Source organism: Pristiophorus japonicus, chromosome 2 (assembly GCF_044704955.1).
Source record: "Pristiophorus japonicus isolate sPriJap1 chromosome 2, sPriJap1.hap1, whole genome shotgun sequence".
Taxonomy (NCBI): domain Eukaryota; kingdom Metazoa; phylum Chordata; class Chondrichthyes; family Pristiophoridae; genus Pristiophorus; species Pristiophorus japonicus.
In genome coordinates this window covers 120,039,523-120,327,880 of record NC_091978.1, presented here as the reverse complement: position 1 = coordinate 120,327,880, position 288,358 = coordinate 120,039,523, and the positions used below count along the sequence as shown (strand labels likewise).

Sequence of the window (288,358 nt, the reverse complement as noted above, 5' to 3'; positions counted from 1 at the left end):
CATTCCCACTGCCACCACTAATCCCATGAGAATGACAAGGAGGCCGGCGGGAGGGAGTGTGATTTCAGACTGCAGGAGGCCGCTGCCAGAGACATGTGGGAGTGGTCTCCGGCACTAAGGTAAGTGTTATGGGGAGGTGTTGGGAGGCGGGGGTGGAAGCCTGGGACAGGGGAGGCCCAAGATTTCCTGTGGGACCTGGAGGAGCACTTCTGCTCTTCATGGACCACAATGAAAACATTGGCCCGGAATTTGGGGTTGGGATAACGGTTGCGGCAGCATTTGCATTATCCCACCATTGAAATTGACTGCAATTTTGGGATTTGGCGCATGCAGAAATCCCAAAATTGTGGTCAGTCATTGACATCAGAACATAAAAAATAGGAGCAGGAGTAGGCCATACAGCCCTTTGAGCCTGCTCCGCCATTTGATGTGATCATGGCTGATCCAATCATGGACTCAAGTCCACTTCTGGGCCCGCTCCGTATGACCCCTTATTGGTTAAAAAAACTGTCTCTCTCAAATTTATTTAATGACCCAGCTTCCACAGTTCACGGAGGCAGTGAATTCGGCTCTTTAACGGGCTGCGCTGTGTCTACACCACCCCCCCCCCCCCCCCCAGCCCCCCAAACCTACAGAGCCATCAATTTTATAATGTACTAAATTGTTGAAACTGATAACTTAGGCACTTCTGCAGTAAGTATGCTGCTAAATTTCCCACTAAAAGTTAGATCCAAGCGGTTTAGGTGTAACTGGGGTTTTGACAGTGTTGCTACTGCTAAACAACTGTTAAAGGCCTGGAAAACAAAATTTAATTTTGTGCATTGTGAAACTGATCCATTTTAATAAAAAATTAAAATTAAGAAACTTTAAAAAAAAATGTCATTTATGTATGCCTGGATTTACTAGCCACCAGGTGGCGCCACGATCAGAAATCATTGGGCTGTGCGCACGTGTGTGTGGCCCAGGTATAAAAGGCCAGCCATCTTGTAATGTACTCACTTTGGGCCCTAATAAAGTAGAGCCTGGTTTGTACCTGTTTGGAGTTTACAGTATTCAGTCTATTGAGTTATTGCATACACAACATTTGGCAACGAGGTAACAAAAGAACCTTCACATGCAAAAATGAGCACAATTCGAATTCTGGAGCGATTTGTGGAGGGAGAAGATTAGGTAGACTTTGTAACCCGCTTGAACCAGTACTTCGTGGCCAACAAAATGGAGAAAGAGGCAGACGCAGTTCAGCACTGGGCGGTCCTCCTCACGGTTTGTGGTCCGAAAATCTATGGACTCATAAAGAATCTCCTCTCGCCCTTAAGTCCAATGGACAAGGACTATGAAACATTGTGTGCTCTGGTACATGACCATCTCAAACCAGATGAAGGCATCATCATCTCAAGATATCGATTCTATACGCACGTACGTTCTGAAGGCCAGGATGTATCGGAATTCATTGCCGATCTAAGACGTCTAGCTGGACCGTGTAAGTTCGAAACTGCGTTGGCAGTCATGCTGCGGGACTTCTTTGTAATCGGCATCAACCACGCGGTGATCCTGCATAAGCTGCTGGTGGCGGAGATGCTGGATTTGAGTAAGGCCATCACAATTGCCCAGGCGTGCATGACGACGGACAAAAGCTTAAAGTACGTATCATTGAAAAATCGGAACTCAGCAAGTACTGTAAACAAGATAGTATTGTCGTTTGGCAGAACTGCATATGGCAGGGCCTACCCGACTGCGTACGTGAAACCTGTGGCTGTTCAAAGTCCACCAACGGGAATGAATCAGATATCACTGTGTTGGCGTTGTGGGGGAAATCATCAACGTCGGTTTAAATAGTATATTTGTAAAGGCTGTTCGAGAATGGGGCATGTGTCCGCAACTGAACAAGCGTGCTGCGATGCACCACGTGGAGGATGATGACCAGTATAGCGCGGATCCAGATATGCAATTCGAGATACCAGAGGAGGAAGTGTATGGACTGTATTCGTTCCTAATAAAGAGCCAACCGATAATGATTAATGTAAAACTTAATAGTGTGTCGGTATCGATGGAATTGGACACGGTGCAAGTCACTTAATAATGATGGATATTCGACAGGCTGTGGGATAGTAAGGCAATGAGGCCCAAGCTGAGTCCAGTCAATGCCAAGTTGCGTACGTGCACTCAAGAACTCATAACGATGATTGGCAGTGCAGTAATCAAGGTGTCATATGATGGTGCGGTTCACGATTTACCGTTATGGACTATTCCAGGCAATGGTCCAACGCTGTTCGGCAGGAACTGGTTAGAAAAAATCAAATGGAACTGGAACAACATCAAAACTTTGTCGTCGGAGGAGGAGGACAAGTGCTGAGCAAGTTCTCCTCGCTGATTGAACCAGGCATCGGCAATTTCACGGGAGCCAAGGTGCAGATCCACGTGGACTCGGATGCGAGACCCCTCCATCATAAAGCTCGGGCAGTTCCATACATGATGAGGGAGGTGGTCGACATCGAACTGGACAGACTCCAGCATGAAGGGATCATATCACCGGTCAAATTTAACGAATGGACCAGCCCCATTGTTCCCGTGTTGAAAAGTGATGGCACTGTCGGGATATGTGGAGACTACAAGGTTACTTAAAAAAGGAGGGAGAGAGAAAACGGAATTATAGACAGGTCAGCCTGACATCGGTAGTGGGTAAAATGATGGAATCAATTATTCAGGATGTCATAGTAGTGCATTTGGAAAGAGGTAATATGATAGGTCCAAGTCAGCATGGATTTGTGAAAGGGAAATCATGCTTGACAAATCTTCTGGAATTTTTTGAGGATGTTTCCAGTAGAGTGGACAAGGGAGAACCAGTTGATGTGGTATATTTGGACTTTCAGAAGGCTTTCGACAAGGTCCCACACAAGAGATTAATGTGCAAAGTTAAAGCACATGGGATTGGGGGTAGTGTGCTGACATGGATTGAGAACTGGTTGTCAGACAGGAAGCAAAGAGTATGAGTAAATGGGGACTTTTCAGAATGGCAGGCAGTGACTAGTGGGGTACCGCAAGGTTCTGTGCTGGGGTCCCAGCTGTTTACACTGCACATTAATGATTTAGACGAGGGGATTAAATGTAGTATCTCCAAATTTGCGGATGACACTAAGTTGGGTGGCAGTGTGAGCTGCGAGGAGGATGCTATGAGGCTGCAGAGCGACTTGGATAGGTTAGGTGAGTGGGCAAATGCATGGCAGATGAAGTATAATGTGGATAAATGTGAGGTTATCCACTTTGGTGGTAAAAACAGAGAGACAGACTATTATCTGAATGGTGACAGATTAGGAAAAGGGGAGGTGCAAAGAGACCTGGGTGTCATGGTACATCAGTCATTGAAGGTTGGCATGCAGGTACAGCAGGCGGTTAGGAAAGCAAATGGCATGTTGGCCTTCATAGCGAGGGGATTTGAGTACAGGGGCAGGGAGGTGTTGCTACAATTGTACAGGGCCTTGGTGAGGCCACACCTGGAGTATTGTGTACAGTTTTGGTCTCCTAACCTGAGGAAGGACATTCTTGCTATTGAGGGAGTGCAGCGAAGGTTCACCAGACTGATTCCCGGGATGGCAGGACTGACCTATCAAGAAAGACTGGATCAACTGGGCTTGTATTCACTGGAGTTCAGAAGAATAGAAACGTTTAAAATTCTGACGGGGTTAGACAGGTTAGATGCAGGAAAAATGTTCCCAATGTTGGGCAAGTCCAGAACCAGGGGACACAGTCTAAGGATAAGGGGGAAGCCATTTAGGACCGAGATGAGGAGGAATTTCTTCACCCAGAGAGTGGTGAACCTGTGGAATTCTCTACCACAGAAAGTTGTTGAGGCCAATTCACTAAATATATTCAAAAAGGAGTTAGATGAAGTCCTTATTACTAGAGGAATCAAGGGGTATGGTGAGAAAGCAGGAATGGGGTACTGAAGTTGCATGTTCAGCCATGAACTCATTGAATGGCGGTGCAGGCTAGAAGGGCCGAATGGCCTACTCCTGCACCTATTTTCTATGTTTCTATGTTATGATCAACCGAGTTTCGAAACAGGATCAATACCTGTTACCGAAGGCTGCTGACCTGTTTGCATATGCTTACCGGGGTCTCCCCTGCTGAACTATTGATGGAGAGGTCTCAAGACCAGGCTCTCTCTTGTCCACCATGACTTGAATAATCATGTCAAATACAGACATCAAAGTCAGCAAGAGTATCATGATCGTGCTACTGTGTCATGCGACATTTCTATCAATGATCCTGTATGTACTGAATTATGGTCACGGTCCCAAATAGATCACCGGTACTGTTATGGCCAAGTAGGGTAACACAGTGTTTATCGTTAAGCTCCAGAATGGGCAGACATGCAGGAAACCTGTCGATCAGATAAAATGTGGCATATGGATGAACCGGAACAGCCTGAGGAAGACACAATCAGTGACCTACCAACCTACCCTCAATCATTGGACTCTGCTGTCATCAATGAATCTGGACTTTCAATCCCTGACGTGGTCGTTGCCACTCCCATCAGATCGGCTACCCAGTCCCCAGTCATAACAGACTCAGAACGCTTGCCCAAGGCTGGAGTTGAACTGAGACGTTCAACTCTGGAGCGGAAAGCCCCGGACCGTCTCAATTTGCAAAAAGACTGTTACTAATATCTTAAAGGAGGATATTGTCATGTATGTATGCTTGGGTTTACTAGCCACCAGGTAGCACCACTATCTGAGGTCATTGGGCTGTGCGCGGCCGAGGTATAAAAGGCCAGCCATCTTGTAATGTAATCACTTTGGGCCCTAATAAAGTAGAGCCAGGTTTGTACCTGTTCGGAATTTACAGAAGTCTATTGAGTTATTGCATACACAACAAAATTAAAGACAGTTTGTCCATCTTTATTTCATATTTGCCTTTTCCTCATGTGCGAGCCCCAATCTTTCTTTTGCTCTCCCTAACTGTTTATAAAAAGTTAGAATATTAAGAGCTTACTCACTTCCTGGTTCACTGTCTGTGAGAATTCTGCCTTTTGATTGGCTGGCTGCTTATACAGCCTGTTGACATCACAGCAGTTCGAACAAGGGGATCCCCACTCTACTCCGTTGATTTGAATTGAATGGCGGGAAAACCCGAAGTTCTCGAAACAGGGATCGGGAGATCCTTGTGCGACGTGTACTTCGGGGCCAGCAGTGAACATCTTCACTTGACCGCTGACCGCAAATTCTGGGCCATTAAAAACTTACTACAAATGACCTTACTGGACCTCGGGAGCAGAAGCTTTAGAATTTAAAGTGTTTATCATTTTACAGCATCTACTCGTACATTTTTAGACAGTGGCTGGAATTTTCTGTACCTGAGTAGGTCGGGTGCGGGCGGTTAGTGTGGTAGGTCACGACCCCATTGTTGCTTCCATCCCGCTGCAGAAATCGACTTTGCACTAATTCGGCCTATTGAGCCCATCCTGCATGTTACCTGATCCTATAAAATGGTGTTGATCTGATGACATCATCGATGACATGTTTTCAACTGGGATATTAAAAGGAGCCATCGCCACATTGCATTTGAAGGTTCATCTAGAAGTGTGTAGTCACTGCACTAGAGGCTTTGATTATTCCAAACACTTGGAAACATGACTGCACAGAGGCAGAGGGCTGCATCCAGGTTCTCCGATGATTTCCTCCATATGGTTGTGGAGGGAGTCAGAGCATGTAACGTGGTCCTCTTCCCTTCGAATGGGTGGAAGAGACCTCCCAGGAGACAAAAAGAGCCTGGCTCCAAATTGCAGAGGAGGTGAACAGCAGGGAATGTAGTCAGGAGGGCCTGGGTGCAGTGTGGGAAATCTTTCAATTATTTCATTAGATCAGGAAAAGTGAGTAAAAGCCACACTCAACTTCATCCTGCTGTGCCTCTCATCACATCGCCATCGTTCTGCCTTCCCAACCCTACTCCTGCACATCCTTACTCACACCAACATAACTTGGATGTCTATCCATCCCTCTCTATCTACATTATCACATCCCCATCTTACAAGGCACCTCTCACACTCACCCTGATTCTTATGAAATCATACTAACACACAAGGAGGCCACTTGCCATTGCCACCCCAATCCATCATGGTTTCCCTCAAAAGATGTAACACATCCATTCCTTACACTCATTCCATCACACTCACTCAATCTTCTCTTCTTTCTCTCCTTGCAGGAAAAGAGCGCACAATAAGAGGGAGAGAATTGGAGGCGGTGCTCCATCACTTGTGTTGGAAGTATTGGGAGTCATTGAGCAGCTGGAGGTGGGAGACAGAGAGAGGGGGACATCTCAGCAACCTGGTGACAGAATTACATATACAGCCACAAGGTATACATTAGTCACTCAAATGGGGACTGATGTCATCAGTCATTGAATGGTCAGCGTGTGCATAATGGTATCTGTATCCAGTCTTCATTTGACATATCCAATGCATCTCTTTACTCTCCCATAGGTCCATCAAGAGCTCCCTTTCTGCCACCCTCCCACCCCCCCAAACTGTCCAGGAGAAAAAGGAAGACAGCTCCTCAGAGGAGCCTCCAGCCTCTGAGGGCACATCATCACCAGCCCCAGTACCAGCGCAGAGACGCACACCTCGGTGGGTCCCCTTGTGTTGTCACATGGTAAGTCACAAGTGAGCAAAAGCAGATGATGGAGAGAGGGACAGCAGTGGAGACTCCTTGTCGGAGGGCACAGGATGCTCCCAACTCTGCTCAGCTGCATGCAGACGCTGAGCCTCGTGGACCATCCAGAAAGAGTGGCTCCTTGCCAACAGCGAAGTGCAGGTGGCCCATGAGAGGGATGATGGTGGAAGGGGAGAGGGAAGTGTGGGCTCCTCCCAAAGAGCTTTTACTTCTCCCCCATTGCCACCCCCTCAGTCAGAGCCCCAGATGCCTCCTCTGACAGCGATGGCCAAGTCTGCCCCTGCAGTTGCAAGAGCAGACTTTGGCAGGGCCATCACAGGCTGCAAAATCCAGAGGATGCCCACCAAGAGTGTCTAAGCAGTCACAGCAGGGAAATGAGCAGGCTACCTCTACTTCTGCTGAATTCACAGGGGCAACACCTCCATAGAAGCACGGGTAAGAGAAAGATGACACACAAGTAGATTCACAAGGGTAGCCACTTGGGTGTTTTATTCAATGTTAATGTCAAGTTTCCATTGTCAACCATAAAAATCTTTATTTTCATCACTTTTCAATCTTGGACAAATTTGTGTGCACCTTTGGAAGTGGCTTAGTGAGTTAGAGTAAATGGTGAGATGCAATTGTACATCCAGCAATGATGGTCCCTGTGAAAGGAATGACCTGGTCATTGTGGGGATGCTTTATGGTGTTGCTGTGAGTGGTGCCAACCTGGTGCAGCAAGTGGCAGCCATATCGGTGTACTGCATAAAGTTAAGTAAATCTGGCCATGATGAGACCATCACTGGTCTCCTCGACAGCAATGTGCTCAGGTGCTGGTGGGATCTGAGCTGTAAGTTCTCCGACTCCTGCTCATCTTCCAGCTGATGCGCCTCCTCTTCCTCCTCTGAAGAGGCTGTGCGCTCAGTGCCTTGCTCCTCATGCAGCGCTAATCCTCACTGCTGCCAATAAGGGAATTAAGGGTTACGTTTTAACCAATAAGGGAATTAAGGGTTACGGGGAGAGGGCAGGTAAGTGGAGCTGAGTCCACGGCCAGATCAGCCATGATCTTATTGAATGGTGGAGCAGGCTAGATGGCCTACTCCTGTTCCTAATTCTTATGTTCTTATGCTGCGCTATGTTGTGCAGGGCGCAGCAGACTACAGTGATTCTGGAGACCCTGGCTGGTGTGCACTGAAGGGCTCCTCCAGATCTGTTAAGGCATCTGAAGTGCATTTTGAGCATACCTATTGTCAGCTGTATGACACATCTGGTGGAAATGTGGCTTTCATTATATCTCTCCTGGGCCTCGGAACGTGGCCTTCTCAAAGGAGCCAACAGCCATGTCTTCAAGCAGCCAGTCAGAAAGTCTGTTTGGAGGAACGAAGAGCTGAAGGAGGGCGGACTGGCAAAGGACGAGAGAGTCACTGCAACTGTCAGGGAAATTGGCGCACACATGCATGATGACCTTCCTATGGTTGCAGACCAGCTCCATGTTAAGGGAGTGGAAGCCCTTGCGGTTGACAGACTCCTGGGTTATGATGGGGTGCCCTGATGACCACATGTGTTCAGTTGATGACGCCCTGCACCCGTGGGAAGCCAGCCAGAGTGGCAAAATCGAGCACCCCTTCAGTAATTCTGGCTTCATCAGTGGCAAAGTTGAGATAATTAACTGACTTGTCAAACAGGGCTGCAGTGACTTGTGTGATGCACCTGTAGGTGGCTGACTGCGAGATGCCGCTGTAGGTGGCTGACTGCGAGATGCCGCAAATATCTGCTGCAGATCCCTGGAAGGAACCTGAGGCGAAGTTGTTGAGGGCGGTGGTGACTTTGACAGGCACTGGTAAAGTGTCCACCAGGTCCTCTAGGCTGCAGATCTTGCTCCAGCAATGTGCAAATGTCTGCGTTGCCCTCGTGCGTTCGTTAAATTTTTCTTCCCTCTTTCCAGTCTTTCTGCACTACATGGTCTGAAATTTGCCCTGAATTACTGCCAGCTTTCTGGTGCTTTTGAGGTGGTAAACAGAGTAAAATGGGGCAGTTACAGCTACTGCCTCAAAACTGCTGGTCAAAAACTGCATCTGCATTATCCTCTCTGCCATTTAAAGCCCACCCAACCACATTTAAATGGGGTCCAGTGAGCTAAGCCTTCCGCATTCAATTTCCCCAACATATGCTCCAAAGAAACCCCAAATTATTACTGGCACTATATAAGTGGCCATACAAGCATCACTAAGGTATCCCTGATGTGAATATTTTATGAAGGAGACTATTTGTTTTGTTGTAACTGAAGGGTGGTATTATTTAATGTGCGTATCAAACTCCATAAGCCAGAAGTGTATCTATGTCTAAAGATTAAGTAAGCACACACAGAAATTAACTCTGAACTCTCTGCGGTTAAACAGTGTTTACTTTGTACCAGAAGCATTCAAACAGTGCCAAGAAAAACATTCATTTGCTATATTTTTACCCCTTTGTGCTAGTTGTTTGCTCCAGCTCCTAATCTAATGAGGTGTTCCCTGAGTGTATGAGGTTGATCAGTGGATGGCGAGGATGGTTCACCTGGAGCCTCGGGCCTGAGGTGAAGCTGCTGTCCCAGAGGATCCAGTTACCAGCAGTCTTTCTCTTGCAGTGACGAGGGGAGCCAGGCCTAAGGCGGAAGATCCCTCATATGGGCTTTGCAGGGCCTTTAAGGAAGCAAGTCCCTTGCCATTCTCCAGACATGTGACAATGCCTTGCTCTGCATAGGAACTGTAATGCTGCTGGTTGATGTAATCACAGATGTAATAGTCCCAACTTGATCTTGGAAATCCTATGAAAGTGTACTGTTCAAAGCAATCTTTGCAGCACTGTAAGCCACCAATCTTCTTAGCTCTTCCTGGCATCTTGCTGCTGCAGGAATCTTCTGAAGTGTCACTCCCGCATGGGTGTTTTCCAGGTCATCAGAAACCTCCTGCAATGTGTTACTGATGTGGATAGTGAGCTCTTCCCACTTGTCCATCATCATAGCCATCGGCAGGGAAACCATCTCCACATGAGATTGATGTTCCTTAATCACAGCTCGTTTGAGGACTGGGCCCCTATGCTTCTCACCAGAGGGCAATCAATTCTGCACCCTCTTTGGAGGAATGACACCTTTACTCTTCCATTCCCAGGCCCTCATGTTGACTACTACTCAATGCTTCACCCAGTAACCCTCAAACTCTCTCAAATGACTTTCTCCTGAATAATGCCTCTGGCTGGTGCTGGAGTAGGTGAGCTGTGATAGCTGCATTGCTGAGGATGTGCCAACTGATTCAGATTTCAGAGAGCTGGGTGATGCTCTGAGTAGGCAGCTCTTTCTTGCAAAGTACCCCCCAGTGATGTCAAACATAGAGTTTGTTCAGTTGCACAATGACATGTTCCCTTGAAGACACTGTTGCCCCAATTACATAATTTCTAGCTCATTGCAATTCAATTTGTATGAAACACCTATTTTAGGTTCAATGTCTGGATTACTGCCCAACCCCAAATCAGAGTGCATATGAGGCACAAATAGAGTGGATACCAGTCAAAGGGGTGTATGCCATTTTATTTAGAAACAGCACTAATGAGGTGCAATGAAGATTAAAATCGGCCCTATAGTATCACAGCCAGTTCAAGTCACCTCACCTCACTCAGCTCTGATGTTTCAATGGATGTCCAGCAGAGGGCAAAAAAAGCAGAATCCTTCAATAACTTTCCTGCACCTCCTAACAATCAATTTAGAGTGCACAGGTGGTCATGTCTGTGAGCCAGCCAGCCTCCCAGCGCCAGTGCCACCCCACAACCCCCTCCCCTCCCCTCCCCCCACCACACCCCTTGTAGGCACAGCTTTGGGAACCAGGCAAAAAAAATAAAAAGGTTTATCAAAATAAAATGAATCAGCATCACTACTTTGATTTAGTTCAATTCAAATTGTACAAGCACTGTTCTTTACATGTTACACAAAGTAGTGGTTATTGTTCATTTCTTTATGCAAATGTTGTGTTTCAAAATGGCCTTATTTCTTCCAATCAAAGTGGACTGTAAACAGCTGTGCAACCCATCACTTGTTAAAAAGCTGTCTTGTCGAGGAATAATTTTTGAGAATTTGCCATCAACAGTTAAAATGTAAAACTCCACACTGCTTGGGATGAAGCTCCTGATATCACTTGTGTCCTGGTTTTTCAAAGTACTATAGTGTAGTAATTAGAGAATAGCTCTTCTCCCTTGTCTATGTCTCTAAGTGCCACAAGAACCACACATCGCAAGGGCCTGCAATATAAAACAAATGGAAATTTAAGGACCAGAAACAAAGTGTTCAATTATAAAATCTGTAAGCACCACAAACCATCATAGAAATGTAAGTACAGCAGGAAGAAGCTATTTCAATCCATTGTGCCTGTGCTAGCTCCAGAGCTATCTATTTTAATCCTGTGTTCCTGCTCTTTCACTCTTTCACCATACCCTTTAATACTTGTTTTCAAGTGTTCATCCACTTTCCCTTTAAACAATGATGGAATTGGCTTCAATAGTATTTTATCCCATACTATAACACATTGCAGAAAGAAAGCCTATTCTAACCTCTCTCTTTATGCTTCTAGCACTAATCCAAAGTTTATATGCATTTGTTACTGATTCACCAATCAATGGAAATAATCTTTTACCATTTACCCTCTGAAATCCTTCATAAGTCTGAACACTTCAATTAGATCTTACCGTAACATTTACTATTGCAGTGAATAAAGCCCTAGTTATTCAAGTCTTCCGTGATAATTATACTCTCACCCCTGGCATCGTCCTACTGAATCCAGCTTACTCCTTTTCCATGGCTCCATATTCTTTCTTTTATCGGGAACTCCAAAGAGTGTTCCAACAGAATCGTGTCAACTCCGTGCTTTTGTATTCATATAACAGTCAGAGTCCCATTAGCTTTTTTACGGTCTTTTCTTCCTACAACAGTGACTACACTCCAAAAAGTACTTCATTGGCTGTAAAGTGCTGAGACAGCCGGTGGTGGTGAAAGGTGCTATATAAATACAAGTCTTTATTTCTTTCTTTACATTCCAGCTTTTAAAGTTCTGCATTATCTCTACTTGTTATTCCATTCCATTGAGAATTACACCATTTAAGATATATTTCCATTCTGGGTTCTTTCCCCCCAAAATGTACGAGTTGACTTTTATCTTTGGTTGAATTGCATTTACCACATATTTGACCACTCTCCTAGTCTGTCTCGATCCTACTGTAGTCTTCCTCACAGTTTGCAAAGTCCCTAAATTTGGTATCATGAGCAAACGTTGATATTCTCTCCATACCCAGGTCCAAATCATTTACACGTATAGAGAACATGATAAGTCTCAACACAGGACCCTGAGTTATACAATTAGCTCCATCTTAACAATCTGAGTAACATTCAATTGCACCAACTCTTTGTTCTTTTATCCATGCTACCACTTTAGCTTTAACACCACGCCATTTATCTTTGAACAAATTTCTTTGTGCTAGTCAGAGTAGGAATCGCAGGATAGCCCAGATGAATACGTGGCTTGAGGAGTGGGGCAAAAGGAAGAGATTCAAATTCCTGGGACATTGGAACCGGTTCTGGGGGAGGTGGGACCAGTACAAACCGGACAGTCTGCATCTGGGCAGGACTGGAACCAATGTCCTAGGGGGAGTGTTTGCTAGTGCTGTTGGGGAGGAGTTAAACTAACATGGCAGGGGGACAGGAACCTATGCAGGGAGACAGAGGGAAATAAAATGGAGGCAGAAGCAAAAGATAGAAAGGAGAATAGTAAAAGTGGAGGGCAGAGAAACCCAAGGCAAAAAACAAAAGGGCCACATTACAGCAAAATTCTAGAGGGGCAAATGTGTTTAAAAAGACAAGCCTGAAGGCTCTGTGCCTCAATGCGAGGAGTATTCAGAATAAGGTGGACGAATTAACTGCGCAGACAGCAGTTAACGGATATGATGTAATTGGCATTACAGAGACATGGCTCCAGGGTGACCAAGGCTGGGAACTCAACATCCAGGGGTGATCAACATTTACGAAGGATAGGCAGAGAGGAAAAGGAGGCAGGGTGGCGTTGCTGGTTAAAGAGGAAATTAATGCAATAGTAAGGAGGGACATTAGCCTGGATGATGTGGAATTGGTATGGGTGGAGCTGCGGAATACCAAAGGGCAGAAAACGCTAGTGGGAGTTGTGTACAGACCACCAAACAGTAGTAGTGAGTTTGGGGACAGCATCAAGCAAGAAATAAGGGACGTGTGCAATAAAGGGAGCAGTTATCATGGGCGACTTTAATCTACATATTGATTGGGCGAACCAAACTGGTAGCAATGCGGTGGAGGAGGATTTCCTGGAGTGTATCAGGGATGGTGTTCTAGACCAATATGTCAAGGAACCAACTAGAGAACTGGCCATCCGAAACTGGGTGATGTGTAATAAGAAGGGACTAATTAGCAATCTTGTTGTGCGAGGCCCCTTGGGGAAGAGTGACCATAATATGGTAGAATTCTTTATTAAGATGGAGAGTGACACAGTTAATTCAGAGACTCGGGTCCTGAACTTAAGGAAAGATAACTTTGACGGTATGAGGCGTGAATTGGCTAGAATAGACTGGCAAATGATACTTAAAGGGTTGACGGTGGATAAGCAATGGCAAACAGTTAAAGATCACATGGATGAACTTCAACAACTGTACATCCCTGTCTGGAGTAAAAATAAAACAGGGAAGGTGGCTCAACCGTGGCTAACAAGGGAAATTAAGTATAGTGTTAAAACCAAGGAAGAGGCATATAAATTGGCTAGAAAAAACAACAAACCTGAGGACTGGGAGAAATTTAGAATTCAACAGAGGAGGACTAAGGGTTTAATTAGGAGGGGGAACATAGAGTACGAGAGGAAGCTTGAAGGGAACATAAAAACTGACTGCAAAAGCTTCTATAAATATGTGAAGAGAAAAAGATTAGTGAAGGCAAACGTAGGTCCCTTGCAGTCGGCTTCAGGTGAATTTATAATGGGGAACAAAGAAATGGCAGACCAATTGAACAAATACTTCGGTTCAGTCTTCATGAAGAAAGACACAAATAACTTTCCGAATGTACTGGGGACAGTGGGTCTAGTGAGAAGGTGGAACTGAAGGATATCCTTATTAGGTGGGAAATTGTGTTAGGGAAATTAATGGGATTGAAGGCCGATAAATCCCCGGGGCCTGATAGTCTGCATCCCAGAGTACTTAAGGAAGTGGCCCTAGAAATAGTGGATGCATTGGTAATCATTTTCCAACAGTCTATTGACTCTGGATCAGTTCCTATGGACTGGAGGATAGCTAATGTAACATCACTTTTTAAAAAAGGAGAGAGAAAACGGGTAATTATAGAACGATTAGCCTGACATCAGTAGTGGGGAAAATGTTGGAATCAATCATTAAGGCTGAAATAGCAGTGCATTTGGAAAGCAGTGATATGATCGGTCCAAGTCAGCATGGATTTATGAAAAGGAAGTCATGCTTGACGAATCTTCTGGAATTTTTTGAGGATGTAACTCGCAGAGTGGACAAGGGAGAACCAGTGGATGTGGTGTATTTGGACTTTCAAAAGGCTTTTGACAAGGTCCCGCACAAGAGATTGGTGTGCAAAATCAAAGATATTGGGGGTAATGTACTGACGTTGATAGAGAACTGGTTGGCAGACAGGAAACAGAGAGTCAGGATAAACGGATCCTTTTCAGAATGGCAGGCAGTGACTAGTGGAGTGCCGCAGGACTCTGTGCTGGGACCCCAGCTCTTTACAACATACATTAACGATTTGGATGAAGGAATGGAGTGTAATATCTCCAAGTTTGCAGCTGACACTAAACTGGGTAGCGGTGTGAGCTGTGAGGGGGATGCTTAGAGGCTGCAGGGTGTTTTGGACAGGTTAGGTGAGTGGGCAAATGCATGGCAGATGCAGTATAATGTGGATAAATGTGAGGTTATCCATTTTGGGGGCAAAAACACAAAGGCAGATTATTATCTGAATGGCGGCAGATTAGGAAAAGGGGAGGTGCAACGAGACCTGGGTGTCATGATTCATCAGTCATTGAAGGTTGGCATGCAGGTACAGCAGGCGGTGAAGGCGGCAAATGGTATGTTGGCCTTCATAGCAAGGGGATTTGAGTATAGGAGCAGGGAGGTCTTACTGCAGTTATATAGAGCCTTAGTGAGGCCTCACCTGGAATATTGTGTTCAGTTTTGGTCTCCTAATCTGAGGAAGGACATTCTTGCTATTGAGGGAGTGCAGCGAAGGTTCACTAGACTGATTCCCGGGATGGCTGGACTGTCATATGAGGAGAGACTGGATCAACTGGGCCTTTATTCACTGGAGTTTAGAAGGATGAGAGGGGATCTCATAGAAACGTATAAGATTCTGATGGGACTGGACAGGTTAGATGCGGGAAGAATGTTTCCGATGTTGGGGAAGTCCAGAACCAGGGGACATAGTCTTCGGATAAGGGGTAGGCCATTTAGGACTGAGATGAGGAGAAACTTCTTCACTCAGAGTTGTTAATATGTAGAATTCCCTGCTGCAGAGAGTTGTTGATGCCAGTTCATTGGATTTATTCAAGAGGGAGTTAGATATGGCCCTTACGCCTAAGGGGATAGAAACATAGAAAATAGGTGCAGGAGTAGGCCATTCCGCCCCTCTAGCCTGCACCGCCATTCAATGAGTTCATGGCTGAACATGCAACTTCAGTACCCCATTCCTGCTTTCTCCCCATACCCCTTGATTCCCCTAGTAGTAAGGACTTCATCTAACTCCTTTTTGAATATATTTAGTGAATTGGCCTCAACAACTTTCTGTGGTAGAGAATTCCACAGGTTCACCACTCTCTGGGTGAAGTAATTCCTCCTCATCTCGGTCCTAAATGGCTTCCCCCTTATCCTTAGACTGTGTCCCCTGGTTCTGGACTTCCCCAACATTGGGAACATTTTTCCTGCATCTAACCTGTCTAACCCCGTCAGAATTTTAAACGTTTCTATGAGGTCCCCTCTCATTCTTCTGAACTCCAGTGAATACAAGCCCAGTTGATCCAGTCTTTCTTGATAGGTCAGTCCCGCCATCCCGGGAATCAGTCTGGTGAACCTTCGCTGCACTCCCTCAATAGCAAGAATGTCCTTCCTCAGGTTAGGAGACCAAAACTGTACACAATACTCCAGGTGTGGCCTCACCAAGGCCCTGTACAATTGTAGCAACACCTCCCTGCCCCTGTACTCAAATCCCCTCGCTATGAAGGCCAACATGCCATTTGCTTTCCTAACCGCCTGCTGTACCTGCATGCCAACCTTCAATGACTGATGTACCATGACACCCAGGTCTCGTTGCACCTCCCCTTTTCCTAATCTGTCACCATTCAGATAATAGTCTGTCTCTCTGTTTTTACCACCAAAGTGGATAACCTCACATTTATCCACATTATACTTCATCTGCCATGCATTTGCCCACTCACCTAACCTATCCAAGTCGCTCTGCAGCCTCATAGCATCCTCCTCGCAGCTCACACTGCCACCCAACTTAGTGTCATCCGCAAATTTGGAGATACATTTAATCCCCTCGTCTAAATCATTAATGTGCAGTGTAAACAGCTGGGGCCCCAGCACAGAACCTTGCGGTGCCCCACTAGTCATTGCCTGCCATTCTGAAAAGTCCCCATTTACTCCTACTCTTTGCTTCCTGTCTGACAACCAGTTCTCAATCCATGTCAGCACACTACCCCCAATCCCATGTGCTTTAACTTTGCACATTAATCTCTTGTGTGGGACCTTGTCGAAAGCCTTCTGAAAGTCCAAATATACCACATTAACTGGTTCTCCCTTGTCCACTCTACTGGAAACATCCTCAAAAAATTCCAGAAGATTTGTCAAGCATGATTTCCCTTTCACAAATCCATGCTGACTTGGACCTATCATATTACCTCTTTCCAAATGCACTGCTATGACATCCTTAATAATTGATTCCATCATTTTACCCACTACCGATGTCAGGCTGACCGGTCTATAATTCCTTTTCTCTCTCCCTCCTTTTTTTTTTAAAAAGTGGGGTTACATTGGCTACCCTCCACTCCATAGGAACTGATCCAGAGTCAATGGAATGTTGGAAAATGACTGTCAATGCATCCACTATTTCCAAGGCCACCTCCTTAAGTACTCTGGGATGCAGTCCATCAGGCCCTGGGGATTTATCGGCCTTCAATCCCATCAATTTCCCCAACACAATTTCCCGACTAATAAGGATTTCCCTCAGTTCCTCCTCCTTACTAGACCCTCCGACCCCTTTTATATCCGGAAGGTTGTTTGTGTCCTCCTCAGTGAATACCGAACCAAAGTACTTGTTCAATTGGTCCGCCATTTCTTTGTTCCAAGGGGTATGGAGAGAAAACAGGAAAAGGGTACTGAGGGAATGATCAGTCATGATCTTATTAAATGGCGGTGCAGGCGCGAAGGGCCGAATGATCTACTCCTGCACCTATTTTCTATGTTCAAAACCAATGTTCGAGCAGAGTGGGTTGGTGACACTTCCCACAGACCTATTTACCTATATGTCCCATCCATTTGTCCATCCAGTCAGTAATTTTCTCAAAGAATTTGATTAAGTTAGTCAAGTATGACCTGTCCTTTACAAATCAATGTTGTCTATTCCTAGTTAATCCATACATTTATTCGTGCTTACCAATAACATCTCCTATTATGGTTTCTAACGATTTTCCTTTTTTTTTTTTATTTGTTCATGAGATGTGGGTGTCACTGGCGAGGCCAGCATTTATTGCGCATCCCTAATTGGCCTTGAGAAGGTGATGGTGAGACTCTTTCTTGAACCAGTGCAGTCCATGTGGTGAAGGTACTCCCATTGTGCTATTAGGGAGGACGTTCCAGGATTTTGATCCAGTGACGATGAAGAAACGGCCATATATTTCCAAGTCAGGATGGTGTGTGACTTGAAGGGGAATTTGGAGGTGATTGTGTTCCTATGCACTGGCTGCCCTCATCCTTCTAGGTGGTAGAGATGCTGGGGAGGTGCTGTCGAAGAAGCCTTGACCAATTGTTGCAGTGGATCTTGTAGATGGTACACACTGCAGCCACAGAGCACCGGTGGTGGAGGGAGTGAATGTTTAAGGTGGTGGATGGGGTGCCAATCAAGCGGGCTGTTTTGTCCTGGATGGTGTCGAGCTTCTTCAGTATTGTTGGAGCTGCACTCATCCAGGCAATTGGAGAATATTCCAGCACACTCCTGACTTGTGCCTTGTAGATGGTGGAAAGGTTTTGGGGAATCAGGAGGGGAGACACTCACGGCAGAATACCCAGCCTCTGACCTGCTCTTGTAGCCACAGTATTTATGTGGCTGGTCCAGTGAAGTTTCTGGTAAATAGTGACCCTTTCTCTCTCCCTACCCCCCCAGGATGTTGATGGTGGGGGATTCAACGATGGAAATGCCTTGAATTTCATGGGCCGGTGGTTAGACTCTCTTTTTGGAGATGGTCGTTGCCTGGCACTTGTGTGGTGCGGATGTTACTGCTGCTACCTCCTTACAAATCTTGCTCAGTATGGTGACGTAGAAAGTTTCAGTCCCATTAACTCTTTTAATATTTATATCTATTGTTAGCCCATCCTCCACTAATACTTCTGCAGTCCTTCCTTAATTTGTGCATTCAGAGGCGAAACCCTTATTATGCATCTCAGTTTCAGGCCTGGGCCTGACACTGTGAGAGAAGGAAGCTGGACCCTCAGGAAGTTGAGACGACTAAGGATCAAATATGGTAATCTGATAGAAAATAAAAGAATGACAGAGGTGCCTAATTTCTTAGCCCTCCTAATCTTCCTTTGACCTCTCCTCCTTTTTCTGCTTTTGGTATTGTATATTACTCAGTTTAATTTTGTTCCATGCTTCCTCCTCAAGACTTCATATTTGTCTTATTCTTTTTATTCATTCATTCATGCAATTCAGGACTCGACCTATACAGCATATATATGAACAATGGACAGTTGAGGGTCCAATATTCATGTAGGTTTTACCCTTTTAGTCTTGAGGAAGGGACTGAATGATTATCTGACTGGTCACATGATAAATGTTTCATATGTGAAATCATGAATGATAATTCTCATCTGGAAAATATAATTTAATCATCAGCAGTGCTTTAGAATTCACTTGAATTTGTGTTTAAGGCTTTATAGAACAATTACATCCACAACAAAAAAAATCTTCCAAAAAACATGCATAATTAAATCCTGTCTATGGCACTTTTGTGCCTTTCCAACTTGTGATCGAATTGTATAAGCCTGTTATTGGCGAGATAACCTATATTTCAATAGTTTAAGAAATTTCCCTTAAAATATCCACTGCTTTGCTTAGTGACACATTTTATGAGCGTTTCCTCTCTTTAGGCAAAAATTCCATTTCTTTCCCACAATTTGACAGTCTGGAATACACCCGTACTAATGTAACAAGCCCTTTCTCTTTATCTTGGAGCTCCAAACATATTGATTGTGTCTGTACCCTTTTCTTGTATACATCAACCCTCTCTGCAGCAGAAGTATATTCCTTTACTCCATATACCTGTTGCTAAATTGTTTTCTGCATGAACATTATCCTCATCTATTTCTTCCTTCTCTATTAGCTGATCCTGGTTGATTTGACACCCCCCACCCCACCCCACCCTACCCCTCCTAATTAAAATACCTCATCACTTCCCTATTTAACTGTTTTGCCAGTATATCCCTGTACAGATGTAACCCATCTTTGCAGTATAGCTCCCAATTGTCCCAGAACTGACGCCAATGTTCAACAATGGGGTAATGTGCTGACATGGATTGAGAACTGGTTGTCAGACAGGAAGCAAAGAGTAGGAGTGACTAGTGGGGTACCGCAAGGTTCTGTGCTGGGGCCCCAGCTGTTTACATTGTACATTAATGATTTAGACGAGGGGATTAAATGTAGTATCTTCAAATTTGCGGATGACACTAAATTGGGTGGCAGTGAGAGCTGCGAGGCGGATGCTATGAGGCTGCAGAGTGACTTGGATAGGTTAGGTGAGTGGGCAAATGCATGGCAGATGAAGTATAATGTGGATAAATGTGAGGTTATCCACTTTGGTGGTAAAAACAGAGAGACAGACTATTATCTGAATGGTGACAGATTAGGAAAAGGGGAGGTGCAACGAGACCTGGGTGTCATGGTACATCAGTCATTGAAGGTTGGCATGCAGGTACAGCAGGCGGTTAAGAAAGCAAATGGCATGTTGGCCTTCATAGCGAGGGGATTTGAGTACAGGGGCAAGGAGGTGTTACTACAGTTGTACAGGGCCTCACCTGGAGTATTGTGTACAGTTTTGGTCTCCTAATTTGAGGAAGGACATTCTTGCTATTGAGGGAGTGCAGCGAAGATTCACCAGACTGATTCCCGGGATGGCGGGACTGACATATCAAGAAAGTCTGGATCAACTGGGCTTGTATTCACTGGAGTTCAGAAGAATGAGAGGGGATCTCATAGAAACGTTTAAAATTCTATGGGTTCAGACAGGTTAGATGCAGGAAGAATGTTCCCAATGTTGGGGAAGTCCAGAACCAGGGGTCACAGTCTAAGGATAAGGGGTAAGCCATTTAGGGCCGAGATGAGGAGAAACTTCTTCACCCAGAGAGTGGTGAACCTGTGGAATTCTCTACCACAGGAAGTTGTTGAGGCCAATTCACTAAATATATTCAAAAAGGAGTTAGATGTAGTCCTTATTACTAGGGGGATCAAGGGGTATGACGAGAAAGCAGGAATGGGGTACTGAAGTTCCATGTTCAGCCATGAACTCATTGAATGGTGGTGCAAGCTCAAAGGGCCAAATGACCTACTCCTGCACCTATTTTCTATGTTTCTATAACAAAGTAGAATCACTCTTCCAAACACCAGACCATTGGCTATGCATTGATTTTCTAATCTTCCGGTCCATTCTTATTCAAGAGCATGGCTGCAGAATTAATCCTGAGATTTCCACCCATGAAATCCTGCTCTTAAAATTGTTTCTTAATCTCCTAAATTTATTTTCCAGGATTTCAGGCCTCTCTGCTCCTACATCATCATCTCCCACATGGAACACAATGACTGGTTGCTTTCCCATCCTTTGCACAATCTTTTCCAATCTATGTGATGTATCCCTTACCTTAACATCTGGGAGGTAATAAAGCATCTGGGATTGTAAGTATTGACTGCAAAAGATCGTGTCAGCCCCTCTGACTATTGAATCCTCTAACACTACTGCGTTTCTAGCTGTGTTGCAAAGGTCCCCTCCTTGAACCATCTTTTGTTTGTTGATGCCATTGATTATTTCATGCCTTTGTCCCATGTCCCCACTTTCTCCACAAGATGCTAAAGCTTCAAATCAGTTTGACAGCACACGTTGCTCTGGGTGCTCCTGTTATAATCTTTCTTTCCTGTCTTTCCCTGCCCCTTGAATACTCACCCATCTTTCCTCCTCCACTGCCTGTTCTGTAACTCTTATCTGTGTGACTACCAATGTTCCCTCTAAACTGCACTGCCATGTAGCTCTCTGCTGGTCCCGCGCAGCCCAGGACTGGCTTTTTTCAATGATACACATGTGCGAAACTGTGACTGGCCCGCACAGCCCTTTAACGGGGCCATGCATCTCCCCCCATCTCCTCAAACTCTAGCTCCAGGAACTTCTCTCTCTCCCTGATGTATTAAACTGTCGCCATTTCCTTCTCACGTTGAGAGATTTTGAAGTCGATCAGTGCGAGTTGGTGACAGTTCCCACAGACCTATTTACCCAATTCAACATCTAGTCCTCGAAACTCCCACATTTTGCAGGATTGATATATCCCTGTCCTTTCCTGTGCTGAGATTTTCAGTTTTAATTAGTTTGTTTTACTTTAAAATTTATATTACTTAAGATATTAGTTTGTTTAAGTAGCTGCTACTAAATGTCAGCTATGGCTCAGTGAGTAGAAGGTTGAGAGTTCAAATCCCACTCCAGAAAAATGGTAGTATGTACCACCGACAGGGATCCAGATTTTGGATGTTGTTCCTGTATGTACCACTTGCCATCATTTACACTGCTATCAGCTGCAGCTCAGTTGGTAGTACCCTCGCCCGAGTCGGAAGGTTGTGGGTTCAAGTTCTACTCTGGAAACATGAGCACAAAAATCTAGGCTGACACTCTGTCGCAGGTGCCATCTTATGGATAAGACGTTAAACCGAGGCCCCATTTGCACTCCCAGTGGATGTAAAAGATCCCATAGCACTATTTCGAAGAGGTGGAGGGGAGTTTTCCCTCAATCAAAATAATAAAAATAATTGATTATCTGGTCATTATCACATTGCTGTTTGTGGGAGCTTGCTTGTGCGCAAATTGGCTGCCGCGTTTCCAACATTACAACAGTGACTACACTCCAAAGTACTCCATTGGCTGTAAAATGCTTTGAGATGTCCGGTGGTCATGAAAGGCGCTATATAAATTCAAGTCAGTCTTTTTTCCCCCCTCAAAACTGACTTTCTGCAAGCTCATAAAAGACCAAGAGAAATTTCCGAATTAAACAGGCAAGTGACAAATTCCCTTCCTTTCAGTTCCTTTACAGGTTTGTAAACTAATATTTTTGTGCAAATACTCTACAACTGATGAAATCGTTTTTCCTAATTGCCTGCAAGTAGTTTCATGTACTTTTCCCCCCCATTTTCCTTTCCTGAATTTACATGCTGCCCCTCAGAGGCATTATGTGCAGATCAATTTCCTTCTAACTGCTGACAAGACCTGGCTTTGACTTTGTAGCACCACCCTTGATTCTATGACCTGTCATTCTCTCAGACTGCCTATATAACATTATGTTCTGCATGAGCCAGAACTTTCCCCAAATAAGCAATGGGAGTGGTTCCCGCCAAAAACTACCATTGCCTCTAACTCTATCTCTACCTCCACCCATGGCTGTTTGCTCAGGCTAAATCAGAAGGCGTGTTTCCTAGGTATACTGAGCTACTAAATGCTTCAAACTCCATATTATATCCATCATCCAGACTACTTGCTTCCAACATTGCTGGGTTCTGCCAGCTTCTTATTCATACTCCAACACTGTCCTTTTGAGCTCCATTCAAAACATTCACAATTCTACCGTTCACATCCAGCACTTTTATCCTCACCGCCTCCACTGGTCCCCCATTCTCTAATATATTCAATTCAAAATCCTTGCCTTGTTTACAAATCCCTTCATTGTCTTGCCCCCACCCTACCGTTGCTACTGTCTACAGCATTGCATCCAAGCCTGCACTCACTGATCTCGGAGTCTGGCCTCCTGTATAACCCTGCACCCACTGCAGCTTCTTTGGTGGCACAGCTTTCAGCCACATTGGCTGTGCTCTGGAATTCCCTCCCTATACCTCTTTGCCTTGCTACTTCTTTCCCTGCTTTTAAAAGTTCTTCATTCGGTCCGGTCAACTACTTCTCAGTGTCTGGCCATCAGAGGAACTGGAGTTGAGCCTGTTCCGCCATTCAATTAAATCATGGCTGATCAATCAGGGATGCCTAAAAATGTATAAAACTGATGCGAGTGTATAAAACTGATACAAATGCTGTGTTTAAATCATTGTTTTGAATTGCAGACGGGATGTCTCTTTTTGGATCAGAGAAATGCTTAGAAATGGTAATGACTTGGCTTCCTATGGAGGGTATAGTCCTTTGTACAATCTCCCTGTTGCTGAGCTAAGTTAAGACTTGAACCTTGTTTATGTACTTTATGTATAATGCAAAGGGTAGGATTTGAAGTTAGCTTAACAAAACTGCTGACTAAGATAATGGGACGGAAGTTGAGTTAACGTAAACATGTTGCCACGTCGTAAAAGAGATAACAATTCTAAAGTGAGCACTTTTTTGATTTGGTTTCATGGGATCAAAGGAATGGATAGGGACGAGAGAGATAAAGGGATTTCCACAGGAAGAAACCCTGGGTTGGTGTCAGCAGAAAGTGACATTTAGTCAAAATTGTAAGACATCTTTAGGGCGGGCTTTGTTTTGAGAATCGAGACAAAGAACTAGAAGCCTTACTGGATATTAAGGACCCAAATTTGCCCAGGAGTTGCTCTGTTTTTTTTGGAGCAACTTGATTTTTCTGGAATATCTTAAAAATCCCCATTCTGCACATTTAATTTGCGCCAGTGTAAGTGAGTTAGTTAGGATTTTTTTTAGTTTCATTTTTTTTTCAAAAGGAGGCGTTAACAGCCACCTACGCCTATTTTGACCAGTTAAACCAGTTTGGACAGCTAATAGTTGCTCCAAACTAACTTAGGCCAGCATATGTGGCCCGCACAGAAAACCCTTGCGGAGAGTTAAGAAATCAGCGCAAGTAGCCAGAGATGGGGGAAGGGAAGTGAGAGGACTTTGCAAAGCACTAAACACCTTCACAATATTAAAGAAGCATAAAAACCATAAATAATAATTTTTAAAAAAATAAATAAAAAATAAAAAAGGTCCTACCTCGGCCCTGGAAAGTCAGCGGGAGAACGCACCGACTGCAGCACGCACCGGCAAGCCCTTCGGCCAGAGCTAGGGACGGTGGGTGGAATATCCGGGCGGGAGAGCAGTGGACTGGCCACACACCCAAGCAGCAGCAGGCTGGGCTCGCAAAAGGGGGCTGGCAGGAGGGAACTTAAAGGGGGTGCTGAGCTGGGCAGAACACACAGGCTGCAACAGGCTGGGGGGCGGGGGTGACGAGGAGAGAGAGGGAAGTCACATAACCGAAGGGGGAGAGAACAAAAGACCTTTGGGTGTGGTCCATATACATATCTTGCATGGAGAGGGAGAAGTGCTGTGCTGCCATTTTTCACCTTCTTTGATCTTTGAAAGTTTAAGTTTTACTTTAAGTATAGGTGCTGCAATATCAGGCACCAAAAATCAATGAGAAGGCTTTCCCTTTAAAATTGGCCGATTGCCAATGTTAGTCCCCCAATGCGCATGCGTGAACACTCCAATGCGCATGCGCAAGGCTGCCGGCACTGTTAGACGCTGGGCCCTGGCCCCGCCACCCCGCCGACTCTCTTTCAGTAGCACAGTCCTAGTTCCAAGCCCTAGGACGGTCCACTGAGTGGGGAGAATACGGAGCTACATTTGCGGCGCCGTTTTCGCAGCAGAAAGTCGCCGCACCTCAGGCAAGTGCGCCGGAAAAAACCAGAGGGCCAAAGTTAGGCCCATTGTCTTTAGGGAAACCTGTATAGGTCAAAAGGTCTTGTCAATATCCAGGGTCAGGCCCATCCCTAAAAATACAATAAAGGTTGCCTCCTCAAGGTTGCTCTCAGACGGTGTGAGGGGAGAGCGGAACAGAAGTCGAGCTGGTAGGACACATTGAGTGATCCCATGCTTTACCAAAGGAAGCTCTAGACATAGAAACATAGAAAATAGGTGCAGGAGTAGGCCATTCGGCCCTTTGAGCCTGCACCACCATTCAATAAGGTCATGGCTGATCATTCACCTCAGTACCCCTTTCCTGTTTTCTCTCCATACCCCTTGATCCCTTTAGCCATAAGGGCCACATCGTAACTCCCTCTTGAATATATCCAACGAAATGGCATCAACAACTCTCTGCGGTAGGGAATTCCACAGATTAACAAAACTCTGAGTGAAGAAGTTTCTCCTCATCTCAGTCCTAAATAGCTTACCCCTTATCCTTAAGACTGTGTCCCCTGGTTCTGGACTTCCGCAACATCGGGAACATTCTTCCTGCATCTAACTTGTCCAGTCCCGGCAGAATTTTATATGTTTCTATGAGATCCCCTCTCATCCTTCTAAACTCCAGTGAATAAAGGCCCAGTCAATCCAGTCTCTCCTATGTCAGACCAGCCATCCCGGGAATCAGTCTGGTGAACCTTCGCTGCACTCCCTCAATAGCAAGAACGTCCTTCCTCAGATTAGGAGACCAAAACTGAACACAATATTCCAGGTGAGGCCTCACCAAGGCCCTGTACAACTGCAGTAAAACCTCCCTGCTCCTATACTCAAAACCTCTAGCTATTTGCCCTCTTCACCTCCTGCATGTCAACTTTCAATGACTGATGTACCATGACACCCAGGTCTCATTGCACCTCCCTTTTTCCTAATCTGCCGCCATTCAGATAATATTCTATCTGCGTGTTTTTGCCCCTAAAGTGGATAATCTCACATTTATCCACATTATACTGCATCTGCCATGCATTTGCCCACTCACCTAACCTGTCCAAGTCACCCTACAGCCTCTTAGCGTCCTCCTCGCAGCTCACACCACCCAGTTTAGTATCATCTGCAAACTTGGAGATAGTACTCTCAATTCCTTCATCTAAATCATTAATGTATATTGTAAATAGCTGGGGTCCCAGCACTGAGCCCTGCAGCACCCCACTAGTCTGCCATTCTGAAAAGGACCCATTTATCCCGACTCTCTGCTTCCTGTCTGCCAACCAGTTCTTTATCCACGTTAGTACATTACCCCCAATACCATGTGCATGACAGAGAGACTGCAAGCTAAAGAACTGCTCATGTGCGCCAGCCGGTTGTCCAATCGGGATGGGTATTAACTATCTGTTACAGTTGTATGTTTTTGCTATATAACTAATGTGTTATATTCCGTCTTAAACTCTGATTAAACACAATATATCCACCAGATTGGTTTACAGTCAATCCTGATTATTAAAGTGAATAGAGATAGCCTTAAACTTGGCTATTTCTAACACTTAACTCCATCTTACCTGCCTTGGATCTGTAACCCTTAATACCCTTAGCTAACAAAATCTATAAATATCTATCCAGTTTTGAAATTTTCAATTAACTGCCAGCCTCAACAGCTTTTTGGTGGAAGAGAGTTCCAGATTTTCACTACCTTCTGTGTGAAGAAGTGCTTTCTGAAATCATCCCATAACGACCTGGCTCTAATTCTAAGGCTATGCCCCCTTGTTCTGGTCTCCCCCACCAAAGGAAATAGTTACTCTCTATCTACCCGAGCAACTGTCCCACATGAAATGTTTTATTTCATTATGAGTGCTATAAAAATGCAAGTTGTTGTACAGTTGCATGTTGTACGGTGTCACTGTCCAATGTGTCATTTTGGCTGTGTTTTTAAATACCGAAACAAATAAAATCCAGCAAATACTTAAGTACATAAATGACTAACAGCTGGTGACAAATATTTCATTTAAAAAGCTTGCAGTACCTCTTCTATACATTAATTATGTGCAATCATTGTCCAAATCATTAACTGAAGAAAGTTTTGGATAGTTATAAAACTTCTCATTCAATATATTCTGATGCTGCTTTTTGATGACAAAAATAATAAATCATAACTCAAATGCCAATTGGGACCAACCTTTCCACATCATGACCATAGTTGACATTAGGAACGTACTGACGGAGTTCTACAGGAAATGTCATAGGAACATCAAACTCCTGATAACATACATTAGCTGCTTTCTCTGAAACACAACAGTTTACAGGATTAGTTTTTATTTAAAACACACTAATGGCATCTGCAGATTTTTTTCTTTAATTTTCTGAATGCTTATTCCTGTTCTTGAAGCTCCTAGCTGCTGCCAGCTTTCAAATTCTGGCCTAATCCACAATTGTTATCATGGATTTTCACTGATCTTGTGGCATGTGTTACACTCCTCTGGTTGTCTGCTCCTGAGCATAGTGATAATTTCTGTCATTGCCTTGAACATCTCCAATGCTTCTGACACTGGACTTTTTAAAAAGTTACTGTCATATGGTTCTCCATCAAAGTTATATTCATGGCTAGTTTCCTCTCTAATATTTCTATCTGTGCTAGCTCTTTTCCATTAACTGAGTTCCCCAGGGCTCTGTTCTCTTTCACATTCTACTTTTTCTTCACCAATAACCTCCTGCATTCATCATCTAACACTATCTATTACTTTCCTTGGAGCAAGGGAGTTCTCGTCAATATTTATCCCTCAACCAACATCACTAAAACAGATTATCTAGTTATTATCACATTGCTGTTTGTGGGAGCTTGCTGTGCGCAAATTGGCTGCTGCGTTTCCAACATTACAACAGTGACTACACTTCAAAAAGTACTCTGTTGGCTGTAAAGCACTTTAGGACGCTTTGATGTTATGAAAGGTGCTATATAAATGCAAGACTTTCTTTTTCTGCACTCATCAATTCCTTCACATCACATGCTATCAGTTATGATGTCTATTATGCATTACATTTGCTTCTTTCTTGTTAAAAGTACATATGTGGTTAAAACCAAGTTCAATTAAATAAATAATCGTGTCTGACTGGTATATATTTGTGCAGAAACATAGGGTCAATTTTAACTTCCCCCGCCTGACAGAAACCAGGTGGGAACCAGTTACAATGGAGCGGGGGACTTGTACACTGCTTTCCAGCCCTGATCTGGCTTCCTGCAATTTTAAATTGTAGGTGGCAAGGTCACTTGCCTGAAGCCAGCAGGGTCCTCTTTAAATATGCAGATAAGGCCCTACTGATGTAATCAGAGCCTCATCTGCTACTTTAACCTGAGGCCGGAGTGGGAGAGCAGTGACAGCTTCCCCGTCAGGCTAAACCTGCCGAGAACAGAAGCTTGGGACGGAAGAGGCTCAGCAAGGTGAGTTTTTAAAAATGCTCTTTTAATTTCCTTGTGAGCCGGGAGTCATCATCATAGGCAGTCCCTCGAAGCGAGGATGACATGCTTCCACGCCAAAAAGGGATGAGTTCATAGGTGTTTCAATGAAGGACCTAATATTCCAGATCCCGAACTACATCTTGAAGGGTGGAAGATGCGTGGATTTTTTTAACGTGTGGTGGCTGTTGCACACCAGCCACACACGGGCTTAACAGAGGTCTTGGTCCAGTGGCAGGGATTACCAAAGACGACTGGAGTCCAGCTCTGCTGCACAGGCCTAGCGCGCACACATATCGCAGTGTGGGCTGACCCGTGCTGCCCCTGGGCCCTCACCTCTTCTGGGCCCCTGCCTCTTCTGGGCCCCAAACTCACGCCTCTCTTGGACCCCGGTCACTTCCCTCTATGAACTCTTGTCATTCCTTCGTCCCTCCTGCTGTGCCTGCCCGCACTGCAATCAGCGACCTGGCTTCGCAGCCGTCACCCTCCTGCCATCTCATGCTGCTCCCTCCAATGGCCCCGGCCTGCTGATGGTCTTGCAGGCCGGGACCGCGCAGGTTTCCAGGACGGGCCACTGCATGCTGCTCCCTGTAATGGCCCCGGCCTGCTGAGCCGGGAGTAGCAGGAGGAGGAATAGCTAGGTTCTATATTTCAGACATCTGCCTGTTATTTGTTTATATATTGTTAATAAATCTCATTGGTACTTCATAGCCTAAGCCATGTACTTATTCTATTGTCTTCTGAAGTCAAGGAGATCATGTGTGGCCATGTGACATACAAGTAAAGCTGAACACAGTGACGAGGCATTTCTTTTTAACCTCTGGGCTTGTTACAATTACCTAGGTACTAGGTGTGTGAAGTCATACTCTGGTTTATAGGGAGCAAGAGCTTGCTTATGGGAGAGGTATTCGATGCTGAGCTCAAGGAAAGTATCTGAGATAAAAGTCCAAAGATGTGTTGTCTTCATCAATTGACTTTCTTAGTTTCTCTCTCTCCTCTGATCTCAAATGTAACTCGCACATCTCTTCAATTGCTAATGATGTCTCCAAGAATCTCAGTTTGCGCTTTGATGAGTTGCAAATTTACTAATTACATGGTTCCTATGTGTCGCAACATGTTTTACAAAGACCCAAAAAGAATGCAACATACCATTAGAACAGTTGTTGACGTATTGACCCACACCTAATGGATTGAGTGGGGTTTCTGTAAGCCAAGTGACATCACTTGTTTTATAAGCACCAAGTCTGTCCCGCCCACTGCATGATCTGAAAGAAAATGAAAAAAGAAACTATCCATGCAAATTTACTTATGATAAATATCTAAGTGGTAAACCTTTCTTCAGCAAGCTAATTTTTTTTAAGTCCCCGATAAAGTAGTTTGTAGCATTCCATTAAATAACAGTTTAAAAAGTTCAACCACTACTCCAACATTTCACAGTTTTGACATACTGTGCCACAGAATGCTATGATCCAAGTGTGAACTTGCAATTATCCACACACCAAATTCTCAGTCCCAACTATACGCATCACGGGGAGGTGCTGAGTGAAGCCAAGATGCTTAACCAAGGTGGGTTGGAACAGAAAATACAACCAATAGGAGTGGGGTCGAAATCTTGTCTAGTATGGGTAGGAGGGGACGTGAAGTCCAAAGGCTTGCTCTGTGTAGGGGTCGAAAAGAAAAGCAAAGCAAAGCAAGAAAGAAAGCAAGAAAGCAAGAAAGCAAGAAAGCAAGAGAGTTCAGAAGAATGAGAGGGGACCTCATAGAAACGTTTAAAATTCTGATGGGTTCAGACAGGTTAGATGCAGGAAGAATGTTCCCAATGTTGGGGAAGTCCAGAACCAGGGGTCACAGTCTAAGGATAAGGGGTAAGCCATTTAGGACCGAGATGAGGAGAAACTTCTTCACCCAGAGAGTGAGTGGTGAACCTGTGGAATTCTCTACCACAGAAAGTTGTTGAGACCAATTTCACTAAATATATTCAAAAAGGAGTTAGATGAAGTCCTTACTACTAGGAGGATCAAGGGGTACGGCGAGAAAGCAGGAATGGGGTACTGAAGTTGCATGTTCAGCCATGAACTCATTGAATGGCGGTGCAGGCTAGAAGGGCCGAATGGCCTACTCCTGCACCTATTTTCTATGTTTGTTGTAATGTACAAGAACTTGCTGTGTGGGGAAGGGTTGAGGGCTAAATTTTTGCTGTTGGGGGTGGGGGGGGGTGGAAGAATGCCACAAACTTGTTCAGTGGGGAGAGAAAGTGACGTGAATTTTCTCAGTTGATAGGCCGAAATGTTGATCAGTGATTTAAAAAAATTAATTAATGTGATGTGGGCGTCGCTGGCAAGGCAGCATTTATTGCCCATCCCTAATTGCTCTCGAGAAGGTGATGGTGAGCTGCCCTCTTTGAACTGCTGCAGTCCGTGAGATGAAGATACGCCCACAGTGCTGTTAGGCAGGGAATTCAAGGATTTTGAACCAGCGACAATGAAGAAACAGCGATGTATTTCCAAGTCAAGATGGTGTATGACTTGAAGGGGAACTTCCTATGCGCCTGTTGCCCTTGGCCTCTAGGTGGTAGAGGTCACAGGTTTGGGAGGTAATGGTCAAAAACTTGCTCTATTTATGGGGGGTGAGGGTGGGGCGGGGTGCATACCAAAATCTTACTTTGGATGGGGAAGCAAAGAGTTCCTCAGTGGGAGGTCGGAGAATGTTATTTGAGATGCTTACCTCTGTTGCAGTGTGTTGTAGAGAAAGAGAAAGATTTTCTCCCTAGAGCAACGGCACCTGTAGCATAATGTTAGAACTAAATATGTAACTGTAGTATTAAATGTGTGTGTAAAATATATAAAGATGGCTGCTTGTGGTTTAGCAAAGCCGCAAGGGATTTCAGCTCGCAGAAAGAGACTGCAGTCCGTGAGATGAAGATACGCCCACAGTGCTGTTAGGCAGGGAATTCAAGGATTTTGAACCAGCGACAATGAAGAAACAGCGATGTATTTCTGATAACTGCTGTTTCTCACACAGGAATACACATGAGCTCTGCAGATATCCCTAATCAACAGGCTTTCAGGCCTCAGACAAGATGTCCTGGTTTATGTTAGAACAATACGACTCCGTAACAGGACTAAGATAAGGAGACTGCCCAAAGACGGCACCCAAGGACAGTAAGATAAGGGGGGAGCCCAGACCATGTCACAAGACCATGAATAACCCTTAATAACACGAGACAATCACGCAGTCACATAATGGTTAGAGACTACTTCTATTGGTCTCTGTGAATCTATAATCAATATGATTGGATAGTGTCCGGCTGAAATGGGCTGACGTAACTGTATTTAGACTCCGTTCTAGTTCTGGAAAAGACGAAAAAAAAAGATAAAGATGCAACCTTGAAAGAAAACAAATTGAACGAATACAAAACCTAATTTGAAGAAAGGAGATCTAAAAGAAAGACGTAACGTACTATATATGTAACTATCACTGTGTGCCCCCACCCGGTGGGACAGGAAGAATTAGAGGAGTGTGGTTTTAATCGAACCAATGGATGCGTTCTGGAAATAGTACCTGCCCCTACACATTTTGCCCGAGCCGGGTACTGAGGCAAAGGGAGATACTGTGTCTCCACCACGGAACACACATATCAGTATAACGGCTTGCAATGCCAGATCTTGCAACCAAACTTCTGTTGTACACCCCTACGACCCGTTACTATAGAGCAAATCGCATTATCCAAGTTAGACGTCGAGGTACCGAAATCATTAACGCTATCGATCAGCTCTATGATCACCTGTAGGACAATGACAAGCCAGAACAGGCCCCTGTTCCTCATTTAGCGAAAGTACTAAGGGAACTAAGACTCCGAGTCGGCCAGTCTGTTAAACTCTACCACCAACTACGGACAAAGATTGATACACTGGAGAAAGACATTGACACAGAGCTGCAGGATGAGAGTTGGTGGGGGAGGGTTTGGAACTGGGGGATGAATGTCAACATCCACCCTTGGATTCGAATTATATCGCATATACTGGTCGGAATACAGCTAGTCCTAGCGTTAGCATGGGGAGTCCTGGCTTGCTGGTCCTGCAGATATTATGCACAACAACGGAGGTTTAACACCAGAGCTCAGATAAGCAAGGAAGTTCACGTGACAGGCGAAAGGGGCGATTCAAACTATATGAATTTGATCTAAAACAACTGGGACTCCTGAAATCACGTGACTGGCCAGCACGTCGAAGCAGGGAGTACCGGGTGATACAAAAACATAAAATAACATAATATAAATTAGTGTCGGTTTCAGGGGACTAGGACTAGCCCCTTTACCGAAAGGGGGGATTGTTATAGAGAAAGATTTCCCCCTAGAGCAACTTCACCTGTAGCATAATGTTAGAATTAAATAGGTAACTGTAGTATTAAATGCGTGTGTACAATATATAAAGATGGCTGCTTGTGGTTTAGCAAAGCCCCAAGAGATTTCAGCTAGCAGAAAGAGACTGCATTCCTAGTTACTGATAACTGCTGTTTCTCACACAGGAATACACACGAGCTCTGCAGATGTCCCTAATCAACATGCTTTCAGGCCGCAGACAAGATGTCCTGGTTCATGTTAGAACAATACGACTTTGTAACAGGACTAAGATAAGGAGACTGCCCAAAGACAGCACCCAAGGACAGTAAGATAAGGGGGGGGGCCCAGACCATGAATAACCCTTAGCAACACATGAGACAATCACGCAGTCACCTAATGGTTAGAGACCACTTCTATTGGTCTATTTGAATCTATATATAATCTATAATCAATATGATTGGATAGTGTCTGGCCGAAATGGGCTGATGTAACTGTAGTAAACTGTTGTAAAACATAAAAATCCATGAAACCCTTTGTTCGGCGGAGAGGTGTACCTGGACCCACCAGCTGCTCCATCTCCCCGCCGGCGTAATAAACCGTTTTGATGTATGGACCAACCCTGAGTGACAAGTGATTCTTGGAAGGGTACATTCGCGCTAACACAGTGTATTCACAAAAGTTGTCTATTGCTCTAAAGAGCTTCAAGATATTAGCTGAGCAGGTCTGCAGTGCACTACTAGCAGTCAAGATGTAACATTATATACATTGGAGTTCAGTAATTTTTTTATGACAACAAATTTTTCAAGGTTGTTGTAAAGCATTAGTCCATTCAGGAAAGAACGTACTTTTCAAGAGACAATAATATGAACTACACGGACACCGGTTCTTGAAAAATCACTTTCTAAAAATGGTTTCTCCCAAGTGTACTATTGGACATCGGTGGCATGTTTTCCACAGTATATATTGTACTTTCTATGTAATTCTGTAACATAAGCATAGTGTCTGGATTTATTATGAGGGTCATTTACACAACAAGGTTTCCTTTTTAAGAATGTGATATAATTCATTGGCATATTGCTAAATCCAACCAGGAAGCATTTAATAGAATTAACGGTCAATGCTCAAGGGGTGAAGTTAAGAATGCATTAATTGCTCTGAGTTTGCTCTTGATCCTAACATCGGGAATCTGAATATGCATACCTAACTCAAGGTTAAAATTCCAATGTACGAGTGCATTAATTCCTGTTCTATTTAAGTTCTGATTTGAAGCAGAACATTTACTAGAAGATTAATTATATATTAATCAGGAGGCCTGTAAAATTCTACACACTTTGAATAAGAAATAAATTGTGCAAAGAGCACCTAGTCATCTCTTGGTTGCTATTACAACAACAACTTGCATTTATATAGCACCTTTAACATAGTTAATAGGTCTCAAGGTGCTTCACTGGAGTGTTATCAAATAAAATTTAACACTGAACCACATAAGGAGATATTAGGACAGGTGCCCAAAAGCTTGGTCAAAGAGATAGGTTTTAAGGAGCATCTTAAAGGAGGAGACGTAGAGAGGCGGAGAGTTTTAGGGAAGGAATTCCAGAGCTTAGGGCCTAGGTAGCTCAAGGCACGGTCGGCAATGGTGGAGTGATCAAAATATGGGAATACGCATGAGGCCAGAATTCAAGAAGCGCAGAGATCTCGCAGGGTTGTAGGGCTGGAGTATGTTAGAGATAAGGAGGGGCGAATCACTGAATTCAGCTATAAATTCCAACGATAGACAACTTTCATAAAATTACAGATGCCTCCAGAATTTTAAAATGCATTATCTGTGCTTACACAGGGTGAATAAAACTTACCTATAAATAACTTTAGAAATCCCTTTGTCGTTCCCATCAATCAACACACCATCAATACATCGGAAAATGAATGGGTTGCATATAGATTGGAAAAGGATTGGTTCATATTGCTGATAGATAGTGCCTGTTACTCATAAAAACAAAGCATCAGTTAAATACAGTTAAGGATGTGCTTCTTAGATTCCAAGGGATCAATTTTCCCCAAAGCTTTTTTTGGGCGTACTTGAAGAGTTACGCCCGATCTTTTGGGGCCCCAAGTATGCCCCAAAAAATGTTCTAAGTTTCCCCGTTGGATTTCTTCATTTTGGCGAAGCCTAACCTGTCTTTTAGTTTTGGGGGTGGAGCCTTGATCTGCGCCAAAAAGATCAGGCTGCCATGATAACCAGGGACACAATGCGAACTGAGGCTGCAAAGTGAAGCATACAGCCAGCTCCCAACACATTAAAAGATTTGAAAAACACATAACAGCAACTTACCTCCAACCCCGCCCGAAGGGCTTGCCGGACCGGTCCAATTCTTGGTCCGGTCCAATTCTTGGTCCTCAGTCTCCCGGTCCGGTCCAATTCTTGGTCCTCAGTCTCCCGGTCCCATTCTGCAATTCCTGGGTCTCTCTCTCTCTCTCTCTCATATGTGAACCGGGGACCAAGAATGGGACCAGACAGCCTTCGGGTGGGGTTGGAGGTAAGTTGCTGCTATGTGTTTTTCAATTCGTTTAGTGTGTGTCTGGGCACCTGCTGCGCTGATTTCCTTACTTGCGCCAATTTATTTAACTCTCTACAAGGGTTTCTGGAGAGGCCACATACGCTGGCCTAAGCAGAACTGGAGTAACTCTCAGCTGGTCAAACTTCCATAAATGACCAGAATTGGCCCGGGTGGCTGGTTACGACCCCTTTGGCTGAAAAAAACAGACGTAAAAAAAATTGTAACTAATTGAGTTATACTGGTGCAAATTGATTTGAAAAACCAGTTTTCCCACTTAGGCCAAAAAGAGCAGCCTGCTCCAAAACGGCACAAATTATTGGGGAAAATTGAGCCCTATATATGTACACATACAGACCTGCTGAGGGGGAGGGGAAGAGTTTACTCAATGGGGATGAAGCTGTCATTTATCATAAGGTGCAATCTCCAGCTACTCAAATGTAGTTAATGGTTTAGTTTGGCTTCAATGATTTGTACATTTACACACAGTTTACAAGTACCTGTACCAAAGTTAGATAAGTAATACAAAGGGGAGGGGAATTCATTCTGCTTTATTTTATCCATTGAATCATACACATTTTGAAAAAGTTGCTAACTTAGGGGGAAACAACTATTCCTCATACAATGTCGGCCCAATCTGAAACAAGTGCTTGCCTTGATTGGAACGAGCTCCCTGCCAGCATGTGGCCACCATGCAACGTGACAGGGATGGATGGTGAAGAGCCCACTCTTTTGTAGACAGATTTTTTAAACTGTGCTTAGGTTTGAAATTCAAATTGGCTTTGGGTGCAAAATTCATATCGGACAACTTGAATTTTTGTTCCAACACGAGACCGTGACTGTTGTGTGAAGAGTGATGTCTGCACCTTGGGAAATATTAATTAAGCAACAACAACTTGCATTTATAAAGCACCTCTAACATAGTAAATCATCCCTCTTTTCTATGTTTCTATGTCCCAAGGCGCTTCACATGAGCATTATCAAAAAAATTTGACACCGAGCCACATAAGGAGATATTAGGGAAGGGGCCCAAAAGCTTGGTCAAAGAGATAGGTTTTAAAAAGCATTTTAAAGGAGGAGACGGGTAGAGAGGTGGAGAGTTTTAGGGAAGAAATTCCAGAGCTTAGGGCCTAGGTAGCTCAAGGTACGATCGGCAATGGTGGAGTGATGAAAATATGGGAATGCGCATGAGGCCACAATTCGAGAAGCGCAGAGATAAGAACATAAGAAATAGGAACTATACGGCCCCTCGAGCCTGCTCCGCCATTCAATATGATGGCTGATCTGATCATGGATTCAGCTCCACTTCCCCGCCCGTTCCCCATACCCCCTTATCGTTTAAGAAACTGCCTATTTCTGTCTTAAATTTATTCAATGTCCCAAGCTTCCACAGCTCTCTGAGGCAGTGAATTCCACAGATTTACAACCCTCAGAGAAGAAATTTCTCATCTCTGTTTTAAATGGGCGGCCACTTATTCTAAGGCCCCTAGTTCTAGTCTCCCCCATCAGTGGAAACATCCTCTCTGCATCCACCTTGTCAAGCCCGCTCATAATCTTATACATTTCGATAAGATCACCTCTCATTCCATCCCCTTTGCAATAAAGGTCAAGATACCATTGGCCTTCCTGATCACTTGCTGTACCTGCATACTATCCTTTTGCGTTTCATGCACAAGTACCCCCAGGTCCCGCTGTACTGCGGCACTTTGCAATCTTTCTCCATTTAAATAATAACATGCTCTTTGATTTTTTTTCTGCCAAAGTGCATGACCTCACACTTTCCAACATTATACTCCATCTGCCAAATTTTTGCCCACTCACTTAGCCTGTCTATGTCCTTTTGCAGATTTTTTGTGTTGCAGCGTTGTAGGGCTGGAGCATGTTACAGAGATAAGGAGGGACAAGTCACTGAATTCAGTTATAAATTCCAACGATAGACTACTTTCATAAAATTACAGGTGCATCCAGAATTTTAAAATACATTTTAGGACAGGAGACCAAAAGCTTGGTCAAAGGAGTCATTTTTAAGGAGCGCATTAAAGGAGGAGGTGGAAAGGAGGAGCGAGAGATGGAGAGGTTTAAGGGAATTCCAGAGCTTAGGCTTACGCAGCTGAAGGAACGGCGACCAATGGTGGAGCGATGGAAATCGGGAATGTGCAAGAGGCCATATGCAAGGTTATGGAGGGATTTGAAAACAAGAATGAGAATTTTAACACCGAAGCACTGCTGCACAAGGAGCCAGTGTAGATATACAAGCACAGGGGTGATGGGTTAACTTGGTTTGAGTTAGGATACAGGCAGCAGAGTTTTGGATGAGCTCAAGTTTACGGATGGTGCAAGGTGGGAGGATGGCCAGAGAGCATTGGAATAATCAAGTCTAGAGGTAACAAAGGCATGGATGAGGGTTTCTGCAGAGAATGTATTTTATTAACAGCAATTGAATTCCAAAATGACATTACTGTCCTGAAATCACTCGCGTGTCCATTATTTTTGTATACCATGGAGTTCACAGGGCAATTCTCGTCAGTATTTAAACCTTCAAGTAAATGACTCAAAATGTATAAGCAGATTTAAATACCTGAAGGAAATAGTAATTGAGAATTAGCCGACAATGAATGCAGAAATTTGCTATTCTGACGCCCCATCAGCAAGTGTCATAGTGAACACAGACAGCCAGATTACTCAATATAATTTGCACACAATAACGTCAATAATTGAGTTATAATCCAGAGTTGATTAATCACTGTGTTCACTATGAATCTTGCTGATATCAAAAGTAGGGGAAATATGGACAAAAATAGCCCTGTGAACGACATGGTGTACAAGAACAATGAATATATATATATAAATATACTCCCATAGAAAATACTGAGTGGTGCTCTCAGGTCAGCTCCAGACCTCATTACAGCCTTGGTCCAAATGTGGACAAAAGAGCTGAATTCCAGAAGTGAGGTGAGAGTAACTCCCCTTGACACCAAGGCAGCATTTGACCAAGTGTGGCATCAAGGAGCCTGAGTAAAACTGAAGTCAATGAGAATCAGGGGAAAACTCTCCACTGGCAGGAGTCATACCTAGCACAAAGGAAGATGGTGGTTGGAGGCCAATCATCCCAGCCCAGGACATCGCTGCAGGAGTTCCTCAGGGCAGTGTCCTAGGTCCAACCATCTTCAGCTGCTTCATCAATGACCTTCCCTCCATCATAAGGTCAGAAGTGGAGATGTTCGCTGATGATTGCACAGTGTTCAGTTCCATTCGCAACTCCTCAGATAATGAAGCAGTCCATGCCCAAATACAGCAAGACCTGGATGACATTCAGACTTGCGCTGATAAGGGGCAAGTAACATCCGCTCCACACAAGTGTCAGGCAATGATTATCTCCAACATGCAAGAGTCTAACCACCACCTCTTGATATTCAACATCATTATCATCACTGAATCCCCCGCCATCAACATTCTGGGGGTCATCATTGACCAGAAACGTAACTGGACCAGCCAAATAAATACGGTGGCTACAAGAGCAAGTTAGAGGCTGGGTATTCTGTGGTGGATGTCCCACCTCCTGACTCCCCAAAGCCTTTCCACCATCTACAAGGCACAAGTCAGGAGTGTGATGGAATACTCTCCACTTGCCTGGATGAATGCAGCTCCAACAACACTCAAGAAGCTCAACACATAGAGGGTTGTAAATCTGTGGATCCTCTGCCCCAGAGAGCCTTGGAGGCTGGGTCATTGAATATATTTAAGGCGGAGATAGAGAGATTTTTGAGCGATAAGGGAATAAAGGGTTATGGGGAGAGCAGGCAGGGAAGTGGAACTGAGTCCATGATCAGATCAGCCATGATCTTATTAAATGGTGGAGCAGGTTCAAGGGGTCAAATTACCTATTCCAGCTTCTTATGTCCAGGTCAAAGCAGCCCACTTGATTGGCACCTCATCCACCACTTTCAATACTCACTCCTCCTCCACCATCGGCGTACTGTGGCTGCAGTGTATACTATCGACAAGCAGCATGACAGCAACTCACCAAAGGCTTCTTCGGCAACACCTCCCAAACCCATAACCTCTACCTCCTAGAAGGACAAGTACAAGGGCAGCAGGCGCATTGGAACACCATCACCTGACATGGAAATATATCGCCGTTCCTTCATCCTTGCTGGGTCGAAATCCTGGAACTCCCTTCCTAACAGCACATAGAAACACAGAAAATAGGTGCAGGAGTAGGCCATTCGGCCCTTCAAGCCTGCACCACCATTCAATATCATGGCTGATCATTCACCTCAGTACCCCTTTCCTGTTTTTTCTCCACACACCTCGATCCCTTTAGCCATAAGGGCCATATCCAACTCCCTCTTGAATATATCTAACGAACTGGCATCAACAACTCTGCGGAAGAGAATTCCACAGGGTAACAACTCTCCAAATGAAGAAGTTACTCCTCATCTCGGTCCTAAATGGCTTACCCCTTATCCTTAGGCTGTGACCCCTGGTTCTGGACTCCCCGAACATCGGGAACATTCTTCCTCCTTCTAACATGTCCAGTCCTGTCAGAATTTTATATGTTTCCATGAGATACCCTCTCATCCTTCTAAACTCCAGTGAATAAAGGCCCAGTTGATCCAGTCTCTCCTCATATGTCAGTCCTGCCATCCCAGGAATCAGTCTGGTGAACCTTCGCTGCACTCCCTCAATAGCAAGAACGTCCTTCCTCAGATTAGGAGACCAAAACTGAACACAATATTCCAGCTGAGGCCTCACCAAGGCCCTGTACAACTGCAGTAAGACCTCCCTGCTCCTATACTCAAATCCCCTAGCTATTTGCCTTCTTCACCACCTGCATGCCAACTTTCAATGACTGATGTACCATGACACCCAGGTCTTGTTGCACCTCCCCTTTTCCTAATCTGCCGCCATTCAGATAATATTCTGCCTTTGTGTTTTTGCCCCCAAAGTGGATAATCTCACATTTATCCACATTATACTGCATCTTCCATACACTTGCCCATTCACCTAACCTGTCCAAGTCACCCTGCAGCCTCTTAGCGTCCTCCTCGCAGCTCACAACACCATCTGCAAACTTGAAGATATTACTCTCAATTTCTTCATCTAAATCATTAATGTATATTGTAAATAGCTGTGGTCCCAGCACTGAGCCCTGCGGCATCCCACTAGTCACTGCCTGCCATTCTGAAAAGGACCCGTTTATCCTGACTCTCTGCTTCCTGTCTGCCGACCAGTTCTCTATCCACGTCAATACATTACCCCCAATACCACATGCTTTAATTTTGCACACCAATCTCTTGTGTGGGACCTTGTCAAAAGCCTTTTGAAAGTCCAAATACACCACATCCACTGGTTCTCCCTTGTCCACCGTACGAGTTACATTCTCAAAAAATTCCAGAAGATTTGTCAAGCATGATTTCCCCTTCATAAATCCATGCTGACTTGGACCAATCCTGTCACTGCTTTCCAAATGCGCTGCTATTTCATCTTTAATAATTGATTCCAACATTTCCCCCACTACTGATGTCAGGCTAACCGGTCTATAATTCCCCGTTTTCTGTCTCCCTCCTTTCTTAAAAAGTGGTGTCACATTAGCTACTCTCCAGTCCATAGGAACTGATCCAGAGTCGATATAGACTGTTGGAAAATGATCACCAATGCATCCACTATTTCTAGGGCCACTTCCTTAAGTACTCTGGGATGCAGACTATCAGGCCCTGGGATTTATTGGCCTTCAATCCCATCAATTTCCCTAACACAATTTGCTGACTAATAAGGATTTCCTTCAGTTCTTCCTTCTCGCTAGATCCTCGGTCCCCTAGTGTTTCCAGAACGTTATTTGTGTCTTCCTTCGTGAAGACAGAACCAAAGTATTTGTTCAATTGGTCTGCCATGGAAGTACCTTCACCACACGGACTGCAGCGGTTTAAGGCGGCTCACCACCTTCTCAAGAGCAATTAGGGATGGGCAATAAAAGCTGGCTTTGCCAGCAATACTCCCATTCCAGGATCGATAAAAAGGTCAGTCTCACAATACAGTAAAAACTCCTTTCAGGGTTTGACAGTAGGAAAGTATATTTTTAAAGTGTTAACATTTATTTACAGAATCTGTTGTGCCTGTAGGTGATACTGTGATTGCCACTAATAATATTAAAAAACTGTCAAGTAACAATACGTCCAAACTCAGCACAGCAATTGCATTTTCGGCCTTAAAGTCAGGATGTGTCTAAGCCTACAACTCCATTAAAATTCCATTGTGTGGCAATGCAGAATAACTCTGTATATAGAAAGGTCTCTCTTCATAGCAGCAGAACTGGAGATATGTGAAGCCTCCTGCCATCTAGAAATTAAGGAGAATCAGTCGCCAACTGTAAGCCCTCCCTTTGGCTCTCGGTCAGATCCAGAATTTGGAATTACACTACTATGCAGAAATATCACACCACCCTATAGCATCTGATCAGTTAATTCCAGATCATGCATCTGAAGCTCAAATGTGCACTGGTGATCAGTCTGCCAATGGTTCAACAAGAACTGTGACTCAGAATTTTCAGATCTCTGCCTTGCCTTGCCTCGCCTCCACCACCCCCCTCCCCCACACCACTTACGGACATTCACCAGTACCGCCCAATTTCCCTGCTGCAGTTCTCCCCAATTACCACAGCATATTATAGCCTCCTCACATTCCAGCAACTCTACAAACACCTCACGCTTTTCCCCTCAACACTGTCACGCACTGCCGCGCAACAAGTTTTCTCAGCCCTGCATCCACCATGGCCCACTCACACCTTTCACTATTCAGGTGGCAATCCTCCCTTGTCTGTCCTGGCAACCACGCCACCCCCACCCCACCAAAACTGAGACTTTCTGGCGATTGTCAACTCTCCTTCACCCAGTTGCAGACATTGTGGGGTTGGTATCCCCCCCCAGTCACCACCACCCCTACTGATCCTCTTTAAAGTCCTGTTACAACCTGCCCCCAATACTGACAGTCATTCTGAGCCTGCTGCTGAAGGACATTTGTCCCCCTCCCTCACTAATTATCTTTTTGGCTTTGGACACCCTCCCACAGGAGGAAAGTTGGCAGGGGAAAAGCGGAGAGGGGGAGGTGAGCATGGTGGGAGAGGGGCAAGGGCGAGAGGAAGATGGGAGGGGGAACGAGGAGGAGGGAAGGGTCAAAGGTGAATGAGAGGAGAGGACTATAGTGGGTAGGGATACAGAGGACTGGTGGGAAGGAGAGGGCTGAGAGGACAGGAGGAGATGGGTTGGGGGAGGAGAGCAGGCAAGAGATGAGGCGGAAGTGCAAAAGGAGGATCTGGGATGGGGCAGGAAAGACTAATGTGGACAGGGGAAGAGGTGGGTACAGGGAGGAGGAGAAGGGAAATTGAAATGAAAATGGAGGTATGAGCAGTGAAATACCATACTCTTAACAACTAATGAAAGTGGTTTCATCAGACAGTATCTGAAGTAGTCCAGTACTACTCTACTTTAGACTCTTTGGGAGTCTCGTGTCTGGCATGCAAACAATATGGCCTGCCCAGCGGAGCTGATCAAGTGTGGTCAGTGCTTCAATGCTCAACTCGGAACTCCTTCACGGCAAACAAGCCAAATGTGGGCAAAAGAAACATTACAAGGACACCCTCAAAGCCTCCCTGATAAGTGCAACATCCCCATTGACACCTGGGAGTCCCTGGCCAAAGTGGAGGAAGTGTATCCGGGAGGGCGCTGAGCACCTCGAGTCTCACCGCCGAGAACACGTAGAAATCAAGCTAAGTCAGCAGAAAGAGCGTGCGGCAAACCAGTCCCTCCCACCCTTTCCCTCAACGACTAACTCTCCCACCTGTGACAGGGACTGTGGTTCTCGTATTAAACTGTTCAGCCACCTCAGGACTCATTTTTAGAGTGGAAGCAAGTCTTCCTCGATTCCGAGGGACTGCCTATGATGATGATTTTAGACTCCCAAAACAAGCGCTCTACTTGGAGCTCCGACACGGCAAGCGAGTCCCAGGTGGGCAGAGGAAATGCTTCAAGAACACCCTCAAAGCCTCCTTGAAAAAGTGCAACATCCCCACCGACACCTGGGAATCCCTGACCCAGGACCACTCCAAGTGGAGTAGCAGCATCTGGGAAGGTGCTGAACACCTCGAGTCTCTTCGCCGAGAGCAAGCGGAAGGAGCGCACGACAAGCCAAACACCCCACCTACCCGTCCCTTCAACCACTGTCTGCCCCACCTGTGACAGAGACTGTCGGTCCTGCATTGGACTCTTCAGTCACCTGAGAACTCATATTAGGTGGAAGCAAGTCATCCTTGACTCCAAGGGATTGCCTAAAAAGGCTTTAGAAATCAAAGCAAAGTGGTTGCACCACTACAAACAGTAATTTAATATTTCACATATAAAGTGCTACCAAAGCACTGCAAGAAATAAAAGTTGTAAATTTGACTTCAGTACCAGGATACATGCAAACGACTGCTCCTTTAGGCACCCTTCCTGTTGTAACAAACACTCCTCTTCCTGCAAAGGAAAGTGAACTAGTTGCTCGACTTAGAATGAATCCAAGTATTTCAAACATTGTCTCATCGGGGTTAATATCCTTTCGATTTCCTTTTGTTTCTTTCTCAGTTTCTTTAATTGACTGAAAATGAGTTAACATATTCTTGTATTTTGATTGGATACTTTCTGGCAGCAGTTTAAGCAGCTCGGCTTGATTGCTCAAATCACTCAAGAACAAAGCATGAAATAGCTTCAGTAATGATATCTCGACCACCTGGTCAGAAATAACTTTATCTAAACAACCTTCTGCAACAAATCGTAGTGTCCTGCAATAACAAGAGAAAATTATTAGTTATATGCTCTGGGACTGCCCTGCACCATTGTGCTTCTGGGCGGGAGTAATTAAATTCCTTCAAGACTGACTACAAGTTCAGATTCTCCCAGCCCCCATCACATCTTGCAGGTGCAAACTACGAATTAAGAATGGGGACATGTATAAAAATAAAGGACATCATTTCAATCAAAAGTAAGTTGTATATTGCTTTTCGTTAATTTTTGTTTTGGGGACATGTATAATATTGCTGAAATGAGACCGGTTAAATGAAACTAAGTCTCTGATTGGAGTTTCGCACACATGCGATCGGCTACAAGCAATTTCACCCCATACATTTTAATGGACAGGAATGTCACGGCCTGGAACAAGCTGAAAACACTTGCTTCTAATTCTAAAGTGACTTGCAACAACCCACATCTCTCTGTTCGAGACCCTACAATTCAGTTTCTGCCCTTGCCCCTCCACAGCACCATTACTATACTGGTCAAAGTCACAAATTACATTCTGCATCACTGCAACTCATTATTGGCCTTCATCCTCACTGCTGCTTTTGACAGAGAAATCTGGGGATGTATGTACACAAATCTTTGAAGGAGCCAGGACAAGTTGACAAGGCTGTTAAAAAGAAGCATATGGGATACTTGGCTTTATTAACAAAGGAATAGAGCACAAAAGCAAGGAAGTAATGCTTTATGAAATACATATTAGTCCTCAGCTGGAGTATTGCATTCAATTCTGGGCACTACACTTTAGGAAAGATGTCGTCCTTAGCGGGTACAGAAGAGATTTATTAGAATGGTACCAGGGATGAGGGACTACAGTTATGTGGAGAGACTGAAGACGCTGGAGATGTTCTCCTTTGAGCAGAGAAGGTCAAGAGGAGATTTGATTCAAAATCAGGAATGGTTTTGATAAGAGTAAATAAAGAGAAACTGTTTCCAGTGACAGAAGGGTCAGTAACCAGAGGATGCAGATTTAAGGTGATTGGCAAAAGAACCAGAGGCGACATGAGAAACATTTTTTTTTGCATAGAGTTGTTGCGATTTGGAATGCACTGCCTGAAAGGGTGGTGGAAGCAAATTCAATAGTAACTTTCAAAAGGGATTGGATAAATACTTGAAGGGAAAAAAAATACAGGGCTATGGGGAAAAAGTAGGGGAGTGGGATTAATTGGATAGCTCTACGAAGGTGTCGGCACAGTTACAATGGGCTATATCCTTCTGTGCTGTATCATTCCATGATTCTACAAAACCACATCATCTCACCTCCAGAAACAAACACTACACAAAATCAACTTTCTTCTAAAAGACCATATCCTCTCACTTATCTATGGTAAATGCCACTATAGATTTATTTTATATCACATACACACAGATATACTAGTACCTGTATTAACAAGGTATGAAGGTACAGAGCCTGTCCAGTTACACAAGTCTATAGGCATCATTGTAGTTGTATACTCCTATGTGGTAAAGGAGCCACTTTAAGTACAGAGTTAGGATTTATACATTTCCCAAGTTCAAAAGGAGGTTGCAGAAAACCTGGCTGCTTCTTCTCCTTTAATAATACACACCAAATAGGAGGTTGTCGTTGGCGTAAAATGATACAAAGCATCCAATTTCAAACCTGTGACAATCAAAAGCTGCAGTGATAAGCAGCTTGCCAATTTTATTCTAATCAGGCCCGACCATAAAAATTATTTGTTGTAGTTATTATATAGTTTGATATTATACTGCATTAATATCTTGCTCTATTATATGGTTTAAATGACTACTATATTATTCGATGGTTTATTAATTTTCTGTATTTATTATATGGTTTGATATGTTGCTCTATTAAATTGTTGAATATTTTGTTGTATTTAATTTTTTGTTCTTACAGTTTAATGTGTTTATCGTACAGTTTTAATATGGCTGTGATTAATATTTTGTTGTATTAATTCAGTTTGCTGGATTTATTGAACACACAGTGTGCTGGTCTTACCGCTGCTTTTTCCCCAGGTTCAGGGCGATCCAGGGCACCAGCCTGTACTTGTAGACATTCCAGCGGGACACCAGCCTTTTCAGCATCGCCGCGTCCCACAGCCTAACCCCGGCCTCGGGACACAGGCCTCAACTCCGCATCGAGGGAGGGCCGGCGGGCCCACTCTCTCCCTCCCCCGCTCCGTGGGGCTGTCACTCGCCCAGCGGGGCGGGGGAAGACACTCGATCCGGGCCCGGATGTGGCGGGGACAACAGCCCCGCGCGCTGAGCTGACGGAAGGCCCGTCACTGACAGGAATTCTGGGAGTGTGAGTTCATCAGTGTGTCTGAGTGAGTGAGTATTAGTGTGAGTTTATTAGTGTGTCTGAGTGAGTGAGTGAGTATCAGTGTGAGTTTATTAGTGAGTATTAGTGTGAGTTTATTAGTGAGTGAGTATGTATTAGTGTGAGTTTATTAGTGTGTCTGAGTGAGTGAGTATTAGTGTGAGTTTATTAGTGTGTCTGAGTGAGTGAGTGAGTATCAGTGTGAGTTTATTAGTGAGTATTAGTGTGAGTTTATTAGTGAGTGAGTATGTATTAGTGTGAGTTTATTAGTGTGTCTGAGTGAGTGAGTATTAGTATGAGTTTATTAGTGAGTGAGTATTAGTGTGAGTTAATTAGTGAGAGTGAGTATTAGTGTGAGTTTATTAGTGAGTATTAGTGTGAGTTTATTAGTGTGTCTGTGTGAGAGAGTATTAGTGTGAGTTTATTAGTGAGTGAGTGAGTATTAGTGTGAGTTTATTAGTGAGTGAGTGAGTATTAGTGTGAGTTTATTAGTGAGTGAGTGAGTATTAGTGTGAGTTTATGAGTGAGTGAGTATTCGTGTGAGTTTATTAGTGTGTCTGAGTGAGAGAGTATCAGTGTGAGTTTATTAGTGTGTCTGAGTGAGTGAGTATTAGTGTGAGTTTATTAGTGAGTATTAGTGTGAGTTTATTAGTGTGTCTGAGTGAGAGTATTAGTGTGAGTTTATTAGTGAGTGAGTGAGTATTAGTGTGAGTTTATTAGTGTGTCTGAGTGAGAGTATTACTGTGAGTTTATTAGTGAGTGAGTGAGTATTAGTGTGAGTTTATGAGTGAGTGAGTATTAGTGTGAGTTTATTAGTGAGTGAGTGAGTATTAGTGTGAGTTTATTAGTGAGTGAGTGAGTATTAGTGTGTTTATTAGTGAGTATTAGTGTGAGTTTATTAGTGTGTCTGAGTGAGAGAGTATTAGTGTGAGTTTATTAGTGAGTGAGTGAGTATTAGTGTGAGTTTATGAGTGAGAGAGTATTAGTGTGAGTTTATTAGTGTGTCTGAGTGAGAGAATTAGTGTGAGTTTATTAGTGAGTGAGTGAGTATTAGTGTGAGTTTATTAGTGTGTCTGAGTGAGTGAGTATTAGTGTGAGTTTATTAGTGAGTAAGTGAGTATTATTGTGTTTATTAGTGAGTATTAGTGTGAGTTTATTAGTGTGTCTGAGTGAGAGAGTATTAGTATGAGTTTATTAGTGAGTGAGTGAGTATTAGTGTGTTTATTAGTGAGTATTAGTGTGAGTTTATTAGTGTGTCTGAGTGAGAGAGTATTAGTGTGAGTTTATCAGTGAGTGAGTGAGTATTAGTGTGAGTTTATTAGTGAGTGAGTGAGTATTAGTGTGAGTTTATTAGTGTGTCTGAGTGAGTGAGTATTAGTGTGAGTTTATGAGTGAGTGAGTATTAGTGTGAGTTTATTAGTGTGTCTGAGTGAGTGAGTATTAGTGTGAGTTTACTAGTGAGTATTAGTGTGAGTTTATTAGTGTGTCTGAGTGAGAGAGTATTAGTGTGAGTTTATTAATGAGTGAGTGAGTATTAGTGTGAGCTTATTAGTGAGTGAGTGAGTATTAGTGTGAGTTTATTAGTGTGTCTGAGTGAGAGAGTATTAGTATGAGTTTATTCGTGAGTGAGTGAGTATTAGTGTGTTTATTAGTGAGTATTAGTGTGAGTTTATTAGTGTGTCTGAGTGAGTGAGTATTAGTGTGAGTTTACTAGTGAGTATTAGTGTGAGTTTATTAGTGTGTCTGAGTGAGAGAGTATTAGTGTGAGCTTATTAGTGAGTGAGTGAGTATTAGTGTGAGTTTATTAGTGTGTCTGAGTGAGAGAGTATTAGTATGAGTTTATTCGTGAGTGAGTGAGTATTAGTGTGTTTATTAGTGAGTATTAGTGTGAGTTTATTAGTGTGTCTGAGTGAGTGAGTATTAGTGTGAGTTTACTAGTGAGTATTAGTGTGAGTTTATTAGTGTGTCTGAGTGAGAGAGTATTAGTGTGAGTTTATTAGTGAGTATTAGTGTGAGTTTATTAGTGAGTATAAGTGTGAGTTTATGAGTGTGTCTGAGTGAGAGAGCATTAGTGTGAGTTTATTAGTGAGTGAGTGAGTATTAGTGTGAGTTTATTAGTGTGTCTGAGTGAGAGAGTATTAGTGTGAGTTTATTAGTGAGTATTAGTGTGAGTTTATTAGTGAGTATAAGTGTGAGTTTATGAGTGTGTCTGAGTGAGAGAGCATTAGTGTGAGTTTATGAGTGAGTGAGTATTCGTGTGAGTTTATTAGTGTGTCTGAGTGAGTGAGTATTAGTGTGAGTTTATTAGTGAGTATTAGTGTGAGTTTATTAGTGTGTCTGAGTGAGAGTATTAGTGTGAGTTTATTAGTGAGTGAGTGAGTATTAGTGTGAGTTTATTAGTGTGTCTGAGTGAGAGTATTACTGTGAGTTTATTAGTGAGTGAGTGAGTATTAGTGTGAGTTTATGAGTGAGTGAGTATTAGTGTGAGTTTATTAGTGAGTGAGTGAGTATTAGTGTGAGTTTATTAGTGAGTGAGTGAGTATTAGTGTGTTTATTAGTGAGTATTAGTGTGAGTTTATTAGTGTGTCTGAGTGAGAGAGTATTAGTGTGAGTTTATTAGTGAGTGAGTGAGTATTAGTGTGAGTTTATGAGTGAGAGAGTATTAGTGTGAGTTTATTAGTGTGTCTGAGTGAGAGAATTAGTGTGAGTTTATTAGTGAGTGAGTGAGTATTAGTGTGAGTTTATTAGTGTGTCTGAGTGAGTGAGTATTAGTGTGAGTTTATTAGTGAGTAAGTGAGTATTATTGTGTTTATTAGTGAGTATTAGTGTGAGTTTATTAGTGTGTCTGAGTGAGAGAGTATTAGTATGAGTTTATTAGTGAGTGAGTGAGTATTAGTGTGTTTATTAGTGAGTATTAGTGTGAGTTTATTAGTGTGTCTGAGTGAGAGAGTATTAGTGTGAGTTTATCAGTGAGTGAGTGAGTATTAGTGTGAGTTTATTAGTGAGTGAGTGAGTATTAGTGTGAGTTTATTAGTGTGTCTGAGTGAGTGAGTATTAGTGTGAGTTTATGAGTGAGTGAGTATTAGTGTGAGTTTATTAGTGTGTCTGAGTGAGTGAGTATTAGTGTGAGTTTACTAGTGAGTATTAGTGTGAGTTTATTAGTGTGTCTGAGTGAGAGAGTATTAGTGTGAGTTTATTAATGAGTGAGTGAGTATTAGTGTGAGCTTATTAGTGAGTGAGTGAGTATTAGTGTGAGTTTATTAGTGTGTCTGAGTGAGAGAGTATTAGTATGAGTTTATTCGTGAGTGAGTGAGTATTAGTGTGTTTATTAGTGAGTATTAGTGTGAGTTTATTAGTGTGTCTGAGTGAGTGAGTATTAGTGTGAGTTTACTAGTGAGTATTAGTGTGAGTTTATTAGTGTGTCTGAGTGAGAGAGTATTAGTGTGAGTTTATTAGTGAGTATTAGTGTGAGTTTATTAGTGAGTATAAGTGTGAGTTTATGAGTGTGTCTGAGTGAGAGAGCATTAGTGTGAGTTTATTAGTGAGTGAGTGAGTATTAGTGTGAGTTTATTAGTGTGTCTGAGTGAGAGAGTATTAGTGTGAGTTTATTAGTGTGTCTGAGTGAGTGAGTATTAGTGTGAGTTTATTAGTGAGTATTAGTGTGAGTTTACTAGTGTGTCAGAGTGAGAGTGTTAGTGTGAGTTTATTCGTGAGTGAGTGAGTATTAGTGTGAATTTATTAGTGAGTATTAGTGTGAGTTTATTAGTGAGTATAAGTGTGAGTTTATGAGTGTGTCTGAGTGAGAGAGCATTAGTGTGAGTTTATTAGTGAGTGAGTGAGTATTAGTGTGAGTTTATTAGTGTGTCTGAGTGAGAGATTATTAGTGTGAGTTTATTAGTGAGTGAGTGAGTATTAGTGTGAGTTTATTAGTGTGTCTGAGTGAGAGAGTATTAGTGTGAGTTTATTAGTGTGTCTGAGTGAGTGAGTATTAGTGTGAGTTTATTAGTGAGTATTAGTGTGAGTTTACTAGTGTGTCAGAGTGAGAGTGTTAGTGTGAGTTTATTCGTGAGTGAGTGAGTATTAGTGTGAATTTATTAGTGAGTATTAGTGTGAGTTTATTAGTGAGTATAAGTGTGAGTTTATGAGTGTGTCTGAGTGAGAGAGCATTAGTGTGAGTTTATTACTGTGTCTGAGTGAGTATTAGTGTGAGTTTATTACTGAGTATTAGTGTAAGTTTATTAGTGAGTATAAGTGTGAGTTTATTAGTGTGTCTGAGTGAGAGTATTAGTGTGAGTTTATTCGTGAGTGAGTGAGTATTAGTGTGAGTTTATCAGTGTGTCTGAGTGAGTGATTATGAGTGAGAGTTTATTAGTGAGTGAGTGAGTATTAGTGTGAGTTTATTAGTGTGTCTGACTGAGCGAGTATTAGTGTGAGTTTATTAGTGAGTGAGTATTAGTGTGAGTTTATTAGTGAGTGAGTGAGTATTTGTGTGAGTTTATGAGTGAGTGAGTATTAGTGTGAGTTTATTAGTGTGTCTGAGTGAGAGATTATTAGTGTGAGTTTATTAGTGTGTCTGAGTGAGTATTAGTGTGAGTTTATTACTGAGTATTAGTGTAAGTTTATTAGTGAGTATAAGTGTGAGTTTATTAGTGTGTCTGAGTGAGTGAGTATTAGTATGAGTTTATTAGTGAGTGAGTGAGTATTAGTGTGAGTTTGTGAGTGAGTATTAGTGTGAGTTTGTGAGTGAGTATTATTGTTAGTTTATTAGTGAGTGAGTGAGTATTAGTGTTAGTTTATTAGTGAGTATTAGTGTGAGTTTATTAGTGAGTATCAGTGTGAGTTTATTAGTGTGTCTGAGTGAGTGAGTATTAATGTGAGTTTATTAGTGAGTGAGTATTAGTGTGAGTTTATTAGTGTGTCTGAGTGAGTGAGTATTAGTGTGAGTTTATTAGTGAGTGAGTATTAGTGTGAGTTTATTAGTGAGTATTAGTGTGAGTTTATTAGTGAGTATTAGTGTGAGTTTATTAGTGTGTCTGAGTGAGTGAGTATTAATGTGAGTTTATTAGTGAGTGAGTGAGTATTAGTGTGAGTTTATCAGTGTGTCTGAGTGAGTGAGTATTTGTATGAGTTTATTACTGAGTGAGTATCAGTGTGAGTTTATTTGTGAGAGTGAGTATTAGTGTGAGTTTATTAGTGAGTATTAGTGTGAGTTTATTAGTGTGCCTGAGTGAGAGTATGAGTGTGAGTTTATTAGTGAGTGAGTGAGTATTAGTGTGAGTTTATCAGTGTGTCTGAGTGAGTGAGTATTAGTGTGAGTTTATTAGTGATTGAGTATTAGTGTGAGTTTATGAGTGAGAGAGTATTAGTGTGAGTTTATTAATGTGTCTGAGTGAGTGACTATTAGTGTGAGTTTATTGGTGAGTATTAGTGTGAGTTTATTAGTGTGTCTGAGTGAGAGTATTAGTGTGAGTTTATAAGTGAGTGAGTATTAGTGTGAGTTTATTAGTGTGTCTGAGTGAGTGAGTATTAGTGTGAGTTTATTAATGAGTGAGTATTAGTGTGTTTATTAGTGAGTATTAGTGTGAGTTTATTCGTGTGTCTGAGTGAGTGAGTATTAGTGTGAGTTTATTAGTGAGTGAGTGAGTATTAGTGTGAGTTTATTAGTGAGTGAGTGAGTATTAGTGTGAGTTTATTAGTGAGTGAGTGAGTATTAGTGTGAGTTTATTAGTGTGTCTGAGTGAGAGTATTAGTGTGAGTTCATTAGTGAGTGAGTGAGTATTAGTGTGAGTTTATTAGTGTGTCTGAGTGAGTGAGTATTAGTGTGAGTTTATTAGTGAGTATTAGTGTGAGTTTATTCGTGAGTGAGTGAGTATTAGTGTGAGTCTATTAGTGAGTGAGTATTAGCGTGAGTTTATTAGTGTGTCTGAGCTGAGAGTATTAGTGTGAGTTTATTAGTGAGTGAGTATTAGTGTGAGTTTATCAGTGTGTCTGAGTGAGTGAGTATTAGTGTGAGTTTATTAGTGAGTGAGTGAGTTAGTGTGAATTTATCAGTGTGTCTGAGTGAGTGAGTATTAGTATGAGTTTATTAGTGAGTGAGTGAGTATTAGTGTGTTTATTAGTGAGTATGAGTGTGAGTTTATCAGTGTGTCTGAGTGAGTGAGTATTAGTGTGAGTTTATTAGTGAGTGAGTGAGTATTAGTGTGAGTTTATTGGTGAGTGTGTGAGTATTAGTGTGAGTTTATTAGTGTGTCTGAGTGAGTGAGAATTAGTGTGAGTTTACGAGTGAGTATTAGTGTGAGTTTATGAGTGAGTGAGTATTAGTGTGAGTTTATTAGTGTGTCTGAGTGAGAGAGTATCAGTGTGAGTTTATTAGTGTGTCTGAGTGAGTGAGTATTAGTGTGAGTTTATTAGTGAGTATGAGTGTGAGTTTATTAGTGTGTCTGAGTGAGAGTGTTAGTGTGAGTTCATTAGTGAGTGAGTATTAGTGTGAGTTTATTAGTGTGTCTGAGTGAGTGAGTATTAGTGAGTGAGTATTAGTGTGAGTTTATCAGTATGTGTGAGTGAGTATTAGTGTGAGTTTATGAGTGAGTGAATATTAGTGTGAGTTTATTAGTGTGTCTGAGTGAGAGAGTATTAGTGTGAGTTTATTAGTGTGTCTGAGTGAGTGAGTATTAGTGTGAGTTTATTAGTGAGTGAGTATTAGTGTGAGTTTATTAGTATGTCTGAGTGAGTGAGTATTAGTGTGAGTTTACGAGTGAGTATTAGTGTGAGTTTATTAGTGAGTGAGTGAGTATTAGTGTGAGTTTATTCGTGAGTGAGTATTAGTGTGAGTTTATTAGTGTGTCTGAGTGAGAGATTATTAGTGTGAGTTTATTAGTGTGTCTGAGTGAGTATTAGTGTGAGTTTATTAGTGAGTATAAGTGAGTTTATTAGTGTGTCTGAGTGAGAGTATTAGTGTGAGATTATTCGTGAGTGATTGAGTATTAGTGTGAGTTTATCAGTGTGTCTGAGTGAGTGAGTATTAGTGAGAGTTTATTAGTGAGTGAGTGAGTATTAGTGTGAGTTTATTAGTGTGTCTGAGTGAGTGAGTATTAGCGTGAGTTCATTAGTGAGCATTAGTGTGAGTTTATTAGTGAGTATTAGTGTGAGTTTATCAGTGTGTCTGAGTGAGTGAGTATTAGTATGAGGTTATTAGTGAGTGAGTGTTACTGTGAGTTTATTAGTGAGTATTAGTGTGAGTTTATTAGTGAGAATTAGTGTGAGTTTATTAGTGTGTCTGAGTGAGAGTATTAGTGTGAGTTTATTAGTGAGTGAGTGAGTATTAGTGTGAGTTTATTAGTGTGTCTGAGTGAGAGTATTACTGTGAGTTTATTAGTGAGTGAGTGAGTATTAGTGTGAGTTTATCAGTGTGTCTGAGTGAGTGAGTATTAGTGTGAGTTTATTAGTGAGTGAGTGAGTATTAGTGTGTTTATTAGTGAGTATTAGTGTGAGTTTATTAGTGTGTCTGAGTGAGAGAGTATTAGTGTGAGTTTATTAGTGAGTGAGTGAGTATTAGTGTGAGTTTATGAGTGAGTATTAGTGTGAGTTTATTAGTGTGTCTGAGTGAGAGAGTATTAGTGTGAGTTTATTAGTGTGTCTGAGTGAGAGAATTAGTGTGAGTTTATTAGTGAGTGAGTGAGTATTAGTGTGAGTTTATTAGTGTGTCTGAGTGCGTGAGTATTAGTATGAGTTTATTAGTGAGTAAGTGAGTATTAGTGTGTTTATTAGTGAGTATTAGTGTGAGTTTATTAGTGTGTCTGAGTGAGAGAGTATTAGTATGAGTTTATTAGTGAGTGAGTGAGTATTAGTGTGTTTATTAGTGAGTATTAGTGTGAGTTTATTAGTGTGTCTGAGTGAGAGTGTTAGTGTGAGTTCATTAGTGAGTGAGTATTAGTGTGAGTTTATTAGTGTGTCTGAGTGAGTGAGTATTAGTGAGTGAGTATTAGTGTGAGTTTATCAGTATGTGTGAGTGAGTATTAGTGTGAGTTTATTAGTGTGTGAGTTTATGAGTGAGTGAATATTAGTGTGAGTTTATTAGTGTGTCTGAGTGAGAAAGTATTAGTGTGAGTTTATTAGTGTGTCTGAGTGAGTGAGTATTAGTGTGAGTTTATTAGTGAGTGAGTGAGCATTAGTGTGAGTTTATTAGTGAGTGAGTGAGTATTAGTGTGAGTTTATTAGTGTGTCTGAGTGAGTGAGTATTAGTGTGAGTTTACGAGTGAGTATTAGTGTGAGTTTATTAGTGAGTGAGTGAGTATTAGTGTGAGTTTATTAGTGAGTGAGTATTAGTGTGAGTTTATTAGTGTGTCTGAGTGAGAGATTATTAGTGTGAGTTTATTAGTGTGTCTGAGTGAGTATTAGTGTGAGTTTATTAGTGAGTATTAGTGTGAGTTTATTAGTGAGTATAAGTGAGTTTATTAGTGTGTCTGAGTGAGTGAGTATTAGTGAGAGTTTATTAGTGAGTGAGTGAGTATTAGTGTGAGTTTATTAGTGTGTCTGAGTGAGTGAGTATTAGCGTGAGTTCATTAGTGAGTATTAGTGTGAGTTTATTAGTGAGTATTAGTGTGAGTTTATCAGTGTGTCTGAGTGAGTGAGTATTAGTATGAGGTTATTAGTGAGTGAGTGTTACTGTGAGTTTATTAGTGAGTATTAGTGTGAGTTTATTAGTGAGTATGAGTGTGAGTTTATTAGTGTGTCTGAGTGAGTGAGTATTAGTGTGAGTTTATTAGTGAGTGAGTGAGTATTAGCGTGAGTCTATGAGTGAGTGAGTATTAGTGTCTCTGAGTGAGAGAGTATTAGTGTGAGTTTATTAGTGTGTCTGAGTGAGAGTATTAGTGTGAGTTTATTAATAAGTGAGTGAGTTTTAGTGTGAGTTTATTAGTGTGTCTGAGTGAGTGAGTATTAGTGTGAGTTTACGAGTGAGTATTAGTGTGAGTTTATTAGTGAGTGAGTGAGTATTAGTGTGAGTTTATTAGTGAGTGAGTATTAGTGTGAGTTTATTAGTGAATATTAGTGTGAGTTTATTAGTGTGTCTGAGTGAGAAAGTATTAGTGTGAGTTTATTAGTGTGTCTGAGTGAGTGAGTATTAGTGTGAGTTTATTAGTGAGTGAGTGAGCATTAGTGTGAGTTTATTAGTGAGTGAGTGAGTATTAGTGTGAGTTTATTAGTGTGTCTGAGTGAGTGAGTATTAGTGTGAGTTTACGAGTGAGTATTAGTGTGAGTTTATTAGTGAGTGAGTGAGTATTAGTGTGAGTTTATTAGTGAGTGAGTATTAGTGTGAGTTTATTAGTGTGTCTGAGTGAGAGATTATTAGTGTGAGTTTATTAGTGTGTCTGAGTGAGTATTAGTGTGAGTTTATTAGTGAGTATTAGTGTGAGTTTATTAGTGAGTATAAGTGAGTTTATTAGTGTGTCTGAGTGAGTGAGTATTAGTGAGAGTTTATTAGTGAGTGAGTGAGTATTAGTGTGAGTTTATTAGTGTGTCTGAGTGAGTGAGTATTAGCGTGAGTTCATTAGTGAGTATTAGTGTGAGTTTATTAGTGAGTATTAGTGTGAGTTTATCAGTGTGTCTGAGTGAGTGAGTATTAGTATGAGGTTATTAGTGAGTGAGTGTTACTGTGAGTTTATTAGTGAGTATTAGTGTGAGTTTATTAGTGAGTATGAGTGTGAGTTTATTAGTGTGTCTGAGTGAGTGAGTATTAGTGTGAGTTTATTAGTGAGTGAGTGAGTATTAGCGTGAGTCTATGAGTGAGTGAGTATTAGTGTCTCTGAGTGAGAGAGTATTAGTGTGAGTTTATTAGTGTGTCTGAGTGAGAGTATTAGTGTGAGTTTATTAATAAGTGAGTGAGTTTTAGTGTGAGTTTGTTAGTGTGTCTGAGTGGGAGAGTATAAGTGTGAGATTATTAGTGTGTCTGAGTGAGTGAGTATTAGTGTGAGTTTATTAGTGCGTCTGAGTGAGAGTATTCGTGTGAGTTTATTAGTGAGTGAGTATTAGTGTGAGTTTATCAGTGTGTCTGAGTGAGTGAGTATTAGTGAGAGTTTATTAGTGAGTGAGTGAGTATTAGTGTGAGTTTATTAGTGTGTCTGAGTGAGTGAGTATTAGCGTGAGTTCATTAGTGAGTATTAGTGTGAGTTTATTAGTGAGTATTAGTGTGAGATTATCAGTGTGTCTGAGTGAGTGAGTATTAGTATGAGGTTATTAGTGAGTGAGTGAGTGTTACTGTGAGTTTATTAGTGAGTATTAGTGTGAGTTTATTAGTGAGTATGAGTGTGAGTTTATTAGTGTGTCTGAGTGAGTGAGTGTTAGTGTGAGTTTATTAGTGAGTGAATGAGTATTAGTGTGAGTCTATGAGTGAGTGAGTATTAGTGTCTCTGAGTGAGAGAGTATTAGTGTGAGTTTATTAGTGTGTCTGAGTGAGAGTATTAGTGTGAGATTATTAGTGAGTATTAGTGTGACTTTACTAGTGTGTCTGAGTGAGAGTGTTAGTGTGAGTTTATTCGTGAGTGAGTGAGTATTAGTGTGAGTTTATTAGTGAGTATTAGTGTGAGTTTATTAGTGAGTATAAGTGTGAGTTTATGAGTGTGTCTGAGCGAGAGAGCATTAGTGTGAGTTTATTAGTGAGTGAGTGAGTATTAGTGTGAGTTTATTAGTGTGTCTGAGTGAGAGATTATTAGTGTGAGTTTATTAGTGAGTGAGTGAGTATTAGTGTGAGTTTATTAGTGTGTCTGAGTGAGAGAGTATTAGTGTGAGTTTATTAGTGTGTCTGAGTGAGTGAGTATTAGTGTGAGTTTATTAGTGAGTATTAGTGTGAGTTTACTAGTGTGTCTGAGTGAGAGTGTTAGTGTGAGTTTATTCGTGAGTGAGTGAGTATTAGTGTGAATTTATTAGTGAGTATTAGTGTGAGTTTATTAGTGAGTATAAGTGTGTTTATGAGTGTGTCTGAGTGAGAGAACATTAGTGTGAGTTTATTAGTGAGTGAGTGAGTATTAGTGTGAGTTTATTAGTGTGTCTGAGTGAGAGATTATTAGTGTGAGTTTATTAGTGTGTCTGAGTGAGTATTAGTGTGAGTTTATTACTGAGTATTAGTGTAAGTTTATTAGTGAGTATAAGTGTGAGTTTATTAGTGTGTCTGAGTGAGAGTATTAGTGTGAGTTTATTCGTGAGTGAGTGAGTATTAGTGTGAGTTTATCAGTGTGTCTGAGTGAGTGATTATGAGTGAGAGTTTATTAGTGAGTGAGTGAGTATTAGTGTGAGTTTATTAGTGTGTCTGAGTGAGTATTAGTGTGAGTTTATTACTGAGTATTAGTGTAAGTTTATTAGTGAGTATTAGTGTGAGTTTATTAGTGAGTGAGTGAGTATTAGTGTGAGTTTATTAGTGAGTGAGTGAGTATTTGTGTGAGTTTATGAGCGAGAGACTATTAGTGTGAGTTTATTAGTGTGTCTGAGTGAGTGAGTATTAGTATGAGTTTATTAGTGAGTGAGTGAGTATTAGTGTGAGTTTGTGAGTGAGTATAAGTGTGAGTTTGTGAGTGAGTATTAGTGTGAGTTTATTAGTGAGTATCAGTGTGAGTTTATTAGTGTGTCTGTGAGTGAGTATTAATGTGAGTTTATTAGTGAGTGAGTGAGTATTAGTGTGAGTTTATCAGTGTGTCTGAGTGAGTGAGTATTTGTATGAGTTTATTACTGAGTGAGTGAGTATCAGTGTGAGTTTATTTGTGAGAGTGAGTATTAGTGTGAGTTTATTAGTGAGTATCAGTGTGAGTTTATTAGTGTGCCTGAATGAGAGTATGAGTGTGAGTTTATTAGTGAGTGAGTGAGTATTAGTGTGAGTTTATCAGTGTGTCTGAGTGAGTGAGTATTAGTGTGAGTTTATTAGTGATTGAGTATTAGTGTGAGTTTATGAGTGAGTGAGTATTAGTGTGAGTTTATTCGTGTGTCTGAGTGAGAGAGTATTAGTGTGAGTTTATTAATGTGTCTGAGTGAGTGAGTATTAGTGTGAGTTTATTAATGAGTGAGTATTTGTGTGAGTTTATTAGTGTGTCTGAGTGAGTGAGTATTAGTGTGAGTTTATTAGTGTGTCTGAGTGAGTATTAGTGTGAGTTTATCAGTGTGTCTGAATGAGTATTAGTGTGAGTTTATTAATGAGTGAGTGAGTATTAGTGTGTCTGAGTGAGTGAGTATTAGTGTGAGTTTATTAGTGAGTGAGTATTAGTGTGAGTTTATTAGTGTGTCTGAGTGAGAGAGTATTAGTGTGAGTTTATTAGTGTGTCTGAGTGAGTGAGTATTAGTGTGAGTTCATTAGTGTGCCTGAGTGAGAGTATGAGTGTGAGTTTATTAGTGAGTGAGTGAGTATTAGTGTGAGTTTATCAGTGTGTCTGAGTGAGTGAGTATTAGTGTGAGTTTATTAGTGATTGAGTATTAGTGTGAGTTTATGAGTGAGTATTAGTGTGAGTTTATTCGTGTGTCTGAGTGAGAGAGTATTAGTGTGAGTTTATTAATGTGTCTGAGTGAGTGAGTATTAGTGTGAGTTTATTGGTGCGTATTAGTGTGAGTTTATTAGTGTGTCTGAGTGAGTGAGTATTAGCGTGAGTTCATTAGTGAGTATTAGTGTGAGTTTATTAGTGAGTATTAGTGTGAGTTTATCAGTGTGTCTGAGTGAGTGAGTATTAGTATGAGGTTATTAGTGAGTGAGTGAGTGTTACTGTGAGTTCATTAGTGAGTATTAGTGTGAGTTTATTAGTGAGTATGAGTGTGAGTTTATTAGTGTGTCTGAGTGAGTGAGTATTAGTGTGAGTTTATTAGTGAGTGAATGAGTATTAGTGTGAGTCTATGAGTGAGTGAGTATTAGTGTCTCTGAGTGAGAGAGTATTAGTGTGAGTTTATTAGTGTGTCTGAGTGAGAGTATTAGTGTGAGTTTATTAGTGAGTATTAGTGTGAGTTTATTAGTGAGTATAAGTGTGAGTTTATGAGTGTGTCTGAGCGAGAGAGCATTAGTGTGAGTTTATTAGTGAGTGAGTATTAGTGTGAGTTTATTAGTGTGTCTGAGTGAGGGATTATTAGTGTGAGTTTATTAGTGAGTGAGTGAGTATTAGTGTGAGTTTATTAGTGTGTCTGAGTGAGAGAGTATTAGTGTGAGTTTATTAGTGTGTCTGAGTGAGTGAGTATTAGTGTGAGTTTATTAGTGAGTATTAGTGTGAGTTTACTAGTGTGTCTGAGTGAGAGTGTTAGTGTGAGTTTATTCGTGAGTGAGTGAGTATTAGTGTGAATTTATTAGTGAGTATTAGTGTGAGTTTATTAGTGAGTATAAGTGTGAGTTTATGAGTGTGTCTGAGTGAGAGAGCATTAGTGTGAGTTTATTAGTGAGTGAGTGAGTATTAGTGTGAGTTTATTAGTGTGTCTGAGTGAGAGATTATTAGTGTGAGTTTATTAGTGAGTGAGTGAGTATTAGTGTGAGTTTATTAGTGTGTCTGAGTGAGTATTAGTGTGAGTTTATTACTGAGTATTAGTGTAAGTTTATTAGTGAGTATAAGTGTGAGTTTATTAGTGTGTCTGAGTGAGAGTATTAGTGTGAGTTTATTCGTGAGTGAGTGAGTATTAGTGTGAGTTTATCAGTGTGTCTGAGTGAGTGATTATGAGTGAGAGTTTATTAGTGAGTGAGTATTAGTGTGAGTTTATTAGTGTGTCTGACTGAGTGAGTATTAGTGTGAGTTTATTAGTGAGTGAGTGAGTATTAGTGTGAGTTTATTAGTGAGTGAGTGAGTATTTGTGTGAGTTTATGAGCGAGAGAGTATTAGTGTGAGTTTATTAGTGTGTCTGAGTGAGTGAGTATTAGTATGAGTTTATTAGTGAGTGAGTGAGTATTAGTGTGAGTTTGTGAGTGAGTATTAGTGTGAGTTTGTGAGTGAGTATTAGTGTGAGTTTATTAGTGAGTGAGTGAGTATTAGTGTTAGTTTATTAGTGAGTATTAGTGTGAGTTTATTAGTGAGTATCAGTGTGAGTTTATTAGTGTGTCTGAGTGAGTGAGTATTAATGTGAGTTTATTAGTGAGTGAGTGAGTATTAGTGTGAGTTTATTAGTGTGTCTGAGTGAGTGAGTATTAGTGTGAGTTTATTAGTGAGTGAGTATTAGTGTGAGTTTATTGGTGAGTATTAGTGTGAGTTTATTAGTGAGTATTAGTGTGAGTTTATTAGTGTGTCTGAGTGAGTGAGTATTAATGTGAGTTTATTAGTGAGTGAGTGAGTATTAGTGTGAGTTTATCAGTGTGTCTGAGTGAGTGAGTATTTGTATGAGTTTATTACTGAGTGAGTGAGTATCAGTGTGAGTTTATTTGTGAGAGTGAGTATTAGTGTGAGTTTATTAGTGAGTATTAGTGTGAGTTTATTAGTGTGCCTGAGTGAGAGTATGAGTGTGAGTTTATTAGTGAGTGAGTGAGTATTAGTGTGAGTTTATCAGTGTGTCTGAGTGAGTGAGTATTAGTGTGAGTTTATTAGTGATTGAGTATTAGTGTGAGTTTATGAGTGAGTGAGTATTAGTGTGAGTTTATTCGTGTGTCTGAGTGAGAGAGTATTAGTGTGAGTTTATTAATGTGTCTGAGTGAGTGAGTATTAGTGTGAGTTTATTGGTGCGTATTAGTGTGAGTTTATTAGTGTGTCTGAGTGAGAGTATTAGTGTGAGTTTATAAGTGAGTGAGTATTAGTGTGAGTTTATTAGTGTGTCTGAGTGAGTGAGTATTAGTGTGAGTTTATTAATGTGAGTATTTGTGTGAGTTTATTAGTGTGTCTGAGTGAGTGAGTATTAGTGTGAGTTTATTAGTGTGTCTGAGTGAGTATTAGTGTGAGTTTATCAGTGTGTCTGAATGAGTGAGTATTAGTGTGAGTTTATTAATGAGTGAGTGAGTATTAGTGTGAGTTTATCAGTGTGTCTGAGTGAGTGAGTATTAGTATGAGTTTATTTGTGAGTGAGTGAGTATTAGTGTGAGTTTATTAGTGAGCGAGTGACTATTAGTGTGAGTTTATTAGTGAGTATTAGTGTGAGTTTATTAGTGTGTCTGAGTGAGAGAGTATTAGTGTGAGTTCATTAGTGAGTGAGTATTATTGTGAGTTTATTAGTGTGTCTGAGTGAGTGAGTATTAGTGTGAGTTTATTAGTGAGTGAGTGAGTATTAGTGTGAGTTTATTAGTGAGTGAGTATTAGTGTGAGTTTATTCGTGAGTGAGTATTAATGTGAGTTTATGAGTGAGTGAGTGAGTATTAGTGTGAGTTTGAGTGTGTGAGTATTAGTGGGAGTTTATTAGTGTGTCTGAGTGGGAGAGTATTAGTGTGAGTTTATTAGTGTGTCTGAGTGAGTGAGTATTAGTGTGAGTTTATTAGTGAGTATTAGTGTGAGTTTTTTAGTGTGTCTGAGTGAGAGTATTAGTGTGAGTTCATTAGTGAGTGAGTGAGTATTAGTGTGAGTTTATTAGTGAGTGAGTATTAGTGTGAGTTTATTAGTGAGTGAGTATTAATGTGAGTTTATGAGTGAGCGAGTGAGTATTAGTGTGAGTTTATTAGTGTGTCTGAGTGAGAGTGTATTAGTGTGAGTTTATTAGTGTGTCTGAGTGAGAGTATTAGTGTGAGATTATTAATGAGTGAGTGAGTATTAGTGTGAGTTTATTCGTGTGTCTGAGTGAGTGAGTATTAGTGTGAGTTTATTAGTGAGCGAGTGAGTATTAGTGTGAGATTGAGTGTGTGAGTATTAGTGTGAGTTCATTCGTGTGTCTGAGTGAGAGAGTATTAGTGTGAGTTTATTTGTGAGTGAGTATTAGTGTGAGTTTATTAGTGAGCGAGTGAGTATAAGTGTGAGTTTATTAGTCTGTCTGAGTGAGAGATTATTAGTGTGAGTCTATTAGTGTGTCTGAGTGAGTGAGTATTCGTGTGAGTTTATTAGTGTGAGTTTATTAGTGTGTCTGAGTGAGAGAGTATTAGTGTGAGTTTATTAGTGAGTGAGTGAGTATTAGTGTGAGTTTATCAGTGTGTCTGAGTGAGTGAGTATTAGTGTGAGTTTATTTGTGAGTGAGTGAGTATTAGTGTGAGTTTATTAGTGAGTGAGTATTAGTGTGAGTTTATTAGTGTGTCTGAGTGAGAGATTATTAGTGTGAGTCTATTAGTGTGTCTGAGTGAGTGAGTATAAGTGTGAATTTATTAGTGAGTGAGTGAGTATTAGTGTGAGTTTATTAGTGTGTCTGAGTGAGAGTATTAGTGTGTGTTTATTAGTGAGTGGGTATTAGTGTGAGTTTATCAGTGTGTCTGCGTGAGTGAGTGAGTATTAGTGTGAGTTTATTCGTGAGTATTAGTGTGAGTTTATTAGTGAGTATAAATGTGAGTTTATTAGTGTGTCTGAGTGAGAGTATTAGTGTGAGTTTATTAGTGAGTGAGTATTAGTGTGAGTTTATTAGTGTGTCTGAGTGAGAGAGTATTAGTGTGAGTTTATTAGTGTGTCTGAGTGAGTGAGTATTAGTGTGAGTTTATTAGTGAGTATTAGTGTGAGTTTATTAGTGTGTCTGAGTGAGAGTATTAGTGTGAGTTTATTAGTGAGTGAATGAGTATTCGGGTGAGTTTATTCGTGTGACTGAGTGAGAGTATTAGTGTGAGTTTATTAGTGAGTGAGTGAGTATTAGTTTGAGTTTATTAGTGAGTGACTGAGAGTATTAGTGTGAGTTTATTAGTGTGTCTGAGTGAGTGAGTATAAGTGTGAATTTATTAGTGAGTGAGTGAGTATTAGTGTGAGTTTATTAGTGTGTCTGAGTGAGAGAGTATTAGTGTGAGTTTATTAGTGAGTGGGTATTAGTGTGAGTTTATCAGTGTGTCTGAGTGAGTGAGTATTAGTGAGAGTTTATTAGTGGGTGAGTGAGTATTAGTGTGAGTTTATTAGTGTGTCTGCGTGAGTGAGTGAGTGAGTATTAGTGTGAGTTTATTCGTGAGTATTAGTGTGAGTTTATTAGTGAGTATAAGTGTGAGTTTGTTAGTGTGTCTGAGTGAGTGAGTATTAGTGTGAGTGTATTAGTGAGTGAGTGAGTATTAGTGTGAGTTTATCAGTGTGTCTGAGTGAGTGAGTATTAGTGTGAGTTTATTAGTGAGTATTAGTGTGAGTTTATTAGTGTGTCTGAGTGAGAGTATTAGTGTGAGTTTATTAGTGAGTGAATGAGTATTAGTGTGAGTTTATTAGTGTGTCTGAGTGAGTGAGTATTAGTGTGAGTTTATTAGTGAGTGACTGAGTATTCGTGTGACTGAGTGAGAGTATTAGCGTGAGTTTATTAGTGAGTGAGTATTAATGTGAGTTTATGAGTGAGTGAGTGAGTATTAGTGTGAGTTTATTAGTGAGTGAGTATTAATGTGAGTTTATGAGTGAGTGAGTATTAGTGTGAGTTTATTAGTGAGTGAGTATTAATGTGAGTTTATGAGTGAGTGAGTATTAGTGTGAGTTTATTAGTGTGTCTGAGTGAGAAAGTATTAGTGTGAGTTTATTAGTGTGTCTGAGTGAGAGTATTAGTGTGAGTTTATTAGTGAGTGAGTGAGTATTCGTGTGAGTTTATTAGTGTGTCTGAGTGAGAGAGAATTAGTGTGAGTTTATTAGTGAGTGACTGAGTATTAGTGTGAGATTATTAGTGAGTGACTGAGTATTAGTGTGTCTGAGTGAGAGAGTATTAGTGTGAGTTTATTCGTGAGTGAATATTAGTGTGAGTTTATTTGTGAGTGACTGAATATTAGTGTGAGTTTATTAGTGAGTGAGAGTATTACTGTGAGTTTATTAGTGAGTGAGTGAGTATTAGTTTGAGTTTATTAGTGAGTGACTGAGTATTAGTGTGTCTGAGTGAGAGAGTATTAGTGTGAGTTTATTCGTGAGTGAATATTAGTGTGAGTTTATTTGTGAGTGACTGAATATTAGTGTGAGTTTATTAGTGAGTGAGAGTATTACTGTGAGTTTATTAGTGAGTGAGTGAGTATTAGTTTGAGTTTATTAGTGAGTGACTGAGTATTAGTGTGAGTTTATTAGTGACTGAGAGTATTAGTGTGAGTTTATTAGTGAGTGTGTGAGTTTATTCGTGAATGAGTGAGTATTAGTGTGAGTTTATTAGTGAGTGAGAGCATTAGTGTTTGTTTATTAGTGAGTGAGTGAGTATTCGTGTGAGTTTATTCGTGTGTCTGAGTGAGAGAGAATTCGTGTGAGTTTATTAGTGAGTGAGTGAGTATTAGTGTGAGTTTATTAGTGAGTAACTGAGTATTAGTGTGAGTTTATTAGTGACTGAGTATTAGTGTGACTGAGTGAGAGTATTAGTGTGAGTTTATTCGTGAGTGAGTATTAGTGTGAGTTTATTAGTGAGTGACTGAGTATTAGTGTTAGTGAGTGAGTTGATCAGTGCTAGTGAGTGAGTGTGAGTGAGTTTATTAGTGTGAGTGTGAGTGAGTTTATTTGTGTGTGTATGAGTGCCTTACCCCAGTCCAAGTACATCCCTCCCCCAACCAAAGTGCCTTACCCCAGCGCAGGTGCGCCCTGCTCCTCCCCCTCCCTTCCACTTAACAGGTTTATTAGGTATAAAGTGAATGGTGACAGTGCCGTGACTTCTGGATATCATCCACTACAACGATGTCCCTTGTCAAGGGTTGGAAGAACGTGATCCGTCTTCCCTGAGATCCCCCTCTCCCCTCCGAGACTTCTCCTCCCCACCCGTGTCTCTCTCCCCCCCCCACTCACGCTCTCCCTCCCCCAGTCCCGCTCGCTCTCCCTCCCTCAGTCTCGCTCGCTCTCCCTCCCCCAGCCTCGCTCTCTCTCCCTCCCCCAGTCTCGCTCTCCCTCCCTACCCCAGTCTCGCTCGCTCGCTCTCCCTCCCTCCCCCAGTCTCGCTCGCTCTCCCTCCCCCAGCCTCGCTCTCTCTCCCTCCCCCAGCATCGCTCTCTCTCCCTCCCCCAGCCTCGCTCTCCCTCCCTCCCCCAGACTCGCTCTCTCTCCCTCCCCCAGCCTTGCTCTCTCTCCCTCCCCCAGCCTCGCTCTCTCTCCCTCCCCCAGCCTCGCTCTCTCTCCCTCCCCCAGCCTCTCTCTCTCTCCCTCCCCCAGCCTCGCTCTCTCTCCCTCCCCCAGCCTCGCTCTCTCTCCCTCCCCCAGCCTCGCTCTCTCTCCCTCCCCCAGTCTCGCTCTCTCTCCCTCCCTCCCTCCCTCCCCCAGTCTCGCTCTTGTCATGTATTCAACCAGCATTGTAACCCATGTATAAACTGACCTAAGTTGTACACCGTGAGAACACTGACCACTAGGTGGGAATCACTCCTAACCTGGACCTTCAGGTATAAAAGGGGAAGTTCCACCCACCTTCATCACTTGAGTGCTAAGGAATAAAGGACAGGTCACAGACTGACCTTCTCTCAAGCATGGGCCTCGTGTGCATTTATACTGTGTAGTAAGGACGTATCAATGGCGACAAGAAACTGGGATTTAAACCACGCGAGCATGGCCACTAGCAGAACAGACGAGAGGTACTGTGTTAAGGAATGGTTGGGACAGAGATTCAACATTGTTAAAGCAGCACACAGTTCTCCAGGCAGACAAGGGCAGTCAGGCATGCCCAACATGTAGTCGAACCCAGAGGGGGAGTTCGACAGAGACAATGGCAAGCTGAACAGCGATTCACGCCATTGCAAGGGACAATGCGGCCAGTAATGGGGCCATCAACACCTGTTAATGGTGCACTCAAGGGCAGTCAGGGACGATCGACTGACAAGGGCCTTTTTGTTTCAAACCGCAACTTATGCTGGAGGCGTGGAGGCATACATTCAGCCGGAGTTTGCAGAGATGAGCAAAATACCTGCAGAAATTGCAGAAATGGACACTGGGGGAAATCGCTGGAAGCTGAAGTTCAGCGAGTTCATGTGGAGCACGTATACAGTTCATACACCAGGACGCCACCGATAATGATGAAAGTGCTCCTCAATGGCATCCCAGTATCAATGGAGTTAGACACGGGTGCCAGCCAGTCCCTGATGGGTATCAAACAGTTCGAAAAGTTGTGGGCATCCAAGGCCAGGAGGCCAAAATTATCGCCGATTGACGCACAGCTACGGACTTACACAAAGCAGATCATTCCGGTGCTAGGCAACGCCACGGTAGTCGTGACCCACAAAGATTCGGAGAATAGGTTGCCACTCTGGATTGTCCCAGGGGACGGTCCCGCACTACTGGGGAGGAGTTGGCTTGCTGTCATGAACTGGAAATGGGGCGATGTCAATGCAATTTCCTCTGTGGAGCGAGTATCATGCTCACAGGTCCTGGACAAATTTGACTCATTATTTCAACCCGGCATTGGCACTTTCATGGAGGCCAAGGTAGTGATTCACATAAACCCGGACGCCAGACCAGTACACCACAAGGCCAGAGCGGTGCTGTACGTGATGCGGGAAAAGATAGAAGGCGAATTGGACCGCCTGTTGAGGGAAGGCATCATCTCGCCAGTCGAATTCAGTGACTGGGCGAGCCCGATTGTGCCGGTGCTCAAGGCGGATGGGTCGGTCAGGATATGTGGCGATTACAAGGCCACCATCAATCGGGTGTCACTCCAAGACCAGTACCCGCTACCGAGAGCGGAGGACCTCTTTGCGATGCTATCCGGTGGCAAACTTTTTACAAAATTGGACCTGACCTCAGCTTACATGACCCAGGAGCTGGCGAGTGAGTCGAAGAAGCTGACCACCATCACGACACACAAGGGGTTGTTTGAGTACAACAGATGTCCGTTCGGGATTCGCTCGGCCGCCGCGATCTTCCAACGAAATATGGAAAGCCTCCTCAAGTCGATTCCAGGGACGGTGGTTTTTCAGGACGACATCCTCATTACGGGTTACGATACTGAAGAACACCTCCAGAACCTGGAGGAGGTGCTACGCAGACTGGACCGGGTAGGTCTGCGACTGAAAAAGGCGAAGTGCGTCTTCCTAGCTCCAGAGGTAGAATTCCTGGGGATGAGGGTAGCAGCAGACGGGATCAGCCCTACTGCATCCAAGACGGAAGCGATCCAGAGAGCACCCAGACCCCGTAACACGACGGAGCTGCGTTCGTTCCTGGGGCTCCTGAACTATTTTGCTAACTTTCTTCCCAAATTGAGCACGCTGCTAGAGCCGCTACACGTGCTCCTACGCAAAGGTCGCGAATGGGTCTGGGGGGACAGCCAGGAAAGGGCTTTTAATAGAGCACGCAATTTGTTATGTTCCAACAATCTGTTAACGCTATATGACCCATGTAAGAAACTTGTGTTAACGTGCGATGCGTCGCCCTATGGTGTCGGGTGTGTGTTGCAGCATGTCAATGCCAAGGGTCAGTTACAGCCGGTAGCTTATGCCTCCAGGAGTCTGTCCCAGGCAGAAAGGGGCTACAGGATGGTAGAAAAGGAGGCGCTCGCATGTGTATATGCGGTAAAGAAAATGCACCAGTACCTGTTTGGCAGGAAATTTGAGCTGGAGACAGATCACAAACCCCTAACGTCCCTTTTGGCCGACAACAAGGCCATGAATGCAAACGTATCGGCCCGCATACAGAGGTGGGCACTCACGTTAGCTGCCTATGACTACACAATTCGGCACAGACCGGGCACCGAAAACAGCGCCGATGCACTCAGCAGGCTCCCACTAGCCACCACTGAGGGGGCTACCGAGCATGGTGCTGAGATGGTCATGGCTGTTGAAGCTTTTGGAAGCGAAGGCTCACCCGTGACAGCCCGTCAGATTAAAGTCTGGACAAATAGAGACCCGCTATTGTCTCTAGTCAAGAAATGTGTCCTGAATGGGGACTGGGCAGCCACGTACAGGGCATGCCCTGAGAAATTTAAACCATTTCACAGGCGCAAGGATGAACTCTCGATTCAGACCGATTGCCTACTGTGGGGAAACCGCGTAGTCATGCCCCAGATGGGCAGAGAGGTGTTCATCAGAGAACTCCACAATGGGCACCCGGGAATTGTCACGATGAAGGCAATTGCCAGGTCACACGTTTGGTGGCCAGGGATAGACGCAGATCTGGAACTTTGTGTTCGCAGGTGCAACACGTGTGCCCAGCTGGGCCATGCGCCCAGGGAAGCCCCCCTTAGCCCCTGGCCATGGCCCGCCAAGCCTTGGTCACGCATCCATGTGGACTACGCAGGTCCTTTCATGGGGAAAATGTTTTTGGTTGTAGTAGACGCCTACTCCAAATGGATCGAGTGTGACATTTTAAATTCAAGCACATCCTCTGCCACGGTAGAAAGTCTACGGGCAATGTTCGCCGCCCACAGTCTACCGGACATCTTGGTCAGCGACAATGGCCCGTGCTTCACAAGCACTGAATTCCAGGACTTCATGGCAGGCAATGGAATTAACCATGTTAGAACGGCACCATTCAAGCCGGCCTCAAACGGTCAGGCAGAACGAGCAGTGCAGATAATCAAACAGAATTCAAAGGGGTTCCCTACAAACCCACTTATCACGCCTCCTGTTGGCCTATAGATCCCGACCACACTCACTCACAGGGGTTCCACCCGCAGAGCTACTCATGAAAAGGATGCTCAAAACCCGATTATCCCTTATACACCCCACCATGAAAGAAATTGTCGAGAGCAGGCGCCAGTCACAATATCACTACCATGACAGGAATGCGAGGGCGCGATGTATTGATATAAATGATCCTGTTTTTGTCCTCAACTACGCTGCAGGGCCCAAATGGCTCGCAGGCACTGTGGTTGCCAAAGAGGGAAATAGGATTCTGGTAGTTAAACTTACCAATGGACAAATCTGCCGCAAACATGTGGATCAAACAAAAAGGAGGTTCAGCAACCCCATAGAAGAAGCAGAGGAAGAACAAGATATAGAGTTCACTCCACCACAGGTGACCGAACACCGGAACCAAAGGGAGGAGAGCCCAGTCACTGTGGGAAGTCCGGACAGGCCTGAGCCCCAACAACCGGAGCCCCAACTCAGGCGCTCTACAAGGGAGCGTAAACCACCAGAGAGACTCAACCTGTGATCCCAATAAGACTTTGGGGGGGTAGGTGATATCATGTATTCAACCAGCATTGTAACCCATGTATAAACTGACCTAAGTTGTACACCGTGAGAACACTGACCACTAGGTGGGAATCACTCCTAACCTGGACCTTCAGGTATAAAAGGGGAAGCTCCACCCACCTTCATCACTTGAGTGCTAAGGAATAAAGGACAGGTCACAGACTGACCTTCTCTCAAGCATGGGCCTCGTGTGCATTTATACTGTGTAGTAAGGACGTATCAGCTCTCTCGCCCTTCCTTCCCCCAGTCTCGCTCTCTCTCCCTCCCCCAGTCTCTCTCTCCCTCCCCCAGTCTCGCTCGTTCTCTCCCCCAGTCTCGCTCTCTCTCCCCTCCCCCAGTCACGCTCGCTCTCCCCTTCCCCAGTCGCGCTCGCTCTCCCCTCCCCCAGTCTCGCTCGCTCTCCCCTCCCCCAGTCTCGCTCTCTCTCCCTTCCCCAGTCTCGCTCTCTCTCCCTCCCCCAGTCTTGCTCTGCCTCCCCCAGTCTCGCTCTCCCTCCCTCCCCCAGTCTTGCTCTCTCTCCCTCCCCCAGTCTTTCTCTGCCTCCCCCAGTCTCGCTCTCTCTCCCTCCCCCAGTCTTGCTCTGCCTTCCCCAGTCTCGCTCTCTCTCCCTCCCTCCCTTCCCCAGTCTCGCTCGATCTCCCCTCCCCCAGTCTCGCTCTCTCTCCCTCCCCCAGTCTCGCTCTCTCTCCCTCCCTCCCCCAGTCTTGCTCTGTCTCCCCCAGTATCGCTCTCTCTCCCTCCCCCAGTCTCGCTCGCTCTCCCTCCCCCAGTCGCTCTCCCCCCCCAGGGGGGGGGGGGGTGGAGAAAAGAGTCGGAGCCTAGTGAGACCTCCGGAATCAGCGGGGGGGTGAGTGTCGGGGCCTCAGCGGAGTCTCAGGCCTCAGGTCTTGTTTCTCAGCACCACGTGGAGGGACTGATTTGTGCCGGCGGGGGGACGGAGCTTAACAGGCAGCGGGGCTTGTCACATGTCTGTTTAAAAAAAGGGCAATATGGGCATGGGGGACGGCAGGGATGGACAGATGCATGTCTGTCAAAAAAGTGCAGTACAAATAGTTACTATCTTTTTAAAACTAGCGCTAAAGATCTCGGAAACTCAATTTGCGCTGAGTGTAATTTGCACTTGAAATTCCTCGATCTTTTGCGCGGGTTTGGCCGATTTTGGGTGAATTCCGCTGAGAAAAACCAGTGCAACCTAGCTCACCACCAGCTTCTTAAGGACAATTAGGGAGGGGCAATAAATGCTGGCCATGCCAGCGACAACCACATCCCAGGAACTAATAAAAATAAACTCCACAACACATGCATTACTAATATAATCAAAAAATAATGATTTTACAGGTATTGCTATTAATATCAATTTTAAATGAAACCTACTTTCAAAGTAAGATCATTACAGCTTTCCAAATAACTAACTTTTGATTTGAGGATATATGTCAAAGCTAACATTGGACAATAACCAATTTTGTGGAGCTAAAATAAACATACTGCAGCAGCATGTTTAACCACTAGGAGGTGCTGGTGCATAGTGTTAAAACCAGTTCACAAATGTCGACCACACTGCGTCAGAGCTCAATACTATACACTACCTTAAATGAAAAACATAAAACGCAAGAGGTAAACAAACTAAAATGACCATTTAAAGATATAAGTGAAAACATAATCACGTAGTATGCCTGGAGAAAGCAGTGTGAGAAACTCAGCCTTAATTAAAATCAGAAACTACTTTACGAATCATTTCTGGATCTCCAACATTAAGAGAGTTATAAATGAAACATGGAGAAGCTGCGGTTGTTCACCTTGGAGCAGAGAAGGTTGAGAGAAGATTTGATAGAGGTGTTCAAAATCATGAGGGGTCTATACAGAGTAGAGAAAAACTGATCCCAGTGTGGGAAGGGTCGAGAACCAGAGGTTTTAAGGTGATTGGTAGAAGAACCAAAGGCGACATGAGGGAAAACTTTTTTACGCAGAGTGGTTATGATCTGAAACGAACTGCCTGAAATGGTGGTGGAGGCAGATTCAATCGTGGCTTTCAAAAGGGAATTGGATAAGTACCTGAAGGAACACAAATTGAAGGGCTATGGGGAAAGAGCGGGGGAGTGGGACTGGCTGAAGCGCTCTTGCAGAGAGCCAGCTCGGGCTTGATGGGCTGAATGGCCGCCTTCTGTGCTGTAACTATTCTATGATTCTAATGAGGCTGCTGTGCCTCAGATTTAACCACCGTTTAAAATTTAACAATGGCTGGTCGCGTTTTGCAGGCATCACGAAACCCACCAGCTAAAGGTGCCTTTACACTTATCTCCTGGTTCCAGCGCCCTGTCTAACCCATCCCCCTTGATCAGAGACCCTCCCACGAGGTCTATCCTCCCTATGCTCTATTCCCCCTCCCCCCGATTTGCTGCTCCTGTCCCACGTGTTCCCACGGCCCTCCAAAGCTGACATAGTTCTCCCAGGTTTCCCGGCCTGTTCAGAGCTTCCGCTACCTCCACCCATCTCTCCATTAAAATTCAGGCCGTGGAATGGAAGTAATGGTATTACAATTGACCTCTGGGCTTGAGGTGCTAATTATCACTTCTGAATGCAAGATTCTCAGAGTAGCTCGGTTGTTCCCAGAGGTGCAATCAAAGGAGGTTGGGTCTACTCCTGGTTTTACAAGATTAAAACCATTTGGGATCTACTGTGGGGGTTTAGTGAAACTAAAAAATTTGTTGTATACAATAGCCCAGATTTACCTGCCAAAATAATAGCACTCACCGTTATTTATGCACAAATGGTACACCAACTTCACGCGTGGTTAAACGCAAAAATCAAAAAGTTGCGGTCCAAGTTGCGCCACTCCACTGTTAGCTTCGAGAAAACAGAATCCCACTGTCTGCCTCACACATGAAATGGATTGAATGGAGCGAAGTTGTATTTGTGCAGTAGGTATGAACTAAACTCGCCACCCATTCCAGTCTAAGTACGTAATGATGTGTTAAGTATTAATTATGGCCAATCAACCTCTCTGCCACTGAAAATGAACTATTACAAGTGTGAAGTCTCTTTCCTTCAGGTTTTGTTGGGAGATTTTAAAAATGTAAAATTAAAAATGTTAAATTATTTTTGATTTCACTTTTCCTTTCTCTTAATCCAATTTTTCTTCCTCTATTTCTTTCTGTACCTGTTTTGACATTGAATTCACGAACTCTAATTTACACAACATAATTCTAAAAGGACAAGGTGTGTTAAAAAGCCCGAAGGCTCTGAGCCTCAATGCGAGGATCATTCGTAATAAGGTGGATGGCAGGCAGTGACTAGTGGGGTACCGCAAGGTTCTGTGCTGGGGGCCCAGCTGTTTACACTGTACATTAATAATTTAGACAAGGGGATTAAATGTAGTATCTCCAAATTTGCAGATGACACTAAGTTGGGTGGCAGTGTGAGCTGCGAGGAGGATGCTATGAGGCTGCAGAGTGACTTGGATAGGTTAGGTGAGTGGGCAAATGCATGGCAGATGAAGTATAATGTGGATAAATGTGAGGTTATCCACTTTTGTGGTAAAAACAGAGGGACAGACTATTATCTGAATGGTGACAGATTAGGAAAAGGGGAGGTGCAACGAGACCTGGGTGTCATGGTACATCAGTCATTGAAGGTTGGCATGCAGGTACAGCAGGCGGTTAAGAAAGCAAATGGCATGTTGGCCTTCATAGTGAGGAGATTTGAGTACAGGGGCAGGGAAGTGTTAATACAGTTGTACAGGGCCTTGGTGAGGCCACACCTGGAGTATTGTGTACAGTTTTGGTCTCCTAACTTGAGGAAAGACATTCTTGCTATTGAGGGAGTGCAGCGAAGGTTCACCAGACTGATTCCCGGGATGGCGGGACTGACCTATCAAGAAAGACTGGATCAACTGGGCTTGTATTCACTGGAGTTCAGAAGAATGAGAGGGGATCTCATAGAAACGTTTAAAATTCTGATGGGTTTAGACAGGTTAGATGCAGGAAGAATGTTCCCAATGTTGGGGAAGTCCAGAACCAGGGGTCACAGTCTAAGGATAAGGGGTAAGCCATTTAGGACCGAGATGAGGAGAAACTTATTCACCCAGAGAGTGGTGAACCTGTGGAATTGTCTACCACAGAAAGTTGTTGAGGCCAATTCACTAAGTATATTCAAAAAGGAGTTAGATGTCGTCCTTACTACTAGGGGGATCAAGGGGTATGGCAAGAAAGCAGGAATGGGGTACTGAAGTTGCATGTTCAGCCATGAACTAATTGAATGGCGGTGCAGGCTCGAAGGGCCGAATGGCCTACACCTGCACCTAATTTCTATTTTTTTTTAAATTAGCGGCGCAGACAGCTGTTAACGGATAAGATGTAATTGGCATCATGGAGACATGGCTCCAGGGTGACCAAGGCTGGGAACTCAACATCCAGGGGTAATCAGCATTTAGGAAGGATAGACAGAAAGGAAAAGGAGGTGGGGTGACATTGCTCGTTAAAGAGAAAATTAATGCAATAGTAAGGAAGGACATTAGCTTGGATGATGTGGAATCGGTATGGGTGGAGCTACGGAATACCAAAGGGCTGAAAACATTAGTGGGAGTTGTGTACAGACCACCAAACAGTACTAGTGAGGTTGGGAATGGCATCAAACAAGAAATTAGGGATGCGTGCAATAAAGGCACAGCAGTTATCATGGGTGACTTTAATCTACATATAGATTGGGCTAACCAAACTGGTAGCAATACTGTGGAGGATAATTTCCTGGAGTGTATAAGGGGTGGTTTTCTAGACCAATATGTCGAGGAATCAACTAGAGAGCAGGCCATCCTAGACTGGGTGTTGTGTAATGAGAGAGGATTAATTAGCAATCGTATCGTGTGAGGCCCCTTGGGGAAGAGTGACCATAATATGGTAGAATTCTTTATTAAGATGGAGAGTGACAGTGTTAATTCAGAGACTAGGGTGCTGAACTTAAAGAAAGGTAACTTCGATGGTATGAGATGTGATTTGACTATGATAGACTGAAGAATGATACTTAAAGGATTGACGGTAGATAGGCAATGGCAGACATTTAAAGATCACATGGATGAACTTCAACAATTGTACATCCCTGTCTGGCGTAAAAATAAAACGGGGAAGGTGGCTCAACTGTGGCTAACAAGGGAAATTAAGGATAGTGTTAAATCCAAGGAAGAGGCATATAAATTGGCCAGAAAAAGCAGCAAGCCTGAGGACTGGGAGAAATTTAGAATTCAGCAGAGGAGGACTAAGGGTTTAATTAGGAGGGGGAAAATAGAGTATGAGAGTAAGCTTGCAGGGACCATAAAAACTGACTGCAAAAGCTTCTACAGATATGTGAAGAGAAAAAGATTAGTGAAGACAATGTCGGTCCCTTGCAGTCAGAATCAGGTGAATTCATAATAGGGAACGAGGAAATGAACAAATACTTTAGTTCTGTCTTCACTAAGGAAGACACGAATAAGCTCCCGAAAATACTAGAGGACCAAGGGTCTAGCGAGAAGGAGGAACTGAGGGAAATCCTTATTAGTCAGGAAATGGTGTTAGGGAAATTGATGGGATTGAAGGCCGATGAATCCCCAGGGCCTGATAGTCTGCATCTCAGAGTACTTAAGGAAGTAGCCCTAGAAATAGTGGATGCATTGGTGGTCATTTTCCAACATTCCATAGACTCTGGTTCAGTTCCTATGGATTGGAGGGTAGCTAGTGTACCCCAGTTTTTAAAAAAGGTGGGAGAGAGAAAATGGAATTATAGACTGGTTAGCCTGACATTGCTGGTGGGAAAAATACTGGAATCAATTATTAAAGATGAAATAGCAGCGCATTTGGAAAGCAGTGACAGGATCGGTCCAAGTCAGCATGAATTTATGAAAGGGAAATCATGCTTGACAAATCTTCTAGAATTTTGAGGATGTAACTAGTAGAGTGGATAAGGGAGAACCAGTGATGTGGTGTAATTGGACTTTCAAAAGGCTTTTGACAAGGTCCCACACAAGAGATTAGTGTGCAAAATTAAGGCACATGGGATTGGGAGTAATGTATTGACGTGGATAGAGAACTGGTTGGCAGACAGGAAGCAGAGAGTGGGAATAAACGGGTCCTTTTCAGAATGGCAGGCAGTGACTAGTGGAGTACTGCAAGGTTCAGTGATGGGACCCCAGCTATTTACAATAACTATTCATAATTTGGACAAAGGAATTGAGTGTAATATCTCCAAGTTTGCAGATGACACTAAGTTGGGTGGCAGTGTGAGCTGTGAAGAGGATGCTAAGAGGCTGCAGGGTGACTTGGACAGGTTAGGTGAGTGGGCAAATGCATGGCAGATGCAGTATAATGTGATTAAGTGTGAGGTTATCCACTTTCGTGTTTTTGCCACCAAGGCAGATTATCTGAATGGTGACAGGTTAGTAAAAGTGGATGCAACGAGACCAGGCTGTCATGTTACATCAGTCATTGAAAGTAGGCATGCAGGTACAGCAGGCAGTAAAGAAAGCAAATGGCATGTTGACCTTCATAGCGAGAGGATTTGAGTGTAGGAGGAGGGAGGTCTTGCTGTCGTTGTACAGGACCTTGAGACCACACCTTGAGTATTGTGTGCAGTTTTGGTCTCCTAATCTGAGGAAGGATATGCTTGCTATTGAAGGAGTGCAGCGAAGGTTCACCAGACTGATTCCCAGGATGGCAGGACTGACATATGAAGACAGACTAGGCTTATATTCACTGGAATTTAGAAGAATGAGAGGGGATCTCATAGAAACATATAAAATTCTGACAGGATTGGACAGGTTAGATGCAGGAAGAATGTTGCCAATGTTGGGGAAGTCCAGAACCAGAGGTCACAATCTAAGGATAAGTGGTAAGCCATTTAGGACCGAGACGAGGAGAAACTTTTTCACCCAGAGAATTGTGAACCTATGGAATTGTCTACCATAGAAAGTTGTTGAATCCAGTTCATTGGCTATATTCAAAAGGGAGTTAGATGTGGCCCTTACAGCTAAAGGGATCAGGGGGTATGGAGAGAAGGCAGGAGTGGGGTACTGAAGTGTATGATCAGCCATATGGAATGGTGGTGCAGGCTCGTAGGGCCGAATGGCCTGCTCCTGCACCTATTTTCTATGTGTCTCAGTCCTTGCACTGTTCATTTCAGTCTTTTAATCTGATTGGTTAACCAGATACAGTTGCTTTTCCTGTTCACTCAGGTCCTGGATGCCCAGTTTCCCTCACTGCGACGTTATCAGCTTGCACTTTCAGCAACTTGCCACGCAATAAATTAAAAAACCTAAAGGGCAACTAATGAAAGATGATGTTAAGACACTTTTCTACAGCAAAATTTGACCCATTATTTTTCATTGACATTGAAGGTTTTTATGGCAAGTATGTGTTTAACCTCTGGGACATTATTTGCCTGACGATCAATGGATAGTAACTTTTCCACGATGAATTTATTTTCTCGGGATATTAGATCAAAACATTGAAAAGAACAATTATTGGTAAGCTAACTTCCTAAATTGCCATATTATTCTCCTGTAGGAAATTTGTAACTGAAAATAGTCTTAAAAAAATTAAAAGATTAATTAGATCAATATATACTTAGGCCGCTTGAATACTTAGGTCAACAATTACCAATTTCTAGTGGGTCATGCAGGCCATTAGGTGTTCCTAGTCAGTGATTTCAGACCCCACACCACCACTATTGAAGCTAAGGTCGAGCTAGTGGATGTGTTGGCAGATATTCCTACCAGTCTCCACTCACTCTTGACCTGGATCCTTCCTTATGTGATAGTTAGCAATCCATCCCAATGCTCTCCCTTTCTTCATTACATCATTGCATCTTCCGGATCATTCTCATGCATCTTTCTGTAATGCTGGAAATATTTCAAGTTGACCAGTCTCCATAACTCCACATATGGTGAGCTCCTGATCTCAACTGTGCTATTTTCTCTCCCATCTTGGTGCACCCATCTCCCACCCAGTATGGCCCCAATCATCACTCCCTCAAGTCCAAAGGATTCAGACCTGAGCACATCTGACATAAAAATGGCTTAACCATCCAACAACAGATGTGGCTGGACCACATAACGTGCCTCAGTTTGTTCTAGTCCATGATCATCTTGGAGAGTAAAGATAACCCCTGGCTTCTTAACATTCCTTTACAACCCTTCTCCCCTAGCCCTTTTTTCCCTCACCTCCAGTAACAAGTGTGTGGAACTTGTGGACTTTTTGTGTCATTAAGATTAAGAAGCATTCAGATGCCTTTGCTGCTTCCCCTTTCCCACCAAGCAAAACATTCCTCCAGTCTCCCCCTGCCCTAGGCTTAAGTCAGTGTCTCTCTCTGGTTTCCCTCCCATTGCCCCTCATGTCCTCTGAACTCATCTCATCCATGACCCTATTCCCACTTAACTGCTGTCCATGCAGTTTCCCTTCCTGGCTCTACAATGTAAATCCCTCTCCTCGGGTACTGTCAAATCCATCATCACCTCATTCCCCCCCCCAAAAAAAATCCATCCTGAACCCATCCTCACAAACTATAGCTCCATCTCCATCATTTCTTTCCTCTCAAGTCCTCAAATATATCACTTCACAAATCTACACCCATTTCCTTCAATTCCCCGTTTGAATCGATCACATTTCCACCTGTCGCAACACCAAAATGGCCCTAAACAAAGTCACAAATGATGTGCTGTGATTGTGGTGAATTATCCCTCCCCATCTTTAACCTTGCTGCAGCCTTTGATGCAGGTGACCACACCATCCTCCATTGCCAGCTCAGTTGGAACGCTTTAGATCAATTCCATTCATCTATCCAGATTGTAGCCACAGCATCTCCAGCATTGGCTTTTCTGCCTGCTCTCACACCATTACCTTCTGAGTCACTCAAAGATCTATCCTGGACCTCATCTACATTCTGCTCCTTGGCAACATCAGCAGACATGAACAGTTTCCACATGATAATCCCAGGTCTACTTCACCACCACCAGCTTTCACGACCTTTACGCTGCCTCTGAATCGTCAAGACTGCTCGTCTGACATCCAGTCTTGAGCTTCAGTTAAACATTAAGACTGAAGCCCATTATCTTTGGCTCTCGCCACAAACTCCATCCCCTACCCCGGCCAGTTTCAGGCTGCACCAGACTGTTTGCAACCTTAATGTCTTCAAATCTGAACTGGGCCTCTGACCCCATATCTCCATCACAGACTATATTCTTCCACCTCTAATAGCATCACCCGCTTCCAGTTCATCTTCCACCGAAACCCTCATCCACATCGGTCAGTTCTGGACCAGACTACTTCACTACACTCCTGACTCACATCCCATCCTCCATGAACTTCAGCTCATCCAAAACTCTGCTACCCATGTCCTCTCACCAGGTTCCTACCCATCATTGCTATCCTCAATGTCCCACAAAGCGTTAATTATTGTTTAAATTTCTTCATGACTTTGCCCCTCCTCGTCTCTATAATCTTCTCTGAACCTACAATCATTCCCCTGCTGAACTCTCCATTTCTCTATGGAATTCTCTTTACCCCATCACGAGACCTTGCCATCGGGCGCTATGCTCTGGAATTACCTTCCCAAACTCCTCTGCCTCTCCTGCTTTAAGACCCTCCTTAAAACCTATCTCTTTGACCAGGCTGTTGGACACCCCTCCTTTGGCTAATTTATTTTGATTATGCCAACATGGTTGACTAACTGGTTTCTGAAATGGCTTAGCAAGCCACCCAATTGTATGTACTTCTAGCGATTAAAGATGGCCCACCGCTTTCTCAGGGAAACCACAGATGGGTGATAAATGTGGTGTTGCCAGCAATGCCCACATCCAGAGAATGAATTCAAAATTAAGCTCTTTGAAAATCAATTTCCATGTTAATGGTACTATACAAGGCCGTTGATGCTGGGCACTTTACTAATGGCAAAGGGAGTGGCAAGAATGGCAATTACCTGGGCCATTTCTAGACATCTTCCTAATGGTTGAATAGAGTGGCAAAGATGTGTGGAAGAGGTGACAATTAAAAGGACAATTTTGTTTGTGTTCTCCTGCTTATTTCACTAATAACATCAATACAAATGGTACTGGCGTAAACCACATCGAAAGGATGCTGGCTTAACTCAAGGCATGGTTTCACCCAAACTGAAGCATTACTGCCAAGTTTTGGCAAAAAGTGGATTACTCAAGTTTGTGCAGCCTACTTTATCTGGTTACACATACTGCAATCAAAACTTTAAATGACACCCCATCAATTATAAGTAATAACAAAGCAAGAGAACAGATGGGTAAATTTGCAGAATTTCCCTTCCACTTCACAGAAATGTTTCAATGGTGTACTTTCTACTAGTACTACTAAGGGCAGCAGACACTCTGCTGGGTAGTACTAGTGATGGACTCTCTAGCAGTAAATGAAGAATTAATTTAAACTTTTTGATAAACTCATTTGGTTCATGCAAAAATCAATCACGAATCAGGGCCACCATAACTCGGTGCACAATCCACTGTTTAAACCATTGATCCTGGATGTGATTTTCCATATAATGAGCATAGAATATCACATGGTGTGCGCAAAAAACAAGAGATACAGAAGTTGTTCCAAAAAAACTTTTATTTACTAGAAAGACAAAAACACCAAAATAGGTCCAAATTATGCTATAAAATGTTTCAAAACGGGGTAAAAATTTCAATAATTAAAATATTTGATATATTTAAAATTACAAAGGATACATTTAACCAAATCTTTCAACCCCAGAGATTTAAAAAAATTTTTGCTTGCACAGTAAGGTGCTAATAGAAGTTAGCCCTTAAGCCCTGGAAGTTTTAGAAATTACAGTCACATAGCAAATATAGTTTCATTGTGAAAGTGTACTTTGGTAGAAGAAAAACTATAGGACACCTGAGGTAGTAGAAACTGGAATAAAACAGCAGTAGACGTTATTTACAATTTAAGAAGTACCAAATAATAGGAACAGCACAAATAATTACATATTACATTTTCAGTCCAGCTCTGATCCAAAGAAAAAATGATTACATCACATGTGCATAAAATAAAAAAAGAAAATTACACAAAATACATCACAATTACCAGCAAGCTGAGGGCAATGCAAACAATCTCAATTAAAACGCATCTTGATGATAAAAAGCATCAACTTATTAAACAAGCCAGATGCTGAGATCTACAAAGTAATACTGATTAGCCGAGGTTCATCAGTTTAATGTTTTTGTCAGAAACAGTGAAAATTTGACAAAAACATTTCCAGTATAAAATGGCAAGAGTGCATCATTTAAAGCTCAAGAAAAAACACTTTTAAAGAAAACTTATTGACTTGAAGGGAACCCAAAATATGATTCCAGGTCGTCAATAAATTAAAGAGTCACTGCTATGAAGTATGCTACAAACATCTCTGTACATCTTTAACTCTTCAAGCAATAACAGCACCTTTTTCACCAATGAGGAATGTGATACAACATTAAAACATTCTTAAAAAAAATTAACATCTATACTTTCAGGGCTTCACATTATAATTTTAAAAAATTGAACATGGGGACAGAAACCCCTTATTTCATTGATATTTAAAAGCCTCTTACATTTTTTTAAACCATGAAGATCAATTTGACATGAATATTTTTATTTACTAAACTTGCCACAGTTAAAGTGGAAACAACAAGTATTACAAATCTGTAAAGACAGTCAGACTTATTGCTGGAAGAGTTAAAATTCCCAAACTAAAATCTCTAAAGGATGCAAGCTTTTACAGCTAATCACGTCTCAAAACACAAAATATTTAGATTCAACGAAAAAATGTCAAAGCAAAATGCCGTTTTCCTTCAGTACTACGCAGGTGTGAATATCTAATATGAATAGGTCAATCAAAATTTGTCTCGTTTTAAAAGATACATTGGTTGATACAAATTATTTATCTTTTCATTTGTTTTCAATCCAATAGTACTATTTTACATACAGCAATATGTATCTGCCTTTTCTTTACTTATCTTCATGTGAAGACGTACAAATCTTTAAATGCCATAAAACAGCAGTAGGGTTTACTTAAAAGTCCACATTTCAGGACATGCTTTTAAATCTAATTCAAACTTATGTTCTCCCTCATCCTTAGTTTAAGAGGTGATGAAAATATGAATATGAATACTGACATGCAGTTTTGTAACACTCTTATAATTCAACTGAGGTTTCTTAGAATACTGCATTAAATTTCATCTATCCTTAAGCGGGATGTGTGACTGGAGACCAACATTCAAAAAACTATTATCGAAAAGAGGACCAATTGGACTAAAATCAATGTTAAAGACATTGCAATGAAACAACAATTTTAAGTTCTATCCAAAGAAATATGGTAACAAGGAGTTAAACCTTTTGCTGAAGGAAAACTGCAAACCAAGCTTTGAATATTATTTTTTACTGTTTTTTTTTGTTTAAAAAAAAAGGTAGACACAGTAAGACTTTCTCGCAAAGATTCCAGAATCTTACAGCAGCAAACAAAGGTGAAGTTCAACTGATTGAAACATTTACGTGTTAAAGTTGAATAAAAGGCTTCAAAACAGTAGCACAAATGAAACCACAGCAGGTTCTGTCCGGCATGGCTGCTGAACATTTATCAACTGGAACTGAGTAACAGGTTTAAATAGCAGGCGCGACTGCAAAAGTTCTGTAACGGGCAGTGATGGTATGACACTGGAATTGGAAAGGTAATCTGTTCAGCATCTTACAAGAAATAGTACACATCTTCAATAAACTGTAAAAAACAAGTAATTTTTCAGTAACTTTGTAACCCAAACAGCTGAATTATGGCACAGTTTTACAAATACAAATTTTGAAAGTAGATTTCACATATAACCCTTCCCTGAATATTAAACAAATTAAGCCGCAAGTAAATACCACAGAATTCCTTTCAATTACAACAGCTAGTAAAAGGACCCGTTCATTAAACCTGGACAAAGATACAGCAGGCACCTTTCTAGTAAATCGTCCAATCAGCTTAGATGATTTTCTAACTTCGCTATCTTCCACAATGAAAACCTTATAAATCAAGTACTTAAGTGGACCGTTGAAGATACTAAAGGGTAGAATTTCCACTAGGCTGCGCTGCAATTCTCCAAAATCGACCAAACCAGCACAAAAAAAGATTGCGGCATTTCAAGCGCAAATCAAGTTTCCGCTATCTTTTGCACTAGTTTAAAACAAATCATGCTGGAAGTTGGCCCCACCCACAAAACTGGCCATGCCCTCAGATCAAATCAATCACTATAGCGAGTTTCTGCTAATTGTGGCAGTTTGCGGGCTTTCAAGGAGGCTCTTAAAATTTAGCTTTTTTGGCGCAAGGACACAAATTAAAAATTAATGTAATTTACTAAGAAACTGAATACTGTACACCAAGTTAACGGTTTCTGTAGTTTTATAATCATTTTCAGATTTAAAATTCTGTTACTCAAACATAGTGGACTAGACACTTACACTGCCTGATTGCACTGGTTCATGGAAGATTTAGGTTTAGTGATATGCAAATGAGTTAGCAGAAACTTGAGCAAAAAATCAATTTGGAAAACTTGTGCAATTTTCACCTGGATTGCTGATTGGGCCCAAAGTGGAAACTCTACCCAAAAAGGTCTCAGTATTAAACCCAGAAAAAACCCTTTTCAGAATTATTTTGTAAAGAAGTTTAATAGAGGGAGAATCTGGCAATATTAATATATCCTCAGTTTACTTCAGAAATGTATAAACCCTAACCACTGGCAGTTTAAAAACAGCAAAAACTCATAGGAGCCCCTCAGCTGCTAGCATTTGCTGAAAAAGTGCTCGGACAAAACAATGTTCTTCCCAACTGCCGCACAGCTTTCAACTGGCAGATCCAAACTACATTTTTGGGTGCTAAGGACAAGTCTGATCAATAAGAAGGCACAACTTTTACAAGCAACAAGATATTTGCATACTATTTTAAAAAGGTACAGATCCTTGTGTGGCAGTTGTTTACTGAGACACAGGCTCCTTTTAGCCTTTGCTGATTTTCTCTCAAACTTGAGGCCAATACACCTATTTATACAGCTCTCCAGTGCACTGCAGGACAACACTCAGGCATTTTCTTTGATTCAGTAGTTCCTTCTTGCACAGCTTTTATTTGCAATGGTATCCATCACCACGTTCGGAAGGCTGGGTGTTTCAGAAGCTCCCGTGATGGAGGTCTATCCTGGGGCTGAAGTTCCAGGCACCGCAGAGCCACGTCCCGCAATGGAGGGGATAAATGGCTTGGAATTGTTGGGGCACTCGTTGCACTGGCAATCTGTTGGATTTTGAGACAAGATGCAATATTTAGAAATATTTGCTGGTATGCATTAGAGTTGAAGTCAACCAGAATCATCGTCAGCACAGATTCCTTAACACCTTGTGCAAATGTATTAATACGTAGTACTCAAAAATAAATAGGATTAAATTGCAATTGTCAGCAAGTGAGAGCATTACACTATAATTCTATACAAACTTATATACATAACATAATAGGAGCAGCAAGCCATTTGGCCCCTTGAGTTTGCTCCGCCATTCAATAAGATCATAGCTGATCTGATCTTTACGAGCATAATTCTATCTTAATTTTATTTGAGCATTGTTGTCCTTTCTTCCAATTGGTTACAAGTTTAAAAATGTTTTACTAATGTCCAGTACAATAAATTGTCAAATCAGACAAGTTCATATTTATTGTGGGTTTGTAATAATGGTTTAAAAAGTTAACTGCTCAATACATGAAACACACTATTGCAATAATTGTACATTTTATAAACGCATCCAATCTTTCAGTATTTAACCGGAATAATTTTCCTCCAATTTACCTACCTTAAATATTAAAGCAAGGTGATTGGAGTGCTTCTCTGCATTCCATGGAGGTTTGGCACAGGCCATCTCTATAATAACACAGCCAACACTCCACACGTCACAGCTTCTGCCATATTGTTGGCCCCGTAACACCTAAAAAAGTAAATGCAAGGATTAGGATCAATGTAGAATGTGATTGACTGTTGAGGTCTGTCAGCATCTAAAGTGATTTAGAAAGCAGAACATGAAAATCTATACCACCAGTAAAGCATGCATTACAACTGAAGCTATAACATTCTCAACTAATATGAAATACGAATCCTCAATGTCTAACTCAACCATTTTTTGTGAAACAGGATAGTTGAAACAAATTCTACCGCTGCCAACATATTGTATTAGGAGATTGTGTGCTTGTGTGAGTGGCCTAGGACAGGAACAATGACATACAGTGGAATGCATTTACAATGAAACTCCCATAGTAGAAGTATTCCAATTCACTAATTTTAAAGAACCATATTTTGAACAACATTGGAAATTATTTACAGGCATTAGTTATTCAGAAATGTTAAAAAATTGCTGAAACATTACATTTTCCACATAGTAGAGAGTGTTCCAAAAATTAGGGTAGACATATCAACTGAAATATGGAGGACAGCCATTTTTTTTAAATTAAAAATTGTTCAAGTAGGAAAGAGCAAACAAAGTTTGGAGCAAAAGCTTTGATTTTTTGCTCATGACACCTGGACAATGGGAATACACTCATGGGATGCAGTAAGGGGATTAGGGAGGGAGCAGGAGAAATGTGAGGGGTCATTGTTACTCTGCACCACTGTCACACAACTCCTAATGGCTTTCTCACCAGAAGGTTTGGCCATAGGTCATAACCTGTCCAGGGAGGCATGTGTGAGAAGGGTACTCAGAATATAGGAAGGGGGGAGAAAGATCATCGGAAAAAAAGTGTCCAGTTCAAGCAAACAGTTTTTGCTCCACAAACAAGGATGCATTCCACAATTTTCCAAAATTATTCATGAGATTATCAGAATACGCAAAGATTTTAGCAGCATCGACATGTAATCTGTAAAAATGGATCACTTGGAAAAAATTTAATGCTTAACACAAGATCTGCAACTTTTCTTGCATTTTTCCTTTAATCTCAATATAGACTACCATCATATTTAAACCCTTTCCCTGAAGCAAGTATGCCAAGGTAAAACTCCAATATTTAGTGTTGATAGGTTACTTCAATGCCAATGACTGGCGAACAGCAGCAAAAGTGCTGCATGAATACAAGTACAAAATTTACAGTCCATCTCACCTCTGGTGCCATGAATGCAATAGTTCCCAACAGCTGCCCTTGAAATTCGCCTGCACCAGTGCCTTTTGATGCCAACCTGGCTGCAGCTCCAAAGTCTGCTATTCTTAGTCGCTGTCCTGTGCTGTCAATTAGCAGATTGGCACCTAGGAAACCAAATACTGCAAGTTAGTACAGTAATCAGTAGAGGAAGCAAATACCTTTCCCTAGTTACAACCCCAAATATTCGCTTAAATGCCACATACACATTCCATAGAGACCCCATTCCTTGACAACTGCAGGGAGGCATGTATTCTTAAACGTAGTAAGCATGTTATTGGATATGGTTCGTACTCAGTTAAAGGCTTCTAAATCAAAAGGTCGGAGCAAGATCATGCTCTTGCTCTACTCTGACAGCACCACAAAGCATGGTTTCTCACAGCAGGACCTGCTCTCGTTTCATTCATTTGTCTTTTGAACCCTTTGTATGTAGCTATGGATCAAGGCATTCTTACCTTTGATGTCCCGGTGGATGATTTGGTTCTCATGGAGATAAGCCAGGCCACGCAGCAGCTGCTCATTGTAATTAATAATAACTTGTTCCTTGAAAGCACCGTACTTGTTCAACAAATGAGAAACCGATCCACCTAAAAATAAAATGCTATGTAAAGAGACTCTGAAACGTATCATAGAACTGCTCAACATAGCATATCCCCCTCCCCCACTTCATTTAATTGCAAAAATCAATAATTTAATTTTCATGTGATGCAGCACTTAGCTCTGCTGTTTGAGGTTTCACCAGGAGCCATAGAATTAGGAATCTCTTACCATTAAAGTTCCAGACATTATATAAAAATACTTGTAACTTGTACATGAACCACTTAGTCAAATCAAGGGTATAAAATCACAGAATAGGGCAGAAGGCCTATGCCTGTGCCAGCTCTTTAAAAGAGCTATCCAATTAGTCCTGCTCCCCTGCTCTTTCCCCATAGCACAGCATTTTTTTCCTCCAAGTATTTATCTAATTTCCTTTTGAAAAGTTATTATTGAATCTGCTTCCACCCTTTCAGGCAGTGCATTTCAGATCACAAAAAAAAAATGTTTCCACATATCATCTCTGGCTCTTTTGTAAAGTACACTCCCAGCAGAGTCACTGGAAGGGTATCAACCCAAGACCTCAGACTGACTTTCCCTCCTCTCCAGCCTAGTGATGTTAAACCCATTTTAGCACCCTTCCTGCACCCCAGCAGGGATCAGCTAACTTAGCACAGATTGGCACATATGTCTCAGTTCTCCAATGGATAGTGGACTTACTGAGCAATTGGAAGTATAAATTCAGTACTAATTATGAACAGTTCAGGCACAGTATAATCAAAATGCACTTTTTGCTCTATTTGATGCTTCCATTCTTTCCAATGGGATGAACAATGACAATTTTCCAAAATTGGCAGCAAGAAACAAGCCAGTTAGAAAAATAAAATGACTTCAGATTACAAATAATGTATTGATTTAAAAAAATTTTCAGTCTCACCTGCCATCCATTCAACAAACAGATTATAGTTACTCTTTTCACAAGTGGCACCTAACATCCTGATTATATTAGGATGGTTAAGGTGGCCCATCATCCGGATTTCTTCTCTTAGAGTATGTACCACTTCTTCTTGCTCAGTAGACGTGTTCCTGACGTAAGTCACCTGTTTACAAAGTTAGAAAAATAAATTTAGAACTTTAAATTGACAAAATTAAATTGCATATACCTACATTACAAGAGTGACTGCTGTTCAAATCGTACTTCACTGGCTGTGACATGAAAAGAACTATATATGAATGCAAGTTCATATTGGCTCAAAGACATGGCCTTTCCTCAGGTTTAAAAAAAAAAGTTGTTCAACTACCACACACAAATATGAAGTGTGGTCACCCAGTGAAACAGGGAGAACGAAGGAAAATCTTCAAACTCATGTCATGTGATTTTCTCCGGAATGTTATAGAAGGCCAGCTATGGGGTCCATCCTTTATTTGGAGAAACCAGTACGAAGGCTCCAAATAACAGCACTAAATACAACAGTAAAGAATGTTCCTCCAAGCAATACTAGATCCGAAAGAGAAATGAGGGTTGGAGAGAAGGGAGCTAAATGTAGTTATTGAAGTCCATTCAAGAGCACAGAAAAACATACCCTTGATGAGTAATCTACCATTCTTCAACATTCACTTAACCGTCACATAGGAAGAAACAAAGAATACATAAATTGGTGGTAGGGTCTGGAGGACCAAGATCTTTAGGCCAGCTTGAAACGCACATGTTGATGTGCTCACCAGTCTGATCTAGCAATACAATAATACTTAATACAAGTGTGAATATTTCAACTCATCACTGCCTTGAAAATGGCATCCAGACAACCCTCAATATGGCCCCAAGTTTCCACATGATTTGCTCCTGATTTTTAGGAGCAACTGGTGTAGAACAGAGTATCTTAGAAATCGGAATTCTCCACATTTGGGGCCCAAGTTTCCACATGATTTGCGCCTGATTTTTTAGGAGCAACTGGTGGAGAGCGGACTATCTTAGAAATCGCAATTCTCCACATTTTTTTTTCTGCAGTTCTAGTCAGGTAGAACAGTTCTACTTTGGAACAGAATTTTTTCTTCAAAAGGGGGCGTGTCCGGCCACTGACGCCTGATTTCAAAGTTTCCACAGTGAAAACGTACTCCAAACTAACTTAGAATGGAGCAAGTGAAGATTTTTGTAGAACTGAAAAAACCTGTTCTACACATTAAAAAATCAGGCGCAGGTTATAAATTAGGCGTGGGGGGGGGGGGGGAAGGGAAGGGAAGTCATTAAATTCTACAATAAATCCTTATTTATACTTATACAAATATTATACAAATAAATCCAACCTGAATAAACATTTATAAGCAAAGAAAAGATTAAATAAACCATCTTCCTACCTGTGTGAAAGTTCTTCAGGCAGGCCTTTAGGAAGCGGTTTGCCGTCGGGGCCGAAGGCTGAACGGGCCGGGCCTGAGATTTCGGGCAGGGCCCGTCCCCAGCACCAGAGGTAGGTGGCGTTGGGTTGGGTCGGGGAGAGAGGTTCGGTTCGGGTCGGCGGGGGAGGGAGGGAAAGAGGGGGAGGGAGGGAGGGAGGGAGGTCAGGTCGGATCCAGTCCGGGGGCGAGAGTAGAGTCGGGTGGGAGTGGGAGCGGCAGGCGGGTCGAGTCGGGGGGGGGGGGCAGAAGCAGGAGCTGGCCATGGGAGGAGCCTTATTCACGCAGCCCCAGTGAGGCCATTGGGCTAGGGCTCGGGGCTGCCGTGCTTCGGGCCTCTCCCACACAGTTTCGGGCGCCTGGAGCTACTGCACTTGCGTGCCCACTGTAGCGCGCATGTGCAGAGGTCCCGGCAGTTTTCAGCGCTGCGCCAAGAGCCAGAGGACCTGCAGGGAGGTGGAGAATACGGAGGTTTTTTTTTTTTTTTTTTTAAGGTGCACTTTGCGGCGCGAAAAACGGGCGTCCAGGTCGGGACTGCGCCATTCTAGGCGTGGCTCGAAACTTGGGTCCAAAATTACTCCAAGAAGTGGTCACTCCACAAGTAGAACAAACTAATTTTAAACTTGCTTTAAACTCTTACGAGAAAGTACACATGATCGAGAGAGATAAAGTCCCTAGTGTTATCACCGACATGGCATTGTTGTAAAACACTATTTGTTAATACAGCCTGAGCAATGCCACAGGGGTTCTGCTATTCCACAAGAATAAAATTAGCATTAGGATACCTGAAGAGGACATACATATGGAGAATAGCTAACTGTGATGCAAATTAATCTTCTTCATTAATGGAGATGAAAATGCAATTGAGCAAAAATAAAACATGATAAAAAGCTCTTGCCATAATGCGAGTAGCAAAAAAAAAATCAAAAATATTGCATGTTTTCACTTAATTGTCAAAAGCAGTTTACTGAACAGCAAGACATTGCTTGCTGTGAGATCAATTTGAAATGCTAATACATCTTCCCACCATCAACAAAATGTTGGAGTAATGAGCAGAAAATCTGAAAATTACCTGTTTCACAGCCATTAACGTTCCTGTTCCCACATCTTGTGCCTGGTAACATGAAGAAAATGCCCCAAGGCCTATCTGTTGCCCTTTGAACCATTCTACACCCTCTCTGTAAGCGAGTTTTGCTTTGGTATGTCCAGGTAGGGTTTCTGGTGTCTGCAAGTTAGAGCATTACAAATAAATTACACATTTTTATAAAACTTATTCAATTTACAATTCAAATTTACTACATATCAAAAAACTATGATATGTACAATAGTTTGATAATCAAGGAAGAAAGCTATGTACATTATTTTTTGTTTGGAAGCAAGGTTTGAGCATTTACTCGGTCACATTTCTGATAACAGAACAGTTCAGCAAAAGAGCCAAGTGATTTAGAGTTATAAAACTCTGCAAATAAATTGACTCACATTTTCAATTAAGATTTGACAGAACTCTATAAAAAAAAATCTCTTGTACAATCGATTAGACAGTGCAGTACACAGATTGAAATGTTAAGTGCCTGCAGTACCTGTTATTCCAGTAGATGGCGCTGTAATAGGTATTTTCAATTCTAAATGTGTCACAAGTGGGACATATATAGCTGCTAGTTTATATTTAAGGGCAATGTTCCCTCTAATTTTTTTGGGTGCGCAGCCCATTCAAACTTCCATACATGCGTGGTTTATCCATTGAGAAACCGCCAATTGACCTGCGTGGGAGCTTCAGACAACTGCGCAGCTAAACGGGGACATTGGTTAAGAGTATATTACATTGAGATTGTGCAGTTTAGTCATCGGTTCCCATAATAGTTGTACCTCTCCAGTCCAGCATCCTTGGGACCTGACTGGTGCCGGACCAGAGAATTTCCCGGATCACGGGAAGTCATGCCAACCCTAGCATTGTCAGCAGTACCCCAGACTTGCCGGGTACTGCTGACAATGACCCGACCGTATTCTGCGTATGCGCTGCGCAGAGGCCTACTGCGCAGTATTTCTCAGGCCCAGCTTTGGCGCCTCAGTCAGTCGCCACGCTCCTCGCTCCCTCTCTGCATCGACTCGACCAAGGAGGGAACACCGGAGAGAAGAGAAGCAGTCAGCCCCAGGAGACAGTGCGGGTCGCGACCACCACCACCCCCCCCCCCCCACTGGGAATGTTGCCGGACCAGAGAGTCCCAGACTGGAGAGGTGCACCTGTACTTTAAATGCTTCCAAAAGCCATCTTCCCCTTATGCAAGAACATAAGAATTAGGAGCAGGTTATACGGCCCTTGAGCCTGCTCCGCCATTCAATTTCATGGCTGAACTTTGACCTCAACCCCATTTTCCCATCTGATTCCTATATCCCTCGATTCCCTTAAAGAGTCCAAAAATCTATTAATCTCAGCCTTGAATATATTCAACAACCGATCATATACAGTTCTATGGAGTAGGGAATTCCAAAGATTTGCAACCCTGAGTGAAGAAATTTCTCATCAGTCCTAAATGGCCAACCCCTTATCCTGAGACTATTCCCCTTAGTTCTATACTCTCCATCCAGGGGAAACAGCCTATCGATCAAACCCTCTCAGAATCTTGTATGTTTCAATGAGATCACCTCTCATTCTTCTAAATTTCTGTGTATAGGCCCAATCTACTTAATCTCTCCCCATAGGACAATCCTCTCTTTCCAGGAATCAATCTACTGAACCTTTGTTGTACCCCCACTAAGGCAAGTACTCCCTACTCTCTTCCCTAGGTAAGGAGACCAAAACTGTGCACAGTACTCCAAGTGCGGTCTCATCAAAGCCGTGTACAATTGTAGCAAGATTTTCTTATTCTTGAACCCCAAACCACTTGCAATAAAGGCCAACATACCATTTGCCTTCTAACTGTTTGCTGTACCTGCATGTTAACTGTGTTTTGTGTAGAAGGGCACCCAAATCCCTCTGAACACAAACATTTAATAGTTTCTCACTATTTTTAAAAATTCTGTTTTTCTACTCTTACCAAATTGAACAACTTCACATTTCCCCATATTATACTCCATCTGCCACCTTGCTCACTTAAACTGTCTAGATTCCTTTGCAGAATGTCTTCCTCAGCTTACTTTTCCACCTAGCTTTGTATCACGGGGTTGGGGGTATTAGCATGGATAGAGGATTGGCTAACTAACAGAAAACAGAGAGTCGGGATAAATGGTTCATTCTCTGGTTGGCAACCAGTAACTAGTGGGGTGCCGCAGGGATCAGTGCTGGGACCCCAACTATTTACAATCTATATTAACGAATTGGAAGAAGGGACTGAGTGTAACGTAGCTAAGTTTGCTGATGATACAAAGATGGGAGGAAAAGCAATGTGTGAGGAGGATACAAAAAATTTGCAAAAGGACATAGATAGGCTAAGTGAGTAGGCAAAAATTTGGCAGATGGAGTATAATGTCGGAAAGTGAGGGGTCATGCATTTTGGCAGAAAAAAACTCAGAGCAAGTTATTATTTAAATGGAGAAAGATTGCAAAGTGCCGCAGTACAGCGGGACCTGGGAGTACTTGTGCATGAAACACAAAAGGATAATATGCAGGTACAGCAAGTGATAAGGAAGGCCAATGGTATCTTGGCCTTTATTGCAAAGGGGATGGAGTATAAAAGCAGGAAGTCTTGCTACAGCTATACAAGGTATTGGTGAGGCCACATCTGGAATACTGCGTGCAGTTTTGGTTTCCATATTTACGAAAGAATATACTTGCTTTGGAGGCAGTTCAGAGAAGGTTCACTCGGTTGATTCTGAGATGAGGGGGTTGACTTGAGGAAAGGTTGAGTAGGTTGGGCCTCTACTCATTGGAATTCAGAAGAATGACAGGTGATCTTATCAAAACGTATAAGATTATGAGAGGGGCTTGACAAGGTGGATGCAGAGAGGATGTTTCCACTGATAGGGGAGACTAGAACTAGAGGGCATGATCTTAGAATAAGGGGCCGCCCATTTAAAACAGATGGAGAAATTTCTTTTCAGAGGGTTGTAAATCTGTGGAATTTGCTGCCTCAGAGCGCTGTGGAAGCTGGGACATTGAATAAATTTAAGTCAGAAATAGACAGTTTCTTAAACCATAAGGGTTTATGGGGAGCGGGCGGGGAAGTGGAGCTGAGTCCATGGTCAGGTCAGCTATGATCTTATTGAATGGCAGAGCAGGCTCGAGGGGCCGTATGGCCTACTCCTGTTCCTATTTCTTATGTTATGTAACATCAGCAAACATGGATACATTACCCTCGGTCCCTTCATCTAAGTTATTAATATAGAATGTAAATAGCAGAGGCCGCAGCACTGATCCTTGCGGTACCCCACTAGTTACAGCTTGCCAACCGGAAAATGACTAGTTTATCCCTACTCTCTGTTTAGTGTCTGTTAACCAATCCTCTATCCATGCTAATATATTACTCCCAACCCCATGAGCCCTTATTTTGTGTAACAACCTTTCATGTGGCACCTTATCAAATGTCATTTGAAAATCCAAATATACTACATCAACTGGTTCCCCTTTATCTAACCTGCTAGTTATGCCCTCAAATAATACATTTGTCAAATACTATTTCCCTTTCATAAAACCATGTTGACCCTGCCTAATCATATTACCACTTTCTTGATAATGGATTCCAGCATTTTTCCAATGACTGATGTCAGGCTAATTGGTCTGTGGTTCCTTTCCCTGTTCTCTCTCCTTCTTTTGCTTCAGTAAATTACATTTTAAATGCCCAAAATAAGTTTAAACAAAATAAATTCCAACACATAATTCACAATAATGTGATTACATTTATCCATTGAATTGTCTTATGTCTTTTAATGCCTTCATTAAGTTTTTACATGTAGACCTCACCCCCTTATGAAAGATTTGGCTTGGACGTGATTTGTGCCCAAAGCTGCAACTCTCAGCTGAATGTGGATTGTGCACCGAACATGTACATTATACCCAATTTCCCAGGATGCATCAGTACTAATCCGCTGTACTGCTGGGGTTTTTTTCTTTACTGCCCATCACTTTCTGTCCAGTAGTTTTTCTTCAAATATTAAAAATGAGTACACAAATTTCAAATATATTTTGCTTCAGTAAAGCACATCAAGAGAGGCCGTGTGGTTGAGAGTGGAAGAAAAAAAAAGTGACAGTGTTCTGATCGCACACTTATAATAGTTTTTACTTTGCATACTATAAACTTTTAAAAATGTATACACGTTGAACCTCCCTTATCCAGAACTCCCTTATCCGGAACCACCCCTCATCCAGAATCATTCCTGGCCACCAGATGATGCATGCACAGAACTCCGACATGAACAAATTGAAGTCGATCCTCGCTGCCGACTCCCGCAATCGCTGGCCTGACCCCGCAATCCATCGCCTGACCCACCCCACCCACGATCTCTCCGCTGCACTCCCAGCCCCTATATCCCCTTGCTCAGTACCTGTACCATCCAATTTAATGTGACCACCCCTCGTCCAGAAAAATCCCTTAACCAGAACAGGCCGGTTCCCGAGGGTTCTGGATAAGGGAGGTTCAACCTGTATTAAATGTATATTAAACTAAAATGTAGTGAGACAGAAAGAGAGAGAAAAAAAAAAGATTACAAGAGAGCGAGAGAGGGTTGAGAGATTTTGCTTTTGTATAAAAAAAAATTTCTTCATTTAAGGTTTATGAAACAAAAACGGCAGTTGAATTTTGATGCCAACTAATTATTTCCATCCGTCAGAAGATAACATATTTATATAGCACCTTAATGTAGAAAAATGTGCCAGAACGCATCAATGGCATAGTCAATAAGAGGAGGGATTAGGATGGATGTCCAAAAGCTTGGTAAGTTTTAAGAAGGATCTTGGAAGGAGGGTAAGAGGGGTTTAAGTAGCGAGGCTTAGGCAGCTGCAGGTGTGGCCATCAATGGTTGGTGGGGGGGGGGGGGGTGGGGGAAGAGGAACAGGATGGTTGGGATACACAAGGCAAAAGTCAGAGGAACGTCAAGTTGGAAGAGGAAGGGCTATTCGGCTGGAGAAGGTTTTGAGATAACAGTAGAATGAGAATTTAAAATTTGAAGCATTGGGGGATCGGGAGTCAATGTTGGCCAGATATGACAGGACTGATGAGTGTGCAGGACAGGATATAGGTTGGAATTTATGGATGAGCTTAATTTTGCAGAGGGTGGAGAATAGGAACCTGGCCAGGAGTGCTGTGAAATAGTAGAGTCTGGAGATGACAAAGGTATGGATGAGAGTTTCAGCAGCAAATGGGCGGAGGTTGGGGAGTGGATGGTTTAAGAGGAATCAACTGCTGGGAGAAGTAGGTAGCCATTGTAATTGGAGGGCAGAGTTGTAAGCTCAGCTCGGGCATATGGGACATCAAGGTCATGAACAGTCTGGTTCAGTCGAGGGAGCTTGTGGTAGAGGCTGAAGATGGCAGCTTTGGTCCTTCCAATGTTTAGCTGGAGGAAATTGCAGCCCATTCAAGACTCAGGATGGGGGCAAGCAGCCTAACAACAAAGAGGCACTAACGAGGTCGCTAGAGCTTGTGCAGAGGTAAAGCTGGATTTTGTCAGCATACATGTAGAAGCTGACCCCTTCCTGCAAATTACATCACCAAAGGGCAGCATGTAAATGAAGAAAAGAATGAGGGCAATGATAGATCCTTGGGAGACTCTGGATGCAAAGGTGAGAGGGCAGGAAGAAAAGCCATTGCTGGAAATACATTGGCTACAATCAGAAAGGCAAGAGCGTGGAAGGGCAGAAACCTGATTCAAACATGGAGTTGCAGGAAAGACAAGGCACAGATTTGGAAGGCAACAACTCATTCAAGGAATTTGGAGACGAACGGGAGGCTGGAGGTAGGGTGGTAGTCTGTAAGCACAAAGGGGCTGAGGGTGGGGTGATTTTAAAAGAGGAGACAGACACTTGTGCGAAGAGAAAACCAGTTACAACATCAGCTGCATGGGGGCCAGAAAAGTAAATTGGGTGGTTCGCAATTTAGGAGGAATGGGGTCAAAGGAGGAGTGTCTCATGGAAAAGGCATGAGTAAAGCTGGTATAGAACCTAGAGAAGCGAATTTGGAATAACCAGAGAAGGAAGCAGCAGATGGTCTCAATCATAGTGACAAAAAAGCCCATGAGCACCTAATTTCTTGTTGGGAGGTGTGTGTGAAGGGGCAGGGAAGAGGGACTCAAGTAGTCAGCGGAAGTGAACAAGCTGGGGTTGGGGGCGGAAGTATCTAACTCCAGAATGATTCTGGAGTAATGGGTGGCTTTGGCAGAGGAGACCGAGGTTTCAAAGTGATGTTTCAGCCTGATCTGGCGATGGATGCACCAGATACGCTCAAGTCTGCACCCCTTGGTGTGGAGGTCCAATACTAATGGCTTACGAGACACAAGAGATTCCAATTTCTAAAACCTGAGACAAGGAAAAGGAGAAAAATGAAAAAGGCAGCTCCCCCTGCCCCTCAATCTAAATTAAAATGCATTCCCCTCACTGGCAGAACTTCCACCCCAACAATAAGCCCGTTAAATATTAGTTATGCTAAAACTAAAAAAAAAAATCAGCATTTTTGAGAACAGTAGGTGAACCAGGCAATCATTCTCCCAATTAGATTAGAGCAGGACCCCACTTCTTAGGGGTTATATTTTAGCACGTCAAAAGATGCAGCTTAGGTGGGCCAATCCATCCTGCACCTTCATCAATGCATTTTAGAACATTTTGCCTGTTAGGCATCAATCTTAATTTGGAAGAAGAGCAAACTAGCATTTCAAGATACCTCACCTGCCTTCTTTCATATATGGCCACTTTCAAGAAGAGAGGTTCTGCAGCACAAGTCAACTTCACAAGCATTCTTGAGCAATAACAGAACAGCTATATTTCTCTCGTTAACTAAAATTTAGTGTGCATATGACAAAATTAGGTTTCATTCCTGCTATTTACATCAACTATTAAGTTTTTGTTTGAGTTTCTTAATTTCCTCCCCCAACACACCTCTTCCACCAAGTCTGGAAAATGTGGAATTTTGGCAACTGATGTGTTACAATTATTTCAATGCTCTTTGGTACGGCACATACAGATCATATACATGCTAAATATGCACAGCATTTCATTTTCACACAAGAACATGAGATGCAATGGTTTGAAGTAAACATAACAAAACTGACTGTCAAAATGACATTTACAGTTATCAGTATATACAAGATTAATGGTTCCAAAAGGCCAACACTGAAAATATATAAAATTCCCCAGAGGCACATAAGAGGATGGGAATTAAAAACCTTTTTGGAGGGGGGAAGAGGAGAAAGAAAACACTTACATCTAACTGAATGAGTATGACATCCTCTCCATTCTGAACCTGCAGTTGAGGAATAGCAGGCAGGGCATCCTGGGATGCTGACATAGCTAAGACAACAGCTAGTGCCTCCTCCTCCTCTGCTTCCATCTTCTCTTTGCATTTCTGATTCTGATTAACATCATCATTGTAGGTACAGTCAGTCTCTGCCCTCTCAGGAGAGAGCACGGCAACTTCAGATTTAAATGTAACAGTGCTATCACATGTAGCCATCGAAGCTTCAAGCAGATCTTCCATACTAGAGTTCAGTTCTGCTGAAGTATCCAGGCGAAAAGTATCCTCCACTGGAGTAAATACAGTTTCATCACTGGGAATAACTGGATTGCTACTACAGTGGTCACTAAGTGTCAGGTCGTTTAGTTCAAGCATCATACAGCTTCTGCTTAAGTCACATGGCGATTTCCCTGCTTCGGTCTGGCATGGCCGGGATGGTTTTGGTCTGTGGATCTGACTGGATGCAGGGGGCCGTGCCTGGGTAAAAACTGGAGATAGCTTTTCAGTCTCTTTACCTCCAATAACATCCTTAGAACAGTTGTTCTGAATCTGAAGAGAAAACTTGCGCTGTGCTTTTGGGGATGATGATGCAAATTTGCTAGGAACAAAACCCTGAGGTCTTAATTTGGAAGTATCAATAGCTGTTTGTCCAGCTAAAGGACTTGATGATGGGGAAGGCAAAGATGGGTAGGCAGGCTGGGAATGATTTAATGGAGTCACTGATGAACACGAATTGATGCACTGACTCAGTGGCCTGGGACGTGCTTGAATGGCTGTCTTTGGTTGCTCACAGGGAACTGACGTCAATGCAAGTCTTGTAGATGAATTATTTCCTAGTATCTCTCCCACTTCATCTGGATTAGCACCAGATCTAGTATCAGGACTTAACACACTTCTTATTGCTCTTCCAGATAACTGTACTGTGTTGACTGGGGAGTTGTTTTCTGAAGCATATGGAGAGTTATGTGGTGCTGAGGGCTCTACAAAATCATCATGTCTTCCTTCCACAGTTTGTGGGTCCTCTATACCTAACTGAATAGTGTCAAGAATGTCCATTTCCTCTGCTATAGCCATCAGGCGCCGCCGCATTCGTATGTAATGGGTTGAGCTGGTTACACTCAGCATATGTATCAGTTTCACAAAAACATGGGGCACTCTTGCAACCATCCGTGCAGCACTGAGAAAAACTCTCCGGGACATTTTCCCAACCATTGAATGGGAATTGTCAATTGACTGCAGTGCCAAGTTCAAAAGTGACAGCAGCTTCTTGTATCTAGAAAATAAATCAGAATATAATAAGAAACAAGAACTTCTCGATAATCCATTTGCCAAGCTGAATGCAGAGTTGGGAACACCAATAGATCATAGGTTTTCAATATGTAATGTTCACGCATTGAATTCACAGCAGGCACCAAGTAGCTATGGAAAGTCTCTCCTATATATTCTATTACGGTAAGCAGTAATAAAAACCATGAAACCTCAACTTTCAACATAAAGTCTACTTAGAAGATTTGACTGTTCTTGGGTACGATAATAAATGCCTTTAAGATCAGCCATTCTGCTGTTCATGTAGTTATACAAAGCCTAGCAGTGGGCAATACCAATTTATTGGAGGGATTTTCGGGCCTTACCAACACAAATTTTAACGATAACTCTCTCCATTGCGTCCAGCCACCCCTCCCTGCCAAATGGCTCTGAGATCCACCCATGCTGCACAACTGACTCCGAACCTAGACATCGGCTTGGGGACACTCCAAGCTTGAATTTTTGTATCATCTCTCTATCCTATTTATGATTAAGACATATCTTGCTTAATCTGTTGCCCAAACTCCCTTTGAGCCTATTTGCATGTGTATTTTGGTTGCTACTCTGGAATCAAGCCCATTACTTTTATCTTTATTAACTCTCTCCTCCCCTTCTTACAAGCAGCAACTTTGAACATCCCTATCCTCCTCTCTCATGAACTTGCTGCACAGCACATCTGCTGGGGGATACCTTCACCAACCTCTTGCCCATTCCACTTTCCTTAGACTCTGCCGGTGGTCAATCAGTGCCCTGCTCTGCACTTCCACTCCAGAATGTCTGTTCATTTGCAAATAAAGCCCATACCATTCATGATCACTATGTTTCTACTGACAGAGGCTTTGACCAAAACTTGGCTCCCAAGTGGCACCATGTCTCTTCCCAAAGTCTCCCCAGCTAGCTAGATTTTCCACCACCTGCCCTGTCCAGACTGTCACACCGGCTTCATGGCCTGTATCAAGTCACACTTTAGTTTCTTCTTATTATTCTTCTGGTATTTTCTTCTCCTTCAGAAACCTTAATCTATTCCACCCCTCTCCTTTAAAATTCTTGTTGACGTCCGTGCACCAAGCCCAAAACTGTTATTCCCAGAGACCGCCTCCCTCTGCATGAAACAAAACCTGATTCGCATTCAGCTCAGCTCCCTTTGCCCTCCTGTCCTTCCTACACCTCTCTTCATATAAGCCACTCATTTAAGGCCACTCCCTCGATATCACCATCTCCTATGGCCTCTGCTTTGTAATGGTTTTGATCATGGTTTTGAGGCCATCTCCAACTACTTCCCTCAGCACCCACATCCCCCTAGCCCCATCAAAACCACTTTCATCTGCATCTGTTCGAGGAGTGGGGGGGGGCGCTAAGAGGGGGAAGGGGAGAAACTCATTCAAAACTGCACTTTCCAACCCCAACTGACTAACCTTTGGCCCTCCATTCACAATAGCTTTGCAGCTGTAGGTTTGCTCAATCACTCCCTCAACTCCACTTTTGATACCCTGGTCATCCCCATCCTGATTTTCCTCATGTTACAGACCACATCTTTGCTCCCCCAAGAGAAAGAAGCGCAGACTTGAGTGTATCTGGCACACAATTGGTTTAGCCAGCCACTGTCAGATCTGACTGGATCATATTAAGCTCTATCAGGCTTCTCTGCTGTCCAAGATGATCCAGAAGTAGTGGATGATTTGGGCAACGACAACCCCAGTATCATTTTTCCTCACCAACCAGCTCCTTAAACCACCCCTCCCCGCGCGCTCCACTTTCCTGTAACAATACGTTCGAAGAACTCGGGGATTTCTTTGTAACCATGATAGAGACCATCCATTCAGCTGCTTTGCTTGATCACCGCTACCCCCTTCTCCTTGCACACCATCCAAACCAGCTCCACTACCCTAGCTCTGAACTTCCATCTATCGTTCTGTTCTCTCCCTCAGCCCCCCACCCATCTTATTCAGCAGATCCTCATCATCGTAGGCAGTCCCTCGGAATCGAGGAAGACTTGCTTCCACTCCTGAAGTGAGTTCTTTGGTGGCTGAACAATCCAATAAGAGAGCCACAGACCCTGTCACAGGTGGGAGAGATAGTAATTGAGGGAAGGAGTGGGTGGGACTGGTTTGCCGCATGCTCGAGTTCTGCACGCTCTCAGCGTTGAGACTCGAAGTGCTCAACGTCCACTCGGATGCACTTTCTCCACTTAGGGCGGTCTTTGGCCAGGGACTCCCAGGTGTCAGTGGTGATGTCGCACTTTATCGGAGGCTGAGGGCGTCCTTGTAACGTTTCCACTGCCCATCTTTGGCTTGTTTGCCATGAAGGAGCTCCGCATAGAGCACTTCCTTTGGGAGTCTCGTGTCTGGCATGCGAACTATGTGGCCTGCCCAGCGGATGTGGTCAGTGCTTCAATGCTAGGGATGTTAGCCTGGACGAGGACAGTGATATTGGTGTGCCTGTCCTCCCAGGGGATTTGTAGGATCGTGTGGAGACATCGTTGGTGATATGTCTCCAGCGAATTGTGGTGTCTTCTGTACATGGTCCATGCCTCTGAGCCATACAGCAGGGCGGGTATTACTACAGCCCTGTAGACCATGAGTTTGGTGGTAGATTTGAGGGCCTGGTCTTCGAACACTCTTTTCCTCAGGCGGCCGAAGGCTACACTGGCACATAGAAACTCCACATCAATGTCTCCCTTTGTTGATAAGTCGCTCCTGAGGTATGGGAAATGGTCCACGTTGTTGAGGGCCGCGCCGTGGATCTTGATGACCGGGGGGGAGGGGGGAAACAGTGATGTGTGGCGAGGACAGGCTGGAGGAGGACCTTTGTCTTACTGATGTTTAGCGTGAGGCCCATGCTTTCATATGGCTCAGTAAATAAGTCGACTAAATCCTGGAGTTCAGTCTCAGAATGTGCGCAGACGCAGGCGTCGCCCACGTACTATAGCTCCACGACAGAGGTTGGGGTATTCTTGGACCTGGCCTGGAGGCGGCATAGGTTAAACAGCTTCCCACTGGTTCTCTAGTTTAGTTCCACTCGAGAGGAGCTTGTTGACTGAAGTGGAGCATGGCAGTGAGGAAGATTGAGAAAAGGGTTGGAGCAATGATGCAGCCCTGTTTGACCCCGGTCCGGACGTGGATTGGGTCTGTAATGGATCTGTTGGCAAGGATCACGGCCTGCATGTCGTCGTGGAGCATGCGGAGGATGTTGACAAACTTTTGGGGGCATCCGAAACGGAGGACGACGCTCCATAGACCCTCATGGTTGACAGTGTCAAAGGCCTTCGCAAGGTCAAAAAAGGCCATGTATAAGGGTTGCCGCTGCTCCCTGCATTTTACCTGCAGTTGTCGCGCTGCAAAGATCATGTCTGTTGTGCCCCATAGGAGACGAAATCCACACTGACTCCGGGAGGAGCTCCTCGGCCACAGAGAGAAGATGGTTGAGGAGGACTCTAGCGACAACTTTCCCGGTAGCTGATAGCAGGGAGATTCCCCTGTAATTGCCGCAGTAGGACTTGTCCCCTTTTTAAAAGATGGTCACGATTAACCGCATTTCTGAGATCTCCCGGCATGCTCTCCTCCCTCCAGATGAGAGAGATGAGGTCATGTATCTGCGCCAACAGTGCCTCACCGCCATACTTTAGTGCCTCAGCAGGGATTCCATCCGCTCCCGCAGCCTTGTTGCTCGAGCTGTTTTATGGCTTTTCCTACCTCATGCAACGTTGGGGTTTCAGTGAGGTGGTGGCGGGTCGCATTCTGCGGGATGGAGTTGAGAACACTCGAGTCAAAGGCAGTCTTAATTGAGAAGATCTTCGAAGTGCTCCTTCCAGCTGGCCCAGACAGCCTCGGTGTCCTTGATGGGCGTTTCCCCTAGCTCTGAACTTCCATCTCTTCTTGTGTTCTCTCCCTCGACCCCCACCCACCCACCACACCAGCACCCCCCCCACCCCCGCCCATCTTATTCAGCAGATTCATCTATTGTTCAGTTACTGACTGTGACTGCAGTGCATTATTTATCATCTATAACGTTTGTGCGGTTACATCAACCCCAATGATCCATCCTTAACCCCATCCTTTTCCTCAACTACACGCTGTCCCTTAGTGACATCATCCAGATATGGGGCCAGCTTTCACATGTATGCCGACGACACCCAGCTCCATCTCTCCACTCCCCTATGCTGCAAGGCTGCTTGTCTAACATCTAGTCTTGGATGAGCCACAATTTCTTCCAGTTAAACTGTGGGAACACCAAAGCCATTAGTTTCAGCTTCCGCCCCAAGTGTTATAGCCTTACCACTGATTCCATCTCCCATCCTGGGTAGTGTCTCAGGCTGAACCATGCTGGTAGCAACCTGGGTCTTACCTGACCCTGAGCTGAGCTACTGACCCAATATAACAATCACAAAGATCACCTGCCTGTGTCCATCTGCTGCTGGAGCCCTGATTCATGGCTTTTTCACCTTCAGATTTGACTATTCCATTGCTCTGCCGGCTGGTGTCTCATTCGCCACCCTCTGCAAACTGCAACTCTTGCAAAACGCTTCTACCTGTTATGCCATGCCAAGTCCTGCTCACCCATCCCGGTCTTCTCTAACCTATATTAGCTCCCAGTTCCTCAATGCCTTCAATTTAAAATTCTTATCCTTGTGTTTAAATCTCTCCATGGCCTCTTCTCTTCCTATCCCTGTAGTCTTCTCCAGTGCTGCAACTCTCCCTGAAGTCTTGTTCTCGGATTCTGCGCCTCCCCCCCACCCCCCACATCACGAGCAGCCATGCCTTCAGCCACCTAGACCCTAAACTCCTGGAATTTTCTCCAATTCCTTCTGCCTCTCCTCCTTAAAACCCATCTCTTGACCTTCCTCTTGGTTACCCCTCCTAATCTCTCCTTCAGCTCAACATTCATTTCTTTCCCCTACACCTCTGAAGCTCACTGGAATATTTTTTCTTAATTAAGACAAGGAGAGTTGGATTGTTAAGAGACATCTATTACTCCCTACTGCACGCTCTACAACCATCATAGGTTTTACCAATTCTCCCGTATATAAAGTTTCCAACCTCACGCCGTTATACAGGACCCTATATATTATGTACTTCACAGGCAAATTGTAGAATTCTAAACATTTCAACACAGTGCATGCTGGGCAGTGTGTGGCTGGCTCAAAAATAAAGAATACCCTGCATTACATTCCCCTTTCTTCATTGCACCACAGCACATCATTGTTGGTATGATTAGAAAGTCTCAACACGCATCAGAGACAAACTTCTATTAATTATTTTATGCTACTGCCAATTATTGTATTTCTATGCACTTTTGAGTGAACCAAGACTTTTTGGGTTTTATCTTTGATATGGTTAGGATAATAAAGGAACATAAGCAAAAGAAAGTTAAAATACACACTAAGCCAATAAATCATAAAGTAGGATTCTACATAATTAATACTGAAACAAGTTCACTGATGGCATCCGGTGTGCATCTGTAAAACCAATTTATTGCATGGCAGAACAGCTCGCAGCTGCCAGAAACTGGCCCTGCAAAAGGCACTAGATCGCAATGCCCTGCTTGAGACCCCACCGAATGCAAAATTGTTGATGGACTTGACTAAAGCAGACAGGCCACTCATGACCCATGTGACAGTTGAAGTCCACTGTGAACTAGTATTTGGCTCAAAGCAATGCCCAAGGTGTGCAGCTGGCTCATTACTTAAAATCCCACACCAAATAATCAATGTTGACAGTTGCAATAAATCAGCAAAGCTCATGCAATAGACTGCAGAAAATGACCTCCCGATAATGAATCCAAACCCTACATAAGTTTTAAAATAACAGGACAGTGAAAATTACTGGAGCCATTTAACCCATGTAGCTATAGATATCAAGTCAAATATCTTTAAACTATTGTCTTAGATGTAAAACATATAAAGCAATACATTCCCCTCAAGTTGTGAAAGCAATTTAAAAAGAAATATCATTACCTTTCTAGCACAAGTTCTGTTTGAGCAACTGGACCCTCACTACCAGAAACAATGTGAGGATAGAATTCAGCAGGGAATTCCAGTAAAAGTCTGTCGATGAGACACAGACGGCCAAGCAAAGCCTGCCAATTAGTGGATTCTGTTGAGGTGCCCAGAATACAGTTTAAGACATAGTCAACACCTCCAACCCCAATGGACCCTATGAAAAGGAGGAAAACACCAGTTACATTTAGGACTTAATTTCAAAAGCAGGATGGCTAATTAATATTATTTCCTTCTACAACTAGCAAGCGTCAGGCAAGTATAGGTCACAAGGATATTGCGGTCACTGGAGTTATAGCCGTGAATGGGGAAACACCGCCACAGTAGTAACCACTGACTACTGTATCACACAAGCACTAAAATATGCCAGTTTTCACTCTTTTTCCTCCATTACAATCCCCTTTAAAGGAACATAGGAACAGGCATAGGTTACCCAACCACTAGTCCGTTCCACTATTCAATTAGATCATAGCTAATCTGTACCGCAACTCTATTTACCTGCCATTGATTCATATCCCTTGATACCCCATCTAATAATCTCAGTCTTGAAATTTCAATCGATTCCCAGCATCCACTTTTTCAGGAAAGTTAATTCCAGATTTTCACCAACCGCTATACAAAAAAGATTGTGCCCCCTTGTTCTGGATTTCTCCACCAGAAAAAAACAACTTCTCTGTAACTACCCCAGCAAATCCCTCCGATTTTGAACACCTCAATTACATCATCCCACAATCCTATAAACTAAAAGGGAATAAAAGCCAAGTTTATGCAACCTTTCCTCATAACTTAACCCCTTAAGTCCTGGTATCATTCTAGAAAATGTGTTCTACCTACTTCAAAGGCCAATATATACTTCCTGAGGTGTGATTCCCAAAACTAAGGGTCTGACCAAGGCTCTGTACAACTGATGCATCATTTCCTCCCCTTTGTATTCCAACCCCCTTGGGAGAAAGGCCAACATTCTTTTAGACTTTTTGAACCTGCTCTAGCTCCTAGTAATTTGCATACATTGACACCCAAATTCCTTCTCTCCTCTACACTTCCTATAAAAAATATATAGGGGACCAAGTACAGATCCCTGGGGGAACACCAACTGTCACATTACGCCAACCAACCAGAGTACATTCCCTTTATCCCTATTCTGTCTCCTACTTCCCAACCAATTTTCAACCCATGTCACAAGGATAACTCCAATTCCGTGTGCTTTTATTTTTGTTAATTTCTTGCATGGATCCTTATCAAGTGCCTTCTGGAAGTCCATATCGGCAACATTCAGATACTCCCAGTCCACTATGTTGGTGACCTCCTCAGAAAATTCAACTAGATTAGTCAGACATGACTTATCCCTCACAAATCCATGCTGACTCTCTTTTCTGACAGCTCATACTTGGCCAAGTGCTCAGTTACTCTGTACCTGAAGATAGATTCCAGACCTTCTTCACAACAGACAGTAAAATGATAGGTCTGTAGTTTCCTGATTTCTCCTGCTCTCCTTTCTTATATAATGGAGTGGCACATTTCCAATACAAGGGGCACAATTCCCCAATCTAGAGTGTTTGGGAAAATTATGACCAACACATCGGCAATTTCCACACCGGTTTCTTTTAATACCCTCAGGGTGGAAACCATCAGAACCTGAAGATTTATCTGTCTCAAGTCCCATTATTTTCACCATTACCATTTTGTTACAAATATTAGATTCAATAAGTTTCTTCCCTTGACTTCTTTTTAGGTTCTCTTGTACTTTGTTCTATTTGTCCATCGTGAAAATGGATACAAAATATGTTTAATTAACATGTCTTCCATTTCCTAATTGTCTACAATAGTAGCACCTGCACCTATCTTTAACAGGTCTACATTCCCTCTTGCCCCACTCTCTATGCACTTATAAAAACTTTTACTGTTAGCTGTGATATCCCTTTCAAGTTTTTTCATACTCCTTTTTGCAATTCTTATTTTCTTTGTATCCCATTGTTGCACTGTATAGCTCTTCCAGCCTGCTGCATTTCCACTTTTCCTTGCATTTGTAAGCTTTTGTTTCAGAAGCTTGATACTGTATCTTAATTCATTTGTTGATTATGGTTGCTTAATTGCACAAGTGGAATGGTTGCTTTTGAGGGATATGTACTTGTTTTGTATTGCATCAAAAACTTTTGAATACTTCCCACTGTTTTTCTGCAAGTTCACCCATTAACTCGGTCCAATTTACTGTGGTCAACTTATTTCTCATCCCTTCAAAGATTGCCTTAATTCAATTTAAAACCTTGGTTTGTTACTCACGTCTTCCTCTCAAATCAAATGCAATCACATCATATCATGTCACTATTCGCAAGATGTCCCTTTACAGTCAGATTGGTTTGTTACTCATCACTAAATCTAGCATGGCCTTATCCCTCGTCTGTTCTAAAACATATTGTTCATGAAAAATGTCCCAATACACATTCTAGAAATTTGTTGCCTTTACTACTTGAGCTATTCGGTTTCTGATTCTCCCAAAATGTGTGAAAATTACAATTTCCCATTACAGGTATAACCAGTTTCTGCTACGTGCTTCCCTGACCATTTATACAACATACTCAGGTGGTCTTGATCAAGCAGTGACACTTGCTGGGTTACTGTTCAATAGACACTGGAGCCTAATTATTCATGCTTCATGTGTACAGCGTGTTGGTGATATATTGTCCCAAGGGAGCCACCACAACCAAGTCTGAGCGTGTCCTCACCCAATGTCCATTTCCATGAGGGCAAGTTGAGGAGCAAGAATTCTGCCTAATTTTTCCACCTTGGCTAGGGTGCTGAAGCTAAATGCAGCATCTCTAGCAGTACCCCCAGCCTAGCTAGGCTAACTAAATTTCATACAGGATCATACTTCAAGGCTCCCTGATCTGTATGCAGCACTTTTATAAGCGTGCTCTTATAGACAGTCATTTCTGCAGAGGCCAAACCAAATCCATTACATAGTCCTATAATGCAGTGAGACATGAACTAATGGCAATTTTCAAGTCAACAGCCACATTTATTAAATAAAATGACAAGACATCCATTCCCAATTTCAGAAAGATGTGTATCAGTTATTCCAACATTACTTTATGTCCAACTCAATCCATGCTGTATCCTATTAAACAAAACAGCTTTGCTTTTTCAGCTATGAGAGACAGTTTAAAAAAAAAAGAAACTTACACAATGTACAGCACTAAATACAAATAAGTTATAATAGCAACTGTTTCTTGCCTGATTTTAGAATTTCTCTGCCCACAGCTAGCTCTCCTGACTGGCCTTTGCACAATTCCAGCAGTGTAGAAACAGAAAGCTGACTTGTCCGACTGAAAATAAAGTGCAAAAAAATGATAATGTAATTTTGTGCATACTGCTGCTTTTCTAACCTGAATCATCACATTATTATTTCCTAAATATTTGTGCAGTTTATATTCGAACAAAACCCAAATTCAATATAGCAAAAATGCACTTCCTAGAGCTTTTGAAATATACTTCAACTCAACACACCTGAAAAATAACTTCAGCTTCTAAATGTACAAGTAAATTTGGAAAACAGCTCAGTTATTGTTAAGTGCCAGAAGGTGGCTGTTACAACAGTCAAATTGCTTTGATGTATTAAAATAAAGAGACTGACCAGGTCAAGTTGGAAGGGTACAGCCTCAAGTTTTAATAAACCAGTACCTTCCCATCAGAATATTTTAGTTCAAGAAATCAATTTATTGCAGGATTAGATTTTTTTTTAAACATTGATAACTGTATGGCTAATACTAGAATATTACTTCCAAGATTCAGGCCAAGAAACTGGGGATGAAGTAACTAGATTTACATTTAAATGAGCCATAAATTCCACTATAATGATTGCAGAACACAATCTAGATACCCTTGAAAAATCACATGATAATTTACTTTGTGATATTATTTAGGGTTATAAAGCGATCAGCACTTTCAGCTTTGTTGCATAGTAAAGCCTCAAAGTGCTGTTTACAAAGAGGACAAGTAAAGAAAATGAAGCGTGCAGTAGCTTAATTTAGATATAAAAAGTGAGGACAAAAAAAATCTTAAAATAAATTTGGGATTAAAAATAGTCAAAAAATGTGAGTGTCTGTAACCAGAGGATGCAGATTTAAAATAACTGGCAAAAGAACCAGAGCGGAGATGACATTTTTTTTTAATGCAGTGATTTATGATCTGGAATTCAATGCCTGAAAGGGTGGTGAAAGCAGATTCTATAGTAACTTTCAAAAGGGAATTGGATATATACTTGAAACGGAAACAGTTGCAGGACTATGAGGAAAGAGGAGTGAGTGAGTCTCATTAGATAGCTTTTTCAAAGAGCCGGCAAGAGCAGATAGGCCAAATGGCCTTGTCCTGCACTGCATTTCTAAAAGGATGCTTCAGAGCCTCAGAGTAAACAGAGTCCACAGATCAAGGACATCAATTCACCATTTGTCACAATATATCACATAATAGTTACTAGACAATTAGGGGTAACTCAGACTAAAGAATCCTTAAGATTAAGTGAAAATTTGTTTAAGTATTATTTACCAAGCAATTTTTAAAATTAAAAAAAAAATGAACAGATATTGTGGAGCAAGTTAAGCATTTAATATTGCAGTTACATAAATTTTCACAATATTAAAAGTTCCATTCCAGGACACTACCCAATCACCAGTTATATTCTACACTATAAGCAGAAAATGTTTTAAAACTATCCAAGTCCAATAAGACCAATGCTCAATTTACCTCACCGGAGAGGGATACCTCATCTAACTTTACAACCATAATGAACTAGTTCATTTCATATTATAAAGCATTCCAGAGATTACTTATGCTTACCAGCTAAATATAGCCAAGTGCTCCAAAATGAATATAGGGACATTGTAATCACTGGAGTGACCTGATAAATGGGTAGCCACTTATGACCAGAAAGGCCAAACAGAAGTCTTAAATCAGTTTTTACTTCAAGGAGCTCAGTTACTATCCCCAATATGTCCCTTTAACTACCCCTTTACTATCTTAAACCTTTCTTTCATCTGCAATTAAAAATTAAATACAAGTATCAAATACAGAGATCTCTATTTGGTGAATTATTTACTTTTATACATTTCTCAATACTAAAACTGCCAGGTTTTTAAGATCTACCCACTAGTCAGTTACCTGTTAGCATCTGCACATTTGACCAATATAGTTTCAACTACTGGCCTGAGAAGTCGCTGAAGTCGTGTCCTTTCTGTTACTGCATGACAAGGTGTGTAGACCAACATGGCTCGTAAGGTTTTCTATTAGGACAAGAAATGGAAAATAAATGAATTCAGTTACCAAATTTCATTTTACAAGCTGCTACAGGGGCAGCGTCCAAAATCCGGAGTTCCAGAATCCGGACCAATTGCTGGCAGGGTCGTCCGGAATCCATAAAATGTTCCGGAATCTGGACCTTGCTGACCGAGGTGCCGCCGCCCTACCTTGGGGCCCCACCCGAACACCTACACGGCGGTGGGGCCCCGCCCGGCCAACTCTTCGACGGCGGAGCCCTGCCCAAACTTCTCCACGGCGGGGCCCCGGCGACCCAAACAGGTCTTCGGCGAGTACACTCTCTCCCTCCCCTCCCCCAGATGACGTTCCGGATTTGTGACGTCAGAAAGTAGTCCCAAAATCCGGCAAAACGCAAAATCCAGAATGGCATCGGTCCCGAATTTGGGACGCTGCACCTGTAATACATTATGAGCAAATACCAAGAGGCTGGGATGTGGTAATACATTGGAGATAATTTGACAGGGTGTTAGTATTCCACAATGCAAACCAAAAGAAGCTTGATAGAAGTTAGCCTAACCTATTCAGTTATTTATATATTGCTGGCCAATTAACATATTTACTAAAGACGCTTAACTGTTTTTAAAAAAACCTTTACCGAGACATTTTGTAAAATGGTCAAAAAATTATTTTTTGAAAGCAGATTATATATTAATTTCAAATTAAACGAACTCCATTTTTGGTGCAGAAAAGCGGTGGTAAAACTTAGAATCAACTATTCTTTGGTGTACAGGCTAATGTTTATCTCATCGATAGTCATAAATTACCAAACTGCCTAAACCATGAGACTTCAAATTTATCTCAACATTCCACACTTTTTCCTTAGTTTCAGACACCCATATCGCAGGCAGATTATTGAACATTCAAGTTGTACCATGTGTCCATCTGGATATTAGCATTGATACCATATGCTGATCTGATAAAAGAGACATAAAACACTGAATTACCCTGTACTAGGTTTTGCTTACAGGCACATGACAACCGTAAACTTTAGGACTAATGTCCCCCATTGCCTTGCATACACCAACAGCAATAGATAGCACCAGTGTTTAAAATCAAGTTGACAGTTGGTTATGCAATCTGAACATCAAACACCTGATTTAGAGGCAGCAGTGTGCAACACCACAGAACACTAATATGCAATGTAACTGTACAGAATATATATTCCATCTTCCATTCTGCTATGGGGATATGACGAGTGCAGGACAAAAAGAGAGAATCTTCCGCACGCGCCAGAGAGCGCGAGCGTGCGCCAGAGCCATAGTCAACACATTGTTAGCTATAAAACAGTGTGCTCAACATTGATGCAGATTTCAATTTTAATCACTGTGCTTAATAGCTATGTAGAACTGTAAATACCCATCATGCCATTAGAACAGTACTTCCCAACTGCACATTTTGTTGCATGAACAATAAAGTACAGCTGCAGCACAGAGATTTAATTTTCATTAATAGCCATTGTTTTCAGGTTCAACAACAACTAACTGCAGGAGCTTTTATAGTAAACAAGTACAGAATGCCAGAAACAGATTAGTGTAACGTTAAGCTGGGGCCCTACAATGATGACTCAGTATGCCTGGGTTTGGCCAGGGTAATTCATCTAGGCCCCTGCTCCTGACTGGCTTCTAGTAACGCCTGCTGGAAAATGCACTTGTTGGCATTGGGCTCAGTTGTGATGGTGTCAGACACTATCTAGGTTTACACATAAATAATCACTTGGTCAAGATGCTAGAGTCTATCTGCAATATGGAACCATATCCCAAGAGTCAGCACCTCCAGGAGAGGAGAAAAGAGTAGTTGAGCCTTTAATAAGAGAGTCCAGTCCAAATAAAAATTTGGAGAGGGGGTCACTGACACCCAATATTCAAAATGCTTGATTATTTAATACTTGAAAGTATTCTAAAGCTTTGCTGCACAAAAAACAGCAGTAAACATTTGTACGGTAACTTGAATAACAGCAACTTTGTTCTGCTGGCTATTTGCATCCTCGAGGACACTATTCATTCCATAATATCTGGTAATCAAGTGAATGAAAGAGGCTTTTTTTAAAAAAAAACAATCGTAACCACCAACTAGTTTTTTTTCTTAAAAGTCTTGTTTTAGCATTTGCATCAGGAGTTTGTACAAAACGTTATAGTATTTGTTAACATTTGCCTTTTCTGTTACCAAATTTCACCCACCCCCCATCCTTTTTTCCCCCTGCTCCTAATTGTGCTTTTAGGTTCATGGTCTTGTGCCCACCCACCCCAATGCAGTGTATTTAGTACAAGGGTAGAGTCCATTGCATAGCAGCTAACACTCCATGGGCTAGAATTGCCGACTGGGTTTTCTCGCTGCGATTTGACCCTCCATGGCAAAAACCCGGTCGGCAGGATCTTCGGGCACCATTTTGCGGCAGTGCTTTCACGCACCGCCGGGGGGAGGGATGCAGCCCTACCAGCAGCGGTAAGTATGAAGACTTGCAAAAAAGGCAAGTTAAAGTTTTTATTTTTTTTTAATTCTTTCAGCAATTTAGTAGGTAAGGGTTTTGTGAATGTATGTTGCGATTTGTTTTTTTTCCCCCCCTCAAGACACCTCTCGCAGCACTACCGGCCTCCGACTAAAGTTGCCGAAACTCACGGTTTGCGCCGCAAATCCTCATGCAACGCCGACTTTATCGATGCGTAAAGGCTGAAATACAGTAGCACAGCGGAAACGGTAATTTTGGCGTAAATCTACTGTTTTCGCTGACAACTGAAAATCTAACCCCATATGTTTGACCATACATATTAAAGTGTTCATCAAGTCTGAACAATAATGCTTTAAGGTCTGTGGGTTACTCCGGGTAGCTCTCAGAAAAAGAGCTTTGATTGGCCCATTAGGAAGTGGTAATCTGAGGGGAGCATCTTTTGAACAAAGTTTTCCTGCTTGCGATACGTTGAACAGTGGAGACAGATCTGTAAAGAAGCTTTGGATCAGGAATGTGTAACGAGACTGGATTAATTAATGATCTCACAGTAAAAGATCCTCTTGGAAGAATGATCATAGCATGGTAGAATTTCAAATTCAGTTTGAGGGTGAGAAAGCTAGGTCTCAAACTAGAGTTCTGAACTTAAAGGTATGAAGGCAGAGTTGGCTAGTGGACTGGGAAAATAGATTAAAGACGGTAGATGAGCAGTGACAAACATTTAAGGAGATATTTCATAACTCTCAGGAAAGATATATTTCAGTGAGAAAGAAAGAGACTCTAAGGGAAGTATGAACCATCTGTGGCTAACCAAGGAAGTAAAGGATGGTATTAAATTGAAAACAAAGGGATACAATGTGCGAATAGTGGAAGGCCAGAGGATTGGGAAAGTATTAGAAACCAGCAAAAAATATAAAAACAGACAGTAAGAGCTTCTACAGGTATATTAAAAAAAAGTAGCTAAAGTAAATGTTGGTCCCTTAGAGGATGAGATTGGGGGATAAATAATGGGAAACAGGGAAATGGCAGTGACTTTGAACAAATATTTTGTATCTGTCTTCATAGTAGAAGACACCAAAAGCATCCCAATAATTGATAATCAAGGGGCTATAGGGAGGGAGAAACTTAGTACAATCACTATCACTAATGAAGTAGTACTTGGTAAAATAATGGGACTAAAGGCAGACAAGTCCCCTGGACCTGATGGCTTACATCCTAGGGTCTTAAAAGAAGTGGCTGTAGAGATTGGTTGTAATCTACCAAAATTCCTTGGATTCTGGAAAGGTCCCAACGGATTGGAAAACCGCAAATGTAGTGCTCCTGTTTAAGGAGGGAGACAGAAAGCAGGAAACTATAGACCAGTTAGCCTAACATCTGGCATTGGGAAAATGCTGGAGTCCAATATTAAGGAAGTAAAAACAGAAAATATTGGAAATCTCAGCAGGACAGGCAGCTTCTGTGGAAAGGAAGCAGATTTAACATTTCAGGTCAATGACCCTTCATTAATAAAGTAGTAGCAGGACATTAAGAAAATCATAATACAGGTGCAGCGGCGAGAATCCAGAACCCTTGGGATCGAGGTCATTCCGGGCTTTCGGTCGTCTTTGACGTCACGAATCCCCGCCTAGGAGGTTCCGAGGTAAGGGCAGCGGGGTGAGACGAGACCAGAGGTCAGCGGGCCTGCATTCCGGAACATTTTACAGATTCTGGACGACCCTGCCACCAATCGGTCCAGAGACTGGATTTTCAAAACTGCACCTGTACAGTCAAGCAGAGTCAGCATGGTTTTATGAAAGGGAAATCATGTTTGCAAAATTTTCTGGAGTTCTTTGAGGATGCAACGAGCAGGGTGGATGAAGGGGAACCAGTGGATGTTATATATTTGGATTTCCAGAAAGCATTCAATTAGGTGCCACATAAAAGGTTACTGCACAAGAGCTCACTGGGTTGGTGGTAGTATATTAGCATAACATAAGAAATAGGAAAAGGAGTAGGCCATATGGCCCCTCGAACCTGCTCCGCCATTCAATATCATGGGTCATCTGATCATGGACTCAGCTCCATTTCCATGCCCGCTTCCCATAACCCCTTAATCATTTAAGAAACTGTCTATTTCTGACTTAAATTTATTCAATGTCCCAGCTTCCACAGCTCTCTGAGGCAGCGAATTCCACAGATTTACAACCCTCTGAGGAAATTTCTCCTCATCTCAGTTTTAAATGGGCAGCTCCTTATTCTAAGATCATGCCCTCTAGTTCTAGTCTCCCCCATCAGTGGAAACATCCTCTCTGCATCCACCTTGTCAAGCCCCCTCAATCTTATATATCTCGATAAGATCACCTCTCAATCTTCTGAATTTCAATGAGTCCCAACCTACGTAATCTTTCCTCATAAGTTAATCCCCCCATCTCCGGAATCAACCGAGTGAACCTTCTCTGAACTGCCTCCAAAGCAAGTATATCCTTTCGTAAATATGGAAACCAAAACTGCACGCAGTATTCTAGGTGTGGCCTCAAATACCCTGTATAGCTGTAGCAAGACTTCTCTGCTTTTATACTCCATCCCCTTTGCAATAAAAGCCAAGATACCATTGGCGTTCCTGATCACTTGCTGTACCCTGCATACTATCCTTTTGTGTTTCAGGCACAAGTACCCCCAGGTCCCACTGTACTGCAGCACTTTGCAATCTCGCTCCATTTAATAAATAACTTGCTTTTTGATTTTTTTTTCTGCCAAAGTGCATGACCTCACACTTTCCAACATTTTCCCTCATCTGCCAAATTTTTGCCCACCCACTTAGCCTGTCTACATCCTTTTGCAGATTTTGTGTGTCCTCCTCACAATTTGCTTTCCCACCCATCTTTGTATCATCAGCAAACTTGGCTACGTTATACTCAGTCCCTTCTTTTAATTCATTAATATAGATTGTAAATAGTTGGGGTCCCAGCACTGATCCCTGTGGCACCCCACTAGTTACCAACCAGAGAATGAACCATTTATCCCGACTCTCTGTTTTCTGTTAGTTAGCCAATCCTCTATCCATGCTAATATATTACCCCCAACCCTGTGAACTTTTAGCTTGTGCAGTAACCTTTTATGTGGCACCTTGTCAAATGCCTTCTGGAAGTCCAAATATACCACATCCACTGGTTCCCCTTTATCCACCCTGTTCGTTACATCCTCAAAGAATTCCAGCAAATTTGTCAAACATGACTGCCCCTTCATAAATCCATGCTGACTCTGCCTGACCAATGACGGGTAGATGATTGTTTGAAAACAGAGAGTCGAGGTGGACAAACTAACTAGTGGAGTGCCACAGGGTTCAGTGCTGGGCTCTCAACTATTTACAATCTATATTAATGACTTGGATAAAGGGACAGAGTGTAATGTAGCTAAATTTGCTGATGATACAAAGATAGGTGGGAAAGTAATTTGCAAGGAGGACGCAAAGAATCAACAGAGATAGATAGGCTAAGTGAGTGGGCAAAAATTTGGCAAATGGAGTATAATGTGGGAAAATGTGAGTTTATTCACTTTGGTAGGAAAAATAAAGCAAATTATTTAAAAAGGGAGAGATTACAAAATGCTGAGGTAGAGGGGGATCTGGGGGTCCTTGTATATGAAACAAAAAGTTAGCATGCAGGTACAGCAAATAATTAGGAAGGTAAATGGAATGTTGGCCTTTATTACAAGGGAGGTAGAGTATAAAAGTAGGCAAGTCCTGCTACAACTGGACATGGCAACAGTGAGACCATACCTGGAGTACTGCATAGAGTTTTGGTCTCATTTAAGGAAGGATATACTTGCACTGGAGGCAGTTCAGAGAAGGTTCATGAGGTTGATTCCTGAGATGAAGGGGGTTGTCTTATGAAGAAAGGTTGGGCTTATACTGATTGGAGTTTAGAAGAATGAGAGGCTTTATTGAAACGTACAAGACTCTGCATCTACCCTGTCAAGCCCCTTCAGAGAGGTTGTTACTCTTTGTGGAGGTATCTAGAACTAGGGGGCATAGTTTTGGAATAAGGAGTCACTCATTTAAAACAGAAATGAGGAGGAATTTCTTCTCGCAGAGGGTCGTGAATCTTTGCAATTCTCTACCCAGTGAGCTGTGGAGGCTGGATCATTGAATATATTTAAGGTGGAAACAGACAGATTTTTGAATGATAAGGGAGTTAAGGGTTTATAAGGAGCAGGCAGAGAAGTGGAATGGAGGCCAAGATCAGATGAGCCTTAATCTTATTGAACGTCAGAACAGGCTCGAAGGGCCAAATGGCCTACTCCTGTTCCTATTTCTTATGTCTAGAATATGAAGCATTGTTGAATCTACAAATGGACTGTATACAGTCAACTTAAAAAAACTAGCTGCCAATGAGCTAGTAGCAGACCCCTGACTTGAGGATTAAAAAATTGCCTCCTATTGCACATGAAACTGAAACTCCACCACCGGAGAGAAATCTTGCATAAAGATGTAGCACTGTATAATCTTTTTGCATATTAAAGTTCTTTTAAATTCCTCAATATGCCTACACATAGCTTCATAAAACTTTCTAAACTGCAAACCCCTATGCGTTGACAGGGGTGCTGTGACTCACTCACTATCCCATATACCCAAATTAACTGAAACAAAACAAGTACATTGTGTACACTAATCAGATAAATTAAATCATGTAATCAGATTTCCCTTCTCCAGTGTGCACTGGGAATGAAAATCTAATTTCCTTGAAAAAAAAACTCTTCTGGACAAATGAACTCTCATCTACTTTAATAGAACAGCCCAACAACTGGAACAGACGTTTAAAAAAAAACTTTTGACACTTGCATCTGGGTGTCATCTTCCATCACTGAGGCATAGTATTATAATGGTGGATACTGTAGCCAAAACACACACAATTGATCACTTCATTAATAGTAGAGCATTCTACAGTTATGCAGATCAGGGTCTAATGCTCAATGTGTGCCCATAAATGTGCCCGTGTGCAGGGAAGTTAGTACTGTGCCCTCTATGTAAAAACAATTTTCTTGATGTCATATGTGATTGACATATTCTAGTGCTAACCATTAAGTTTTTTGATAGATATTGTCTCAGTTATTTATAGGCCTCGATGCTCCTTTTTACTACAGCAGCATAATATAAATGTGCAACAGAAGATCCTTTCTATAAGTCACATGCTTGAAAACCTAAATGAACAATGCTTTTCTATGTTCAGGCATGCCGACCTCGCTAAACAAAATGCCACAAGCAAATGTCAGCCTCAGTAAAGCGACTATGAATTCAAAGAGACAGTGTTGACAATACTGAGGAGGAATGATTGGGTTTCAAATTTCACCCTTTTGCATTGCTGAAAGTCATAAATGCTTAGTTAAAATTACTCCCATCTTTCACAGGCCCATGATCATGAAACCACAGAACCCCCAAGTATGACTATTTTCCTACAACCATCAAGGCAACTATTTTGAATGTAATAAACCATCCAAAGTTGTGTTTTACCTTAAACACAAATCATAGGCAGTCCCTCGGAATCGAGGAAGACTTGCTTCCACTCTTAACATGAGTCCATAGGTGGCTGAACAGTCCAATATGAGAGCCACAAAGCCTGCCACAGGTGGGACAGACAGTCGTTGAAGGTAAGGGAGGGTGGGACAGGTTTGCCGTGCGTTCCTTCCGCTGCATGCACTCGGCGATGAGACTCGAGGCGCTCAGTGCCCTCCCGGATGCACCTCCTTCACTTTATCGGGGAGGCTTTGAGGGTGTCCTTGTAACATTTCCTCTGCCCGCCCTTGGCTCGTTTGCCGTGAAGGAGCTCAGAGTAGAGCGCCTGCTTTGGGCGTCTAGTGTCTGGCATGCAGACAATGTGGCCCACCTAGTGGAACTGACCAAGCGTAGTCAGTGCCTCAATGCTGGGGATGTTGGCCTGGTCGAGGATGCCAACATTGGTGCGACTGTCCTCCCAGGGGATTTGTAGGATCTTGGGAGGCATCGTTGATGGTATTTCTCCAGCGACTTGGTGTCTACTGTATATGGTCCATGCCTCAGCCATACAGGAGGGCGGGTATTACTATAGCACTGTAGACCATGAGCTGTAGTAGATTTGAGGGCCTGGTCTTTGAACGTCTTTTCCTCAGGCAGCCGAAGACTGCGCTGGCACACTGGAGGCGGTGTTGAATCGCATCAATATCTGCTTTTGTTGATAAGAGGCTCCCAAGTATGGGAAATGGTCCACTTTGTCCAGGGCTGCGCCATGCATCTTGATGACTGGGGAGCAGTGCTGTGCGGCAAGGACAGGCTGGTGGAGGAGCTTTGTCTTACGGATGTTTAGCACAAGTATCATACATCACAATTTAATGTGTGTATAAAAAAAACCTTACAAATCCAAGATGTCAATTCTCCTGTCACAACCAACTTCAATTTTTTTTTTTATTCATTCATGGGATGTGGGCATCGCTGAGCATTTATTGTCTGAACCCAATTACCCTGGAGAAGGTGGTGATGAGTCACCTTGTTGAACTGCTGCAGTCCATGTGGTGAAGGTACTCCCACAGTGCTGTTAGGGAGGGAGTTCCAGGACATTGACCCAGCGACGATGAAGGAATGGCGATATGTTTTCAAGTCAGGATGGTGGGAGACTTGGAGGTGGTGGTGTTCCCATGCACTTGCTGCCCTTGTTCTGCGAGGCGGTAGAGGTCGTAGGTGCTGCCGAAGGAGCCTTCATGAGTTGCTGCAGTGCATCTTGTACATGGTACACTACAGACAAGGTACGTCAGTGGTGGAGTGAGTGAATGTTTAAGGTGGTGTATGGGGTGCCAATCAAGCAGGCTGATTTGTTCTGGATTGTGTCAAGCTTCTTGGTTAGACCCTTTTGTTGGAGATGATCATTGCCTGGCATTGGTGTGGTGCAAATGTGACCTTTGTCACTTTTCAGCCCAAGGCTGAATGTTGTTCAGGTCTTGCTGCATGCGGACATGGACTGCTCCATTATTTGATGAGTTGTGAACGGAACTGAATCATCAGCGAACATCCCCACTTCTGACCTTATGATGGAGGGACGGTCATTGATGAAGCAGCTGAAGATGGTTGGGCCTGGGACACGACCCTGAGGAACTCCTGCAGCAATGTCCTGGGGTGGAGATGATTGGCCTCCAACAATCACAATCATCTTTTGTGCTGGGTATGACTACAGCCAGTGGAGAGATTTCCCTCCAGATTCCCATTGACTTCAACTTTACTAGGGCTGCTTGATGCCACACTCGATCAAATGCTGCCTTAATGGCAAGGACAGTCACTTTCACCTCATCTCTGGAATTCAGCTCTTTTGCCCATATTTGGACCAAGGCTGTAATGCGGTCAGGAGCCAAGTGGTCCTGGCAGAACCCAAACTGAGCATCGGTGAGGTTATTGGTAAGTGCCGCTTGATAGCACTGTCAACGATACCTTCACTTTGCTGATGATTGAAAGTAGACTGATGAGACTATAATTGGCTGGACAGGACATACCTGGGCAATTTTCCACAGTCGGGTAGACGCCAGTGCTGTAGCTGTACTGGAACAGCTTGGCTAGCGGCGCAGTTAGTTCTGGAGCACAAGTCTTCAGCACCACAGTTGGGATGTTGAATAGCCTTTGCTGTATCCAGTGCGCTCAACCGTTTCTCGATACCACATGGAGTGAATTGAATTGGCCGAAGACTGGCTTCTGTGATGGTGGGGATCTCAGGAGGAAGCAGAAATGGATTATCCACTGGCACATCCGGCTGAAGATGGTGGCAAATGTTTCAGCCTTGTATTTTGCTCATATGCTGGGCTCAGTCATCATGGGGATGTTGGTGGAGCCTGTTTCTCCAGTTAGTTGTTTAATTGTTCACCACCAGTCATGACTGGATGTGGCATGACTGCAGAGCTCTAATCTGACCCATTGGTTGTGGGATTGCTTAGCTCGTCTATAGCATGCTGCTTCCTGTTTAGCATGTATGGAATCCCGTGTTGTAGCTTCACCAGGTTGGCAGCTCATTTTTAGGTACACCTGGAGCTGCTCCTGGCATGCCCTTCTGCACTCTTCATTGAACCAGGGTTGATCACGTGGCTTGATGGTAATGGTAGTGTGAGGGATATGCTGGGGCAAGAGGTTAGAGATTGTGGCAGAATACAATTCTGCTGCTGCTGATGGCCCACAGCATCTCAGATACCCAGTTTTGAGCTGCTAAATCTGTTCCAAATGTATTAATTTCTACAATGTTTGTTACTAGAACGTGAATTTCTTCTAGTATTCACAATCTGTTGGCTGCGGCAAGATCACTAGTTAGGAGATCAGAAGATTTCTGTGGTCATTTTTGCATTGGATCTTTACCGTTCACCTGAATCAATGGAATGGGCAGATAGGGTCTGGATTTAACCTCTTATCTGAAAGACAGTACTTCTGACAATACAAGGTTCCCTCAGTACTGTGTTGAAGTGTCAATCAAAACCATGTGCTCTTGGAATGTAGCTTTTAGCTATAACCTTCTCACTCAGTGGCAAGAGTGCCCTACCAATGCCAGACTGACATGGTAAAAGAGATCTTTGTCAAAAGATCCCTTCCATGTATCCTATGCTATCAGATCACAACTAAGCAAACCTAGAGGGGGAATGGCATACAGTACAAGTTTCCAAGGCAGAATTTTTTTCTCTTTTTAAAACATAAAATGAGTGCACATTTTTCTCTAATTATGACAATCCGATTTTGAGTGAATTGAATAGTGAGAAACAAAAACTGGCAATCCTCTTGTTTTTTTTAAAAAAAAGGTACGCCTGGTGCTGCTCTTGGCATGCGAAATGTCTAAATGAATTTCACATTCACCCCACCATGGCTCTGAGCTCTCCACAGTCTCACTTTGTACTTTCAATATTCTTAACATTTTTATTGTTCAAATATTTATCTATTTCCCTTTTAAAAGCCATTATGTATTCTGCTTCCACCACCGTTTTGGATAGAGTACTCCATGTTCAAATAGTCCTCTATGAAAAAGCATTTCTCCTAACTTCACCCTTCTTTCTTTTGGCGATGATTTTAAAATTTATTCCCTCCAGTTACTGGGGCCCCAAGTTTCGTCCCGCGGCAAACGGCGCACCTCCGAGCTGGGCGCCTGTTTTTCGCGCCCAAAACTGCTCCTTGGAGCTCGATGTCTGCTTGGCGCGGCGCGTGCTTCGCAGCAGGGGGCAGAGCCTAACTCTCGCGCCGATTTTCTAAGTAGCAGGGGGCGGGTACAATTTAAATTAGCCTTCGTGGTGCTGGCAACCCTGCGCGTGCGCGTTGGAGCGTGTGTGCACGCGCAGTCTCTCACAAACATTGGCACTCGGCCATTTTTTTAAATACTGCAGAAAAAGTGAAGATTTGTTTCTTGGACCCCAGCAAAGGCTTGTAATTTTAATTTTTTTTGATATTTCTGTGTGAGGGAATGCTTTTAGCAGCACTGCTGAATAAATCACCTGCTGAAATCAGTGAGTTCAGCTTTTCACTGCTAAACTTGCAGAACCGGTGCTGCATTGGTGCATGCAAATTAAGGACTGTGTGTTTGGAGAAATAAGAGTGCCAATTCAACTTTGCAAAGGATCAACGTTCACCAAGAACAAAGAATTTCTTGCATGAGGAAGTGGAGATATTAGTCAACGTAATTGAGCAGAGATGGCAGGAGCTAGATACCAGCAACAGAGGTCGCATAAAAGTGCCACCAAAAGAAAAGAAACGCTGGAACCAAGTTGCAGAAGATTACTGCGCAGTGGTGCATACCAGGAGATCTGGAAGTCAGTGTAAAAAGAAATGGCACAACCTTGGTCAAGTAGTTAGTGTAAGTAATATTTCCCATTTTTAATTTAATCGTAATTGTTACCTGGCTATCTGTATGTCCCACCTTGCAAACTGACACTCTGTAAAAAGTTATATTTTACTCTTTGCAGAAGAAATTGGCCCACAACAAAAGGGAGGCAACTCGGACAGGAGGAGGCGTGCCCAATCTGCATCCACTGACACCCTTGGAACAAAGGGTAGCTGCGATGATGAGTCGTACATGGAGAAAAGCAATCAGTACAGCACAAGCTGGGCCCACACGCGAGGAAGAGGGTCAGTCCTGAAAATGCATCATGGCCCTTTAAATCAACCTGCTGCCTGGCCTGTTATGTGTGAGAGTACTCATGCCACCCATCCTGCCCCCTCCCTTGCTGTTAAGCATTTGACTGTTCTGATGTATTTTGCAGAACATCACGATGATGATGACGATGACGATGCTGCTGCTGCCAACCCTGAGGGTACAGAACAAGAACCAGTACAACCAGCTGCGGACGATCCAGACTGGATGATGGCAGCGATGACTGAAATGTCTGCAGGGGAGAGCTTCCAATTTAATGTTTATGAGCCCCCATCAAGGGGCATCAGAGTTTCAACCCCTAGCATAGGTCTTGATTCCACCTTCCATGGTTTCGCTTCCGATGTTGCGGGTCCCAGTGGTGCTGCTGATATAATACAGCATTCTAGTCAGTGCACTACCGTCCGAGCCTGCGCCTCCCACTCGCATAGGTTCTGGTTCCACCTACTATGGTTCCGACGCTTCGGGTCCCAGTGTTGCTGCTGATATCATGGAGCAGTTTACACCCATTCATCCAACATCCCAGCCCACGGCTCGCACTCGAGTGCTATCGTCTGGAACACAGAGCGTCCTACCGTTCCAGCCCGAGCCTCTCCCTCTAGTTCTGCCGTCTGCAACACAGAGCGCCCCACAGTCCCAGCCTGCGCCTCCCTGTGTAGTGGTGCCACGAGGCAGACCCAGGCAGAGGAGAAGGAGATTGGAGACACGCTCTCCTGAGATGCAGCGTGCAACAGATGCGACTCAGGTTGTGGCATTGGGTATGGAGACCAATGAGCTTACCCGATCACTCATCGGTGGAGTCAGTGAAGTGGGTGAAGAGTTGATGGTCCTGACGGGAGAAATAGCAGTAATGACACGGGAACTTAGGGAGGGAATGTCCGAGGGAGTGCAATTGACGGCACAGGCCGTCAGGGAGGGCAGGCAAGTGTCGGCACAGGCCGTCAGGATGGGCCTGGTTGAGGTAGCTGCTGCAATAAGGGCACACAGCCCAGCCAATCAAATGACACCCCCATGAGGAAGTGAACATTCACTGAGATATGGATGAGACATGGTTGCAGCCTTTCTTTGCTGCTTTTGTTCTTGTTCTTGATGTAGCTGTAGTAGCGTTTTTCAAATTGAAATTGTTTTGTAAGTTTTGTAACTTTACAAGTTATAAGGGATCTAATTTTTTTTTAAAGTGATCTTAGTGTAAATGCTCTCATTTTTTTGTATCTTATTTAATTTTGCATCTAAAAAGTGATCTTGAAGTGTAAGTGATCTTAGAGTGTAAAATTTTTCACATAGAAAGTGTTTTGTAACTTTACAAGTTTAAAAGTGATCTTCAAGAGTCATATTAAAAAGTATAGTTTGATACAACAAATATTTTATTAGAGTGACGTTAACTTTTCAATAAAATATTTTTTCATTAAAACTGTTTCATGTTCCATTAACACAACACAACGTAGGAACAACTGCAAAGAATAAACATGTCCATACGCAAAAGTGGTCGCAGAGCCCTCGGGCATCAGTAGTTGAAGCGTTCATGGATGAGCTGCTGGCGCAAGTCTCGAGCAATCGTTAAAGGGGCACGATGGACAGCCCTCCTCCGACCTCATGCTTCGGCATCAGGCACTTGCATGCTTTCCTGATTGTCGTTATCATCCACATCCTGGTCTTCCGTAATACTATCATGCACTGGACCCTCACATCGGTCTTCGGGTTCCACTACCAGCTCCTGCTGCCTCATGATGGCTAAGTTATGAAGCATGCAGCACACAACAGTGAAGTGACCGACAATCTGAGGAGAGTATAGCAACTGTCCTCCGGAATGGTCCAGGCATCGGAATCGCTGTTTCAATATGCCAATGGTCCTCTCAATGATGCTGCGCGTCGCAATGTGCGCCATGTTGTACTGACGGTCAGCTTCTGTCCGTGTCACGCGTAGGGGCATCATGAGCCAGGTGGTCAGGCCGTACCCTTTGTCTCCCAGTAGCCTGCTCTGCCCTTCTGGCTGCTGCTCAAACATGTCAGATAGAACGCTGTCGCGTAGGATGAACGCATCGTGGGTGCTGCCAGGGTATCTCGCATCGACTGACACGATGCGCTGCTTGTCGTCACACACGAGCTGCACATTGATAGAGTGGAAACCTTTCCTATTTCGGTACTGCTCATATTCCTCCACGGGTGCTCGCAAGGTTATGTGGGTACAATCAATGCAGCCCTGTACCTTTGGGAAGCCGGCAATCCTGAAGAAGCCCACAGCCCTCTCTTGGATCGCTTGTGCGGTCATTGGGAAATTGATGAAGTCATTCCTTCGCGCATACAGTGCAGCCGTGACCTGCTAAACGCAGGCATGTATTGCACGTTGAGAGATGGCACACACATCTCCAGTTGTAGCCTGAAACGATCCCGAGGCATAGAAAGAAAGTGCAGCTGTTACCTTCACTTCAACAGACAAGGCAGTTGTCCTTCTGCTTCTGGGCTGCAAATCTGCTCTCACCATATCACAGATCTCTGACAACTTCTCTGCGAAAACGCAGCCTTTTCACACAATCAGCCTCGCTCATGTCCAGGTACGAGCGCCTGGTTCGATATTGTCGACGTGGGTAAGGTCTCCTGCCCATCAACCTACGGGCTACGATGTTCCTGGTGCGGTGAGCTCTAATCAATTCTCTCCTATGCAGTGAATTGATGGCAAACCATTGCATAATACGTGGTGTTGACAATGCAGCACCCATTCTGCAAATTTAAATATAAAACTGTCAATGTGGCTGCCTCTCCCTGTCCAAATGGCCTCAGTCCCCCTCACAGCTCGAAGGCTGCTGCTGTATCTTCGGCTGCCGTCGAGCCACTGACGCTGCCCCTAAAGCGTGGCAGAATGGCCTCAAGCACCATAAAGAGCTGCGTGTGTCAGGTGTTGATTCTTCGGCTGCCGGCCAGCCACTGATATCCTATGGCTGAATGGCCTCACGTCGGTTCGCTGCTGATTCTTTGGCTGCCGACCAGCCACTGACGCCGCTGCTATCTCATGGCCGAATGGCCTCGGGTCCGTCCGGTGTTGCTTCTTCGCGGCCAGCCACGAAGAGAATGAAGGCCTGCCTCAAGCACTGCAGCTCAGCTCGAAGCTTGCTGCCGCTGCCGTCGAGACACTGACGCCACACCCCTGCCTGTCTCCAACATGAAAGGCCTGCCTGAAGCACAGCAGCTCGAAGGCTGATGCTATTTCACACAGGTAGGAACATGGTTTATTTAATCTTTTCTTTGCTTATAAATTTTTATTCAGGTTGAATTTATTTGTATAATATTTGTATAAGTATAACTAAGGATTGATTGTAGAATTTAATGACTTCCCTTCCCCCCCCCCCCCCCCTCGTTCCCTACGCCTGATTTTCTAAAGTGTAGACAAGGTTTTTTCGAGCATACAAAAATCTTCACTTGCTCCATTCTAAGTTAGTTTGGAGTAAGTTTTCACTCACGAAACTTTGAAATCAGGCGTAAGTGGCCGGACACGCCCCCTTTTGAAAAAAAAATTCTGTTCCAAAGTGATACTGTTCTAACTGACTAGAACTGGAGCAAACTAAATGTCGAGAATTCCGATTTCTAAGATACTCCGTTCTACACCAGTTGCTCCTAAAAATCAGGAGCAAATCATGTGGAAACTTGGGGCCTGGATCACTAATCATTGAAATAGTTTTCTCTGAGTTACCATCTCAAAGCCTCAAGTTTGAAAACCTGCATCAGATCTCAATCTTCTTCACCCCAATGAAATGAGCACTAGTTTCTCTAATCTCATAACTAAAGCCTCTCATACTTAGTATCATTTTAGTGAATCTGAACCCTGTACATGGCCTTTTTTATAAAAAATTCATTCATGGGATGTGGGTGTTGTTGGCAAGGCCAGCATTTATTGCCCATCCCCAATTGCCCTTAAGGTGGTAGTGAGCCACCTCCTTGTACTGCAGCAGCCCGTGAGGTGAAGGTACTCCCACACTGCTGTTAGGGAGGGAGTCACAGAATTTTGACCCCAGCGACAATGCTTCCAAGTCAGGATGATGTGTAACTTGGAGGGGAACTTGCAGAGGATGGTGTTCCCATGCACCTGCTGCCCTTGTCCTTCTAGGTGGTAGAGGTCACGGGTTTGGGAGGTGCTGTTGAAGCCTTGGAGTTGCTGCAGTGCATCTTGCAAGTCGTACATACTGCAGCCACGATGCGCTGGTGGAGGAAGTGAGTGTTTAAGGTGGTGGATAGGGTACCAATTAAGCGGGCTGTTTTGTCCTGGATGGTGTCGAGCTTAAGTGTTGTTGAAACTCATTCAGGCATGTGGAGAGTATCCCATCACACTCCTGACTTGTGCTTTGTAGATGGCCGACAGTAAACTACCCAAAACTGGACAAAATATTCCACTCGTGGCTTAATCAACAATTTCTATGCGCATGGCATTACCTCTTTTTGTACTTTACGCACTTACTTACATTACCTAGGGTCTCATGTGCTTTTCCCTGAAGACCGCTTTATCAACTTGCCATCACCCCAGTCACTCTGCTCTTCTACTCCTTTTGAAGTGTTAACTATTTACTGTACATGTCCTCCTTTCATTCTTCCTCCCAAAATGTATCATCTCTCATTTTTCCACATTAAGTTTCATCTATCTGTCCAACAGATAGCTTGTCAATGCCCTCCTGAAGTCATTTGCAGTCCACTTCAGTGTTGTCATCTGCAAAGTACACACACACACACGCATGCAATGGTGACAATATTGACCCGAGGGGCACTGGATATACCTCGTCTGAAAAACATCCATTAACCATTACTCTCCTTTCTGTTCTTTAACAAACTCCCTAAACATGTTTCCATGTCCTTTATTACAAAAGGTTACAAAGAACCTTATTTGTATTAACAAGCCTCCCAAGCAGCACTTAACCAAATGCCCTTTGAAAATCTATATACATAAAATCTATTATTTTCTCACTACTTGCCTTTTATAAATACAGGTTGGTTGCCCTTAAATTGTGTGCAGTTATAAATGCAGTCCCTCCTTCACAGTTTTATAGAAATGTAATTGCCATACCATTAAATAAATACAATCTCAAGGTTAAGCAGTCTCAACCCATTTTGAGGTGGGGATGTACCCACCACAAAAAACACGAGTGGCAATCTCATTCAGACTACAGGGAGGCTATTGTGGGAAATGGATTAATAAAATCATATTGGTGCAGCGAGGACGTACTCCTGAGTTTGGGATTGAGACACATATTGCAGGGGCAGAGTCTAGAAGCGTCATGCTTATACTTAATTGTACTGTACCAAACCAAGTTGAAGGATGATTAAAACTAGAGTGATTAACGCCGACCAAGGGTCTGAAGTAGGGAAGGAAAGTGTTCCATTCCCAACTCAAACATACCTCAACTCAATAAACAAACTTTACGAGTCCCTCCGGTGCAGACCTCTCGCGGAAAGCCGCTAGCGTACTAGTGGACACCGCGTGCTTCATCTCCCGGGACACCTTGGCACGAACGTAACTGTGGAAGAGTGTCAGACAGTCAGGCTGAACGATCCCCTTGACCGCCCGCTGACGGGACCTGTTAATGGCCACCTTGGCCAGGCCTAGAAGCAGTCCTATGACAAAGCCCTCCAACCTGCCCGCTCCCCTCCGCACCAGGTGCCCAAAAATCAGGAGTGTGGGACTGAAATGCAGCCAGAAATCAAGGAGCAGCCCCTTCAAATAATGGAAGAGGGGCTGCAGCCTCTCTTACTGTACATACAAAAGGAACACTGACTCCTCCATACTGCAGAAATTGCAGGCAACCTGGGTGTCCATGAACAGACTTAAACATTTATTGCATGGGACTGCCACAGCATGCCCATGCAAAAAAGGAGGTTCGCTGTTTTGAAAATGCTAGTGAAATAAAAGTATACTAACATAGTCCCCAACATGAATTTGAGAGAGAATTACATTAGCCCAGAGCAAGCTGAGGCATATAGATTTCAGGAAAATAATAAATTGCATCTCTACATAAATATTAGTGGCTAGGCAAAGATGAAACAATACACCAAAGTGTTATCTGCAAACACCGATACCATAAACAGCATTGTCATTTGTCTGTGAAGAAACATCTCACTTATGAGCTGACTGATACAAGTCACTGCCACCGCTCACACTTGACGTCACAAAATACAGAAAAACACCACAAATAATTTTTAAAATGGACAGCTGTGGAAGATTAAATTTAAGACAGAAAAGTCAAAAGTAAGACAGTGAAAAGAAAGATAGTGGGCTGTAAATTGCAGCCTCAAGTGTGCACGCACCTGAAGAGATGTTACAAGTGTCGGTTCTTAGTGCGCGATGTGCATGCCGAGAACCGGCATTTGCGAACTGTCAAAATGTTTTGACAGATCACACGCATCCCCAGGAGAAGGACATTCGCACGCAGAGAGTTGGGCTATTTCCTGCCCAGCGAATGTCCGAGTGAAAAAGGAGTGATTTCTTTTTTAAAAAAGTACCAAAGGACTGATCTGAAGGCAAATAAGCCTTGCATTTGAAAAAATATATTAAGGCTAGAAATGACTACTTGTAATATCAGTCAATGCACAGCATATACACAAGACATTGCTTAGTAGTCTGCTGTTCCAATGCAGACATTAACCTATTTAAAAATTGAAGAGTTAATGCATGCACTAAACTAGGAAACAGACAAGTGTCATAGTAGGACATTAAATGTCCATCTCCTGATAATGCCATGTCAATTCTCAGCTTCGGATTTTAGAAAAAGAATTAATCTATACAAATAAAAAAATACAAAATACCAAAATCTACCAGTCAGACACAATGAAATTACCACTATAAAATAAATTATATGTGGAATAATAAACTCTGTAGGTTACAAGCCTATAACATAGCTACATGTCTTGGTGGCAAATTGAGAGAGCAATTTTAGTGAAATTGAATTGCATCAGCTGCTTTAAGATATACCTTTTTAAAATAGCTGTACAGATTTTAAATTTTTTTTTAAAATTAAAAATCCAATTTTTAAAATCAGACCTACTGGAGCGGTCTGGTTTTATTTGCAGTCCAACTGTGGGATTCAAGATTGTGATTTGCACAATGTTATGGAATTGCTGCCCAGTTTCAGTATACAAAATGCTCAAGCTATAAAATAAACAGTGCTATATTGCTTCTAAACAACAGATTAGCAGTATCTTACCAAAGCAGCGACATATACTTTGTAGACTGGGTCAGCACAGACCATAGAGAGTACACTGCAACATGACTCCACCACCACGTCTCCTGAGATATCAGTCTGAGATGACCCACTCGCTCCTGTCAGACTACTAGATCCAGTGTTGCTTCCATTACTACAGGAGGAACTTCCAGTACGGATTTCACCATTTGCCAACAGCAAGGCCCCACTAACATCATGTGAAAGACGTCTTAATGCCATCTCTCGTACATTCCAGTTCCGAGAAAAGAGACAACTAACCAGTTCCATTCCAAATACCTAAAGAAGAAAATGGACAGCATCACAGCAACAGACGGAGGATAAAGTTCTAAATCATTAGGAGCATAACATCTTCCAAATATAATGCACTGCATTTTGGTATAGATTAGAATTTAATTTTTTGTTGAACAAATAACCAATTTTAAAGTATCTTAGTGCTCGCTTTACCATGTAAGCCCGTCATCAATTTGTTGTGATTAGGTGCAAGCCTAATTTGACCATGATCAAATAAAGTTTCAAACAGTCACGGTGGGAATTATGGTGTACTTTTGTTTAAAATTTACAACACATTTGTACTAAGCTGCAATGATTTTTGTGTAAAAAAAATTATTTTGAAATCCCCTCACCTGAATCCAGGGTTCTGCCAACTCTTTGTAAGCTTGTGGAATTTGTTGAACCCCATAATGAGGCAGATTAAAGTCACTGTCCTGCTGTTGCCTCTGTACATCTACCTCCAGCGACTGGTTCTGGATTTGTATTGAACTTTGTGCTTCATGACTTTTTTAAAAAAGGCAAAAAGTATAAAAACTGCATTGTGAAATTCAGTGATAAAAGCGTTCAACGAATGAACATTAATTATGATTCCTATGAAACCATTATTTGAAGGAATGTCTTCCATGCACACATGATCTTGCAGTTGATCATCAAACTGAAGTCGAAGGAAATTAGGCCTTCCAAAGCCCTGTTACACAACCTAAATCTGGCTAAAATCACATGTATATAAAAAATTATATTTTGCTGAAGTCACACTGAACATATTGTGAGGAGGTACATGGAGACATCCCAATTGTTGAACTACGGACAATTCAGAATTATGAAAATGGTTTGGTCAATATTTGGTCACATCCGATGGACTAGTTATAACTACGACTCCAGGTTTTGAACAGTGAATACTAAGCATCTTCAATATACCTAAATCCTGTGATTAATATAGATCTCTCACAGTTGGACTGGATTAATATCTAATATCAAGGAGGTGATAGTGTGTTGCATCGATAGGAACCTCCTTTAAGTGCCCAGATGAAACATTCATCCAGGCCAAAGCTGAAGCTCTAAATTTTAGGGGCTACAACTGAGATTTGATGAATTCCAGTAGTAATATCTAGCACAGAACAGAAGGTATCTCCAATGCTGTGGGGGAATATGGAGCAATTTTGGTCCGCAAGGACACCATTTTGAGCTATTCTCACTTACCAATCTATTCAAAATTACAAGATTTAAAATGTAGTGGGGAATGAAGGATCAAAGTGCAAAATGCAATATTCCATAACCAACAGAGTAGTTTGACCTTCACACTGCATTAAGCAGTTTTCCTACCTGTGCAGTTCATGGGACTTCCATTTGGCTCGACAAAGAGGACAGATGAGTGTCTCCCGGTTTCTTCTGCATTCCTCAGCCCCTGAAATAAAGTCCAACATAACTGAATACACACATCAAGCTTCACTTTCACATTTGTAACAAAGATTTTATTTTGATTTCAACATTGACATTTTGTCAACCACCACCTCCTCATCCCTTGTTAAGACATGATGCATTCCTCAGTGATATCTAGGTGACTACCCCTCATGCAAAAAATGTTGTGCAGTATATAGCACAGCACACGAAAATCGATTGGAGACCAGCTCTGCTGCACTGGACTAAGGCCTAGCTCAGTCAAGCCCGTGGGGTGTCTGGTGTGCAATGGCCACCACAAGTTAAAAAAATCCATGAACAGGCATCTTCCACCCTTCAAGATTTAGTTTGGGACCTGGAATATTAGGTCCTTCATTGAAACACCTGTGAATTTTTTGGTGTGGAAGCAAGTCATCCTCGATTCGAGGGACTGCCTATGATGATGATGATGATGATGATATGAAAATCAGACTCATATTTTAAAGGCATACTATGAAAGTAATCCAGGCACTTAGATCTTTGCTCATGTCTTGCTCCAGTAAGGTAAGCTTGACAAGGCTGCTGGTCTTTGCCAATCCGGATGCTATTTGGGAAGTGGTTAATGTCAGAGTCACGAGTTTAATAAGCATAGTCCCACACAGGAGATTTACAAGATTCTTACACCAATTTAAAACTTTTATTCAAGCATATCCAGAAATGGGACCCAATAATTTTCACTTCAGGAGTTTCAATTTCAGCTGAAAACAATTCTCAACTGTTTGCTAAGAAAACATTTTAAAATGTTGCAGGAATCTTCTAAATCAATATTGTCAGATAGGTGCAAGGTCAAAGGCCAAAACATGTAGACAAGAAACTAGCAGTCAAAAGGAACAAGTAACCAATATATCAATTTGAAGTTACAAAACACCAACATGATCTTTTCAAACACATGTAGGTCCACATTTAAAAAAAATTAGAATGAAAAATTGAAGTAAAATAAAAGGTTCCAGGCAACCTTGCTATCATTTGGTCCCCAGATAAAATAGCCCCAACTCAAAAAGTGACTGATTAGTCAGTCAAGTATTTACTAATAAACCAAAATAGTTCAATATTGGATAAAAAGAAACAGCTTTGAAGTTGAAACATTTCATCTGTTTAAAAATTAACAAAAATTAAAAATCTCTAAAAACATACAGATTGACATGCAGTGATGGTGAAGTTTATTCCTACAGCCTTCTTCACACACTGTCAGACTTTCTTCATCAAGCATATCCAGCAAACAAATGGGACACATTTGTTCTTCTTCATCCTTCAAGCTAGAAAAACAAAAAACAAGTTTGTAACTTCATGTAGTTCAGGAGTTTCCAAACTTTTTGTATGTGGTTCACTTAGATGCATACCACAGAATCTCAAGAAACAAATATAAAAAGGTTTAAATCAATGTTACTGTTATTATGCAAAGTTCTCAATCTGTCGATACCAACAGATCTTGAAGTTTCATTTTAGGAGGCAATCTATAAAGCCCCTTCCAAATACCCAAGCCCTTAAAATTCAAACAAGTAAACGAGAAAGTATAGAAAGGAGCTATTTTGTCTTATAGAGAGCTGCAGGGCCAGGGTTTGCCAACTGTATTGTAAGCCCACAGATTTCAACACCAGAGTAGCTGAACATTAGTTCTGCAAAAACAAAAATTTAAATCGGCAATCTAATTAAGTACCATCAACTTGCAAGAAGTGTCTTTGATTTGAGTCATTACTGCAAGTTGTACAAGTTGCCTAAGGAAGGATATACTTGCTTTGGATGCAAATAAGGTTAATTAGATTAATTCCTGGGATGAGAGGGTTTCCCTATGAGGAGAGATGGAGTAGGATGGATCTATATTCTCTGGAGTTTAGGAGAATGCGAGAAGATCTCATTGAAACATATAAAATTCTTAAAGCTTGACAGGGTAGATGCCAAGAGCCTGTTTCCCCTGCCTAGAGAGTCGAGAACGAGGAGATCAGCCATTTAGGACTGAGATTAGGAGAAATCTCTTCACTGAGGGTTGTAAAATCTTTGGAATTCTTTACCCCAGAGGGCTGTGGATACTCAGTTGCTGAGTATATTCAAGACAGAGATCGATAACGTTTTTGAACACTAAGATAGGAGGGAAAGTGGAATTGAAGTCAAAGATCAGCCTTTATAGTGAATGGCAGGGAAGGCTTGAGGAGCCGTATGGCCTACTCCTGCTCCTATTTCTTCTGTTCTCAAGACAGAATCATCTTCCACAGGAGCCAATGAATGTTATAGTAGTAGGGAGAGCGAGAGCGCGAGAAAGAGCGCGAGAAAGAAAGGGAGGTATGAATAGGGATAAAAGTAGATAAGTGCAAACAAAACCTCTGCACTTTGCTGTGATTTAAAACACTTTTGACATCATGGCTCAACATTTTCTTCCCCCGTCTAATCCACGATTCTCCCAAAAATTTACCATTAACAAAAAATACATCCACATTAGGAACACAGAAAAGTACAGGATCAGAAGTGTACAAACCATCTGACTAGTCCCAAATACTAATAGCCCTCAATCACCCAACTCATTACCTGGATTTTCCCACATTAAATGCTATTTGCTCATCATCTCACCCCCAACCTATCTAGATCCCTTTATATTTCAGATCAACCATGACCTTATTAAATGGCGGAACAGGCTCGAGGGGCCAAATGGCCTACTCCTGCTCCCATTTCTTATATTTAGAATGCCAGTTCCCCAATATGCAATCCCTTCTGCTACTAAATTTGGCAGCAACTGCAAACTAGACAGCTTTGTTCTGCCCCAGCTCCAAGTCATTTATATACACCAAGCATCAACTGCCCCACCACTGATCCACGAACCACCCTGCTAATGAACAGATAATGATGCAGATGCATTCATAAACCATCTTTTTGCTTTCTCTGGTTCAATCAATTTTCAATCCACTCCTATTTTATGCCTGCCTAACTTTGAACTAATCACTTTTCTGGCACAGGGTTATCAGCTTTGCTGAAATCCATCACATCTACAGAATTTCCAGTCAACAAGGCCAGTTGTTATTTCCTTGTAAAATTGCAAGAAATTTGTTAGACAAGAGCTCCATTCCAATAAATACACAGACTCCCTCTTAACATATTATATTCATCTAGATGTTTATCTCTCCTCCTGATTTGGGGTCTATAGCAGACACCTATAGTTAATTTTGTTTTCCCCATGTCTCATCCCTTTCATAAATTTTCCATCCATAGGTCCATCTATTATAAATCAGGTTTTCTTCCACATAAAAGGCTACACACCCTCCCAATTTGTCTTTCCTACACTACAAAGCAGCCTCTACATTCACCCAATCTACATAATTACTGAACTAGATCTCTCATTCATAATATAATGTAGAATTTGTAGATGCTATTAACCAAAGATCTTCCAAATATGGCCCATCACCATGAACAAAATCAAAAGACTAACTTCAGGAAGACCGATTCAATGAACACCTGTAAGAAGAGACTTTTTCCCTCCAAGTGCACACTTGTGATCAGATTACGTACATTGGAGGCAAAATTGGATAAAGCCCAAAAACAGGCTCGGGGAGCTTTGTTGCCTTGAATGGTGGGGCTTTTTTTGTATACTGTGTTTAAAAAAAAATTATCTAATTTCAGGAATTATAGCTTTCTGCTATTATTTGAGAGAACTGACCAGTGCTTTACTTAATGGCAGGATTATTTCCTTTGATCAGCAGACTAGTTCATCTTTTTATGCAACCCAGCATCTCATTATCTTTAACAGCAGTCAACATTGGCTTCATCACTGGTGGAATCTATCTACAACTCAGATCCTTTTCCTGATCAATCTTGATCACTATTTTCCCATTAATTATTCCCAAATGCTTCCCAAACATCTTAATCCTTTTGCAGCTTGCCCCAATTTTCCACCATATTCACCATCCCTGTTTTTTTTCCTGTTCACAGAATGTTGAAATGAACCTTCGAAAGGATCACTTAAGGAAACATTGAAGAGTACTGGTCCCAATGCAAAGGCCTGTGGTATTGTGTCAAACAGACCCTGCATCTCCTATTGTCCAGCCTCAATTCAATCCATCTCAGTACATTGCTGACAATGCCATGTCTCCTAATTTTCATGAATTTTAAATCGGGTACCTTATCAAAAGTCACATTAAAATCTAAGTAGATTATATATTTTCACCTTATTCTAATGTTACTTCATTGAAAAAAATGTATTAAATTCTTCTGGCATGACTTCCCTTTTGCGATTCTAGGTCATCTATTAGTTTATCTCTCTCTGAATGCTTTACTACCTTTGTCCGCAATCAAATTCCCTACCACTGTCAGCCGTGGCTGAGTCAGAAGGTTATGGGTTCCAGTCCCACTCCAGGAACTTGTGCACAAAATCTAGGCCGATATTCCAGTGCAGTATTGATGGAATACCTCACTATCCAAGGTGCTGCCTTTCAGATGAGAAGTTAAACATATCTTGTCATTCCCACAAAAAGCAATGCAACACCTTACTATGTGCAATTTGGCTGCCACGTTTCCCTACATTACAACAGTGACTACACTTCAAAAGTACTTCATTGACTGGAAAGTGCTTTGGGACATCCTGATGTCGTGAAATGTGTTATATAAATGCTGGTGCTTGCTTTCTGAGGAGACTAAATTGTCCCAGTTCTCTCTGAAATCGCTTCCCCCCCCCCCCCGCCAGATCTCTTTTTAAGTAAGGTTATTTATTACAGAATACCTACCTATTCTCTGCATTGGATGTAGAGGTACTGGATGAAGCAGATGTGTGCGAGTTAGACATACGGGAAACAAATTTTTGTATGGTGTTACGTGATGGAGCTTTGATACGTGAACTCCGTCTACTGTGGTATTTCTGAAATAGACTCTCCACCTTTTGAGAAAAAACACACATTTAATTCCTAACCACTCAAAGCATGCAATTCGTCAACTTTGTTTAAAATCAATCTCTTGCACTTTCTCCGTTAACTGTACTTTTTAATACCAGGGTTTCCAAAAAAGCTTCCTTCTTCCTGAGCAGAGGTTGCACCTACATAGTAATTGACAAGACCCTTGACCAGGTCCAACCCATTTCCCTCTGTTCTCATCCCTCCCCTTCCACTCAAGAGTTCCTTGCCACCATCTTCCATCCCACAAGCCTGTATTCACCAGAACATCATCTGCCAAATACAACATGATCCTATCACAAAAAACATCTTCTCCTCCGGGATATCCTTTGTCACTCTTGTACCACCCGCACTTCCAGCTGTTGTTCCCATCTTCCTACAGAACTCAGATCCACTTCTCTTCAGGCCCACACATTATTTCCATTTTACAATTTATACATATTTGTTGCTCACGGTGCAGCCTCCTCTGGCATGGTGAAGCCAAAGCAGCCAAATTAGCCTCTCTCCTCTCCATCATTAATCTCCCTCAATATTCTTTAGTGTAGAGCATCAGGATCTGGTGACTTAAGTTCAGTCCCATGAACTTTAATATAATTTACTTTTAATTATCAATATCAAATTGTTGCTCTTCCACATCCTTCGTGTGTATTTCTAGTCTTTCTTCACCTACCTCTAATTAGAGGTAGACATCGCTTTATTCTCTACTATAAAATGGTTTCCTTCGAACTGTAGGGTCTGCCCAATAATTAATCCATTCTGCAATATGTTTATAAGAAGTCCGCATGTAGATGTTCTCCTTAGAGTCTTTGGCAAGAATACTTTTCTGTTCATTATATCAAATATTTATATACCTTTGCAAATAGCAAAACAAATAATAAAGCAAAAATACACACTGCCGTTTTATGGATGAGTTGATGACAGAGGCCCCGTCTACCCTCAGTTGAACTGAATGGGCTGGATTTTTGGCTTCTCCGTTTTCAAGTGGGAAAATTACTGCCCAATTAGTGCTACCGATTAATTGCTTAACTTTTGGCATTTGGGGTCTGCGCCAGGGGCGCAGCGCAAAGGGAAGCGTTGCACTATTTTCGCAGCACAAAAACAAGATCCTCGCCAACATTAGTGCGGAGCTTGGACGGTGTCGCAATGTGAACCGTTACACCTCCGGCACAGCTCTCCCCGGCAGTGCTTCTAAGCGCCGCTGCAAAAACCGAGCCCCCCATTTTTCACTGTGGAGGGTCAAAACCCGGTTGCAAACGACCCGAAAATCCAGCCCAAAAAATCTTGCGCCACTATTTTGAAGAGGAACAGGGGAGGTCTCAGTGTCCTGGTTAACATTCCCTCAACCAATACTATTTATTTCTCTGCGGTTTGTGGGACCTTGCTGTGTGCAAATTAGCTGACGTGTTCCTACATTACGTGACTGCCCTTCAAAAGTACTTTCACTGGCAGTAAAACACTTTGGGACATCGAGGCTGTGAAAGGTGCTCTATAAATTCAAGCTCTTTAAGCACATCTTAAAGATATTAATTCACAGTAGCCCCCAAAAGTTATGAGTTTTATTTTTCTGCTTACCTCAAAGTTTTTTAATGTCTTTCTCCACAGCAATGAGTCAGAAGGCTCTAACTGGAATACTCGTAGCATAACAAACAGAACATGAATGCAGAATGTTCCACGTCCACAACTGCAGGTCTATAAAAGATCAAATAGTTATAATCCTGACTGATACCAGACCAAAGCCTAATGTTCTCAGTAAATAGATTTTCAATACATTTGAAAACAGCAGGAAAGTCTACCATAGGTGTTGTTAGTATCAATTTACCCACATACTTATCGTCCCATTTTCTCCTCAGATAGTTATTCCATACATCTCCCCCCTCAGCTGGGACTTAGCACTCAACTTTACCAAACCAACTAAAATGACATTTTTCCCCTTTCTAGTAGTGAAGAACAATGTGAATTAGGTACCTTTAACTACACTATACATTACAAGCTCAGTATCACACATTATTGTGTCCTTAACAGTCTTTGTGGGACTCGACATTCTGTCCACCCTGCGGCCAAAGCCATCCAGGTGCTGAAAGTTGCACAAAGCCCCGACTGCACTGGGCGTATTGAGGAGGCACAAGCGTGTAGCACCCTCCCACCTGATCTTCCTCCCATTCGGATGGAATTTCACATCTCTGCAGAGCCCTGAAACCTCCACCTGAGAAACTCTCTCCGTGCCATTCCACTGTGTGGAGAGATTTCCCGTATGAGCATACTTTCCACTTACTCATCCATCCAGACAAGCCCTGTTTTTCCATCTTGCCGTCCCAGCAGAAACCGGGTTCGGGGTAATGTGCAAGAAAATTTGAACTTATTTCACAAATTCTCAGGCCGCTTACAACTTTTGCACCCTGGATAGGAGTCCGTGTTCTAAACTTTTGCATGATGGTTTCAGCCCCTATTTAGTTATTTGAAGGAGCTCCTTCTCAATTTTTAGTTGCACTTCAGCCCTATGCTTCTCATCTTTGGCCAGGCAGTCCAGGAAGGGTGTTGGAGGACATTGTCTCTTCCTGGGCCTGGCTCAAACGGAATTCATAGGTCCAGGATGAATGTGAGCCATGGGGAGGGGTGGAGTTTGCTCTGGCTGCCTCCCTCTCTTCTGCAGTTTTGTCATAGTACTGGGAAGGAAGCATGCTGGTGCACCCAAGGCGTTCCGCGACCGGTGAGCATCGTAGGGAATAGTACCTAATAGACACACGCAATACCATTATGATTTAGTTATAGAAGTTTCATTTTGGTTCTGCTGAAATCAGAATTTGTTTCAATTTTATTAGTTGCACCTCCTCAAAACAAAGGGGCATCTGCACATCTGGTTCTCTGTTGATGACACGGATCAATTAAAAAAGGCAACTAAAGCTCCTCCTGCGCTGCAAACTCCACATTTAAATAACAAGGTGAATAATCTCAGAAGTTAAACCTCAAAAGGAGAATCATGTTTTTCCACTTTATTGTAAGCGGTTATAGAAATCTACATTACAGATTTAGAAATTGCTCAGGAATCCTCTAGATCTTGGCAAAGTACCAAAATCAAGAATTGATCAAATTCATTTCTAATGCAAGGACCCATAACATTTCATATAATTTCAAAAACAATGAATAGTTTTGCATAGATAATGCAATGTTTATTGGACATTATATGGATTTCAGGAGTTTCTTACTTGACAGAAGAAATGGGATTGCAGCAGATGGCACCGTGCACATTTCATTATCTTATATGGCAGTAACAATATATAATAGATGTAAATAATGTAATGGCTCCTGGATATACAAAGTATTTTGCCTGCTTTGAATGTAAAATGTTCTGAATGCAGAGTTCGCGGAACAAAACATCATTTGGATTATGCTCTCCATTTTACCTTAAAACATGCCAGAAAACAGCAGAGCTCCCTGCCATATGAATGCTCACTATCCACTACTCCGAATATATTTCTTACTCTCCCACCACTAGTTTTGTTCATAAATATTTAAATAAAATTAACACACCAGGCATCTAAATGACAACATCCATGAAGGTAGAATGACAGGTTTACAGTTATTGAAGTCAAGTCAATATATCCTTTTGTGTAAAGGTAATGTCTTCCTTCTAGTCAACCACATCCCTCATAATGAGAGCTGTATCATTTTGGTTGCCCAACATCCCTTTTAAAAGGCAATGATGTTCTTCCTATGGCGTGGTGCCTAATACTGTACAAAGTACTTCAAATGCATTTTACATTATTGCCTTCTATCCAAACATCTTACATTGGCATATCGTGAGAAGGTAAGCTAAAATTATTGGGCCATATAGGGAAATTTGTATTCAGAAAAGTCTATGTTCCTAATCTCATACACATCATGATCCTGTACATTTTGCTGACAATAGGTGAAAGAGACTGTTAGAGGGAATGAAGAGGAGGTGGGGGTGGGGGAGGAGGAGAAGAGAAGAGGTCAGATTATGGGATAAAAATTATTTGTTCTTTTAAAATATGCCCCCAAAATGCAAACAAAACAAATAACTTTAGGGGATTTTTAGTTTAAGGAATGCCCATAGTATGTGCACAAGAATAATTAGAATTACATCACCTGCCAGGATCTTTGCAGTATAATTTTCTCTTTGATCGTATGCGGATACATTTTGCTAGTCAATTATTATTCACAATGCATTGCATTATCCAATAGGTTTAAGCTATCACAAAAATAGACAATAGTAACTTGATTATCTACAGTTAAATTATCACTGGATAAAAGCATTTTCATAAGGTATCAAAACTACTTAACATTTATTTTGTTATAGAAACTACACAAGATGAGCATCCTCCAGTGCCTTGCCTTGCACATTTCTTCCCCAAAACAAAACCAAGACATTAAGAAGACATTAGACATTGCTATCCAACTGACCTGAGGACCAATAAACACTCTGTACTTGTTATCCGGAACATCGCCTCCAATAAGGAAGGAGTTTGGCCCTATTTGCTGCAGCAAGTACAGTCGTGCTCGCATTACTTTGTTGACTCTACGGTTAGTTTCCTCAGGACTGTAAGGCGAGAAGCCATCTGGTGAAGGAGCTCTCCTAGGAGGAGTCACACGTCCACTCTGAAACTACAAAATAATGACTTTTTTTCAATCTTCTTGCACAGACCCATCAACCTAGCTACATTAGATTCCCACTTTTTAAAAAAAAATCCTCTGTTCATAAGCTGCAAGAGCAATTATTTTTGTTCGGTACAGACTGGACAAACCAGTTATACACATACCTGTAGCAGAGGGAGTTTACCATTCAAACATAATATGGCTCGAGTCACATATTCAAAAACAAAGAACTTAAAGATAGAATGAGATTATCACAATTAAACAGTACACAATTTAGATTTGTAAAATGTGATGTATTTTGGAGCTGGGGGGGGGGGGGGGGGGGGCAGAAAAATAAAAGACAATTACATCAGAGATTCATTTGTTACTTTCATCAACACTATAAGTACAATATTGTTAAAAATAGACACCGAAAATATTTAGCACTGATGTGAGCCAGAAGTGGACAATTTTCCCACTTCTAGCTTCCAGAACAACAAGATCAGGCACAATATGGCCAGATTCTGGGAAGAGCTCAACTTGTTCCAATCTCAGACAACCACCAGCTACTACTTAACAAGTATGAATTCTATCTATTTTTGCCCTTAGAGATTGAGCGAGATTTCCAGTCCGCGCTATAGCTAACAGCTGGTGTCAAAACAAAACTTAAATGAAACCTAGTCAAACTAATTAGAAATGCAGGTGCAAATATGACCCTCCCTCGAGTTGGCATAACTCAACAGTAACATGGTTGATGTCTACACAGCTAGTGGAAATAAATGCAAGTACAGCAGGCAATTTACATAGAGCAAGGTCCCACAAACAGCAATGGAATAAATGATTATTCAGTGTTCTAAGTGGTGTTGGACAATGATTGGAAGAACATAAGAAATAGGAGCAGGAGTAGACCATTTGGCTCCTTGAGCCTGCTCCGCCATTCAATATCATGGCTGATCTGGTTACACGTTGGTTAGTGCGGCTGCATACCTTAGGGAAAACGTTGGAATCAGGTTCTACCAGAGAAATTACTAAAATTAACTTGATCCCCTTACTGCATTATTTGAATGAACCCTCTCCACTTCAGGAAGAGATATCAAATCCCATTCCAATTGTGCCAACTTGTACATTCTTCAGTTGGCATGCTGTAAAATGCTTGAATATAACTAGGTAATTAGATTTCCAGCAGTGATGGTTCACACCTATAATAGGGAAATGTTACTTATGGGAACTTGAAGTTTTCAAAAGCCCACAAGCAGAAGAATATATTAGGACACCCAGAACATTGCCCTTTTTCAGTTGGGTGTTAAACCAAGATGTGTCTACTTTTCTTGTATTTGTTCTCAGGATGTGGGCAAAGTTAGCAAGGCACGTTTGTTGTCCATTGCCAGCTACCCTAAAAAGTGGTAGTAGGCCTTCTCCATGAACTATAGTTCTCAGCAATGATGCTGCACAATGGTGTTGAGTAGGGAAATCCAGTAATCAAAAATGCTAATGGCCTTTACTGAAGGGAATTTGAATACAACGGTAAGGATGTGATGCCTCAGTTGCACAAAGTCTGCATTCAGTTTCAGGTACCGAACCTCAGGAAGGTTATAATGGTCGTGGAAAGACCAATACAGCATAGATTCACCAGAATGATACCAGGGCTTAAATAGTAAGTCCAGGTTGTATAGAAGTGGCTTGTATTTGCATATTGTAACAGAACTGAGAGGTTATAACAATCAGGAAAGACAAACAGGCGGAGCTGTTCTCTAGAAAAAAGAAAGGCTGAGGGGTGACCTAGCAGAGCCTTGTGCAGTAGCTGAGTAGGACTTGAGACAGGCGGATCTGCAGGGAGCCTTCAGACACACGTTTCAAGCTTTGCTTGAAGGTTTGGACTACCCGTTCTGCCTGGCCGTTAGATGCGGGCTTGAACGGGGCAGATGTGACGTGCTTGATCCCACTGCGGGTCATGAATTCAGCACTGGTGAAGCACGGCCCATTGTCGCTGACAAGGACATCAGGCAGGCGGTGCGTGGCAAACATGGCTCGTAGGCTTTCGATGGTGGCAGTGGACGTACTTAGACATTATTACACACTCAATCCATTTTGAATAAGCATTCAAAACCACCAAAAACATTTTGCCTAGAAATGGGCCCGCAAAGTCAACGTGGATCCTAGACCACGGTTTGGAGGGCCATGACCACAAACTTAGCGGTGCCTCCCTGGGTGCATTGCTCAGTTGAGAGCAAGTGTTGTATTGGCGCACGCAAGACTCCAAATCTGAATCGATGCCGGGCTACCACACCTGGGATCTGGCTATATCTTTTATCATTACTATGCCTGGGTGGGTACTGTGTAGTTTACATATGAACGTTTCCCTGCCTCCCTTAGGCAAAACCACGCGGTTACCCCACAAAAGACAGTCCGCCTGCAGGGACATTTTGTCTTTGCGCCGCTGGAACGGCTTGATCTCTTCATGCATCTCCGCTGGGGCGCTGGATCAGCTCCCATGGAGAACACACTTTTTTTTTTTACAAGGGACAGTAAAGGATCCTGGCTGGTCCAGGTCCTGGTCTGGCAGGCCGTAACAGGTGACTTTTAGTTTCCAAATGCATCCATCACCCAAGAGCAAATTTGCAGGCTGTGCCATTTCCATCCCGGTGGTGGGCAACGGTAACAGACAGAGCATCAGCATAGTTCTCTGTGCCTGGCGAATTACAGTGCTATATGCAGACAGCGTGAACGTCCATCTTTGGATGCGAGCAGAGACATTGGTATTAATATCTTTGCTCTGAGAATAGCGATTTGAGCAGCTTGTCAGTTTCTAACTCAAACTTAAGCCCAAACAGATACTGGTGCATTTTTTTCACCCTGTAAATGCACGGCAGAGCTTCTTTTTCAATCAACTGCAGGCCCTTTCGGTCTTGGACAAACTCCTGGATGCACAAGCGACTGGTTGCAATGTTCCCGATTCATTTGCTTGTTGTAACACACACCTGACCCCGTACGAAGACGCATCGCAAGCTAGCACTAAACGTTTACATGGGTCATACAGAACAAGCAGTTTGTTGGAACAGAACAGATTTCTGGCTCTCAAAAGCAGTCTCATGATTTCCCCCATACCCAGTCATCTCCCTTGGGTAGCAACACATGTAGAGGTTCTAGCAAGGTGCTTAACCCGGGAAGGAAATTACCAAAATAATTGAGTCCCAGGAACGACCGCAGCTCAGTCACATTCTGTGGTCTTGGCGCGTTCTTGATGGCCTCCGTCGTGGGTCTGATGCCGTTTGCCGCGATTCTTCTCCCAAAGAACTCTATCTCTGGCACCAGGAAAACACACTTTGACTGTTTCAACCCGAGTCCCACACGATCTAGCCGACTTAGAACCTCTTCCAGGTTCTGCAAGTGTTCGATGGTGTCCCGACCTGTGATCAATATGTCGTCCTGGAAAACCACGGTGCGCGGAACCGACTTTAGCAAACTTTCCATGTCCCTTTGAAAAATAGCTGCAGCCGATCGAAGCCCAAATGAGCATCTATTGCAGATAAACAGTTCTTTGTGCATGTTGATGCAGATGAGACCCTTCAAAGATTCTGCCAGCTCCTGCGTCATGTAGGCAGAGTTCAGGTCCAACTTGGTGAACATCTTCCCTTTTGCCAGCGTCGTAAATAGGTTGTCTGCCTTGGGTAGTGGGTACTGGTCCTGCAGCGAAAAATGGTTAATCGTTACTTTACAGTCCCCACAAATTTTGACCGTGCCATCGCTTTTGAGAACCAGAACAATCGGACTGGCCTACTTGAACTCAACCGGCGCGATGATGCCCTCTCTCGTTGCAGCCTGTCCAGCTCTATCTCCACTATCTCTCATGTATGGCACCGCACGTGCCTTGTGGTGAATGGGTCGCGTACTGGGAATCAAGTGGATCTGCACCTTCGCCCCAGAGAAATTTCCGATGCTTGGCTCAAACAACGACGGGAACTTGCTCAAAACCTGGGCACGAGGCATCGTCGACAGACGAAAGCGCTTGGATGTTGTCCCAGTTCCAGCGGACTTTTCCAGCCAGCTTCTGCTGAACAGTGTGGGGCCATTTCCTGGTACAATCCATAGAGGTAGTTCGTACACCGCTCCATCATAGGAGACTTTTACTGCTGCACTGCCAATTACAATGCCAATCAGCTCTTTGGTGCAAGTTCAGCTTGGTATGAATAGGGCTCAGCTTGGGCCTTTGTGCCTTGTTGCACCACAGCCTCTCGAAGGCCTTTTTGCTCATGATAGACTGACTCGCACCCATGTTCAATTCCAGGAATACTGGAATTCCGTTCAGCTCAACTTTTAACATGATCAGTGGACATTCCGTGGTGAAGGTGTGTACCCCGTTCACTTCGGCTTCCTCTGTTCCGAGTCTCTAGTTCAGTTTGATCCGCCATGGATCGGTCTTCCTCTGCAATGTGATGGTTTGCAGCTCGTCTGCACATTCGCTGGAGGTGTCCCATTGCTCCACAGCCTTTGCACGCATGGTGTTTGAAGCGGCATTGATGGGCTCGATGATCACCTCCGCAGCACCAACACTTGCATTGCCTCGCATTCACATTTGATGGCGGACTCGGAGTCATTGGAGGTCGTGCAGCTGCAGGTGTGTACATTCTGCCATATGCATCCCTGCCTGAAAACTATGTTACTTTGTGTATAGTACTTGCCGATGCATCTTTATGCTGCAAAATTTGTTTGGTGTTATCGCTGGTGGACATAAATGCCTGGGCTATCATTATGGCTTTGCCCAGGTTCGGTGTTTCAACAGTCAATAGTTTGCGAAGGATAACCTCAAGGCCAATGCCAAGCACAAAAATGTCCCTTAGCATTTGCTCCAGGAATCCACCGAATTCACAATGTCCTGCAAGGCGCCTTAGTTCGGCGATGTAGCTTGCCATTTCCTGGCCTGCAGACAGTTGACATGTATAAAATCGATACCTTGCCATCAGAACGCTCTCCTTTCGGATTTAGATGCTCCCGGACCAGCGTACACAGTTCTTCATACGATTTGGTTGTTGGTTTCACCAGAGCAGGAAGATTCTTCAGGAGGCCATAGGTTGCTGCCCCGCAGACGGTGAGGAGGATCGCCCTTCGCTTGGCAGCGTTCTAATTGCCTTCCAGCTCGTTGGCCACGAAGTATTGGTCGAGTCGCTCCACAAAGGCTTCCCAATCGTCACCTTCTGAGAATTTCTCCAGGATACCAACAGTTCTCTGCATTTTCGTGTGATGGTTCGTTATCCCATTCTCGACGCCAGTTATATCACAAATAAAGCAATGTGACGGAGTACTGTGGACTTAAGTGTGACCTTAGTCTCTTTATTCTGACTAGAGTGCTCCCAAAGGATGCTGGGATCCCTTGGTACTCCAACAGATGCGCCCTCTGGTGGCTGTAGAATACTGGTTACAAGGTGTTGCATACATAACAACTTTAACTTACCTTTTTTGCAGGTCTTTATACTTACCGCTGCTGGCAGGGCTGCACCGCAGGGTTGACCCGGTCGGTATTCTGGGTGTGGAGGAGTGCGCCACTTACGACGGCAACACAATCTGCGGCGTTGCACGCTGGCGCAATTCCCCATGGCGATATGTGGAAGCGCTGCCACAAAAAGGTGCCCGAAGATTCCGCCGACCAGGTTTTCGCCACGGAGGGTCAAATTGCGGCGAAACCCCGGTTGCAAAGTCGGCGAAATTCCAGTCCTTAGGGTCATAAATACAAAATAGTCACTGATAAATCCAATAAGGAATTCAGGAGAAACTTCCTGGTTAGAACATGGAGCCTGTTACCATATGTTTAATAAGTTTAAAAGTTGGTTAAAAGTTTCAAAATTAATTAAAAGTTGATTGGGGTACAAGATGACGCCACGCCTCGGTCCCTTCAGCCGGTTCCATGTCCTCGGGTCCCTTTGGCAGGTCGTCCTGGAGTTCCTTCGGCCGGTTAGACGTCCCCTGAATCCGGCGCGGGATCCCTTCGGCCAGGGACAGAAGCGGCCGGTACGGGGTCCCTTCGGCCAGAGACAGAAGCGGCTGGTACGGGGTCCCTTCGGCCAGAGACAGAAGCGGCCGGTACGGGGTCCCTTCGGCCAGGGACAGAAGCGGCCGGTACGGGGTCCCTTCGGCCAGGGACAGAAGCGGCCGGTACGGGGTCCCTTCGGCCAGGGACAGAAGCGGCCGGTACGGGGTCCCTTCGGCCAGGGACAGAAGCGGCCGGTACGGGGTCCCTTCGGCCAGGGACAGAAGCGGCCGGTACGGGGTCCCTTCGGCCAGGGACAGAAGCGGCTGGTACGGGATCCCTTCGGCCAGAGACAGAAGCGGCCGGTACGGGGTCCCTTCGGCCAGAGACAGAAGCGAGACAGAAGCGGCCGGTACGGGGTCCCTTCGGCCAGAGACTGAAGCGGCCGGTACGGGGTCCCTTCGGCCAGAGACAGAAGCGGCTGGTACGGGGTCCCTTCGGCCAGGGACAGAAGCGGCCGGTACGGGGTCCCTTCGGCCAGGGACAGAAGCGGCCGGTATGGGGTCCCTTCGGCCAGAGACAGAAGCGGCTGGTACGGGGTCCCTTCGGCCAGGGACAGAAGCGGCCGGTACGGGGTCCCTTCGGCCAGGGACAGAAGCGGCCGGTACGGGGTCCCTTCGGCCAGGGACAGAAGCGGCCGGTACGGGGTCCCTTCGGCCAGGGACAGAAGCGGCCGGTACGGGGTCCCTTCGGCCAGGGACAGAAGCGGCCGGTACGGGGTCCCTTCGGCCAGGGACAGAAGCGGCTGGTACGGGGTCCCTTCGGCCAGAGACAGAAGCGGCTGGTACGGGGTCCCTTCGGCCAGAGACAGAAGCGGCTGGTACGGGGTCCCTTCGGCCAGGGACAGAAGCGGCCGGTACGGGGTCCCTTCGGCCAGGGACAGAAGCGGCCGGTACGGGGTCCCTTCGGCCAGGGACAGAAGCGGCTGGTACGGGGTCCCTTCGGCCAGGGACAGAAGCGGCTGGTACGGGGTCCCTTCGGCCAGGGACAGAAGCGGCTGGTACGGGGTCCCTTCGGCCAGAGACAGAAGCGGCCGGTACGGGGTCCCTTCGGCCAGAGACAGAAGCGGCCGGTACGGGGTCCCTTTGGCCAGAGACAGAAGCGGCCGGTACGGGGTCCCTTCGGCCAGAGACAGAAGCGGCCGGTACGGGGTCCCTTCGGCCAGAGACAGAAGCGGCCGGTACGGGGTCCCTTCGGCCAGGGACAGAAGCGGCTGGTACGGGGTCCCTTCGGCCGGTTAGACATCCCCTGAATCCGGCGCGGGATCCCTTCGGCCAGGGACAGAAGCGGCCGGTACGGGGTCCCTTCGGCCAGAGACAGAAGTGGCTGGTACGGGGTCCCTTCGGCCGGTTAGACATCCCCTGAATCCGGCGCGGGATCCCTTCGGCCAGGGACAGAAGCGGCCGGTACGGGGTCCCTTCGGCCAGAGACAGAAGCGGCCGGTACGGGGTCCCTTCGGCCAGGGACAGAAGCTACTGTGTACTCCCACGATGTAAAGGCCTCCGGCCGTATCCAGATCTTTCCCCAGCAGCGTCCAGGCGTTCGGGCCCCCCCATTGGAAAAGACCGGGCCCTAGGTTGAGCTCCATTGAACCTGCTGCGGTGCACCAAATTTTTAACCAACTTTTAAACTTAAACAATTTGGGAGAACTTTTAAAACTTACATTTTAGACTCTCAATCAAAATACTATTATTATTAATCTACATTTGACTGAACTACTTTTAGAATCTTTGTAAATTGGAGAAAATCATCTATTATTAATTTGCATCTTAGAAACTTTTAAAAACTTAACAACCCTTAGAAACTCTTGAAATAAATTGGGAATCTATCAACTTTTAACTTTTAAAATAACTTTGGAAGTCACCTTCCTAATGCCTGCCATCAATGGCGCTACCCGGCGCCGAGCTTGCGGCCAACACTTTGCCGTAGGCAATTAGGTTTAGAGCTGTACCTAGTCGCCAGTTGTCTTGGACCCTCCTTGCCACTGGACCAAGACCTTGCTCAGCTAAGTCCGTGTGGTTGCCGATGTGCAGCGGCCACCCCACGTTAAAAGAACTCACATACAGGCATCTTCCACTTTGTCGGTATGAAGTTCGAGACCTGGAACGTCAGGACCCTCATGGACAATCCCAACAGCAACAGGCCGGAACGCCGCATCATCATAGTTGCCTGGGAGCTCAGACGTTTTGACATTGACATCGCCACCCTAAGCGAGACCCGGTGAGCAGGGGAAGGCCAGTTGAAGGAACATGGTGGAGGTTACACCTTCTTCTGGAAAGGGAAACCAGAGGCAGAATGCCGCCTTCATGAATGCCGTCAAGAATGAGCTGGTTGACCACCTCAAAGACTCCCCCCTGTGGGGGGGGTTAACAAACACCTCATGACTCTCCATATCACCCTATCTTGGAACCAATGTGCCACAGTCATCCGTGCGTACGCCCCTACACTTGATGCAACGGATGAGGCTAAAGAGGGATTTTATTCCAACCTCGAGACATCCTTGTCCCGCGTCCCCACAGGCGACAAACTGATCCTCCTGGGTGACTTTAATGCCAGGGTCGGCAAAGACACAGCCCTCTGGGGAGGCATAATTGGCAGAGAGGGGGTAGGGAAAGCCAACTCCAGTGGTACCCTACTCCTGACAAAATGTCTAGAACATGAACCCCTCATCACCAACACCCTTCCGCCAGAGGGACAAATACAAGGCATTGTGGCAACACCCTCGCTCCAAACACTGGCACTTGATTGAGGAGCTGACGACTGCTGGACGGATCACCGCCTAATCCGATCCATCATCGACATTAACATTGCCCCAAAGCAGAGGGGACAGCAGAAGCAGTTCTGCAAAAAAGTTAATGCCGGGGCACTTCGAGACCCAACTAAGAGAGCCATATACAGCCAGCGCCTCACAGCCAATCTGGTGTGCCTTGATGACAGAGATGCTGAATCCCCACAGCACTTGGTCTGTCCTCCAGGCCTCTATAACCAGTGCCTGTGAAGAGACACTTGGTCTCTCAACCAGAATACGCCAGGAATGGTTTGATGAAAATGATCAGGAGATTGGAGAACTAATAGATCGCAAGCGCAAAGCATTTCTGAGCCACAAGCAACAGCTCAACTCGGGAGTTGCAAAACAACATTACAGACGGCTCAAGGCTCAGGTCCAACAAAAAACTCAGGACCTAAACAGGTGATGGATGGAGAAAGCACAGGAGATACAACAACTGGTCGACAGCCACAATATGCGAGGATTCTTCACTGCAGTCAAGGCCACCTACGGTCCACACTCACAAGGTCCCACCCCACTCCTGACCAAGAACGGGGAAACAGGCTGTCAGGGCCCGATGGAAGGAGCACTTTGAAGATCTCCTCAATCAAGACTCTGCCTTTGACTGGAGTGTTCTCGATTCCATCCCGCAGCATGCGACCCGCCACCACCTCAGTGAAACTCCAATGCTGCACGAGGTAGGCAAAGTCATAAAACAGCTCAAGAATAACAAGGCTACGGGTGCGGATGGAATCCCTGCTGAGGCGCTAAAATATGGCGGAGAGGCGCTGTTGGTGCGGATACATGACCTCATCCCTCTCATCTGGAGGGAGGAGAGCATGCCGGGAGATCTCAGATGTAGAGATTGTGACCATTTTTTAAAATGGTCAAGTCCGACTGCGGCAACTGCAGGGGAATCTCCCTGCTTTCAGCCACTGGGAAAGTTGTTGCTCGAGTTCTCCTCAATCGTCTTCCCCGTGGCCGAGGAGCTTCTCCCGGAATCACAATGCGGATTTCGTCCCCTACGGGGCACAACAGACATAATCTTTGCAGCCTGACAGTTGCAGGAAAAATGCAGGGAGTAGCGCCAGCCCTTATACATGGCCTTCTTCGAGCTTACAAAGGCCTTTTACACTGTCAACCGTGAGGGTCTATGGAGCGTCCTCCTCCGTTTCGGATGCCCCCAAAAGTGTGTCAACATCCTTCGCCTGCTTCATGATGACATGCAGGCCATGATCCTTACCAACGGATCCATTACAGACCCAATCCATGTCCAGACCGGGGTCAAACAGGGCTGCGTCATCGCCCCAACCCTCTTTTCTCAATCTTTCTCGCCGCCATGCTCCACCTCACAATCAACAAGCTCCCCGCTGGAGTGGTACTAAACTACAGAACCAGTGGGAAGCTGTTTAACCTACGCCGCCTCCAGGCCAGGTTCAAGATCACCCCAACCTCTGTCGTTGAGCTGCAGTATGCAGATGACACCTGCGTCTGTGCACATTCAGAGCCTGAACTCCAGAATATAGTCAATGTATTCACTGAGGCATATGAAAGCATGGGCCTTACGCTTAACATCCGTAAGACAAAGGTCCTCCACCAGCCTGTCACTGCCACACAGCACTGCCCTCCAATCATCAAGATTCACAGCTCGGCCCTGGACAACGTGGACCATTTCCACTATCTCGGGAGCCTCTCGTCAACAAAGGCAGACATTGATGCAGAGATTCAACATCGCCTCCAGTGCGCCAGCGCAGCCTTAGGCCGTCTTGAGGAAAAGTGTGAATGAAGACCAGGCCCTCAAATTGATCATCAAACTCATGGTCTACAGAGCTGTAGTAATACCCGCCCTCCTGTATGGATCTGAGGCATGGATGATGTACAGAAGACACATCAAGTCACTGGAGATATATCACCAACAATGTCTCTGCAAGATGCTGCAAATTCCCTGGGATGACAGCTGCACCAACATCAGTGTCCTCGATCAGGCTAACATCCCCAGTATTGAAGCACTGACCACACTCGATCAGCTTTGCTGGGCAGGCCACATAGTACGCATGCCAGATACGAGACTCCCTAAGCAAATGTTTTATGCGGAGCTCCTTCATGGTAAACGAGCCAAAAGGAGGACAGTGGAAACGTGAGAGACACACCCTCAAAGCCTCCCTGGTAAAGTGCGACATCACCATAGACACCTGGGAGACCCTGGCCGCAGACCGCCCGAGGTGGAGAAAGTCCATCCGGGAGGGCATTGAGCTCTTCGAGTCTCGGCGCAAAGAGCATGGAGAGGCCAAGCGCAGGCAGCGGAAGGAGCGCGCGGCAAACCGGCCCCATCGAGCCCTTCCCTTGACTAATGTCTGTCCCATCTGTAACAGGGTCTGTGGCTCTCGTATCGGACTGTTCAGCCATCAAAGAACTCACTTTGGGAGTGGAAGCAAGTCTTCCTTGATTCCGAGGGACTGCCTGGAATGATGATGTTACCATATGGAGTAACTGAGGCGACCAGCATACATGCATTTAAGGAGAAGTATGAGGGAAAGGGAATAGAAGGATATGCTGATCAGGCTAGATGATAAAGTAGGGTGGGAGGAGGCTCTTGGAGAGACAGAACACGAGTAAGAAATAATAAGGTCTTAGATGGGGTCAGACAAAGCAAGAATACAAGGTCTAAGAAGTTTACAGTGCATGTGGGTAAACACATGAAGCGTGGTAAATAAGGTTGGTGAACTGTAGGCACAAATAGTTACATGGGACTATGATGTGGTGATAACTGAGACGTGGCTCAAAAAAGGGCAGGATTGGGTTTTAAATATTCCTGGATACAAGGTCAGGAATTGAGAATGGTACAGTGCTGGAGTCAGAGGATGTCCTGGAGGGGTCATGGACAGAATATATTTGGTTAGAGTTAAGAAAGTAGTAGTTCCATTACACTACTAGGTGTATTCTATAGGCCACCAACTAATGGGAAAAATAGAGGAGCAAATTTGCAGGGAGTTTACACAAAGAGGTACAAGAACTAGAGTAGTGATAATGGGAGACTTCAATTATCCTAATATAGACTGGGATAGTAATAGTGCAAAGGGCAAAGAGGAGAGGGGGAGTAGATGGGGAGAATTTCTGAAGTATGTTCAGGAGAACTTTCTTGATCAGTGCATTTCTGGCCCAACGAGGCAGGAAGCATTGCTGGATCTGGTTCTGGGGAATGAGGGTCAAGTGGAGCAAGTGTCCATAGGAGAACATTTAGGGAACAGTGATCATAGTATTATAGGGCCCAAGTTTCCACACGCACCTAGAACGGCGCAGTCCCGACCTGGACGCCCGTTTTTCGCGCCACAAAGTGCGCCTAAAAAAATCCTCCGTATTCTCCACCTACCTGCAGGTCCTCTGGCCCTCGGCGCAGCCAGCACGAGCTGTGGGGGGGCGGAGCCAGGTCCCTGCGCTGAAAACAGTGCTGGGACCTCTGCACATGCGCGCTACAGTGGGCACGCAAGTGCAGTAGCTCCAGGCGCCCGAAGCACGCAGCCCCTAGCCCTGGCCGAATGGCCTCACTGGGGCTGCGTGAATAAGGCTCCTCGCTCCTGCTCCCCCTCCCCCCCGACACCGGCTCCCCCCGCGCCTTCACTCCCTCTCTCCCGCTCCCTCTCTGACCCGACGCCACCTACCTGTAAATCTGGTACTGGGACGGGCCCTGCCCGAAGTCTCGGTCCCGAAAGGCCTGCCTGAAGCACTTTCACACAGTTAGGAAGATGGTTTATTTAATCTTTTCTTTGCTTAGAAATGTTTATTCAGGTTGGATTTATTTGTATCAGTATAAATAAGGATTTATTATAGAATTTAATGACTTCCCTTCCCCTTCCCCCCCCCCCCCCCTCGTTCTGGACGCCTAATTTGTAACCTGCGCCTGATTTTTTTAATGTGTAGAACAGGTTTTCAGTTCTACAAAAATCTTCACTTGCTCCATTCCAAGTTAGTTTGGAGTAAGTTTTCACTGTGGAAACTTTGAAATCAGGCATCAATGGCCGGACACGCCCCCTTTTGAAGAAAAAATTCTGTTCCAAAAAGTGGAACTGTTCTACCTGACTAGAACTGCAGAAAAAAAAAAGTGGAGAATTGCGATTTCTAAGATAGTCCGTTCTCCATCAGTTGCTCCTAAAAATCAGGCGCAAATCATGTGGAAACTTGGGCCCATAATGTTTAGATTAGCTATGGAAAAGGACATACTAAATTGGAGGATGGCAAATTTCAGTGGATTGAGAATGGATCTGGCCCAGGTAAATTGGAATGAAAGATTGGCAGGCAAAATTGTAATGGAACAATGGGCTGCCTTTAAAGAGGAGATGGTTTGGGAACAGTCAAGGTACATTCCCACGAGGGGGAAAGGTAGGGCAACTAAAGGAGCGACCTATCAAAAGCCCAGCGGGAGATCGAGAGCCAGCGGCAGTTGGTGAGAGGGGAGCGACCTGTCAAAAGCCCAGCGGGAGATCGAGAGCCAGCGGCAGTTGGTGAGAGGGGAGCGACCTATCAAAAGCCCAGCGGGAGATCGAGAGCCAGCGGCAGTTGGTGAGAGGGGAGCGACCGATCAAAAGCCCAGCGGGAGATCGAGAGCCAGCGGCAGTTGGTGAGAGGGGAGCGACTTATCAAAAGCCCAGCGGGAGATCGAGAGCCAGCGGCAGTTGGTGAGAGGGGAGCGACCTATCAAAAGCCCAGCGGGAGATCGAGAGCCAGCGGCAGTTGGTGAGAGGGGAGCGACCCATCAAAAGCCCAGCGGGAGATCGAGAGCCAGCAGCAGTTGGTGAGAGGGGAGCGACCTATCAAAAGCCCAGCGGGAGATCGAGAGCCAGCGGCAGTTGGTGAGAGGGGAGCGACTTATCAAAAGCCCAGCGGGAGATCGAGAGCCAGCGGCAGCTGGTGAGAGGGGAACGACCTATCAAAAGCATACCGGTGCAGCTGCAGCGGGAGAGAAAGCAAAATAGAAGTAGAAAGTAATCAAAAAGTGACGTCACAGCCAATGAGGTAAGTAGCTTTTTTCTTTTCTTTTTTACATCAGTAAGTGAACTGCAACATTGTTATTACCAATTTAAGGGTATCTAAGGTTAAGACATGGCAGGAGAGCTCGGTCACGTGATATGCTCCTCCTGTACCATGTGGGAACTCGGGGACACTTCCGGTGTCCCTGGGCGCTACGTGTGTGAGAAGTGTATCCGCCTCGAGCTCTTGACGGTCCGCGTTGCGGAATTGGAGCTGAGGGTGGATTCACTCTGGAGCATCCACGATGCTGAGAATGACGTGAGTATCACATGTAGTGAGTTGGTCTTACCGCAGGAGAAGGGTCCACAGCCAGATAGGGAATGGAAGACCAGCAGGAAGAGCAGTGCAAGAAAGATAGTGCAGGGGTCCCCTGTGGTCATCCGCCTGCAAAACAGATACACTGCTTTGAGTACTGTTGGGGAGGATGACTCATCAGGGCAGGGCAGCAGCAGCCAAGTTTATGGCACCGTAGGTGGCTCTGCTGCAAAGGAGGGCAGGAAAAAGAGTGGGAGCGCGATAGTGATAGGGGATTCGATGGTGAGGGGAATAGATAGGCGTTTCTGCGGACGCAACCAAGACTCCAGGATGGTATGTTGCCTCCCTGGTGCAAGGGTCAAGGATGTCTCGGAGCGGGTGCAGGACATTCTGAAATGGGAGGGAGAACAGCCAGTTGTCGTGGTGCACATTGGTACCAACGACATAGGTAAAAAAAGGGATGAGGTCCTACGAAAAGAATTTAAGGAGCTAAATTAAAAAGTAGGACCTCAAAAGTAGTAATCTCGGGATTGCTACCAGTGCCACGTGCTAGTCAGAGTAGGAATCGCAGGATAGCGCAGATGAATACATGGCTTGAGCAGTGGTGCAGCAGGGAGGGATTCAAATTCTTGGGGCATTGGAACCGGTTCTGGGGGAGGTGGGACCAGTACAAACCGGACGGTCTGCACCTGGGCAGGTCCGGAACCAATGTCCTAGGGGGAGTGTTTGCTAGTGCTGTTGGGGAGGAGTTAAACTAATATTGCAGGGGGATGGGAACCTATGCAGGGAGACAGAGGGAGACAAAAATGAGGCAAAAGCAAAAGACAGAAAGGAGATGAGGAAAAGTGGAGGGCAGAGAAACCCAAGGCAAAGAACAAAAAGGGCCACTGTACAGCAAAATTCTAGAAGGACAAAGGGTGTTAAAAAAGCAAGCCTGAAGGCTTTGTGTCTTAATGCAAGGAGTATCCGCAATAAGGTGGATGAATTAACTGTGCAAATAGATGTTAACAAATATGATGTGATTGGGATTACGGAGACGTGGCTCCAGGATGATCAGGGCTGGGAACTCAACATCCAGGGGTATTCAACATTCAGGAAGGATAGAATAAAAGGAAAAGGAGGTGGGGTAGCATTGCTGGTTAAAGGGGAGATTAATGCAATAGTTAGGAAAGACATTAGCTTGGATGATGTGGAATCTATATGGGTAGAGCTGCAGAACACGAAAGGGCAAAAATCGTTAGTGGGAGTTGTGTACAGACCTCCAAACAGTAGTAGTGATGTTGGGGAGGGCATCAAACAGGAAATTAGGGGTGCATGCAATAAAGGTGCAGCAGTTATAATGGGTGACTTTAATATGCACATAGATTGGGCTAGCCAAACTGGAAGCAATACGGTGGAGGAGGATTTCCTGGAATGCATAAGGGATGGTTTTCTAGACCAATATGTCGAGGAACCAACTAGGGGGGAGGCCATCTTAGACTGGGTGTTGTGTAATGAGAGAGGATTAATTAGCAACCTCATTGTGCGAGGCCCCTTGGGGAAGAGTGACCATAATATGGTGGAATTCTGCATTAGGATGGAGAATGAAACAGTTAATTCAGAGACCATGGTCCAGAACTTAAAGAAGGGTAACTTTGAAGGTATGAGGCATGAATTGGCTAAGATAGATTGGCTAATGATACTTAAGGGATTGACTGTGGATGGGCAATGGCAGACATTTAGAAACCGCATGGATGAATTACAACAATTGTACATTCCTGTCTGACGTAAAAATAAAAAAGGGAAGGTGGCTCAACCGTGGCTATCAAGGGAAATCAGGGAGAGTATTAAAGCCAAGGAAATGGCATACAAATTGGCCAGAAATAGCAGCGAACCTGGGGACTGGGAGAAATTTAGAACTCAGCAGAGGAGGACAAAGGGTTTGATTAGGGCAGGGAAAATGGAGTACGAGAAGAAGCTTGCAGGAAACATTAAGGCGGATTGCAAAAGTTTCTATAGGTATGTAAAGAGAAAAAGGTTAGTAAAGACAAACGTAGGTCCCCTGCAGTCAGAATCAGGGGAAGTCATAACGGGGAACAAAGAAATGGCAGACCAATTGAACAAGTACTTTGGTTCAGTATTCACTAAAGAGGACACAAACAACCTTCCGGATATAAAAGTGGTCAGAGGGTCTATTAAGGAGGAGGAACTGAGGGAAATCTTTATTAGTCGGGAAATTGTGTTGGGGAAATTGATGGGATTGAAGGCCGATAAATCCCCAGGGCCTGATGGACTGCATCCCAGAGTACTTAAGGAGGTGGCCTTGGAAATAGCGGATGCATTGACAGTCATTTTCCAACATTCCATTGACTCTGGATCAGTTCCTATCGAGTGGAGGGTAGCCAATGTAACCCCACTTTTTAAAAAAAGGAGGGAAGAGAGAAAGCAGGGAATTATAGACCGGTCAGCCTGACCTCAGTAGTGGGTAAAATGATGGAATCAATTATTAAGGATGTCATAGCAGCGTATTTGGAAAATGGTGACATGATAGGTCCAAGTCAGCATGGATTTGTGAGAGGGAGATCATGCTTGACAAATCTTCTGGAATTTTGTGAGGATGTTTCCAATAAAGTGGACAAAGGAGTACCAGTTGATGTGGTATATTTGGACTTTCAGAAGGCTTTCGACAAGGTCCCACACAGGAGATTAATGTGCAAAGTTAAAGCACATGGGATTGGGGGTAGTGTGCTGACGTGGATTGAGAACTGGTTGTCAGACAGGAAGCAAAGAGTAGGAGTAAATGGGTACTTTTCGGAATGGCAGGCAGTGACTAGTGGGGTACCGCAGGGTTCTGTGCTGGGGCCCCAGCTGTTTACATTGTACATTAATGATTTAGACGAGGGGATTAAATGTAGTATCTCCAAATTTGCGGATGACACTAAGTTGGGTGACAGTGTGAGCTGCGAGGAGGATGCTATGAGGCTACAGAGTGACTTGGATAGGTTAGGTGAGTGGGCAAATGCGTGGCAGATGAAGTATAATATGGATAAATGTGAGGTTATCCACTTTGGTGGTAAAAACAGAGAGACAGACTATTATCTGAATGGTGACAGATTAGGAAAAGGGAAGGTGCAACGAGACCTGGGTGTCATGGTACATCAGTCATTGAAGGTTGGCATGCAGGTACAGCAGGCGGTTAAGAAAGCAAATGGCATGTTGGCCTTCATAGCGAGGGGATTTGAGTACAGGGGCAGGGAGGTGTTGCTACAGTTGTACAGGGCCTTGGTGAGGCCACACCTGGAGTATTGTGTACAGTTTTGGTCTCCTAACTTGAGGAAGGACATTCTTGCTATTGAGGGAGTGCAGCGAAGATTCACCAGACTGATTCCCGGGATGGTGGGACTGACCTATCAAGAAAGACTGGATCAACTGGGCTTGTATTCACTGGAGTTCAGAAGAGTGAGAGGGGACCTCATAGAAACGTTTAAAATTCTGACGGGTTTGGACAGGTTGGATGCAGGAAGAATGTTCCCAATGTTGGGGAAGTCCAGAACCAGGGGTCACAGTCTAAGGATAAGGGGTAAGCCATTTAGGACCGAGATAAGGAGAAACCTCTTCACCCAGAGAGTGGTGAACCTGTGGAATTCTCTACCACAGGAAGTAGTTGAGGCCAATTCACTAAATATATTCAAAAGGGAGTTAGATGAAGTCCTTACTACTCGGGGGATCAAGGGGTATGGCGTGAAAGCAGGAAGTGGGTACTGAAGTTTCATGTTCAGCCATGAACTCATTGAATGGCGGTGCAGGCTAGAAGGGCTGAATGGCCTGCTCCTGCACCTATTTTCTATGTTTCTATGTTTACCTGGATGATGAAATAGATAGAGTAAGATGAAGCAGAAAAAGAGCACATATGACAGATATCAAGTTGAGAATAGAAATGAGAATCAGGCAGAACATAAAGTTCAGAGGAGAAGTGAAAGAGAAAATAAGTGGGGCAAAGAGTCTATGAGAATAGATTGTCAGCTAACATAAAAGGGAATTCAAAAAAGTGTTCTAAGACCACGACTACTAAGTTGAAAGCCAACAACATCTCATCTTCCAATTATCAGCATATTTCTTTTTATGGATTTGTTTTTCATTTTATCCCATCTTTTGTGAACTATGGCAGCTCTATCCCACCAGACAGAAGTGCGTCCCAAAGATGCACTTCATTTTAGTATTAAATGGCCTCAGGTTAACTTCAAATATTGATAATTGAAGAATTAATTTAGCAACATTCAAAAGAAGTCCTATTCAGCAAGCTGCAAATTAAAAAACTCAGTACTGGGAAAAAGTGGTTATCATCAGTCTTCAGTGTTAACGGTGTGGTAGAATCTAGCCAGCCTGCTTCCCTAGATGGGTAGATCGTGAGACATGAATGTGAAAGATGACAAAAAGACTCATTCAGATGAGTTAGCATATTTTGATACTCATTCAGCTTGTGGAAATTTGGCTTCTTGTACTTCCGATATACTAATTTAGATTTCTGCAAAGTAATTGGAGATGATAGAAATTCTTACTTCTTGCACTTACAGGAACTGGTGATACTCTTTTTCTTCTTACACCAGGAGATTCAGACTTTGCAGTAGTTTTTGAGGAAGATGAAGAAGAACTGCCAGGGGAAGGACTACGCCTCCCCCGCTGCATTTGTGGGGAGGCAATTACATCTGTCTGACAGTCAGATGCTTGCTTGCCAAACTCTGTCCCATCAGCTTTCACTGGAATAGGTTTCACAACCTGCAAGGCAGACAGAAAAGGCTCATTAATGCATTTCAGTTTTCAAAGGAAACAGATTTTAAAAAAAATTTTAAATTTTTTTTATAATCGAATCTTGTAAAATATTAGCAATTTCTGCCAAACATATATAGGCAAAACTTAGAACCATCAAAGTCTACAAAATTATAACATATTCTGACCATTCATTTCACCAAGGAACTTTAATGCATCAATAAGGTTCTTAAAGTATTCTAATTTGGCTATATACAGTTAGCATTTTATAATTCTTCAACCATTTACCCATGAAGTTGCCATTTTACTGTAATGCTACTTAGTTGTAATGTCATTAAAATGCATTGTCACTTATTAAAAAGAACCTCCATCAAGGTGATAAAGACCTAATAGTTTTAAGTCCCCAAAATCAAATCTGAATCTTTTGTTCAAATCTATTAACGGAAACAAACTTCAAAGTTTTTGTTCTGTATTTACAAACAGATATTCACGAGGAATGCATGATCTTTCACAAATAAACAGGCCTGAAAATTTGAATCTTATTCAAATACTTTAACATACCCAATGAACATTAGACATATTAATGCCTATTATACATTAAATTCAGGGTGCATATTTCAATGAAACTCATAAGTACCCGCAATACCTGCTATGTCTGTAGGTGGCACTGCAATGAAGCTTTTTAATGTTAACTATCATAATCACATATCTCTAATACAATAGCTGCTTTTATGGTCTCCAACAAGTCGCTTAACGCTTTCTGAAAATATTCATTATTTTTCTCACTAGATGAAATTTCCAATGTCCAAAATTAGGGTTTAAACAAAAAAAAAAGCCCAAATAAATACATTACTGAATTGTCTTTCTGTTTTTTAATGCCTTCATTAAAGTTTTTATTCGAAAGGCTCAGCCTTTCCCAAAAGCCCGAGCTTGGTCTTGATCATTTTGCCTAGAGCTATAATGGAGCTGAATTTGTATTGTACAGTCTGAGCATGTACGGTGTCCCTAAATCCCCAAAATGTGTTTGTGCTGTTCTGTCAGCTGTACTGATGGTATTCTAGCAGTCACCGCTCAAGTTTATCCAAAGCAATTTGAACAGCAGCTATAGAGTAAACTTCAAAATGTTTATGCAGCATGTGTGACAGAAAGAAAGAGAACAAGCAAATACGGGCAAAAAATGAGAAAAGACAAGACATTGTCTTCAGGAACCACTCACAAAACACCAAATTCAATGTTTACAAAGATCCCTCAAAAGTCACAAACCAATGCTGCTAGAGATGGGATTTTCTCCCAAACAATTGTGTCAGCCCCTTGCTTCACTGCTGACAGACACCGGGAATCCAGTGGGCCAGACCTTATATTCAACCCTCAGTTATACAAAACCTCAGGTTCACCTTCCATAGTTTGGCCAAACCCCAGGTTTGACTCCAGTTCTGCCAGATCAAGAGGACCACTGAACTTTCAGCAACCCCACTGGAGGTACATCAAATTCTAGGACCCTTACACTAGTTCCACCAAAGCAAAATAAAAATAATGGCGCTCACTCACCTGGACGCCCGTTTTTTTTATTTAAGGTCCCTAGGCACTGAAAATAAAAATTCTAAGTTTTCTTAATCCTTCGCACCTTCTGGCACCGCCACTACCCGATTCCATCCGGCAGGGCGGGGCTTAGAGTGTGTGCCTAAAACGCACAGCACATGTTCTTCAAAAAAAAACGGCCACCTAAATAAGTTTTTTTTAAAATCACTGAGCATGCACACAACCCATCCCCCCCCCCCCCAAACCAAACCAACTCATTGCACATGGGCAACGCGCATGTACAGAAAAAAAACTCTGTCCTTTTAGGGAATCTCCCTTGGCTGATACTCCAGCACCAGTCACTCCAGCTTTGGCTTTCTTTTATTTGGATTTATTTTATTTTTCCTCCAGTCACTCCAGCAGCAATCAACCGAGGCTTTGGATTCCTTTTCTTTGGATTTCAGAGCATTAATGGTGAGTTATGTTTTATTTGATTTATTTTTGAGATGCATAGCGTGTATATGTAAAATAGCAGGTGAGGCCCTTCAGCCAGGGATAGGAGGTCAGCGCAGCTTTCTGTAACTAAAGGTAAGGGTTTTGCCGTGGGCTTCTAGGGTCTGTGTGCGGTTTAAATTTTTTTTCCCCCCAGGGAGGAAACTTGGCCGTATGCCCAGTAATGGCGCTGGTAGTAGACACCGGCGCCCCAACATTGCAGAATCTTCAAACTGAGCTTCAGCGCCAGAAATATCACTGGCCGCCAAAAAAAACAGTGCCCAGTGCTGGGGAAAATTTGGGCCTAAATACCAGGATTTCCCAAATAGCTACCAACGTGCAGGTTTGCCTGCAATAGCTAAATCTCATCCCCTTTCCATTACTGCTGAATGCCAGATGTCAACCTCCAAATGATACATCTTGTATATCATCTTGAGGTATTCTCAGTTTTTAAAAAAAAATCCCTTCCTACTTTAAACACAGGTGAAGGTATAAAACATAAAAGGACACGCATTTGTGGTTGTCATAGAAAAACTACAGAAATTAACGCTGCCTAAACCTTCACCCAAAAATGTATTACTTTATCATTCCTAGTTGTACTTACTACAGGTCCTCGCCGGTTCCTTCTTTCTAGCCATTCATGTTTCCAGGCTGGCATGCACGTCGCTTTGAGCTTTTCTCTGATCATGCGCTCCTCTGGGCGGTCATCCATTTTCGGTAACCCCCTGAGTGTCTCCTTATTTTCAATGTCATGACTGGAAGAAAAAAAAGACAGAATTAATCATCAAGCATAAAATCTATTTATGTTTTTTGAAGAATTACTCCATCATGCTGTGTCCATTAGTTATTTTTATTCTTCATTACAGTTGCAATTTGTCAGACCATGAGCCAATGGTCATATTAACAGCCAATAGCAAGTCCAAGGGTGGGGCAGGATTCTAAGGTAGTCTGCTTGGCTCTTCGAGCTAAACACATTTCAACTGCAAACAGCCTACAAAGTCTGAGATTGCTAGAAGACATGAGCACCAAAATATGAACAAACAAGTGCCTGAATGCAAAACTTCAATTGCAGTTATACAAATTAATTCTATAACAATTTTAAATGCAAAATAAACCAGTCAAATATGCATGCACTGGGGAGAGCAAAGTAAAGTACCAAGAAAGTAGCTGCTATATAAAAGAATAAAAGGATTTGTTCAACAAATTTCATACCAGGCTATAAAAAAAATAATTGCCTACATGTGTTCTTGTCTTACGAGAAGAGGAGAGAAGATCAACACCCAAATGCAAGAGTGTGAGCGCATTGACCCCAGGGCCAGTTACAGAATGTTCAGGCATTTTACAACAGTCCAGTGTCGTCATGCTGTAAACTGGTTTCTGACACTAGAGGCCCTCAGTAAACTCATGAAACTAGCAGCAGGGACAATTACAGTAGACGCACACTATAGTGAGCAACCACTCATGCACACACAAATAAGTTAACATAGGATCAAAAATATAGAAAGCTCAATGTCATGACTGGAAGACAAAATAACTTAGGACAGTGCATTTAGCCCATTTACAATAACTGCAACATGTTGAACAGAGCATGGAACCTTTCAGTAACGGAAAAACAATGCAGATGTGTATTAGATACAGGACAGCAGCATCACTAATTTATCTCCAAATTCAAGGGAACGGGAAGCTATTCTTCAGTGTACTCAACTGCTTTGGCAGAAAGTTATGCTCAGGGTAAAACCAGTAAGTCATATGAAATGAGCCCATATAGTACAACTTTATGCCAGTCATGATAATAAAGCACACGAATTTTCAGTATTGCAACGGTGATGAAGAAAAAAATAGCCCCCACCTTTTAAGGCAGCAAAGTTTACAAATTCATCCTTGCCAAGGTTCACAAACAGTTTTGCTTCTTGCCAAATGGTGAAGTGCTAGATTGCCATTTATAAATGGCTTAAACTGGATCTTCTGTTGAAGTAGATCTACATAATAATCTACATAAGGCACACATTTCCTGCTCACAGACTTGGACTTCCTGTTATGATTTTTGGTTGTTATCTTCTGCTGCAGGAGAAAAAAAAAATTATAGCTAGTGGGGGAGCCGGCTTAAGAGCTGCTAGTGGAGCTCGGGCAATTTAAATTCAATGGCTACAGATGCAGTATCAGGATAATTGTCGCAGTTACCCAGAACTCCATACTGAATGGACGAGCGAGGCAGTGCGGGTGTGATTGCTTAGAGTGCTTCAAAAACATTCAAGAATTCCTGAAAGAGTTGAAAATCATGGTTCAGTTGTGATGCACTTTATTCTTCATGTTGGCTTACATATGGGATGAATGTGTCAACCAGAGGGGAAAACCCACAATGACTGGAATGCGGGGGGTGGGAGAAGAAAGAGATCAGACCATGACAATGGAAGACCATCAATGGGAAGGCAGAAGCATCTGCATCTTACCAGTTGGGATAGATCTGGAGCAGGAGAAGGATAGTGGAGAATAGGAACAAGATTGGGGAGAAGGTGGAGCAAGGTGAGGGGAGAGAGAGAGAAGGAAGGTGGTTTGAATGAATGGAGGGATTGAGGGAAAAATGGAGAGAGAGGGTGGGTAGCTCAGAAGGCAGTGCTGTTTAGTAACTGCATCTCAGCCCTTGAAATCAGAGAGGGCTTATTAAGTAGACTAGACCTATATTCCCTAGAGTTTAGAAGAATGAGATGATATTAAAACATACAAAATTATTTCAGTGCTCGACAGGGTAGATGTTTGTAGGATGTCCCCCCTGGCTGGGGAGTCTAGGACTAGGGGTCACAGTCTCAGAATAAGGGATAGACCATTTAGGATGGAGATGAGAAATGTCTTCAAAGGGTTGTGAATCTTTGGAATTTTCTACCCGAGAGAAGTGTGGATGCTCAAGTCATATATTCAAGGCCAAGATCGATAGATTTTTTGCTACTAAAGGAATCAAGGGATATGGTGATGGTGCAGGAAGGTGGAGTTGAGATAGATCAGCCATGATCTTGTTAAATGGTGCAGCAGGTTCAAAGGGCCGAATTACCTACTATTTCTTGGGATGCCAATAAGAACATGAGAATTAGGAGCAAGAGTAGGCCAATCGGCCCCTCAAGCCTACTCCAGCATTCAATAATTGAGTGCAAACCATATGTTTCTGCTCAGTGGGGTTGGGGAGAGAGAAGGGGTGCAAGTTTCCTGCTCGGGCATGAGGGATACTTGTTTATTAGGGATGGGGAGAAGCTTGTTTTTTTTGCCACTCATTTCACAACTTCAGGTTTTCTACATCTAACATATTGCCAGCTACTTGGACTCATTGCCTTCCAGTCATGAGTGCTGCTCTTCATTTTGATGACAGGACAGGAATGGGGGCTGAATACATGCTCAGCAGGGGTGGGATGGAAGTGGGGGCACAATATGTGCTCAAGTTAGGGGGTGCCAAAAATGGGGTTGGGATGGAGGTGAGGGGAAACCGAGGAATGAAGTGCGAATAGGTACTCAGCTGGCAGGGAAGCACTACCACTACGCAGATTGGCACAGATTAAGTTGAGCAGCTTTTAAAAAGGTTGCCGATTCAGTTTATCCCCCACTCCCAGTTCTGGTCACTCTGCTGCAATTGGGCAGCCAACAGTCAAGGACTTTTTAAGTCTTTGCCTTTTGGGGTTTTCCATTACGCTCTGTGCGAGTTTTTTTTTCACTTAGAATTTCTATTCAAACTAGCATTTAACTATATTTCTTCTGTGTATGTTTGTCTTTAGTCTGGTTATTCCTTATCACAGGACAATCAAGAGGTTAATGATGGAACTAGCATAGATCCGAAGTGGCTATCCGAGTCGAGGAGAAGGATCACTAAACCTGCATGAGTATGCTGGAGGTGCTCAATGTTGAATAAAAAATTTTTTTGTACCCATCAATAGGGACGATGTCAATCCTGACTCAACTTTAACATTTTGCACTCAGCACTCCCAAATCAGCTTACATTGATTAGATGCAGGGTAAAAGCTTTTTAAATTACCTCAACACCCCTCCAAAACCATTCACAGAACAGCGTTCTCCACTGCGCCACTTACACCAACCAACTTCATAGAACCAAAGACTACGAATTTAGAACCGATTATGAGCAGTTTTGTGGTATATTCAAGTCCATTAGTTATTAGGCTGAGACCGGCCATACTTTTCATGATGGACCCCCACCCCGCCCCCTCAAAAGGAGTTTTGGCTGGTTTCAAATAGGTTCCCAAGATGAAAGTGCAGTATTCCAGCCCAGGTCAGCATCCATTAACCAAAATAGATCAAAATGCAGGAGAAAATTCTTACTACTGGTATTAAAAAAGGTTCTTAGCAACTATATATGCCAAATATTAACATGTATAAACCTATTTTGCATAGATTAAAGCATTTAAAAAAAAAAATAGGTGAAGGAAAGAGAACCAATTTCTAGTACAGGCAGTTCACCATAAATATTGGCCCTGAAACTGCAGCCTATCCAGGTGCTTACGATGTGCACACGCGCCCGAAGAGACCCTGCAAGTTCTGGGTTAAAGCGCATGTTTCCTTCTGACTGGGCCTCGAATAAATCCTGGAGACCCAACACACAGCAAAAGGAAAAAAAGGCAGAGCATCATTTCCAGATCATGGATCTCCACATCTTTTCTGATCCCTACAAACATCATAAGTGCCTTTAGATTTTGGCATATTGTATATGCAAGATCCCACCCTAGCCCACTGTATTTAGGCTTAGCTTTATAGAAACAATGATCGATTTAAACACAATTTGAAGCAAAAAAAAAAGCGCTAAAAAAACTGGAAGTAGAAAACGCAGTTATAAAGTCAAACACAAAGCTTCAAAAACATAAAAGAAAATAAAGTTTGCAAAGTATAACACTACGATGAGACAATGGACAGGAGGGGAGGGGGAAAATGGTGAACTTTTCACCTGGTGTGTTAACAGAACAAACTATTGCTAACAGAATAAAATATGCTGCTTCCTTTTCAGCAAACTCGAAAGGGGCAGTTTCAAAGTGGTTTCTTTTTCTCCCTTCCTCTATCAAATCTCTGTAGTGGAGGGGAGAGAGAATGTCATACATGGAAGAGGTTGAACAATGAGGAAGAACATACAAGATAAAATGTATATCCTCTTTAATCCTATGTAACACAAGGGAATAAACGAGACAGTTGTAGACCTCAGTTTGAAGTGAATCCTGTGCTCAACATATTGGAGGATTTGTGCGCTCAGGAGTGGAACACTTCGCTACCCAACTGCAAACATTCACAGGTCAAGTATAGCATTTGCAAAGTCAAGCACCATTTACTTTGCCAAATATGCTTTCACCACCACCTCAGAAGCACGCGTGCGAATTTTTCTATTTGCCCCAGTCACCCTTACTGTGCCTTCAATAGCCACTCACTATAATGTATTGCATATTCTAGTATCTATTAACATTAAACAACTTTTTCATAATTTTGAATACTTCTACCAGATTTCCCTTCTCTGCTCTACGGAATATAGCCCTAGTTTTTCCAAGTTTTTAAATCACAACCATATCCTCTCAACCCTGGTACCATCCTAGTATCAGAAGCGAGGAGTGTGGGATTAAAGTAGATGACTCACATCGTTAAAAATACCAATAAGACTAGATGGTTTTACCCTGTATTGTAACAGAATGGGAAGTGGTAATTGGAGTGGGAGGAGGGTCGTGTGCAGTATAAATACTGGCATACACCAACTGGACTGTGTGCTGTAAATTCTATGCCGTTCCATCATCCTAGTGATTCACATTGTGCCCTTTTGACAGCCCCAATATCCGTTCTATAGTGGGGTGCCCAAAACATAACACTCCAACTGGAATCCAACAGTGAACAATTTCCACTGCGGTTTGTAAACTGGAGCACATCCAATTTCTAGCATACTGTGATTTACAAGTCCTCATTTAAACACTGACTGCAGAGCAGAACATTCAATGCCCAAGATTGTTTGTGGCGTCCACAGATCACCAGTAAACTGGAGTTACCCTAGCATTGCACCTGGAGTCATTGAAAAAAAAACTATGCACTCATAATATAACGTTCAAATAGCCAGAATTGTATCCATTAAGACAGAAACGCTGCAATGTAGTATTTGCAATAAAGTACACAATGGTACATAACCAGTTGTGCAATTAACTAAGTTATTTAAGAGCAGGACGTTGTGTAGTCAAGGAATTTGAAAGTCACCTACACTGTATGCATTGGCACATAACCATCAGTGCCATGCAATTAGGGGTAGATACCACAGCATTCATTAGTTTTCAAGGAGCTTTAGAGCAAATGTTCAGCTTTTAAATAATTGCTCTATTCCATTTTTTCTTTTGCCTGCCCAATTTGTTTCAAATTGAACTTCACTATGTAGCTACCTAATCAGATTTTCCCATGCCAGTTTTGATTTTCACCTCACCAAGCCAAAGCACTTTCTCCTGGCAATGACCAATTTCACTAGAACTTTTGGGTTTCACTGGTAAAAGCAATGGAAATGTAATTTAAAAAAAAAAACTTTACATGCTGAGATATAATCCCTTATAAATAGTCACTGAATATATTCTGAATACAGTTATGTGGGCTTGCTTAACAGAAGCTCCTTATAACCACACATTCAACAGTTAGAAAAACAACATTTTGTGTTCATACACAAGTGCGTGCATGGTATCCTATTACATAGTAACATTTGCTTCATCTCATAACGGTTTGGTTATTTAAGTTTATAGAAACCACTATGCACAAAACATTTCAACTAGGGAACAGTGTATTTCTTAACTATTTTAAAAACCACTCTACAGCTTACACTGTTGCAAAAAGGTGGGGGGGGGGGGGGTGGAAAAGAGAAAAATGCAAATCTACATAAATAATTTGGAATGAAGTTGGATTTTCCCTTAGTGACTGAAGTAAAAGTTTTTTTTGGATTGTTTCCTGGAACATAAATGGTTTTCCTTACCCACTGCAAATAAATGAATAAATAAATACCAGTTATAAAAATAAATCTCTACATCTTTTCATCTGCTTAAAGCCTAGCATTTAATACCAACGGTTAAAAATATATTTAAAACATTTTAGTTTTAGTCTTTTCTTGCATGCATCTTCTTTACCAAAATTCTCTGTACTGTATATGAATTCTTAATGATGAGAAACTAGGAAGAGAATTTGGGTGTTCATGTACACAAATGACAAAGCTAGTGCTCAGGTAGACATGCTAATGGAATGTTGGCCTTTATTTCAAGGGGGCTGGAATACAAGGGGGAGGAAGTTATGCTTCAGTTGTACAGAGCCTTGGTCAGATCCCATCTTGTGTACAGTCCCCGGGCCAAAGTTTTGGGTGGAGCTGCTCCTATTTTTTTTGGAGCAACTAGTTTAGTTTGGAGCATCTTGAAAATCTCAATTCTTGGCATTTAGTTTTCTCCAGTTCTAGTGAGTTAGTTTAGTTTCACTTTAGTTCAGTGTTTGTTTTCCCCAAAAGGGGGTGTTACCAGCCACTTACGCCTGTTATGCAAATTTAGGCACCGAAAAGTTACTCCAAACTAACTTAGAACGGATTAAGTGTCGATTTTTGCGTGCTCAGAAAAACCTTGCCAACACTTTAGAATTAGGCGCTTTGGTAGTTAGAGGATTTTCCCAAAGCATTAAACACTTCACTTTTAAAAATAAATCAATAATAAATAAATGATAAATAAAAAGTTCCTACCTCACCTACCCATTCGGGAGCCCGGCCAGGGCTAGGGGCTAAATACTGCAGGCTGGAAAATCGGCACTCTGCCCTCTCTAGGAGCCCATTCAGCCAGGACTCAGGTCGGCGTGCTTCGGGCCCCTCCCACACAGCCAGCAGCACACGCAAACAGAATCTGGGGGCCAGGAGCTACTGCGCATGCGTGCAGCTGCCGGCTGTAGCTCCGCGCCCCCCGCTGTTGTGCTGCGCCGCGCTGACTGCTGAATAGGCCTGCTGCGTTCGGAGAATCGCGAGGTAAGTTTTTGGAGTGCTTTTCATTCCACAAATTAGGCAGGCCTCTCGGAGGTGCGCCGTTCTAGCGGATATAAGCCCAAACAGTCCACGCTTAGCACGGGCAGCTACCTACAACGGGCAAATGACACTAACCATTTGCAAGTACAATAGTGAGTGAATTGCAAAGATGCCGCTTATAATGTATTAAGCACACTGGCCAAATCAGACAGTTCAATAGGTACTTACCCATTTAAAAGGCTCCTGCCTTCCTGTCCATCACATACATTTTTCTTCGTTCATAGAATGATACAACACAAGGGGATCAAGGGGTATGGTGAGAAAGCAGGAATGGGGTACTGAAGTTGCATGTTCAGCCATGAACTCATTGAATGGCGGTGCAGGCTAGAAGGGCCGAATGGCCTACTCCTGCACCAATTTTCTATGTTTCTATGTTAAGAGGAAGCCATTCAAGCCCACTGTGCCTGTGCTGGCTCTTTGAAAGAGCTATCCAATTAATTCCACTCCCCTGCACTTTTCCCCCATAGCCCAGTATTTTTTTTCTCTTCCAAGTATTTATCCAATTCCCTTTTGAATGTTACTATTGAATCTGTTTCCACCAATCTTTCAGGCAGTGTATTCCAGATCACAACCACTTGCTGCATAAAATGGTTTTTTTCCCCCTCATGTCACCTCTGGGTCTTTTGCCAAACATCTTAAATCTGTATCCTCTTGTTACCAGCCCTTCTGCCATGAGAAATAGGTTTTCCTTATCGTCAAAAGCATTCATGATGAACACCATTATCAAATCTCTTAACTTTCTCTGCTCCAAGGAGAACAACTCCACAGAACAGAAGTCTCATTTCAGTCTAGTAAATCTCTACTGCACCCTCTTCCAAGGCCATAAACACCAATGTTCCCTCTCATTTTTGTTTCCTCTTTAACAGGCTGTGCGGGCCATTCAGAAACTCCACGCATGCACAGTTGTTCTATTTAAAAGCCGGCTCACTGGCTGCACAGGACCTTCAGAGCGCTACAAGGAACATTGCTAGATACCCTTCCTAAAGTGTGGTACCCAGAATTGAACACAATACCAGTTGAGGCCTAACCTGTGTTTTATAAAGGTTTAGCATAACTTCCAGTTCTGATGAAAGATTTCACTTAAAACATTAACTCAGTTTCTCGCTCCACAAATGCTGCCTGACCTGCTGGGTGTTCCACCATTTTCTGTTTTTATTTCAGATTTCCAGCATCTGCAGTATTTTGCTTTCATTTAAAAAGCTCGGCTGATTTCAGACCAAGCGAGGCCTTCGTCCAGATTCAATCGAACTGTTCAAACCTGGTTAATCCCCTGTATTGCATCAACAGATTTAAACGACTGTGCTGATGTCAACCAAGGCCAGGGCTCGAAGCAGTTTGAATCAGCTGTTCGCACCTCGTTAAAGTGCTGGGACAATTGTGTTTGCTAAAATTAGGGAGCAAAATATAACAATTATTTTGTTTTACACGATGGGAATCTCCCCCTCCCCTCCATCACAACAGTTTCCTTTTATTAATAGAAATTAAGGTAAGAACTTTTATTTATATAGTGCCTTTAATGTAGTAAAATGTCCCAAAACCCTGCACAGCAGTTAAGACAAAACAAATAAATTTGACACTGAGCCACATAAGAAATTACGGCAGATGACCAAAAGCTTAGTCAAAGAGGTAGGTTTTAGGAGCGTCTTAAAAGGAAAGAAAGGAGGTAGAGGGGTGGAGAGGCTTAGAGAGGGAGTTCCAGAGCTAAGGGCCCAGGCAGCTGAAGGAACAGGCCGCATCCAGCCGAGTCAAACACGGCAACAAGCAAAACAAGAACTTATTTGTCCATTTTGGTTTTATGCATTGTTCTGGTCAATACAGTCTGCTAATAAATCATAAACCAAATTCAAGGACAAAACTCCCATTTTAATTGCATTGTTTACATTTAATTCAAATCATTGGATCATGTAATTTTTTGCAATAAAAATTAAAATATCAAAATTAGAGACTACTTTCATTAAGACGACACACACTTGTACTGCTACAGCTGTGAACTTGTTTGAAACAAAGTTTAAAGAAACACTTCAAAATTAGGTTTCAGTACAGTTATTCAGAAAGACAATGGGCTAGAATTTCCTAACAACCCGGCAGTGCCCGATAGCGGCTTTTTGGGCGGCAAAGATTCCCAAGATTATCGCCGGTGAAAACTTCCCAAAAAGAAAAAAATCCGCCCAGTGAAAAAAAAAATGGGCATTGCACCCCTATTCCTCGGCGAAAGAGTGAAATTTTGGGTTGATTGGGCGATAATTGATAAATGTACTAAAAATTTACCCCGAGGTTGCGGGCCAGAAGAAAAACTATTTTTTTTCAAAAAAACAACAACAACAAAAAAACACTCAGGACCCTTTTAACTTAAATCACTACAATAGAATTTTAAAATAATTAGTAAAAAAAAACATTAACCTTTTTCTTGCAGAGCTACTCGCCCGCTGATTCTCATGGGTGTTTTAAAAAAAAAAAACTTACCTACGGGTCACCGCTGAGCCATATATCACGCCATGGCGATCTGGACGGTGCACGCTAGCGGTCCGCTCCCCAGCAGTACTTCGAAACCACTGGCATAAGTCAGCTGGGCAATTTCTCGCCGACCCGGTTATCGCCCAAAACGGCCAATAATGCCAGGAAATCGGGCAGTAAGCCACTGCAAATTCTAGCCCATTGCCTTGCTCTTACCAAAAAAAAATATTCGTACCACACAATATTTCCCTTCAGGTAGCCAGGATTCTTCCAAGTTTACTGGAGCAAAATGGGGTGTTGAAGGAAGATGAACTTTCCTATGTTAACTCGTGTAAAAACATGCATTTGCTAAATAACAATGGTTTATGCTGCCACTGGGCCATCATTATTTATTTCCAGCTGCCTGCAATACATGTGCTTGGAACTTATAATACTTTTATAAATTCAGTGCTTAGTTTCCTGTAAACTACCAATTCTTGACTATGAAAACATTTAACTTTAAGAATACTTTTTAAAACTGAGTTACAAATGATTGAAAGGGCATTTTCATCGAGCTCACTATGGTTAAGGTAACATTAACATATTAGCAGGTATCATTTAAGTTGTCACAAGATAAACACTGTGGCCTTGCATGGTGCAACCCAGGATAAAAGGACTGCTGAGGAAGCAGTAGCTATCTGCCACCAAATTCCATTCCAATCTGCTGAGAAACAAAGATCTTTTTGTTCTTTAGTGTAGGTGTGACATTACAGCTGTCCACAAAGTAAGTTAGGTTCTACTATGAGAATTGTCAGTACATGTTGACAGATACTTCCCCATGGTAGAGGTCCACTAGTTCTGAATATACTGTATACAAAAACACAAAAAGCAGATACTTATGGAGCAGAGTGTACATTTCCACTCAGGGGAAACTAAAACTAGGGGGCACATTCTCAGAATAAGGGGCTGCCCATTTAAAACAGATGAGGATGAATTTCTTCAAAGGGTTGTTATTCTATGGAATTCTCTGCTCCAGAGAGCTGAGAGAGAGTGATATATTTAAGGCAGATACACAGATTTTTGAGCAATAAGGGAGTAAAGGGTTATGGGGAGCAGGCAGGGAAGTGGAACTGAGTTCATGATCAGATAAGCTATGATCTTATTAAATGACAGAGCAGGCTTGAGGGGTCAAATGGCCTACTACTGCTCCTATTTCATGTGTTTTTATGTATCTCCTATAAAAGGGATTCCATCATCATAGGCAGTCCCTTGGAATCGAGGAAGATTTGCTTCCACTCCTGAAGTGAGTTCTTTGGTGGTTAAACATCCAATATGGGAGCCACAGACTCGGTCACAGGTGGTAGTCGTTGAGGGAAGGGGTGGGTGGGACTGGTTTGCCGCACACTCTTTCCGCTGTCTGCGATGAGACTCAAGGTGCTCAGCACCCTCTCGGATGCACTTCCTCCACTTAGGGCGGTCTTGTGCCAGGGACTCCCAGGTGTCAGTGGGGATGTTGCACTTTATCAGGAAGGCTTTGAGGGTGTCCTTGTAGCGCTTCCGCTGCCCACCTTTGGCTCGTTTGCCATGAAGGAGCTCCGAGTAGAGCACTTGCTTTGGGAGTCTCGTGTCCGGCATGCGGACTATGTGGCCTGCCCAGCGGAGCTGATAGAGTGTGGTCGGTGCTTCAATGCTGGAAATGTTGGTCTGAGCGAGGACGCTGATGTTGGTGCGCCTGTCCTCCCAGTGGATTTGTAGGATCTTGCGGAGACATCGCTGGTGATATTTCTCCAGCAATTTGGTGTGAACTGCACATGGTCCATGTCTTTGAGCCATACAGGCGGGCAGGTATTACTACAGCCCTGTTGACCATGAGCTTGGTGGCAGTTTTGGAAGGCCTGGTCTTCAAACACTTTTCCTCAGGCGACCGAAGGCTGCATTGGTGCACTGGAGGCAGTGTTGGATCTCGTCGTCGATGCCTGCTCTTGTTGCTAGGAGGCTCCCGAAATATGGGAAGTGGTCCACGGTGTCCAGGGCCACGCCATGGATTTTGACTGGGGGAGGAGGGGGGGGGGGGGGTGTAGGGGTGTAGTGCTGTGTGTGAGGACAGGCTGGTGGAGGACCTAAGTCTTACGGATGTTTAGCATAAGGACCATGCTGTTGTACGCCTCAGTAAATACGTCGACTATGTCCTGGAGTGTAGCCTCTGTGTGCAGATGCAGGAGTCGCCCGTGTACTGTAACTTGACGAGAGGTTGGGGTGGTCTTGGATCTGGCCTGGAGACAGCGCAGGTTGAACAGGTTCCCACTGGTTCTGTAGTTTAGTTCCACTCCAGTGGGGAACTTGTTGACTGAGATGGAGCATGGCGGCGAGAAAGATTGAGAAGAGGGTTGGGGCGATGATACAGCCCTGTTTGACCCCAGTCCGGACTTGAATTGGGTCTGTGATGGATCCGTTGGTAAGGATCAAGGCCTGCATGTCGTCGTGGAGCAGGCGGAGGATGATGACGAACTTTTGGGGTATCCGAAACGGAGGACGACACTCCATAGACCCCCGCGGTGGACAGTCAAAGGCCTTTGTAAGGTCGAAGAAGGCTATGTACAAGGGCTGGCGCTGTTCCCTGCCTTTTTCCTGTAGTTGTCGCGCTGCAAAAATCACGTCCGTTGTGCCCCGTAGGGGATGAAATCCGCACTGTGACTCCGGGAGGAATTCCTCAGCCACAGGGAGAAGACAGTTGATGACTCTAGCGACGACTTTCCCAGTGACTGATAGTAGGGAGACTCCTCTGTAGTTGCCGCTGTCAGACATGTCCTCTTTTTTTTTAAAAAGACGGTCACGATTACTGTATCCGAGATCCCCCGGCATGCTCTCCTCCCTCCAGAAGATAGAGATGAGGTTGTGTACTCGCGCCAGCAGTGCCTCTCCGCCATACGTCAATGCCTCAGCAGGGATTCCGTCCGCACCCGTAGCCTTGTTGTTTTTGAGCTGTCTTATGACTTTTCCGACCTCGTGCAGTGTTGGGGCTTTACTGAGGTGGTGGCGGGTACCATGCTGCGGGATGGAGTCGAGAACACTCGAGTCAAAGGCAGAGTCTCGATTGAGGAGATCTTCGACGTGCTCCTTTCAGCGGGCCCTGACTGCCTCGGTGTCCTTGATGAGTGTTTCCCCGTTCTTGGCCAGCATTGGCGTGGGGCCTTGGGTGTTTGGCGTGTAGGTGGCCTTGACTGTGATGAAGAATCCTCACACATCATGGTTGTCGGCCAGCTGCTGTACCTCCTGTGCTTTCTTCATCCACCACCTGTTCTTTAGGTCCCGGATTTTTTGTTGGATATCAGCCATGAGCCGTCTGTAATGCTGTTTTGCTGTTCCCGCATTGGGTTGTTGTTTAAGGCTCAGAAACGCCCTGCGCTTGCGATCTATTAGCTCTTGGATCTCCTGATCACTCTCATCAAACCAGTCCTGGTGCTTCCTGGTTGAGTAACTGAGTGTCTCTTTGCAGGCACTGATTATGGAGGTCTGGAGGACAGACCAAGCACTGTGGGCATTCTGCGTCTCGGGGTTGTCAAGGCACACCAGGTTAGTTGTGAGGTGCTGGCTGTATAGGGCTCTCTTAGCTGGGTCCTTAAGTGCTCCGGCATTGACTTTGTTGCAGCACTGCTTCTGATGCCCCCAGCGCTTTGGGGCTTTGTTGATGTCGATGATGGATCCGATTAGGCGGTGGTCTGTCCAGCAGTCGTCGGCTCCTGTCATGGCACGGGTGATGCGCACATCCTTGTGATCCCTGGCTCGTACGATGACATAGTCAAGCAGGTGTCAGTGCTTGGAGCAAGGGTGCTGCCACAATGCCTTGTATTTGTCCCTCTGGCAGAACAAGGTGTTGGTGATGACACTGGTAATAATCCCTATGAAAAGGGATTACTACAAAGTGACAACACTCCAAAAGTACTTCATTGGTGTAAAGTACTTTGAGACGTCCGGTGATCATGAAAGGCGCTATATAAATGCAAGCCTCTTTCTTTACAATGTAAAATTAAAACATAAAATGGTAGGTCACCTTTAACACAAATTTCTACAGATTTAGTCAGGACCATTACAAATATTTTCATTAGAGAACTAGGCAGAATACGGTTTCAAAACGAACAAATTTTAAAACTTGGCATTAACAACTAACCACAATAAGCTGCTGCATTCACCCTGCAAACATTGGCCCTGAAATTCCGGCCTCTCCGGATGCGTACGACGAGCACATGCACCCCAAGCAAAGTGCATGCGTCTGAATCTGGCACTTGCAATCTGTCAAATCGCACGCATTCCCAGGAGAAGGGCCTTCACGGATGGAGATTTGGGCTATTTGCCCACTCTTGACCAGTGAATTTCCTTCAAACTCTTACGCCTGTTTTTTTGGCCCATGATGACAAATGCTTCTAGAGGCTTAAGCTTGCAAAATATTTCTGTAAACATTTGAAAAATAACTTGTTAAAAAGTGAACCTCCCATACAATTCTGAGCCAGTAATGCTCCGAAGATCTAAACGATACCATAAAAAGTAGGTTATTTAACACTTATCCGAGATCAGAGAACCACTGGCGTGAATAAAATAGAGAATTAAAAAACAGAGAATAAAAACAGAAGGCTTGGTTAGACTGAGACTGGCCAAGAAAGTGTGAACATTTATGAAACTGTCAATCCCTCGTGATCTCACCCAATCACAAAGACAATCCCAAAGTCTTCTGTTACTACATACACCACACCTCCTCAATCCTTTATAATCACATTCTGATAATTATATGTCTTTTGATTTGCTAGGTTTCAAACCCAGTATTTGAACAGTTCAAACTTGATCAAGTAAAGCCATCACTTGGACGTGATAAATCTCATCTATATACGCCAAATTAACTATACATTATTTTAAGCACATACATGACTTATGGTTTGTCTCAGATTAGCTTGGGCATTCTACTTTATCAACTCGGACAAACATGCCTATCTATTACTTCACAAATTTTAATGAATTATGTAATAATTTCTACATTAATACAAAAGACCAAGAATACTAACTTGTCAAATACACTCTGCCCAGAGTGTTCAATACTTCAGGAAAGAGGATAGCCATTCAAAGCCAATAAATAGTCACGAGGTATTGCTTAATATCTTTTATTATACACCCACAAGAGTTGTTTACACAAATACTTAAGTAAAATTGGGCAAGTCATCCTCAGAATGTTGCAAGTGCTGTTTGGGGTCATGATGATATGGCTTGCGCATGACTGAATAGTATGATTTTCAGATAAATATATATATATATATAGAAACATAGAAAATAGGTGCAGGTGCAGGAGTAGGCCATTCGGCCCTTCAAGCCTGCACCGCCATTCAATGAGTTCGTGGCTGAACATGCAACTTCAGTACCCCATTCCTGCTTTCTTACCATACCCCTTGATCCCCCTAGTAGTAAGGACTACATCAAACTCCTTTTTGAATATATTTAGTGAATTGGCCTCAACAACTTCCTGTGGTAGAGAATTCCACAGGTTCACCACTCTCTGGGTGAAGAAGTTTCTCATCTTGGTCCTAAATGGCTTACCCCTTATCCTTAGACTGTGACCCTGGTTCTGGACTTCCAACATTGGGAACATTGGGCTCAAGTTTCCACAAGAAAAAAAACGGGCTCCCCTCCGAGCTGGGCGCCCGTTTTCGCACCTAAAAAAATCCTCGGCATTCTCCACCTACTTACTGGCCCTCGGCGCAGCCAGCACGAGCTGTGGGGGGGGGCGGAGCCAGGTCCCGGCGCTGAAAACAGTGCCGGGACCTCTGCACATGTGCGCTACAGTCGGCACGCAAGTGCAGTAGCTCCAGGCGCTGAAGTGTGTGGGAGGGGCCCGAAGCACGCAGCCCCGAGCCCTGGCTGAATGGCCTCACCGGTGCTGCGTGAATAAGGCTCCTCACACGGCCAGCTCCTGCTCCCCGCCCCCGACAAGACCAGACACCCGCTCCCCCCACCCCACCACTGGATCTCTTCTCTTCTCTTCTCTTCTCCCGCTCCCTCTCCCGCTCCCGCTCAGCGGCACGAACGGCTGCAGAATTCTCCCTGGCTGAAGCACTTTCACAGAGGTAGGAAGATAGTTTATTTAATCTTTTCTTGGCTTATAAATGTTTATTCAGGTTGGATTTATTTGTATAATATTTGTAGAAGTATAAATAAGGATTTATTGTCGAATTTAATGAGTTCCCTTCCCCCCCCCACCTCGTTCTGGACGCCTAATTTGTAACCTGCGCCTGATTTTTTAATGTGTAGAACAGGTTTTTTCAGTTCTACAAAAATCTTCACTGGCTCCATTCTACTTTAGTTTGGAGTACATTTTCACTGTGGAAACTTTCAAATCAGGCGTCAGTGGCCGGACACGCCCCCTTTTGAAGAAAAAATTCTGTTCTGAACTAGAATTGTTCTACCTGACTAGAACTGCAGAAAAAGAAATGTGGAGAATTGCGATTTCTAAAATAGTCCGTTCTCCACCAGTTGCTCCTAAAAATCAGGCGCGAATCATGTGGAAACTTGGGCCCATTCTTCCTGCATCTAACCTGTCTAAACCCGTCAGAATTTTAAACGTTTCTATGAGATCCCCTCTCATTCTTCTGAACTCCAGTGAATACAAGCCCAGTTGATCCAGTCTTTCTTGATACGTCAGTCCTGCCATCCCGGGAATCAATCTGGTGAACCTTCGCTGCACTCCCTCAATAGCAAGAATGTCCCTCAAGTTAGGAAACCAAAACTATACACAATACTCCAGGTGTGGCCTCACCAAGGCCCTGTACAACTGTAGTAACACTTCCCTGCCCCTGTACTCAAATCCCCTCGCTATGAAGGCCAACATGCCATTTGCTTTCTTAACCGCCTGCTGTACCTTCATGCCAACTTCAATGACTGATGTACCATGACACCCAGGTCTCGTTGCACCTCCCCTTTTCCTAATATGTCACCATTCAGATAATAGTCTGTCTCTGTTTTTACCACCAAAGTGGATAACCTCACATTTATCCACATTATACTTCATCTGCCATGCATTTGCCCACTCATCTAACCTGTCCAAGTCGCTCTGCAGCCTCATAGCATCCTCCTCGCAGCTCACACTGCCACCCAACTTAGTGTCATCCGCAAATTTGGAGATACTACATTTAATCCCCTCGTCTAAATCATTAATGTACAATGTAAACAGCTGGGGCCTCAGCACAGAACCTTGCGGTACCCCACTAGTCACTGCCTGCCATTCTGAAAAGTCCCCATTTACTCCTACTCCGCTTCCTGTCTGCCAACCAGTTCTCAATCCACGTCAGCACACTACCCCCAATCCCATGTGCTTTAACTTTGCACATTAATCTCTTGTGTGGGACCTTGTCGAAAGCCTTCTGAAAGTCCAAATACACCACATCAACTGGGTCTCCCTTGTCCACTCTACTGGAAACTTCCTCAAAAAATTCCAGAAGATTTATCAAGCACGGTTTCCCTTTCACAAATATCCATCAATATAATTCTTAGTCGGTTGAAGAATTGCTCAAAGCAGGCATGTTCCACTCCACACATCTGCCAGCCCATTAAAATTAATGAATCTAAAATTGTGGGGAGTGCAGTGGGATTTCCTAGATGAACTTCTGGTACATCAGGCTTTCTACTGAGTGTGTGATTACATACCAACCCATATATATTCCTACAAGAAACTTGGAAAGAGGTTTAAAAAAATTGACCACAACAAATTTAATGACATAAAACGTGAATCAATCAGCCACGTTCATAGCAAAACTGACCTTACTCTCCATTTACCTTTGTGTTGCTGCCTTCAAAAAAAAGATACCAAGAACCATCTGAAAGACTAAAGGCTCAATTTTCCCCAAAGCTTTTTTTTTGGTGTACTTGAAGTTACGCCCGATTTTTTGGGGCCCAAGTACTCTCTCTCCACCTACCTCCAGAGAATGGAACCAGACAGCCTTTGGGCGGGGTTGGAGGGAAGTTGCTGCTATGTGTTTTTCAATTATTTTAGTGTGTCCCCAGGCACCTGCTACGCCGATTTCCTTACTTGCGCTAATTTATTTAACTCCCCACAGGTTTTTCTGGAGAGGCCACATACGCTGGCCCAAGCAGAACTGGAGTAACTCTCAGCTGGCCAAACTTCCATAAATGACCAGAATTGGCCCGGGTGGTTGGTTACACTCTCTTTGGCTGAAAAAAAAAACTTATCTAAAAAACAGTCACAACTAACTGAGTTACACTAGTGCAAATTGATTGGGGAAACTCTGCTTTTTCAACTTCAGCCAAAAAGATCAGTCTGCTCCAAAAAAGAGACACACAAATCACTGGGGAAAATTGAGCCCAATGTTCCAGATTTTGCCGGAGCAGGGAGTCTCGTACTGTGCCCAGTTAAACCTTTTCACTCACCCTTCGGAGCAAAAGCTTTTTTGCATGCAGGTTGCTGGAAGTGCAAGCGGATAACAGCGTGCCGAGGGAAACAAGGCATCTGGGATCTTGGTGAATGAAGGGACCAACTGTATATTTCCTTAACTAATGGGATTTAAGGATTGAGAAAGAAACTGAGGAACAAGAGAGAGAGAGAGAGAGAGAGAGAGAGAGAGAGAGAGAGAGAGAGAGAGAGAGAGAGAGAGAGAGGGAGAGGGGGGGGGGGAAAGAGAGAGAGAGGGGTGAGGGGGAAAATAAAGATTGGATTAAGAGAAAAAAAAGAGAAAGGTTTAAAAAGTAAAAATGTTAAACTTTACAAATCTCTGTAGTTTCAATTGTTCCATTTGAGTTGGAGGTTGAGCCGCAATGCAGGAACATAAATATTATTTTAAAAATGGTACTTACGCCGTTACGTTCCAGCCCTAACTTTCTGCGGCGAGTTGAATTGCCAATTAATGCACAAATGCAGCAATTTCATGAAGTGAACAAAGGAGTTGAGGGCGAGCTGCAATTCATGGAGTACTTCTTCCTCAGCTCAAGTTGCTAGATGATTTACACATTAGTAACAGTGTGCGCATTAAACACGCTGTTAGTTTGAAAGCAAAGTCTGGACCATTGGATTTCCACGTGGCTTTGGAAGCAACTATGCAAAATAAATGTTATAGCCTGGCGAGGCTGCCAGCTCTTCTGACTGATGGCAGGCCAAGCAGCTCAATCTACACATACAGGCCAACTACATTTTTTTAGAACTTTGAAACTACACGCAAAATTATAATTGGAGCAAATTGCATTCACTATTAAAAATGTCCTTGAATCTTGTCATGCTCTTTTAACTTATTTGCTTAAACTACTTCCAAAACACTCCTATTCAAAGCATCCATCCTTGTATCAGGTGCTTTTTAAAAAAAAAAGAAATGGGTAAGTATCCAGCATGGGTATATTCCCTGCCAATACCGACAAGCTAAATCCTGTTTTCAACTCTGTAGCACTATTTTTACTAGAAGCCATTCACAACAATGACAAATAATTTGTCAAAGATACTGTTTACTTGAACTTCATGTAGCTATGGGCTCAAGTTTCGGCCTGAGTTGCTCCTATTTTTTTTTGGAGCAACTAGTTTAGAATGGAGCATCTTAGAAATTGCAATTCTCAGCATTTAGTTTGCTCCAGTTCTAGTCAGTTAGAATAGTTCCATTTTAGAACAGATTTTTTTTTTCCCCAAAAGGGGGCATCTCCAGCCACTTACACCTGTTTTTGCAAATTTAGGCAGCACAAACTTACTCCAAACTAATTTAGAATGGAGCAAGTGTAGATTTTTGTATGCTCAGAAAAACCTTGCCTACACTTATAAATCAGGCGTAGGGAATGAAAGATGAGGGGGGGGGGGTGGGGGAGGAGGAGAAGAGGGAAGTTTACAAACATTATTTGTAAAAGAGAAGTGTTTAAAGAGCCATCAATAATAAATGATCAACCAAGAATTAAAATATATTTAAAAATGTTTTTTAAATTATTTCTACTCACCTACTGCAGCACCGGGAGCCCTCCAACAACGTGCTGGGACGTGCCCACCACCACAAAGTGTCTGTCTCTCTCAGTATCTCTGACAGCAATGGGTGGGGGAAGAGGAGAGTGGGGGGGGGGGGGAGGGAAGATGAGGAAGGGGGGGGGGCCGGGCCAATGTCACTTTGGGCAGGGCCCGCCCCATGTGAGATGCCGGGTGGGCCCCGCCGCCGACTGGGGGGGGGGGGGGGGGGGGGGGGAGGAGGAAAAAGAGGTGGAGGGAGCTGAACGGGAGGGGAGGAAGTCCAGTCCAATCTTTGCCCGGTGAGCCCATTCGGCCAGGGCTAGGGCCCCTCCCACGCAGCCTCAGGGGCCTAGAACTACTCTAGCGCGCATGTGCAGAGGTCCCGGCACTGTTTTCAGTGCTGGGACCTGGCTCTGCCCCAACTCCTTGTGCTGTGCCAAGCCAAGCAGGAAGACTTCCTGAGGAGACCAGAGAATCACAAGGTAAATTTTCGGCGCCCTTTTTTTTCCCCCCCAGAAAGTTGGCGCACCTTAGAGATGTGCCGTTTTTCCCCAAAGGGTGGAAACTTGGGCCCATAATGTCAACAGTGCAAAACAGAAGCCATTTTAGTGATGCAGGAGATGGCATAGTAATTTTGAGTGGAACTTTAAATCAAAAATAATTTTTAATCAGCCAGTCAAATACAATCTGAACGGACAACCAAACAAGAGTTCAAACCCAGATAGGCTAGAATGAGTGGTTAATGTCTTCCTTGGCCCAAGAAATATATCCATCCAGTAGGAGAAGGGACTATTTCTACTCCCAATTTAAAAAAGCCAAGAAGAAAAAAAATAAAATGATACAACATTCAGACATGGAAGTCTTTGGTTCATTTTTCTTACACTGTTTCAAGCTAAGGAAAACAGGAAGCATGTGTTTGGTGTTTCTGCAATTTTCCAGATCTCAAGTTTGATTATTTCAATGATTAAGTTTCTTTTGGGGGTAAAAAGCTTTATGTCCTTGCAGCGACAGTTTACTGGAACCACTTGCATAATGGCGTCACAGTATTTAGTATAGAACAGTGTCTAATTAAATAACCACCATTCGGAGTTAAAGCATTTATCTCTGCTCCAACTCAAAAGTATTAGCTCAAAAAGTCTCAGCTTTTTTTTGATAAAAATAGTGTTTTAAAAAAAAAAATTCACACATTGCAAGCTTACTAATTATTCATTTCCTCAAGTCCACACAATCCTTGTTCAAGACAGCCCTGTTACCAAACATCATGTTGATACCAGGTTGGCAAATTGCTAGCGTTAGGTGCCCCTCCCACAAGGGGTTGGGGGCGGGAGCGGGAGGGGGGGTCAGGGAAAGAGAAAGAAAAGAGCAAGAAAAAAAAAAGAGACCAGATGTCAATTTGCAATTTAGTAGGCAAAGATTTCCAATGCTTATAACCAGAAGCCGTGCCATCCTGGAGGAGGCAGGAGTCCCCAATGGAGGGCTCTCTGCACAGGACTCCTCCCCTTTTCTATTGGGGACTTGGTGTCGGGGTGGGAGTGTTGCATGGAGCAGTCCCGTGCAACAATTCTTTAAAAAAAAAAGTAGGTTCACAGACTCCCAGGCTGCTTTCAATGTCTGCAGTCTGGAGGAGTCCATGTTCCATGCAGACAGTGAATGAGAGTGGTTGCAGCCCCTCATTCAATTTATGAAGGGGCTGCTCCTCAATTTTTGGTTGCACTTCAGTCCCACACTCCTGATCCTTCGTAGTGCGGAGAGAAGCAGGCAGATCGGAAGACCTCCTTGTTGGACTGCTCCTGGGTCTGGCCAAGGTGGCCATCAACAGGTCTAGGCAGCGGGCGGTCGAGGGGGCTCGTTCGGCCCGACTGCCTGCCTCTCTTCCATGGTTATGTTGGCGCCCTGGAGATGGAGCATGCAGTATCCGCCAGTACACTCAAGGCCTTCCACGACTGGTGGGCACTGGAGTGCTACATATCCCCAGACACAAAATTGTGATTTGATTTATTAAGTTTCATTTAAATGTGTTTATTTGCAATTTGTTGGTTGTGTCTCGTTAAAAAGGGGTAACTTGCTATATTGATGATGGCAGCAGCCAATCACCAAATTTCAACATAAACAGTGTAACCAGAAACTATCAGTTAAGATGTCAGTTCTCTACATTTCAAGGAAATCGGACAACAGTTCATTAGCACTGCAGCATTTGCTGGATTCTCCATTTTTTGTATGCTTAAATACACGCTCATGCATATACCATCAATACATGTTTCATGCAAAAGAATGAACTTCGAATAATTTGCCAGACAGGGTTGGAAATGTGCAGACTTCCAAGGGCATTCAAAATAGCTAGATTGCAAGAGTTAATATATTAGAAGTAAAAAGCCGCAATTTTATTTACCTCAGTGGGTTCATGGGAGGCGATGTCAGTGATGGGTCGCATGCTGCTGGCTCCATCTCGCTGTGTAAAATGACTGTTGATTGGGCTTGTTAAGCCCACCCAGCATGTTACCTGGCCCAATTAGAAGAAGCAAGTCTGATGACATTTCACGACGCGTCTGCCGGTTTCCTTAAAAGGGACCATGGCCACATTTGCTTTGACATTTGTGCTGTCCGTGTTCTATAGCATTGAGGTGCTGCAAACACTGCACAAAGGCTGCACCCAGGCTCTTCCATGCACACAAGGTGGTTATCTTCCCTTCCCATGGGAGAGACCTCACCAGGAGATCAACACAGTCTGGTTGCACATTGCAGAGGAGGGCACAAGCAGGGATGTGGTTAAGATGACCTGGGTGCAGTATCGCAAACTTTTCAATGATAGTACAAAACCACCTTCAACCTTATCCTGCTGTGCCACTCATCACATTCCCATCATTCTGTCTTCCCTACCCTACTCCACATCCTTACTCACACCAACTTATCTTGCACCTCCACCCATTCCTCTATGTTATCACATCCCCATCTCACTAGCCACCCCTCACACTCACCCATCTCCTTGTGCAATCACACCAACTAACACAATAGTAGACATTTGGATGTTTTATGCAAGATTCGTGTAAAGTTTGTTAATAGTGTCAAACACTGAAACCTTTATTTTCCACACTTTCCGTTCTTGCACAGATGTGCACCTTTGGAACTGGTTAGTGAATGGGAAGACTTAACAGTACCCCCCACAATGGTCACAAGTGTGAAAGGAATGGTTTGGGCATTGTATGCTTTATAGTGTTGGCGTGGAGTGGTACCAACCTGGCGCATTGTGTGGCAGCCAAGGTGTACAGCATCAAGTGAAGTAAATCTGTCCATGGTGAGGCCACCCCTAGCCTCCTGGGCAGCAATGTGGTCGGGTGTTGATGCCCTCTGTCCTGTGCAACATCAGTTGATTGCGGAGAAGGCTGGTGTTGGGGTTGAATGTGGTTGGATTCTGAGGACCAAGGCGAGACAGTATAAAGGGCACCTATATTGATGGAATAGATGACAGGTGAAGTAGAGATGACAGAAGCATTCGGTCAATGGTGAGAGTTCTAATGAGGCGAGTGGAAAGTGGAAAGCCCGCAAAATGTGCAGTGCAAATGGAGTGAGAAAAACCTTCTGCCCGAGGTGGGAGCTTTTGTTGTAAGTTTGAAGCCGTCAAGTAAATCTGCTGGAGCAATGACCACTGAACTCATGCCTCAGCTTGGCAAATGTGGTCTGCGCACAGCAGGGATCCCATGGTCATAAAGACAAAAGGTAAGTGAAAAATGGCCGTTACGCACCTGGCAACTAGATGCTAATCATTTGAATTAGGTCCCCCACCGCTAGTCAGGTCTGCTCAGTGTGGACAGGCGCTTGGGTGCAATTTGACAGCGGGTTCCCGACCCACTTTAATACTACCTGCCACCGATCCCATCTGCTGAGCATCGGCAGAATTCCAGCCAAAGATTTTATTGGGATAAATTGCCATTGCTGGTCTTTGACTTTTTCCAATTGAGGGGTTTTACTCAGCAATTGACATTAAGAAAGAAACATCAATTATTGACTGAATAAGGATGGGAATCAATGCAGGGAGACAGAGGGAAACAAAAAGGAGACAAAAGCAAAAGACAGAAAGGAGATGAGGAAAAGGAGGGCAGAGAAACCCAAGGCAAAGAACAAAAAGGGCCACTGTACAGCAAAATTCTAAAAAGGACACAGGGTGTTAAAAAAAACAAGCCTGAAGGCTTTGTGTCTTAATGCGAGGAGTATCCGCAATAAGGTGGATGAATTAACTGTGCAAATAGATGTTAACAAATATGATGTGATTGGGATTACAGAGACGTGGCTCCAGGATGATCAGGGCTGGGAACTCAACATCCAGGGGTATTCAACATTCAGGAAGGATAGAATAAAAGGAAAAGGAGGTGGGGTAGCATTGCTGGTTAAAGAGGAGATTAATGCAATAGTTAGAAAGGACATTAGCTTGGACGATGTGGAATCTATATGGGTAGAGCTGCAGAACACCAAAGGGCAAAAAACATTAGTGGGAGTTGTGCACAGACCTCCAAACAGTAGTAGTGATGTTGGGGAGGGCATCAAACAGGAAATTAGGGATGCATGCAATAAAGGTGCAGCAGTTATAATGGGTGACTTTAATATGCACATAGATTGGGCTAACCAAACTGGAAGCAATACGGTGGAGGAGGATTTCCTGGAGTGCATAAGGGATGGTTTTTTAGACCAATATGTCGAGGAACCAACTAGGGGGGAGGCCATTTTAGACTGGGTGTTGTGTAATGAGAGAGGATTAATTAGCAATCTCATTGTGCGAGGCCCCTTGGGGAAGAGTGACCATAATATGGTGGAATTCTACATTAGGATGGAGAATGAAACAGTTAATTCAGAGACCATGGTCCAGAACTTAAAGAAGGCTAACTTTAAAGGTATGAGGCGTGAACTGGCTAGGATAAATTGGCAAATGATACTTAAGGCGTTGACTGTGGATGGGCAATGGCAGACATTTAGAGACCGCATGGATGAACTACAACAATAGTATATTCCTGTCTGGCGTAAAAATAAAAAAGGGAAGGTGGCTCAACCGTGGCTATCAAGGGAAATCAGGGATAGTATTAAAGCCAAGGAAGTGGCATACAAATTGGCCAGAAATAGCAGCGAACCCGGGGACTGGGAGAAATTTAGAACTCAGCAGAGAAGGACAAAGGGTTTGATTAGGGCAGGGAAAATGGAGTACGAGAAGAAGCTTGCAGGGAACATTAAGACGGATTGCAAAAGTTTCTATAGATATGTAAAGAGAAAAAGGTTAGTAAAGACAAATGTAGGTCCCCTGCAGTCAGAATCAGGGAAAGTCATAACGGGGAACAAAGAAATGGCGGACCAATTGAACAAGTACTTTGGTTCGGTATTCACTAAGGAGGACACAAACAGCCTTCTGGATATAAAAGGGGTCAGAGGGTCTAGTAAGGAGGAAGAACTGAGGGAAATCCTTATTAGTCGGGAAATTGTGTTGGGGAAATTGATGGGATTGAAGGCCGATAAATCCCCAGGGCCTGATGGACTGCATCCCAGAGTACTTAAGGAGGTGGCCTTGGAAATAGCGGATGCATTGACAGTCATTTTCCAACATTCCATTGACTCTGGATCAGTTCCTATCGAGTGGAGGGTAGCCAATGTAACCCCACTTTTAAAAAAAGGGAGAGAGAAAACAGGGAATTATAGACCGGTCAGCCTGACATCAGTAGTGGGTAAAATGATGGAATCAATTATTAAGGATGTCATAGCAGTGCATTTGGAAAGAGGTGACATGATAGGTCCAAGTCAGCATGGATTTGTGAAAGGGAAATCATGCTGGACAAATCTTCTGGAATTTTTTGAGGATGTTTCCAGTAGAGTGGACAAGGGAGAACCAGTTGATGTGGCATATTTGGACTTTCAGAAGGCTTTCGACATGTCCCACACAGAGATTAATGTGCAAAGTTAAAGCACATGGGATTGGGGGTAGTGTGCTGACATGGATTGAGAACTGGTTGTCAGACAGGAAGCAAAGAGTAGGAGTAAATGGGGACTTTTCAGAATGGCAGGCAGTGACTAGTGGGGTACCGCAAGGTTCTGTGCTGGGGCCCCAGCTGTTTACACTGTACATTAATGATTTAGACGAGGGGATTAAATGTAGTATCTCCAAATTTGCGGATGACACTAAGTTGGGTGGCAGTGTGAGCTGCGAGGAGGATGCTATGAGGCTGCAGAGCGACTTGGATAGGTTAGGTGAGTGGGCAAATGCATGGCAGATGAAGTATAATGTGGATAAATGTGAGGTTATCCACTTTGGTGGTAAAAACAGAGAGACAGACTATTATCTGAATGGTGACAGATTAGGAAAAGGGGAGGTGCAACGAGACCTGGGTGTCATGGTACATCAGTCATTGAAGGTTGGCATGCAGATACAGCAGGCGGTTAAGAAAGCAAATGGCATGTTGGCCTTCATAGCAAGGGGATTTGAGTACAGGGGCAGGGAGGTGTTGCTACAGTTGTACAGGACCTTGGTGAGCCACACCTGGAGTATTGTGTACAGTTTTAGTCTCCTAACCTGAGGAAGGACATTCTTGCTATTGAGGGAGTGCAGCGAAGGTTCACCAGACTGATTCCCGGGATGGCAGGACTGACCTATCAAGAAAGACTGGATCAACTGGGCTTGTATTCACTGGAGTTCAGAAGAATGAGAGGGGACCTCATAGAAACGTTTAAAATTCTGATGGGTTTGGACAGGTTTGATGCAGGAAGAATGTTCCCAATGTTGGGGAAATCCAGAACCAGGGGTCACAGTCTAAGGATAAGGGGTAAGCCATTTAGGACCGAGATGAGGAGAAACTTCTTCACCCAGAGAGTGGTGAACCTGTGGAATTCTCTACCACAGAAAGTTGTTGAGGCCAATTCACTAAATATATTCAAAAAGGAGTTAGATGAAGTCCTTACTACTAGGGGGATCAAGGGGTATGGTGAGAAAGCAGGAATGGGGTACTGAAGTTGCATGTTCAGCCATGAACTCATTGAATGGCGGTGCAGGCTAGAAGGGCCGAATGGCCTACTCCTGCACCTATTTTCTATGTTTCTATGAAATCGCTCTTTGAACAAACTGGTTGCCATCCCTGTAAGTCTGTCTTCATTTTTTTTTTAAAAGATAGATTAATATACCTGTATTTGATTGAACACATCTAAATTGTCTTACCTAAACTGCAATGTCAGTTACAGGCGGGCCAGTGTAATTTTATTCATTCAATGGCAAACATTTCAGACCAACTAGGAAACAATGATTGTAGAAAATCACTACTAGTTGGTAGTTCTTTTTCAGGTCAGGTGGATCACTCTTGACTGACCAAGTGCTGGCTCCTACAGGAATCAATAAATTCACTATTATATGTATGCATGCGATGGAGCCATTCAAGGAGGAGGCTAAAAGCCAAAGTAGCAAGTCTCAAGATCAGAAAATAAGATCTATTTCTAAAAATGGGTTGTTTTCTTCTTCTTCTGGCAAATAGCGACTTCCTTCTTAAGGCCTTGGCTCATTGCGAGCTGACCTCTGCTACTTCACCCAGGTGGCTATTCTTCAGCCATGAGCCTAGACGGCAGTCAGCAAAGTACTCAGCCATGGAAATTCAGGATGGGGGTGGGGGTAAAGAGAGAAAGACAAAGAGAAACAAAAGTTTGAAGTGACTTAAGGAGCAACAGGATTGGGGGCATCTGCTGTGGCTAGAGCCCCCAGACTTTTTGATGAAGCAGTGAATGCATTATTGACATGGAAATCAAGGCGATATCATAATAAAAAGCCCTAGAAGAGGGTGGCACAGGTAGTTTAAACCAGCTACAAATGTTACAATGTCAGCAACAGTTTAATGATCTTATGAGGTTACTAAAGTAAGTCATGTCACAAGTCCCTATGCACGTACCAAATGCAACACACTAAATTGCCACCATATCAATCTGCAGATCAAGTGAACCACAGATCATGCTGCAAAGTGCAAGGCATTGATTGCTGCTTCCTGTAGTGCAGCTGCCTACATTTAATGTTTCCATTGAGGCAGAATCAGACTTCAGAAATTGATTCAAACCATTTTAGAAATGCCATATTACATCTTTCAGGACATTCAATAGGTTATTTTTGAAGTGCAGCTACGGTTATAAAGACAAACCCAGCAGCCAATTGCCTTTGGCAAATGTTGGTTCCAACACTCTGACTCTTCCACAATGAGGTCGGTTTGTTTCAATACAAACAATGCATTGCACTAGTTAATGCTGGGTCACACTTGGGTGTAGAATGCAAAATTAGTCCTTAAACTAATGCTCCTGTGTTTTCACCCATCTTTGCTTTCTAAATGCCTATCTAGGGAGCAAAGGAGTAATCATTTGTACTACCATACAACCCAAAGAATAATGGAGAGAAGAAATGAGTTTGTGCCAATAGGCTAGCACCAGCAGCAACCCACACATTGCTGTTGAGGCAGGAGCAGCACTTCTGCTTCACCTGCCTCTACAGTAAAGGAAGTTTTAAAAAGTTAAAGAACCTTTAAAGGACTGCTGGTTAGGTCAGGACCCTAAATTGGACTGCCAAGAAAACAATCGCAACAAGATCTAATTTCACCCCCAGTCTTTTGTATAGTTGCCCTGAAAAATGGATAATGTAGGTTCACTTTTTGGAACAAATATCTAGGCTCCTGGAAAATTGGAAAAAGACAAAAACCTGACCAGCAAGATTACACAACAGATGGTTTGTTCAATCTAACCTACTCCTGCAGGGGCTGGTGACTTTGTCCTAATCTTTGGTGCCAAGAGGTCTAGCGTGAGAAACAAAGAACCTTTAGCGAACTGGCCAATGTCCTGGGGCTTTACATGATCATGTAGGAGATCATGTGTGGCACCACCCATCTGCAACTGCATCATCATGACAACACTCATGCAGATGGCTTCCCCAGAACCCTGCAAATTAGGCTCCACTCTGAAAATGTGTGGTGGATGCAGAAAGTATATTTTATTTTACACAAGTTAGATTTACTTTAGCATGCATCTTCTTTGGTGGTTAAACAAGTAAACAGCATCACAATGCAATACGTTTACTCATCCAAGTGAAATCAATATTCATTCCGGAGATATATCAATGAAACAAATAAACTACAATTAGTCGTCAATTGCCATAGATCAGTATTTACATTACAGGAAAAAGCTAAATATTGAGTGGCTTAGGAGCAAGAATGTTCTAGCATTCTAACCACTTCCTGCAAATCTGCAGCAAAGCTGTGCCACTATGGGTGTGGTATCTCACAATATGCTAGATATGGATCTCAACTTGGACCGGGGAGGGGGGGGGGGGGTACAATTTTTAAACTGGTAATTATTACTAGGTTCTGTTAGTAGTCAAATTGTTGACAAAAGAATACTAGAATATGCTGTCTGTATCGATGAGACATTACTTAGTATTTAATACAGAAAGAAGAGTTTTCCCTTGATCTTCCAAATCAACAAGATTCACCAATAATGTCCTGTGCACAGGGGAGGTTATCAGAAATGCTAATTCCTTCCCAGTGACCAGCTTAATTAACAATGCTGAGAACAGTCCAGAAAGCAATGTCTGCTGCAGGAAGCTATTCACAAGAAACCCAGAAGGAATGTTAGGCTGCAGGACCTTTATACAGAACAAGTAGCAGACAATTGCTACAAATCAACCAGTAGAGACAACTGACCCGCAGCATTAAACTGGTCTCTGATCTACATAGGCAGAGAAATAAAATTAGCAGTTGGCTCAGGTAAATCACAAGAAAGCTACTGATGTGCAGGTTTGTGCATGCAGTCATTTGAAAGTTGTGATAGTAACTTTCATTTCAAGCTGAGAGAGTACCCCACCACAGCATAGAGAAGCTCCATGTAAAGCAGCAAGGCAGAAACCACAATGCTGCTCTATGGTCACACTAAGCATTCAGCCTAGCCATGGGTAGAAAAATGGTACCACTTGCTATCATTTAACACCGTCGGCCGTGGCTCAGTTGGTAGTCACTCTACTCGGAACTCCTTCACGGCAAACGAGCCAAAGTAGGCAGCGGAAACGTTACAAGGACACCCTCAAAGCCTCCCTGATAAAGTGAGACATCCCCACTGACATCTGGGAGCCCCTGGCCAATGACTGCCCTAAGTGGAGGAAGCGCATCCGGGAGGGCGCTGAGCACAGAGTCTCAACGCCGAGAGAATGCAGAAATCAAGCGCAGGCAGCAGAAAGAGCGTGTGGCAAATCAGTCCCACCCACCCCTTCCCTCAACTCTGTTCCACCTGTGACAGAGTCTGTGGCTCTCGTATTGGACTGTACAGCCACCAAAGAATTCATTTCAGGAGTGGAAACAAGTCTTCCTTGATTCCGAGGGACTGCCTATGATGGAGGAGTTGGTAGCACCCTCGTTCTGGGTTCAAGTCCTACTCCGGAGACCTGAGCACAAAAATCTAGGCTGATACTGCAGTACAGTGCTGAGGGAGTGCTGCACTGTTGGAGGTGCAGTCTTTCAGATGAGATGAGATGTTAAACAGAGGTCCTGTCTGCTCTCTTGGGTGGATGTAAAAGATCCCATGGCACTATTTCCAAGAACAAGGGAGTTATCCCGGTGTCCTGGCCAATATTTAGCCCTCAATCTGTGACTACATGCCAAAAAGTACTTAATCGGCTGTAGAGCACTGTGAGATGTCCCATGGTCGTGAAAGGTACCATATAAATAAGTTTTTTTTTTTAAAAAGTTAGAAACAATTCATCACCACTGGGATAAGCAATTTTTCTGACTTACTGGTTCATGGTCTCAAGTACTTGTCAGTCATAACTTGGTCCCTAGGTATCTCATCGGGTGTCTCCATCTTGCACAGCACAAAGAATTACTGTGAAATCTGCCCGGTGTTGTAAATGGGACAGATTCCACGGCACGATCAATATAAATTTTAAATAGTTACAATGGAAAATGGGATTCTGCTCATCTTCATGAGACATATAAATGATGGTCATTTGTAAAAAAAAATTAGTCAGGTTTTGTCAGTTAAAAAAATAAAACTTGGGGGCAAAAAGTGAGAAAAAAAAAATCACTCCCAAAAGAGAGAGAACACTAGTAAAATACATTTATTTGAAACATTAAAAGCCACAAAAACAAAACTTTAAAAAAGGTAGTCCAGTTAAATGACAACGCACAATTATTTACACAGATCACAAACAACTTTTAACAAGGCTCGGCATCATATTCTCACTCAATTAGTAATAATTGTGCGCATGTCTCCGGAGTAGGACTTGAACCCACAACCTTCCGACTCGGGCGAGGGTACTACCCACTGAGCCGTGGCTGACAGCAGTGTTACATACAGGAACAACGTCCGAAATCCTCGGGACTGAACCCCTGCCGATTTTTGGTTTTTTTCCGGATTTCAGACAAGAAAATAAAGTCTGAAATCTGGAATCCTCGACCGAATCCGTGTCGGATTTTGAATTTTGCCTCAAAATGTCTGGTTCTTGGACAATAATGCCGGACGACTCCATCAGCTATGTGCAAAATGTCCGGTTTTTGGACAATTCCGATTTTCAGAGTTCTGGATTCGGGACGTTGCACCTAAACTACCATTTTTCGCCCCATGGTTAGGCCGAGTGCGCAGCATGACCATAGAGCAGCACCAGTAATAATTGTGGGCTGTCATTTAACTTGACTACCTTTTTTAAAGCTTTGTTTTTGTGGCTTTTAATGTTTCAACTAAAATTGAATTTTTACATTTTCTCAATTTGTTTTTTTTTTTGGAGTGATATTTTTCACTTTGGCCCTCAAGTTTTATTTATTTACTATTAATAGAGAAATGTAGAATTGAAGAACCAATGTTGATTATTGTGGCTCCAGCCACTTACCCATCACTATGATACTGGCATAATAGAAATTGTTAAGATTAAGCACAGGGAAACAGTTGACATTTTGGTGATGATGGCAGGAGACTGTGTGGTAACTGCATCAGTGCCCTGATGATATTCCTCCATATGGTTCATCAGTCATTGAAAGTTGGCATGCAGGTACAGCAGGCGGTGAAGACAGCAAATGGTATGTTGGCCTTCATAGCTAGGGGATTTGAGTATAGGAGCAGGGAGGTTTTACTGCAGCTGTACAGGGCCTTGGTGTGTCCTCACCTGGAATATTGTGTTCAGTTTTGGTCTCCTAATCTGAGGAAGGATGTTCTTGCTATTGAGGGAGTGCAGCAAAGGTTCACCAGATTGATTCCCGGGATGGCTGGACTGACATATGAGGAGAGACTGGATCGACTGGGCTTTTATACACTGGAGTTTAGGACGACGAGAGGGAATCTCAGAAACATAAGATTCTGACGGGTCTGGACAGGTTAAATGCGGGAAGAATGTTCCCGATGTTTGTAAAGTCCAGAACCAGGGGACACAGTCCAAGGATAAGGGGTACGCCATTTAGGACTGAGAGGAGAAGAAACTTCACTCAGAGTTGTTAACCTGTGGAATTCCCTACTGCAGAGTTGTTGATGCCAGTTCATTAGATACATTCAAGAGGGAGTTAGATATGACCCTTACGGCTAAAAGGATCAAGGGGCATGGAGAGAAAGCAGGAAAGGGGCACTGAGGGAATGATCAGCCATGATGTTATTGCATGGTGGTGCAGGCTCGAAGGGCCGAATGGCCTACTCCTGCACCTATTTTCTATATCTGGACTGGAATGAAAGACTGAGGGTGCAATTTTTTGTACTGCAGCAAATGTCAATGAGCCAGGCCTCTTAGGAAAAAAAAATGTGCGCGCATTTTGTTTTGTTGAAAATCCAATCTAGAGTACGTGCACAATGCTTCGGTGACACCAACATAGTATGTACAACACACAACCTACAACGCTGAAGTCACAGATGCAATCAATATGATTCTTCCAATAACCCAGCTGGTTATGGCAACACATAGCTGAGCACGTTGACCAAACGGGCCCCAGGTCTTGCTACATTAGATGATTTCAGCTGGTGCGGTAGTAGCACTGCTACAATTGACATCAGCACCCCCAGAAAAAGCAATGGAAAACAAAACCAGATGTTCCATCTTGATTGCTAAGCAGTGATCTTTACTTTAATTGTATGTATTGAGCCAGGTAAATGGTGAGGGCAAGATTGGGTTCTGTGAACCTCTTCGCTCCCCCATAGTTGAATAATCCAATGATGCTCACGTATTGAGCGCAGCAACTTTGGCAAGGTGCCCAGAAACAAATGGTACTATATCCATGCAGGAGTTAGTACCTGCAGATATGATAAGAAAACTGCCAGAAAAAGGGAAAAAAAAGTACTTCAATTTCCCACTTTTGATATTATTTGTAATTCCTGTTCAGTAACAATAATTAATAGGGTGCAGAACTGAGATTTCAAACTGAAATTAAAGACTCTAAAGCAATACTCAAGTTTAAAATTTTAAGAACCACTGCACATGACCAGCAGAAACAACTCTAATCTACCAACACAATCTAAAAAATGTATTTGCTGTAGATTATACACAAAGCTTCCAGGATGTTGGAAGTGTGTAGTTAGCTTATTAACTCTGGAATGCATTCACACATTCGACAGTAGTTACACTCCCACCGTCACTGGTTGATTGCTATAATTGGCCTTGCTTTATAAGCTCTGCTGCTTTAAGCTTTTCTGAAAGTAAACAAATTGAGACATCAATATCATGTATATAGAAAGGTTGCACAAATTTGCACCAAAAAACTCAGTGATCATGTAATTCAACTCAGAAGTTGGTAAAGTCTCAAATGAAAGTCCAATAAAATAAGTACAAGCTGGTGCACATTTTATTGAAGGAATACTACAAGGAATGGTCACAAGAACCACATTCATATGTATAACTCACCGAAATAAAATTCTTACTTTTAATATAACCAACCTCCTAGCAAAGTCGGAGGGCTATAATTTGCAGTGGCTCACTGCCCGGTTTCTCAGCAGTATTAGCCATTTTGGGCGATAAGAGGGTCGACGAGAAATGGCCCAGCTGAGTTATGCCGGCTGTTTCGATGTACTGCCGGCGTGCACCTTCCACAGATCGCCATGGTGTGATTTGGCTCAGTGGTGACCCGTAAGTCTTTTTAAAAAAAAACACCCATGAGAATCAGCGGAGTTGGGCAGTAGACGAGTAAATCTGCAAGGTAAGTAATTGGTTTATTACTAACTTTAAAATTCTGTTGTGGTGATTTAAGTTAAAAGGGTCCTGAGAATTTATGATTTTTTTGGGGAAAAAAAAGTGTTTTTCTCCTAGGTCCACAGCCTCAGAGTAAGGTGATCCAAAATTCACCTTTGAGAGAGAGAGAGAGAGAGAGAGAGAGAGAGAGAGAGAGAGAGAGAGAGAGAGAGAGAGAGAGAGGCAATTGGGCCCTGGCAGATTGTTAGGAAATTCTAGCCCCAAGTTACTTGTAAGTGTCCTGCTCTTCTCCCCTATCTACAACTCGCCTCCCCTCCAAATTAGGAACTTGCAATTCCTAGGATTAGACTTACAAATGCAATTTTTGCAGAACTTCCTGTCATATACACTTTAAATTAAGGTCAGAGTTTGGAAATGGAGATAAATCTATAGGCCGTAAATGCTTTGTGATAACCTTGAATTGTAAAATTAGAATGTATTTGATGTTATAGGATGTATTTGATGACCCAGGAACTAGAAGACAGTAAAATTTCCCCCCTTCAGTAATAATGCACATCAGTAAAATCTAAACTTTGGAACTTGGAGCCAGCATGGTCTTATGAAAGGGAAATCATGTTTGACAAATTTGCTGGAGTTCTTCGAGGATGTAATGAGCAGGGTGGATAAGGGGGAACCAGTCGATGTGGTGTATTTGGGTTTCCAGAAAGGCATTTGATGAGGTGCCACATAAAAAGGTTACTGCACAAGATATTAGCATGGATAGAAGATTGGCTAACTAACAGAAACTCGGGATAAATGGGTCATTTTCCAGCTGGCAAACAGTGCCGCAGGGATCGGTGCTGGGTCAACTATTTCAAAAATCTGGCAGATGGAGTATAATGTGGGAAAATGGGTTATCCACTTTGACAGTAAAAATAGAAAAGCAAATTACAATTTAAATGGAGAAAAATTGCAAAGTGTTGCAGTACAGAGAGACCTGGGGTCCTTGTACATGAAACACTAGTTAGTACAGGTATAGCAAGTAATCAGGAAGGCAAATGGAATGTTGGCCTTCATTGCAAGGGGGTCGAGTATAAAAGCAGAGCAGTCCTGCTACAACTGGACAGGGTATTGGTGAGGCCACACCTAGAATACTGCATACAGTTTTGGTCTCCATATTTAAAAAAGGAAGGATATACTTGCATTGGGGATGTTCAGAGAAGGTTCATGGGGTTGACTTATGAAGATAGGTTAGGCCTATAAACATTGGAGTTCAAAAGAATGAGAGGTGATCATATCAAAACATAAGATAATGAGGGGGCTCAACAAGATGGATGCAGAAATGCTATTTCAACTCATAGGGGAAACTAAAACTAGGGAACATATTCTGACACTTAAAACTGAGATGAGGAAGAATTTCTTCTTTGAGGGTTGTAAATCTATGGAATTCTCTGCCCCAAAGAGCTGTGGAGGCTGGGTCTTTGAATATATTTAAGGGGGAGATAGAGTTTTGAGCGATGAGGGAGTAAAGGGTTATGGGGAGTGGGCAGGGAAGTGGAGTTGAGTCCATGATCAGATCAGCCATGATCTTATTGAATGGCAGAGCAGGCTCAAATGGCCTAATCCTGCTCCTATTTCTTATGTTATGTATTCAAAAACATTTAGCTACCATGACTCAAACTGGGAGCATAAGTAATTTGCTGAGACTGATGAATTACAACATTTTACATATGTAGAGTAATTACAAAGCTAATTGGAGCTAGGATACATGATCAATCCCCAAAGCCAAAAGTTCCTCACCTCAGCCACGCTGTTGACATATACTGGTACTCCCAACTCATTGCCCCATAGGCCTGCCAATGTTCAACAGAATATTTATTTTTCTCGGTGGACATTATATAGAACAAATTACACTGTAGGCAATATTCTTAATACATTATTGTACAATATTCTTGTTCAAGTCAGTTCAAAACAAAAAGTGCTTAATGTTTACAGTTCAGCTGGAGCTCAAACACACACATAACCAAGCCTCATTGTGGATGTAGTAGCATTTTTACTACAGTAGTAGAATCCAAGTTTCCCCAAGAAAAAAAAATAGTAATAACCAAAGCTTTTTTAGTAGTTTATCCACAATGCAGAATTGCTCATGCCATTTATACCAGCAAACAGAGCTAAAAAAGGTCTGTTTTTTTTGGCCATTCCCCATTAAAAACAAGGCTGACAAAGGCAACAGCGCCAAGTTGTATAACACCATAAAGTTAAAACAAGCTGGAAGTAAAAAAACAGAACAAACTGGTGCTGTTTCAGTTCAACTAGACAATAGCTTGATCAGCTGCAGGTTAGACATGTAAAACTTAGCAAATAACATTATTCCTATCTACAGCAAAAAAAATATTTACCCAGTAAATACTCTAACTTAGCCCCCAGTCACAGGATCTAAATCAGAAAATGCAAAGAGAACATTGCAGCAATGCATGTTTTGTGAATTTTGCAAAGCTAGTCAGAAGATCACTGAATCAGGATACCAAGGAAGACTGCAGAGCTTGAATCAAGTGATGTGCATCTGTTCCAAAGTTCCTCTCAACTAAAATGACGACAAAATTTGAGTTTGAAGAAATTAAAGTTTATTCCACCCTAATTACAAAATCAATTGGAGCCAAATGTATTCTACAAGATACATATGATCAATATTGCAAATGAGAACGAGCAGAGATCCTGAGAAAAGAAAAACAGTAGCACTGAACAACTACACATCATTTAAACATGATTTTTTTTCCTGAAATCACTTTTCTACCCACTAGTTTGAAGGCCCTATACAAATCCCCGAAATTGCACGGCAACACAAAATACCTAGAAATCCTTCATTTTGTCCAGAGCTCATCTACAAGTCCTCCAGCAAAATATTGGATAGTATAACAGACGATGATGGTAACAAGGCAATTAAATTGATTTTGCAATTGAGGAGAGCTAGGAAACTGTTACTGAGCAATCAATGGGCAAGCCACAGCTTATCCAGTGCCTGGTACATGTTTCAACAGCCCTGCTTCAGCAAATGACAACTACCTTTTTGGGGGTTTGATTAAGGTAGGGATGTCAGGTATAGGAAATGGAACCTCTTTCCAGTTGGCACTAAACACCCCCAAGATGATATAGCACATCCAAATTAGTACACTCTAATAGCCCTATCTGAAGTTGCCAATTCATGTGTAGTTTTGTGCTGTGGTTGCACACCAGTTAACAGTTGGTTGAAACTGTCCAAACTCATTTCATTTGGGACCATTAGATTTAGGCTGAAAACCCACATTCTGCCAATCATTGTGCTGATTTCAGACCCAGCCAGAGATAAAGAACCACATGCTACTCCACTGCATCAGGTCTTTGAAAAAAATGCTTACAACACATTTGTAAAAAGGGCAAAGTAAGAACTTAAGAAAATTCTAAAAAGTTTACATTAACACCATGTTTCCACTTTACCCTAAAATTTTAAAACCTGTTTTAGTAGAATAATCTGCTAATGGATAAACTATTCTGATTTACATAAAAAGTGTAAACTATAAAAATATGAGAATTAGATTCCCTCAAACTATTTATACAAGCTGTACCAGACATAAGTGGACAAATCTTCCAGTAACTTCTTTAGCAAACAATCTACAGAAATAAAATTAACTGATCTGCAAATAGATCAGAAATCTCCAATCATAGTTCAGCACTTCAAATACTTGTAAAAAAAAAACATTTTCACATAGGCTGCTCAAAAGGACCAGCTAATGGCTACAGCAGAAAAAAACGATGTCCCCGTTCTAGAAGTGGCTCACTATTCCCTATTCTGCCATCTCAGCATTTCTGTAGTTATGAGAATTCCTAAAACAGATTTTAAAAAGATACTTGTATCCTAAACTACAAGCAATTGAAACCTGCATTTTTTTGTAGTGAAACATCCCAAGGCGCTTCACAAGAGTATTACGGAGACAAAACATTTGACATCGAGCCACACAAGAACTTAGGGCAGGTGACCAAAAGCTTGATCAAAGAGGTAGGTTTTAAGGAGAGTCTTAAAAAGGAGGAGGGATAGAGAAGTTTAGGCAGGGAATTCCAGAACTTAGGGCCGAGGCAACAGAAGGCACATCCATCAATGATTGAGAGATTATCAAGGATGCTCAAGAGGACAGAATTAGAGGAACGAAGACATCTCGGGGGAATGGTGGGAAGAGGACTTGCTTCTACACTAAAGTTCTACGGTGACTATTGAGTCCAATGCGGGATCTACAGACTCTAGTCACAGATGGGGCAGGTGGTGGTTGAAGGGATAGGTGGGTGGGGTGCTTGGTTTGTCATACACTCCTTCTGCTGTTTGTACTTGGCTTCCGTATGCTCCCAACGAAGCGACTCGAAGAGTTCGGTGCCTTCTTGAACACTTCTCCTCCACTTTGAGCAGTCATGGGCCAGGGATTCCCAAGAGTCGGTGGGGATGTTACATTTTTTCCCCAAGGAGGCTTGGAGGGTATCCTTGAAGCATTTTCTCTGCCTTCCTGGGACTCGCATGCCATGACAGACCGCAGAGCAGAGTGCTTGTTTCGGGAGTCATGTATCAAGCATGCGGACGATGTGGCCCGTCCATCGGAGCCGACTGAGCGTGGTCAATGCTTCGATGCTGGGGATGTTGGCCTCAGAGAACTTTGACGTTGGTACGCCTATCCTGCCAATGGATTTACTGAGATAGGGACAGGCGAAGCCATGAAGGGATTTGAAAACAAGGATGGGAATTTTGAATTCCAGCATTGCTTAACCGGGAGCTAATGTAGGCCAGCGAGCACAGGAGTGATAGGTGAGCGGGACTTGGTGCGAGTTCGGACACAGGCAGTTGAGTTTTGGATCACCTCTCGTTTACATAGGGTAGAATGTGGGAGGCCAGCCAGGAGTGCATTGGAATAGTCAAGTCTAGAGGTAACATAGGCATGGAGGAGAGCTTCAGCAGTGGATGAGCTGAAGCAAGGACGGAAACAGGCGATGTTACGGGAGGTGGAAATAGGCAGTCTTAGTTATGCTTCGGAGATGTGGTCAGAAGCCCATTTCAGAGTCAAATATGATGAACTGAATGACTCAGATCCATGCCAATATCTGTTCATTTAGTTCAAGTAAAACAACTAAAATGGAATGGATATTGGGGAAGGAATGAAAAAGGTCAACTCCGAACCCTTCCTGAAAACAGGCAGAGCTGTGTTCTTAGAGCTCCCACAAGCAAATAGTCCATGGACACATGCTGTTCAGACTTGCGCATTAAGTACAGCCACTAAAGCAAGATCTAATGTAGTCACCAACACCCAAAAAATCATAAACATTTGGAAAAACAAAATCTATGACTGCATTACTGGATGCTTTTCCACAGTGGAAGTCGAAATGGTATGGAAATTTCATGTAGCTCTCACATTTTACTGAAATCCTAGTTACAATATCATCCAAGCATATCCTCTATGTATAATGATTTCTCCAAGTTGTACCTTTCTGGTCCAGCATGCTTGGGATCTGACCAGTGCCGGAGCAGAGAATTTTCCGAACCATGGGAGGTCAACTGGTGACAACGCTGTTGACAACGACCCGGACGAGTTCTGCACATGTGCTGCGCAGTGGCCTATTGCATAGCATTTAGTCGTCCAGAATCACTTTTTTTTTAATCCTCAGGCCCAGCTTCAGCACCTCAGTCAGCCACCTGCCCTGCCCTTCCGGAAAATGTCAGCTCAGCCCGACACTGCAGCTGCAGCCTTCAGAGCATGTGTGCCCATCACCAATCAGGCAAGGAGAGGCGGCCTTGGCAGCGAAGAGCGCGTGTCAAACCACAGCACCAGCCAGTGTGTAAAACCTCCAGTTGGCCAGGGCAAGGCTGTCAAGATTTGTCATCCAAAATGCATCACACGTACGTTTAATGCGTGAAGCCACAATTTTTTCTCTTTTCCCAGTGAACGCCTCCCATGCCAGGACTGATGCCGGACCAGGGATGTTTCCAGACTAGATAGTCCCGGACTGCAGAGGTACAACCTGTAACTGTACATCTGTTCCCATGCCAAATTAACTATTCTTAATGCAGTACATTAGTTATCCTAATTTGAACAAATGTTTTGCAAACTATTCAGATAAATGGTTTATAACTAAAGCTTGCAGCTCTCTTCCATCATCATCATCATCATCATCGGCAGTCCCTCGGGAATAGAGGAAGACTTGCTTCCACTCTTAGCATGAGTTCTTAGGTGGCTGTACAGTCCAATATGAGAACCACAGTCTCTGTCACAGGTGGGACAGAAAGTGGTTGAGGGAAAGGATGGGCGGAGAGTCTGGTTTGCCGCACGCTCCTTCTGCTTGATTTCTGCATGTTGTCAGCGACGAGACTCAAGGAGCGCAGCACCCTCCCAGATGCACTTCCTCCACTTAGGGTGGTCTTTGGTCAGGGACTCCCAGGTGTCAGTGGGGATGTCGCACTTGATCAGGGAGGCTTTGAGGGTGTCCTTTTAATGTTTCCGCAGCTCACCTTTGGCTCGTTTGCCGTGGACGAGATCAGAGTAGAGCGCTTGTTTTGGGAGTCTAGTATCTGGCATGCGAACAATGTGGCCTGCCCAGCGGAGCTGATCAAATGTGGTTAGTGCTTCAAAGCTGGGGATGTTGGCCTGGACGAGGACGCTAACGTTGGTGCGTCTGTCCTCCCAGGGGATTTGTAGGATCTTGCGGTGACATCGTTGGTGGTATTTCTCCAGTGACTTGGTGTCTACTGTACATGGTGCATGTCTCTGAGCCACACAAGAGGACGGGTATTACTACAGCCCTGTAGACCATGAGCTTGGTGACAGTTGAGGGCCTGGTCTTCAAACACACTTTTCCTCAGATGGCCGAAGGCTGCAGTAGCGCACTGGAGGCGTTGTTGTATCTCGTCGTCAATGCCTGCTCTTGTTGATAGGGGGCTCCCAAGATAAGGGAAGTGGCCCAGGGCCGCACTGTGGATTTTGATGACTTGGGGGGGGGGGGGGGGGGGGGGCAGTGCTGTGCAGTGAGGACAGGTTGGTGGAGGACCTTTGTCTTACTGATGTTTAGCGTAAGGCCCATGCTTTCGTACGCCTCAGTACATATGTTGACTATGTCCTGGAGTTCAGCCTCTGTTTGCACAGACACAGGCGTCGTCCACGTACTGCCCTATTCCACCATATAAACGAAAGTATTTCAGGAGTGGCCTTTTCACAGACAATAACCCCCATTCTTATGGTTCATTGGATCCATAATTTTCATCTGTATGCAGTGCAATATGATCTTTCACAAACATAGCAGTATTCGAAGTTCACAGGCCTATGCATTACCAATTCTTATTGGAAATACGACTTACTTAGTGTGAGGTGATTCATTTTGGCGAGAGGAATAACAAGATCATATTCCTTTTAAAAGTCAAGAAACTAAATGGGTGAAGGAGCAGAAAATCTGGGAATATAGATTCATAAATCACAAAAAATAGCAACACAAATCGATGAGGCAATGAAAAGTGCAAACAAAAGGACAGAGGTTAATTTCTAGAAAAAAGTAGGGAGGCAATATTAGATTTATATAAAACCATGGTTAGATCACACTTGCAGTACTGTGTGCGGTTTTTGTCTCCATGAAGTACTGGAAAAATTGCAGAAGAGATTTACCAGGATGTTAGCAGAATCGAGAGGGTGCAACTATCAGGGAAGATCCAACAGGCTGGGGCTCTGTAAAAGGAAAGCCTAAGAGATCTAATAGAGATCTTAACATTATGAAGGAGTTCAATATGGTGGCTGTGGAGAAACTGTATCCACTTATGGGCAAGTCAAGAACAAGGACATAAATAAAAGCTAGCTTCCAACAGATCAAAAGAAGAAATTTAGAACAAAGTTCTTTTAAACAGAGTGGTGAGAATGTGGAATTCACTGCCACATGGAGTGGTTAAAGCAGATAGCATTGATGCATTTAAGGGGAAGTTTGATGCTTAAATGAGGGAGAAAGAAAGGAATACAGGGCCAGGGTGGGAAGCGAGAGAAGAAGCTCGTGTGGTGTATAAACATCAGCAGAGACAGATGGGTTGAATGGCCTGCTTCTGTGCTGTAAATTCTATGTAGGTAGCTTGTGTACCTTGGAGGCCAAGTTATAGATTCGCTTAAAGTCCATGCTATAATGGATTTTGGTTCCAAAAAAGCCCAACCTTCAATTTCCTCTTACTTAAGTACTGACAAATTACCCAATCTGGGCAAGGTCATGTCCTTTTACATTATTGAACTAATATCAGCAGCTGAAGCCATGGCTTTAGCAGAAGCACTGTAAAGTAAATAATGCAATGTCTCCAGAGCAACAAAGAACCACCTCAACTGGTGGGGTATACCTGCAGCCTTCAAAAGGCACTGCAAACATGCATTCAACTAGCAACAGGGTTTTTATTTCCTGACCAGAAAAAAATTTTGCATGGAGATATTCTGCAGCCAGAAATGATGGTCACAATTCATCATTTTAAAACTGTGCACTTGTGGATTTCACCATTGCCTTCAGTGTTGTACTATTTAATCGCACAATATAAATGGAGAAGCATTGACATCCTCTTTAAAATCACACAGAACTGTTTCTGCTTGAAGTCACTGATGTGATGCACACATCTCTCAACTCCATTTTTCAATCAGAAAAAGAATCCAAAGGCTGTACAATTTGATATTTTGGATATCAACTTTAGGTACTGCTTTGAAGATAATATTCTTTATAATACAGCAAATGTCAGTCTTTCATTCCCAGTTAGATATGGAGCAAGGACAGTCATGCACTGACAGTTACCACACTGATAGGCTTTGACGACCTCAGTCTTTAGGGGGGCTAAAGACGGAGGTTGTCAAAACCACACACCAAGGAAATGTTCACGAATACTTGCTTTGGAGGCAGTTCAGAGAAGGTTCACTAGGTTGATTCTGGAGATGAGGGGGTTGACTCGAGGAAAGATGGAGTAGGTTGGGCCTCTACTCATTGGAATTCAGAAGAATGAGGTGAGCTTTTCGAAACGTACAAGATTGAGGGGCCTTGACAAGATGGATGCAGACAGGATATTTCTACTGATGGAGATTAGAACTAGCGGGTATGATCTTCGAATAAGGGGCCGCCCATTTAAAACTGGGAGGAGAAGAAATTTCTTCTTGACGATTGTAAATCTGTGGAATTCGCTGCCTCAGAGAGCTGTGGAAGCTGGGACATTGAATAAATTTAAGACAGAAATAGACAGTTTCTTAAATATAGGGATAAGGGGTTATGGGGAGCAGAGCTGAGTCCATGATCAGATCAGCCATAATCTTATTGAATGGCAGAGCAGGTTCGAGGGGCTGTATCGCCTACTCCTGTCCCTATTTCTTACATTCTTATGCAAGATCACTGCTACTCCCTTTTGCATCATCTACCACACCTTTTAATATCCCCACCATCTGAAGGGCTGGAGCCACAATAATAAACATAGGTTCTTGGGATTACACAAGTCCAATGAAAGTTGCACTTGGGAACTAGTTAAATAATTGTGGGTTGTCAATTAGCATTTACTGCAAGTTTTGTTTGTCCCTTGATCGTTTTGAGCAAGTTGAATTTTCCCCACTGATTTTAAGAATACCAAATAATACCTGAAAAGCAAATCAAGGTTTTTCAATTATCCATGAAACTGACTTAAAAGGTCCATAATATATCCTAACAAATATTTACAGTGCAGTAGTCCTCAGAGCCCAAAGCTCAGACTACTTGCAAGGTTCAAAATGCCCTTTTAGAGTAAAACACTGGTGAAGAAAAAGCAACAAAGAAACATTTGTAATTGAGATCACTATTTTCCTAACCTTACATTCTCTTGGTACATCAATACTGCAATAAATTCATATGTAAAATCTAATCTGCTTAGTGCAAATATTTGTAGCAATTGGTTATTAACAAATCAGATCAGAGACATTTCATGATACAAGTGGTTGAAGCCATGTGATTTAACAAAGGTTATAAAACAAGAAATTTTAAAATGCATTGGGTCATGCAGCTAAATCACCCAATGAAGAACTACATTGGGAATTTGCTTAATCCAAGATTAAAATTCGGTTCAATCAAAGTATTTCTTTAAAATTCAAAAAATTAATTCTGTGTAATGCTTCTAAAACATTAACTGAAACAAATTTGTCAGTGAACAGTGGCTCAGTTGTAAAAACAAGTTGCTGTGTTTTCAAGAACAAGTCTATCCATTTGTGTTTCCTTTACAGCTGCAGGGCAAAGAAATGCATCAATTCAACCAGACATGCAATGTTCTCATTTGTTTCAATAAACACAAACCCCTGCAAATAATGCAACATGGTCTGTTTCCTATCCAACACATTCATTTACAGTACTACTCTTTTATACGCCAAAGGATTAGGAAATGCAAGATTTAAACCAAATACCCCATGGGCAATTAGCAACAGTAAACACAGTATTCAACTATTTTATGAACTCCAGCTTTCAAGTGCTGTCTTGAGATGCATAAACTCCCTAAAGCTAAACCCAGAATATTTTGTTTTTTTAACATTAAGTTCAATATTTAAAAAGAGAGTTAAAAACATCCTCAAAATATTCTTGGTCACTACTTCCATCACATTTAGAATAGAGCAGGCGGCAATTAAAGCTTTTTAAAATACACGAGATCAGGTACAAATATACAAGCAGTTATTTGAGGCACAACATCACAACTGTGGTGGAACATGGGTTTGTCCACATTGCCACTGATCCTAGTCAGTTTAGCTTAGGAAAAATAAGCTACTTTTATGTTGAAAGGCTCCACATGGGTGCACTTTGAACATATTGTATGGCATGTTCCATTTCAATCAAAAACTTATGCTGTTATCGTAACAGTTCATTGCTTGCGCTCTGCAACAGAGTGACCATGGATGCTACATGTTAAGTAATGTAGCAGGGAGATGTCTTCATTTTATTATTTCTAACCATATTGCAAACTCTTTATACAAAAAATTTAAAAATGCATTTATGATTTTGCTAGAAATAGCAAAGAGAAAATACAGCAAGTCAAATTTGATTTACAAGGACAAGAGCATTAGATCATGTAATGCACAATATATTATTCTGTTGGCAAGGTGCAAATGTAACTTAATGTGCCCCATCAACAACCTGCATTTATGAAACACCTTCATTGTGCAGTCTCTCTCCCAGGACACTTCAAAGATAAAGACAGGAATGACAGCCTTAGTGTGACAGATCGGAGATAACCGAGAAGTTGGTTGAAGAGAAGAGTTTTCAAGAGACTTTTAACGGGTAAAGGAGTTCCAGAGGGTATGGGTAGTCTGCAAGGTTACTGAAATTAGATGTGGTGAAGCAGAGGACATGATCAGAGACAGCATTTATCTGTGATCAAAAGCTCAAGAGGTGGTACTGGTGAGTTTGAGGGGATGACAATTGCATTGAAGGAAGCACGAGATTGAACAAAGACAGGAGCAATTAGGATACGGGACAACGGAAATTTAGATGAAAGGTTAAAAGCGTCAACAGTGAGATGCAAAAGCTCATGGACGAGACCTCAGCATGAGCGAATAGCCATATAGACCACAATGGCCTTTTCCAGTTTTGTGCATTCCCAAGTTGCTGTGGGGCTTTGAGGAGAGGAGGCGGCAGTTGGACAGGAAGGATTTTGAAGTGGCAGGTGTTTGAAGGAATAAGGGGGAGGCCAAGACGGCCGCAAGAAGTTTGGGCAGGAAGTCCATGGAAAGATGAAACTGGGCAGTTTAGCTTCATTAAAAGAGCAAGAAGTTACTGGCTGTCAGCCAGTTTTGATAAGTCCGGAGGGCAAAGATTGTTTATCCTCAATGGGCAAAAGTCTAAATCCTGCACTTGTGAAAAACAAGAGGTTAATGGTTCTTTGGCAGATCCTGATGTCAATTAGAGGCCAGGAAATGTCTCATACTTCTGTTAGCCTAATAAATGCTCAAGGAGAGAGATGGCAATACATTCTAATAAAAATTTCTATGCACGACACCTGAAGTTTGACCAGTATGCATCAAAACCAAGAAATACGGAGATGCTGTAGCAAGGCTTCATGAAGAAATTAACAGTTGCATACATGCACTCTTCACCCAAAACACACCACGAAAATGTTTAAACATTTCTAGGGTCTTAGTTAGCAGAAATATTAGATATCACTTAGTAAAATACATAAATGACAATTACTGGAGAGAGAGAGAGAGAATTGTAATCACTGTTCGAATGCAGAAAAAAAGACAATTTGTGCACAGCAAGGTCACACAAACAGCAATTACACAAAATGATTGGACAATCTGTTTGTGGTATTGGCCAGGACACAGGGAAAAAGGCCCTGCTCTTCTTCAAATAGTCCCATAGGATCTTTTATGTCCACCCAAGGCAGCAGACAGGACCTTGCTTGAAACACCTCATCTGAACAGCACCCCACAATGCATCATTCCCTCAGTGTTGCACTAAAATATCAGTCTAGATTAAATGCTCAAAAAGTGAAAAAAATGCCAATAAACCAAGGCTGATATTGGATTTTCCACTGGTTTAAAATCTCCATGGAATAAAAGCTGGCTGTCTATAGCAGTTTGTACTGTAATTTTGAATACTTAGTATTAAGTCATCAAAACTAACATTTCAAACAGAATGCAATCATAGATCTGGTCTGAAACTAAACAGTGAGAATCAAAAAAGGCCTAGAAAATATGAACATGGATCATTGCAGTTCTACAGAGAAAGTAACATGCAGAGTTAACATTTCCGGTCAGTGTCCTTTCAAATGAAAGGTCATTGACCTGAAACGTTAACTGTTTCTCTCTCTACAGATGCTGCCTGACCTGCTGAGTATTTCCAGCATTTTCTGTTTTTATTTCAGATTTCCAGCATCCAAAGTATTTCACTTTTGCCGTTCTACATATTTAAGCAAGTAATACTTGCCTAAGTGATACATAACAATTCACAGGTTTGAAAAGTTTGCCATCTGATAGCCTTTAGTTTCCATTGCACAATTTGCCAAAATATTTAGCCCACAGCACAATACACTGAATGCCAACTGTGAAATTAGTTCCATTAGAAAAGGAAAATCTAATAATCCAATAATCCAATTTACAATCAAAATAATGGAAGTTACCAAAAAAGCTACAAAAATTTGCAAGCTGCATTTTACAAACAGAAGGCTCTTTCTGATGGAACTTTAAATACTTGCACTTCAGAATACTATATTCCCAGCCTTAAAAACTAACCACCCTGCCCGCCACCTCTCAAAAATGACATCTTCTCAGAATTCCTGGATTTAAAATCCTTTCTAACCCTTATTGCATTACCGCTATACTGTCAACTATGGGAAGTGTGGGACTCAGGTCAGCACCAACACAGATCTGCCTATGGGTGATTACATGCAAGTGCAGAGTTACCGCTCCCCAGCTAATTAAACAGAAGGCAGCTGGGTCAGCCCATTATTAAAATGTAAACACAACTTTGCACAAGCTGCAGATATACTATTCCTGGAGCAAACTGCAACCAATGCAAGATGGCCTATGGAGAGCGTCTCGCACCACTTGGGGCTTCGGTGTGTTCAAGGAGTGGGATCTCACTCCCAGGTTAAGCTACAAATCTTTACGTTGATACTCAAATTGTTTTGCATCAAAAGAAGAAAAAAGGTATGAAATATTTTTAAACTTCACAAACCAAGTTACTCATTCACTTGACACCAAAGCGATGGGATTCTATTCAGAGATTCTCTGTGCAAGCAAGGTTCATATAATAGAGGCTCAAGCTCTCTCTATAAAACATCCTCTTACGACGGACATAGAATCTCCAATACAATTTTAATTCTTTACACAATATCTAGTTAATCTAAGAAAACAGACGTCCTGTTCACAAAATTATCCATTTTCCACATAATTCAGTTGTGGTGCAGAAACAGAAGATTAGCTTTGGTGTGAAGGCATTTCAGCTTTTCACTGACACTAAACAGTATGGTGAAAGTTAGAAGTCAAGGTCCAAACCAACTCTAAAGCAAAGAAAAATCCATTCTGTTCTGGCAACTAACTCTCACTTTTGAAAGTGGACTATTTATTGCAATTACACAGCACAGCATCAGGAAGAGACTGATGCATACAGGGCAAACTGATCCATATCTTTAAATCCGGTCACATCACCTTAAATCTACCCAGGATTCACATTACTGGCAAACAAACATAGCTTCTGTATTTACAGTGCAGATATTGTTCCACCGACTGAAACCATCTGTGAAACTTCAGACAGTTTCTATTGGTTGAATTTAATTAATACAGCATTCTTTGTCTTGTTAAAAATGTTAAATCTGACCTTTTAAAAAAAAAAATCAAAGAATGGCACCATTGTGCAGTAAAGTAACAGAACACATTTCAGCAGGGCAAACCATGTCAAATACTTTTATCAGCCTAATCAGATAATAGTTACATCTTGTCTGTGTAAACAAAATGGTTAATGCTGTGATACTTAATGCAGCTCAAATGAGCTCAAGATGAGGCGGCCCATTTTAGTTCATTTATCAGAATGACCCTAAAGCTCCCCATTGCAGCATCTAATTGGCGATTCAGGAATTTTCTTCACCATTCTGAGAGTTCATTCCATGTACTGATCGCTCCTTGTGTGAAGTTCACAGTATCAATTTTAAATTTACCTTTAATTAGTTTGAACTTCCAGCCCCAAGACCATTACTGTAACCTCCATCCTCACCCACCCCCACAAAACCTAGTCACCCCAGCAATAAATTGCTTTTCAATTCACCCCCTAAAAAAGGTACTCTACTAAGCCCATAGCTACAATGTGCCTCCTGAACACACATAAAAACACACGTGAAGAGCCCAGGTATGTATGTTCATCTCTGCACTGTCTTCCGTACTTGAAAAGTCTATCTTGTGTCTTGGTGACCAGAATGGTGTAGTTTAACCAGAGTACGGTGCAGTTTGATTGTGCCTCTCGATTGACTTTATCACTTCTCCACAGTGATTGAACATGAAAGCTGCTCATTACAGGGTTTACAGTCAATTACTTCATAACAGACAAAAGAGCTGTCCTTTTTTAGCACAAAGTCCAAATGCATTAATAATAATACAAAAGCAAACTACTGCAGAGGCTGGAAATCTGAAATAAAAACAGAAAATGCTGGAAACACTCAGCAGGACAGGCAGCATCTGTGGAGAGAGAAACAGAGTTAACATTTCAGGTCATTGACCCTTTCGTCAGATTGACCCGAAACGTTAATTCTGGTTCTCTCTCCACAGATGCTGCCTGATCGGCTGTGTATTTCCAGCATTTTCTTTTTTTATTGCATAAATAATAAGTTGTTTGGCTTTCAGCAGTGGTACAAAAATTACATACTACAAATAACTGTGGTAGAATCACAAGCTTATGCTACATTTGACAACTGTTTTAGTAGTGTTAAAATTAAGTAATGCCCAGGAACTTCGGGGCTAAAATTGCCCTTTTTCTCTTTACAGGGCCATTACCACTTCCAAGAGGCGGTAACAGGTCGGCAAGACCTTACTGACCACTGACCGGGGGGGGGCAGGCGGACGAAGTGCACTTCCGCCGCTCCGACTCATTGTCGGCCGCACACCGACCCCAGACTGCGACTCCTTTTCAGCCCTGCGGGGGTAATTGCCCCACGGGAGCATGGCCGCTGCCACTGACAGCTTCGCGAGGCTGGAAGTTGCCAGTGGCTGGGCGATGCAGCTGCCATTAGAGAGGACGCACTGCCACATTCTTTTAATTGTCGACCAACTCTGCAGTTGGTCAACAATGCTGGCCGCTGGATCGGCCGGGCTGCCAACAGGCCGCTAGCCCGGTTGAACCTTTCTTGGTGGCCCAATGGGCACCACGGAGGCCTCAGTGTCCCTCTCCTTTAACTGAAGGGGAGGGACGTTGCTATGCGCCAGGGCACACCAGCGTGGTCGTGGTCAGCACGCCGTTGACGGCCACCACCCCGTTCCCAACCCTACACCACCTCAAAAACACTCCAAAAGCGCTGCAAGGTGGTGTCACAGTTAGAGCCGAATTTTCCACCTCTTCTCTCCGGGTGTTAATAATTCAAGTAATTCAATTATCTGCCTGAAATGAGGTGGAGGGCAATTCCACCCCCACCGGTCATAAGACAGAAAAATGAGCACAATAGAGGCTATGCTGGGCAACCATGTGCCAACAAGAAAATTAATACTTGGGGTTGGAAAAAACAGTTGCATGCAATGTGAAGACAACAATAACTGTGTGGTGGTTCTGCATCTGGGTTCAACAGTATACTGCTAGACATAACAGCTAGTGGAAAATCCAGCAACAATTTAGATTTAAATAGCTAGTGGTTGGTTTTAGATCAGTGTTGTCGAATAGAAATCATTGACTAGCCACAGGTGTGGCTACGCAGACACTGGTTTAGCCACATGTACCAATTTGAACAGAAAATGCCTTGCATACACTCACAATACAGGTAAATATAGAAACGTAGAAAATAGGTGCAGGAGTAGGCCATTCAGCCCCTCGAGCCTGCACCACCATGATCATGGCCGACCAGCCACCTCAGTACCTACCTCCTGCTTTCTCTCCATACCCCTTGATCCCTTTAGTCGTAAGGGCCATATCTAACTCCCTCTTGAATATATCTAATGAACTGGCATCAACAACTCTCTGCAATAGAGAATTCCACAGGTTAACAACTCAGTGAAGAAGTTTCTCCTCATCTCAGTCCTAAATGGCCTATCCTTTATCCTTAGACTGTGTCCCCTGCTTCTGGACTTCCCAACATCGGGAACATTCTCCTGCATCTAATCTGTCCAATCCCATCAGAACTGTGTGTTTTTCTATGAGATCCCCCCATATCCTTCTAAACTCCAGTGAATACAGGCCCAGTCGATCCAGTCTCTCCTCATGTCAGTCCTGCCATCCCGGGAATCAGTCTGGTGAACCTTCGCTGCACTCCCTCAATAGCAAGAACGTCCTTCCTCAGATTAGGAGACCAAAACTGAACACAATATTCCAGGTGAGGCCTCACCAAGGCCCTGTACAACTGCAGTAAGACCTCCCTGCTCCTATACTCAAATCCCCTAGCTATGAAGGCGAACATACCATTTGCCTTCTTCACCACCTGTTGTACCTGCATGCCAATTTTCAATGACTGATGTACCATGACACCCAGGTCTCATTGCACCTCCCCTTTTCCTAATCTGCCACCATTCAGATAATATTCTGCCTTTGCGTTTTTGCCACCAAAGTGGATAACCTCACATTTATCCACATTATACTGCATCTGCCACGTGTTTGCCCACTCACCTAACCTGTCCAAGTCACCCTGCAGCCTTTTGGCATCCTCCTCATAGCTCTCACCGCCACCCAGCTTAGTGTCAACTGTGTACTTCACTTGTGTATATTTACTTAACATTTACCACTATTCAGTAACCAAGGAAGTAAAAGCACTGAACAAAAACATACTTTGATCATTTTACCAATAAACGCACAAAAAAGTTTAAAGTACACACACATATGCTGTGCAAATAAAGGATATTGAGATCATATGCCCAACTGTGTCTATTAAACATTTTTATTTGCTAATTAGAAATGCAATTAGCCACATCTGGATTCGCAGTCACATGACTAACGTATTGCAGAGCACTGCTTTAGACAGACCAAAATGGAAATGTGCTCGTTGCACCCAATTTTCTGAGGACATCGCATTATCATAGCTTCAGGTGCAGGACTAGGTGGGTAGAAGTGGAAGAGTGCATACAAATGAAACTAAAGGGAAGGAGCCAATTAAGGGGAAAATGTTAGAATTTGGCAACGAGAGCATTTGAAACAGCTCAAAAGGCATTTCAATCCATTGGTAGATGAAGAGGTTTGGGACTAAAACTGGGTGAAAAAAAATTAAAAAGGAACTGGAAACCCAAAGTGCAGGCACATGACAGAAGCCCAGCACCCATTCCATTTGAGGCCTGCTAGAGTGTGTAAGTGGTGCTATATGAGGTACTTATAAGGGTGGCCCACTGTGTCCCATCTATCAGCACTGCAGCATGTCCTCAAAGGAGGTGGTGTCAAATTAGAGTAATGCTCCATTAACACTCAGTGGATGTATCTGCCCCATTCTGCATGATAGTCACGTGTCCTTGCAGCAAATGCACACTCTGTACCTGGATTTCTACTGAAGTGGATTCAGACAGTTCCCCATCATCACGGAACACTACAGCATAGAGAAAACTCATTCGGTCCATCAAGTTTGTACAAGCCACCTTGTCTAGAGTCACTACTCCGCTTGCTCCCCAAACCCTTTAATATTTGTTTTTAATGCATACTATACTAAACTGAACCCTCATTTGCAACAATATAATTCACCTACATAATATTGGAGACAGTCAAAACAATACTCAGTAAGGTTTCTGTTGGTAAAGAGCTAAAGATTATGGTGGTCTGTTCCATTCAAAGTTGGAGTAATTTTGGTCAACAGGAAAATAGGGGGTAGGGGTGTAGGCAGGGATAAGCATATTTACCATTCCAGATCCAGAGTCATGGAGAGCACTGTCTAGTTGTTCTGCATCCTACATCACAATTTCAGCAATGTTTTGTTCTGAAGGTTGGCTACAGACCTTTTTCTGACCAACTCCAGTCATCTAATGAAATCCAAGACATGTTACGAAGCAATGTCTACAAGGCTGTACTTAATCCCTGCTGAAATTGATTGTGAACAAAGAGGATCATGAGGTTTTGTCAACATGTTAAAGTTTTGCATACTCTTCATTCATAGGAAATAGAGGTGTTTCATGTAGAATCTAATTTGTGACAGACCTCATTTTTGAAAATCAGCAGAACTAATCAATCAAACTGCTTGTAGCACAAAGCCAGATGTATTCCAGGAAGTACAGGATTGGATCCACACTCCTTGAGCCTATAATTATATGCGCCGTTCTATGATGTAAGCATCACTCACCAGGGCAAAAAGTCGAAGGTAGTGATTATAACCAGTAACCGCAGCATATGTGTCTCAAGATCATCTGAGGCTGGCTCCTGTTGATCTGTCTTGGGAGTGTAGTACAGGCTCCACTGGAGGCAAATTATAGCTGGAATAATTGGCTGCTTTGGTGCAGGCAATAGCTATGCAAGTGTTGAAAGTTTACATTGCCAGCGCATTTGAAAATTTTGACGAAACTCACTTTGTTTGCTTAGGTGTCATGCTTGCAGGCATGTTAGTATGTGTGGACAATCAAGCCAGATTGATCACCCTAGCATATCTTCTTTCAGGCAGCGTCACCCAAAGTACAACATACGACAGAAACAGCTAACACTATAGTTAGCCAGGCATTCAAATACCTTTGTGGTGCCATCGGGTCTGCTGTTCCCACTCCTTTGGGAATAGGAGCCTCCACAAACACCAAGTGTCTCCCAAAGCAAGGCCGCCCCTATCTGCAAAAAATAAAATGTACTTGTGCCGTTTAGATTAGCCACCACTAGTTCATTCCCCAGCAATACTTATGCCTTTTGCAAATGATGTCCTGCATTTCTCAATGCCATTGGGAAATTTTGTGCAGGATGTCCCCATCCCCAAATGAAAACCATGCCGGTTTGAGCAGGGCATTTCTAGCATCACTGGCCCACCCACACACTCAGACTCAAAGCATAAACGCGACGGCTTGAGAGCAGAAAACAAATCTTACGTTGAGACCAAAAGGAGCTAGGAACACCAAGCAAAATGTGTACATAGGATTTGGCAGCCTATTTTTTTTTTTAAAAAAACAAAAATTGTTTGGGTAAAATCAGAATTTGCTGTTAGAGCATGCAGTATACAATACTCTCATTGTGCTGTTAGCCTAATGTATCAGCTTTGTATTAATTTTTATACTAGGAGACCATGAATCACAAGCCAGCTCCTGACATTTTACTACTAAATTCAACTCCTTTATTGCAACATACACCTAGACCCAGAGAGAGAAAAAAAAGTCAGCCTCCTAGAATCCGAGTTAAAACAAAGCCAATATAAAATCCAATTCAGTCCGATGAAACAAATCTCTTTTTAAAGACTATACAATTATAGAACTTCTAAACAGAACTTTTCTTTTGCAAACATAACATCTCCAGACAGATATCTTGCAATTTATGATCCATCACAGAACTTTAAAAAGTGGCACAATGAAGAGCATGTTTTCTGTCATGTCCCCTACATTCTACCCTTCTGCTACATTCAACACTAATTATTGTGAGATACACTTATTTCACTGGGACAAGAGGCTTTCAACTCTAAGTAGCTGGAGGAATAAATATTTATAGAATTATTAAAACCTATACCCCACTTTTAATCATGTGTTTATATTTGGTAATTTACCCTTGTGTGAATCAGAGATATATCTCTTGTACTTAGAATAAACTTTATTATTTTTGAAGAAAGAAAAGCCAGATGATCCTTGGAATGAAGAATGGGTTTCATGACCAAGAAAAAGAAAATGTTTTTATGATTAACTAAAACCATATATGGTGTTCAGTATTTCTGTTATCGAATATAATTCTTTAACACAGGCAATTAGATTTCTTAGAAGTTATCAGTCCCTGTGGGGTTTTCCTTCAGTGAGCATCATATATTTCCTCCCATGACTACACATACAAGATGTTAAAAGTCTGGAAAATTGCCTACTTTTCTTTGTTTATAGTCATGAGTGGGAATACTGGCAACATTTAAAAAGCTCTGGTGTTACAAGCTAACTTTTGAAAGCCCCCCTCCTCCAAATCTCAAATATACCTACTTTTAAAATAAAAATCAGAACAGCACTTGCTGGTACAGGTAGAGCGTCCAAAATCGGGAAACCTCGGGACCGAGGCCGTTCTGAATTTCGGAACATCTTTCCGACGTCTTGAATCTGGAAATGCCGGAGCCGATTCCGGATGACTGCGCTGTGCGTGTCCGATTTTCAGAAGGCAGTTTTGTTGTGCCGTTTGGGAAGTTTCGCTGGGCTCTTACACTGGCGGTTTTGGATGGACCACCAGTGTGCAAAGCTGGGGGTGCCACAGTCACCGTGCTTTGGAATTTTGGCGCGCCCGTGTTCTGGCCAAGGGAAGACACTCAGGGGGCACCTGCGTTGCGGACCCAGGATCAGCGGTGCCTGTGAAGACCTGCAAGAGGTGGGTTAGAATGTGTTTTTTGGAATTTCCCTGGGCCCGGCAGTAATCAGTTTGGCAGGGTGTCTGGATTTCAGAGCATTTTCCTGATTCCAGACGGCCCTGCCATGGATCAGCCCGGTATCCGGAATCTGCAACATTCCATATTTCGGAACTCCAGATTTCAGACGCTCAACCTGTATCACACTATCCCTACAGCCACAAGAGAACAACCCAAAGCTCAAATGTTAAGGCTCCAAAATTTGAAGTACTTGTAGTTTTCTGATATTTTATACTGTTGCGTTAAAGCTGATGTTTTGTCAAAGAAAATCAAAATTACAATTAATCTCAAATATTACAGCGAGTGTCAGTTGATGAACGCTCTTATGTCTTGCAGCCACCGACATCATAATTATCCTCAGCCTGCAAGGCTTGTTGCACAGAGTGACATAGTTAATTCAGAAACTAGGGTCCTAAACTTAATGAAAGCTAACTTCGATGGCATGAGGCGTGAATTGGCTAGAATAGACTGGCAAATGATACTAAAAGGGTTGACTGTTGATAGGCAATGGCAAACATTTATAGATTACATGGAAGAACTTTAACAGTTGTACATCCCTGTCTGGAGTAAAAATAAAACAGGGAAGGTGGTTCAACCGTGGCTAACAAGGGAAATTAAGATAGTGTTAGATCCAAGGAAGAGGCATATATATTGGGCAGAAAAAGTAGCAAACTTGAGGACTAGGAGAAATTTAGAATTCAGCAGGAGGACAAAGGGTTTAATTAGGAGGGGGAAAAGAGAGTATGAGAGGAAGCTTGCTGGGAACATAAAAACCTGACTGCAAAAGTTTCTATAGATACGTGAAAAGAAAAAGATTAATGAAAACAAACGTGGGTCCCTTGCAGTCGGACTCAGGTGAATTAATAAATGGGGAACAAAGAAATGGCAGACCAAATGAACAAATACTTTGGTTCTGTCTTCACGAAGGAAGACACAAATAACCTTCCGGATGTACTAGGGGACTGAGAGTCTAGTGAAAAGGAGGAACTGAAGGATAGCCTTATTAAGCAGGAAATTGTGTTGGGGAAATTGATGGGATTGAAGGCCGATAAATCCCCGGGGCCTGATAGTCTGCATCCCAGAGTACTTAAGGAGGTGGCCCTAGAAATAGTGGATGCATTGGTGATCATTTTCCAACTATCGACTCTGGATCAGTTCCTATGGACTGGAGGGTAGCTAATGTAACACCACTTTAAAAAAAAAAGAGAAAAAACGGGTAATTATAGACCGGTTAGCCTGACATCAGTAGTGGGGAAAATGTTGGAATCTATTATTAAGGATGAAATAGCAGCACATTTGGAAAGCAGTGACAGGATCAGTCCAAGTCAGCATGGATTTATGAAAGGGAAATCATGCTTGACCAATCTTCTAGAATTTTTTGAGGATGTAACTAGTAGAGTGGACAAGGGAGAACCAGTGGATGTGGTGTATTTGGACTTTCAAAAGGCCTTTGACAAGGTCCCACACAAGAGATTGGTGTACAAGATCAAGGCATATGGTATTGGGAGGGAACGTACTAGTGTGGATAGAGAATTGGTTGGCAGGCAGGAAGCAGAGAGTTGGGATAAATGGATCCTTTTCCGAATGGGAGGCAGTGACTAGTGGAGTACCGCAGGGCTGTGCTGGGACCCCAGCTCTTCACAATATACATTAATGATTTGGATGAAGGAATTGAGTGTAATATCTCCAAGTTTGCAGATAACTCTGAACTGGGTGGCGGTGTGAGCTGTGAGGAGGATGCCAAGAGGCTGCAGGGTGATTTGGATAGGTTAGATGAATGGGCAAATGCATGGCAGATGCAGTATAATGTGGATAAATGTGAGGTTATCCACTTTGGTGGCAAAAACACGAAGGCAGAATATCATCCTAATGGGGGCAGATATGGGAAAGGGGAGGTGCAACGAGACCTGGGTGTCATGGTTCATCAGGTCATTGAAAGTTAGCATGCAGGTACAGCAGGCGGTGAAAGCGGCAAATAGCATGTTGGCCTTCATAGCTGGGGGATTTGAGTATAGGAGCAGGGAGGTCTTACTGCAATTGTACAGGCCCTTGGTGAAGCCTTATCTGAAATATTGTGTTCAGTTTTGGTCTCCTAATCTGAGGAAGGACGTTCTTGCTATTGAGGGAGTGCAGCAAAGGTTCACCAGACTGATTCCAGGGATGGCTGGACAGACATATGAGGAGAGACTGGATCAACTTGGCCTTTATACACTAAGTTTAGAAGGATGAGCGGGGATCTCATTGAAACGTATAAGATCCTGACGGGACGGGACAAGTTAGATGCGGGAAGAATGTTCCCGATGTTGGGCAAGTCCAGAACCAGGGGACATAGTCTTAGGATAAGGGGTAGGCCATTTAGGACTGAGATGAGGAGAAACTTCTTCACTCGAGAGTTTTTAACCTGTGGAATTCCCTGCCGCAGAGAGTCGTTGATGCCAGTTCATTAGATGTGGCCCTTACGGCTAAAGGGAGAAAGTGGTACTGAGGTGAATGATCAGCCATGATCATATTGAATGGTGGTGCAGGCTTGAAGGGTCGAATGGCCTACTCCTGCACCTATTTTCTATGTTTCTCTGGAGGTGGCATCCAGGGGGTGGTTGCAAAATGTTACACTTAACCTCAAGTAACCCTGGACTGAGAGAAAAAGAACTTAAGTTTCCAACCTGTATTACTGTTCAGTTGCCCTTGCTGGAACGTGTAGCTACACAGATTTTTTTTTTAAAAAGACAACTTTAGACTTGGCTGTGATGTCAGTAGGTTATTTTACTACAGTGACATTACTAATTTAGCTGAGGCATGATACCAGATGACTGCCAGCACCTGTGGTACCATCCTTCAGCAAAAGTCATCACTTTTTTTTCGGGGGGGGGGGGGGGGGGGGGGTGGCCAGAGTGAGAAAGACAGAATATTGGAACACACAAAAATTAGTCCATTGAAAGAGATCATACTGGATGATTTTCTTCATGAGAAATCACCACTGGTGAAACAGGTGTGAAAAACTATACATCATACAACAGTTGCTTGAAATCAGGGATGTTAAAATGTATCTTTTTTTTAATGCTGCAATTGATCAATAATCATGAGGACTCGAGATTAAAAAGTAACTGCCAGGATGTTCATCAATATAAGATTTAATTCTGCATTGTAATTTATTGGACCGACAATACTAATCATTACACTTGGCTCTATATATGCTTTAACTGGAGTGCAGTACACAAGTATCTCCTTCCTCTGCCCCCCACCCATTACTATAGGCAATTCTGTATCAATCGATATGTAACTATAGTATTATATTCTCCAAAGAACATGCAATTGCCTTCATTCCGATATAAATGGATTATTTTGCAATCTATACAAGCAGATGATAGATAACTAATTAATGGTGGGAGTGCCTGGGACAGAACTAAGACTAGATCAAGAAAGGACACGAAGAAGAGAATGTGGTACAGAAATAAAAGTAAAATCAGTGCGAGAAAGCAGGAAATGTACACCAAGAAAATAGTTAAAATGCAACAGCAGTACTTCAGAAAACAAGATGGAGATATCCATTATTACCATTACAGAAATCATGACGACAATTTTGGGGTATATTTTATTTCTTAAAACTGTAACAGAGCAGTGAAGAACATAGGAATCCTCTAGGTGAAAACTGGGAATTAGAGGGGAGAGGGATAACCCCGCCCCCCCCCCCCCAAACTACTAATACACACCAGAAAAAGGTGTTCTATTAAATATCCCTAGTTAAAACACATCATGTCATAGATGAGAGCTCAGAGGGTAATCAATTCCAAAATTCCAGGTTCAAAACAGCAATTAATGTGAGTAAATTCCAAGTACTGGGAATGTTTTACATCTTGAAACATGCATCTTGTAGCATAAAAGTGCAACAGATCTGTTACAGATGACATTAATTTTCTTTAAGACATAGAAATATTCAGTCTTCCATTGAAAGTGTCTTGCTTGGAACAGTTATTGAAATACACCCTATCCCATGGCTATATAGAGAGAGTACCACACATTTTGGTAATTATTCCCTTTCAGTAATAATTTGGTGTTAAAAGCAATGCTTGCCTTCAGCTATAGGTCTTCAAGATGGTTCTACCAACAAATCAACCATGGATTATATCCTGCAAGACCCAACTCAATTCCCAGTTACTTTACAGAGGTCAAAATGACTCTGCAAACATTAATATTTAGTAAATCCCTGGGGAGAACAAAGACTATTAAAAGGCTCCATAACATTTTAGATTTCATTTACAATTTAACAAATGCCAACTGCAGTCGTGTTTTTTTCCCCCCTCCACGTTTTCTTTCAAATATCACTTAATATGGAGAAAATATTAAAAATAGAATTGAATTTTAGAAATGCTCCTGCTTTCACTCTGGAGCTAATGCCATAATAAAGCTATGCGCATGATTTTCCATATTTGCTGCGAGAAAATTTTTTTATTAAGTTCTTTCACCTTTATTTACCAAAATTATATGCATTTTCATTTAGAGGAGAAAAACATCTACTTGCTCTCACTTCACTAATTGTCTTGGAACTTTCAGTGACTATCATTATATTAACCTGACAATGCAAGAAATTTGTTGGAAATTATAGCTGGACCCATCATGACTTAAGTCTCTTGTAGAGGCATCCCAGGTCTAAAACATTTCAAAACATAATCCAACAATTATGCACAGATTCTTTCCCAACCTCAGACACTAAATCCCATTTCACACGGCCCAATCAAAAAAGATGTAACTCAGTTGTATATGTTGCCAATAGATGGTATACTGTACTATAAAGTCTGATGTAATCAATAAAGTGACTTAACCTTTCACCACAATCAAGAAATCATAAATTACCAAGGCTATTAAAAATAAAAGTATACATACTTGTATGAAGTTCATACCACAGATGAAACGAATCATATGTGATGAATAAGAAAGGTTACAAGCCAGCTATGTTAACTAAGCCTCCAAGTGACAAAAACCATTGTGGGTCAAAACAAAAAACTCCTAGCCGGTTAGATTTCCATGCTACAATCCAGAACCATAGTACAATACAAACTACAGATTATACTTGATAACTGACAACAAAATTCAACTGTACTGGAGTCAAGGACAATGTATCTGAACAGTTAGCATAGAGGCAGCTGTGATACAGAGAAGGCATCTGCAAGTTTGATTTCACACATCTGAATGGACAGGCTTTAACAAATACAGAAATAGTGACAGTGGACTTGCAAACTGTACCATGTCTCCAAGATAGGAGGAGATTAATTGATGTCCTGTTTCTGACTGCTCCATTTTTGATCGGGGCAGAGATCAGGGCCCAGAAGAAACGAGATTCAGGGCCCAGAAAAGTTGAGGGCCCAGGGGCAACACAGGCCAGCCCACACTGCGATCTATGGATAGTAGGAGCATGCGTGCACACTCGGTCCGTGCAGCACAGCTTGGACTCCAGTCGTCTTGTTTAATCCTTACCACTGGATCAAGACCTGGCTCTGTCAAGCCCGTGTGGTAGCTGGTGTGCAACGGCCACCCCACGTTAAAAGAATCCATGCACAGGCATCTTCCACCCTTCAGTATGTAGTTCGGAACCTAGATTGTCAGGTCCCTCATTGAAACACCTGTGAACTCATCTATTTTTGGTGTGGAAGCAGGTCATCCTCGATACGAGGGACTGCCTAATACTAATACCAGTCATTACAATCCAAGTGTGAGGAAGTAGTGCTTTAGTTGTACAAAGCCTTGGTCAGACTCCATTCGGAGTACTGCGTTCAGTGTTGGACATCAAACTGTGGCCCTGGAAGGGGTACAGCACAGATTCACTAGAATGAATACAAGGGCTTAAAGGATTAAATGATGAGGACAGGTTACATAAACATGGCTTGTATCCCTTTGAGTATAGATGATTGAGGGTTGATCTGATAGAGATCTTTAAAATGATTTTGGGATTCAATAGCAAAGATACAGAGGAACTACTTCCTTTGCTTTCTCCCCATTCAAGTATCAACAAGTCTTCACTTGTTGATCCACCTAATGAGCAGGCTATCTTCCATGCAGAGAGTCTCAATCTGATGCCCAGGTGGCTGGTGGAGAAATCTGGTAACCACTAGTTCTGGGGATTGTCAAGCAGCATGTCCAAAGAAGCACAGTAGTCAACTTGCCAGAAGTTTGTTAATGGATTAACATTAATCCTTTGATTGGTGACATTTGTGATGTATCGGTGCCAGTTGATTCAGAGTAGACACTATTGGCTTTTTAAGTCAAAGGCCAATAATCACTGTAGTTATAGGTCATAACCAGAGTCAAGCGTCTTGGCAACATCAAACACTGTCAGTAGCATAGCAACATAGAAAAAGTCAACACCTTGCATGGTTATCTTTGTGCTCGCCACCAGTGTTATTGAGGGCTGAATATTATGAACATGACATTACTAATGATTTGATTTTGGCATTATTGTGCTGGACCAATATAGATGAACTACTCAACACAATCAAAATTATTTTTGTGACTTGAAGACAAGCAGCTGAAAGGCAGTCAATGAAAATGTATAGCTTTCATTTTGGGCCAGTTAACTCACCCCAAATTTGACAGTTTCTTTGAAACTCTTTTGAGTTTACCTGCAAAACATAAAAACATTAAACGGTGCCACCCGACCTGGGTGACACTCCAGACATTTACAAGGCCCTTTTTTTCCCCCCCCTTTTTTTGTGTTTTTTTTTGTGTTTTTCTTTTTTTTTTTGGGCACTAAAATCACAATTTTCCCCAGTGCCCCCTATAAAAGGGAAGGGGGACACTAAAAGCACCGGCAATTAAGACAAATTAAACTTAAAAAACGTAAAATCAAATTAAAATTTGGTTGCCGGGCGTGATGATGCACTCCAGTCCCTCCGGTGCCCACCTCTCGCGGAAGGCCGCGAGCGTACCGGTGGACACCGCGTGCTCCATCTCCAAGGACACCCTGGACCGATGTAAGAGCGGAAGAGAGGCAGGCAGTCAGGTTGAACGACCCCCTCGACCGCCCGCTGCCTGGACCGGCTGATGGCACCCTTGGCCGTGCCCAGGAGCAGTCCTACGAGGAGGCCTTCGGACCTACCCGCTCCCCTCCGCACAGGGTGCCCAAAGATCAGGAGTGTGGGACTGAACTGCAGCCAGAATTTCAGGAGCAGCCCCTTCAAATAATGGAACAGGGGCTGCAACCTTGTGCACTCAATAAAAACATGGAACACGGACTCCTCCAGACCGCAGAAATTGCAGGCGGCCTGGGAGTCCGTGAACCGGCTTAAAAATTTATTGCACGGCACTGCTCCGTGCACCACCCTCCAGGCCAAGTCCCCGATGAATAGTGGGAGGACCCCCGCGTAGAGTGCCCTCCATCGGGGACCCCCGCCTCCTCCGGACGGCAAGATGGTACGCCATGGCGTGTCCGGACGGCCGGCGAGGATGGCAAAGCTGAGGGTGTGCAGGAGCAGCCCGTACAGGAAACCCCTCCGCGCGGAACTGAAAGGCACGGAGGGGATTTCCCCGAGGCGGCTCAAGTTGTGAGGCGCCGGCCCCCGAGGGAGGTTCCGGGGTTTGGCGCCGATGAGGAATTCCGTCCGGACGGGGGTCAGTTCGGACGGGATCTCCCCACGTGCTTGAGCCTCCTCGATACACCTAACGGAGTCAGGGCCCAGAGCTGTTTTTAGCGACTCGATGGCATCGGCCGCGTGGCGGACGTTGGCAGAATTTAGGCGCCGCGCCAGCGTGTCTGGCGCCATCCAGCCTGCTCCTCCGCCATCGAGCAGGTCCCTGACCCTGGTCACCTCACCAGCCACAGCCCTCTCTTCCGACCGCCACATAAAACCTCGGCCGTGGAGGTACGGATTCCCGAGCAGCGGTTCCTGCAGGACGGCCGCCACTCCAGCCGGCGGAGAGCTGCGCTTGGTGGAGACTTTGTTCCAGACCCTGATGAGTTCCCTGTAAAAGACAGGCAGCTCCCGGAGGGCGGTCCTGGCACCCCCCAAGTTCACAAACAGGAGCTGCGTGTCATAATTGAGGTCGAGCTGCTGGCGGAAGAAATACCTCGCCAGAGCACACCACCTAGGAGGGGGCTCGACGTATAGGTATCTCTGCAGGGTCTGAAGACGGAAAGTCGCGAGCTGGGCGCTGACGCACACCAGAGAATCGCAGACAGTTGACCAGCTTAGCACACGTTGATAAGTGACAAACGCCAATTAAACTAGCCCAATACCCTCCCTCTCTCACCAAGAGTTTCATAACGAATGACTACTCGGGAATAGTGCTGGGGGTGGGTGCTGCCAGTCATGGGACCATACCTCAGTCCAATGCACTGCTTTCATAGAGAAATGATAAACGGGGAAAGTGAGAAAGAGGGAGGCAGGAGAAACATATATATTTATTTTCATTTTCTAGTTAAGGGCGAGTGGTGGAAGAGGTTTGGAACACTCCATTTATTTGCATTAGAACTAGTGTCCTCCGCGAGGAAAAAGCAATTGGATTAGACCAACATTTGTTAAACATCTGAACATAATAGCTGTATACAAAACTATTTATAGAGACCATGAAGGCTCTCCATCACGGTTTACCCAAAGTTTCAAAAAATACTGCCCCACACCCCCCCCGGCCTCCTTTACAAACACCTACAAAATAAATTTTAAACTTACTTCTTCGGTTGCCACTAGAAAGTTTAAGACCGTTTGAAAAATCAATACACACAAGGTCAAATGTTGTACTTAGGTCATCTCACAATATGCAATTAGAAGTTTGTGTCTTACCTCCCTTCCCAATCCAAAACATATTACTACTTGGGACAAAACTCAAAAATACAAGCAAACTTTTAAAATGCAGCAGGCAGTGACAATCAGAAGCCAGATACAAGTTTTGTAAAACCAACACTCAAAATGTCAAACAATGTCTTTTCAAATTTATCAGTCCATGCACCGAATGCAGCACATGTAAAGTATATTAAATGTCACTGTATTCTTGCTTCATTAAAAGTTGACAAGTTTTGTTTGTTTCCTTACAATGATTATTGTATCACTATAGGGCACTGACCAAAAACTACCAGTAAACTGTTCAATCTTATTTTGATGAATTATAAAACCAAAATTATACTACCACACAAGTCGACTTGAAGTGCTGTTGGAGTAGAACACTCCCAAGCAAGTCAAAAATTAGAGCAAAAAAAAAATATGTTCAAAATATCTAGCATTGAATTCTCTCAAAAAAAGTGCTGTGGCTACATTTTAATCGATTTTCAAATTTAGACTGTGTGATTGATTTAATGTAGTACACGTGTATTTTATTCGTACTGGAATTCCTTCTCGAAATCCATACAACTTCCCCCTCTTTTAAGACTCTCCCTAAAACCCATTTTTGACCAAGATATCTCCTTATGCCTCTGAAGCGCCTTGGGACGTTGTTCTCAGTTAAAGGCGCTAAATAAATGAAAGTTGCTGTATTGATTTTAAATGTAATTACAGTCGTTAATCAGGTAACAATTCCACAAATTGATACCACAGACTGTCACTGATCTATCGTAAACCGACAGTAGGCAATTACAGTATTTAAATTCAATGATATACAATAATCTGGTATATTATTTCACTCGCACATAAAACGTTCATCTAAAAAGAAAAAGTAATTAGTATATTACAAAAGCACAAGAAGCTACTGGAATCTGGCATGTGTACGCACAGGCGCTGCGCTGTTACGCACGGAGATGTAAATGTTAAGACGCCTAGTGTCTGAAACCCAAAATATCAGGAAAAACTAAACGCGTGTCTCAGTTCACGTGCTTAAATTCACAGACGGAAACTAAAGCTGTAACCTAGTTTACTGCCGTGGGCAAATTTTGTTGGACAGAAAAAAAAACTTTGCACTATTATCCAAGTTTACGGAAAAATATAGTCTAGAATAACTTCACGGTAAATTATCATTTGTATTTTAATCATTTGCAATAGCCCGACGCTGTAGTACCGTGAAATGCGACAAAGTCTGAGACTACACGTACGCGGCAAAGAAACTAAAGTCACTTCTGCAACACCACATTCGCTAAAATTTTTAATGAACATGCCTCACACGGCGGGGGCGGGGGTGCACACACACACAGCCAACCCATACACACCCCTACAGATACACAAGCACGAGAAGGGTTGGTCCTTTACCGAAGATCAAACAGGATCATATGACGGTACAACAACCGACAACACATTCAAAATTTGCACAGGAAACAGGGCTCGGCAAACACTTCTAGACAGGCTTAACTCGCCAGAGAGAAAAAAAATACACCCCAACAAAGCACAAAGCCTTCGATTTTAACACAGGCTGAATCACATGTAGCGGCGCCCAAACTTGCCCAACTCACACACAACTCCAAGCGTGTCAGAAACAGTGTTTACATTGAGGCTGAACGCCTGTCCCTCCGGCCTTATAGTCCAGCAGCAACACCGAGCCCTGCCGCCCGTCACACACCACACACCGAGTGCGAGCATCACCCTTTGCACGTGTCCGCTCCGAACCACGGTTACAAACCCTCCCACCTTCGGCCGAAATTACAAATACCCCACCGGCCGGGCTTCTCGCTCTCTCCCACCTCTACCCCACCAGCCGGGCTCCTCTCCCACCACATCACCCCATCCCCGGCCGGGCTTGTCTCTCCCACCCCACCCCACCCCCGGGCCGGGCTTCTCTCTCTCTCCCACCGCCCACCCCCGGGCTTCTCTCTCTCTCTCTCTCTCTCTCTCTCTCCCACCGCCCCCCGGGCCGGGCTTCTCTCTCTCTCTCTCTCTCTCTCTCCCACCGCCCCCCGGGCCGGGCTTCTCTCTCCCACCGCCCCCCGGGCCGGGCTTCTCTCTCTCTCCCACCGCCCCCCGGGCCGGGCTTCTCTCTCTCTCTCCCACCGCCCCCCGGGCCGGGCTTCTCTCTCTCTCCCACCGCCCCCCGGGCCGGGCTTCTCTCTCTCTCTCCCACCGCCCCCCGGGCCGGGCTTCTCTCTCTCTCTCTCTCTCTCTCCCACGCCGGGCCGGGCTTCTCTCTCTCTCCCACCCCGGGCCGGGCTTCTCTCTCTCTCTCTCTCCCACCGCCCCCCGGGCCGGGCTTCTCTCTCCCCTCCCGCCCTCCACTAGCGGGAGCCGCGCTTACAGCCGCTTCATGTTACCGAAGTGGCAGCACCTTACCTGAGAGGGGCGCCTAGATCCATGAGGATGGCCCCGGCCGAGCCTCCATATCCCGCTGCCGCCGCGCCGCAATGCGCGGGCTGCTCGGCGCCACACTCGGTCTGAGCTCCCGGCTCCAGACTCGGCTCCTTCTCCACCGAGGCGTCGAAGTCGACGCTCTTGACTTTACGGAGGTGCTTCCTGTACGAGGCGAGCTGCCGCTGGGCCGATCCCGGCTCTTCCCTCGGCTCCGTGCTCTTACCACCGCCGCCGCCGTTCCCGAGGCCGGTGCCGCGGGTCCCGGCGCTGTTGTCCGCGGTAAACGCCGCCCGGCTCCCCGTCCCCGTCCCCGCCGCCGCCGCCATTTTGTGCTGTTTTAGTTCATGGGCCCCAGTGTAAAAGGAGAGACGATCGGCCTCCTCCAGCACAGTGGCCGGCCAGCGCTCCTCCTCACACCGGGCCAGACAGACCGACACACACCGCAGGTCAGCACCAGCCCCACGGCCGCACTCACATCCTCCTCGGGCACCAGCCGCACTCTTCAGCCCCGCGTCCACCTGCGCTAAACCGGGTTACAGTCCGAGCTCCCAGTCAGTCAGTGCCACGGCGGGAGGAGCGGCCACCCTCAATAACATCTCTCACCGGGCGGGAGGCCGCGCTGCTGCTGTTCGAACCGACCACCACACCAAGCCGGCTTAACTCTTATTTACACAAACTTCGCGTTTTCTTTTCCTCGCTCTCAAAAGTAGAGGAGGAGGAGCGCCCGAGCTGCTTGGCGATGTTGGCCCGTCCCCATCCCTTATATGGACAAACTTCCCTGGCGTTAACCACCCCCGAGTTCCCCTCCAACCAACCAACTAACCTACTGCTTCCCAGCTACAAGTTGGCCGGGCACAGGAATCAATCGTGCAGAGCCTCCTGTGTGTCGGTCACTCATTTCATGCATTCATTGAAGCGAATTGTCCTTCTAAACTAGTGCAGTTAGGTATTTCCAATATAAAATCTATCATGCACCAAACATTTTCAATTGAGAAACCTAGCTGAGAGTATCAGAGTTAATAAAGGTATTTTCTGTAGTTTTGGGAAGGAGAGATAAGGTATTTGTCGATTTCAACTCATTTATGAGAGGCTATAATAATATTTTAATATGCAGAAGGTTATTAGGATATAAAATACCCCACCAGAAGCACAATCCATTGCCACCCAAGGTGAAAATTCCCTGAGGAGTTAAGGGCAGTTTTTCAGAGTTGTTGGAAAAAGCTTTTGATGTTGCACAGGGTTTAGTTCTGAAGTTACTTCTGTTCAGTGTCATGAATGATTTGGATATAGGCTTAGAAGGAGTGAGTTTAAAGTTTGCAGATGATAACAAAATACCGCTTTAAGGTGCTTCATAGGAGTATTATAAGACAAAAGAATTGACACTGAGCCACAGAAGGAGAAATCAGGACAGTTGGTCATTGAGGTAGCTTTTAAGAAGCATCTTAAAGAAGGAAAGAGAGGCAGAGTGGTTTAGGGAGGGAATGTCAGAGCCAAGTCAACAGAAGGGACAGCCACCAATGATTGAGTGATTATAATCAGGGATGCTCAATAGGCCAGAATTAGAGGAGTGCAGATATCTCAGGGGGGTTGTTAGGCTGGAGGAGATTACAGAGCTAGGGATGGGTGAGACCATGGTGGGATTTGAAAACAAGGAGGAGAATATTGTAATTGAGGCGTTGCTTAACCGGGTGCCAATGTAGGTCAGAGAGCATAGGAATGATGGGTGAACGGGACTTGTTGCGAGTTACGACACGGGCAACCGAGTTTTGGACAAGTTTACGTAGGGTAGAATGTGCATTGGAATCGTCAAGTCTAGAGGTAACAAAGGCATGGATGAAGGTTTCAGCAGCAGATGAGCTGAGACAAGGGTGGAGATGAGCGATGTCATGGAGGTGAAAATAGGCAGTCTTTGTTATGCCACGGCTATGTGGTTGGAAGCTATTTCAGGGTCAAATATGACACCATGGTTGCGAACAACGTAGGTCAGTCTCAGACAGATGTTAGGGAGAGGGATAGAGTCAGTGGCTAGAGAGTGGGGACCAAAAATAATAGCTTCGGTCTTCCAGCATCAGCTGTGGCTCAGTGGGTAGGAAACTCACCTCTGGGTCAGATGGTTGTGGGTTCATAGACACATAGAAAATAGGTGCAGGAGTAGGCCATTCGGCCCTTCGAGCCTGCACCACCATTCAATAAGATCATGGCTGATCATTCCCTCAGTACCCCTTTCCTGCTTTCTCTCCATACCCCTTGATCCCTTTAGCCATAAGGGCCATATCTAACTCCCTCTTGAATATATCCAATGAACTGGCATCAACAACTCTCTGCGGCAGGGAATTCCACAGGTTAACAACTCTGAGTGAAGAAGTTTCTCCTCATCTCAGTCCTAAATGGCCTACCCCTTATCCTAAGACTGTGACCCCTGGTTCTGGACTTGCCATCATCGGGAACATTCTTCCCCCATCTAACCTGTCCAGTCCCATCAGAATCTTTTAAGTTTCTATGAGATCGCCCCTCATCCTTCTAAACTCCAGTGAATACAGGCCCAGTTGATCTAGTCTCTCCTCATATGTCAATCCCAACATCCCGGGAATCAGTCTGGTGAACCTTCGCTGCACTCCCTCAATAGCAAGAACGTCCTTCCTCAGATTAGGAGACCAAAACTGAACACAATATTCCAGGTGAGGCCTCACCAAGGCCCTGTACAACTACAGTAAGACCTCCCTGCTCCTATACTCAGATTCCCTAGCTATGAAGATCAACATACCATTTGTCTTCTTCACCGCCTGCTGTACCTGCATGCCAACTTTCAATGACTGATGAACCATGACACCCAGGTCTCGTTGCACCTCCCCCTTTCCTAATTTGCCGCCATTCAGATGATATTCTGCCTTCGTGTTTTTGCCCTCAAAGTGGATAACTTCACATTTATCCACATTATACTGCATCTGCCATGCATTTGCCCACTCACCTAACCTGTCCAAGTCACCCTGCAGCCTCTTAGTATCCTCCTCACAGCTCACACCGCCATCCAGTTTTGTGTCATCTGCAAACTTGGAGATATTACACTCAATTCCTTCATCTAAATCATTAATATATATTGTAAAGAGCTGGGGTCCCAGCACTGAGCCCTGCAGCACTCCACTAGTCACTGCCTGCCATTCTGAAAAGGACCCGCATGTCAGCACATTACCCCCAATACCATGTGCTTTGATTTTGCACACCAATCTCTTGTGTGGGACCTTGTCAAAAGCCTTTTGAAAGTCCAAATACACAACATCCACTGGTTCTCCCTTGTCCACTCTACTAGTTACATCCTCAAAAAAATTCCAGAAGATTTGTCAAGTATGATTTCCCTTTCATAAATCCATGCTGACTTGGACCGATCCTGTCATTGCTTTCCAAATGGGCTGCTATTTCATCTTTAATAATTGATTCCAACATTTCCCCCACTACTGATGTCAGGCTAACCAGTCTATAATTACCCGTTTTCTCTCTCCCTCCTTTTTTAAACAGTGGTGTTACATTAGCTACCCTCCAGTCTATAGGAACTGATCCAGAGTCGATAAACTGTTGGAAAATGATCACCAATGCATCCACTATTTCTATCGCCACTTCCTTAAGTACTCTGGATTGCAGACTATCAGGCCCCAGGGATTTATCGGGCTTCAATCCCATCAATTTTCCTAATACAATTTCCCGCTTTATAAGGATATCCTTCAGTTCCTCCTTCTCACTAGATCCTCGGTCCCTTAGTATGTCCGGAAGGTTATTTGTGTCTTTCTTCGTGAAAACAGAACCTAAGTGTTTAACTGGTCCGCCATTTCTTTGTTCCCCATTATAAACTCACTTGAATCTGACTGCAAGGGACCTACGTTTGTTTTCATTAATCTTTTTCTCTTCACATATCTATAGAAGCTTTTGCAGTCAGTTTTTATGTTCCTAGTAAGCTTCCTCTCATACTCTATTTTCCCCCTCCTAATTAAACCCTTTGTCCTCCTCTGCTGTATTACAAAATTCTCCCAGTCCTCAAGTTTGCTGCTTTTTCTGGCCAATTTATATGCCTCTTCCTTGGATTTAACACTATCCTTAATTTCCCTTGTTAGCCATGGTTGAGCCACCTTCCCCGTTTTATTTTTACTCCAGACAATTGTTGAAGTTCATCCATGTGATCTTTAAATGTTTGCCATTGCCTATCCACCGTCAACCCTTTAAGTATCACTCGCTAGTCTATTCTAGCCAATTCACATCTCATACCATCGAGGTTACCTTTCCCCAAGTTCAGGACCCTAGTCTCTGAATTAACTGTGTCACTCTCCATCTTAATAAAGAATTCTACCATATTTTGGTCACTCTTCCCCAAGGGGCCTCGCATAACAAGATGGTTAATTAGTCCTTTCTCATTACACATCGCCCAGTCTAGGATGGCCAGCCCTCTAGTTGGTTCCTCGACATATTGATCTAGAAAACCATCCCTAATACACTCCAGGAAATCCTCCTCCACCGCATTGCTACCAGTTTGGTTAGTCCAGTCAATATGTAGAATAAAGTCACCCATGATAACTACTGTACCTTTATTGCACACATCCCTAATTTCTTGTTTGATGCTGTCCTCAACCTCACTACTACTGTTTGGTGATCTGTACACAACTCCCACTAGCGTTTTCTGCCCTTTGGTATTCCGTAGCTCCACCCATACAGATTCCACATCATCCAAGCTAATGTCCTTCCTTACTATTGCATTAATTTCCTCTTTAACCAGCAACGCCACCCCACCTCCTTTTCCTTTCTGTCTATCCTTCCTAAATGTTGAATACTCCTGGATGTTGAGTGCCCAGCCTTGTTCACCCTGGAGCCATGTCTCCGTGATGCCAATTACATCATATCCGTTAACTGCTATCTGCGCAGTTAATTCATCCACCTTATTCCGAATACACCTCGCATTGAGGCACAGAGACTTCAGGCTTGTCTTTTTAACACCCTTTGCCCCTTTAGGATTTTGCTGCAATGTGGCTTTTTTTGCTTTTTGCCTTGGGTTTCTCTGCCCTCCACTTTTACTTTTCTTCTTTCTATCTTTTGCTTCTGCCCCCATTCTACCTCCCTCTGTCTCTCTGCATAGGTTCCCATCCCTGTGCCATATTAGTTTAACCCCTCCCCAACAGCACTAGCAAACACTCCCCCTAGGACATTGGTTCCAGTCCTGCCCAGGTGCAGACCGTCCCACTCTAGGGGCTTGGGCACAAAATCTGGGCTGACACTCCAGTGCAGTACGGAAGGAGTGCTGCACTGTCGGAGGTGCTATCTTTCGATGAGACATTAAACCGAGGCCCTGTCTGCTCTCTCAGGTGGACTTAAAAGTTCCCATGGCACTATTTCGAAGAGCAGGGAGTTATCCCCAGTGTCTTGGCCAAAATTTATCCCCCATATATATATAATCAACATAACAAAAACAGATTATCTGGTCATTATCACATTGCTGTTTGTGGGAGCTCGCTGTGTGCAAATTGGCTGCCGTGTTTCCCACCTTACAACAGTGGCTGTAAAGCACTTTGAGAAGTCCAGTGGTCGTGATAGGCACAATAAAAATGCAAGTCTTTCTTTCCTTCCCAATATTTAATTGGAGAAAATTTCAGCTCATCCAGAGCTGGATATCAGACAAACAGTCTGGCAATTTAGAGACCGTGGAGGGGTCAAGACAAGTGTTGGTGAGGTACATGAAAACATAAGAGTAGGCCATTTGGCCCTCGAGCCAGCTCCACCATTCAACAAGTTCATGGCTGATCTGATCCTGGCCTCAACTCCACTTCCTCGCCACTCCCCAAAACCCTTGACTCCCTTATCTTTCAAAAACCTGTCTAATTCCACTTTAAATACATTCAATTAACCCAGCATCCATTGCTCTCTGAGGTAGAGAATTCCAAAGATTCACGACCCTCTGAGAGAAGAAATTCCTCCTCATTTCCGTTTTAGATGGGCGACCCCTTATTCTGAAACTATGCCCCCTAGTTCTAGATTCCCCCACGAGGAGAAACATCCTCTCTGTATCTACCCTGTCAAGCCCCCTCAGAAACTTATACGCTTCAATAAGATTATCTCTAAGTCTTCTAGCGCCCGAAATTGATGGCCTTACTGCCCACTACCACCGAATTCCTCTTCATGTTGCGCCCAGTGCCACTTTCGATTTGGGCTGGAGCGGTGGGAGGGGAGAAGCGCCGGGAACGCCCGCTGACGTCAGCGGATGCCCGAGTGGCGTAAGTGGACTTCTGCCTGCCATGATGCCATATTGATGCGGGTGGGAGTCAGCGCCATAACGGGGGTGGACCGCTGGCTGGAGGCTGGTCTGTGCCCGACGGTGAGTATGAAGATCTGAAAAAAAGGTGAGTAAATATTTTATAAATTTTTTCTTTACAGGGACTTACCTGAATCGGGTCTCCTGAAGGTCTTCCAATGTTTTTTTTTAATGCTTTTCCTTTTCAGGTCTTTGACCTTTCATGGGCCCAACTCTATCCTCGGCAGCACTTCGGCGGCAAGCATCTTTGCTGCCGGGATTGAGAGCTCTCGTCGGCTGCCGCCCAGATTGGCGGCATAAGTCCCGCTTTTGCCGCACGCCGACCTTTGAAGAACCTTTTCGATGAAAACCCTGCCCAAAGTACCGTCAGGTACCTCGGCGGCCACCGACGGTCCTTTCGGCGGCACTTGGGCAGGCGGGGGCCTTCACCAATTTCGGCCCCCTAAACTCCAATTAGTATAGGCCCAACCTGCTCAACCTTTCTTCATATGACAACCCCTTCATCTCAGGATTCAACCCCGTGAACCTTCTCTGGACTGCCTCCAGTACAAGTATATCCTTCCTTAAATAAGACCAAAACTGTACACAGTAATTCAGGTATGGTCTTACCAATTTTCTGTACAGTTATAGCAGGACTTCCCTACTTTTATATTCCATCCCCCTTGCAATAAAGGCCAACATTCCGTTTGCCTTCCTAATTACTTGCTGTACCTGCCTGCTAACTTTTTGTGTTTTATGTACACGGACCCCCAGATCACACTGTACCACTGCATTTTGTAATATCTCTCCATTTAAATAATCATTTGCTTTTTTATTTTCCATACCAAAGTGGATAACCTCACATTTTCTCACATTGTACTCCATCTGCCAAATTTTTGCCCACTCAGTTAGCCTATATATATCCCTTTGTAGATGCTTTGCGTCCTCCTCACAACTTGCTTTCCCACCTATTTTTGTATCATCAGCAAATTTGGCTACATTACACTCGGTCTCTTCATCCAAGTCATTAATATAAATTGTAAATAGTTGAGGCCCCAGCACTGATCTCTGTGGCACCCCACTAGTTACAGTTTGGCAATCTAAAAATGATCCATTGTTCCCAATTCTCTGCTTTCTGTTAGTTAGCCAATCCTCTATCCATGCTAATATATTACCCCCAACCCCATGAGCTCTTATCTTGTGCAGTAACTTTTTAATGTGGCACCTTGTCAAATGCCTTCTGGAAATCCAAATACACGATATCTACTGGTTCTTCTTTATCCACCCTGCTCATTACATCCTCAAAGAACGCGAGCAAATTTGCCAAACATGATTTCTCTTTCATAAAACTATAAAATGCTTGACTGCATTATGATTTTCTAAATGTCCTGCTACAACCTCCTTAATGATGGACTCCAGCATTTTCCCAATGACCGATGTTAGGCTGACTGGTCTATAGTTTCCTTCTTTCTGTCTCCCTCCTTTCTTAAATAGGGGTGTTGCATTTGCGGTTTTCCAGTCTGCTGGGACCTCTCCAGAATTCAGGGAATTTTGATAGATTACATTCAATGCATCCACTATCTCTGCAGTCACATCTTTTATGACCCTAGGATGCAGGCCATCAGGTCCAGGGGACTTGTCCACCTTTAGTCCCATTAGTTTGCCTAGTACTTTTTCTCTAGTGATAGTGATTGTTTTAAGCTTCCCCCTCCCAATAGCCCCTTGATTATCAATTATTGGGATGCTTTTATTGTCTCCTACCGTGAAGACCGATACAAAATATTTGTTCAAAGTCTCTGCCATTTCTCTGTTTCCCATTATTAATTCCCCCGTCTCATCCTCTAAGGGACCAACGTTTACTTTAGCTACTCGCTTTCTTTTTATATACCTCTTACTGTCTGTTTTTATATTTCTTGCCAATTTACTCTCATAAGCTATCTTCTCTCTCTGTCATTTTTTAGTCGTCCTTTGCTGGTTTCTAAAAATTTCCCAACCTCTGGCCTTCCACGGCTCTTCGCAACATTGTATGCCTTTGTTTTCAATTTGATACCATCCTTTACTTCTTTAGTTAGCCACGGATGGTTTATCCTCCTTTTCTTTCTCACTGGAATATATCTTTGCTGAGAGTTATGAAATACCTCTTTAAATGTTTGCCACTGCTTTTCTACAGTCTTACCCTTTAATATATTTTCCCAGTCCACTTTAACCAGCACTGCCTTCATATCTTTATAATTACCTTTATTTAAGATTAGGACACTAGTTTGAGACCTAGCTTTCTCACCCTCAATTTGAATTTGAAATTCTACCATGCTATGATCACTCTTCCCAAAGGATCCTTCACTACGAGATCATTAATTAATCCAGACTCGTTACACATGACCAGATCTAAAATAGTCTGCTCGCTGGTTGGTTCCAAAATATATTGTTCCAAGAAACAATCCCGCATACACTCTATGAACTCTTCCTCCAGGATACCTTTGCCAATTTGATTTGTCCAATCAATATGAAGATTAAAATCGCCCGTGATGATTGCTGTACTTTTCTTACAAGCCTCTATTATTTCTTGATTTATATTTTGTCCTACAGTGTGGCTACTGTTGGGGGCCTGCAGACCACCCCCACCAGTGACTTCTTATTATTTCTTATCTCCACCAAACTGATTATACATCTTGATCTTCTGAGCCAATCTCATTTCTCACTACTGCACTGACCTCATCCCTTATTAACAGAGCTACCCCACCTCCTTTTCCTTTCTGCCTATCCTTATGAAATGGCAAATACCCCTGAATTCAGTTCCTATCCTTGGTTACCTTGCAACCACGTCTCTGTAATGGCTATCAGATTATACCCATTTATTTCTACTTGTGCCATCAACTCATTTATCTTGTTACGAATGTGACGTGTGTTCAGATATAGAGCTTTTAATTTTGCTTGTGTGTATACACTCTGTCCCCACCTGTCACAAACTGGTTATCATTACCCATATAGCTACCCTGCATGTTTGCCTTCTCCTTTCTCTTTTTACATTTCCGCTCATTGGATCCCTCTCCCTCACTATTTAGTTAGGTAGAGCTGCGTGTGGTCAGTGTACATGTGGAGACCGATGCTGTGTTTTCGGATGATATCGCCAAGGGGCAGCATGTAGATAAGAAATAGGGCGGGGCCAAGGATATATTCTTGGGGGACACCAGCGGTAACGCTGCAGTAGACCAAAGAAAACTGTAAAGGGACATTGATAAGATGAGGAGATGGGCTAATAAGTGACAGTTAAAATTCAATGTCAGTTGAGGCGATAAAAAAATAACAGTAATTATATTCTGAATGGCATTAGGCTTGGCATTGTGGAAAAGCAGAGGGATTTGGGGGCACAAGTTTACTGGACATTAAAGGCAGCACCTTGTGTTGATAAAGCTGTAAAAAAAAACCTAATGGAATTGTAGGTTTTATTATAAAAGGTATAGGGCCCGAAATTCATGGACCACCCGCGTACCGCCTGCTTACCACTCAAAAATGCGATTTTGGTGAAGAAACACCGACATACCGCCAACATACCGCTCGGTGGAATATTCATCATTGACATACCGCCGAGCGGTATGCACACCGTCCGGCGTGCAGGGCTGCCCAAAAAGTCAGATTTTCATCACATAACGCCGACATATCAGCGGAGCTGCATACCGTTCTGGAAAAGGTGGTTTTATGCGATGTTAAGTGGGGGGAATGGGCAGAGTGCTCGGAGCCGCTATTTTTAAATCGGGAACAGTCGGCTAAAGCAGCATCTTTGTATTTCTGTGATTTAAGTTTACCGTCCAAAGTTTAATTGGTTTATTTTGTCGGTTTTAGTGCCCCCCCCCCCCCCACTTTAATCAGGGGGCACTTGATTATTGTTTCAGCTAAAATAGTTGTAGAGCTGTTGTGGGAGTGGCTTAGCCACTTGAGAGCTGTGAGCCTGATTGAAGGAGGTGCTGCAATTGCTACTACTGCCTGTAACCTGAGTCTTCAGGAAAGGAGGAAGAGGCCTTTGTATTTCTCAGGTGAAAAGTGACTTTACAGTTCGATTTATAGTGAAAAAGATATTTTTATTGGTCCTGAGTAACTTATTCAGATCAAAGGCATTTTCGTTATTTTTTTTCAGTTGAAAAATATTCTGGAGATTTAAAAAGAACGGGGCCTGTACTATCTCAGCCTGTATTGCTGACTACCTGTCTAATGGAGGATCCAGATGTGAGGAGGTTTATTGAGCAGAGTTATCAGGGTAATGGAGAAGGTCGCAGACTGATGAGGAGGAGGAGGCCTTACCCGCAAAGGATTTTCAGGGAGAAACGTTCATACTTGGACCTGACCGATCGACAATGCGTTCGAAGGCTGCGCTTCCGAAAAGAGGTTATCAATGAGATTTGCCAGCAGACCTGTAGCCCAGTACCACCAACATTACTGCACTCTCTGTCGAGATGAAGGTGACTGCGGCACTTTCCTTTTATGCATGTGCCTCTTCTCAGGCATCAGCTGGGGACATATGCTCTATTTCTCCGTACTCTACTCATCGCTGCATTCAACAGGTAACCGAAGCACTGTATGCATGTCGGATGGAATTTATCAACTTCCCAATGACCAGGGAGGCAGAGTGACAGTGCTTTGGATTTGCACGCATTGCCGGCTTCCCCAAGGTGCAAGGTGCTGTTGACCGTACCCATATTACCCTGCAAGCACTATTACAGGAAGTGGAGGTGTACCGAAACCATAAGGGATTTCACTCCCTCAACATGAAGCTCGTATGCGACCATACACAGCACATAATGGCAGTGAATGGCACTTTTTCAGGGAGCATCCATGATGCGCACATCTTGCGTGAAAGCACTGTGTCTGACCTGTTGAAGTCTGAGCCACAAGGTAAATGCTGAATGCTGGGGGACAAAGGGTATGGCCTCGCCACCTGGCTCTTGACCCCCCGCACCCCTGCAGAACCCTCAGACAGAAGTCGAGCAACGATATAATGCCTTATAGCCACACATAATATTATCGAAAAGACAATTGGAGTGCTGAAGCAGCGTTTTTGATGCTTGGACCACTCGGGAGGCAAACTGCAATACCACCCAGAGCAGGTTGCTTTATTCACAGTGGTGTGCTGCATGTTGCATAATTTAGCAATCATGCGGGGACAGGAATTGCCACAGGGGACTGCGGGACCACCTGGGGAGAGAGTGCAGGAGACGGAGGAGGAAGAAGAGGAAAATGAGGGGCAAGAGGATGAGGAGGAGCTTCCAGATGAACCCATGGCACCAACCCCCAACACAGCAGAGGGCACGCGGAGCGTATGCCATTTCAAAATTGTTATGGCAGCAATTCATAAATGAATGCTTTGCTTGAATGTGGAGAGCTGTGTTTTGATGACTGTTACCCCAAAAGTTTGACACTGTACAAGAGTGCTTAAATTCAATTCAAATGTTTATGTAAAAATGTCAAAAATATACAACAATTTAAAAACTTTGTAAAACTTATAACTATAAAACTATTGTAACAACTTTAATAACAACTTTAACAAAACTTTAACAACTTTAATAACAACTTTAACAAAACTTCAATTATTCAATGAACAAATACAACAAAAGATCCTTTACTGTCCTCGATCACGACCTCGACCTCGACCTCAACTGTGTGCTACATCACCCTTGGGACTATTCCCCCCTTTCTTACTCCCACCCTTCCCTTTCCCACTGCCCCTGAGCCTGGATCTCCCCATGGTGCTACCAAGCCAGCTTGCAGCACTGCACCCCGAGTGTTGTTGCTGTCACTGGGGGTCAGACATTGCAAACGCAATAAATAGGGCCTCAAGAGAAGCTTGTGATGTGGAAGGCACGGCTTCAGGGCTGGAAGCTGCTGGCAGCTCCCCACCTTCAGGTGCTGTCAACCTGACTATTATAGCAAGGGGGGATTCCACGCCATATCCCGATCCCGTCGATTGCCGCATGGCTTCGACAGAGTCGGCGGTTTGCTCCATCGCGGTGATCAGACACGACATATCCTCCGACTGCCATTCTGATAGAGCATCGATGTTTGTGGCTATCGTAGCCATGGCCTTGAGCAGCTCTTGACCTATGTCGATGCTGGCCTGTGACAGACACACCATGTCTTGGTGCATGCCTATCTGTTGTGCAGCGGCCTTAGACAAACTCCTGGAGGCATAGGCGACAGGTTGCAACTTCCCCGCAATGTTAGCTTGTTGTAATACACACCTGACTCTGTACGACGACGCATCACATGCTAGCACAAGTCTTTTACACGGATTATACAATACAAGCAGCTTGTTGGAGCATAAAATGTTTCTGGCTTTCTCAAAAGCAATTACTTGTTTTTTTTTTCCCCATACCCAGTTCTCACCTTTATGCAATAACACATGTAGGGCCACTAAGAGGGTGCTTAACCCCGGTAGGAAGTTACCAAAATAGTTGAGGAGTTCCAGGAACGACCGCAGCTCTGTGACGTTCACACATTGGAGTCCAGAAGAATGAGAGGTGATCTTATTGAAACTTATAAGATAATGAGGGGGCTCGACAAGGTGGATGTAGAGAGGATATTTCCATTCATAGGGGAAACTAAAACTAGGGGACATAGTCTTACAATAAGGGGCCGTCCATTTAAAACTGAGATGAGGAGAAATTTCTTCTCTCAGAGGGTTATAAATCTATGGAATTCTCTGCCCCAGAGAACTTTGTTGGCTGGATCATTGTATATACTTAAGAAGGAGATAGACATATTTTTGAGTGATAAGGGAGCAAAGGGTTATGGGGAGCGGGCAGGGAAGTGGAGCTGAATCTATGATCAGATCAGCCATGATCTTATTGAATGGCGGAGCAGGTTCGAGGGGCCAAATGGCCTACCCCTGTTCCTGTTTCTAATGTGTTATGTATGCATGCTTGTATTGTTATATGATGTCTGTAACACTGAATGTACCTTACACTGTACACCAGAGTGAGCTGCTTTTGGAAACCTAAGGGTTACCTGCAGTGTATAAAAGGGAGCTCACAGCTTGGTGTCTTCACTCAAGGAGCTGCAAATAAAGGACTATAGTCGACACAGTTTAAGTACCATTCCTCTGCCTCATGGAATCATTACCAAGGTGCCTACATACACAATAATTGGCGACGAGGTCATGAATTACACACTCAGCATGTTGAATCAGCAACTTTCAGCAATTCACCGATGGGGAAGACTGGGACGCTTTTGTAGAAAGATTGGAACATTTCTTCATAGCCAACGACCTGCATGGGGACACACCGGCTACACGACCGAAAAAGCGCAGGGCCATCTGCTTAGGAGTTGTGGGCCCACCATCCATTGTCTCGTCAGGGACTTGCTAGCCCCGGAGAAGACAACAACCAAGAGCTAAAAGGAACTTGTAACACTAATGCAACCAAAAGAAAGCATCCTAACAGCCCGGCACCGGTTCTACACTTACCAGTGACCCGAAGGCCAAGTATGCTGCACATTTAAGAAGACTGGCTGCACGTGTGATTTTGGTGACCAACTTAATGAAGCACGAAGGGACATATTTGTCATCGGAATCGGCCACGAGGGCCTCCTACACAAATTGCTCTCTGCGGACATCACAGTCACCCTGCAGAAAGCAATTCAAGTGAGCCAGGCCTACATGATTTCAGCCGGCGACTCCAGGCGAATACTGACCCAGGACTCTAAACCGGTGAATGCAGTGCACCATATGGCCACTTCTGAAGGCAGAAATGCTGCCCCGCGTCCCGCAACGCTGAGTCCGCCACATGGGGCAAACCGGGTAGCCCTGTGCTGGCGCTGTGGAGGAAACCACAGGGCCCACCAGTGCCGCTACAAAGACTATACCTGCAAAGGCTGCAAAGAGAAAGGGCACCTTCAGAGAATGTGCAGAAAAAGCTGTACTCACCGCGTCACCGAAGAGTTGGCTGATCACCGGGGCTCCGACACTGATGAAGCTGAAGCTGCTCAACCTCTGGAAGAAGAGTATGGAATTTATACCTGCTCCACCAAAAGTTCTCCATGGAAGATGGAAGTAGACATCGACGGAGTCCCACTTTCGATGGAGATCGACACAGGGGCGAGCCAGTCTGTGATGAGCCAAACGACCTTTGAAAAAATTTGGATAAATCCTGTCAAACGACCAAAATTGTTTCTTGTCCAAGCGAAGCTGCTCACCTACACCAAAGGAAAAATCCTAGTCGTTGGCAGCGTGGACGTCCAGGTCTCCCAGGGCGGCGCGATGAACAAACTCCCCTTGTGGATCGTTGTCGGCGATGATCCCACGCTGCTGGGAAGGAATTGGATGAACCCGGTCCAAATCATTCGAAGTGGCAATGGCCTCCGGGCTCCAGCAATCAACATTCCATACAGCCCTGAACATGGATCCATCGCTGCATCTAGAAATCCCACCGTCTAGCTCAACTGCGCGGCGACGACTCCACAACACCGTGGCGAAATCTTCAGGATCTAAAGTCCAAACTTCACCTTCCAGGCCGGGGCAGGACTCCAAGAGGCGAACATCGTCGAGAGCAGTGGATTCCCGACGTCCATGGCCGAACCTGAGGAAGAAAAGACCACCACAGCCTACCTGGAGGAGAGCCTGAAGATGACGGTCGCAACACTAGGAGAAGAACCTACAATCAAAATGGTCGCGACCAGACCACGAGGGGCAGCATTGGAGGAGCGACAAGTGGCACCGACCGGCGAATCAGATTGGAAGGCTCCCTTAAAGCAGACCGGTAACCAAAAAAATTTAAAGGGACAGTTTCAACTGAAAGATGACAAGGACTTTAAAGCTAAAAATGCAGTAAACAGGTGCAAGTATGACAATGTAATGAGGAATTGTGATGCTGGTGTAACTGATGTGAAAAATGAAATGAATGCCTATGTAAGTAAGGGAAAGAACAAGCTTGTAAGGTCTAATGATTATGGTACTAAATTCAAAATGTCTAATGTAACCATGTATGGGAGACCATGATACAAGAAAGCAATGTAAATGCTGCAATTAACAATGTTATGGTAGTTAATAATGTAGACTCGACTATGTATGATAGGAGCCAAGGTGTCATGTAATAAGGTAGGAGACTGTTAAAGGACATTGGGTTCTACAGGAACAATGTAAATGCTAGAGGAATCCCCCCGTGGGAGACCCCCAGGTCCAGCGGGCTACCAGACCATGTAACCTGGACCTTTGGAACAAATGTGATGCCCCAGGGAGGACTCTCACACACCCAACAGGAGCAGACCCACTGCAGGGACAGCGCTCAATGGGCAGTACAGCCACCACCACTGGCAAACTGCCCCAGACCGGCCCTACACCCCCTGGTCACCAGGGCCAGCACCAGGAGCAAGAGGACAGTACCCTCCAGCTTTCCTGGCAAACTCTGGGATGACCAGACCCTCATCCAAAATGGAGGATAAGGAGCCCACACAGTCCTGTGGCCCTGCCCACCACCACACACTTACCCACACCACAGAGTATGGACCCTACCCACTGCTGCACTGGCTACCCCACTGAGGGATCCCACAGCAGTGACACCCACATGGTCTGTGTGTGAGGGAGGGGGGGAAATGTATGAGGCCAGCCTCAAGTACAGGGATCATACCTGGCACCCACACAACCCTCACCACAACCTCCCATAGCCCACCACTGATCACCTCCCCAGGTCATTACAATAAGGACTTGAAAAATGCTTAGTGGGGGAGTGTTGTTATGTATGCATGCTTGTATTGTTATATGATGTCTGGAACACTGAATGTACCTTACACTGTACACACTTTACCTGTACACCAGAGGGTGCTGTTGCTGGAGACCTAAGGGTTACCTGCACACTGCAGGTAACCCAGTATAAAAGGGAGCTCACAGCTTGGTGTCCTCACTCGAGGAGCTGCAACTAAAGGACTACAGTCTACACAGTTTAAATACCATTCCTCTGCCTCATGGAGTCATTACCAAGGTGCCTACATATACAATATTATGTTCTTATGTTCTTATGTCTCAGAGGCTGGGTATTCTGCAGCGAGTGACTCATCTCCTGCCTCCCCAAAGCTTTTCACCATCTACAAGGCACAAGTCAGGAGTGCGATGGAATACTCTGCACTTTCCTGGATGAGTGCAGCTCCAACAACACTCAAGAAGCTCAACACCATCCAGGACAAAACAGCTCGTTTGAGTGGCATCCCATCCACCACCTTCAACATTCACTCCCTCCACCACTGGTGCACCATGGCTGCAGGATATACCATGTATAAGATGTGCTGCAGCAACTTGCCACGGCTTCTTTGGCAGCATCTCTCAAACCTGCGACTTCTACCACCTAGAAGGACAAGGGCAGCAGGTGCATGGGAACGCCATCACCTGCAAGTTCCCCTCCAAGTTACACACCATCCTGACTTGGAAATATAATTTCCATTCCTTCATCATCACTGGGTCAACATCTTGGAAGTCCCTCCCCAACAGCACTGTGGGAGTACCTTCACCACAGGGATTGCAGTAGTTCAAGATGGCGGCTCACCATCATCTTCTCAAGGGCAATTAGGAATGGGCAATTAGGAATGGGCCTTGCCAGTGATGCCCACATCCCGGAACTGAGGCTTCTGATAGGGTACAAGGCACATGACCAGGATGCTACATGCTATGAGGAAATACAAATAAAAAGAAAGGCTTGAAAATGGGGTCGTTGTAGATTACAAGGCAATATGGTAGAAATTTTTAAAATCTGAAAGACTGGGACAGGGTATATAAAAGCATACTGTTTCCAGCAATTGAAGAATCTAGAATGCAGGGGCATAGATATATGACTAAATGTAAGAGATTTAACAGAGAATAAGAAAAGCTTCTTTACACATAGGGCGAGATTTTACATTTTTGTGCTTATCGCCAAAATTGGGCGTTATTTCTGGCGTGGGGGGTAAAAATGGGTTTTCAGATCGCCGGCTTCTCGCCCATTCCCAAAGCACCGAGTCTCCATTTTAAAAATGGGCATTACCGCAAACGCTATGAAATGAGCGGTAGCATTAAATCTCGCTGACCTTCTGCCGTAAAGTGTTGCCATCTTTAGTAATGGCAAGGCAATGCTCGATTCCCGCTATTCAGGAGGTCAAGGGTCATCATGACATGCACAGAAGAGGAGACAGAGAGAGAGGGAGCTGAGAGGGACTGAGGGCGTGTGTGGGTGTGGTGCGGCTGCTTTGGGAGGAAGAAGGGAGACTTTAGAGCTTCACAGCAAATAGGGAAACAAAAATTTGCTGTTACCAGCCACATATTTGCCCGAATTTGGCCTATAATAGAGGGCGAGGAGGAGGCATCACAGCACGCTGTGGAGACTGATACTGGAGAGAGCAGTGAGGTGGGAGAGGAGCACATTGGAGGGCGAAAAAGAGCAAGGAGGTTCTCGGACAAGGCAAATACCTCTCTCCTGCAGGAGGTCGAGTTACACTGGGGTGATTTTACACAGGGAGGGCCCCAAAGGCCTACCAGAAGATATGGACCGAGATAGCAGAAGTGGTCTCGTCAGCAACCAACGAGGTGCGTGAGGGCAATCAGTGCTGCAAATGATGAAACGACCTTGTGGGGTCCGCAAGAGTAAGTATTACATTGATTTACATGTACTTATGTATTTATATGATTTGATTTGTAAGTGTCATGAGTGACTTCCAGCAGATATGAGGTCTTCTACTTTTACCGGGAATGTTTTACTCAAAGCCTGCAGTCACGCAGGTAAAGAATGATAATTATCATAATAATCATGATTATATCTTTCGGTTATGTGTTGGATCAGTCTCTGTGACAGTACCTAGCAACGATATCACGCTATGATCTCATGCCACGTCGTCCTGTCACCTTTTACAGAAGAAGCTATCGATGATGAGGTCCGTGCAGAGGCGAACGGGTGGGGGGCCACCAGTCCCCAGCGACATCACTGACATGGAGGAGCGGGTGCTCACACTCATGTGGAAGCACCCCGGACAGCCACGGAAGCATCTGCAGACCCTGAAGTGATGTCACGTGAGTAAAGCTTACACCATTGCGTGATGTAAAGTCAATAGATGCCACACTCACTCATATCTGAACAATCATATATGATAGATGATTTCTAAAATTGTCACAGAGATAATGCTGGCCTAATGATAATCATTGCAATGCAAATGTGTTGATGGTCATTGTTACGTCCTTACTACACAGTATAAATGCACAAGAGGCCCATGCTTGAGAGAAGGTCAGTCTGTGACCTGTCCTTTATTCCTTAGCACTCAAGTGATGAAGGTGGGTGGAGCTTCCCCTTTTATACCCGAAGGTCCAGGTTAGGAGTGTCTCCCACCTAGTGGTCAGTGTTCTCACGGTGTACAACTTAGGTCAGTTTATACATGGGTTACAATGCTGGTTGAATACATGACATCACCTCCCCCCCCAAAGTCTTATTGGGATCACAGGTTGAGTCTCTCTGGTGGTTTACGCTCCCTTGTTGAGCGCCTGAGTTGGGGCTCCGGTTGTTGGGCGCTGACCTGAGTGTCTGCTGTTTGCAGTGCCTCAGGCCTGTCCGGACTGCCCACAGTGACTGGGCTCTCCTCCTTTTGGTTTCGGTGTTCGGTCACCTGTGGTGGAGTGAACTCTATATTGTGTTCTTCCTCTGCTTCTTCTATGGGGTTGCTGAACCTCCTTTTTGTTTGATCCACATGTTTGCGGCAGATTTGTCCATTGGTAAGTTTAACTACCAGAATCCTATTTCCCTCTTTGGCAACCACAGTGCCTGTGAGCCATTTGGGCCCTGCAGCGTAGTTGAGGACAAAAACAGGATAATTTACATCAATACATCGCGCCCTCGCATTCCTGTCATGGTAGTGATATTGTGACTGGCGCCTGCTCTCGACAATTTCTTTCATGGTGGGGTGTATAAGGGATAATCGGGTTTTGAGCGTCCTTTTCATTAGCAGCTCTGTGGGTGGAACCCCTGTGAGCGAGTGTGGTCGGGATCTATAGGCCAACAGGAGGCGTGATAAGCGGGTTTGAAGGGAACCCCCTTGGAATCTGAGCATCCCCTGTTTGATTATCTGCACTGCTCGTTCTGCCTAGCCGTTTGAGGCCGGCTTGAACGGTGCCGTTCTAACATGGTTAATTCCATTGCCTGCCATGAAGTCCTGGAATTCAGTGCTTGTGAAGCACGGGCCATTGACACTGACCAAGATGTCCGGTAGACCGTGGGCGGCGAACATTGCCCGTAGACTTTCTACCGTGGCAGAGGATGTGCTTGAATTTAAAATGTCACACTCGATCCATTTGGAGTAGGCATCTACTACAACCAAAAACATTTTCCCCATGAAAGGACCTGCGTAGTCCACATGGATGCGTGACCAAGGCTTGGCGGGCCATGGCCAGGGGCTAAGGGGGGCTTCCCTGGGCGCATGGCCCAGCTGGGCACACGTGTTGCACCTGCGAACACAAAGTTCCAGATCTGTGTCTATCCCTGGCCACCAAACGTGTGACCTGGCAATTGCCTTCATCGTGACAATGCCCGGGTGCTCATTGTGGAGTTCTCTGATGAACACCTCTCTGCCCATCTGGGGCATGACTACGCGATTTCCCCACAGTAGGCAATCGGCCTGAATCGAGAGTTCATTCTTGCGCCTGTGAAATGGTTTAAATTTCTCAGGGCATGCCCTGTACGTTGTCTGCCCAGTCCCCATTCAGGACACATTTCTTGACTAGAGACAATAGCGGGTCTCTATTTGTCCAGACTTTAATCTGACGGGCTGTCACGGGTGAGCCTTCGCTTCCGAAAGCTTCAACAGCCATGACCATCTCAGCACCATGCTCGGTAGCCCCCTCAGTGGTGGCTAGTGGGAGCCTGCTGAGTGCATCGGCGCAGTTTTCGGTGCCCGGTCTGTGCCGAATTGTGTAGTCATAGGCAGCTAACGTGAGTGCCCACCTCTGTATGCGGGCCGATGCGTTTGTTTGCATTCATGGCCTTGTTGTCGGCCAAAAGGGACGTTAGGGGTTTGTGATCTGTCTCCAGCTCAAATTTCCTGCCAAACAGGTACTGATGCATTTTCTTTACAGCATATACACACGCGAGCGCCTCCTTTTCTACCATCCCGTAGCCCCTTTCTGCCTGGGACAGACTCCTGGAGCCATAAGCTACCGGCTGTAACTGACCCTTGGCATTGACATACTGCAACACACACCCGACCCCATAGGACGACGCATCGCACGTTAACACAAGTTTCTTACATGGGTCATATAGCTTTAACAGATTGTTGGAACATAACAAATTGCGTGCTCTATTAAAAGCCCTTTCCTTGCTGTCCCCCCAGACCCATTCGCGACCTTTGCGTAGGAGCACGTGTAGCGACTCTAGCAGCGTGCTCAATTTGGGAAGGAAGTTACCAAAATAGTTCAGGAGCCCCAGGAACGAATGCAGCTCCGTCGTGTTACGGGGTCTGGGTGCTCTCTGGATCGCTTCCGTCTTGGATGCAGTAGGGCTGATCCCGTCTGCTGCTACCCTCTTCCCCAGGAATTCTACCTCTGGAGCTAGGAAGACGCACTTCGCCTTTTTCAGTCGCAGACCTACCCGGTCCAGTTTGCGTAGCACCTCCTCCAGGTTGTGGAGGTGTTCTTCAGTATCGTAACCCGTAATGAGGATGTCGTCCTGAAAAACCACCGTCCCTGGAATCGACTTGAGGAGGCTTTCCATATTTCGTTGGAAGATCGCGGCGGCCGAGCGAATCCCGAACGGACATCTGTTGTACTCAAACAACCCCTTGTGTGTCGTGATGGTGGTCAGCTTCTTCGACTCACTCGCCAGCTCCTGGATCATGTAAGCTGAGGTCAGGTCCAATTTTGAAAAAAGTTTGCCACCGGATAGCGTCGCAAAGACGTCCTCCGCTCTCGGTTGCGGGTACTGGTCTTGGAGTAACACCCGATTGATGGTGGCCTTGTAATCGCCACATATCCTGATCGACCCATCCGCCTTGAGCACCGGTACAATCGGGCTCGCCCAGTCACTGAATTCGACTGGCGAGATGATGCCTTCCCTCAACAGGCGGTCCAATTCGCCTTCTATCTTTTCCCGCATCACGTACGGCACCGCTCTAGCCTTGTGGTGTACTGGTCTGGCGTCCGGGTTTATGTGAATCACTACCTTGGCCCCCATGAAAATGCCAATGCCGGGTTGAAATAATGAGTCAAATTTGTCCAGGACCTGTGAGCATGATACTCGCTCCACAGAGGAAATTGCATTGACATCGCCCCATTTCCAGTTCATGACAGCAAGCCAAGTCCTCCCCAGTAGTGCGGGACCGTCCCCTGGGACAATCCAGAGTGGCAACCTATTCTCCGAATCTTTGTGGGTCACGACTACCGTGGCGCTGCCTAGCACCGGAATGATCTGCTTTGTGTAAGTCCGTAGCTGTGCGTCAATCGGCGATAATTTTGGCCTCCTGGCCTTGGATTCGCACAACTTTTCGAACTGTTTGATACCCATCAGGGACTGGCTGGCACCCGTGTCTAACTCCATTGATACTGGGATGCCATTGAGGAGCACTTTCATCATTATCGGTGGCGTCCTGGTGTATGAACTGTATACGTGCTCCACATGAACTCGCTGAACTTTAGCTTCCAGCGATTTCCCCCAGTGTCCATTTCTGCAATTTCTGCAGGTATTTTGCTCATCTCTGCAAACTCCGGCTGAATGTGTGCCTCCACGCCTCCAGCATGAGTTGCGGTTTGAAACAAAAGGTCCCTTGCCAGTCGATCGTCCCTGACTGCACCTGTTATTGTCCTTGAGTGCACCATTGACAGGTGTTGATGGCCCCATTACTGGCCGCATTGTCCCTTGCAATGGCGTGAATCGCTGTTCAGCTTGCCATTGTCTCTGTCGAACTCCCCCTCTGGGTTCGACTACATGTTGGGGCATGCCTGACTGCCCTTGTCTGCCTGGAGAACTGTGTGCTGCTTTAACAATGTTGAATCTCTGTCCCAACCATTCCTTAACACAGTACCTCTCGTCTGTTCTGCTAGTGGCCATGCTCGCGTGGTTTAAATCCCAGTTTCTTGTCGCCATTGATACGTCCTTACTACACAGTATAAATGCACAAGAGGCCCATGCTTGAGAGAAGGTCAGTCTGTGACCTGTCCTTTATTCCTTAGCACTCAAGTGATGAAGGTGGGTGGAGCTTCCCCTTTTATACCTGAAGGTCCAGGTTAGGAGTGTCTCCCACCTAGTGGTCAGTGTTCTCACGGTGTACAACTTAGGTCAGTTTATACATGGGTTACAATGCTGGTTGAATACATGACAGTCATGAAATGTGATATCTGTGATGATTTTGAGAGCGGTGGTGCTTTTGTCGTGCATATGCTGTGTGTAGTGCTGGACTCACCTTGTGAACCTAGCACCCACTTCTCCTCTAATAACCTCATTTGTGTTTTGCATCTCAGCCAGCAGCACGGCCCCAGGCAAGGCAACAGAGGCTAGAAGGTGGGGGCGCGGGGCCCGACTCTCTGGACGATCCTACATCTGGTGCTGAGGAGCTCCGATTCTCGCCCGTCAATCTGCTGGGTCAGTTCTCCACGGATGAGAGCGCCGATTTCGAGGAACCTGCATCGCCACACTGCAGAAACCATTCCACCCCAAGGCCATCTAGTGATCCTCCGGTCATTCCCATCTCCATTCTGGAGGTACCGGCCCCAAGCCCCTCACCACAGGGCACCCCATTTATCCCCAGGACGGTGCCAACCCCACGGAGGCCTCGTGGACGCGGCAGGTCTTGTCCACGAGCATCACATGAGAATGGAGAGATGGTACAGTTGTCCAGGAGGACTGTAGACTTTGGTGACCAGCTCATTGAAGCATTGGGGGGGCTTATCCCAACAGCTGGCCACCATGACGTTCCGCAGATGGCGGAGGCCCTGGATGCGATAGCCAAGAACACTGCTGGCACAGGCCTCCCAGTGGTCCCCGAGCGCGTCACTCCACCCCTAAGTTCCGCACCACCACTGCGAACGACAGATGAGAGCAAGGACCAAGATCCTGCTTCTGCATCAGACAATGTTGCCCCCTTGGCACCCCCCGCTCCCATACCCGTGCAACGACCGCCTCTGCCTACATCCCCTCCAATGAGGCACCGCCTGAGGAGCTCCTCGGCCAGGCGCCATGGAGCAAGGAGGGGAAGGGGTAGAGGTGGGGAGAAGAAGGGGAGGGGGGAAGGAAAGTGAGGTGCATGTCCGCAGGTGATGGCTGTGTTATATCTCCATCTGGGTGTATGCAATTTGTTGTATGGGGGCTGACGACCACCCTTCTGCTTTGCCTTTGTATTCTGTGTTGCTGGACATGTTGAACATTTGATTGATGTCAATGGTGGAAAAAGTAGGGTGTGGGTGGGTGTTGGGTGTTTTGGCCGTGATACTTCTAATTTCTGACCAATGTTGGTATAAATTTTTTTATTATTGAACATAACCTGGTTGCGCATTGTCTCAGATAGCTGGACCATTGCACACTGGTGATTCCTTAACATAAAAGGTTAAATAAAACTTCTCTTCAATCAACGTAAATTTTAACTGGCACCAAGATGATGGGCACCATTGATGTCTGAGCTGCACACACACAGCAGTGTGTCAGCGTTGTCACTCACAACAACGTTCTTTCAGGCAAATCGTTCAGATGTCAGCTCCTCATGTAAGAGTCTTGCAGTTATGTAGCCACCATGGACCATTTCCTGCGGTCTTGAGGGGGTCATGGGCATGGTTGCATAGCCAGCCTGATTGTCTGGCCCTAGGTCAGCGTCCAGCCCCTCATCGTCTTCTTCCTCTCTCTCCTGATGTGGAGTATCAGTCCCTTCTGGCAATTCTTGGCCCCTCCTGATAGCCAGATTGTGCAGCATGGAACACACGATCACGAATTTATCTACTTGCTCAGGGTTGTATTGTAGCTTCCCTCCTGAGTGGTCCAGACATCTGAAGCGTTGTTTAAGCACCATTATTGTTTTCTGGACCACATTGCGTGTGTCTCTGTGGCTTCAGTTGTATCGCTTCTCGGCCTCGCCATGGGTGTCACGCAGTGGGGTCAGCAGCCAGGTGGCTCGGTCATATCGGTTATCACCAAGCATCCAGTATTGTCCTTGTGGCTGGCTCTTAAACATGTCAGAGACAGCACTCTCACGCAGGATGTGAGCCTCATTGAAGGTGCCCGGACATTTGGCATTCACTGCCATGATGATCTGGTTGTGGTCGGCGACTAGTTGGACCTGCAGGGAGTGAAATCCTTTCCTGTTACGAAAACGCTCTGGGTCCTGAGAAGGTGGCCCCATGGCGATGTGAGTGCACTGTATAGCTCCCTGCACCCTGGGGAACTTAGCAATGCGGTAGAATGCTCCAGTCCTGTTAGTCTGAGCCTCTGTGGTCATGGGGAAGCTGATAAAGTCCATCCTTCGTGCGTACAGGGCCTCTGTGACCTGTTTAATGCAGCGATTGGGTGCATGGTCAGACAGAGGGCAAATCTCGACTGCGGAGGCCCGAAAGGAACCGGACGCGTAGAAAGATAGTGCCACGGTGACCTTGACCTCGACCGACACTGATGTCCTGATGGCAGGCTGCATATGGGGCCTGATGAGTTCACATATTTCATTGATCAGCACCTTGTGGAAGCGCAGTCTTCGAAGGCAGGTGTGGTCGGAGATGTCGAGGTAAGACCTCTTTTCCCTGTATGTGCGGGGTGTGTATGCTCTGGACCTTCTCCTCATTTTTGCACGTCTTAAATTGGGGACATAATGATGTGCATCACACATTGAGCCATCTGTACTCTGCAGCATCTGTGTATTAATCGATGCAGGCTGAGAAATGGCTGGGCCCATTGCAATGAAAGTATAATAGTGATTAATCAGAAGCAATAATTTCCTCACTAAAATACACCTAGATAAACCCCCAATAGTCCAGAGTCTGAAAATATGTCTGTTGAGATGGTCACTTCACCTGAGAAGAACTCCAGAGTCAATGCAAACTCCCCCGAAGTTGAAGCAGCCATTTGAATGAAGCGACCTGCGATTTTAAAAATGGCAGCCACACCGCTGGCTTAAGTTCAGAACAGTTCCACTTTTTCTGGGCGTTTTTTTGGGCGAGCGATATTGTGGCCGATATGTGTGCGAGGTGGTGAAAGTGACGGTGGGTGATCTCCTGGGCGTTAGTTTCGCCAAATGTGATCTTTACGACAAAATAAAATGGGTGGGTGGTATTATAGAATCTCGGTGTTAATTCCGTGCGGAAAGTAATGCTGGCCGATATTATGAGTGCTGATTTCGCCCATTCTGATGATTCCGCCCCAAAAAAGTGGGTATTATTTTTTCCCGTCGTTGAGCACATGGGGAAAGTAACGCTTGGCGATAAGTTTCTGAAAAATGTCCGTCAGTTTCCATTTTGTGGCTAAGTGGGCGATATATGGGCATTATACGTCAGCGGTAAAATGGACGTTAATTGGGCATTAAGCATGCAAAAAATGTGGAAAATTTAGCCCATCAAGTTGTATGGTTGTGGAATTCACTTCTAGAATTAGTGATTTGAGACAGAAACTATGCCAATATTTAAGATTAGATTGGATAGGTGGATGTAGGAAATGGGATGTGGGTACAGGTGGGGAAAGCTGAACAGGACTATTTGCTAACATAGAGGATACGTGTTGACACAGACTGGTTGGGCCAAATGGTCTGTTTCTGTATTCTAACTTCTACATATTAATAAAATAATGTATAATTACCATTTTAAGTTATTACTTTCTGAGATTTCCTTAAAAGCAAGTAATTGGAGCCTCTTTTCTCAATCATACAAATTGCTGAGTGTCACTGTTGAATATATTAATGTTCCTTCGTCGCCTCCAGGCCAGATCCAAGACCGTCCCATCCTCTGTTGGAGCTACAATACGCGGACGACGCCTGCGTCTGCTCACATTCAGAGGCTGAACTCCAAGTCATCATCAATATCTTCACCGAGGTGTATGAAAGCATGGGCCTTACACTAAATATCCGTAAGACAAAGATCCTCCACCAACCTGATCCTGCCACACAGCACTGCACCCCAGTCATCAAGATCCATGGCGCGGCCCTGGACAACATGGACCACTTTCCATACCTCAGGAGCCTATTATCAGCAAGGGCAGACATCGACGACGAGGTTCAACACCGCCTCCAGTGCGCCAGCGCAGCCTTCGACTGCCTGAGGAAGAGAGTGTTCGAAGATCAGGTCCTCAAATCTGCCACCAAGCTCATGGTCTACAGGGCTGTAGTGATACCCGCTCTTCTGTATGGCTCAGAGACGTGGACCATATACAGTAGACGCCTCAAATTGCTGGAGAAATACCACTAACGATGTTTCCGCAAGATCCTGCAAATTCCTTGGGAGGACAGACGCACCAACGTCAGTGTTCTCGATCAGGCCAACATCCCCAGCATCGAAGCACTGACCACACTGGACCAGCTTCATTGGGAGGGCCACATTGTTCGCATGCCCGACACAAGACTCCCAAAGCAAGCGCTCTACTCGGAACTCCTACACAGCAAGCGAGCCCCAGGTGGGCAGAGGAAACATTTCAAGGACACCCTCAAAGCCTCCTTGATAAAGTACAACATCCCCACCGACACCTGGGAGTCCCTGGCCAAAGCGGAGGAAGAGCATCTGGGAGAGCGCTAAGCACCTTGAGTCTCATTGCCGAGAGCATGCAGAAACCAAGCGCAGGCAGCGGAAGGAGCGTGGGACAAACCAGACTCTCCACCCTTTCCTCCATTGACTGTTTGTCCCACCTGTGACAGAGACTGTAATTCCGGTATTGGACTGTTCAGTCACCTGAGACCTCACTTTTGGAATGGAAGCAAGTCTTCCTCGATTTCAAGGGACTGCCTATGATGAATGAAACTAGCCAAATATTTGAGCAAACTGCACAAGGTGTAATGTACCTCCCCATTCTTTCTCATTTATTTATTTTCCACACACATCGCAATGGGATCATTATCTAGCAGGAGGCATCAATATCGTATGACTTTGATCCTTTAAGAGAAACACTTTAATTTATATAGCAGCTTATCACATTTCAGTAACATCTCAAAGCACTTCACATATGATGAATTAAGTGCAGTGATTTATGTTATGTAAGAAAACAATTAGTTTGTAGACAACAAGATCTCACACATAGCAAGAAAATGATGAGCAATGAGTTCATCTCTGTTTGGTGGGGTTCATTGAGAGGAACGTTGGTTACAACACTCCTTAATGCTTCCTGTGATCTTTAATGTACAGTTGAGCCACCAGAAGGGGGTAGGATCTTGGGTTAATATTTATGTCAAAGATGACCTGAAAACGACCTGCATTTCCTTGAATAATACCATGGAGTTTTTAATAAACAGATAGAACCTGGTTTTGCACTTAATCCAAAAGACAGTGCCTATCGTTCACTACTGATCAAGGTGATCCCAATGCTGGTAGCTTGACTATCTCGCCTTCAATGATGCTACCATAATAGAGTCTTACAGATGGTTTGATCTGATCATCACAGAGCTTCTCAGAGGCCCCTAGATTATGTGTTGAAGTCCTGGACTGGAATTTGAACCCGCAACTCTCTTACTCAGTGTTAGCCAACTGAACCAAACATATATTGCTTCTGAAGCTTCATGATAGTCACATGAATGTTTTTTTTTGCTCTCAAGCTATGTCAGAGCCTCAGCCTGCAATAATTGCTTCGTTCTTTTTTTCCGATTGCTGGCAGCTAGTGTGTCAATATTTACAGGGGTCCCTCACTCAAAAATTTGGAAACCACTGTTCTCGTGTTTTATTTTTGTGTGAAGGACCCCTGTAAATATTGACACAATAGCTGCCCAATGAAAATGTTTTTTTAGTAATATAATATACAGCAACAAAAATAATGTGGTAATATGGTAGTAAGTCAATAAATACATGACGAGCTTCATGGGTGAAAATGGACAATGTACTGAAGGGCGAATAGTGCTAGTAGAATTTTACATCAGCATGAGTCAGTGCTTTCAGGAGAGGATGGGGCAAATTGGGCATAAAGAACAGGAAGGGACCAATTTTCATCTGTGCAATTTTCTTCATTAACAACCTAATTTTGCATTCCTTTTGCTGAATGTACATAATTGGAAAAACAAAAACCTTTTGTAGGAGCTAGGATTGCCTGGGAGTCTCCTGGAATGAGCTTCTGTTGGTGACCTCGGAGAATAGTTCCTTCTATGCGCGGTTCGCTCATGCGCACCATCCTGGCCGTCTTCATTTGCAGTTAATTAGCGACGCATTACAAGGTCCCTGCCGGTCGCACAACCACTGGGAAAAAAATCTCACTTCCTTGCTTATACCGGGCACGTACGATTCATAATTAACCATTAAAGTGCCTTTTTCGATCCTTGATTCTTGAGACATCCAGATTGCAGAAAATTAAGCCACATATGGGTACTTTTTTCCATTCTCGTAACTCATGACTCCCCATGCACAATTTTCTATCTCCCCCACCTCGCCTCCTCCATCACATACTCGCATTCTACTCTTTCAATTGCACAATTAGAATGATACTGGGTTGTCCCAGTGCATTAAAACAAAATAACAAAAGTGTCCCCTTTTTAAAGAGGCACAAACAAGAAACAACCAAATCATAAAAACCAAAAAAACTTATCAAATTAAATAAGAATATTTGAGTGCAACAATTTCAGATCATAGCCTCTGCCCCCATTTTTAAGGTTGGCAGCTGTTGCTGATGATTCTGATATTCCCATTTACACCTCCTCTAGAGCCATCTTTGGTTTCTTTAACAGAAACAGAAAATATTGGAAATACTCAGCAGGTCAGGCAGCATCTGTGGAGAGAGATAAACAGAGTTAACGTTTCAGGTGGATAACCCTTCATCAGAACCTAATTTTGCATTCCTTTTATTGAATATACATAGTTGGAAAAACAAAAACCTTTTGTAGGAGTAACCGTGCACATTAGGATCTTTACTTGTCCCATTCCCATCTCCTTTCAACTTGCACCATCGTCCCTTTTCATAGAATCATAGAATCATAGAAGTTTACAGCAGGGAAGGAGGCGATTTCGGCCCATCGTGTCCGCGCCGGTCAATAAGAGGCTATCCAGCCTAATCTCACTTTCCAGCTCTAGGTCCAAAGCCCTGCAGATTACGGCACTTCAAGTGCACATCTTTTAAATGTGGTGAGGGTTTCTGCCTCTACCACCCTTTCAGGCAGAGTTCCAGACCCCCACAACCCATAGAAACATAGAAAATAGGTGCAGGAGTAGGCCATTCGGCCCTTCTAGCCTGCACCGCCATTCAATGAGTTCATGGCTGAACATGCAACTTCAGTACCCCATTCCTGCTTTCTCGCCATACCCCTTGATCCCCCTAGTAGTAAGGACTTCATCTAACTCCTTTTTGAATATATTTAGTGAATTGGCCTCAACAACTTTCTGTGGTAGAGAATTCCACAGGGTCACCACTCTCTGGGTGAAGAAATTCCTCCTCATCTCGGTCCTAAATGGCTTACCCCTTATCCTTAGACTGTGTCCCCTGGTTCTGGACTTCCCCAACATTGGGAACATTCTTCCTGCATCTAACCTGTCTAACCCCGTCAGAATTTTAAACGTTTCTATGAGGTCCCCTCTCATTCTTCTGAACTTCAGTGAATACAAGCCCAGTTGATCCAGTCTTTCTTGATAGGTCAGTCCCGCCATCCCGGGAATCAGTCTGGTGAAAGAAATTTCCCCTTAAATCCCCTCGAAACCTTCTACCAATTACGTTAAAGTTATGCCCCCTGGTTGTTGACCTCTCTGCTAAAGGAAACAGGCCCTTTCTATCCACTTTATCAAGGCCCCTCATAATTTTATACATCTCAATGAGGTCTCCCCTCAGCCTCCTCTGTTCCAAGGAAAACAAACCCAGCCTATCCAATCTGTCCTCATAGCGAAGGTTCTCCACTCCTGGCAACATCCTTGTAAATCTCCTCTGTACCCTCTCCAGTGCAATCACATCCTTCCTGTAATGCGGTGACCAGAACTGCACGCAGTACTCCAGCTGTGGCCTAACCAGTGTTTTATACAGTTCAAGCATAACCCCCCTGCTCTTATATTCTATGCCTCGACTAATAAAGGCAAGCATTCCGTATGCCTTCTTAACCACCTTATCCACCTGACATGCACTCCAAGGTCCCTTTTGTTATGTCTTTAATACTCTTATGAATGACTCCACGAGGTCTAGTATTGTACTTGAGCTGTTGTGACCTTAGTCCCATTTATTGTAACTCCAGAGTGAGGCACAAGCATGGTGGGCAGCCTTTTATACTGGGCCCTGCACACCTATGCAGGTGTCCCTCAGGTCTCCCACGCAGTGCCCTCTGTGACTATACAGTTAGTGTATGTTGTGTATCTGTAAAGCATGCACTCCCATGTTCCGCCACCAGGGAGCGCATCCCATAACCCTAACCCTATAAGCCGGCCCCTAAGGCTTGTTCCTCACTCTGGAGTGTCTTAATAAAGACTGAGGTCACTGTTACTGTGTTAGGAACACAACAACTGGCGACGAGTACATGAATCCAACGCAAAGATGCAGCAAACTGTGGGCATCCTGGAGAAGCTCTCGGAGGGTGAGGACTGGGAAGCCTATATCGAATGGTGAGACCAGTACTTTATAGCCAACGAGCTGGACGGAGAAGGAAGCGCTACAAAAACGAGAGCGGTCCTTTTCACGGTCTGCGGGGCACCGACCTACAGCCTCATGAAGAATCTTCTGGCTCTGGTGAAACCCACTGATAAGTCATATGAGGAGCTGTGTACACTGGTTCGGGAGTATCTTAACCCGAGGAAGAGCATGCTGATGGCGAGGTATCAATTCTATACGTACCAGCGATCTAAAGGTCAGGTAGTGGTGAGCTACGTCGCTGAGCTAAGGCGACTTGCAGGACAATGTGAGTTTGATGGCTACCTGAAGCAAATGTTCAGAGACTTTTTTGTACTGGGCATTGGCCACAAGGCCATCCAACAAAAACTTTTGACTGTAGAGACACCAACCCTCAATAAGGCCATTACGATAGCACAGGCGTTTATGTCCACCAGTGATAACACCAAACAAATCTCTCAGCACACAAGTGCTAGCAATGTTCATAAATTAACTGGAACTGTGTTTGCGAGCAGAAATGTACAGGGCAGAAACCACGAGTCTGCAACTGCCAGCAGGCCTCAGGTGACCCAGATGACTCAGAGTCCGCAACAAAGGATGAATGCAAGGCAATTCACACCTTGTTGGCGTTGTGGAGGCTTCCATTCAGCCTATTCATGCCACTTCAAAGGGTATGTTTGCAAGAGCTGTGGAACAATGGGGCACCTCCAACGAGCTTGCAGACGAGCTGCAAGCTCTGCAAAACCTGCTAACCACCACGTGGCAGAGGAAGATCGGTCCATGGTGGACCAAAGCAATTTCGAGCCTCAGAGAGAGGAGGCAGATGCTGAAGTACACGGGGTGTACACATTTTCGATGAAATGTCCACCTATAATGTTAAACTTTGATGGCTCAAACTTTCATGGTGGGGGAGGAAGAGACGAAAATAATATTCTACCTCCAACACGGTGATGGATCAGGGAGTCAACATCATTAATGCGACTCAGAGCCGCGCAGGCAGGCAGGGGCAGTCCGAAGCAATAGACCCCAGAGCAGTACTTCAACTGAGACAATGGCAGGCTGAACAGACATTCACGCCATCACAGTGGACAATGTGACCCAGGATGGAGCCATTGACACCCACTAATAGGGTACTTAAGAGCAGTCAAAGGGACAGTCAGCATGGAATGCCTGGCCACAGCCCTGTTGTTCCCAACAATGGAAACTTTAACTCATGCTGGAGGTGTGGGGGAAAACACTCAGCTAGATCTTGCAGATTTCAACAGTTTGTCTGCAGGAACTGCAATCTCAGTGGCCACTTAGCTCGAATGTGCAGGAAGCCTGCAACCAGACTAATATACGAGGCGGATGGACCAGAAGAGGGTTCTTTGAGGCAGAATGACCTTTGGGGCAAATCGATTGTCGCCGAGGTGCAGCGGGTCCATGTGGCGAATATTCACAGTTCATACACCAGAACGCCACCTATGATGATGAGGATTTTATTAAACGGTATCCCTGTACGCATGAAGCTGGACACTGGGGCCAGCCAGTCACTCATGGGCGTTCAGCAATTCGAGAAGCTATGGCCACTTAAAGCCAGTAGACCCAAATTAGCACGTCTTGACACACAATTACGGACTTACACAAAATAAATCATTTCGGTGCTAGGCAGTGCAATGTTGGCTGTCACACACAATGGGTTAGTGAATCGGCTGCCGCTCTGGATTGTCCCGGGCAATGGTCCCGCACTGTTGGGGAGGAGCTGGTTAGCCAAGATGAACTGGAAATGGGAGGATGTTCACGCAATGTCATCTGTGGAGCGAAGCTCGTGCTCACAAGTCCTACAACAATTCGATTCACTATTCCAACCTGGTGTTGGGACTTTCAAAGGCACTAAAGTAGTGATACACAGCACCCCGAATGCCAAGCCAGTGCACCACAAAGCCAGAGCGGTGCCGTATGTGATGTGGGAAAAGATTGAGAGCGAACTGGACCGGCTGTTGAGAGAGGGCATCATCTCGCCTGTCGAATTCAGCGACTGGGCGAGCCCCATCGTTCCCGTACTAAAAGCGGATGGCTCTGTCAGGATCTGTGGCGACTACAAGGCCACCATCAATCGGGTGTCCCTACAAGATCAATACCCGCTCCCGAAAGCGGAGGACCTTTTCGCCACGCTGGCAGGTGGCAAGCTGTTCACCAAGTTGGACCTCACTTCAGCCTATATAACCCAGGAACTGACCAACGAACCTAAACTACTGACCACCATCACCACGTACAAGGGACTGTTTGCGTATAACAGGCGCCTGTTTGGCATTCGATCAGTGGCCGCGATTTTTCAATGAAACATGGAAAGCCTGCTTAAATCCATTCCTGGAACGATCGTATTCCAGGACGACATCCTCATCACGGGTCGAGACACCGAGGAACACCTCCACAACCTGGAGGAGGTGCTACGCCAACTGGACCGGGTAGGCCTGCGACTCAAAAAGTCTAAATGTTTGTTCTTAGCTCCTGAGGTTGAGTTTTTGGGCAGGAGGGCCTACCGAATCCAAAACAGAGGAGATTCGACGAGCACCCAGGCCCTGCAACACATCGGAGATGCGTTCATTCCTGGGACTGTTGAACTATTTCGGGAACTTTCTGCCGAACTTGAGCACGTTGTTGGAGCCGCTACACGTGCTCCTGCGTAAGGGTTGCGATTGGTTATGGGGGGACTGTCAGGAACGGGCTTTTGATCGGGCGCGAAACCTACTTTGTTCAAACAAGTTGTTGACCCTGTACGACCCCTGCAAAAACTTGGTTCTGACATGTGATGCATCGTCCTATGGGGTTGGGTGCGTGTTGCAGCAGGGCAATGCTGAGGGTCAAGTACAACCTGTGGTTTATGCCTCCAGGTCTCTCTCTCATGCAGAACGGGGATATGGGATGGTCGAGAAGGAAGCGCTTGCATGTGTCTACGGTGCAAAAAAAATGCATCAGTATCTATTTGGGAGGAAGTTTGAATTAGAGACGGACCACAAGCTATTAACATCCCTGTTGTCAGACAGCAAAGCTGTCAATGCCAATGCGTCAGCTTGCATACAGCAATGGGCTCTCACGCTAGTTGCTTATGACTACTCCATCTGGCACCGGCCTGCCACTGAAAATTGCGCTGACGCGCTCAGCAGGCTTCCACTGGCCACCACTGAGGGGACAGCGGAGCAAAGCGCCGAAATGATCATGGCTGTCGATGCCTTTGACAGCGAAGGCTCCCCCATCACAGCCCGCCAGATCAAAATCTGGACAAACAGAGATCCCCTCCTATCCCTGATTAAGAAATGTGTCCTGACTGGGGATTGGGCGCCCGCACACGGAGCATGCCCTGAGGAGGTCAGACCGTTCCACAGACGGATGGATGAGCTCTGCCGACTGCCTACTATGAGGCAGCCGGGTAGTTATGCCCCAGAAGGGCAGGGAGGCCTTCATCAGGGAACTCCACAGCGAGCACCCAGGTATTGTGCTGATGAAGGCCATTGCCCGGTCACACATTTGGTGGCCTAGAATTGATTCAGACCTGGAACATTGTGTTCGCAGGTGCACGACGTGTGCCCAGCTGGGTAATGCCCCCAGGGAGGCCCCACTCAGCCCGTGGCCCTGGCCCACCAGGCCATGGTCACGCATTCATGTTGACTACGCGGGCCCGTTCATGGGTAAGATGTTCCTTATTGTGGTAGATGCGTACTCGAAATGGATCGAGTGCATCATTCTGAATTCATGCACGTCATCCACCACCGTGGAAAGCCGTGTGATCTTTGCAACCCATGGCTTGCCGGACATCCTGGTTAGTGATAATGGCCCATGTTTCACAAGCTACGAATTCCGAGAGTTTATGTCGGGGAATGGCATCAACCATGTCAGGGCTGCGCCGTTCAAGCCGGCCTCCAATGGCCAAGCGGAACGTGCGGTCCAAATCATCAAGCAAGGTATGCTCAGGATTCAAGGACCCTACCTACAATGCCGCCTATCGCGCCTCCTGCTGGTCTGTAGATCCCGACTACACTCACTCACGGGGGTCCCGCTCGCAGAGCTACTAATGAAACGGACACTCAAAACTCGGTTGTCCCTCATTCACCCAGTCCTGACCGACATAGTTGAGGGCAAGCGCAAGTCACAAAACGAGTATCATGACCGTAATGCGAGGGGGAGATGTATAGAAATAAATGATCCTGTATTTGTCCTCAATCATGCTATGGGGCCCAAATGGCTTGAGGGCACTGTAATTGACAAAGACGGGAATAGGGTCATTGTGGTAAAACTCAACAATGGTCAGATATGCCGTAAGCATCAGGACCAAGTAAAAAAAAGGTTCAGCATCGCCACGGAGGTACTGAAGAAGACCATGAGATGGAGCTCACCACACCACCAGTGAACAAGCAACAAGAGCAATCAGAAGAATGCACAGTCCCTGAAGTCAGCCCGGACAGGCTGGAATCACCACAGGGGACAGACACTCACGTCAGTGTCCAACAACCAGATCCCCAATTGCGGCGCTCCACGAGGGAGCGAAGACCACCTGAAAGACTAAACTTATGATTCCAATAAGACTTTGTGGGGGGAGGTGATGTCATGTATCTAACCACAATGTAACACCATTGTATTACTGTATACACTCAACCTAGATGCACACTTTGACCATAAGGGGTGAACTTGTCGGAGACACTCCTTACCTGATCACTCAGGTATAAAAAGGAAGGTCCCGCGCAGGGTCACTGACTTTGGAGTCCTGTGAATAGAGTTCAGGTCACGAGTGACCTTGTCCCCAGAAGGTGCCTCGTGTGGTTTCATACTGTAGAGTAAGGACTTTACAGAGGCACCACTAAGTTTATGGTCCTGGCCTTCCAGACCATGGTCGATGATCCATGTCGACTATGTGGGCCCATTTCTCGGTAAAATGCTCCTGGTGGCGGTGGATGCTTTTTCTAAATGGATTGAATGTGAAATAATGTCGGGAAGCACCGCCACCGCCACCATTGAAAGCCTGAGGGCCATGTTTGCCACCCACGGCCTGCCTGACATACTGGTCAGTGACAACAGGCCATGTTTCATCAGTGCCGAATTTAAAGAATTCATGACCCGCAATGGGATCAAACATGTCACCTCGGCCCCGTTTAAACTAGCCTCTAATGGGCAGGCAGAGCGGGCAGTACAAACTGCTGTGTATCTGTAAAGCATGTATTCCCATGTTCCGTCACCAGGGAGCTCATCCCCTGAAGTCCCAAGGGATCCCAGCATCCCTTGGGAGAACTGTATATAAGCCGGTCCCTGAGGCCTGTTGCTCATTCTGGAGTGTCTTATTAAAGACTGAGGTCACTGTTACTTTAACCTCCCTGTGTGCAGCCTCATCTGTGTCAGGAACACAATAACTGGTGATGAGTATCCGAATCCAACGCAAAGATGCAGAAAACTGTGGACATCCTGGAGAAGTTCTTGGAGGGTGAGGACTAGGAAGCCTATGTCGAACGGCTAGACCAGTACTTTGTAGTCAACAAGCTGGACAGAGAAGGAAGCGCTGCAAAAATGAGAGCGGTCCTCCTCACAGCCTGAGGGGCTCTGACCTACAGCCTCATGAAGAATCTTCTGGCTCCGGTGAAACCCACAGATAAGTCATATGAGAAGCTGTGTACACTGGTTCGGGAACATCTTAACCCAAAGGAGAGTGTGCTGATGGCGAGGTATCGGTTCTACACGTGCCAGCGATCTGAAGGTCAGGAAGTGGCGAGCTACGTCGCCGAGCTAAAGCGACTTGCAGGACAATGTGAGTTTGATGGCTACCTGGAGCAGATGCTCAGCGACTTGTTTGTACTGGGCATTGGCCACGAGACCATCCTATGAAAACTTTTGCCTGTAGAGACACCAACCCTCAGTAAGGCCATTGCGATAGCACAGGCGTTTATGTCCACCAGTGATAAAACCAAACAAATGTCTCAGCACACAAGTGCTAGCAATGTTCATAAATTAACTGGAACTGTGTTTGCGAGCAGAAATGTACAGAGCAGAACCCATGAGTCTGCAACTGCCAGCAGGCCTCAGGTGACCCAGATGACTCAGAATCCCCAACAAAGGATGAATGCAAGGCAATTCGCACATTGTTGGCATTGTGGAGGCTTCCATTCAGCCTATTCAGCTCTGCAAAACCTGCTAACCACCACGTGGCAGATGAAAATCGGTCCATGGTGGATCAATTTCGAGCCTCAGAGACAGGAGGCACATGCTGTAGTACACGGGGTGCACACATTTTTGACAAAATGTCCACCTATAATGCTAAACGTAAAATTGAATGGCTTATCCGTAGCCATGGAACTGGACACTGGCGCTAGCCAATCCATCATGAGTAAAAAGATGTGTGAGAGACTGTGGTACAACAAAGCATTCAGACCAGCCCTGACCCCCATCCACATGAAACTGAGAACGTACACCAAAGAGCTTATCACTGTCCTGGGGAGCGCCATAGTCAAGGTCACCTACGAGGGTACGGAGAACAAACTGCCACTCTGGATTGTCCAGGGCGATGGCCCCACACTGCTTGGAAGGAGCTTGCTGAGCAAAATACACTGGAACTGGGATGACATCCGAGCGTTCTCACATGTCGATGAGGCCTCATGTACCCAGGTTCTTAACAAATTTCCTTCCCTTTTTGAGCCAGGCATTGGAAACTTTTCGGGGGCGAAGGTGCGGATCCACTTGGTCCCAGAGGCACGACCCATTCACCACAAGGCGTGAGCAGTACCTCACATGATGAGGGAGAGAGTGGAAATCGAGCTTGACAGGCTGCAATGCGAGGGCATCATCTCCCCAGTGGAATTCAGCAAGTGGACCAGCCCGATTGTTCCAGTACTCAAAAGTGATGGCATGGTCAGCATTTGCGTCGATTATAAAGTAACTATTAATTGTTTCTCGCTACAGGACCAATACCCGCTACCTAAGGCAGACGACCTATTTGCGACGCTGGCAGGAGGCAAGACGTTCACCAAGCTCGACCTGACTTCGGCCTACATGACGCAGGAGCTGGAGGAGTCTTTGAAGGGCCTCACCTGCATCAACACACACAAGGGACTGTTCATCTACAACAGATGCCCGTTTGGAATTCGGTTGGCTGCAGCGATCTTCCAGAGAAACATGGAGAGCCTACTCAAGTCGGTACCACACACGGTGGTCTTTCAGGACGACATATTGGTCACGGGTCGGGACACCGCCGAGCAGCTACATGACCTGGAGGAGGTCCTCCAGCGACTGGATCGTGTAGGGCTGCGGCTGAAGAGGTCGAAATGCATCTTTATGGCAACAGAAGTGGAGTTTTTGGGGAAAAAGATCGCGGACGGCATTCGGCCCACAGACGCTAAGACAGAGGCTATCAAGAATGCGCCCAGGCCACAGAACGTCGCGGAGCTGCGGTCGTTCCTGGGACTCCTCAACTATTTTGGTAACTTCCTTCCGGGGTTATTGCGCAAAGGTGAGAACTGAGTAATGGAAAAAAAAACAAGTAATTGCTTTTGAGAAAGTCAGAAACATTTTATGCTCCAACAAGCTGCTTGTATTGTATAACCCGTGTAAAAGACTTGTGCTAGCATGTGACGGGTCATCGTACAGAGTCACGTGTGTATTACAACAAGCTAATGTTGCGGGGAAGTTGCAACCTGTCTCCTGTGCTTCCAGGAGCTTTTCTAAGGCTGAGAGGGCCTACAGCATGATTGAGAAAGAGGCATTAGCGCGTGTGTTCGGGGTGAAGAAAATGCATCAGTACCTGTTTGGCCTCAAATTTGAGCTGGAAACCGATCACAAGCCCCTATATCCCTGTTCGCTGAAATCAAGGGGATAAATACTAATACCTCAGCCCGCATACAAAGGTGTGCACTTGTGCTATCAGCGTATAACTATACCATCCGCCACAGGCCAGGCGCCGAGAACTGTGCTGATTCTCTCAGTCGGCTACCATTGCCCATCACGGGGGTAGAAATGGTGCAGCCTGTAAACTTGTTGATGGTGGCGCAGCCCGCAGACTTGTTGATGGTCATGGAAGCGTTTGAAAATGATAAATCACCTGTGACGGCCTGCCAGATTAGGACTTGGACCAGCCAAGATCCTCTGCTGTCCCTAGTAAAAAACTGTGTACTGCATGGGAGCTGGGCCAGCATCCCCGTTGAAATGCAAGAGCCAATCAAGCCGTTCCAGCGGCGAAAGGACGAGCTGTCCATTCAGGCAGACTGCCTGTTGTGGGGTAACCGCGTAGTGCTACCCAAAAAGGATCTCCACAGCACACACCCGGTTATATAATGATGATGAAAGCGATAGCCAGATCCCACGTGTGGTGGCCCGGTATCGACTCTGACTTAGAGTCCTGTGTACGGCAATGCAGCATATGTGCTCAGTTGAGCAACGCGCCCAGAGAGGCACCACTAAGTTTGTGGTCCTGGCCCTCCAGACCATGGTCGAGGATCCATGTCGACTATGCAGGCCCGTTTCTCGGTAAAATGTTCCTGGTGGTGGTGGATGCTTTTTCTAAATTGATTGAATGTGAAATAATGTTGGGAAGCACCGCCACCGCCACCATTGAAAGCCTTAGGGCCATGTTTGCCACCCACGGCACTGCCTGCCTGCTAAACTATGGACATGGTCCTAAGTGGATCGCGGGCACGCTGATAGTTAAGGAAGGGAGTAGGGTGTTTGTAGTCAAATTAGACAATGGACAAATTTGCAGAAAGCACCTGGACCAAACGAGGCTGCGTTTCACAGACTGCCCTGAACAACCCACAGCAGACACCACCTTTTTCGAACCCACAACACACACCCAAAGGATCAACGACACCACGCCGGACCAGGAAATCGAACCCATCATGCCCAACAGCCCAGCAAGGCCAGGCTCACCTAGCAGCCCTGCAGGGTCAACAACACGCCAGCCCAGCGAGGGCACAGGCAGCACACCAGAACAGACACTTCTACCGAGGCGGTCCACCAGGGAAAGAAAGGCTCCCAACCTCCTCACCTTGTAAATAGCTTTCACTTTGACTTTGGCAGGGAGTGATGTTGTGTGTCTGTAAAGCATGCACTCCCATGTTCCGCCACCAGGGAGCGCATCCCCTGAAGTCCCAAGGGATCCCAGCCTCCCTTGGGAGCACTGTATATAAGCCGGCCCCTAAGGCCTGTTATTCACTCTGGAGTGTCTTCATAAAGACTGAGGTCACTGTTACTTTAACCTCCCTGTGTGCAATCTCATCTGTGTTAGGAACACAACAGTGAACATGGTCTACATACATGACATCACTTCCCCTCCAAGTCTTTAATGCAAATTGACTCGTACATTGACGGTGACCTGGGCTTTGCTCTTCCTGGTTGACCATTGGAGGGTTGCTTCTCGCTTGGGTGGGTTGGTAGTGAAATTTGTTGCCAGTGGAGGTCCCCGTGGTTTCTGGTTGTGAGTCCATGACTACTCCATTCTCCCCCCCCACACAGAGATTATGCTAATGGCCCGTTACATGCAACTTGCATTAAATTCATCACATGGGTTTTACATTTACATCTTGGTACATTTGTTGGGTGGATTACAGTTGTGTTTCTTTTTGTGTGGTACATTTACATGATCAGTACAGGTATATCAGTACAGGTACACAAGGACAGACTAGTTCCAGCACAGCCGGATGAGATCCGGGTCGTCTGGTGGCGGTGCAGCGCCCCATGCTAGTGGGTCTGTGGGCGAGGTGAGCTCATTTTGCCCGAGTTGCCGGAGCTCAGGGCTCTTGCCATTAGTCCTAGTGTTAGGCAGGCCCAAAGACAGCTGATGTGTCTGTGACCTCCCTGACCGTTTCCTTTGCACAGTGTCGCTGCTGCTCCCTGGGAAAGCGGTCTGAGCGAGTGAGTGTTTCGTCTAAGCGACGGTGGGGCTGCCTCGTCTTGTCTAGCAGTTCGCAGGGGGCTGCTGACTCGCTTTCCTTGAGGGCACCGTTGTGAGCACTCTCTAGTTTGGGATCCTGGCTGGTCCAGGTCCCGTTTGGAGGAGTCGTTGCGGGTGACCTTTCGCTCTTGGGCATTGCTGTGGTGGCGAGTGGGTTTGTGGGCTGCGCCTTTTCCACCCGGGTGGTGGGCGATGGTAGCCGACTGCGAGCATAGGCGCAGTTTACTGTTTCTGGCCCGTGGCGGTTCATGCCATCGGGTGCCTGCAATGTTAAACCAATCTGAGGCAGGGTATCACTACCGGTGCCTCTGCTCTCCGGGGATCGTTTACTCTGTGGCTAGTCTACTTCTGTCAGCTGTGGGGACACTTTATGATACATCGTTCTGGTCCTGGGGATGCAGGCTACAGCATTGGGTAGCCTGCAGGACCTGTATACGACTGTTAGGTGTTCACTCGCTACATTGGCTGATTGCAATTTGCACCCGACATCGCTCAACAACATTTTGCTCGTTACAGCTGGACTTTTACATTGGTTACCAATTTCAAGCAGTTCATTCAAAAATGGCGGGTTGCTGGCCTCCTTTAAAATGGCCTTACTACTTTTACCCCGATCGTCTTTCTTGCGTGGAACCATGTGTCATTGCTCCATTAGCGCTGCACCTTGTGGTTTGGATGCCATCTTTTCCCTGTCCATGATGTCGACTTGAGCGATCTTCTTTCCCAGGAATTCTGCCACTGAAGCTGGGAAGGCGCCCTCGGATCCGATCTTGCTCCCCAGGAGTCCTGCCACTGAAACCGGGAAGGTACGTTCGGGTCGTCTCGGCCGGATCATTGCCACACAGTCGTGATGAGCGGTCTGTGCCTCGGGGGCTGTGCGGATCTGCTCTCCTGTGCCTGGTCCAACCGAAGGTGGGGGCTTGCTCTACCTCTGAGCACGGGGGACGTTGATCACTGGAGGGATGAAGTCTTCCCATTTCCAATGAATCTTTCCCATCCATCTTCTTCCAAGTAGCGTTGGTCCATCACCTGAAACAATCCACAATGGTAAATTGTGCACCGCACCATCATGGGATACACTTACACCACACTACCAACAACTGATATCAGTTCCTTGGTGTAGGTGCGCAGCTTTGCCTGAACCGGGACCAGCTTGGGTCGTTCAGCTTGATTGTTCCATAGCCTCTCAAAGGCTTCCTGGCCCATTATTGACTGACTCAGCCCGTGTCCACTTCCATGAAGACTGGAACGCCATTTATCTTGACTTCCATTATCACTCGAGGACAATCTGTGGTGCAGGCATATACTCCATACACTTCGTCCTGGGACTGAGCTGCCTCTCTAGCCATCTCCTCGTAATCCACGCTGGATTCACAGCCATCTGCTGACTCCTCTTCCACGTGGTGAATCACAGCTCTTTTGCATATTCGCTGGAGGTGGCCCTTTGTGCTGCAGCCTTTGCACACATTGTCTCTGAACCGACACTGATGAGCCCTGTTTACCTCCGCAACACCAGAATGGTGCTACTCGACTTACGTTTGCACCCCTCGGCGGACTCTGAGTTAAAGGACTCAGGGGCCTGTACGCTCTGCCCTGGGCAGATTCACATTCAACAGTTCTGCCTGTGAAAGGAGCCATTCTATTTACAGTACTTGCCGGGTTTGAGTCCTGAGAGTGAGTCATCATCTGCTTGGAGCTGCAGCTTGAGGTCATGCGAGGGTACTGGCTGATGCTGATGGCCTTCTGCAGAATGATGGTGGTTTCGTCCTACAGTAGCCTGTGAAGAAGGGCCTCATGGCTGATGCCAATTACGAAGATGTCCCGCAATGCATTGGCGAGGGATGCGCCGAATTCACACGATCCTGCCAACCTCCTGAGGTTGGCAGCATACTTCGCAATTTCCTGGACCTCGGGGCGGCAGTGTGTATAAAATCGATGCTTGGCCGTGAGGATGCTCTCCTTCGGTTTGAGTTTGTCCTGAATTAGCACTTTCAGCTCCTCGAATGACTTGGTCATTGTTTTCTCTGGTGCAAGCAAGTTCCTGACGAGGCCGTAGACCGCGGGCCCACAACTGATCAACAGGATAGCTCTGCGTTTATCTGCCAGCCTGGCCGGATCATCGCCTACCAGGTCGTTTGCTGCGAAATATTGGTCGAGCCGCTCCACAAAGGTGTCCCAATCGTCACCCTCTGAGAACTTTTCTAATGCACTAACGTTAGTCATTTTTGCGTGAAAGTTCGTAATCTCGTCGTCAGTTGTTATGTCTTTAATACTCTTATGAATTACTCCATGAGGTCTAGTATTGTACTTGAGCTGTTGTAACCTTAGTCCCATTTATTGTAACTCCAGAGTGAGGCACAAGCATGGTGGGCAGCCTTTTATACTGGGCCCTGCACACCTATGCAGGTGACCCTCAGGTTTCCCACCGCAGTGTCCTCTGGTGGTACACCTTATGTGACTATGCAGTTAGTGTACATGGTCTACATACATGACACTTTTGTTCCTCTACACTTCTCAATGCCCTACCGTTTAATGTGTATTCCCTTTCCTTGTTAGCCCTCCCCAAATGCATTACCTCACACTTCTCTGGATTAAATTCCATTTGCCACTGTTCTGCTCACCTGACCAGTAGATTGATATCTACCTGCAGTCTGCAGCTTTCTTCTTCATTATCAACCACACAGCCAATTTTAGTGTCATCTGAAAACTTCTTAATCATAACCCCTATATTCAAGTCTAGATCATTGATGTATACCACAAAAAGCAAGGGACATAGTACTGAGCCCTACGGAATCCCACTGGAAACATCCTTCCAGTCACAAAAACACCCATCAACCATTACCCTTTGCTTCCTGCCTCTGAGTCAATTTTGGATCCAACTTGCCATTTTGCCCTGAATCCCATGGGCTTTTACTTTCGTGACCAGTCTGCCATGCGGGACCTTATCAAAAGCTTCGCTAAAATCCATATACACTGCATCATACACACTGCCCTCATTGACCCTTCTGGTTTGCCATTTAATCTCTCCTGCCTTCCACCCTTTTGTTATTTCCTCCCCGCCCCCTTTGCCTGCCTCTGTACTTGCATAAAACCTGTTACATCTCTAATTTTTTCCAGTTCTCATGAAAGGTCATTGACCTGAAACGTTAACTCTGTTTCTCTCTCCATTGATGCTACCAGACCTGCTGAGTATTTCCAGCATTTTGTGTTTTTATTTTAAATAAGAATATTGTTTGCCGTGTTGACTATACAGTCCAGCCCTTACGGTACCCATCAATCGTGGAAGACCTGAAGTGGAACGGTGGACTCTGCGTGTTCCTTCTCCAGGGCCACCCGGGCGCGGACATAGCCGCTGCAGAGGGGCAGGCAGCCTGAGCATTGTACTCGCTATTGAGTTTTTTGTTTCTCCCTGTTTCATTGCAGGGCTGCAGGGAAAGGGCAGGGGAGTGGGACTAGCTGAGAGTCGGTACGGGCTCGATGGGCTGAATGGCCTTCTTCTGTGCTGTAACCATTCTATGATTCTATGGTATACATTTTCAGTTGTTTATAGCCTCAGTTAGTGGCCAGAGGGCACGTTAAGGCGAGCGTTAGAGCTTAGTGACCGGGAGTGCAGCTTTTAATGATGTGATGGTAAATTCATTAGAGGCTCACCGGGGGGCACAAACTATTAGCGCCTGGCTGCAGCGATCACTCCGATCATGATGTATTCTTGGTGCAATGCCCACGCTTGCGCCCTAGTCGGTAAATTCAGTGCGTGCGCCTCATTGAACACCTGGCAATCACAACATCTGAAAAAAACAGTCGGTGCAGGCTTGCAGAGTCGTTAACTGGTGGATACTTAATGGGATGAGGTAACGCTTCCCTCGGAGGTCACAATCAGTGCAACGTTTACACAGAGCATGGTGCGTGAGCCTCCGAGTTTGCAGGGGCAGACAAACATAACAGTACAGGTTGAAAACAAGTGATTTTGAAAACTTTAATGGGTGCATTACTAGACCGCACCTTTAAGACTCGGCTTTTCCCGGGATCTGATTCGGAGTTCCGCGCATGCGCAATGAGTCTGCAAAATGTACTGACCAAATTTTTGTTATGCCTGCCCCCCACTCCGCCCCCCCCCCAAGCTCTGGTGTGCAATTGCTGAATTATTGCCCCGGTTAGCACTTCAACGGATTCTGATGAATTAACTATAAAAGTATCGCTCCGGCTCGATTAACGCCGCAACAGAGGCACGACCGAATTTCTCCCCCTATGATTCTATTCTATGATTGTATGTTTTGCTCTCTCTCACTCCCTTTATCAGTGTATGTCTCATGGTTTGTGTGTCTGTCTCTGTCTCTCTCGCTTTCTCTTGTACAGTCATGCTGGAAGAGCTGCTGGAAGAGTAGCAGGATGGATGCACATTTGGAATTTTGAAGTAAGATAGAGAGGATTGCAAAGACCTGAGCCGGGAGTACATGGATGGCAAGGGAAAGCATTGCATGCAGCCAGTCCAGAGGGGAAATACTTTGTCTTTTGCAATTTCACTCTGAGTATCTTTAACTTAGGTAGGAATATCTATTTAAAAAGAAAAAGAAGACGTGTGCAAGGAATTAATGAATATACAATAGATTTATCTTTCTTTGTCGTTGTAGTAATTTAGGGTTGCTAATTCTCCCAGGATGGGCGATTGATCTCCCAAACGCTGGCGATGCAGGAGAAAAGTACTTGTGAATGCACAGTTCACGCCTGGGTAACTCCAAAATCTGGACTTTATATTCCCATCCACACCATCCTGGCTGTCTCCCAGGTATTCAAAGCACTGCCCATCTTTAGTTTCAGCCAATCAGCTATGCTGAAATTGCTTTGTGGCTGGTTACCTCACTGCCAGAAATATCAACTTTAAAAACTGGTTTAAGAAGAAAAAATTGCATGCAAAGGCATTCAACTACAGGAACCCAAGGCTTTATAAGGAAAATGTAAAAACATTTGCAAATTGCAGTGATGCCACGTGATCAAACCTACAAGCATATGTCCACCCAGAGTTGGCAACCTTGTGCACAGCTCATTTGCATTACAGTGTGGAGGAATCTAAATAGTTGGCTATTATAGATGGAACACTGAGTTTCAAGACACATATTTTCGCCTTTTTTGATACACCTAGATTAATTTTATTTTACCAATCTCATCATCATAGGCAGTCCCTCAAAATCGAGGAAGACGTGCTTCCACTCTAAAAGTGAGTTCTGAGGTGACTGAACAGTCCAATACTGGAATTACAGTCTCTGTCACAGGTGGGACAGACAGTCGTTGAAGGAAAGGGTGGATGGGACTGGTTTGCTGCACGCTCCTTCCGCTGCCTGCGCTTGGTTTCTGCATGCTCTCGGCGACGAGACTCGAGGTGCTCAGCACCCTCCCATATGCTCTTCCTTCACTTAGGGCGGTCTTTGGTCAGAGATTCCCAGGTGTCAGTGGGGATGTTGCATTTTATCAAGGAGGCTTTGAGGGTGTCCTTGAAACGTTTCCTCTGCCCACCTGGGGATCGCTTGCCGTGTGGGAGTTCCGAATAAAGCGCTTGCTTTGGGAGTTTTGTGTCAGGCATGCGAACAATGTGGCCCGCCCAATGGAGCTGGTCAAGTGTGGTCAGTGCTTCGATGCTGGGGATGTTAGCCTGATCGAGGACTCAAATGTTGGTGCATCTGTCCTCCCAGGGAATTTGCAGGATCTTGCGGAGACATCGTTGGTGGTATTTCTCCAGCGATTTGAGGTGTCTACTGTATATGGTCCACGTCTCAGAGCCATACAGGAGGGCAGGTATCACTACAGTCCTGTAGACCATGAGCTTGGTGGCAGATTTGAGGGCCTGCTCGTCAAACACTCTCTTCCTCAGGTGGCCGAAGGCTGCGCTGGCACACTGGAGGTGGTGTTGAACCTCATTGTCGAAGTCTGCCCTTGCTGATAATAGGCTCCTGAGGTATGGAAAGTGGTCCTCGTTGTCCAGGGCCGCGCCATGGATCTTGATGACTGGGGAGTGCTGTGCGGCGGGGTCAGGGTGATGGAAGGCCTCTGTCTTATGGATGTTTAGTGTAAGGCCCATGCTTTTGTATGCTTCAGTGAAGATGTTGACCATGACTTGGAGTTCAGTCTCTGAATGTGCGCAGACGTAAGCGTCGTCCGCGTACTGTAGTTCGACGACAGAAGTTGGGACTGCCTTGGATCTGGCCTGGAGGTGACAAAAGTTGAACAGGTTCCCACTGGATCTGTAATTTAGTTCCACTCCAGCGGGGAGCTTGTTGAGTGTGAGGTGGAGCATTGCAGCGAGGATTCTGGAAGGAGGAGTGCATGCCGGGAGATCTCAGAGTTGTAGTAATCGTGATCATCTTTAAAAAAGGGGACAAGTCCGACTGCGGCAACTACAGAGGAATCTCCCTGTTATCAGCCACTGGGAAAGTCATCACTAGAATCCTCCTCAACCGTCTTCTCGCTGTGGCTGAGGAGCTCCTCCCGGAGTCATAGTGCGGATTTCGTACACTACGGGGTACAACGGACATGATCTTTATGGCGCGACAACTGCAAAAGAAATGCAGGGAAGAGCACCAACCCTTGTATATGGCCTTCTTTGACCTTACAAAGACCGTTGACACTGTCAACTACGAGGGACTATGTAACGTCCTCCTCCGTATCGGCTGCTCCAAAAGCTTGTCGCCATCCTCCGCCTGATCCACGACGACATGCAAGCCGTGATCCGGAGCAACGGATCCATCACAGACCCAATCCAGGTCCGGACTGGGGTCAAGCAGGGCTGCGTCATCACGCCAACCCTCTTCTCGATCTTACCAACCTAAGGTTAGCAGAACTTTGATTTGTGCCTGCATTTTCATCAGGAAGAGGCATGAAGTATAACCTACACACATTCCAGATGTAAGGGGGCAGTAGTTAATGGATGAGTCACTCCAGACTGCTTTCACACACGTCTTACTATCTAGCTCAAAAGTAACCTTGGCACAGGTCAAGCGCCTGTTTACTTTCTTGGCCCAGGAAAATTCAAGCGGAGATACAATTTTTGTTAACAAATAGTGCATTAAAAGAAAGAAAGAAATACTTGCATTTATAGAGCACCTTTCACGACCTCGGGTCATCCCAAAAGTGTTCTACAGCCAATGAGGTTCTTTTGACGTGTAGTCACTGTTGTAATGTAGGAAATTCAGCAGTCACTTTGCACACAGGAAGGTCCCACAAACAGCAATGTGATAATGACCAGATAACTTTGTTTTTTAGTCATGTTTATTGAGGGATAAATATTGGCCAGGGGAAAACTCCCCTGCTCTTCTAATTGTTCATGGGACTTATTGCCATCTGACTGGGCATAAGAAGTCTCGGTTTAACATCTCGGCCAAAAGACAGCACCTCCAATAGTGCAGTTCTCCCTCAGTACTGCACTGGAGTGTCAGCCTAGTTTTGTGCTCATGCCTTAGGAGTGAGATTTGAACTCATAACCTTCTGACTCAGGCAAGAGTGCTACCACTGAACCACTAATTTTGCCCACGTGGTTTTTTTCCAAATCAATGCGGAAATTTTGAATGCTCATTAGATTCATGAATTGTGCTTCTAGATTGCAAATTTGCAAGTGTCACATCACTACTAAAGAAAGGACAGAGGCAGAAACCAGGTAACCACAGACCTGTTAGTTTAACTTCAATTTTGGGGAGGTTACTGGAATCTATCATCAGAGACAGAGTGACTGAGCACTTGGGCAAGTATCAGTTGATCAAAGAGATTCAGCATGGATTTGTGTCAGGTAGGTCATGACTGACTAATCTAGTTGAATTTTTTGAGGAAGTCACTGACATGGTGGTGAGCAGAGTGTCTACGGATGTTCTCCATATGGAATTCTAGAAGACATTTGATAAGGGATTATTAGTAAAAATGAGACCACATGGAATTGGTTGTAAACTTGTGAAGTAGTTTGTGTTATGTATGTAAACTTGTATATACCTTGTACAGCCACCAGAGGGCTCATCACCTGGAGTCCCAAGAGATCCCACAATCCCTTGGGAGCACATGTACTTAAGGAGGCCACTCTGGAGACCTGCAATAAAAGACTAAGATCACACTTTACTTTGAGCTCACAGTATCCAGTCAGACTCTTTATTCATATATAACAACTGGCGATGAGATACAGATGACGAACCCAACGATGCAGAGAACAGTGGGCATCCTGGAGAAATTCTCGGAGGGAGATGATTGGGAAACCTTCATGGAGCGATTCGACCAATACTTCGTGGCCAACGAGCTGGAACGAAGGGCGATTCTCCTCACCGTCTGCAGAGCACCAACGTATGGCCTCATGAAAAATCTGCTCACTCTAGTGAAACCCACAGAGAAATCGTATGATGATTTGTGCACACTGGTCCGGGAGCATCTGAACCCGAAGCAAAGCGTTCTGATGGCGATGTACCGGTTCTAAACCTACAAAAGGTCTGAAGGCCAGGAAGTGGTGAGTTATGTCGCCGAGCTAAGACGCCTTGCAGGACATTGCGAATTTGAAAGACATTTGGAGCACATGCTCAGAGACTTTTTCGTACTTGGCATTGGCCATGAAGTGATACTTCGCAAACTTTTGACTGTAGAGACCCCAACCTTGAGTAAGGCCAGAGCGATAGCCCAGGCATTCATCGCCACCAGTGACAATACTAAGCAAATCTCTCAGCACACGAGTGCTGCTACTAGTACTGAGAACAAAGTGATGTTGTTTTCAAATTGCAACGTACAGGGCAGGCCTGCAGTTGAACGTCCGCAGATGTCTCAGAGTCCACCATCAAGGGTGATGAATGCAAGGCCATTAACACCTTGTTGGCGCTGCGGGGGTGATCATCGTTTCCATTCATGCTGCTTCAAAGGGTACGTTTGCAAGGTCTGTGGAACAATAGGACACCTCCAACGTATGTGCAGACGAGCTGAAAACCCTGTTAATCCTGCAAACCACCATGTTGCACAGGAGGACAGATCCACGGCAGATCACGATGAACCAGAGCCTTAGACCGAGGAGGCAGAGGTATATGGGGTGCACACATTTACCACAAAGTGTCTCCCGATAATGCTGAAGGTTGAATTAAATGGACTCCCGGTGTCAATGGAGCTGGACACGGGTGCGAGCCAGACCATTATGAGCAAAAAGACTTCGAAAAATTGTGGTGCAGCAAGGCCTCAAGGCCAGTCTTGACTCCCATTCGCACGATACTGAGAACTTATACAAAGGAGCTGATTCCCGTAATCGGCAGTGCTACTATAAAGGTCTCCTACGATGGAGCGGTGCACAAGCTACCACTGTAGGTGGTACCGGGCGATGGTCCCACGCTGCTCGTCAGGAGCTGGCTGGGAAAGATACGCCGGAACTGGGACGATGTCCGAGTGCTCTCATCCGCTGACGACACTTCGTGTGCCCAGGTCTTAAACAAGTTCCCTTCGCTGTTCGAACCAGGCATTGGGAAGTTCCAAGGAGCAAAAGTGCAGATCCACCTAATTCCAGGGGCGCGACCCATCCATCACAAGGCGAGAGCAGTATCGTACACGATGAGAGAAAGGGTAGAGATCGAACTGGACTGGCTGCAACGAGAGGGCATAATTTCGCCAATCGAATTCAACGAGTGGGCCAGACCAATTGTTCCAGTCCTCAATGGAGACGGCATCGTCATAATCTGTGGTGATTGCAAATTAACTATCAATCGTTTTTACCTGCAGGATCAATACCCACTACCAAAGGCTGACGACCTTTTCACTACACTGGCGGGAGGAAAGACATTCACGAAGCTGGACTTGACCTTGGCCAACATGATGCAGGAGCTGGAGGAATCATCGAAGGGCCTCACCTGCATCAACACGCACAAAGGTCTCTTCATTTATAACAGATGCCCATTTGGTATTTGATCAGCTGCGGCGATGTTCCAGAGAAACATGGGAAGCTTACTGAAGTCAGTCCCGCGCACGGTGGTCTTCTAGGACGACATCTTGGTTACAGGTCGGGACACAGTCGAGCATCTGCAGAACCTGGAGGAGGTTCTTAGTCAACTCAACCACGTGGGGCTCAGGTTGAAATGCTCGAAGTGCGTTTTCCTGGCGCCTGAAGTGGAGTTCCTGGGGAAAAGGATCACGGCGGACGGCATCAGGCCCACTGATTCGAAGACGGAGGCAATCGAGAACGCACCAAGACCACAGAACGTGACGGAGCTGCGGTCGTTTCTAGGACTTCTGAACTACTTTGGTAACTTCTTACCGGGTCGCAGCACACTGTTAGAACCACTGCAGGCCTTACTGGGTAAAGGAGACGAATTGGTATGGGGCAAAAGCCAAGAAAATGCTTTTGTAAAAGCTAGAAAATTGTTATGCTCAAACAAATTGCTTGTGTTGTATGATCCATGTAAGCGTTTGGTACTAGCATGTGATGCGTCGTCATATGGTGTCGGATGTGCATTGCAACAAGCTAATGAATCTGGGAAATTGCAACCAGTTGCTTATGCATCCAGAAGTCTGTCTAAGACTGAAGAGCCGACAGCATGATTGAAAAAGAAGCGTTAGCGTGTGTCTATAGGGTAAACAAAATGCATCAATATCTGTTTGGGCTCAAATTTGAATTGGAAACAGTCCATAAGCCACTAATATCCCTGTTTTCTGAGAGTAAGGGGATAAATACGAATACATCGGCCCGCATCCAGAGATGGGCACTTACGTTGTCCGCATACAACTACGCCATCTGTCACAGGCCAGGCACAGAAAGCTGTGCCGATGCTCTTAGTAGGCTGCCATTGCCCACCACGGGGGTGAAAATGGCGCAGCCTGCAGATTTAGTCATGGTTATGGAAGCATTTGAGAGTGAGCAATCACCCGTCACAGCCCGACAGATTAGAACCTGGACGAGCCAGGACCCCTTACTGTCCCTAGTCAAAAACTGTGTGCTTCACGGAAGCTGGTCCAGTGGAAATGAAGGAAGAGATAAAGCCGTACCAGCGGCACAAAGATGAAATGTCTATATAGACACACTGCCTTCTGTGGGGCATCCTGGTAGTGGTCCCCAAGAAGGGTAGAGACACTTTCATTAGTGACCTCCACAGTATCCACTCAGGCATCGTAATGATGAAAGCGATAGCCAGATCCCACGTGTGGTGGCCCGGTATCGATGCGGACTTAGAGTCCTGCGTGCACAGATGTAACACATGCTCGCAGTTAAGCAACGCACCCAGGGAGGTGCCACTAAGTTTATAGTCTTGGCCCTCCAAACCATGGTCCATGGTCCATGTCGACGATGCAGACCCGTTTATGGGTAAAATGTACCTTCTGGTTGTAGATGCATACTCCAAATGGATTGAATGTGAGATAATGTCGGTAAGCACATCCGCTGCCACCACTGAAAGTCTGCAGGCCATGTTTGCCACGCACGGACTACCTGATGTCCTCGTGAGCGCCAACGGGCCATGTTTTACCAGTGCCGGCACAAAGAGTTCATGACCCGTAATGGGATCAAACATGTTACATCTGCCCCGTTTAAACCAGGGTCCAATGGTCAGGCAGAGAGAGCAGTGCAAACTATCAAGTAGGGCTTGAAGAGGGTAACCGAAGGCTCACTGCAGACTCGCCTATCCCGAGTTCTGCTTAGCTACCACACGAGATCCCATTCGCTCACTGGGATTCCACCTGCTGAACTGCTCATGAAAAGAACACTTAAGACAAGACTCTCATTAGTTCACCCCGATCTACATGAACAGGTAGAGAGCAGGCGGCTTCAACAAAGTACATATCATGATAGCGCTAATGTTTCACGCAAAATTGAAATCAATGATCCTGTATTTGTATTGAATTATGGACAAGGTCCCAAGTGGCTTCCCGGCACTATTGTGGGCAGAGAGGGGAGTAGGGTGTTTCGGGTCAAACTTTCAAATGGACTCATTCACCGGAAACACTTGGACCAAATCAAACTCAGATTCACGGACTATCCAGTGCAACCCACTTTGGACCCTACCTTCTTTGACCCCCCAACATACATACCAGTGGCAACTGACACCATGGTTGGCCACGAAGCAGAACCCATCACCCGCAGCAGCCCAGCAGGGCCAGCTTCACAGCAGCGCAGCAAGGGCTCAGAAAACGATTCACCAAAACCAGCATTTGCAGCGAGATGATCAACCAGGGAAAGAAAGGCTCCAGATCGACTCACCTTGTAAATACCTACACTGTTGACTTCAGGGGGGGGGGTGGTGGGTGGAGTGTTGTTATGTATGTAAACTTGTATATACCTTGTATGGCCACAGAAAGCTCATCCCCTGGAGGTCCAAGGGATCCCACAATCCCTTGGGAGCACAGGTACTTAAGGAGGCCTCACAGGCTGGAGAGGCACTCTGGAGACCTGCAATAAAAGACTAAGGTCACACTTTACTTTGAGCTCACAGTATCCAGTCAGACTTTTATTTATATATAACAGGTTGGTTATTGATTTGGAGGTAGGAGACGGAGGGGCCAAAATTGTCCACCGCCCGAAACTGGTTTCGATGTGTTCTGGTTGCCCCAATGCCTCGGGCAGCCTAACCGTAGAAATTCAGCACTTCGGGGATTTTTTTGGAACGGGGTGGAAGTGGCCTCTTCTTTGGGGCAGAAGTGCGGGTGGGGCAGAGTAGCCGAGACTGTCAGTAATCAGCGCCGTGCTGGCGCATCACAACGTCTCTCCTCTTCAATTATAGGGGAGGGCCACTGTGAACTCTGCAGCCACTTTAGTGGCAAACACTGGGCCACCAGGGAGGGTTTTGGCCGGGCCAACGACCTGGCACCCAAGAGAGGGTGCTAAGCTGCTTGTTGGCGGCCCCACCGAACCCGCGGCCATAATTGTTGGCCCGACCTGGCAGTCGGCGAACAAAATAAAATAACATGGCGGCCACAACAGTGCGCCCTCCCCTATAAGGGCGGCCGCACTACCATGCCTCCCTGGCAAAAATTGTCGGTGGCACCGATCGGCGGTGGGGCCGCTCCTGTGGGGCAATTCCGGGAAAGGGGCAATTTCCCGAGTGGCAATTTTGTGAAGGGTACCCGCCAGTCGGTAAGAGGTCGGCGCGTGCATGCCGTGGTGGGAAAATGGGTGGAGCGTTCCCAGACACCGCTCCAAAACTGAGGAAAGGCAATTTCCAAAATGGCGGCCCTTCCGCAGAGACTCGGTGGCTATTCCGCGCCGTCTCGAGGCCACCACTTTCAGGCAGCCAGAGGCCTTATCAGAAGGAGCAATTTCGATCCCAGAGACTAGAGATAAAGGGTCTGAAATTCAGGGTCCCGGGAAGGATCGTTATCGCGGGTTTTCGGCAGCCATTTGGCAAAACCGACTGGTCACCGCATTCTGGTCAATTGGCCCCCTCAACGCATATTCAGCGCGAGGGTGGTTTTGGGCGGTGTGCACTTCCGCTTCAAGTCGCCAACTTCCGCTGCGGTATGTGGCTTGCGTGTCATCAGGGTGCGCGCTGCTGATACGCGGCCCGTCACCCAAATTCACCATAAAAAATTGAGGGTTTTTTTCCACAGTGCCCCCGCCAGCTTTTTGGGTCAGAGCACTTTGCCGTGTTACTCGACACTGCTGGAAGAGGAGAACGGAGGATTACTGCTATTGGGTATTTTTGGCCATAACCTTTGCTATTGTATTTTATGCTTTTGTTAAAGCTGCAAGTACTGTTCATAAGTTTTGGAGAGTTTTGAAGACTTTTTAGTGGAGGCCTGTAGGCCTCATTCTATAAAATTTTTTTTTTTATCCAATTTCGTTCCAGATCAACTCTAACGCCAAAGATCACTTTGCGCCAATGTGTTTGATCTTAGGCCAAAAGGCCGAGAGGCGAAGTTGCACCGTTCCTGGAAATATTGCAATACCAGGTCGGTGCATGGAGTGGACGGAGCATGCCCCTAATCCAGCTCCCTGTCCAAAAATCAATTCAATATCATGTCCCCATAGGGGATATTAAACTGATAAGAACAGATACTACACTTGATCATAGCCAAAAGGCCGAGATTTTTTTTTTTTTTTTTTATTCGTAGCCAATCGTTCCAATTCTTTGTCAAATCACAAACGCCAGAGGTCACCTTGCACACGCCAAGGATCACTCTGCGCCAATGCTCTTAGCCAAAAGGCCTAGAGCCACTGCACCGTTCCTGGAAGTACTGCAATACCAGGTTCGTGCCATGGAGGTGGGTGTGTGCCCCCCACTCACCTCCGTGGAGGTGGATGGGTCAAGCCACCCCACCCACCTCCTGTTTCCAAAAAAGCAAGCATATACCTTCCTGATCCAGGGAGAACCACCCGGAGGTCATGGTGGCTGGTCAGGTCAGTTATGCATGATCTTAGCCAAAAGGCCGAGATTGCTCCACAGAGGCTTGCTTGTGAGGGTGCAGCCTTCACACAGAATGGGCTCGGTGTTGGCAGGGGGACGCGTTGTACACCTTTTCAGATATAGGGCGGCACGCAGGAGAAGGCAGCGCTGTCAACAACGGGCACAGAGGCAGCAGGCAAGGCTGCCCAACAGAGAGAAGGGCCTGCAGATGGCCGCAGACCTCCACGTAAAGAGGGTGGCCAGGAGGGAGATGGTGTGAGGAGGAGGGTCAGGTACGCTGACCCCCCCGCATCACATATTGGGCCAGGAGCCTTGCCAGCAACAGCCTGCAGAGGCACTTGAACATGAGGAGGAACAGGGAGAAGGTGATCGGCCAGCTGCCATGGGAGGTGGCCAACACAGACCTGGGGGAAGGAGGCCCTACCGTCAAAGGGTCTACAGATGTCAATTCTCCTTCCTGGAGCTCAGTGATGAGCAATGCTTGCGAAGGCTCAGATTTAGAAAGGACATACTGAGGGAGCTGTGCAATGTCCTGCGCCAAGACAAGCCTCACACAAGGCTCAGGACCACTGTGACCGTTGAGACCAAGGTCACCATAGGTCAGAACTTTTATGCTATGGGGTCTTTCCAGTCTGCGACTGCAGACGTCGCCAACATCTCCCAATTCTCTGCCCATCGCGCCATCCATCAGGTCACCGATGCTCTGTATAGGAGAAGAGTGGACTATATCTCATTCCCAATGAGCAGGAAGAAGCAGGTGGAGCGGCAGGCCGGATTTGTCCGGATTGCTGGAATCCCCAGGGTGCAGGTTACCAACGACTGCACACACATTAGCCTGAGGGTGCCACAACACCATCCCAAACTTTTCAATAGGAAGGGATTCCACTCCCTCAATGTGCAGCTGGTGTGTGACCACCAGTGTAGGATCCTGGCAGTTGATGCCAGGTATCCAGGCAGCAGCCATGATTCATTCATTCTGTGCCAGACCAGTGTGCCTGCCCTCTTCACTGGGCCAAATCAGGATTGTGGATGGATGCTTGGCGACAAGGGATATCCCCTGTCCACTTGGCTGCTCAATCCACTGCGGAACACCAGGACAGCGCTAGAGCATGCCGACAATGATGCTCATTCTGGCACCAGATGCATCATCGAGCACTGCATTGGGATCCTCAAACAGAGGTTCCGTTGCCTGGACCGGTCTGGTGCCACCTTGCAGTACTCTCCTGAACGGGTCTCCATATTTGTGGTGCTGCACAACATGGCCCTCATGAGCGGCCAGCCGCTGGAGGTCGAGCTAAGGCCAAAGCTGGTCAAGGGCGTCCAAGAAGGACATCTGCAGCTTTCGCACAAGTAATACAGCAGCCTTCCCAGACCATGATGAGGAGGAGATACCAGAGGAGGAGGCGCAGGAGGAGAAGGAGGATTCCAGTCACCACACAGCCAGGAGGCATTGTCGCCATCGCAACCCTGCAAGGGAGGTGCAGACACGCCTCATTGCTGCTCGATTCACATAATCTCATCCCCACTTGACCCTTCAGTTTCCCTATTTTCCATGGCCAACCCAATGAGTGCCTTCACACAGAATTGCCCACTCTCAAATAAAATACCTGCCCAGATATACATGCAAATAATAAAGATTTATGACATGACCCAAGTCAATGCAAAAAGACAACAGAACAAAACACAGTTCAAGAAACTTACACATCTCTTTATAACAGGTGTGCCTATCCTGCTACTACGCCTAAGTGTCACCCCTGTGGCTGCAACATGGGTCTGGGCAGGCTGCTGTGTTTCTTGTGTGGAAACTGCAGATGTCCTTCTCGGACACCCTCGACCAGCTTGGAAGGGCCGGGTGCAGACTGGGCAGGACCCTCCTGGGAAGGTTCGGTTTGGCTTGGCTTGGATGAGGTCATGCGTGGAGGCATTGGCGGAGTAGCAGGTCTGGGGGCAGGAATGTTGTGATCCTGAGAGAGCACATCATCAGGATCCTGGTCCGAGGAGCCTGAGTCACTCACCGGGGGCGGCACATTACCACCAGCACCAAGCTGAGGGAGGTCAGGTCGGTGGTGTGGTGTGACACCGGAAGGTCCCCCGTGGCCCATGTTGGACCCAACCGCGAACGCAACAGTGAGGTGTCGGGAGGCATCCGGCTGAGACTGCATGAGAGCAGCCAGAGTCTCAAATCCACTAGAGATGGCTGCAGTTGGACACTCCATTGCAGCAGTTTGATGCTCCATGGCAGCAGTAAGATGCTCCGTGGCCTATTGCCCAGAGAGCATAAGAGTATTCTGAGCTTCCAGGGCCGCGGCCATCCTCTCCAATCCAGCACCGATGCGCTCGTTCCCTCGCATCTGTGCTGAAATGGCAGCTGCCACATCACCTGCAGGTTGCAGCATCACAGCTGGATCCACACGGTCAGTCTAGGAATCCACCATCGCCTGCAAACTGGCAATGATGGGCTTAATGGTGTGCATAAAGCTGTCGACAATGCGGGAGGCAGACTGCTCCACACTCCTGACCACTTCCGACAGCCTCTCTGGCACCCCTGTCAGTGCCCCCAACATCTGCGAATGTATGGCCTCCACCCTTCTTTCGTAAGCCGCAACTTCAGTGGCATCGTCTGAGTCCCCGTCGGCAGAACTCCGATGTGGACTCGCCCCCAGGAGAGATGGCACCTGAGGTTGCCTTGCCCCATCACCATGCTGCAGCCTGCTTGGCCCCGGTGCAACACTCAGTGCAGACCCCTGTACTACGTCAACTATATCAGACCGCGCACTCCCAGTATCTGAACTGGCACGTCTGGGTGGAAGCAGTGATGGTGCCATCAGTGTCCTCCTCTTCCTCTTCCTCATCAGTCACATCCCCAAAAGATGCAGTGCGCTCGACACTGTCACCAGGGCTTGACCCCTCAATGTTGTTACTGCTGTGACTTGACATGTCTGGTGTGATGTTGTGAAGGGTCACATCCAGGCCTTTAGCTGGTCTGCGAGGTCTTCCCTCACTCCCCACTGTGCTGGGTGTGCTCGCACTCGGTCCTGGTGTTCGGTCACTGCCTCCAGCTGGTCTGTGAGGCCTTTCCTCACTCTCCACTGTGCTGGGTGTGCTCGCACTCGGTCTTGGGGTTGTGTCACTGCCTCCAGCTGGTCTGTGAGGCCTTTCCTCACTTCCCACTGTGCTGGGTGTGCTGCCAGTGCTGCCACTTGGTGTCTCAGCTGCAAGCATAAATGGGAGAAGGGCTGCCGTGAGGGGGAGGTGGGGGATTGACGGATGGAGCCTGCAAATAGTAGACTTCCAGAAGGAAAGGCACAGTAGGCGCTGGTGCATTCAGGTAGAGAGTTCATTAAAGGACGGCTTCACTTATCCATGCTGCCCACATTGGCGTCGCCAGTACCGCAGGCCACAGGGGGCATATCATCTGCAAGCATAAATGGGAGAAGGGCTGCTGTGAGGGGGAGGTAAGGGATTGACGCATGGAGCCTGCAACTAGCAGAGTTCCAGAAGGAAAGGTACAATAGGCGCTGGCGCATTCAAGGAAAGAGTATTAAAGCAGGGCCTTCACTTACCTACATCGACGTCAGCAGTAGCGTGGCCCACAGGGAAGGCACCATGTCCGCTCATGAGCGCCTCAACCCTCTCCTCCAAAGGTGTGAGGACCTGGATGTCTTCCTCACCACCACCAGTTCTCCTTTGCTTCTTTCTATTATGAGCAAGTTTGGCCTGCAAAACAAAGAATGGTTGATGAGTACCACTGGGATGACGCATCAGAAATGAGTGCACAAGTGTTTGTCCCTGACATGCAGCTGTAAGTGTGAGATGAAAGGGCATCCACTGCGAGAACACACACGTGTGTATAAAGGCGTCAACAATGAAATTCTGCTTCAGTGACTAAACAGTGAGGATGGGAAATAAGAGAATGTTGAAGGAGAGACTTTTAGATGAAAGGTCAGCAGTTGGTGGAACAGATACTCACTTTCATAAGATGGATTATATCATTCAAACGTTTTCTGCACTGCACGCAGTCCTGTTATGAATGGAGGTGCCTGATACCTCCCCAGCAATCTCCCTCCATGCATTGGTTAACACCTCACGAATGATTCTCCCTATTGTGTTCCTAACACAGATGAGACTGCACACAGCGAGGTTAAAGTAACAGTGACCACAGTCTTTATCAAGACATTCCAGAGTGAGGAACAGGCCTTAGGGGCTGGCTAATATACAGTGCTCCCAAGGGATGCTGGGATCACTTGGGACTTCAGGGGATGCGCTCCCTGGTGGTGGAACATGGGAGTGCATGCTTTACAGATACACAACATCACTCCCCACCAAAGTCAAAGTGAAAACTATTTACAAGGTGAGGCAGTCGGGAGCCTTTCTTTCCCTGGTGGACCTCCTCGGTACAAATGTCTGTTCTGGTGTGTTGGCTGTGCCTTCGCTGGGCTGGCGTGTTGTTGACCCTGCAGGGCTGCTGGGTGAGCTTGGCCTTGCTGGGCTGTTGGGCGTGATGGATGCGATTTCCTGGTCCGGTGTGGTGTCGTTGATCCTTTGGATGTGTGTTGTGGGCTCGAAAAAGGTGGTGTCTGCTGTGGGTTGTTCAGGGCAGTCTGTGAACCGCAGCCTCGTTTGGTCCAGGTGCTTACTGCAAATTTGTCCATTGTCTAGTTTGACTACAAACACCCTACTCCCTTCCTTAACTATCACCGTGCCCGCGATCCACTTGGGACCATGTCCGTAGTTTAGCATATACATAGGGTCATTCAGATCAATTTCCCGTGACACAGTGGCGCGACCATCGTTTACATTTTGTTGCTGCCACCTGCTCTCTACCTCATCATGCAGGTTGGGGTGAACCAGCGAAAGTCTGGTTTTAAGTGTCCTTTTCATGAGTAGCTCAGCCGGGGGCACCCCTGTGAGCAAGTGGGGTCTCGTGCGGTAGCTGAGCAGTACTCGGGACAGGCGGGTTTGGAGTGAGCCTTCTGTGACTCGTTTAAGGCTCTGTTTGATTGTTTGTACTGCCCGTTCTGCCTGCCCATTGGAGGCTGGTTTAAATGGGGCTGAGATGACATGTTTGATCCCATTGTGGGTCATGAATTCT

The 288,358-nt window shown here is 44.4% G+C and overlaps 2 protein-coding genes and 2 pseudogenes across 4 annotated transcripts; all 4 read right to left on the bottom strand.

The window, feature by feature from the left end:
• Positions 1-10,196: 10,196 nt before the first annotated feature.
• On the bottom strand, positions 10,197-46,229 carry setd9 (SET domain containing 9). 2 transcript variants are annotated; one of them, XM_070869057.1, is made up of 6 exons: positions 45,972-46,229; positions 43,613-43,980; positions 34,467-34,590; positions 29,421-29,527; positions 26,997-27,102; positions 10,197-10,916 (listed from the first exon to the last, which is right to left on the bottom strand). In XM_070869057.1, exons 1-6 carry the CDS (start codon positions 46,055-46,057, stop codon positions 10,829-10,831), a joined length of 879 nt encoding a protein of 292 aa, XP_070725158.1. In that variant the 5' UTR covers positions 46,058-46,229; the 3' UTR covers positions 10,197-10,828. The 2 variants fall into 2 exon arrangements, with proteins under 2 accessions (XP_070725158.1, XP_070725150.1); XM_070869049.1 differs by having other exon boundaries at positions 29,421-29,536; positions 45,972-46,228.
• A 33,785-nt stretch (positions 46,230-80,014) lies between these two features.
• Positions 80,015-228,835, bottom strand: map3k1 (mitogen-activated protein kinase kinase kinase 1, E3 ubiquitin protein ligase). Of its 2 annotated transcripts, none has more exons than XM_070869029.1 (20): positions 228,103-228,835; positions 161,798-161,948; positions 158,989-159,192; positions 140,198-140,398; positions 137,348-137,464; positions 135,614-135,762; positions 132,042-132,163; positions 130,794-130,875; positions 129,824-129,974; positions 129,183-129,476; positions 109,294-109,415; positions 107,371-107,462; positions 104,098-104,296; positions 96,810-98,112; positions 89,537-89,689; positions 87,011-87,173; positions 85,995-86,126; positions 85,504-85,646; positions 84,210-84,341; positions 80,015-83,661 (listed from the first exon to the last, which is right to left on the bottom strand). In XM_070869029.1, exons 1-20 carry the CDS (start codon positions 228,444-228,446, stop codon positions 83,515-83,517), a joined length of 4,401 nt encoding a protein of 1,466 aa, XP_070725130.1. In that variant the 5' UTR covers positions 228,447-228,835; the 3' UTR covers positions 80,015-83,514. The 2 variants fall into 2 exon arrangements, with proteins under 2 accessions (XP_070725130.1, XP_070725140.1); XM_070869039.1 differs by lacking the exon at positions 228,103-228,835 and adding an exon at positions 227,326-227,402.
• Positions 228,836-282,774: 53,939 nt separating this feature from the next.
• On the bottom strand, positions 282,775-282,950 carry LOC139251387 (U2 spliceosomal RNA; annotated as a pseudogene).
• A 121-nt stretch (positions 282,951-283,071) lies between these two features.
• On the bottom strand, positions 283,072-283,297 carry LOC139252499 (U2 spliceosomal RNA; annotated as a pseudogene).
• Between the last annotated feature and the right edge of the window lie 5,061 nt (positions 283,298-288,358).

Excerpts from the sequence above, each read along its gene's own strand:
- setd9 (XM_070869049.1), bottom strand. The coding sequence starts at position 46,057 with ATGCTGAAAAGGCTGGTGTCCCGCTGGAATGTCTACAAGTACAGGCTG. Across the intron at positions 27,103-29,420 it reads CGTCAACAACTGTTCTAATG|AGAAAGCAGCTAATGTATGT; the intron begins GTATGTTGCATT and ends GTTGTGTTTCAG. Across the intron at positions 10,917-26,996 it reads TATGGTCATGATGTGGAAAG|GCCCTTGCGATGTGTGGTTC; the intron begins GTTGGTCCCAAT and ends TTTATATTGCAG.
- map3k1 (XM_070869029.1), bottom strand. The coding sequence starts at position 228,446 with ATGGCGGCGGCGGCGGGGACGGGGACGGGGAGCCGGGCGGCGTTTACC. Across the intron at positions 107,463-109,293 it reads AAATGTGCAGATGCTAACAG|TCGGACAAGTCAGCTTTCTG; the intron begins GTAACTGACTAG and ends CTTTATTTTCAG. Across the intron at positions 87,174-89,536 it reads CGTTAATGGCTGTGAAACAG|GTGACTTACGTCAGGAACAC; the intron begins GTAATTTTCAGA and ends CTTTGTAAACAG.